Source organism: Oryx dammah, unplaced genomic scaffold (genome assembly GCF_014754425.2).
Source record: "Oryx dammah isolate SB20612 unplaced genomic scaffold, SCBI_Odam_1.1 HiC_scaffold_7, whole genome shotgun sequence".
Lineage (NCBI taxonomy): Eukaryota > Metazoa > Chordata > Mammalia > Artiodactyla > Bovidae > Oryx > Oryx dammah.
This window is the reverse complement of record NW_024070191.1, coordinates 27,849,010-28,137,367: the sequence shown is the minus strand read 5'-3', so window position 1 is coordinate 28,137,367 and position 288,358 is coordinate 27,849,010. Positions and strand designations below refer to the sequence as shown.

General features: G+C 44.1%; 5 protein-coding genes, 1 non-coding gene and 1 pseudogene across 11 annotated transcripts; 4 read left to right on the top strand and 3 right to left on the bottom strand.

Annotated features, from left to right (window-relative positions):
- Nucleotides 1-90,404: 90,404 nt before the first annotated feature.
- DUSP26 (dual specificity phosphatase 26) lies at nt 90,405-97,220 on the top strand. The gene is made up of 4 exons (XM_040242920.1): nt 90,405-90,743; nt 92,823-93,115; nt 95,084-95,298; nt 96,402-97,220. Exons 1-4 carry the CDS (start codon nt 90,627-90,629, stop codon nt 96,599-96,601), a joined length of 825 nt encoding a protein of 274 aa, XP_040098854.1. The 5' UTR covers nt 90,405-90,626; the 3' UTR covers nt 96,602-97,220.
- A 15,448-nt stretch (nt 97,221-112,668) lies between these two features.
- Nucleotides 112,669-130,981, top strand: RNF122 (ring finger protein 122). 2 transcript variants are annotated; one of them, XM_040242919.1, is made up of 6 exons: nt 112,669-113,585; nt 121,547-121,703; nt 127,407-127,452; nt 127,698-127,739; nt 129,286-129,365; nt 129,839-130,981. In XM_040242919.1, exons 1-6 carry the CDS (start codon nt 113,561-113,563, stop codon nt 129,951-129,953), a joined length of 465 nt encoding a protein of 154 aa, XP_040098853.1. In that variant the 5' UTR covers nt 112,669-113,560; the 3' UTR covers nt 129,954-130,981. The 2 variants fall into 2 exon arrangements, with proteins under 2 accessions (XP_040098853.1, XP_040098852.1); XM_040242918.1 differs by having other exon boundaries at nt 112,675-113,585; nt 129,283-129,365.
- Nucleotides 130,982-152,750: 21,769 nt separating this feature from the next.
- Nucleotides 152,751-152,856, bottom strand: LOC120865928. The gene has a single exon (XR_005721567.1). It is a non-coding gene; the product is annotated as a small nucleolar RNA U13 (small nucleolar RNA).
- A 26-nt stretch (nt 152,857-152,882) lies between these two features.
- Nucleotides 152,883-163,578, top strand: TTI2 (TELO2 interacting protein 2). Of its 4 annotated transcripts, none has more exons than XR_005721465.1 (8): nt 152,883-154,229; nt 155,330-155,516; nt 156,118-157,049; nt 158,129-158,316; nt 158,392-158,535; nt 160,616-160,778; nt 161,635-161,818; nt 163,404-163,578. XR_005721465.1 is itself a non-coding variant. In XM_040242915.1 (7 exons), the coding sequence occupies exons 1-7, from the start codon at nt 153,583-153,585 to the stop codon at nt 161,737-161,739; spliced, it is 1,527 nt and encodes a 508-aa protein (XP_040098849.1). In that variant the 5' UTR covers nt 153,197-153,582; the 3' UTR covers nt 161,740-161,848. The 4 variants fall into 4 exon arrangements, 1 of the variants encoding a protein (XP_040098849.1); XR_005721464.1 differs by having other exon boundaries at nt 153,198-154,229; nt 156,118-156,210; XR_005721463.1 differs by having other exon boundaries at nt 152,884-154,229; nt 156,118-156,210; nt 160,616-161,818.
- Nucleotides 161,169-171,028, bottom strand: MAK16 (MAK16 homolog). The gene is made up of 10 exons (XM_040242917.1): nt 170,912-171,028; nt 168,378-168,427; nt 168,176-168,285; nt 168,006-168,070; nt 167,661-167,812; nt 166,895-166,949; nt 164,092-164,166; nt 163,372-163,485; nt 162,618-162,683; nt 161,169-162,454 (listed from the first exon to the last, which is right to left on the bottom strand). Exons 1-10 carry the CDS (start codon nt 170,924-170,926, stop codon nt 162,260-162,262), a joined length of 897 nt encoding a protein of 298 aa, XP_040098851.1. The 5' UTR covers nt 170,927-171,028; the 3' UTR covers nt 161,169-162,259.
- Nucleotides 171,029-178,980: 7,952 nt separating this feature from the next.
- FUT10 (fucosyltransferase 10) lies at nt 178,981-260,429 on the top strand. Of its 2 annotated transcripts, XM_040242913.1 has the most exons (5): nt 178,981-179,385; nt 186,470-186,823; nt 194,077-194,371; nt 243,952-244,787; nt 252,685-260,429. In XM_040242913.1, the coding sequence occupies exons 2-5, from the start codon at nt 186,743-186,745 to the stop codon at nt 252,907-252,909; spliced, it is 1,437 nt and encodes a 478-aa protein (XP_040098847.1). In that variant the 5' UTR covers nt 178,981-179,385; nt 186,470-186,742; the 3' UTR covers nt 252,910-260,429. The 2 variants fall into 2 exon arrangements, with proteins under 2 accessions (XP_040098847.1, XP_040098848.1); XM_040242914.1 differs by lacking the exon at nt 186,470-186,823 and having other exon boundaries at nt 179,242-179,385.
- Nucleotides 232,524-234,070, bottom strand: LOC120865580 (annotated as a pseudogene).
- Nucleotides 260,430-288,358: the final 27,929 nt, after the last annotated feature.

Genomic DNA, 288,358 nt, shown 5'->3' with positions numbered 1-288,358 from the left:
ATAAGAATCTTTTTAGAGCTGTAATCTCACCCCTCCCCGCAGTGCCCTCTGTTAGACATGAGGGGAGAAACGTGGTCTGATTCCAAGTTTCAGAGACATCTAGGACTACTAGTGATTTTTGTAATTGTCCTTGTTTAGTTGAAAAGAATGAAATAATTAACTTGGCATATTTGTACAAAAATCTATGCAGAGTCCAATCAGGAGAAAAAAATAGGAAAACAAAAAGAATGAAACCATTTATTGACAAAGGTGTTCTGCCATTCTGTATCCATCATACCCATATACTCGTCATCTCAATCCACCACACACTCACAGGCACACAGACCTCTCTCTTGTATCTCTTAAAGATGCTTATTTACTTTTTCAAAGATTTGTGCGCATCAGATTCCATCATAGACTCCTGAAAAAAATTCATTTAACTTTCAGACGACCACTGCTCCCTCATCTGCTATTGTCAATGGGTCAGCTTTAAGAATAAGGACTGGATGTGGAAATATTAGAATAAGATGACCCACCCTAGCCAGTTAACTGTGGTTACTCGGCTCGCCGGAATCTTCAACAGGATGACGAGGGTCGGGAAAAAAGCACGTTGACACGTACCAATTGTCATATACCAGAAGACAGCTGGCACTCAATTCCCAAAGGTACATCCTGAATAGGTAGAGAAGGAGATAACTAGTGGAAACTTTCCAGAAAGAAACCAGCAGTTCTCTGCCTATTTTACAACTTGCAGAGTTCAAAGTATTCATGGTTTATATTAGATCTGTTTTCAAGACTCAAAAGATAAAATAGCTCATGGTCTAAGAAACAGGGCTGATTCTATTAAATTTCACATCAGCCAGAGGCACTCTTTCTTCCCTTATTGGTTTGTTATTTATTTATACGTGGCCTCATTCTGAAAAAGAATTTGCTATTGACTGGGAAAATGTTCACAGGACCAACCGTGGTCTTGAGGAAACAGTCTCCCAGCCTCTGATTCTTCAAACTCATCTTCCCCATCCCTGCGGACCCCACGGCAGACAGGGAGCCACACACACCCAGGAGTCTCCTGGAGCTTTGCCCCCATCTCCGATCTACAAGATCCAAGACTCCCTCCAATCCCAGGAAGAGGTATTTGTTCCTGATCCCCACAGGATTTGGATCTTAACTTTTCTCCTTCCTTCCAGTTTTCAGCATCTTATGAGCCTTCAGCCAGAAAGCTCCCCCGAACTCTGACTCCACAGACCCCAACACCTAACACGGCCCTTTGACTTGTCACTTTTGAGTCAACTCCGCTCACCCAGAGAATAGTACTGAGACCAAAATGGGATGTGCTGGCGTTGAAGAGAGAAATTTCCTTCTAGGCTCAGTTGGACCCCCCTCCAATTCAGTCTGTCTGTCTGTCTCTCTCTCTCGTACTTTCTCCCTACCTGCAGAGTCTTTATCTGCAAATGAAGATTGTAATGTCTGCCCTGTCAACACCCAAGTTCATGTGTTGAGCAAATCTAACAGTGCTGAATGTGAATGCAGTTTAAAACCTTGTTAGAGGAGCTTCTCTGGCAGCCCAGTGGTTAAGACTGTTCTTCCAGTGCTGGACCCCGGTAATAAACCAAAACATTGAATTTCATTTTCGCCTATTTTAAATATGTTACACTGAATAATATTCCTTTAAAAAAGAAAAATAAAAACTTCTCTGTTGGAAAAAAGGAAAAAGCTGAATTACTATTCTGTCAGTAATTTGCCATTATTTGGGGTAAGTTCCTTGACCTCTCTGAACTTCAGTTTCATCGTCTGTAGTCTTAATCAATGCTCTTTTTAAATTGTTTTTGCACATAACAGAAGCCTCCTTTGACTTGAGGAAAAGGAGATGAGAATAAGAGAACACCAGTCTTTCATACAGAACCCAAGGACAGGAAGTCCACTCAGGCTGCATGGGCAAAGAAGGCCAAGAGACACAAAGTCCTCAGGAATCCAGTCTGTCCCTTCACCTCTTTTTGACCTCATGAGTCATCACATCTATGTCTCTTTACAGACTGACTTTCTCAGAATCTCCAGGCATAAGGCATAAAATGATGGTCACCGCTCCAATCAACTGGTAGCCATCCCTGGGGCAGAACAGTTGATTGATTGGCCTAACCTGATCCAGGATCTATGCCTGGTCCACTCATCAAAGGTCAGGAGAACGTTGTCAAAAGAAAACACGGCCCCTGGGACCTGTTGAGAGAGAAGCATTTCCAGAGACAAAGGGCATGGTCTCCATGAAGATCAGACACATGTGGTGGGTCCCATGCTGCGCCATGAAATCCCCCCTTCAGAACTGAATGGCTGGCTCCTTCAGTGTCTGGGGGTGCTGCCCACAGCTATCAGCACTCTTGGCAATTGTTCTTGAACGAGGGGAGCCATCTTGCTTTGCCCCAACTGCACCCCTTCCCAGAGGCACCACACATCTAGGGGTCTGAGCCCCTCTCCCAGTGTGGGACTCAGAAAGGCCATCCCAGCTCCAGAACTCCCCGTGGGCTTGCTGGGGCCTCTGGAGTAACTACACTGCACCCCCGCTTTTCCCTCAACCCAGTGCCTGCTTCCTTCCTCCCATCCCCACCCCAACTCAGGCGTTAAACCCTAGTAAATTTCCCACATGCCAATCTCCACCTGAGAGCCTGCTTCTTGGAGAATCCAACCTGCCATGTGTATGCACTACGTTTGTAACACAGAGATGCCACTTTTAGGTAATGACTGCCACGTGATTCCTATAGAGAGCACTCAATATTAGTTTCTTCCACTCCTATCAGCTTTCCCAAAGGTCAGTTTCACAGCAAACCTGCTACTAAATTCTCCAGAATCAGGGCTCTTTTCTGTGTGACTCTGATTTGAGGCCAGAAATGGTGACGACCCCCAGAATCAGCTTCCCTCTATCAGATGCAAAGAGCCACGCACAGCATCAGCAGCAGGACAAAAATAAGAACCAGGAAATTTTGCCTGTCCACAGCCTGGAGCCCTAGTCCTTCTCCAGGACCATCTGCACGATCTCACCTGGCTTTGGAAGGCAGAGATCATCACACACACTGTTTCTGGAAGGTTAAGCAGCAACCGGGCATTCAGCACCCACTCTGTACCTGACTTATATCTTAGATGGACAGACGAGGTTTGCATTTGTAAAAGTATAATCAGCAACACAAGACACTGTGATGATGGATGTGCCCAAGACTGGAGCAGACCTTGACTAGAGACATTTAGAAAACAGCAATATCATGTCTTAGGAGATAAGGGAAATTTTCATGGGAAGATACCATCGAGGACTTGAAGAATAGAATGGATTAATGGATTTAGAGCTTTGGATAGCCAAGGAAGGTAGTGAGGCTGATCCCTGAAGCAAGCAGTTCAGTTCAGTCACTCAGTCATGTTCAATTCTCTGTGATCCCCTCCCTGTCCATCACCAACTCTCAGTCCACCCAAACTCATGTCCATTGAGTCGGTGATGCCATCCAACCATCTCATCCTCTGTCATCCCCTTCTCCTCCTGCCTTCAATCTTTCCCAGCATCAGGGTCTTTTCCAATGAGTCAACTCTTCACATCAGGTGGCCGAAGTATTGGAGTTTCAGCTTCAACATCAGTCCTTCCAATGAACACCCAGGATTGATCTCCTTTAGGATGAACTGGTTGGATCTCCTTGCAGTCCGACGGACTCACAAGAATCTTCTCCAACACCACAGTTCAAAAGCATCAATTCTTCGGTGTTCAGCTTTCTTCACAGTCCAACTCTCATATGCATACATGACTACTGGAAAAACCATAGCCTTGACTAGATGGACCTTTGTTAGCAAAGTAATGTCTCTGCTTTTTAATATGCTATCTAGGTTGGTCATAACTTTTCTTCCAAGGAATAAGCATCTTTTAATTTCATGGCTGCAATCACCACCTGAAGTGATTTGGGAGCCCCCAAAAAATTAAGTCAGCCACTATTTCCACTGTTTCCCTATCTATTTGCCATGAAGTGATGGGACCAGACGCCATGATCTTAGTTTTCTGAATGTTAAGCTTTAAGCCAACTTTTTCACTCTCCTCTTTCACTTTCATCAAGAGGCTCTTTAGTTCCTCTTCACTTTCTGCCATAAGGGTGGTGTCATCTGCATATCTGAGGTTATTGATATTTCTCCCGGCAATCTTGATTCCAGCTTGTGCTTCATCCAGCCCAGCTTTTCCTGCAAAACAGGACAATATTCAGGCCCCCTGGTGGTCCATCATCTCCATGTATCTTGAAGCTCTTGAAAAGCAAGAGAAGACTGAGGCCCCCACAGTTGTTCAGGCTGCAGCCCAGGACAAATCATATTCAAGGAATCATGAGTGTTATGTGATGCTTATGATTTAAATAATCGGATGGCCCCAGAGGAGAGGATGGTTAGAAGGAGAGATGCGAGAGGTCCCTAGCCCACCCACGGTTCTTCACAGGAACTGTGCAGCCTGGCACTGGACTTTGAGTGTGCAACCTTAAAATTCTATTAGTTACATCATTTTCTTCAAGCATCTTAGAAAGAAAAGAAATAGAGAAAGTGTCATAGATTCTAGAAAATTCTCTCAAAGATCAAAACCCGAGACGTCTTCTGATGAAGACTAGACTCATGTCTGGAGCAACACAGTAGGGTAGGCAGGCAGCTAAACACCTTACAGACAAGATGGAACAGGCACAATATTTGCAATAACCTGAGGAAGTACAGACAGAATTATCCCCATTTGCAAGTGGGGAAATTAAGACCCAGGAATGTTAAGGAACTTTCCCATCATCCAAGGGCTAAGTGCTGAAGCTCAAACTTGCAGGGCCTGGGCTTGTTCCCTCTCCTTCTACAGCTGCTCTGTTGCCACTTACAGGTGGGAGTGCTGTGGTCCAAGGTCTGAAATAAGGTCAATATTATGTGCTTTCCCAGTATCTGGTGTCACGTGTTTGGCCATCCTGGAAATTCTAGGGCAAGAATTCCTCTCTCACTTATAGGGTCACTAGAATACATTTAAATCTAGCCAAGCCAGAAATGAGAGGCAATACCAACTGGCCAGTGGCCAGTGGAATACTGTAATAAAATTTGGTACAAGAACAAAGATGAGAACAAACAGAGAAGACCAAAGGGTGACCCTGTGTGATGTGTGTGTGTCTGTGTGTCTGTGTGTCTGTGTCTGTGTAGGCAGGCACATTACCTCCATCAACTCTGAGAAGCTGGGATAAAGAAAAACATTCAAATGAGGCAGGAATGAGTAATTGACGATCATAACTGTGATTATAAGGCATAATTACAATTAGCTGCACAAGAGTGCTAATCATGGAAATAATTACATGTCAGCTTTCCTCCTAAAGAAGAGAGAATATAATTAAGTGGCCCAAGGGAGGCAACGAAAACACGTCTCTGGGTGATAGAGGTGTGGGGTGAAGGGCTGATGTTTGAAGGGGCAAAGCTTTCTCAGTGTCTGAAATGTATCAACCAATTTCTTCCACCAAAATATAGGAAAGTAGGTAAGAATAAAACATGCCTTGAGGGTTTTTTTTTTCCAAACAAAACAAACTCAAACTTAAGATATGAAGCAGAACAATATAGTAATTGAAAGTCAGACAGACTTGAGCTCAACTTTTAAAATTTTTACTCATGACCGGCTCTCTGAGATTCAACAAGTTCAGTAACTTCTCTTCAAGCCCCAGTTTCCTCCGTAATAAAATATTCTTCATACATGCCCCTCCAAGTCATTGTAAGGAAATAAAGCTTGTAAAACTCACATGCAGTACCTTACCCATAGTAAGCTCTCAATAAATGTCTGCAATTGTTACATAAGAGAAAACAGAAGAAAAGACAGGTGTGAGAAAAATCCAACGATGTCTTGCTGAGTTTTTCTGCTTTGGTGCCTGTCTGAATTCAAAAGAATCCTAACATTTATTTCCTGTACTTCCAGAGTTTCTTGGTTTTTTCCTGAAAAGCTTCTATTTTTGATTTCCCTGAAGTCAATTGATTTTAAGGTGTGAGATGGGAGGTGGGTTTATAAGCTGTGTTTCTTGGGAACGTGGTGACAAGTGGCTGAGAGAGGCCAGGTCAGATACAGTTGCTGGGTTTTGCTTCCTCAGATGCTGGCTGGCAAGCTGCCCCCATCTCATTCATCTACTCACCCATTCATCCATATATTTTCTTTGTTTTTTTCAGTAAAGGCAATGGCATCAGTTCCCTGTCAACTATGTGTACAGCAACGGGTAAGATAAACATACGTATGTGCTTATTGTGTTAACATGAGAATCTTCCTGTGTATGTTTCAGCTGAGTCTTGAAACTAAGAGATGCCATATTCTTAAGGGAATACATTGTAGACATTCGAAAGGAAGAGGAATGTTGTTGCTGTTGCTCAGCGGCTCAGTCGAGCCCAGCTCTTTGCGACCCCAGGGACTGCAGCACCCCAGGACTCCAAGAGGGATCCATTTCTTGAACCAATGACTTTCTTTCACCAAGTCTTGTATCCATCCACTTGGCCTCCAGCGCTCTGCCACGCTGACTCAGGACTTCCGGATCTGGCTACGTGACTAACTTTGGTGACTGGAATATCAGCAAATATGATACAAGCAGAGGCTTCAAAAGTGCTGTATAACTGAACTTGCTCACACTCCTGCTCTTCTGTCATTGCCGTAAATACACGACCAGGCACGCCTTCTGGTGGGTGAAAGACACGTAGCGCCATCACCCCAGCCGAGCCCAGCCCAGATTCAGCAATGGCCAGTTGACCTCCAGATATGTGAGCAAGCTCAGATGAACAGCACCCTAGCCAACCACACGAAGGACACCGACAATAAATATGCACATCATTATATACCATGAAGCTCTTGCGACAGAATTCTTGTGACAGTAAATAGCTGATAAATTTTATAGTACTCAATTAGAATGAACTTGTGGTTACCTGGGGGAAGGATAGGGGCAAGGCATAGTTAGGGGGTTTAGGATCAACATGTATACACTGCTGTATTTAAAATGGATAACCAACAAGGTCCTACTGTATAATACAGTGAACTCTGCTCAATATTATGCGGCAGCCTGGATGGGAGGGGAGTTTGGGGGAGAATGGATACACGTTTTTGCATGGCTGAGTCTCTTCACTGTTCACCCGAAACTATGATTCAGTTCAGTTCAGTCACTCAGTCATGTCCCTCTCTTTGCAACCCCATGGACTGCAGCATGCCAGGCCTCCCTGTCCATCACCAACTCCCAGAGCTTACTCAAACTCATGTCCATTGAATCAGTGATGCCATCCAACCATCTCATCCTCTGTCGTCCCCTTCTCCTGCCCTAAATCTTTTCCAGCATCAGGGTCTTTTCCAATGGGTCAGTTCTTCACATCAGCTATTCAAAGTGTTGGAGTTTCAGCTTCAGTATCAGTCCTTCCAATGAATATTCAGGACTGATTTCCTTTAGGATTGACTGGTTGGATCTCCTTGCAGTCCAAGGGACTCTCAAGAGTGGTTAGTTATGGTTAATTGACTGTACCCTAATATAAAATTTAAATTTTTTATATTTTATTATGCTCAGATAACTCCTATGACCTTCACCCACACCAAAGGCATAGAAGTGGAAGAAGAGGAAAGATTTAGAAGGAAAATTTCTCTTTAAAAAGTTGTACCATATGCCCCATTCCCAAATGAAGGAAGCAGGATTTCAGCAGGACCACTCAGAGAATTGCAGTCTGATGGATCTGGGCAGGGGGTGTGCTGGCTGACTGTTGACAAGTCAGCTGAACAAGACAGACTCCAAAGATAGCCACCTGCAAGCCCGGAATTTGTTAACATAAAGGATGTATGAGAGTTTCAACTTGGGTACTACTGACATTCAGGGATAGATCATTCTTTGCTGTGTGAGGCTTAATAGCATCCATGGTCACTATCTATTGGATACTGATAGTTGTGCTAGCCAAAACTGTTTCCAGATGTTACCAAATGTGCCCTGGGAAACAAAATCACCGCCATTCAGAAACTGTCTTAGTGAGATGCTAGCTGACATCTAAGTTGCTTCAGTCGTGTCCAACTCTTTGAGACCCCATGGACTGTAGCCCACCAGATACAAGCAGAGGCTTCAAAAGTGCTGTCCATGGGATTCTCCAGGCAAGAATACTGGAGAGGATTGCCATGCCCTCCTCCAGAGGATCTTCCTGGCCCAGGGATTGAATCTGTGTCTCTTACATCTCCTGCACTGCAGGCAGGTTCTTTACCATTAGCACCACCTAGGACGTCTGAAAGTGAACGTGACTCAGTTGTGTCTGACTCTTTTTGACCCCGTGGACTATACAGTCCATGGAATTCTCCAGGCCAGAATACTGGTGTGGGTAGCCTTTCCCTTCTCCAGGGGATCTTCCCAACCCAGGGAGTGAACCCAGGTCTCCCATATTGCAGGCGGATTCTTGAGACACCAGGAAAGGCCAAGAATACTGGAGTGGGTAGCTTATCCCTTCTTCACTGGATCTTCCCAACCTAGTAATCGAACTGGGGTCCCCTGCATTGCAGGCAGATTCTTTAACAACTGAGCTATGAAGGAAACCAGGAAGCCTGAAGGTATTGCCAAATTCCCAAGCATGGAGGAAGGAGTAAGTGACCAGGCAGAAGGCAGGTGTCTCCAGCTGCTGGTGAGAGATCTCCAGCAACTGGGAGGTAAAGCATGTCCAAAGAGCCAACCAGAGTAGCGTAAGATAGATTCTATTTTAAGTATCTCCCAAGCTTAGCTGGAAGCCAGCTCCCAACAGTGTCCATTAAGTAATATTCTGCCCCTCTGGCCCCTCCTTTTGCCCTCTCGTCTCTAACCTGGAAGGGTCAGAAACAACAGAGAGACAGAAAGAAGCAGATGTAGGAGAAGCTGACCACCCCCTCTTCATCTGCTGGAGGCTTCCCTCGTGGACTTGGCTAAGGCTGGAGCAGGGGGAGAAGTCTTAGCTGTGAGTTAGAATTGACCTCACTGGTGACTATCAGGCAGTAGACTTTCTGCTTTCTGAAACTATTAATAGGCTGTTTGTTACTGAAAAGAATTGTTGGATTTTATAAGACCTACAAGTGACCAGAAAAGTCAGCAGATGCCTGAGGTGTTATCCAATGGCATCAAAACCAGCTGCTATGAAGAGGTTTAAAGGGGCAATGGTGAGGTGGGGGTTGGGGGTACGGAGCAGCATTAGCTCTCTGGTTAATTTCCATTCATCTCCATTGTTCAAAGAACCAGATACCCATGCCCCTCGGTAGAATCCCTTGTTACCACAAGATCAAGATCCATTCCATTTCTGCCCACCCCATTAGTTCTAGCATACACCCAGCATTCTCTGCTCCCTTGCAAAACACCCCCACAGGCTCGATGCATATGTAACAGCACCAACCAACACAACCACCCACGAGTGCGGAGCACCACAAAGCTAAACACTGGCTGCTGGGGGCACTTGCGTGAGTCATCTCAGGCCCCTCAGAACACTAGTGACGGTGGGTTTGACTGACAGTGGTCCTAGAGACTGTCCCTCTTGGGTGGCCGGCTCCCAGTCTGTTGCCATGAGTGGCTTCATTTTAAATCCTCCCCTCCACGTGTTCCCCAACCCCGACCTCTGCTGCTTGAGCAGCGGCCTTGTGGCGAGGCCACAGGGCCACAAGTCATCATTCAGCAAGGCAGGTCCTCGCCTGCCTCAGGCTCCCAGGGGGGCGAGTGTCATGAATCACAGAAGTGTCCTCCCCTGGGAGCCAGGGTGGCAAGGTCCTATAATTTATCTCACATGAAATGAGCTGGATTATTTGACTAGGCTGAAGGAACGCAGTCCATTAATTCTCAGAGATAGCTCTTGGCACTTGAGGATTTTATTCTGAGCCCACATTGCCGACACCCTACCTCCGTCTCCTTTCCTGAACCCCGATGGCATGCCGAGGGCTTGACTTGCACTCCTCTGATGGCTTGATGTTACAACAAAGCATAAGACCACCCTTCATGCAGGAAGAACACAAATATCACTTAGCCTTTTAGTGCTCTTTTATTAACCCCCCTCTTCTTGCCATCTCACTACTCCCAGCCAACTCCCACATTCCTATGAAAGATCATTCCATGTAACATCAAAAGTACAAACCATAAAAGAAAAAAACTGATAAATCGAACCTCATGAAAATAAAAAACTGAAAAAGAAAAAAACACCTTTGAAGAAAATGACAAAACAAGCCGCAGAGTTAGAGAAAATAAACATTACACTACATATTCAACAACAGACTCAGATCTAAAACATATACAGGACTCTCAAAGATCAGCAATAAAAAATAAACAATTCAATTAGAAATTGGCATTGCACATGAATAAACACTTCTCTGATACGAATATACGTATGGCAAACAAGCACATGAAAATATACTCGACATTATTAGCCATTAGGGAAATGCAAATTAAAAGCATAATAATATATCATGACACACCTATTGAAATGGTTAAAATGAAAAATAGTGGTAATATCTTACGCTGGTGAAGATGCAGAGAAACAGGACCTCTCACACTGCTGGTAGGGCTAGAAATGGTTGAGCTACTCTGGAAAGCAGCTTGGCAGTTTCTTAGAAACTAGTAAGTCCTTACTGTATGACCTGACATTGTACTCTTATGCATCTATGCCACAGAAATAAAAAATTATGTCCAAAAAAATCCTGTGCATGAATGTCCATAGAAGCTTTATTTATAACAGCCGATAAACAGAAACAACTAAAACATCCTTCAACAGGTGACTGGTTAAACAGTGGTACATCCATGGGGTACTACACAGCAATACACAAGGAATGGACTGGGACTTCCCTGGTGATTCAGTGGCTAAGAATCCACCCTGCAATGCAGGGGACATGAGTTTGGTCGCTGGTGAGGGAACTAAGATCCTACATGCTGCATAGCAACTAGGCCTGCCTAAGCAACTAAGGAGCCCTTGTGCCTCAGCTAGAGAGACCATGTGCCCCAAGAAGGATCCCACATGCTACAGCTAAGACCCAAGGCAGCCAAATAAATAAAGAAAAGAAGCAAACCACTGATACAAGTAACAGATGGATCTCAAGGGCATTCTGCTAAGTTTAAAAATAAAAAAATCAGTCTCCAAAGGCTAAATACTGCTTGACGGCACTTACATGACAGTCTTGAAATGACAGTATTACCAAGAGAGATATAACAGAGGTGTGGTTGCCAGGGGTCAGGTCTGAGAGTGGCCGTGAGTGTGGCCATAAAGCAAGAGCACAAGGGAGCCTAGTGGTGATGACAGAATTCATATCTTGATTGCAACCATGGTTACATAAATGTACACATGTGATAAAGAACTGTACATACATGTTCTTATTGTTTAGTCACTAAGTTGTATCTGACTCTTTGGCGACTCCATGGACCATAGCCCACCAGGCTCCTCTGTCCATGGAGTTTCCCAGGCAAGAATACTGGAGTAGGTTGCCATTTCCTTTCCCAGAGGATCTTTTGGACCCAGGGATCAAACCTGTGTCTCCTGCATGGGCAAGCAGATTCTTTACCACTGAGCCACCTGGGAAGCACTCTATATACATATACGCACACAAATGAGTATATCTAAAACTACTGAAATCTGAATAAATTGTGTGGGTTGACATTTGTATCAATGTCAATTTTGTGGTCTTGATATTATACTCTAGCTATGCAAGATGTTACTGTTGCAAAAAAAAAAAAAAGGGTCTTTCCTATATATTTTCTTTTCTTTTTCTTGTAACTTCTATGAATTTCCAGTGATCTACCAAAAAAAAAGTTCTTTAAGAAACGTTGTTATTTTTTTAAAGATAATTTTCTTTCTAATCACACTAAAGACAGCTTAAGAGATAATTCCATTTGGATTTATTATTTTTAAATTATAATCTGGATTCGGTTACAGAATTTCCTTCCCTAGAAATTAATCTTATTCCTTCTCTGTCTTAGAGCATCCAAGTCTCTTGAGATAAGTTATATGGAAAAGGGTCTTGTAAAACCAGGAGGTAATCATTAGTAATATTATTATATTAGTTACTTCTGTATGCTTATTAAGGACGAGCAGCTTCATCCTGGAAGAAAACAGACCCTGGAAGAAAGATTCTCGGTGCTGAGTTACAGAGAAGGAAATTAGAGTTAATATAAATGTAAATTCTGCTTTCATTTTCAAAGAAGAATATGTGCTTCTCCCCATCACGACAGGGCCAGCATCAGAAAAGAAGCAAGAATACTGATTAAAGGGGCTATGAAGATGAGACTGGGACTTCCCTGCTGGTCCAGTGGTTAAGCCTCCACAGTTCTGATACAGAGGGCACAGGTTCAACCCCTGGTCTGAGAACTATAAGATCCCACATGCTGTGTTGTATGACCAAAAATAAAGTAAAAAAGATGAGGCTGACCCCAGAGTTTATCTTCACAGGTCCAAACCCCAGCCCAACCACATTCCAGCTTTGTGATAGTGGCCATGTGACTACATTGCTGTGCTTCTGTCTCATCCTCTTTGAAACAGGAATAAAAATACCCCCTACCCCATATGTTTGCCATAAGAATCGGTGCTGCTGCTGCTGCTAAGTCACTTCAGTCGTTTCCGACTCTTTGCGACCCCACGGACTGCAGCCTACCAGGCTCCTCTGTCCATGGGATTTTCCAGGCAAGAGTACTGGAGTGGGTGCCCATTGCCTTCTCCGAAGAATCGGTGACACCTCATAAAAACAATGCCAGGGCTTGGCACACAGTAAATGCCCCATAAATGCTGGAGTCTAAGCCTCCTACAAAAAAAAAAACAAAAACAAAAATAAAATAAACAAATCAAGTTGAAGAAGTTGGCCACACCTGTGAATTCCCTCTTACTGTGGACCCCGTCCCAAATCTCCCACTACGACCTCCCTGGACTCCAACAGTCACTGTGTTCCAGACCTTTCCCACTCTTCCCCTTTTCAAAAACTTACTCTTTGTAGGATCCATTTCCTCCTGATGTAAATGGTGACAACTGGAGAAGCAGAACCTTGAGCAGCTGTGGGTGATACCCTGGATGTAAGACCAGAAGCACAAACAGAGAAACAGAAAAGATGCTCTCCATTCACTCTTCCTGGTGCAGCCATAGGACCCAGGGCAGGCCACTCTACCTCCCAGGCTCGTGTCCTCACAGGAAATGAGAGATGAGAGGGCAGACCAGGTCAGACATCTGCAAGCTTTTTTTGTAACAGGCCAGAAGGTAAACATTTTAGGCTTTGGGGGCTAGGGGGTCTCTGCTGTAACTTCTCATCTCTGCTGCCATTAGGAAAGCTATTGGGCTTGTCTGGGTTCTAATCAATTTTTACTTTAGAAAACCAGTTTGGCCTAACAGCTACAGTGTGTTGACCCTGGTCTAGATCAACAGGTCCAAATTATCTGCCCACTGGGAATCCCTTTTATTAGCTGTCACCTTGTGGATGCCGTACTTAGAATTATTGTATCTATCAAATCCACAGCACTGAGTCTGGATAGAATTAGTTCTCCAACTTAACTATAAGTATACTATATGATGGGCTTTCCTGGTGGCTCAGATGGTAAAGAATCTGCCTGCAATGCAGGAGACCCCTGGGTTGGGAAGATCCCCAGAGAAGGGAATGGCAACCCACTCCAGCATTCTTGCCTGGAGAACTCCATGAACAGGGGAGCCCGGCCAGCTACAGTCCATGGGGTTGCAAAGAGTCAGATACTACTGAGCGAACAGCACTTTCACTTTCATACTGTATGATAACTATTTTATATTTGTACAAAAATAACCTCTGATTTCTATGTATATATATATGTATGTGTGTGTGTATATATATATATATATATATATATAAACATAATGCCAACCAGAGTTTTCTAGTTGCAGGCAAGAACCAGTGTTAACACACTAGGTTAATACATTTCTGACCAAAATAATAAAACCCGACATTCAAGTTAACCTATTTGACCTAAACAAGGACAAATATAAGTACAGAAAACCACTCACAAATCTAATAAAAAACTTCAAAACAGCTTAGAGGTCTAGGAGTCCCACTGAGTCAGACCCTTCACATCACTTTCTTTTTTAAAAAATATTTATTTGGCTGCATTCGGTCTTAGTAACAGCATGTGAGATGTTTCACTGCAGTGCACAGATCTTTCTCTAGTCATGGTGCTCAGGCTTAGCTGCTCTGAGGCATGTGAGGGTCTTAGCTCCCTGACCAGGGATCGAGCCTGGGTCCCTTGCATTGCAAGGTAGAGTCTTAACCACTGGACCATCAAGGAAGGTCCTCATGTCACCTTCTTTAATTTCACAATGTCCAAGCACTGCTGTGTGACTGATGGTATGGCCTTGGATTGGTCTCGTCTCATTTCTAGGGCTTTTTTGCTGCCTCATGAAGAGAACACAGTTGGATGGTCTCCACAATCCTGTCATTTTGTGATTCTAAGACCCTAGCCCTTCAAATGCATTGGCTAGCCATGAAATTAAAAGACGCTTACTCCTTGGAAGAGAAGTTATAACCAACCTAGATAGCATATTCAAAAGCAGAGACATTACTTTGCCAACAAAGGTCCGTCTAGTCAAGGCTATGGTTTTTCCAGTAGTCATGTATGGATGTGAGAGTTGGACTGTGAAGAGAGCTGAGAGCCGAAGAGTTGATGCTTTTGAACTGTGATGTTGGAGAAGACTCTTGAGAGCCCCTTGGACTGCAAGGAGATCCAACCAGTCCATTCTGAAGGAGATCAGCCCTGGGATTTCTTTGAAGGAATGATGCTAAAGCTGAAACTCCAGTACTTTGGCCACCTCATGCGAAGAGTTGACTCATTGGAAAAGACTGTGATGCTGGGAGGGATTGGGGGCAGGAGGAGAAGGGGACGACAGAGGATGAGATGGCTGGATGGCATCACTGACTCGATGGACGTGAGTCTGAGTGAACTCCAGGAGTTGGTGATGGACAGGGAGGCCTAGCGTGCTGCGATTCATGGGGTCGCAAATAGTCGGACATGACTGAGCGACTGAACTGAACTGAGTCTAGAAGACAGCTCCCCCAGGTAACTGTTATTATAAACACTATCAAAATGCATGTCTCCTTCCTAAGGACCCTTCAGGATGATTCCTGAAGGCTGTTAGGTATCAACCCTCAGGCTTCAGCCCCGAAGAGGACACAGGGATGTTTGAGTTAAAGCTGGGTTATGTGAATTCTTCCAATTATACCACAAAGCCTGATCCTGCCCTCTGAAGCTTCAGATTCAAAGTCTTTTCTGAACATTCCCATGAGTGAGCCCAAATCTCTGATCACTTGGAAAGGACCCTGATTTTTTATGAGACAACAGACTCCCTTCTGCCTGAAGAGAGTTCGGGGAAACACGTTGGGTCAAACACAGTAAACAAAAATGCAGCCCTGAGTGTCCTGCTCTGGCAATCTGCTTCTTACCATCGTGGTTGGGAAGATCGCAGCACCCAGCTGTATTCCACACTCACAGGGAAGGACCAGTAGAAAGGCCAAAGGTCAGAAGAGAAGCCGGTCAGGAGCAGTCAACAAGCACACCTGCCTGGCAGGGTACACAGCCTTGTGTGCTGGCAAGCCAGGCAGCATAACTCTGCATGCGACGCAGAGGAAAATCCCACAGGGCTGCATTCTAAATACGACAGACGCACGCGAATTTGGGAAAAATGCAGGTCCTGAGTCAGACCCCACCTCCACCTGTATACCCCGCACCCAGTCTTCTCAGCTGCCAATCCTAAGGCACTTTGCAAATTCTCTTTCATGTTTGTTGAGTGGCCTTGCTCCTCCCAATTTTTATACCTCTGTAACAGAGGCCAGGAAAATTTTTCTGTAAAGGGCCAAAGAATGTTAGGCTTTGTAGGATATATGCTGTGGGTCACAGTTACTTAGCTCTGCCATTGCAGCCTGAAAGCAGCTGCAGACATCCAGAAACAAGTGAGTGTGGCTGAGTTCCAATCAAGCTTCATTTACAAAAACAGGTGGCCCCTGGATTTAGCTCTCTGGCTATAGCTTGTGGACACCTGCTCTATAATAATACTTAATGGTTCCCCCACCCCCAAAAAAAAAAAAAAAAAAAAAAGCCTATGCAGGAGGCACCTTTATTATGCCCACTAGACAGGTAAGGAATCCAAGGCACAAAAATGTGAAATACTAAGCCAGGTCCCTGAAGGTAGTGAGTGCTTGTGCTGGGTGCACAGGGAGGAATCCACCACCCAGACCCATAGCCACAGTCTCATGACCATCTCCCTGGGCACTGCCTCACAGCTGTGTGTTCATCCACCCCGAGGGCTCCGTCCCTTTGGAGTCACAAGGGGGTCTGGCCATTCGGCTGTCTCTGTGCTGAACTATCTCTAACCTACCCCCCACCAGACAAGGAAGAGCTATGCATCATGCCCTCCAGGTCCTCCCTACGGGTGGGTCCACTGACAAGAGGAGTAAATTGATGGTTTTTACCTGTGTAGTGGGAGCTTTATGGCCAACACCGTCCCCTTCAGTGACCCAGGTTAGCAAATAACCCAGAAACCAAGAAATCATCACCTGTCCTGGCTTGTGGGCCTGGTGCCTGTTCACCCCAGATCAAGGTTCTCTCTCTTCCATCTCCAGAATCAATTTCAATTCATTTGATCCTAAGCATTTTTCTCATCATCGATATGACCACTTGCATAAAACTTTGTTATACTCATGTATCTTGAGAGGATCAGAAACTTGCTCATATAGGCACCATTCTGCATAATACTCTTCGTGCATATGTGCATGATAAGCTGCTTCAGTCATGTCCAACTCTCTGCGACCCTTGGGATGTAGCCCACCAGGCTACTCTGTCCATGGGATTCTCCAGGCCGGAATACTGCAATGGGTTGCCATGACCTCCTTCAGGGGATCTTCCCAACCCAGGGATCCAAACCACATGTCTTATGTCTCCTGCATGGCAGGCAGGTTCTTTACCATTAGTGCCACCTGGAAAGCCTATAATACTCTTCTCTGTGGCCAATTATACCTGGTGTCATGGCTTCCTCTAGAAATCAGTAACCATCAGCCACCCAATGGACAGCTGCTAGAAATCTCCCTCCCAAGCTACCAGTTGAAGATGCCTGACTCGGGGCTGGCTCACAAGGGTTCCTTTTTTTAACTGCTGGGCCGCCTTTGTGAATCTTTTAAGGCCACCAAAGTTCTCCCAGAATCACTCTGATGCATGTCCCCGAGGACCCAGCTTTCTCTTCTCAGCGCTCCAGCCATGCATCAGCACTATGATTTTTTAATCAGCTCTGTGAGACATAGACTTAAAATCAAAACCCCAAAGAAAGAGGGACTCATTGAGTAAAGTAATTTGGATCTCTACCTGGACGTATGGATTGAATCCTGATTTCCAGCATGACCACAGCCAAATAGCCAAGAAGACCATTTACCACCAGCATCTGCCTATGTTTCCCAGGTCCTACCAAGATGCTGTATGGAAACTGGCTTTCCCACTCCCAGTTTATTGATCTCTTGAGTTTAGGTGAACAAGAAGGAGGCTACCTGAGCAAGCCATGAGCCTAGAGGATCAGACCTTCGGGAATAAATGCACCAGTCACGGTAGCTCCAGCAAGCCCATTATGGATTTCCAAGGCTCTCTCCAGATTCAGAAGCGACATCTCCTGCAATTCTGAGGGCCTCCACCAGGACTAAATATATCTATATGGCCCAAGTTCAGCCCAAGACCACAGAGAGTCTTTGCAGCTGCCTACTCTTCATGGAAAAATCGCTTTAAGCTCGGATTCTGTTCACCACTTCAAAGAGAGTCCTCCTCTTAGGGAAACTCCACAGAAGTCATCCTTGATAAGAATTCAGGAAAATCTTCCTGTCCATACCCTGGAAGCTGCAAAATAATGCAAAAATCTCAGAAATATACCAAGAGAAGTCTTTCAAGGGCAATCTTTATCCCACAGAGACTACCAGGTTTCTGGAAAGTTATTTAATGTGGGCAAGACATCTGTATTATTAGACTCACTGACAAATAGATAGATTATAGGTACATACTACATGCATACAGAGATGATACATAATAGACACACACATACTTACATATCTATATGCATATATATTTAATTCATATATATAGATACATTATATACATGATAGATGATAAATATATGTATACATACATACTTACATACACAGGTGGTACAAAGAGAGAGAGATAAATATATAATAAATAAATCCATACATATATGCACAATAAATACATACATACAGAGATGATGACTGCATGTGCTAAGTTGCTTAAGTCGTGTCCACCTCTTTGTGACCCCATGGACTGTAGCCCACCAGGCTCCTCTGTCCATGGGATTCTCCAGGCAAGAATACTGGAGTGGGTTGCCATTTCCTTCTCCAGGGGACCTTCCCAACCCAGGAATCAAACCTGCATCTCTTATGTCTCCTGCATTGGTAGGCAGGTTCTTTACCACTAGCACCACCTGGGAAGCCCTAAATAATGAATAGATAAATAGAAAATGGACTGATACATATATACATACATACTTCCATACGTAACTGATAGACCAACACAAAGATATATACAAATTCTATGAATTATCTGAAGGCAATGTACAAATGTTTTCAGCTCAACAGAAAGATGAAAAAACATGACATGACCTCCTTGTTTCTATAGGGACTAACAAAAAGCTAAACTGTCCCTTCTCTGGGTCTTAATGAACAATTATAATAAATTCAATGTAACCTGCATCAATTAAGCTCTTTGCATGTACCTGGCTCCATGCTAAGAGATGAATGCCTTAAAAATTTCCCAGTCGAGCGGAGAAGACTCACCAACAAATAACCATAATATCAGGCAGGCTATAATAAGTACTATAATAAAGATACAAAAGTGCAGAAAAATAATAGGGTTGTTTGCTTTGTTTTCTCAAGGACCATGAATTTTAAAAATTTACCAAGGCATTCAGTGAGGGCAAGGGCTAATTGGCAATCTTCAGAGCTTAGAAACAACAAATGAAATGAAAACAGGATTTCTCATTCCCCAAAATAAAACATACTGAATTATGACCACAGTTACCTTCTCAGCACTCCAACATCTCTTCTTCATTTATGACCTGAAAAACTCTGTAATCATAGGTCAAAGTCTAGAGGAGAGACTGAAATAAAAGCTCACCATCTTTTCACTCATCATTCTTTTATCTCTGTACCTCAGCCTCCCAGGTCATTAAAGCCCTTCATTTCTAGATTTCTGCAACAAGAAAGGCTTTTGCTTATGGACCAACCCAAGATGAATCAGGATAATAGCCTTCCACAAACACTTGAAGGGGTTTACTTCTCACATACACAAACGTGTTATTAAGCCCTTGCCGTACGCCTTACACTGCATCAGATTCTGAAATCAAGAGAAAAACAAGACAGGACCCACAGTCTCAATGAGCCCAGAGTCTAGTGGTTGGGGGAAAGGAGGAAGGAACAAGCAATATTTGAAAGTGATGAACACTCTAATATTTTCAGGCCCAGGGAATTATGTGTGCACACATGCCAAGTTGCTTCAGTTGTGTCCAATTCTTTGCAACCCTATGGACCGTAGCCCACCAGGCTCCTCTGTCCATGGGGATTCTCTAGGCAAGAATACAGGAATGAGTTACCATGCCCTCCTCCAGGGGATCTCCTCCAGGGATCGAACCCACGTCTCTTGTGTCTCCTGTACTGGCAGGTGGGTTCTTTATCACTAAGCAGCACCTGGGAAGTCCCAGGGGGCTATAAATTCAGTCAGTTCAATCAGTTCAGTCGCTCAGTCGTGTCCTACTCTTTGCAACCCCATGGACTGCAGCACAGCAGGCCTCCCTGTCCATCACCAACTCCTGGAGTCTACCCAAACTCCTGTCCATTGAGTAGGTGATGCCATCCAACCATCTCATCCTCTGTCATCCCCTTCTCCTCCTGCCCTCAATCTTTCCCAGCATCAGGGTCTTTTCCTGTGAGTCAGTTCTTCACATCAGGTGGCCAAAGTATTGGAACTTCAGCTTCAGCATCAGTCCTTCCAATGAATAATAGCACTGATTTTAAATCAGGGCATTATATGAGCATCCAAATACTACTTCTTACACACAAGGATAAAGGGAGAGGCCAGAAAACCAACAATATTTTAGAAAGAGTCAGTTACTCTAGTGCTTGAGGTTTGGTTTCCTACATAACCTCTAGTCTCCTTTCTAATTCATCTCTCCTCCCACCACAGTTAATTCTCCTGACATTTAATTTTAATTGTGTTAATCCGCTGCTCAAAGATTCACAATTCTTCTCTTGATTACCAAGCAGAGTCCAGATTCCTTAGCATGGCACCTGAGCACTCCCAAACCCAACCTCCAGCTGCTATTGCAGCCTTGCTTATCTATTCAGTAAATATCTAGTAAGTGTCAGGCACTGTGCTGGACATGAGAGATACTGGACAATGCAAGACCATCAAGATTCCTAGCTGCATGAGATATAAATAAGCTACAAGGATATGTTGCAACTTCCCTGGTGGTTCAGTGGTTAAGACTCCAATCTTCCACTGCAGGGGACACAGGTTAGATCCCTGTTCGAGGAACTAAGATCCCACAAGCTCCATGACACAGCCAAAAAACAAATAAATGGGCTACAAAGATATATTGTATAACATGAGGTATATAGCAAATGTTTTATAATAACTACATGTGAAGAATAATCTTTAAAAATTGAGTCACTATATTGCATACCTGTAACTTATATGCTGCTACTGCTACTGCTGCTGCTAAGTCGCTTCAGTCATGTCCGACTCTGTACAACCCCAGAGACGGCAGCCCACCAGGCTCCCCCGTCCCTGGGATTCTCCAGGCAAGAACACTGGAGTGGGTTGCCATTTCCTTCTCCAGTGCATGAAAGTGAAAAGTGAAAAGTGAAGTCGCTTAATATATATCAACTATACTTCAATTTTTTAATGTCAATGAGAAATTTTCTAAAAAGATTCCTACTAGAATAGACAAGTTAAGCAAGCAAGCAAAAATTTTAAATGGTGATAAATGCTGTGCAGGAAAAAGAAATTGAGTGACAAGATGGCAGGGGAGCTGGTTAGAAGGGGTGATCAGGGACAGCATCAGAGCAGGTGACGTTCATGCTGAGATGTGAATAACAAAGGGCAAGTCATGTGACTCTCTGGGGAGTGATGGTGTCAAATAAAGGAACCAGCCAAGACCTGGCAGGACCAAAAAGAAGACCAGGAGGGCAGATGAACTCACCATGAGGAGCAGTGTGGGAGGACTACGGGGAGGGGCCACACCTGGACCACTTAGGCTTTGCAGGAAAGGTGAGAAGTTTAGATTTTTCTTCCATGTCTGATGAGAAGACATTAGTAGATTTTAAGCAAGGGCGCACCCCATGATATTCAACTTAACAGGGGTGGTTTGGCTATCTGAAGACAAGAGATGGAACCAAGGCAAGGGAGGAAGCCAAGAGCCCAGTTGGAAGCTGAGGTCAAGTTCAAGAGAGAGATGATGGTGAGTTGGACCAGAATGGAAGAAAGAGAGACAGAGAGATGAACTGATTCTTGGTACGTGGGAGATGTAGAGTGCCAAAATGTACTCGTGGATCACACATGGGAGGCAGAGGAAAAAGAGGAGTGAAAGACATCAGAGATAACTTCCAAGTGCTTGGCTAGAGCAAGCAGGCTGACATGGTGCCATTTATAGAGTTCTCTCATGTCCTTTGTGTGCCCCTCAAGCCGCCAGGCACTCTAGAGTCAGCCTAGATCACGTCACCTCTTGCGCACAACCTACTCTTTTCTAGTACGTTTCATTGTCCATTTCCTTCATTTCTGCCTTTTCAAACCCTAGACATAGTTCAAGACTCAAAGCCACTGTTCTCTCTCCTGAATTCATTTGCTGAAATTCTCTTATATTCACAATGCTTTTTCAAAAATATCTATTTATAAAATTTATTTATTATTTATTTGGCCAGGTCTTAATTGCAGCATGTGGGATCTAATTCCCTGACTAGAGATGAAACCCTGGGTCCACTACACTGAAGTGTACAGTCTTAGCCACTGGACCATCAGGGAAGTCCTCCCACAATGCTTTCTGTACTTCAGTTACCACATGTATTCCATCCCACCTTGTACTAGTGTTATTAATATTGTTGTTCAGTCGTGTCTGACCTTTGAGACCCCATGGGCTGTAGCACACTAGGCTTCCCTGGCCTTCATCATCTCCCAGAGCTTGCTCAAACTCATGTCCATTGAGCCGGTGATGCCATCCAACCATCTCATCCTCTAGTGTATTAATACTGCATGTTATACTGATACTATTGTGTCCATGTATGCCATCTCTACCCATAAACTATAAGCCCCACCTGCGACTAGCTTCTCTTTATCTTTGTATCCACCATGAATCTTTTCATCCACAAACATTTGTTGAAGGTACAGATAATATTGCCATCTAATCCTTGTTTAGTTTCTCAGTCCTAGACTGCCTTATGACAACTCTTAGGGAGAGCTGGGGGATTATTCTATTTTCCCCATGAGAGAAGTGAAGTTTGAATAACTTGTCTAAGAGACACCAAGGTGCCAGTATTAGCATTCATATCCTTGGAGTCTTACAATATTACAGTCACGTGGATTGTATCCATTTCCACTTTGGATCCTACAACGAGCCTACGCAGTACCTTGTTTCATCAAACCTAAAATGCCAATTCTGAGACCGAATATTATTTTATGGAACACTAAAAAAGAAAAAGTGAGGTCCTTGAAACTTTGACACCTGCCCAAACACCATCTGTTACAAGGGCATCCTGATTTCAGAGATGGTAAAATGTGAGAGAGAAAAAAAAAAAAAGTGCATCTTCAAACTCCATTTTATAAGCGAGAAAACCAAAGCTTAGAGATCGTGAGCACTGGCCCAACAGCAGACACCAGGCAGGGGGCGGAGTTCAGAGGCCAACTCGGGTTTCTCAGCTCCGAGATATGTAGTCTTGGCATATTAGCAGGGCGTCCTGGTTGGTGTCTCTTGGGTATTTCTTTTTCATTTTTCTTTATTTATTATATTTTTGGTTGTGCTGGGTCTTCCTTGCTGCAAGAGGGCTTTCTCTAGTTGTGGGAGCAGGGGCTACTCTGTAGGTTGCAGAGCATGGTCCTCTCCTTGGAGTGACTTCTCTCGTTGCAGAGTCGGGCTGTAGGAACACGCGTTTCAGTAGTTGAGGCTCACTGGCTCAGCCGCTCAGAGGCATAAGGCATCTTCCCTGATCAGGGATCAAACTTGTGTCTCTGGCATTGGCAGGCAGAGTCTTATCAACTGTACCAGCAGGGAAGTCCTTCCTGGGGTTTTTTAAGGAAGCGCAATCACAACAGGTGAACGTAAAGAAATAAAGATCACACGTGGAGCCCAGGCTGAGTCTGTGTTGGACACTAATGCACTGGCCAGAAGTCCACAATTTCCTGGGCTTTATTGAAATTAGGAGGGGACACTGTCCGGCTGAGCGCCTTCTCTGTGGGGGGCCCTGCCCAGAATTGTCACGGATAATGGTAATTTATGTTTTCTTCCACACCTGCTCTCTTTCTTGCTTTAGTCAGCTGCGAACTCAGCTTCTCCCCAGGGCGAAGCGAGGGAGGGGCCGAAGCAAGGGGAAGGAAACAGCTCTTGTTCACAGCAGCTCAGCTAAATTGCCTTTGCCCTCTTTTGCATAGAGCAATAAAGTGTTCTGGAAAATGCAGCATGGATTTTTAATTTTCTCCTTGTCACTGGGTGCTGTAATCACATAATTAACCAAGTGCTAGAGATAGTCATTTATAGCAAATGGGCAAAACAACCACAGAGGTGAGCTACCCGGGACCCAAAACGTTCCATCTGCCTCTCGAAAAGCTGCGTGTGGACAGAGCTTCACCAGTCCTGGGCTGGTTGGGACTCGACGCCCAAAGAACGCAGCGTGAGGATACAGGAAGGTCATGGAGGCTGTCCTTCCCGATGAATTGCTGTTGGCTCAGCAGTTTAGAAGGCCCTGAGGTAACAGGGATGGGACAGGACGCCAGGGCAAGAGGCCACAGGCTACCTGTGCTCATCAATCCCTTTACCCGAGACACGTGCATTCAGGATGAGGAGCATCTATCTGCCTGGCCCATCTCACCCCAAGATGCTGTTCCTGTGGGACCCCTCTTCCTTCAGGTACATTCTTTCCTTCCTCCCATTGTTGACCCCCTCACCTGCGGCCCCTTACTGCTACCACTAGCGGAGCATCTGACAGTGTATCTTGGAAACAAATAGCAAGAAGTTGTATATATATATATATGGGGTTCCTGGTGGTTCAGACAGTACCGGATTGGCCTGCAGTGCAGGAGACCTGGGTTCGATCCCTAGGTCAGGAAGATCCCCTGAAGAAGGGAATGGCTACCCACTCCAGTATTCTTGCAGGAGACATAAGAGATGTGGTTTCAATCCCAGGGTCCGGAAGATCCCCTGAAGGAGGAAATGACAACCCATTCCATTATTCTTGCCTGGAGAGTCCCATAAATAAAGGAGCCCCAAGGGCTACAGGCCATGGGGGTCACAAAGAGTCAGATGCAACTGAGCAATTGGGTACACACATAAACACAGCTATTTTATATAAATATGTAAATGTCTGGGCTTCCCTGGCAGCTCAAACGGTAAAGAATCCACCTGCAATGTGGGAGACCTGGGTTCGATCCCTGGGTTGGGAAGATCCCATGGAGGAGGGCATGGCAACCCACTCCAATATTCTTGCCTGGAGAACCCGCATGGACAGAGGAACAATCATCTATTTATATTTATTTATTTTTATATGTTTATATATAGCTACCATATATACTGGAGAAGGAAATGGCAACCCACTCCAGTATTCTTGCCTGGAAAATCCCATGGACGGAGGAGCCTGGTAGGCTACAGTCCATGGGTCACAAAGAGTCGGACACGACTGAGCGACTTCACCATCACCATACATACATATATATGTAATATATACAAATAAATAGATCTAGATAGATATTACAGAAAACACAGTTGTCTGTATTTTTTAAAGCCTCTGATGTCCACCAGACTTTGAGGCCCAGAGCAGTGGACTGAAGAAAGGAGATGGATGGTAACTGCAGTCATTGTTGAACAGCAGTTGCCTCTGATTGAGGCTCCAGCACTAATTCAGGCAAGGACAGTCATGTACGCTGGGAGCGTCTGCTGACAAAGGCTAACTTGCCTTCATTTACGGCTCCCTTTCCCATGAGGGGCCCTAGCCTGAGGCTTGGGTGACAAGCTGTGAGGTGTTTTTTTGTTTTTTGTTTTTTTTGGTTGTTTGTGCGGGTTTTTTGGCCACAAGCATGTAGCATTTAGTTCCCTGACCAGAGATTAAACCCCTACCCCTTGCATCAGGAGCTCAAGAGTCTTAACCACTGGACCAAGCAGGGAAGTCCCAGAGGCCGGAGTGAAGTGGAACACAGTAAATTCAAAGGATACCTATTACCCTGGATTTTCATTTCCTAGATATATCCTTCAGGCCAGCTTCACCTGGTAAAAGCTCAGAGTCTCCCTAAAATGAAAGAAAAGGAAGTGACTGTTGGCTCCCTACCCCAGCTCCTCGCCTTGAAATTGTTTTTTTCCATCCTAGCCCGCTGGCTTTAATTAGGAGTGAAGGCTGCATGCAGACTGGGGACAGCAGGCGGTCTTAGCACAAAAATGTGTTCAATAAACAACTTTGGATGATCAGAGGTCACCGCGTCTGTGTCTGCGTCCTTGTCCCCCGGCTCCTGATTTCTCTCTGCCCATTTTGTGTTACCATTTAGACCTCATTAGTTATACAGAAGCCACCAGTTCAGAGTCCTGTGGCTGTCGGCATGGGGCGGGCGGGTGGGGTCGGGGGGGTGGGGAGAGTGGGGAGGGGTGTCCTGTCTTCAGGAGAGGTTGAGGATCAGGAGGTGGGAAGTCAGAATAAATGAAATCATACTGCATGTTCACAATTGGCTGTTATTAAGGCATCTTATAAATAGCTATTATACAATGCATTACAATGACAAAATCTGGCAGGCTTGAGTGCCTTTATGCTCTGGCCAACAGTGGGTAATTTTTTGGACCCGAGAAGCATCAGCTACATTGAAAAGAGCATGAAGTGCATTGTTGCTCTTCAGTCGCCCAGTCGTGTCCAGCTCTGCGATCCCATGAACTGCAGCACGCCAGGCTTCTCTGTCCTTCACTATCTATCTCCCGGAGTTTGCTCAAACTCATGTCCATTGGGTCTGATGCCATCCCATCATCTCATCCTCTGTCGTCCCCTTCTCTTCCTGCCTTCAATCTCCTCAGCATCAGGGTCTTTTCCAATGAGTCAGTTCTTCACATCAGGTGGCCAAAGTATTGGAACTTCGGCTTCCGCATCAGTCCTTCCAATGAATATTCAGGATTGATTTCCTTTAGGATTGATTAAGTACATATTGCTAAGTAAAAGAAGCATCTGAAAAGCCTTCATGCCTAATGATTCCAACTCTACATTCTGGAAAAGGTAAAACTATGGAGACAGTAAAAAGGTCTGTGGTTTTAAGAGGGAGGAGGCAGAAAGGGATGAACAGATAGAGCACCGAGGATTTTTAATAAACTATTTTGTATATTATTATAGTGATGGATATATGTCATTCATACATTTGTCCAAACCCGTGAAATGGACAACACCAGACTGAACCCTGGTGTCTGTCAACAAGGACTTTGAGTGATGATGAGGTACATTCCTTGATGGTACCAAAGGCACCGCTGTGGTCAGGGGCTACTGTACATGTGTGAGAATGGGAACATGTGTACGGAACTTCTGTATTTTCTGCTTGATTTTGCTGTGAACCTAAAACTGCTCTTTAAAAAAAAATAAAGTTTAGGGACTTCCCTGGCAGTCCAGTGGTTAAGACTCCACACTCCCAGTGAAGAGGACACAGGTTTGATCCCTGGTCAGGGAACTAAGCCGCACAGCATGACCTAAAAGAATCTTTCTTTAATTTTTTAAAACAAATAAAATCTATTCATAAAACAAAGAAGTATTAAACTTGGACTCAAAAGATATGGACTCTTAATTTTATCATGGTATTGGTCACAGGCTGGCTGTGCCAACTTGGACAAGTTATACTAGACTTCTCTGGGTCTCAGTGACATCTTTAAAAAATGTAGAGGAGCTCAGAGACATGTGTGAAATTGTCATGCACATCCCTGGAGGAGGGAGCAGGACCCTGCCCATTGCTCTGTTGTTACTTTCTGCCTTACCTCACTTCCCTAATTAGCAACTGTTTGAATCTGCCCCTTGGAACCCAGGGATGGTCTCAGCTGCTCGCTGCCTTCCCAGGCCTTCCCCGGTAGCTCAGCTGGTAAAGAATCCGCCTGCAATGCAAGAGACCCCAGTTCGATTCCTGGGTCGGGGAGAGTCCCCTGGAGAAGGGATAGGCTACCCACTCCAGTATTCTTGGGCTTCCCTGGTGACCCAACTGGAAAAGAATCTGCCTGCAGTGTGGGAGACCTGGGTTCAATCCCTGGGTTGGGAAGATTCCCCAGAAGAGAAAGGCAGTATTCTGGCCTGGGGAATTCCACGGACTGTATAGCCCAGGAGGTCGCCAAGAGTCCGACACGACTGAGCGACTTTCACTTCACAGCCACTCCCTGTCACTCTCCTATCACCGCAAATAGGACCGTCAGCTGCAGGAAAGCAAGCTCAGGGCCCCCACTGGCTCTGCATTGTGGTGAGTTGTATGGTTATTATATCTCACAATGTAACAATAACAGAAATAATGTGCACAATAAATGTAATGCGCTTGAGTCATCCCCAAACCATCGCCCCCGACCAGGTCCGTGAAAAAATTGCCTTCCACAAAATCGATCCCTGGTCTCAAAAAGATTGGGGACCACCGCCCTAAACTAAGAGACAAAGTAATGACTGATCCATCAGCAGACTAGGGGAATGTAAGGCTCTGGGGCCTGGCCGCACCCCTCTGTAGCCAACTCCTCAGAAAACAGGGCTGCCCGTCCAACCCAAAGTGGTTTCCTTGCCTTGTCCCAAAAGGAGGAAATGGGGTCCCCCGGGGAAATAGACACAGGCGTTTCCTGCTTGCCTCCACTTTATCCCTTTTCTGGGGAGTCCCTGTCCCCCCCGAATGCTCGGCCTGCACGCAGGGACTCCTCTGTGACTGTTCCAATCAATAGCTAGCTAATGACGGTCTCTTTCTGTCTCCCCCTCAGCTGTGCGATCGCAGAAGGTACAACGTGTGTGTACCTGCACGCATTTGTGTGTTATCTGCACAAGGATCTTCAGCATTCTTCAACTCTCTGGACACCCAGGGGTCAGTGAAGCAGGAAGGAAGGGAGTCCCTGGCTCTGGACTAACAGGACCCCACTCCCTCCCCAGACTCTCTCAGGCACCACTTACTGGGCTGACAGCCACCATCAACCGCAGCCACACTTCCCCATGTTTTTCCCAGGCTGCAATGTTCAATCCATCAGGCATGCCACCCACAGAAGCTGGGGCCGCCCACTCACTGGGTTTGAAGGAGCCAATCGCCACCACAGCTCCTTCTCCGGGCAGTTTCATTTGAGCCCAGTCCGCTGCGTGAAGCCCATTACACATCCATCCTTCCGAGGTCTTTCCTCCTTCGATGGCTTTGTGCTGCACTTGGTTAATCAGTAACTCCCAGACAAGCCACATATATTCACAAACACACCCACACAGAGCCAGGCTGCCTGGGGCGGGGGAGCATCCTCCTGAAGGCGCTTGAGAAGATGCACAACTCTCCCCCTGGGTTCAGGGCCACTGAGGGGACTGCAGCCTCGCTGACCAGGTCAGATGGTGTAGACCCCGCCCTGAGGAAATGACACATCAGAAGAAAAGAGACATCCATCTGCAGTGTCCCCTCTCGCAAGCAGGCAGGACACGGTAGTTGAAAGGACAATGGTTTAGTTTATATGCATTTTGTTTTTAATAAAATAGGGGCTTCCCTGGTGGCTCAGATGGTAAAGCCTGCAATGCTGAAGACACGGGTTCGATCCCTGGGTCAGGAAGACCCCCCTGGAGAAGGAAATGGCAACCCACTCCAGTAATCTTCCCTGGAAATTCCTATGGATGGAGGAGCCGGGTAGGCTACAGTCCATGGGGTCACAAAGAGTCAGACATGAGTGAGCGACTTCACTTTCTTTTCTTTCTTTAATAAAATAAGCCACAAGAGTCCAGTGTCTGGACTTTTTCAGACTACACTGCTATCCATATGGAGTGACTTTCTTTAAGCCTCGCCTTTTTTTTTTTTTAGTTGTTTTTTTTAATTGGAGGATAATTGGTTTACAGTATTGAGTTGGTTTCTGCCTGATAACAACATGCATCCCCCTTCCTCTTAAGGCTCCCTCCCACCCCCTCCGCATCCCACCTGTCTAGGTCATCACAGAGCGTGAGCTCCCTGTGCCATACAGGGATTCCCACTAGCCGTCTGTTTCACACAGGGGAGTGCTGTTCTCTCAATTCATTCCACGCTCTCCTTCCCCCGCTGTGTCCACACGTCCCTTCTCTCTGTCTGTGTCTCTACTCCTGCCCTGCAAATAGGTTCATCTGTACCATTTTTCTATATTCCATATGTATGCATTAATGTCTTTTTTTTTTTACATCTTTTTAAAGGTAACTGATCTTGAATCTTATGCTTTCTCCTCCCAAGCCCACTTTAATTTCTTATTCACACTCACCTGTCTGGCCACTCCACCTGCCCAAAACATATGCACTGAAAATAAGTTCAACATCCTTCTAGAAGAGACCAAAGAGGCCAAATCTTATTAAAAAAAAAAAAAAAAAAGATTCTCTTGAGTAAGTCCACTGAGGCACTGGGGGTGTTAAAACCACAATAAATAAAAAGGAAATTCAGAACTTCCCTGGAGGTCCACTGCTTGAGACTCCATGCTCCCAGTGCCGGTGGCGCCGGTTTGATCCTTGGTTGGGGAAGATCCTGAATGCCGTGGCCAAAACGTAAATAAATAAAAGTTACTTCCCTGATGGCCCAGTTGTTAATGCTCTCTGCTTCCACTGCAGGGGGTGCCAGTTTGACCCCCAGCTGGGGAACTAAGATCCCAAATGCCACTTGGCCAAAACTTAGGGGAAAAAAAAAGAGGGAACTGAGGGGGAGGGGCAAAGCATATAGAGACAGAGGTCAGATAGAAAGACATGTGTATGGAAACTCCTCCCAAATAGGCTATATAGGCATCCTTATGCCTCAAAAGTTTTAAAAGCCAGGGCCTCAGTCCATGCAGTTTACTCTATCCCCTGTGCAGCAACAGGGAAATGGCGCACTCAGGATTCCAGCATCCAAATTTAATTTGTTAACACGCGAGACATCAGAGGCATCACTGTGAACTGGAGGCATCAATATGATTTAAACGGCTGCCACTTAATGCGGTGAAGAGGAATCAATTGTGCCCTGAAAACAGAAGACAAGGAGGAGCGTCATCCTGTCGGTTTCCCGGGAAATAATGAGCCCTATTAATAGTTGTTAACATGAATCAACGGATCACTCCTCTGTCAGCGGCTGTCGGGCTGGGCCCCCGAGTCAATCAGTAAAGAGAAAGAAGCTGATGATTCAGGGAAAGTCTCAGCCAGAGAAAGGGGGCAGGGCCTTGGCCCCTGTTCCAAACCGAGCCAGCTAGCGCCTCCGAGGGAGGAGAGAGCACTCAGCCGAGCAGCAAGGCCGATAGAAACGTGCACCAGTCAGAGACAGAAAGGTCAACCAGAAAGCCCCGTACAGGGCTCATAGCCAAGAAAGAGAGAAAGTGAAGTCACTCAGTCGTGTCCGACTCTTTGCAACGCGGTGGACGGTAGCTCACCAGGCTCCTCCATCCATGGGATTCTCCAGGCAAGAATACTGGAGTGGGTTGCCATATCCTTCTCCAGGGGATCTTCCGGACCCAGGGATCGAACCCAGGTCTCCTGCATTGCAGGCAGATGCTTTAACCTCTAAGCCACCAGGGCAGACCCCAAGAAGCCATAAAGGCTCCCAGCTCCCTAAAGACGGAGAGTTTTGATTGGCTAGTATCATGCTAATGAAAGGGTTTATGAAGCCAGATCTAACCAGTTAGGAAGACTGCCAGGTTTTGTTTAGGGTACAGCTTAAGTTTTGATGGTGTGGTCCCCTACCAGGTATGTGACTGTTCAGTTCAGTTCAGTTCAGTTCAGTCACTCAGTCGTGTCCGACTCTTTCCGACCCCATGAATCACAGCACGCCAGGCCTCCCTGTCCATCACCAACTCCCAGAGTTCACTCAGATTCACATTCATCGAGTCAGTGATGCCATCCAGCCATCTCATCCTCGGTTGTCCCCTTCTCCTCCTGCCCCCAATCCCTCCCAGCATCAGAGTCTTTTCCAATGAGTCAACTCTTCGCATGAGGTGGCCAAAGTACTGGAGTTTCAGCTTTAGCATCATTCCTTCCAAAGAAATCCCAGGGCTGATCTCCTTTAGGATGGACTGGTTGGATCTCCTTGCAGCCCAAGGGACTCTCAAGAGTCTTCTCCAACACCACAGTTCAAAAGCATCAATTCTTCGGCGCTCAGCTTTCTTCACAGTCCAACTCTCACATCCATATATAATACTGGTGTGTTTTTCCTCTCCGTTTCTACAGGTTTAATATATACTCACACAAAGTATTTTGCAACGTCCACCTCAAAGGATGCTGTCGTTGTTTAGTTGCTAAGCCCTGTCCAACTCTTGTGACCCCAGGTACTGGAGTCCTCTGTCCATGGGATTTCCCAGGCAAGAATTTTCTCCAGGGGATTTTCCCAACCCAGGGATCGAACCTGAGTTTCCTGCATTGCGGGCAGATTCTTTACCACTAGCGCCACCTGCGAAGACATGTCAAAGGATAAAGAGCTTCTGCTGCTGTTGCTACTGCTAAATCACTTCAGTCGTGTCTGATTCTGTGCAACCCCAGAGACGGCAGCCCACCAGGCTCCTCCATCCCTGGGATTCTCCAGGCAAGAACAGTGGAGTGGGTTGCCATTTCCTTTTCCAATGCATGAAAGTGAAAAGTGAAAGTGAAGTTGCTCAGTTGTGTCCGACTCTTAGTGACCCCATGAACTGCCACTTACCAGGCTCCTCCTTCCATGGGATATCCCAGGCAAGAGTACTGGAGTGGGGTGCCATGCTTCTGTAAATCACAAAGAATAAACAGAAGATCTCATTAATAATAATTACTGATATTTATGAAAACCTTACTGGATGCCAGGCATAGCCTAAGAGCTTTCAATTGTTCTTATTGGTGTTCAAGTTGCTAAGTCATGTCCAACTCTTTGTGACCCCATGGACTGCAGCATACCAGGCTCCCTTTTCCTCCACTTTGCTCAAAATCATCTCCACTGAGTAGGTGATGCTATCTAACCAACTCATCCTCTGCAGCCCCCTTCTTCTTTTGCCTTCAATCTTTTGCAGCATCAGGGTCTTTTCAAATGAGTCGGTTCTTCACATCAGGTGGCCAAAGTATTGGAGCTTCAGTATCAGCCCTTCCAATGAATATTCAGGGTTGATTTCCTTTAGAATTAACTGATTTGATCTCCTTGCAGTCCAAGGGACTCTCAAGAGTCTACCAGCACCACAATTCAAAAGCATCACTTCTTCAGCCCTCAATCTTCTTCATGGTCTGAATCTCACACCCATAGATGACTTCTGGAAAAACCATAGCTTTGTCTATATGGACCTTTGTTGGAAAGGTGATGTCTCTGCTTTTTAATATGCTGTCTAGGCTTATGATAGTTTTTCTTCCAAGGAGCAATCTTCTTTTAATTTCATGGCAGCAGTCACTGTCCATAGTGATTTTGGAACCCAAAAAAGAAAATTTGTCATTGCTTCCACTTTTTCCCTTCTGTTTGCCATGAAGTGATGGGACCTGATGCCATATTCCTCATTTTTTGAATGTTGAGTTTCAAGCCAACTTTTTCACTCTCTTCTTTCACCCTTATCAAGAGGCTCTTTAGTTCCTCTTCACTTTCTGCCATTAGAACCGTATCATCCACATATCTGAGGTTGTTGATATTTCTCCCAGTATTCAGTTACCTCCCTTAAATCTCTCAGATACCTTAGGAGGTAAATAATGTTACACTCATTTGACAGGCGGAAAAATTGAGGCTTAGACGATTTGAGTAAGTTGCTCAAGCTCTCACAACTAACAGATGATGAAGCAGTGATTCAGACCAGGTTTGTCTGTTCAAAGTCTATACTTCAATACTATGTCAAATCAATTTTTCACAGGCAGCCCATGAAGAAAGAAATACGAGTGACCAAGAAGCATTTTTTAAAAATTTCATCGTGATAGTAACCAAAAAGTCAAAACCAAAAGAATAATGATGCATTTATCTTTTTTTTTTTTTTTTTTTACTTATCAGGTAGACAAAGACTAAGATTAACAAAGCCTGGTGATAATGACTTTACAGAAACACTGACTCATTCATGCAGTGTTGTTGAAAATGTAAGTTATAAAACCATCCTGGAAGGTATCTTTTTCAAAATACATAAAAATGTAATTTATGGATACTCCTTGAACATCTCCACTCCCAGGAATTACCTTTATAGGATATTTAAATGAGTATGATAAGATAAAAAGGCATTAATCACAGCATTGTTTTTAAGAGCTAAATAGTATAAAAAACATAAATGTCCATTTATAAGAACTGCTTCAATAAATTATGAAATATCCATACAATTGAGTAGTACTCAGTCACCTAAAATAATGGGGTTGATCTATATTTACTGACACAAAGATACCTATGAAAAATTGTCCAGTCAAGAAAGCAATTATAGAAATGTATATAAAATATAAATATTTATCATACACACATGCAAAACAGATTTTCTAGAAAGACATTTGTGAAAATGGTGGTAGTGCTTGCTGATTTTTAGGTTATGCAATCTCTGGGAGATTTTACTTTATTTTGTGCATTTTTATGTATTGTTTGACTCTCTTTGAAGAAGCTCTATTGTTTTTTTCAACAATAAGTTTATTTCCAAAGGAAAAAAAAAAAACCACATCTTCTATTTTCTAATTTAACATAGTGTGGGATAGTCCTGGACCTGGAACATTTTAAAATATGAAACATTATATAATGGCGAGAACACGGGCTTTGCAATATGACCTCGGGTGCAACCTTGCCTTTTACTAGCTTTGTGACTATATTAACTTTCCTGTTGCCATAACAAATTATCACAAACTTAGCAGTTTGAACAACACAAATTTAGGGACTTCCCTCACAGTCCGGTAGTTAAGACTCACACTTCCACTGGGGGGGACATGGGTTTTGATCCCTGGTTGAGGAACTAAGATACCCCATGCCTCGCAGCCAAATACACACACATATACACACAAATGCATTATCTTACAGTTCTGTAAGTCACACCTACAGACTCACTGAGTTAAAATCAAGGTGTTGGCAAGGCTGTTTCTTCCCATAAGTTCTAGGGGAGGGTACATTTCCTTGTTCATCCAGTTATTGGCAGAGCTCAGTTCCTTGTGGCCACAGAACTGGCTTCCTTGTCGTCTGAAGCTAAGAACAGCTCACAGCTTCTAGAGGCTTGTAGAGGCTGCCATATTTCTTGAAAGCCAGCAATATGGAGTCAAGTCCTCACTCACATCTGACCCACCTTCTGCTTCCCTCTTCCACTTTGAAGGATTCATGTGATTTGACTCGACCACTCAAATAATAATCCAGAATTATTAACCCACTTAATCCAGAGTCACTCTCCCTTTAACTCCTTCTGCAGGTTCCCTCGTGCTGTATATAGTAACACACTCAAAACTGTCAGGGATAAGGGCATCTTTGTGGAGCCACTGCTATTATATTGTAGACTATACAGAAGGATTCAGGCATATAAAGCATGCAAGATGGCACAAGGCATAGAGTGGTCAACAGAGACATATTTAATAGATGTTTAAAAGGCAATGGAGCTCCAGTTCACACCCATTAAAATGGTTATTATCAAAAATAACTTCTAGTAAGGGGAAACTGGAACTCTTGGGCATAGCGAGTGTGAACATAAAACGGCACAGCCAATATGGAGAAGTGGTCAGTGGCTCCTCAAAGAAGTAAACATAGATTTTAACAGTTCCACTCTCAAAAAATTAAAAGTTGGGACTCAAACAAACAAAAAAGTTGGGACTAAAACACTTAGACACCCACGTTCACAGCAACATTATATAGAATAAGCAAAAGAGAAACAACCCAAGTCTCCATCAACAGATATAAACAAAATGAGATACACACACACACATGTGCACACACACACACACACATGAATGTTTTATAGTCTTCAAAAGAAAGGAAATTCTGATACATATGATAACATGAAAGACCCCTGAGGATATAATGCTAAGTAAAATAAATCAGGCACAGAAGAACAAATATTATGTGCTTCCACTTATATGTTGTACCTACCCAAAGCAAATTCATAAAAACAGAAGAAATAAGTGAGGTTACCAAAGGTTAAAGGGAATAAGTAGTTTAGTATTTAATGGATACAGAGTTTCTGTTTGGGATAATGAAAACATTCTGGAGACAGATGGTTGCACAACAGTGTGTAAGTACTTAATGCCACTGAACTTAATGATTAACATGATTGGTTGTATGTTGTGTACACTTTACCACAGTTTTTTAAAGCAAGAAAGGGAAATTTTCATTCTATGAGAATGAAATTTAAGAGAGCACTGGTAACAAAAGTTACTGAAAAATCATTATGTGTGATTTGGGCTTTGAAGGGTGAATAGGAGTTCACTGGACAGTGAGTCAGAAGTCTGACTTTATATCCTAGAACCACAGCTTCCTTTGATGTGGCTCTTTTTCTTCATCTGTAAAAGTAAGAAAAGTTCTACCATACACTTGTGGTGAGGATCTCATAACATGACTGAAATAGTTTACAAACTACAGGCTGATTTCCCAATATAAATTTACTGATGACAAGTGTTATAAAGTATAATGATGGAAGGCAAGACTGTGTTTCCATTTTCTCAGTTTCGGCCAGCCCAGGATATTTTCTAAAGTTTAAACACGATATGTACGTCTTCCTGTCCATGTGGGATGAAGTCAAGAAAGATATTAGGGCAGAGAAGAAATAATGGTTAAAGAGCAAGGTTTTGAAAGTATGTTCTTATTTTAACAGATGAATAGTATCTAGCCATTAAAACTGAGAAATAGGAAGATAGGAAGAAGAAATAGGAGAAGGAATTTAGTATTCAGCTACCGACACATAATACAAATTACATCACTGATTAGAACTGTGTAACTATACACAAGAACTAGAGTCAATGTGCAAAAGTGAAAATAGTTGTATAGAGATGTAGGGTTAGGGGTCATGTTTTTCTATTTTTTTATTTCATTTTACATTGTTGGACTGCTTTTGCCATAACAAATGAGGACAAGAGAAAAAGTCATACATTCTTTCATAAACATTTACCAGCTAGTTTCTCTGCTGACTACTTACCCACCATCCCTGCCTCACCAGCTTCCAAGATGCTCAGAGGCCCTGTACCTTTAAGCCCTGGGGGCCCCGAGGGTAGCATTTGCTTCTAGCAATGACAGAAGCTTCCGCAGAACTGGAGGATGCTCTAAGGCCCCTTCAGGGTAAAGAGCTGCCGCCTTCTACAGATTTGTGAGTCAGGGCTCCAGGGGATGCTGAGGGCACAGGCAAGGCCATCATACTGTGTTTGGCTCTGGGCTCTGATTCAAAGGCTGCGGTTTCCAAGGCCCTCGCCCTTCCCATTCTGAAAGAAAAGGTACTGATTTCGGATGCTTATGACCCTCTTTTTTGATTTGCTCAGATGCTGGCTGAGTTAGTGCAAGGACATTATTTCTCAGAGCGGGGTTCCCCCAACAACCTCTCCAGACAGGAGTGGGCCATAAACTACTTTGGCCCCTAAGCTCACGATGAGATCAAGAGGAGAGACGAGGACTAGCAGGTTGATTTGATGCCCTTGTGCCATCTCCCCAGTCTACCAACTTGGAAAACCAAAGAGTATTAGCATCCCCAACATACATCAGAAGCCACAGCCTATAAACAGGAGGATCAGAATCAGAGAGACGACTCAATTCCACTCTGCAGACAGAAGGCCATCTGCATAGATAGAGGACCCTTAACCCTGTAGCAACACGGGCTAAGCCTTTGATTCTTCTGACATCGGGACCCCTGTTCCCAAGGTGGCGGTGTTGCAGGTGGGCGTGCAGGTTGAATATAAACATGAGGGTGTCCGACTAAGCAGGAAACCGGGGACCAGACCCACACACCCGGTCTTGTCCCTGTCATGTGGACCATTGCTGGTGGGAAGGACCACCTCTCTCTCAAACACAGGATCTGCTCCCAAGCCGCATTCCTAAGGAGCGGTGCCTGCCCCTGGGGGGCCCTTTCCCGAATGCACAAACTTCTACAAAGCTCCCCGAATGCAACAACACTCGTCCTACCTGTGCCAAATAAGAGAGCCATCCAGCACGTATTTGTGCCCTGAATCCCAACAGCACAGAAATCTGCCTAAAAACTGAGCATCAACTGTCCAGGCAGAGAAGCCCAACATTTTATTTTATTTGACTCTATTATATTCTTTTAGTTTATTCTATTCCATTCTATTCTATTCCAAAAACTCTTTAGACACCAACAAACTGCCCTAGACGTCATTTAACTTTTAGATCAGATTTTCCATTTAAGTCCCCCCATCCATATTTCTCACGTTCAGTCATTTTCCCTTCCGAGTTTCACTGTGTCTGACCCTTGACGAATGCCAGCCTTTTTCCTTGACTCTCCCCATCAGAGCCGAATCTCGACTTCCTTGACTCACACCTTCTTTCCTCCAACACTGGTGACTCTCAGAATAATGTCATGATGTTCCTAACCAGGCCCTCTGTCTGAAATTCACAATTTTAGAACTATGTTATGGAGACCCTGAAACTGTATGAGAGTTTACGAAGGTGTCTAAAATGATTCATTCCATACAATTAAAAATCCAGTTTCTGGAAGGAGGGCTTCCCTGGTGGCTCAGAGGTTAAAGCGTCTGCCTGCAATGTGGGAGACCCCGGTTCAATCCTTGGGTTGGGAAGATCCCCTGGAGAAGGAAATGGCAACCCACTCTAGTATTCTTGCCTGGAGAATCCCATGGATGGAGGAGCCTGGTGGGCTACAGTCCATGGGGTCACAAAGAGTCGGACACGACTGAGTGACTTCAGTTTCACTTTCACTTTCACTTTCTGGAAGGAGTCTTCATCTCATGCAATTCATCTCATGCAATTTTATCTTCAAAAAAGAAAATGAAGCATGACTCAGCAATTCCACTCCTGGGTTTATATCCAAAAAACCGAAAAACACTAATTTAAAAAGATGTGCTGTGCTGTGCTATGCTGTCGCGACGCTTCAGTCGTGTCCGACTCTTTGCAATCTTATGGACTATAGCCCTCCAGGCTCCTCTGTCCTCAGGATTCTCCAGGCAAGAAGACTGGAGCGGGTTTTTGGTGCCTTCCTCCAGGGGATCTTCCATACCCAGGGGTCAAACCCACATCAGTATATCTCCTGCACTGGCAGGCAGGTTCTTTACCACCTGGGAAGCCCTTTAAAAAGATACATGCATCCTAATACTCATAGCAGCATTATTTATAATAGTCAGATATGGAAGCGACATAAGTGTTCATCAACAGACGAATGGATAAAGATGTGGTGTATATATATATACACACATACAAAGCAATATTGCTCAGCCATAAGCATGAAATTTTGCCATTTGCAGCAACATGGATGGACTTGGAACTTGTGAATATAACAAAAAAAGAAGCAGACTCACAGACACAGAGAGCAAACTAGTGGTTACCGGTGGGCAGAGGGAAGCAGGGAGGGTCAACACAGGGATGGGGGAGGGGGAGAGACAAACCATTGCATGTAAGACAGACTCAAGGATGCATTAAACAACACGGGGAATAGAGCCAATATTTTGTAGTAACTGCAAATGAAAAGTGAGCTTTTAAATTGTCTATTTTAAAAAAGGAAGCAACTGAGGCTAGAAATATTAAGTGACTTACCCCAAATCAGACAAATGTTGGTGCAAAACTAGGGAGAGAGAGCAGTCCTTGCAATCTGTCCCTCCCCAGAACCTGCATTTACCCATCTACCAGAGAGAGACCAAGCTTCTATATAGAGAAAGTGCCTCTGATATTCTCAAGAAAGGCAGTACCCAACAGACTGAGGTGATGAAGGTATTGTGCTTTCAGGAATGACTGTTAGCACACGGCCCCTAGGGGCCTTTGCTAGAGAACACAGGAAGGAAAGAGTCATTGGATGTGGACTTCAGAGTCCACTAGCTGGGTTCAAACCCCCCCTCTGCCATTTCCTAGCTTTGTGAGCTTGGGCAAGTGCTTTAGTTTCCTGATCTGTAAAAATGGGAAAAGTAATAATCTGATCCCAGAGTGTTGAGGTGAGGATTAAATGAGACAACTCAAGGAAGAAGTGTTTAATGTGATACTGACACGTAACTTAAAAGAAGTCCTTCTGCCTTCTGCTAATAACCCCCCAATCCCAAAGTGTATTATAGCATATTTACTTTATACACATGTCCAGCCAAGGCTAGTCAGGCTAACATGAAAGTCTAAGATTCTATCTGATTTTCATGACCACCGGCATTACTCAGTATATTCACAAATGTTCCAGGAAGAAAACATGCATGGGGCACAGCCAATAAGTATAAAAATTGCTAAGTCCAGTTCATTTAAAAATCACATGGTAATTCCCTAGTAATTCTGGGTTAATTGCATATTAATTACCATCTTGTTATAGCATCAATGAGCCATACATTTGATGTGGGAACCTGCAGCAGAGATTAAACACTAAAACGAACCTTCTCCAACTGCTGCAGGAAATGATCCCTGATCACTCCATATAGTCCATGTTTTTCAGAAAAACTTTCTATGTTACTGCTTTTTTTGTTTTCTTTTTTTTTTTTTTTTTTGGCTGTGTTGGGTCTTAGTTGCAGCACACAAGATCTTCATTGCATCAGGCAGGATCTTTAGTTGTGGTGTGTGGGTTCCAGAGTGTGTGGGTTCCATAACCACTGGGCCACCAGGAAATCTTTACATTACTTTTTTTTTTTCTTTTTTAAGAGGTCAGTCATTATCCTAAGTGGTAGAGAAACCACCAATGCATGGATTGGCAGACATAAGAGATACAGTTTTGATCCCTGAGCCAGAAAGGTCCCCTGGAGTAGGAAATGGCTACCCACTCCAGTATTCTTCCCTAGAAAATTCCATGGACAGAGAAGCCTGGTGGGGTCACTGGGGTTGCAAAAAGCTGGACACGACTGAGCTACTGAGTGCACACACATACACCTTTCAACTAGAGTTTCTTCTAGTGTAAGTATGTAAAGGGTAGCCAATAATATCCACCACCTGTAACCAACTGTTCTCCCCCAAATCCACTGGATTAAAGTCCTTTATGATGAACGCTCTACCCTACTGACTTCTACGGGGGTGATGGTTTAGTAGCTCAAGTATCTTGGTCCATGCCCCCACCTCCTTCCTGGGCTTGTCCATATTTTCTGCATTGAAATACGAATCCAAAAAGTAAGTCACATGAGCCCAGCTGGATTTCTTGGTAGAGGAATTATGTATAACAAGACAGTTGGCAAGGTTATATCACTCCATGAAAGCTGTGATTTCCCTGCAATTGATTTCCTAAAGATAACTCACTGTTTGCGTGCCGTGAAAGCTAATTTAACCAGAAAGATGAGTCTCTTCAGAACACCTTGATTGGCAATTGTGATAAATTTCTATAATTACTATTGACTCAGAGGAGGATTTTCATTTGTTAAGATGTTGCTGAAACGACAGCCTGGCAACGGTTTAAGAAGAGGAAATGGGAACACCACGTGCTCTTCCCATCGTCACAAAAGAAAACACTGGGGACCCAACACAGATACAGATTTTATAGTGTCCTTGAAGACCCCACTGAATCTCAGAGAGACTTCCACATCCTCCATAATGGGAAATTCTCATAGGAAACCATAGTTCTTAGACCCAGAGAATCTGGCTCGTTCTCTTAAGAAAGAAACAAACTCGAGGCTGCATCACTACTTCCATAGTGGAGGTCATGAAGTGTTAGCATTCAGTCATGTCCGACTCTTTGCAGCCCTATGGACTACAGCCCACCAGGCTCCTCTGTCCATGCGATTCTCTAGGCAAGAATACTGGAGTGGGTTGCCATTTCCTTCTCCAGGGGATCTTCTTGACCCAGGGATCGAACCTGGGTCTCCTCCATCGCAGGCACATTCTTTCGTTTAAAATGGAATAATATTAACAGTCCAATGTTAGACAATTGGTTAAATGAATTAGTATAAATCCAAGTGACGTCATATTATGCAGCCATTGATGTGATTTTATGGAGAGTTAAAGACATAGGAAAATGACTGCAGTAGGTTTTTCACTTGGCCACACCATGCAGCATGTGAGATCTTAGTTTCCTGACCAGGGAATGAACCTGAGCTCTCTGCACTGAAAGCACGGAGCCCTAACCAAGGAAGCACCAGCCAGGGAAGTCCCGACAATCTGCTTTTCAATGTGAAAAGTAGAATGCAAAATTACACCTACAGTGTGAGCTCAGCCATGTAAAAATCTGCATAAAAAAGAACAGGAAGGAAGTTTGCCCCAGAATGTTGACAGTGATGGGGTGGTGAGAGGAGCAAAACAATAAGGAAAAAAAGAAATCCTACTTTTTAAAAAGTCCACGCTTATAATAAGGCGTTATCTTAAGTAAGTGGGCTTACTGAAGAGAGTCAAATTACCGATTTATCTCCTTCGTAAGTAAAACTGTCTCTTGCTGTTGGGACAGTCATCCAAGACCATCTTAACCAGCATTGTCAGCACCACCAAACAGCTCGCTCATAAATTTGCTGTGTTTCTACATGACGCATTCAAAAACCAAACAAGCACTACTCTTCACCTTCTATCATTTCACAAGCTAAGATAATCTGCATGTGTGCTAAATCACTCAGTCATGTCCAGATTCTTTCGACTCTACTGACTGTAGCCCACCAGGCTCCTCTGTCCATGGGATTCTCCAGGCAAGAATACTGGAGTGGGTTGCCATGCCCTCCTCCAGGGGATCTTCCCGACCCTGGGATCGAACCCCCATCTCTTATCTCTCTTGCACTGGCAGGCAGGTTCTTTACCACTAGCGCCACCTGGGTCTACTCTGACATAAAGCATAGACTTCTATATAATTTGACATATAAATATAAGGCATTACCACTATGATCATAATTTCATAATTATAATCATTAATATTCCTAAGTGCTCTTTTGTCATTAACTCATCCAATCCATTCAATAATTCTAGGAGACATAAAGGATTATTATCCTCATTAAAGATGAAAAAACTATGGCTCAGAGAGGTCACAGAGCAAAGTAATTATTTAAATCCGAATCTCCCATTTCAAAGACTAGGATTCTTCCTACTTTACCGTATTCGTGGTAGCTTTACTAACTAGGAGTACTTAGTAAATTAACATATTGTACTGGGATCAACACTTTATGTCTCTATTTAAAAATTGTTTACCGAGGACTTTCTGGGTGGGCTAGTGGTTAAGAATCTTTTGATCCCTGGTCCAGGAAGATTCCTCATGCCCACGGAGCAACTAATCCCATGCGCTACAACTACTGAGCCCATGCTCCAGAGTCCATGCCCTGCAACAAGAGAAGCCCACACAATGCAACTAGAGAAAGTCCAAGCGCAGTAACAAAGGCCCAGTGCAGCCAAAGATAAAAACAAATAAATTTTTTAAGCTGTTTACCCAATACCCATAGTACCCAGAGCAGTCCATGGATTCAATGCAATTGCTTTCAAAATCCCAATGGCACTTTTTCAGAAGTAGAACCATCCTAAAACTCATAAGGAATCTCAAGAAACCCTGAATAACTGAAACAGTTTTGAAAAAGGAGGACAAAGTTGGAGGTGTCACAAAACCTACTACAAATGACAATAATTAAGACAGTATGGTAAAGACAGACTTATAGACCAATGGAATAGAAGAGAGAGCCCAGAAATAAATTCTTGCATGTATAGCAAATGATTTTCAACAAAGGTGCCAAGACTGCACAAGGGGAAAGGGACAGTCCCTTCAACAAATGCTGCTCAGAAAACTGGATATCCACATGCAAATGAATGAAGTTGGACCCTTACCTTATACCTTATACAAAAATTAATTCAAAATGAACTAAAGACTTAAATGGAAGACCCAAAACTATAAAACTAGAAGAAAACATTGTGGGGAAACGTTGGGACACTGGATGTGTGATGGTTTCTTGGATATGACACCAAAAGCACCGTAATAAAAGCTAAAAAAGACAAATTAAAAACTTTTGCACATGAAAGGAAAAAATCAGCAAAGAAAAAAGGCAACCTAAGGAATGAAAGAAAATGTTAGCAAATCATATATCTCATGGAGTTAGTATCCCAAAGATATAAGGAACTTCAACAATGCAACAATTGAAATAAACAAAACACAATTTTTAAATGGGCAAAGGATTTGAGTAGGCAGCTTTTCAAAGCAGATATATGAATGGCCATATAAAAGACATTCAGCATCTCTAATCATAAGAGAAATACAAATCAAAACCCCGGGGACTTCCCTGGTGGTTCAGTGGCTAAGACTCCACTCTTCCAATGCAGGGGGCCCAGGTTCGATCCCTGGTCAGGGAACTAGATCCCACATGCTGCAGCTGAGACCTGGCACAGTAAGTAAATAAAATGCCTCTAAAATGAAAATAAAAACCACAATGAGTTATCACCTCATACCCATCAGGATGGTCACTACCAAAAGAACAAAAAATAACAAATGATGGCCAAGATGTGGAAAAAATGGAAATCTTGTTGATGGCAATGTAAAACGGTGCAACCATTATGGAAAACAGAACAGAGGTCCCTCAAAAACTTTAAATTACCACATGATCCAACATCCCCATTTTGGAGGTATACATCCAAAAAAATTCAAAGCAGGATCTTGAAGAGATATCTACACACACATGTTTATCTCAGCATCATTCACAATAGCCAGGAAATAAAAGTAGCACAAATAGCCAAGAGGTCAATCAACAAATGAATAGATAAGGAAAATGTGGTATATGCATACAATGGAATGGGGAGGGGCACAGTAAATTAGTGCATAGTGGGAATAGAGTTTCAGTGTTGCAAGATGAAAAAGTTGTAGAAATCTGTTGCACTATGATATAAATACACTTAACAGAACATTCACTTAAAAATGGTTTAAATGGTAAATTTAGTGCTGTGTTTTTTACCACACACACACAAAACGCTTGCTTACCATTAATGCTCTTATCAAGGGCTTTTGGTATTTCAATGGGTTTTCTTTGAGTGTTCATTGTTAGAAACATTAAAAGAACTGAAGCAAACAAGCTATTTTGCTTCCTGGTCCAACAAATATGATTTTAATGTGTTAAGAGTTGCAATTGAAATTTTAATTAACTACAAGCTGAATCTACTACATAATGACAAAATATGGTGTTTTATTTGTCCCTCTTGGACAGTTACTTTTTTAAAAAAAATTCTTAACTGTGCTAAAAATATAACACAAAATTTACCATCTTAACAATTTTTGAGTGTACAGTTCAGTAGCATTAAGTATATTCCCATTGATTTGCTGACAGATGTCCAGAATTTTTTTGTTTGTTTGTTTTGCAAAGCTATGATTCTATATCTATTTTAAAATTTCCCATTTCTCCTTTGCTCCAGACACTGGCAATCACCATTCTGCCTCTTCTGTCTATGAATTTGACTACTCTAGGTACCGCCTACAAGTGGAATCACACAATATTTGCATAAATGGCAAAATACAATTTTTAAAATATGTGAAATGTTGCCTTGCATCAACTTTTAAGGAACTCACACATTTAGCACTCTGAGGGAAACCAAACGAAAAAAAATTTTTTTTTCAGAAACCAGAAAATATCCAAGGTTATCTGGAAACTTTCTAGAGGTTTAACCTCTCTGTGCTTGTATTTCCTCATCTATAAAATAGAGACAATACTATTGGATATTATTGGGGATACCTCTGAGGAATACCTCAGAGCACTGTAATGAGAATTAAATGTATTAATACACATAAAGTGTCTGGAACAGAGGCTAGTACAGAGTGTAAGGTATAGTTCTGGCCGAGGCAGAAAGGAAAGATGACCTCAATAGAAGTAGGGTACCTTTATTCAGGCAAGGAGGGACGACAGTCAGCCTAAGGACCAGGCTGAGCGCAGAGAGGGATCAGGGAGGCTCCATATTTATAGGGAGGTTTGTGTAAGCGATAAGGGAAACGTTAATCAGGTGAGATGTTTTGGGTATACTTTAGTTAAGATGGCATTTGTAGTTGGGCAGGGGATGATAAGTCTTCTGGGCAGGTGTAGGGGATGGAAGGTTTCTGGACAGGGGGTGATAAGTCCCAGATAGATGTAACCAGCCTGGAGCATCAGGGCAGGACCTAAAGTTCTGTTTTGTTTTCTCTGAAGTTAGATGATTCAGCAAGGGCCTTTGAAACTGTTGTTTTCTTTCCTAGACCCCAAAGATTCCTTCACAGAGTAGGCACTCAACTTATATGAAATATCATGATTTTTACATATATTCTATCAGTATTGATAATACACCATAATTAAGACAATACTCTCAAGAAGATGATAATCTAAGAATTTAAATGTTCTGCATAAAAGTCAGAAAATGGGAGGAATTTGCCAATTACTATTGTTTAAGAAGGCATTCTTCAAAATATGAACAGAATCAGGAAAATAAAATATGTAAAAAATAATTTCTCCAGCTGACAACTGAGTTGGTCTTCAGTAACACAATGATTATTTTCAGATTGCAGCCTGGCCAAGATGTAGGCACTAATATTATTTTGTAGATACAATTAAAAGCAGATCTATTTTCCCTGAGGGCAAGAAGTTAACAAATTCTTATCTCTGATTTTGAAATAGCCACACAGGAGCTTGTAACACAACTACCTTATTTGCCTGCTCTAGAGACATACTGAAAATGTTAAATGATTGTAAAGCAATAAGAGTAGTCTTTCTCTTCCTAATGAAATTCTAAAAAGCTACAGTCTGTTGTAATGCAAACAAGCATTTCTGCCTTGGCAGATTCATCACACAAAGTCAGCCAACCATGGCTGAGAAGCGCTTGTGGCCAGCAATGCTGCCACCTGCTGTACGGAAGTGAAGTCGCTTTCCGTGGACGGAAAGAAGAAAAAGATTGCGGATGTCCTGGCAACCTGGAGAAGGCAAGAGCAGCTCACTCCAGTGTTCTTGACTAGAGAATCCTGTGGATGAGGAGCCTGGTGGGCTGCCGTCTATGGGGCCGCACAGAGTCGGACATGACTGAAGCGACTTAGCAGCAGCAGCTGCAGCCAGGGCAACCCGGAGCTCCTTGATTTGGGTAAAGAGCTCTATGATCCCAGTAGCTCAGCACATTATTGAAACAGATTATCCTTCTACCTACCTAAACTCACCTGGTGGTTTTGCAAACTTACCCCAGCTTTCCTGTTTTACTAACGGTGCCTCTTATAGAACAACTCGACTTTCAGTTTTTCTTTCATTTCATTGACTCAAGATGGGTTATTTAACGTTGAAACACTGTAGCGTCAGAATTTACAATGATGACCCGCATCTCCTCATGTCCCAGGTACAGCCTGTGTACCACTCAGTTCAGTTCAGTCGCTCAGTCGTGTCCGACTCTTTGCGACCCCATGGACTGCAGCACGCCAGGCCTCCCTGTCCATCGCCAACTCCCGGAGTTCACTCAAACTCATGTCCACTGAGCCGGTGATGCCATCCAGCCATCTCATCCTCTGTCGTCCCCTTCTCCTCCTGCTATTATATATAAAATAGATAACCAGCAAGGACTTACTATATATAGCACAGAGACTCTGCTCATTATTCTACAATAATCTAAATAGGAAAAGAATTTGAAAAGATTAGAAATACAAACATATATGAATAGCTGAGTCACTTTTCTGTACACCTGAAACGAACACAACATTTGTAAATCAACCGTATGCTGTGCTTAGTCGCTCAGCCGTGTCCGACTCTTTGCCACCCCATGGACTGTAGCACACCAGGCTCTTCTGTCCATGGAGATTCTCCAGGCAAGAACACTGGAGTGGGTTGCTCTGCCCTCCTCAAAATCAACTCCACTTCAATTTAAAAAAAAAAAAAAGAAAAAAAGCAGAGACTTCCCTGGTGATCCAGAGGTTAAGACTCTGTGCTTCCAAAGCAAAGGGCGCCGGTTTGATCTCTGGTCAGGGAACTAAGAGCCCACATGCCATGCAATGCAACCAAAAGACTAAAAAAAAAATAGCCTGTGTACACGGGAGTAAGATAAGTGCGTAGCAAACTTCTTCCTCTGGGAATACAAATACGTACTTATTACATATCTCCCTTTAAGTTGTATATATGTATACACCTAGGCATATTGAGTAAGAAACTATTTGTTTAATATGTAGGCAGCAAAAAATAGTTAGGGGACTTCCCTAGTGGTCCAGTGGTTAAGAACTTGCCTTGCAAGGTAGAGGATGAGGATTCGATCTAGGCCGGGGAACTAATACCCTACATGCCAGGGAGCAGCTAAGCCTGCAAACGACAACGCCACGTGCCACCACTGAGACCTGAAGCAGCCAAATAAGTAAATAAATATTTTTAATCATTTGTTAAATACAGAATGGTCAGATCCTCTTCCTGCATCCGAAATGTACACACACTGACCCTTAACTACAATGAAGCAAAACAGAGATAGAGCCAGATTTCAGAAAACTTACGACATAAGCCAAGATGATCTTCAGGATTCTAGTCACCTTTTGGAGATGTATTGTCCCTTCTCTCCTGCTTTCCACGCCCATGACCTTCTGATTAGCCTTAGTCGTCCAAGCTGTCTTTCTGAGACACTCAACAAAGCATATTATAAAATCTGGGACCTCTCAAACTCAGTCAGACCTTTCCAGATTCCTCCTCAAGCACCACTCACCACCACTTCATCAAAACTTACTACTCTGGGAACTTCCCTGGTAGACCTGTGCTGTGCTGTGCTAAGTCACTTCAGTCATGTCCGACTCTTTGCGACCCCATGGACTGCAGCACACCAGGCCTCCCTGTCCATCACCAACTCCCGGAGTTTACCCAAAATCTTGCCTACTGAGTCGGTGATGCCATCCAACCATCTCATCCTCTGTCATCCCCTTCTCCTCCCGCCTTCAATCTTTCCCAGCATCAGGGTCTTTTCAAATGAGTCAGCTCTTCGCATCAGATGGCCAAAGTATTGGAGTTTCAGCTTCAGCATCAGTCCTTCCAATGAACATTCAGGACTGATCTCCTTTAGGATGGGCTGGTTGGATCTCCTTGCAGTCCAAGGGACTCTCAAGAGTCTTCTCCAACACCACAGTTCAAAAGCATCAATTCTTCGGCACTCAGCTCTCTTTATATTCCAAATCTCACATCTATACATGACTACTTGAAAAACCATTGCCTTGACTAGATGGGTCTTTGTTGGCAAAGTAATATCTCTGCTTTTTCATTTTCTGTCTAGATTGGTCATAACTTTTCTTCCAAGAAATAAGTGTCTTTTAATTTCATGGCTGCAGTCACCATCTTCAGTGATTTTGGAGCCCCCAAAAATAAAGTCTGACACTGTTTCCCCATCTATTTCCCATGAAGGGATGGGACCAGATGCCATGATCTTAGTTTTCTGAATGTTGAGTTTTAAGCCAACTTTTTCACTCTCCTCTCACTTTCATCAAGTGGCTCTTTAGTTCTTCTTCACTTTTTGCCATAAGGGTGGTGTCATCTGCATATCTGAGGTTATTGATATTTCTCCCAGCAATCTTGATTCCAGCTTGTGCTTCATCCAGCCCAGCGTTTCTCATGATGCACTCTACATATAAGTTAAATAAGCAGGGTGACAATATACAGCCTTGACGTACTCCTTTTCCTATTTGGAACCAGCATGTTGTTCCATGTCCAGTTCTAACTGTTGCTTCCTGATCTGCAGACAGATTTCTCAGGAGGCAGGTCAGGTGGTCTGGTATTCCCGCCTCTTTCAGAATTTTCCACAGCTTATTGTGATCCACAGTCAAAGGCTTTGGCATAGTCAATAAAGCAGAAATATATGTTTTTCTGGAACTCTCTTGCTTTTTTGATGATCCAGCGGATGTTGGCAATTTGATCTCTGGTTCCTCTGCCTTTTCTAAAACCAGCTTGAACATCTCAAAGTTCATGGTTCATGTACTGTTGAAGCCTGGTTTGGAGAATTTTGAGCATTACTTTACTAGCATGTGAGATGAGTGCAACTGTTCAGTAGTTTGAGCATTCTTTGGCATTGCCTTTCTTTGGGATTGGAATGAAAACTGACCTTTTCCAGTCCCGTGGCCACTGCTGAGTTTTCCACATTTGCTGGCATATTGAGTGCAGCACTTTCACAGCATCATCTTTTAGCATTTTGTATAGCTCCATTTTTCAGGATTTGATATGGCTCCATATAGTTCCATCCCTGGTCAGGGAATTAGATCTCACATGTCTCAACTAAGAGCTTGCATGCCACAACTAAAACCTGCCTGCATGCATGCTAAGTCAATTCAGTCATGACTCTGTGCCACCCTATGGACCCCAGGGGAATCTTCCTGACCCTGGGATCGAACCTACATCTCTTATATCTCCTGCATTGGCAGGCGGGTTCTTTACCACTAGCACAACCTGGGAAGCCCAGCTAAGACCTGCCTGAGCAACCAAATAAATAAATATTTAAAAAAGAAAGAAAGAAAGAAAACCTCACACACATACACACACTAGTCCTTTTGTTTTAAAAAAAAAATTCCCCGGTTTTTAATTGCTGAATGATCTGTTTAATTGTTTCTGGCAAATCACATAAACCAAAAGCCAAGTTACTGTAGCTAATTACTTGATACATTAGCTACCCTCAAATATTTGTATGTTGACAAAGGCCTCTGTCAGTCCCATCACTTAATTAAAGGCATGAATAACCGGCAGGATTCTAGGCGCCATGAATACTGACAAAGCCAGCAGGGAAAATATGTAGATGGATCAGATGGGGAAAAGCTTTCAGTGACAGCCTTTCAGTCATAGAATATAGACAATGGCCAACTGTTTTACCTATGTCTAGGGGTTTTTAAACACATACACCTGTTTATGCTGTATACCTATATACACATACACACTCACACACGGAGACTCCCCAAAGGAAAGAACACGCCATCTGCCTGTAAACACAAACATCCTTAAGTGTCTCTAGACACTAACAATGCAAGAGATGAGAAGCAGTACCTGGTTGAGTTCACATGCTCTTTCAAAAACACGATAGCTGCCCTTCACCCACAGTGGAGTGGCCCTGGTAGCAAAGTGAAACATACATCAGTTTGGGCATGAACCATCAGGCAAGTGCCTTCATCATGTTGGATTAATGTTCCATAACTTTTGCTCTGAGCTTCTGCACTGAAAGCAGGAGGCTGTCCCTATATGTCAACATGGTTCTTTGAAAAGACTTAGATGAAGCAACCCCTCTAAAAAAGAAACCCAGGGACTTCCCTGGGGGTCTAGTGGCTAAGACTCTATGCTCCCACTGCGGAGGACCTGGGTTCAATCCCTGGTTGGAGTACTAGATCCCTGGGAAATGCCCCAACCAAGATCAAAGATCCCGCATGCCACAACTAAGATCCAGCACCATGACATAAATAAATAAAAATAAATTTAAAAAATTTTAATGGATAACTATGTAGAAGGACCCTTTGTCAGATGAGTTTTCCTTACAGCTCCAACAAAGCCCAGATTAAATGGCATCTCTTATCAGATTCATATGGTGCTGAGTAATTTCTGAATTTGTTTTCCTAAGCTCAGAGATTGATATTATTCACATATTACCACTCACCATTTGGCCCTGGTAAATAATCATTTGCTCACTAACTTGGAATATATGAGATAGAAATCCTATAATGTCGGTTATGCACTTAAAATAAAATTGTGTGCTCTGAGCTTTAAACAAGGTATCTCTGGGGCCCCACAGGAAAATATCACTCTGCACACAGAAATATTTCAGATGACAACAGCATGAACCCCAAAAGCATAAACTCCAAGGTGGGGATCTGGGCCATCATCTGTAATATTATTTACCTGCTACTTACATTTTCTTTGATTTGGCTGTTGAATTCAAAAGAGCAGGAGAATCCATTTTGGTACATGGTACATGGCATTTATTATACGTCTGCATTTCATTCGGGGAACACAAAGGAAAAGGAACAGAATGCTTGACTTTGAAACACTTAGCCTTGGTATGGTAACGTATTTCTCCAGTCCCCATCAGGCTAAAATGTAACAGTCCCGATTCATACCTTACAGTCACAGTAAATGTGGGCTCCTAGCACCCACCAGAGACATCACAGCCTGCTGATAGCATTTCTCCTTCAGGGGTGCCCCAGATTTTAAAATTCAGCCTTGACTAAAAAATGTAACTGAAGCCAAAGGCTACAAAACCTAATTAGCAGGATAATGAGCACCCTTGAAAAGAACTGGAAGACAGCTGAATGGGAACTTTGAAAAGACAAAGCATTCTATTGGATATTCCATCTTGTTTAGGCTCCAGGAAAAGCTTGGTGAATATTTACAGGCAACCCATGATAAAACTCTAAGTTAAATGTAGACTTTTGCTGTGACCTGTCAGCATAAAGTTGAGTTTCTGTCTGAGAAGTTTTCCTAAGAATATCAAAGAACATTCCTATGATATTGAGAGATTTGTTTTAATTGTCCCGGGCAATAAATATTTGTTACAGTATTTCCTACAGAAAACTATTAGAACACTAGATTGCAAACTATTTTTCTCACAGAAGGTTTATTTTAACCATCTACCTTGTGACAATCTACTTTCTATGACCTCACTGTTTTCTTACTTCATTTATATCTAATTGCATCAGCAGGTCTTGTGACTCCAAGAAAATCATCTCTTTTCAGCCTTTTTCCCTTTTAAAATAAATCTTCTGTATTCTAAAAGTTTTTTCTCTCTAAAATAGATTTTAAATTATTTATATTTAAAATTTTCTATTTTTGTTTGTTTGTTTTCTTCTTATCACAGCTTTGGTAATATTTCCTTTAGTCCTCAAACTAATGAAGAGATATACCTCAACCCAAAAGACTAGGTAACTCAAATATTTGTTGGACACTAAATATATTGTCAAATATGAATCAAATCCCTTATGATTATATAGTAGAAGTGAGAAATAGATTCAAAGGATTAGATCTTATTGACAGAGTACCTGAAGAGCTGTGGATGGAGATTCATACCATTGTATAGAAGACAGGAATCAAGACCATCCCCATGGAAAAGAAATGCAAAAAAGCAAAATGGCTGTCTGAGGAAGACTTACAAATAGCTGTGAAAAGAAGAGAAGCAAAATGCAAAGGAGAAAAGGAAAGATATACCCATTTGAATGCAGTTCCAAAGAATAGCTAAGAGAGGTAAGAAAGCCTTCCTCAGTGATCAATGCAAAGAAATAGTGAAAACAATAGAATGGGAAAGACTAGAGATCTCTTCAAGAAAATGAGAGATACCAAGGGAACATTTCATGCAAAGATGGACACAATAAAGAACAGAAACAGTATGGACCTAACAGAAGCAGAAGCTATTAAAAAGAGGTAGCAAGAATACACAGAAGAACTATACAAAAAAGATCTTCACGACCCAGATAATCATGATGGTATGATCACACTCACCTAGAGCCAGGCATCCTGGAATGCAAAGTCAAGTGGGCCTTAGGAAGCATCACTACAAACAAAGCTAGTGGAGGTGTTGGAATTCCAATTGAGCTGTTTCAAATCCTAAAAGATGATGCTGTGAAAGTGCTGCATTTAATATGCCAGCAAATTTGGAAAACTCAGCAGTGGCCACGGGACTGGAAAAGGTCAGTTTTCATTCCAATCCCAAAGAAAGGCAATGCCAAAGAATGCTCAAACTACTGAACAGTTGCACTCGTCCCACACGCTAGTAAAGTAATGCTCAAAGTTCTCCAAGCCAGGCTTCAGCAACGTGAACCATGAACTTTGAGATATTCAAGCTGGTTTTAGAAAAGGCAGAGGAACCAGAGATCAAATTGCCAACATCCGCTGGATCATCAAAAAAGCAAGAGAGTTCCAAAAATACTTGTAATTCTGCTTTATTGACTATGCCAAAGCCTTTGACTGTGTGGATCACAACAAACTGTGGAAAATTCTGAAAGAGATGGGAATACCAGACCACCTGACCTGCCTCCTGAGAAATCTGTCTGCAGGTCAGGAAGCAACAGTTAGAACTGGACATGGAACAACATGCTGGTTCCAAATAGGAAAAGGAGTACATCAAGGCTGTATATTGTCATCTTGCTTATTTAACTTCTATGCAGAGTGCATCATGAGAAACGCTGGGCTGGATGAAGCACAAGCTGGAATCAAGATTGCTGGGAGAAATATCAAAAACCTTAGATATGCAGATGACACCACCCTGATGGCAGAAAATGAAGAAGAACTAAAGAGCCACTTGATGAAAGTGAAAGAGGAGAGTGAAAAAGTTGGCTTAAAGCTCAACATTCAGAAAACTAAGATCATGGCATCTGGTCCCATCCCTTCATGGGAAATAGATGGGGAAACAGTGTCAGACTTTATTTTGGGGGGCTCCAAAATCACTGAAGATGGTGATTGCAGCCATGAAATTAAAAGATGCTTACTCCTTGGAAGAAAAGTTATGACCAATCTAGACAGAAAATTAAAAAGCAGAGACATTACTTTGCCAACAAAGATCTGCCTAGTCAAGGCAATGGTTTTTCCAGTAGTCATGTATGGATGTGAGAGTTGGACTATAAAGAAAGCTGAGCACTGAAGAATGGATGCTTTTGAACTGTGGTGTTGGAGAAGACTCTTGAGAGTCCCTTGGACTGCAAGGAGATCCAACAAGTCCATCCTAAAGGAAATTAGTCCTGAATATTCATTGGAAGGATTGATGCTGAAGCTGAAACTCAATACTTTGGCCACCTGATACGAAGAGCTGACTTATTTGAAAAGACCCTGATGGTGGGAAAGATTGAAGGCGGGAGGAAAAGGGGACGACAGAGGATGAGATGGTTGGATGGCGTCACTGACCCAGTGGGTGTGAGTTTGGATAAACTCTGGGAGTTGCGGATGGACAGGGAGGCCTGGCGTGCTGCAGTCCATGGGGGTCGCAAAGTGTCGGACACGACTGAGCAACTGAACTGAACTGAACTAAAATATATTGTATGAATATTTGTTATGGTAAAAGCAAATTTTTTTTAAATTTAGACTCATGTCCCAAAAGTTAATTTAACCGTATTCTTCACAGTCCATTGTCATGATTATCTGTAAAAAGTTCCTTATTTAGCTTATATTTACTTTTATTTCCATCCTCCACATCGCAAACAAATTAGTCCCTCTCCACCTCTTGGCTTTAGGGTGGTGGATTAGTCATTCAGTCGTGTCTGACTCTTGCAACCCATGGGCTACAGCCTGCCAAAATCCATGGGATTCTCCAGGCAAGAATACTGGAGTGATTTGCCATTTCCTTCTCCAGGGGATCTTCCCGACCCAGGCTGAGATTCCAGCAAAGCCCTTGGCTTTATAGTGATGGTTTTTAACCTGCTTCCCTGGAGAGACTCAGATTGCCTTCAACTCCTGATCTGCGCCTGTTACCAGTGGATTGCCTGCTCAGCAAAAGGGAATATGGGCCCTTTTTAATGTTTTTTTTCCTGTCGGCTGACACAATATTAAGCCTCATCAGTAAAGGGAGGAAGATGGAGAAGCTGTTCAGGAGGAAGGGGTTTCTTTCCCAGCTCTGCTCTTTCATCAGGGGTCTGAGCACAGGCGGGTCCCACGTGAGGGGCTCCTGCAGTGCGCAGTGGTCAACAACACCCTGAGACCAACAATTTTCCCCAGATCTGTCCCTGGGGACAGTCAGGCAGTTCTGCAGCAGCAGGCCTCCAGCATCCTGCAGACTTCAGGAGGACTGAAGACTTCACTATCACCCTCCTCCATGCAGTTGTGGGGTTTTTTTTTAATGTGTTTTTTAATTTATTTTTTAATTGGTGGAAAATTGCTTTACAATGCTGTGTTGGTTTCCTGCTATACATCAATGCGAATCAGTCATAATTATATAAATATATCTTTCCCCTCCCTCGTGAGCCTCCCACCCCTCCTGCCTTCCCACCCTTCTAGGTCACCACAGAGCGCTGGGCTGGGACCCCTGAGTTATACAGCAGCTTCCTGCTAACTATCCGTCTTATGCACAGCAGTATATATATGTCAAGGCTACTTTGACAATCTGTCCCCTCCTCACCTTCCCCCACTGTGTCAAAAGTCTGTTCTCTACTAGGTTCATCTAGATTCCATATGTATATATATATATACATGATACTTGTTAACATGTGATACTTGTTTTTCTCTTTCTGACTTACTTCCCTCTGTATAAGAGGCTCTAGGATCATCCACCTCATGAGAACTGACTCAAATTCATTCCTTTGTATGGCTGAGTAATATTCCCTTGTGAAATATATATATATTTATACCACATCTTCTTTACCCGTTCATCTGTCGATGGGCATCTAGGTTGCTTCCATTCCTGGCTATTGTAAACATTGCTGCAATCAACACTGGGATACATGCGTCTTTGTTAGAATTGAGGTTTTCTCAGGGTATACGCCCAGTAGTGGGAGTGCTGGGCTTTCTCCCAAGTAGTTTTGCAGTGGAGAGTTGGCAGTAAGACACCTCCCACCAACAGCTTTGCCCAGCACCCTAGAGGGTAGATTTCTGGAAAACTCTAGAGGACAGATTTCCAACAAGTTACACTGTTCAGGCCCCACAGTGACTTCTCTGCCATCCGTGAGCCACAGGCATGCCCTCTCCAACGAGGTCTAGACCCCAACCCTGGAACAGGGCAGGCCCCTCCCCTGGGCTCCTGATCTCAGGGAGCGGGTATGGCTACTCCTTACATCTGCTGCTCCTATGCTCTTTAGCGTTCTCTTTACTTCCCACTAACGAACATCACATTACTCCAATACCCTATCAAAAGCAAATCCTTTATATTCAATATTCCTGCTCAAATTATTATGTGATTTCTCCTCATTCCCTTGCCACAGCAATTGGTTCAGTCACCTCGAAGTGGTCCAATCACAGTTCATCCCAGGGTATAAACAGGAACCGCAGGAAAGGGATCCATTTTCTCTTTCTCCTCCTTCTCCTCCCTCTCTCTTTCTGTCTTTCTTTTCTTCTATTAAACTTAACATTGAAGTGAGAATGAAAGTCGCTCAGTCGTGTCCAACTCTTGGGGACCCCGTGGACTATACAGTCCATGGAATTCTCCAGGTCAGAGTACTGGAGTGGGTAGCCTTTCCCTCCTCCAAGGGATCTTCCCAACCCAGGGATCAAACCCAGGTCTCCCGCATTGAGGGCAGATTCTTTACCAGCTGAGCCACAAGGGAAGCCCAGCTTAACCTTGGGTAGATATTATCCTGCAGTTGCTAAAGACTACCGTAGGAAGCTTGCCAGTAAATCTGACTATAAAGCCAGGAGATGGAGAGAAACCAATTTCTGATGACATTACCTAAAGCCAGCTTTACTCTGGGAGTTTTCAGCAAGATGAGCTAAAAGTCTCCCTTTGGCTTCAGTCAGTTGGAGATGGATATCATGTTATCCACAACATAACTTACCATTTAGAAGTCTGATAGGGGCATAATTTACCAATCTTGCCAGCTGAGAAACAGCACAGTGAGAAGTGATTCAGCAGAAAGGGAGGGACTCAGCTCTCCCTTGGAGTGAATTCTAACCTACCACATAACCAGACCTTACCTTTGCCTCACCACCTGTCCCTCACCACCCAGGGCAGAGTGTCCCCAGACTTGGACTGGGCAGGATCTAAGTGCATCAGACTTGGAAAAAGTGTAAACATTCACTTCAAAGTCTTCCTTAGGTTTTAAACCTCTCTCTCTCTTCTCCATCTCCCTTCCCTTGCTTGAAAATAAAAAGTAAAAGAGCCGCTGCAAAGAAGGACATTAAATCAAGCAAAACAGAAAAAGGCAAAGAGAGGGAAATCAAAGGGAGAAATTCTGAGCACCCACAAAGGCTTCATTAGGCTCACCACAAAGACAAGCTCAATTTCTTGCTTATTGACATTAACGAGTTTGATGCAAGTCCAACAGCAAAGCCAAGCGAAGCTGCTTGCTCTTACTGGGGGTGGGGGGTGGTAGGGGGTGGTCCCAGGATATCTGCAGCTGCTTGCAAATAGCTGAATTCCACGAAAGGTCATCTTTCTTGATTGGTGTTCATCCCTTTCTATGTGCCACCAATCAAGTGCTGGCCAAGCGGATGGCTGCCGGCCGGTCCCGACCCGCCAGGTCAGCAGCTGCTGCCTCATCCCTGAACTGGTCCACCCTCCCTTGCCTTGAAAATCCTCCCTCCAGGAGCGGCTCTTTAACTAGAAACCACAGGGGCCCAACGGGTATTTCCTGAATAAATCTATGTGACTGGTAAACTGCGCATAGTGCTATGGGAGGGGGCTGGGCGAGAAAGAAAGAAATGTAACTTAAGGAATAAAATTAAAACAGCTTACATGGTACAAAAACATAGCAAATACGGACAGTGGCAGAGCTTAAATTCAAACTCCCATCTTTATATCCAGAGTTATGTATTCCATCAACATGTTAGCTCTCTGGGGACTTCCCAGGTCCAGTGGCTAAGACTCCAAGTTCCCAGTGCAAGGGGCATGGTTTCCATCCCTGATCCTAGAAGATCTCGCATCCCTGTGTGGCATGACCAAATAAATGAATTAATTTTTTAAAACCTTGATATCTGCCAAGAAGGGAGGAATCAAGCAAAGAGACTGAGAGTTTGGGGAGAAAGAATTAACCATAGCATTGTTTATTGGTTTTCTCCCACATGGCAAGCATTCAACAAGACATCTCATGTTCTATTTCACCTTACTCCTTACAACAATCTGAGTGAGTGAGTGAAAGTCCCTCAGTCGTGTCCAGTTCTTTGCAACCCCATGGACTGTACAGTCCATGGAATTCTCCAGGCCAGAATACTGGAGTGGGCAGCCTTTCCCTTCTCCAGGGGATCTTCTCAACCCAGGGACTGAATCCAATCTAAGAGTAGTAATTTCTACTGACAAAGATTCCAAAGTTCAAAGAGGTGAAACAATTTCACTGAGGTTGCAAGACTTACAAATGTCAGTGAAAGTAGAAGTCGCTCAGTTGCATCTGACTCTTTGTGACCCACGGACTGTAACCCACAAGCTTCCCCTGTCCATGAGATTCTCCAGACAAGAATACTGGGCTGGGGAGCCATTCCCTTCTCCAGAGGGTCTTCCCAACCCAGGGTTCAAACCTGGGTCTTCTGCATTGCAGGCAGATTCTTTACCATCTGAGCCGCCAGGGAAGCCCTATAAATGTCAGAATCAGAATTAAAACACATTTCTATCCAAAATCCATACCCCTCCAATGCCAAGTAAGATCATCTCTTCCCACTCAAGTGCACCAGAGACTTAAGGGTTGCTTTTGTTTTATGAAAAAATCCTCACATTGTGCCCGTTTTCTACTACATTTTAAAAATTTTAGAAACCTTGATGTAAATATGATTTAATCCTAGAGAAATAGATATGTCTTTAAAACTGTTTTATTCTGGATGCATGTTCAGTAATTCAACAAGTATTTACTGAGAGCCAGGCACTCTGGTATGTCCTAGAAATGCAAAGACAATTAAGACATAGTTCATTTCTTCAAAGAGTCTGAGGCTAAAAAAAAAAGAGTCTGAGACTATGGGAGAAAACGGACAGAAGTGAAGTGAAGGTCACTCAGTCATGTCCGACTCTTTGGGACCCCGTGGACTACACAGTCCATGGAATTCTCCAGGCCAGAATACTGGAGTGGGTAGCCTTTCCTTTCTCCAGGGAATCTTCCCAATCCAGGGATCAAACCCAGGTCTCCCACAATGCAGGTGGATTCTTTACCAGCTGAGCCACAAAATGGACAGAGAAATAGACAATTACAAAATAGTGTGCCTACTGCCCTTTAGTTTACAAGTCTATACAGGCCGTCAGGGCAGCCCAGAGGGAGGGAAATTAGCCTGAACTGGGTGATGAGGAAAGTCAGGAAGTATTTCTGGCAAGAAGTGATGTATGAATGGAGGCAATTTGTATGAATCCAGGGTAGCACTATGTTTCATAATCAGACTCCCCTATAGCCTTAGCTGACCTTCTTCATTTCCTCCTTTCTGATGCCTGGAATCTCACACAATGGCAGGATCTCTGCAGCTGTCTTGGACCATGAGGTGACCCTGATGACAGAAATCATGTTCTATAACATTAGGTCAGAAAGATAGATGTAACCCAAGTGTGTGGAAATAAGAAGCCATCACACCAGCCTGAATTAGCCTGGTTATGAATTTTCTCTTGTGGGAAAGCCCAACATCTTTTTTTAATGCACTGTTATTTGGGGGTTATTTGATCCTAATCCTAGCTAATTCAGAGTAATGCTGATGCTATTCTCAACTAGACACTCTAAAGAGGAGACTTCAGCCTAGTAAAGGAGAGAGAAAAGATGGCTTTGATGTAAGACAAGTTCTTCTTAAAGTGTCTCTTTATGCTCAGTAAGTAATAATGGCCATGGAGCTATATAGGTAAAGATTTTGAAGGGGATCAGGATTGGTCACCCCAAAATAGATCACATTGGCATAAGGATTATTTTGACTGGAGGAAGTTGATAATCAACAGATGAAAGAGAAATTCTCTGTCCTCCCTTTATCTGTCTAAAAGCAGGGTGTGAATTTCCCTTGTGAAGGTGGACGCTCTCCCAGACAAGGGAGAGGACAGCAGCTCACATCACTGAAGTTGGCAATGGAGATGAGTCTGCAGCCACAGACCTCTAAAATAATCTTTGTCTTCCATTAGTTTCTAAAGCAAGGTGTGCTAAACTACTTCAGTCATAAAGTCAACTCTTTATGATCCTATGGACTGTATCCCTCCAGGCTTCTCTGTCCATGGGATTCTCCAGGCAAAAATACTGGAATGAGTTGTCATTTCCTCCTCCAGGGGATCTTCCCAGCCCAGGGATCAAACCCACATCTGTTTTGTCTATCTGCATTGGCAGGCAGGTTCTTTACAACTAGCGCCACCTGAAAAGCCCTCCAAAGAACTTACTGGAAAAATCCACTCTAACATGCTACCCCAGAAGATTTACTTCATCAGAAATTCTGGGGATGGGGCCTGATCTGTTTAATAAATTCCACAGACAATCTTGATACGTGCACAAGTCTGAGAATTAAAGAGACAAGCTCATTTGCTAAGACTGAGAAGGAAGGGGTGAGGTTAAAGACTTCAAGAGGATGGGAAACTTTGAAAGAACTACCGGGAAGAAAAAGAGAGAATGATTGAGAACTTACGAAAGGATAGCCTGAGATACATTCTGCCAAACTCCAGGTGCTGAATTCTAGTACTGGGTGTAAAGATGGAGTGGGAGGTCCAATAGGATTTTGACCAAAAAAAACACAGTGTAATATAAGCAATTGCAATAGGAATTCTTTGACAGCATGTATAGGGCCATAGGAATAACTGATGACAAGAAGGCATCCCTGAAGGGAGAGAGAACACTGCTTTTATTTATTTTTTTAAGCCCTTTATTTCTCTCTCTCTTTTTTTTTTTTTTTTTTTGGCTGTGCTGGGTCTTCGTTGCTGTGTTCGGGCTTTCTCTAGTTGCGGCCAGCCAGGGCCACTCTCTGATTGTGGCGTCTCCTCTTATTGCAGAGCATCAGCTCTAGCAGGCGAGCTTCAGTAGCTACAGCACACGAGCTCAGTAGTTGGGGCGCACGGGCTTAGTTGCTCTGCAGCATGTGAGATCTTTCCAACAAGAGATCCAACCAGTGTCCCCTGCATTGGCAGGCTGATTCTTATCCGCTGTACCACCAGGGAAGTCCAGAACACTGCTTTCAGAGTCCACATAACCTGGATTCACTTCCTAGCTCTGCCACAACCAGCCATGGGAGTTCAAGAAACTTACTTAATCCCTCTGAGCCTGTTTCCTCAACATGGGACTGGAAGCACAACAGCGATATGGAGGCTCCACCTACATTAAATACGGCACATGCAAATTCCTAGCTCAAAACCTGACGCGAGAGAGCTAATGTTACGCATTTGTGTGTCAGATTGTGTCATATTAATGTGTGAACACTGTAACATTTGGTCCTTGATCTTGTCACTTTCTTGGTTCTTCTGGGCTAAGCTGGACTCTACTTAGGTTCTCATTTCGGGACCCAGGTCAGTGAAGAGATCCCAGGATACCCCATAGGCTCTTGGCAGAGAGTGGAACAAAGAGAGTAAGCCCACTGAAAGCTTCTGTTTGGGGACTTCCAGTAGTTAAGAATCTACCTGCCAATGGAGGAGACACAGGCTCAATCCTTGGTCTGGGAAGATCATACCTTGGAGCAGCTAAGCCCGTGCACCACGTCCGCTGAGCCTGCATGTCTAGAGCCTGTGCTCCGCAACAAAAGAAGCCACTGCAACGAGAAGCCTGCACCATGACAAAGATTAGCCCCTGCTCGCTGCAACTAGAGAACGCCCGTGAGCAGCAATGAAGAGTCAGTGCATCCATTAAAAAAAAAAAAAGTTTCTGTTTGGCAGAGAGTGGAAGCTGTTACATCCACCCACACTCCACTGGCCAACTCAAGTCATAAGGCCCAAACCAACACCAGTCAAATGGGCATGAGACTTCTTCTCGGGAAGACGTGGATGGGTGGAGAAAGAATAAACAATGCAAATAAAGAATACATTCTATTACCTATTATAATGGCTCTGAGGAATTTCTAATGGGATCTGTGGGGCTCTAGTTAAAAGCAAAAGTCAGAGAGCAGCCAGAAGGCAATGTGGTCCCCGCCAAGACGGTAAAGGTTTGCCACGATTCTGGAAACTTAATTCCTTTTGCTATGTCTACATGTTGGTTCTTTCTGATTGGTGACCACCGATGATCAGTGTATTCATTTGCTGCCATAGCATCTCACCATTCTGCAGGCTGGAAGTCCAAGGTCAATATCCAAGGTCAAGAAGTCAGGGGGTTGGTTTCTACCGAGGACCGAGGGAAGGTCTGTTCCAGGCCTCACTCCTTGGTTTACAGGTGGGCAACTTCATGTTCACATGGCATTCTCCCTGTATGACTGTCTGTATCCAAATTTCCTTTTTATTAAGGACTTAATAAAAGATCTCTTTTTATTAAAGGACCACCCTACTCCAGCAGGGCTAAGTCATAATTAATTATATCTGCAAAGACATCGCCTCCAAAAAAGGTCCTATTCACAAGACTTTATATGTGAAATCTAAAAAAAAAATGGTACAAGTGAACTTATCTACAAAACAGAAGTGGAGTTAAAGAAGCTGAAAACAATCTTATGCTTACCAAGAGGGGAAGGCAAGAAGAGACAAATGAGAGATTGGGATTGACACATACACACTACTACATTTAAAATAGATAACTAATTTAAGACCTACTATACAACACAGGGAACTCTACTCCGTACTTTGTAATGACCTATATGGAAAAGAATCTAAAAAAGAAGGGATATATGTATATGTGTAACTGACTCACTTTGTTGCACAGCAGAGAGTAATATAACATTATAAACCAGCTATACTCCAATAAAAAATATTTAAGTCCTATCCTAGGCTATTGGGGGTTAGATTTTAATGTATGAGTTTGGAGAAACATAATTCAACCTGTAAGAGGCAACAATAAAACCCTCACAAGACCTGGTTTGTTTTCCAGAAACAACAAGAAATTGGACAGCAGTTCTTTCACGCGACAGACTTTCTGGCTGAGAAACAAACTCCAAAAGTAGTGAATTTTAGCAGCTCACAAAGGGGAATCGTGAACTGAGTCCCCTTAGCACCCTAAACTGGGAACTGCCATCCCCGGTTCACTGGTGCAAACGGCACAGAACACCTTTTGAATGAACTGGTTCTGCAGAGACATGCAGTATCAGTGAGGATTGTCAGCCCAGCGGAATTCACTGTCTGAGATGCATACGTATAATTACCTAAGCTCCTTCTCCCAGAGACCAGGGAGAATCCAGGCTGCCTATTTCAGACCAAATGTGTGCTCAGCTGGTTATCCATCCCAAAGAGACTGAGTGGGAAGGTGGGGGGTGGGTTCCCCACCGTCCTCATGTGTGGTGGTGGCCACAGGAGTCACAGCCGACAGGTGAGACCTCTGCTTGGGGCACCTGAACGTCTCCACTAGGACTCTGCCCGCTCTCAACACCTGTCTTCCCCCAACCTTTCTTCTTTTAATAAAAGCCACAGTCCCTTTCGCAAGGCCAAGAACAATTCCTCCCCATCTCCTTCCCCAGGAACATCTCTTCCTCTCTAGAAAGGTTACTCCTTTCACCGACAGACAATGGGAGCTCTCAGATGATGCCTTCTGCCCTTTGGCAGAGTAAATTACCATTTTTCGTTCAGGTGGGATTCACGGCTTCCCCAGATCTGTCTCTCTCTCATCCTGGTGATTCTTTCTTCTTTCTTTATGAACTCGTGCCCATCTCCTATGCCCACCTGCCTCCTTTCTATACACACACACACACGTTTGCATATTATGACCTGTATAAAAAGACACAACCAGGCCGCTCAGAAAGGAGCGACCACAGCTGCAATGTGCCCCATGAAAGTCATACACTGACTGTAATAGACATGGGGGTCAAATTCCAAGCCCCACCTGGAGGCTGAGCACACACACCTTCTCTTGTTACAGCTTTTCTCAGCATCATGGTCCCCCAACCCGGCCATAGGCACAGGCAGGGGCTCAGGCTGGTCTGCAGGGAAGGAACTGGGCCGGGATGGGGGAGGGGGGAGCAGGTTAGATTCAGGCTCCAGACAGGAGAGGGGAGCTCCTGGCCCAGAGACGTGCACCCATCAGTGCTCACCACCTGGAACCACACTGGGCTGTACAGACAGCAGCGTCTGGACAGTGCCTCCCACAGCCAGGGCTGAGGGCCGGGCCTAGAATCCCGCATCGTAAAGACAGCATGATAACATAGTCAAGTAACTCTCATTGGAGAACGAGCTTGGGGTTTCCAGAGGGGATGGGCGCCCCTTAATAAGAGGGAACCTCAAGCTTTCTTAAGATTTTCTAAAATTATTTCACCTTCTTACTTAATCTATGATATCCAAGCAATTTCATATAGAAAAAATATTATTTTAGATCTATATGCTTTGAAAGATTATTATAAAATTTTTTTAATACACCCTTAACAATATATATTCATTTATTCAGTAAATATAGATTGAGGTTCTGATATGAACCACATCCTGTGCTAACTCATAAAGATGCATTTTAGCCGATCTTCATTTAGCAAATCTGTCATTTAATATCTCTCAAATTTTTTATATAGAAAAAATATTTGGGGGATGGACATACACACACTGCTATATATAAGACAGATTACCAGCAAGGACCTACTGTATAGCACAGGAAGCTATAGTCAATATTCTGTGATAACCTACATGAGAAAAGAATCTAACAAAGAATAAATTCATGTGGATGGATAACTGAATCACTGTGCTGTACAACTGAAACTAACTCAACATTGTAAATCAACTGTACTCCAATAAAATTAAAATAAAAAATAAAAGTGTGTCCTGAATAAACAAGTTCCCACTGCATAGCACAGGGAACTATATTCAAACTCCTGTGATAAACCACTATGGAAAAGAATATAAAAAAGTATAGCAGAAATTAATACTGTGAAGAAAGCTGAGTGCCAAAGAATTGATGCTTTTGAACTGCGGTGTTGGAGAAGACTGTTGAGAGTCCCTTGGACTGCAAGGCGATCCAACCAGTCCATCCTAAAAGAGATCAGTCCTGGGTGTTCACCGGAAGGACTGATGCTAAAGCTGAAACTCCAATACTTTGGCCAACTCATGTGAAGAGCTGACTCATTGGAAAAGACCCTGATGCTGGGAGGGATTAGGGGCAGGAGGAGAAGGGGACAACAGGGGATGAGATGGCTGGATGGCACCACCGACTTGATGGACATGAGTTCGGGTGAACTCCGGGAGTTGGTGATGGACAGGAAGGCCTGGCGTGCTGCAATTCATGGGGTCGCAACGAGTCGGACACAACTGAGCGACTGAACTGAACTGAACTGAAATCAATGATACTCCAATAAAATTAAAGAATAAAAGTATGTCCTGGATAAACAACAAGGTTCCCAGCACGGAGAACTATATTCAATATCCTATGATAAACCATTATGAAAAGAATATAAGAAAGTATGTGTGTATATTAATATATATACATATAAATGTATAAATCACTTTGTTGTATAGTAGAAATTAATAGAACATTGAAAATCAACTATACTTCAATCAAACAAATAAATAATTTTTTAAGTTAAAAAAGAAAAATATTTTTGTTGTCAAAATGCTAAACTGGCAACATATCACACTGAAAACTGAATTTATATCAAAATATGTATTCAGATCAGCCCTATGTTAAGCTATTAAATACAGGCAGTATCTGCCTACACTACCTAAACGTCTGAATTCATTATTTTGCATTAACATTTGGAGGGGTTTAATATTTGTATGTTTTATTTCTAATTGTCAAGATGAGAGAACGTGATATTTGCAAGTACTGTTGGCTCTTGAACAGCTCATGGGTTAGAAGAACCAACCCTACTCAAGTCAAAAATCTGTGTACAATTTATAGTCGGTCCTCTGCATCCATGTTTCCTCCATACTATCTGACATTCTGCATCCTCAGATTTAAACAGCCCAGGATCTTGCAGTACTGTTGTATTTCTATTTTAAAAAGTCCAAGTACACTTGGGCCCACACAGTTCAAGCCCACGCTGCTCAAGTGTCAACTGTACTTTTCTGCAAATAACATGTTGAGTATGAATAGCATTTACTCCCATTGAATGAAAAGGAAAATTGGTATATACCCACCACTCTATTTTCTCTGTTTAACCTATGTTTTAAGCCAGAGACATTTAATGTATCTCTAAAACATTTGATCAGTAATGGAAGAGAATTCAAACTGATGATAAAGATCTACTGGAAGGGAATTTGCAGAAATATTTTCAATTTCTACTTCTAACTTGCAATGTTTTAAAATCTGTGTTCCTTACATTTCCTTTCTTCAACCAATGGCACATTCTAGGAATAGAGTGAATGATAATTGAGACTGAAATAGCCAAGGGCATTCAACTAAGGAGTGATCCGTTGGCCAAGTGGGGAAAAACATAAGGCACTCATTTACCACACACTCAGAAGACCTCATATTGTCCCCCTTTTAAAAGGCAAACACTGTCCAAATACTATTATGTGTATTTGCTCATAGAAAGTGGAATCTTCTCCTGCTGCCTTTAGTGAGGAGGTCACTGGAGAAGACCTTTGGAAACCAAGCACCTGGAACACTCAGGAGGTGGTAACTCACTGGCTCTTTTCAGTCCTTCTATAAATGTTTTGAGCACATCCCGTTACATTCCATCCATTATAAGATCTAAATGTGATACTGTGGGTCTTGCTTGATACCTTTTGTGATCTTCCCAGAGATTTGGATATGAAATTCAAATCCCTTTGCAAGAAATTCACAACACCCCACAAGTGAGTGCAGTCATTCCAGCAGGCTTTTTGCGGACAGCATTCTCACGTGTAATTCTCTACTTTTGCTGGGATGTATTCCCCAACCCTCTGTTGGGGTGTTTCCCCTTATTTTTTCACTTCATTAACACCTTCATATTCTTCTGAAAGTTCAAAGTTCCCTCTTACTAGGAACCTCCCTGATCACAATAGCTCCTTCCTCCACCCATACACACTTCCTTTTCTGGAAATGCATTCACAACACTGCTGTAATTCTTGCCTTCCCACTTACCGTAATGACGATAAGGGATGGCTCCATCCTCATCTTCCCCTCATCTCCACTTAGTTATGGATTTCTGTGGGAAAACCAACCGCAGAATCTCAAAGGCTGAGAACCACAGAGATTGTTCTTACTACTTTTAGAAGGAGGGCTGGCTGTGGCTTCCCTCCTTGCCTCTGGTCAGGGGTGGAGGAGGCGGGGGAGGTGGCAGGTCCAAGGAACAGTCCCCACGGGGAACCTACTTATCCCTTGTTAGAACAAGAGAAGTGGGAAAGCAGGAGAAACATTCTGATGGTTCTGAAAGCTTCTCCAGGGGACTGGCACACTGCCCTTTCCAGTCATATTGGCAGAATCAAATCATACGCTAAGCCTGACACAGGTAAGGTGAGAAAGCACTCTCCTCCCAAAGTCACGCACAGTAAACTCCATGACAACAAGCAGAGATGGAGACTCTTCTTACAGGAATGGGGGCAGAAAATCATTGGGAACAATAATGCTACAGACCAATAGCTTCCTTCTTCCATCTTCACCAGTAGGAATTAAGTCTGTTCATGGTTGTCTGGCGGAGAAGGCGATGGCACCCCACTCCAGTTCTCTTGCCTGGAAAATCCCATGGACGGAGGAGCCTGGTCGGCTGCAGTCCATGGTGTCGCTGAGAGTCGGACATGACTGAGCGACTTCACTTTCACTTTTCACTTTCATGCATTGGAGAAGGAAATGGCAACCTACTCCAGTGTTCTTGCCTGGAGAATCCCAGAGACAGAGGAGCCTAGTAGGCTGCCGTCTGTGGGATTGCACAGAGTCAGACATGACTGAGGCGACTTAGCAGCAGCAGCAGCAGCAGCATGGTTGTCTGGTGTGTGTGTTTTTTTTTAATTTTGTTGAGGTGGAATTGATTTATAATGTTGTGTTAATTTCTTCTGTACAGCAAAGTGACTCAATTATACACATAGATGTATACATAAATATAGTCTTTTATCTATATTCTATATATACATATATATTCTTTTTCATATTCTTTTTAATTATGGTTTGTCACGGGCTATCGAATATAGTTCCCTGTGCCATATAGTAAGACCTTGTTTTTTGTTCAGTTGCTCAGTCGTGTCCAACTCCTTGCAATCCCACAGACTACAGCCCGCCAGGCTTCTCTGTCCTCCACTGTCTCCTGGAGTTTGCTCAAACTCAGGTCCATTGAGTCAGAGATGCTACTGTTGCTAATCCACCCTATATATAATACATACAGTTTGCCTCTGCTAATCCCATGCTCCCAGTCCTAGATTTCCCATTTTCTTGTGTTGAGTCCCCAGAGACTTATATTCTTTTTGCAGTCTCTCTTCAAAGCTGCCACTTTGACTTTATTTCATAGGATTGTCTTCCTACTTCTCTCGAGACTGGCCGTATGAAAGAATTCAGTGTTCCAGCACCCCCTTTACAGTCTCTACAGCCCTTCTATTCCTGCTAAAGTGAGCAGGACAGTTAGAGAAACGGCCAACTGTGGGGAACTGAGCAATCTCAGAGAGCCCCCCCACCTACCCAGGGTCAACACAGTCATAACCTGACTGCCTTTCTTAGCAGATATGTGGAATCTTCAAAATATCTTTCTGAAGATGAAGTCCCTGGCCCCCGCAACCTTCAGTCTTCTGTCCCAAACCCTAAAATATCAGAACAGTTGGGTTTGGTGTGAAGCTAACAAAACTGAAGCTTCAGGGTTGTATTATTTTCCTATGTGGCTGGAACAAATGACCACAAACTTGGAAGCTTAAACCAATGCAAATTTACTCTCTCCCCATTCTGGAGGCCACAAGTTTCAGGTTGGAATCACTGGGCTCACATCATAGTGTCTGCAGGACCACACTTCCTCTGGAAGACAAAAGGATATCTGTTCTTGCCCCTCCCAGTTTCTGGTGGCTTCCAGCACTTGTGGCCACTTCCCTCCAGTCTCTGCCTCCATGAGCACATTGCCGTATCTTGTGTCAAATTTCCCTTTGCCTCCCTCTTCTTTTGAAAAAATAATTTTTACTGCCTCATCAATAAGATTTTTTTTTTTTTCATTTGACTGTGCTGGGTCTTAGTTGTGACATGTGGGATCAAGTTCCCTGACCAGGGATCGAACCTGGGTTCCCTGCATTGGGAGCTCGGAATCTTAACCACTGGACCATCAAAGAAGTCCCTGCCTCCCCCTTATGAAAATACATGGGACTGCATTTAAGGCCCACTCAGTTAATCTAGAATAATCTCCCCATCTCACAATCCTTTTTCCATACAAGAGATCAGTTTCTGTGGAACAGATCTTTGGAAGGACCACTTTCAGCCTACCCAAGGGCCCTCACATACACAGGCTGTTCTCCATAACTGGAAGAGAGGATTCCCAGAGGCTCCCCTGGCACCTTGGGTACCTGCTGGAACCCAAGAAGGGGCCCAGTCAAGCAGGACTTGAGAAGCTGAAAGGAACTTTTCTAAATGATCAGCCAAAGACAACTCACTGGGACCACCTGTGCTGAAGGAAATGCTGAAATAATTTTCTCTCCATGCTATAGAACATATAGCATCATTTCTTGCCATATAAAGAGGCAACTGAAGCAGCAAAAGCCAAGCCTGTGAAGACATTTCCAGTCTGTCGCTTAGTTAAATTCATAAACGTATCATTTATACTCTGGGTTCGTGAATTGTTTCAACAGCAGCTTTGTGATGATCTGGGCTAGACTGTGGATATTATTCTCTGGATGGTCCATAGTATCCTGTCTCCCGGTTAGCCAGCCAAATCTTACTTGAGATGCAGCTGTGAAGCGATTGGCAGATGTAAACAAAGGATCCCAAATCCTCAGGTTAATCACAAGGGGTAAGGTGCAAGCTGGGCATGACTGAACCAAGTGGGAGCCCCTCAAACAGCTCATGATGGTTCTCCGAGGCTCAGAACTGTGGGGAACAGAAGGCAAAGAACTGGGGAAAGCAGTCCTACATGTCCTGATGCTCAGCTCAGTTCACTCTAGGGACTTCCCTGGCGGTGCAGTGGTTAGGATTGGTTCCTCCAAAGCAGGGGGCACGGGATTTGATCCCTAGTTAGGGAATCTAAGATCCCACATGCTGCACAGCCCGGCCAAAAAAACGCAAAAAACAAAACAGGCAGCCTACACGTGGGAAATGAAAAGAAGCGAAATAGTCCTCTGATGGCTGGAAGCTGACTGAGCCAAGACTGGTGAGTTGGACCAGAAGAGAAAGGAAGCTGAGAGAGAACCTCACAAAGGAAAGAGGCCAGGAGAATCTCTCCCGGCCCATTTTTCTCATCAGAAACCCTGCTCCATCCTCAAACAGTTTCATCAGCGCAAAGCCATCCTCCGAGGACTGGATGAATGCAGTCTGAAAAGAGGTCCTGCAGATCCAAGCCTGATTGCCAAGTGGAAAGCACCCAGTCCCAAGAATGCGTGTATCCTAATGTGTCCGGAGGCTGGGATGCAGTCTGCATCCCAGATGCAGTCTGGATCTGGATCCGTCTGGATCTGGATCTGGAAGCAGTCGCATTTCCCGAGTTCTCCGAAGTCCGCAGGAAGCGGGCGGGATGGCGGAGGGTGTGCCCTGTGGCTGCGGCACCTATTCCGACAGATGTCGCTGTGGTTGGATTCTCGCGTCACCCTGGCCTCTGAAGTCTGGGAAAGAACGGCGCTGCACAATGACTCTGCTCTCCTGAATGGTATCTACTCTGAGGACATCAGGGATCGGCCGCGGGTGCTCTCAATATGGAGCCCTGCGTGGTCCAGTCCACGCCCATTTCCTCCACTTCTTCCAACACCCAGCCCCACCCCGCCTCCTCCAGCAGTAGGGTTGGATGCCTCGGAACCAAATCTAGAACTTCAGGACAATTGGAACCTGGATCTCATTTGAAAGACAAAAAGATATCACAATTCCTCATGCTTATGACTCCATCCTTTCCCTAAATCCAATGTCATGAACACAAAATTGAAAAAAAAAAAAAAAAAAACAAAACACAGTCGCCAGAAAGAAAATACCGATTCTTGCCACCTTGTGGTACTTCAAGTGCAGAAAGACAGCAAGGGATGGGACTTGGAGCAAAGGTCATCTTTCAGTTCAGTTCAGTCGTTCAGTCATGTCCGACTCTTTGTGACTTCATGGACTGCAGCACACCAGGCTTCCCTGACCATCGCCAACTCCCAGAGTTTACCCAAACTCATGTCCATTGAGTCGGTGATGCCATCCAACCATCTCATCCTCTGCCGTCCCCTTCTCCTCCTGCCTTCAATCTTTCCCAGCATCGGGGTCTTTTCAAATGAGTAAGTTCTTCGCATCAGGTGGCCAAAGCATTGGAGTTTCAGCTTCAACATCAGTCCTTCCAATGAACACCTAGGACTGATCTCCTTTAGGATGGACTGGTTGGATCTCCTTACAGTCCAGGGGACTCTCAAGAGTCTTCTCCAACACCACAGTTCAAAAGCATCATCAGTCATCTTAAAGGGAGGAAAAACGCAGTCTTGCGTTTTCAGAATCTTGCCACCAGGTGGCGTGTGCCGAGCTTTTGAAAAAAGAAAAATCAACGATTTTGCATAAGCGACATGTATTTTCTTCCAAGTGCAAATAGAAACTGCTTTCTAGGAATGTGAGACTAAGCCCAGAAGAAAGGAATTTGAATTCAGGTCCAAGACTATGGAAGCTTTTTTTTTTTTTTGGCCAGACTTATGCCTTCTATTTGCTCTCTGTAACTGTCAGCACTGAATGGGAATCAGTGGTTATACCTGATCCTTCCTGATCAATAAACGGTTACATTTTTCAGTGATAAGTCACCTGTGTTCTCCATGACCTTGAGTGTAGGTAGTGGAAACTACTGTCCACTCTTAAGAGATGAAAGGGTACTGCTTTTCATGTGCCCAGAATATTCATGCTTCAAACAGAAAGCTTTGGCCAGAACTGTGACTTGTACCTTGCCATGTAAAAAAAGCATTAAGGTTGCCTTGCATTGTAAGATGTTTAAAAATTTACAGAACAAGAAGGGACACTGGAGTAAGAAGTTCTGAATATCCTTTCAGATTCTGACTCTTAAAACTGTGCAACTTTGGTCAAGTCACAAGATATAAAAGCCTCAGTTTCAATAGGAATTTGCTTATTCTAGGAACCTCATATAATGGAATGATGATACCCATTTTTGTTTGAGAAATCAGGTGAGAAAATGTTTGTGAATCCCCAAGATCTAAGATGCTCAACTTCACTAGTCATTAGGGAATGCCAATCAGAATCCCAGTAAGATACACTTATTGAAAGTGAAAGTGAAAGTCACTCAGTCGTGTCCGACTCTTTGCGACCCCATGGATTATACAGCTCATGGAATTCTCCAGGCCAGAATACTGGAGTGGGTAGCCATTCCCTTCTCCAGGGGATCTTCCCAAGCCAGGGATAGAACCCAGGTCTCCCACATTGCAGGTAGATTCTTTACCAGCTGAGCCACAAGGGAAGCCAATCAAAATCCCAGTAAGATACTGCTTGACACCTATTGACACCTATTAGGATGGCGATTATATATATATACATATAAAACAGGAAAATAACAAACGTTGCTGAGGATGGAGAGAAATTTTAACCTTTGGGCATTGCTGGTGGGAGTGCAGAACTGGGTGACTGTTGTGGAAAACACTCTGGCAGTTGCTCAGAAAGCAAGACATAGAATTATCATTTAACCCAGTCATTTCTACTCCTCAAAAAAATTGAAAGCAGGAATTCAAAGAGACCCTTGCACATGAATGTTTACCAGCATTATTCACAACCACCAAAAGATGGAGGCAATCCACGTGTCCACCGACAGGTGAGTGGATAAGCAGAATGTGGTGAATTCATACAACGGAATATTATTCAACCATTAAAAAGGAATGGAGTTGGGTTGTGTCATAGCAGAAGTGAACTCTGAAAACATTATGTTGAGTGAAACAAGCCAGTCAGGCACAAAAGGACAAATGTTGTATGGTTCCATTATATGAGGTGCATAGAATAAGCTAATTCCTAGAAACAGAAGGTAGATTAGAGGTTACCAGAGGCTGAGGAAGGAGAAATGGGAAATTATTGCTTGATTATTACAGAGTTCCTATTTGAGGGTAACAAAAAGTTTTGGAAATAGATACTGGCAATGGCTGCATAACATTGAATGTAATGAATGCCACTCAATTTTACATGTAAAATGGTTAAAATTTTACACGTAAAATTGTTTATATGTATATATTTACCACAATAAAGAAAGTTTTAAAATAATAATTGGGTGAACTTAGGCCAATTTACCATTCAAAATCAAGAGAAGAGTTGGGGATGGCAACTGGTTTCCCTAAAACAAGTTTTCTGAGAGAGAATAAGGCAGAAGCTGCCGTTCCCTTTATGACCTATCCTCAGAAGTCATACACCATCACTTTTACCGCATTCTTTTCTGAAAAATTGATAAATACAGACCACATCCAAGGAGAGGATAAATATCAAAAAATAAACAAAAAACAAAAGGAAAAATATCAAAAAATTTTATGGATAGCTAAAAAAAATATATGGCTATATTTTAGTACCACTGCACCTATCAACTCAAGAAAGAATGAATTTAAAAACACAAACCGCTTCCTTCCACTTGGTGAGGATCTTTCCTTTCTCAGTGAAGTGCTCGGAGCAGTCCTAGGTCCTGAGACATTCCCAACATCAGTTATGCTTGACTTTAACAACGTTTATGAGCGGCGTGAGCCCTTTCTCAGCTAGAGGGAAGTGCAAACAGCATTCCTGGCTCAGATGGCCCCGAGTTGAATGTAAGTGAGAAATAAGTAACCAGGTATTACAATGCAGTGTGATGGGTGCCGTGATAGAACTGTGCTTCTGGGGGCTACAAAAGCACGTAAAAGAGATAACAACACCAGATTCGATAGTAAGAAGACAGAGAAAAATACTTACTGAGTGAGCTCACCTTGGAGTCAGGTTTTAAATGATGACTAGCTGCTGCCAAGTAAAAAAGCAGGGAAAATAGGCTAAGAGATCCCAGACTCTTTCAATGGTATGAAGATGGGGGGGGGACAGATATTTTAAAACTTGCACATAATTCCTTGGAACCGGTATACAATAGGATTCAGAGTGTAAAACAGGAAATAAGGATAGACAGCGGCTGGTTTTTTATTTGTTTGTTTTTAGATTTTTCACTAAAGCTGGTGGGAAATGAGAAGCCACTTTAAGCAAGGGAGACAAATTAAATGTGCACTTAAAGTCACTCTTGGGACTTCCCTGGCAGTCCAGTAGTTAAGCCTCCACACTTCCGCTGCAGGGGGCACAGGTTCAATCCCTGGTTAGGGAACTAAGATCTTATATGTGACATGATATAGCCAAAAAAAAGGGGGAGGCACTACTCAATTAGCAATGTAAGAATATAGTTGAAGTTACAGGCAAGGAAAATTTGCCACTCCAACTTGCCTCTTCAGCATGTAGATTAATAATTCAAGCTGAAAACAATCAAGGCCCTCAACAACAACAACAAAAAAATTAATCAATAGTTGATCTAAGAAAGAAATGGGAAATTTTAATCAAACCCACCTGAGGATTATAACCAGGGAGACAGTCTTTCAGAAAGCTCTGAGGACTGTTTCATCCATCGGAGGTCAAAGCAGTTTTGGAGACAAAGGGCTCTACGTACGTCAAATGACACAATGACGGTTTACACAATCCATAGCTGCAGGTACAAGGCAAGAGTGCGTCATCACAACCTCTTACAAGATTCAGGAAGGGTGTTATCTCCTAAGGAGTTCTAATTAATGCAGGGAGGAGGCCCCAACAAGCAGAGAAAATGTTTATGTTTAAATTTTTCTTACCTTGCCATAAAATATGAATTTTATTTCATGAGCCCAAATGACTCAGGAATAAACCTTGACCTTCCCTCTTAGCTGCTTAAAGAATGTAAATAGAGGATCTGTTCCTGGACTAAAGTGATCACCAGAGACATCGGCAAAGAATATGAACCAAGTGTGGTGGGGTAAACCCCTAGAGATCAGAGTCCACTCTGGATCCCACCCTCACTACAAGCCCAGTAAACATTAAGAACCAAATATCAGCTTTTCCATCTCCATGTGAATCACCTTCCTCCCTTTTGAAGTCCCAAACCACTACCCCCAACAGCCTCTTTTGTCTTTGGTTGTAGATGGTATTTAAGGGGAGAGCTTGGGCCACTTTAGTGAGTTACTCAGTTTCCCTGGATGTCTCAGATACATACATGTTATTCAGCTTTTGTTTGACTTTCCCCTGTCTGTCTCATGTCCATTTAATTCTTGGACCAGTCAGAGCATCTGGAAGGGTGGAGAAAAGTTTCTTCCTCCCCAACAGGATAAAGTAGAGGGCATTAGAGCCGTGTGGAGGCTGTTGGGGTCCAAGTAAGAAATAAGGGGGACCTACCCACAGATTGACAGTGACGACAGAGAGGAGAGGCGATTTGAAAGATTAACAATACAGAAGTGATGCAATTTGGTGACCTGTTGAGTCAGGTGGGGACCGGAAAAGAACCAAGACAGTCTGAGGAGTGTAAGTTTCAGGATTAGGGACCAAAAGGTAACCTCATACTAATAAGACAGGAACAGGAAGAGAGGGAAGAAGGAAGAAATTAGTTTGGTTTGGAGTATATCAGGTTTGATTGCTTCTAAGATAAACACTAATTTGAAAAAGTCCCTCATTAGTTTGGGCTCTCTGGGCAGAGACTAATTTGGTTTAATAGAAAACTAAATTATGGACTTTATGTGAAAAGTTATGATGGTGTTTTCATTTGGTTTTGCTTTCTTTTCTTATGATGATGATTTTTTAATTTTGCTTTATTTTGTTTTTATTTCTACTATCTCCAATTTGACCTGCCCTGTGGAATCTTCTTTTGTAAACATGTAAGAATTTTAGAATTGTTTGGATTGAAATGGTTATTTCCAAAATGCTTGAAGGTAGTAGAAAACTTCTTTTCCTGCATATTCTTAAAATATCTCTTTCTAACCGGTTACATAATGATGCATGCACACAGTAAAGTACTGTGCAGCCATTTTAAATGATTTGTATTTTTTAAAAATATTTAACGAATGAAGAAAAAATCATGAAAACACCCTCAAGAAAAAAAGAGCCATTTACAAAATAATAGATGCAATATTATTCTACTTTTCATAAAAATATCTGTGTACCTATACACAGGGAGAACATGGAATGCAAAACAGTAAAATATTATTCAGCCTATCTCTGAGAGTTGGGATTTTGGACTGATTTTTTATTTTATTATTGTGCCTTTATGCATTTGCCAAATTCAAGGTGATAAATATTTAATATACAAGAGTTTAAAAATTAATATCATTTCCCAAATGTTTGGTCTTATCAATTTATTCTATCCTTACAGTGGCAAACCTTAGAACAAAATAAATTCACTTAATCAGCAGAAGTTACCTTTGGATGAAGAGAATAAGAGTAATACATTTTCTTTATAGTCTTTTGCACTTATTTCCCCATAATGAAAAAGTTCATAATTGCAAACAAGTTTTTAAGAGGAAATAGTTCTATTTGCTTTCTGTCTCACAAAAGCATGGTGTCAGGAAAGAATCTGATGTTGTTCAGTGTGAATTTGACACTTCTGCCCCAGAGATATTTGCGTTCCCATTATGTTCTCTAATCAAGAAGAAATCCAGAGTTCTATAAAGTTTAGATGTCATGTAGCTTTGCTAACCTACCTCCCCACCAGATTTTCAAAAAACCGTTTTATCCTCAAAGGAGATCTTCTCTTCATGAAGTGACCCTCTGCTTTGAGGGACTAACAGTTCTGTGTCCGTGGTTTTCCCTTTTGTTCACACTTCCTTCCTACGTTGACTGTTCTGTGTTCAGTGTGAGATTCCTTGGCTGGTAAAGCCTGTTGGCTGCATGGAGCTACTTATAAGAAAAACCAGAGCAGCCTCCAGTGGTTGAAGAGGTGAATTCCTCCCAGGTCTTTTTTCTTTCTCCCAACGCCAAACCCTGCTTTTTGCTTTTTTTTAAGTCCCAGTTTCTTTACCCTCTCCCAGATTTTCTGAGGCAACCCAACTACAAGTCTCCTGATCAGTGATGCCCTAGGTCACTCATGCTTTGTCAGATCATACATTCTGATTCTTGGTTCAGAAAATGTGGTCCCCATGGAAGATCCCCTTCAGTGATTCCTAAGTCTGTTTGTGCTTCTTTGTGCCCACTTAAATGAGAGAACACACACACACACACACACACACACATGAAACATAAATAAGGGAATCAATGAATGATCAGTTCTCTACTGGTTCAATGCCTGGATGGGAGGGGAGTTTATGGGAGAATAGATACATGTATACGTCTGGCTCAGTCCCTTTGCTGTCCACCTGAAACTATCCCAACATTGTTAATTGGCTATACTCCAATAGAAAATAAAAAGTTAATTTTAATTAAAATAAATTAGTTCTCTATGGGGGACGGGTAAGTACGTGCTTGACTCAGGGTGGAGTAATAATGATGTTTATTTGCTGAGCGCTTACTATGAATGGATGCTAAGTGCTTTGCGAGCTTTATCTCATTCAATCCTTACAACCAACAAATCACAGTATAAATGAGCAAACTGAGACTTATGAACTTTGAAGTAACTTGTGTACATCTCTGAGGCAGAAAGCCAGGTGCACCCCAAGTGTCTGAGGCCAATGGAAGCCCCTGATCTCCCTTTGAAAATATGCTCTTGGCCCTCATGGGATGATTGTGGGGGAGTCTGGAAAAGGCTTCTTGTGCCTCAGGATTCCACTTGAAAATAACCCCTTCAAAACCTGGGAGGCAGAGACCAACTTTGGTCCAGGGAGCATATATGGGGTTAAGGGGAATCGGACAGTTTTAGTCAAAAACATTGCTTTAAAACATTAAGATTAAAAAAAAAAAAAAAAACGCCTGTTAAGTCTTTGGTTCTTTGTTAATCTATTACATTCAGAGGGGTGAATTGTTATTTCATATATATGTGTGAAATAATGCTGAATGGCATCTTTAAAAAAAGAACCCCTTCAATTTGCATCTCACTGTGCATGTATGTGTTTATGCGTGCATGGTATCTGTGTGATATCTGTGAGCCTCACAATAGCTCTATGAGGTCAACAGAGATTGAAGGCGATACTCATCTGCACCTACAGGTCAGGAACTAAGGCTCCATAGGATTAAGTGATTTGCACAGACAGCAGGAAAAGCCCTTTAAATTGGAACCAGTATTCAAGCCCTGCATCCCTTTATTTACTCCTGCTCGACTATGTTCTGAAAGTCCCCACTGGACACAGGGCCTTTCCTTCCATCCTTAGGAACAAGTCCTTGATGCCAGCTGAACTGGAAGGAAGCGTCTCAGTGTGAACCGCTGAGCTTTGTAGAAGGCCAAGGGTCAGTCTGCTTCCCTCTCACAGATTTTCACACCTTCCTCTTTTTGCTAACCCCCTTTCCCTCCTCTGTTCCCCCCAGTTGCTTTTAAACCATTTGGGAGAGTCCACATATGGCTGCCTTCCAAGGTCCATACAGAAGCTGTACCCACCCAGGCACGTTCCCAAGCAGAACATTCTACGTACATAAGTTATACCAATGTAGGTGCGGGGAAAAGAGAAAAACCAGGTTCACTTTTCTCAACCACACAAGGGAAGCGCTGAGGTTTCATTACCTCCTTCAGCTGTTCACCCAACATAGTCTATTGCAAAATGTCTTGTCTTCCTAGAAATAACAGCTGAATTTTCCCTTTGAGTGACAATACAAGAGTACCCTGATCCATCTAACAATAGCTAACATTTATTCAAAGCTTGCCACATGCCAGATACTGTTTTAATTGCTTTATAGACATGAATTCGTTCATCATCATCAACTCATTCCCTCAATTATTTTGCAATGCTGTGAAACAGCCATGCCCAAGAGGCTGTTGAAGTATGGGGGACAGTTTGCCTCTGCTTTCTAATTCTTGGATTTGTCCCTTTTCCTGTATCTCCGTTTAAGTTATTAAGTAGCACCACTCTAGATTTCTGATTTGCTTTTTTTTAATTCCCTGTGGATTTAGAAGCATATGCTGATCATATTGGCATTATATCCAGAAAAAGGTAAACTTGCTTGATAAAGGCATAAAAGTAAATATATTAACAATAATCCAGGTACCTAGACAAAAATATACTCAGTATAACTATTTCATTCGTTTTAGGCACAAGAGCCCTTATTTTTAACTTTTTTTTGTGGAAATAATCTCAAATTTATAGAAAACTCACAAGAATAGTATTAAAAAAATGTATACATGCTTCATCAAGCTTTCACTAATTCTAGCTGGAATTTCCAGTAAATTCACTGAATATAATTTCTCAGGATCACTGGTAAAGACTGTGGCATTATAAGTGTGTAGTTTGTCATACAGTAATTCTCTCAAATTTCCTCCCCCCATGGATAATTAAGATTCAGCTAAATTAATTTCTGTTATCTTTCGTGAACCTGCCATCAGAAGTACAGTTCAGTTCAGTTCAGTAGCTCAGTCGTGTCTGACTCTTTGCGACCCCATGAATCGCAGCACACCAGGCCTCCCTGTCCATCACCAACTCCCGGAGCTTACTCAGACTCACGTCCATTGAGTCAGTGATGTCATCCAGCCATCTCATCCTCTGTCGTCCCCTTCTCCTCCTGCCCCCAATCTCTCCCAGCATCAGAGTCTTTGCCAATGAATCAACTCTTCGCATGAGGTGGCCAAAGTACTAGAGTTTCAGCTTCAGCATCATTCCTTCCAAAGAAATCCCAGGGCTGATCTCCTTCAGAATGGACTGGTTGGATCTCCTTGCAGTCCATGGGACTCTCAAGAGTCTTCTTCAACACCACAGTTCAAACGCATCAATTCTTCGGCACTCAGCCTTCTTCACAGTCCAACTCTCACATCCATACATGACCACTGGAAAAACCATAGCCTTGACTAGATGGACCTTAGTCGGCAAAGTAATGTCTCTGCTTTTGAATATGCTATCTAGGTTGGTCATAACTTTTCTTCCAAGGAGTAAGCATCTTTTAATTTCATGGCTGCAGTCACCATCTGCAGTGATTTTGGAGCCCAAAAAAATAAAGTCTGACACTGTTTCACTGTTTCCCCATCTATTTCCCATGAAGTGATGGGACTGGATGCCATGATCTTAGTTTTCTGAATGTTGAGTTTTAAGCCAACTTTTTCACTCTCCTCTTTCACTTTCATCAAGAGGCTCTTTAGTTCCTCTTCACTTTCTGCCATAAGGGTGGTGTCATCTGCATATCTGAGGTGATTGATATTTCTCCCAGCAATCTTGATTCCAGCTTGTGTTTCTTCCAGTCCAGTGTTTCTCATGATGTACTCTGCATATAAGTTAAATAAGCAGGGTGACAATATGCAGCCTTGACATACCTTTTCCTATTTGGAACCAGTCTGTTGTTCCATGTCCAGTTCTAACTGTTGCTTCCTGTCCTGCATACAGATTTCTCAAGAGGTAGGTCAGGTGGCCTGGTATTCCTATCTCTTTCAGAATTTTCCACAGTTTGTTGTGATCCACACAGTCAAAGGCTTTGGCATAGTCAATAAAGCAGAAATAGATGTTTTTCTAGAACTCTCTTGCTTTTTCCATGATCCAGCGGATGTTGGAAAGTACAGAAATCATTAAAAATGTCACTGAGATGATCAACATGATATACTATAGAAGTTAACTGAGACCATTTTAGGTGGAAGAAAATTAATCCTGGCTTAAAACTGTACTATTCATTTATTCATTACAAGTATTTATTGCTGGCAACATTTGGTAACAGATACACATGTTTAGAAGTCCCTTTTTATCTACTTGTATGCTGTACTATGGAGGCACATGTTAAGCACATCTTTGACCTCATCAAGGATGGAGGATTCTTCAATAAACTGAAAGAAAAAAAAAAAAACTCTGAATTTCCCTCCGATCTTCCCTCCTGCAACCAAATTACAGATCATTTAAGATTTTTTTTCAGTGATTGTACTTCATCTTTGGAATCTGTGCTGCTAAAACGAATAAAGAAGATTGACAGGTAAGCATTGTACCCTGCATACAACAGACTTTCAGTGTTTAAGCTAATACTGAATTAACACCAGGCTGATCTAAATTAAATGCTGACTTAAACACCAGGAGGGTTTCACCACTGGTGAGAAAAATGTCAAGATGATACTCCTCGTTGTGTCTCTCAACCACAGTCCCCTTCGTTCAGCCCAGCACTGGGCATAGCTTTTAAATTTGTATTTATTCATTTATTCACTCAATATTTAGATGGCCAGTCTATTTTCAGAGTGTGGGACTAACAGATACAAACTACTCTACATAAAATAAATAAGCAATAAGGATTTACTATGTAGCACAGGAAATTATACCCAATATCTTATAATAACCTATAATGGAATATAAACTGCAAAAAGCATTTTTTTAATTTTAAATTGAAACAGAAAAAAACCACTGTGTTGTGACAATAAATGATGCTTCGAGTACATACTAAACTCATACCGTCCTATCTGCCTAAAAATACATTAAAATGTTTAATAAAATAGGAATATAAAATTATACTTGAAAAGTATAGTGCCATTCCTAATGTGTTGTGATTTACACAGTGCCGTGTATGAATGTTCTTGTCAAAATGTTTAAAGACCATCTGCAGCTTCTGACAGAATTCTAAGTTTATAGAAAATACAGGAATAAAGGAAAAATTCAAATGATACTATGATAAAAGCAAGTCTAGTATGTGGGACATCCTTTAAGACAATTGTGACCCCATGGACCGTAGCCCACCAGGCTCCTCTGTCCATGGGATTTCCCAGGCAAGAATACTGGAATGGGTTGCCATGCACTCCTCCAGGGGATCTCCCTGTCCCAGGGATCAAACCCTCCTCTCCTGCATTGCAGGCAGATTCTTTACTGCTGAGTCAAAGGGAAGCCCAAAGAGCATAACAAACAAAAGGAATCCATGAACCTTAGTTGGGCCACTGGTTAAACAAATAAGCTATTAAAATTTCTCCCTCAGTTGGAGAAAATTGAATATAGACTGTGTACTAAAAGATATTAAAATATCATCAAACTCACCAGGTCTCATAATAGCGCTGTGGTTATATATGAGAGTGTCCTTACTTTTAGGGGATATACACTAAAGCATCTGAGTTGAAAGTATTTTGCAGGTCAGTAAATTAGCGATATAAATGTAAACATATGATTATCTATAAATACTTTATATATTATCTACATAACTATATATAATAGGAACAGGAAATAAAACACAAACATATATAAATATATGTTTATAATATATACATACAAAAACAAGTAGAAAAGGTAGAAGTGGCAAAATGTTCACAATTGTTCAATTTAAATGGTGGATGAATAGTATTATTTCATTGTAGTTCTCTCTTTCTTCCTTTTTTTTAATGAGTAAGTTGCCCCAGATCACAACTGATAACAGACTGCTGCTGCTGCTGCCAAGTCACTGGGTTGAAACTAAGACAGCACGCTTCCTTTCTCTTTTTTTTTAACAATAATATTTTATTTTGTTTATTTATTTTTTGGCCATGCCACGTGGCATGTGGGATCTTAGTTCCCCCACCAGGGATTGAACCCATGTCCCCTGATGTGAAAGTGCAGAGTCTTAACCACTGGACTGCCAGGGAAGTCCCTCATTTTCAAATTTTCTGTAAGTCTGCAGTTTTTTCTGCATAAAAAGTTGATGAGAAAAATAGAAAGGGAAACCTCGACCTACCAGTAACTAGAAGGGTGGCACAAAGTAACTGAAACAGAAGCTCCCACGTGGGTACCGAGACGAGATTTGGACCCCATGAGCTGAGTTTTCAGCGTTTGAGCAGAGACAAGAGCTGAGAGAGAGGCGTGGTAGAGAGCCAGGAGCGGGGAGTAAACTTCCTACCAATCAACAGAACTTGCCACCTCACGTCTGAAGCCAGAGTGATCCCCTGACCCCTGGCTGTTGCCATCAACAGGAGGATCCCCACAAGACAAGAGCCCTGAGTTTTCATAACACGTTGGGCCTGGACTCAGATGTGAACTGTCTTCTGAAAACAAAACCCTGAGACAGGGTTTTGGCTCAACTGAACTAAGCTAGCATTCCACAGTTCGATGAGCTAAAACCCACTGTCCAGAATTTGTAATAATGTCAGAAGAATATTCATTGCAGCACTGTTCATGGTAAAAAAGAGATTGAAAACCAACCATATGTCCATCAACAGACTGTTGATTGAATATCCTGTGGTATCACTACACAGTAAAATGAGGAGGTTATATTTTAAAAGGGAGCCATAATATAACCTAATATTAGAAGAGATGTTCCATCACTTCTGCTGTATTCTGTTTACTTTGGAGACAGTCACTAAGTCCAGTCTACACTGAATGGCTCAGGAAGATCCCCTGGAGAAGGGAATGGCAACCCACTCCAGTATTCTTGCCTGGAGAATCCCATGGACAGAGGAGCCTGAAGGGCTACAGCCCATGGGGTCGCAAAGAGTCAGACACGACTGAACAACTAACAGTTACTCTAATAAGCAATAAACTGTTTTGGGAAACCAAGAAGTTATTCGGATACTAATTTGGAAGCCAGCATTCTATAAGGACAAAGAGAAAAAGTTAAAGCCAACAAAGAGAAAGGGCAGATTACAATAAAGGAATGGCAAGAACACTGGAGAAAAAAAGACTTTTCATCAGCAAAAATAAATGCTGAAAGACAATAAAGTAATATCTTTAATGTGCTGAAGAAACATAATTGGGAACCTAAATTTCTAAAGTCAAGCAAAATATCATTTACAAATCAAGGCGAATTAGAAATGTTTTGACATTCAAGCACTTAGAAATTTACTACTGTCTCTTACAAAAAGAACTACTAAATGAGAAACAACAACAAAAAAGAATCTAGAAAAGATGAACAGGATAAAGAAGCAAGAGTTGGCAAAAGAATTAAATATGCTGGTAAATCTAGATAAATATTGCATGTGAAAAAAATTAGAATATCAATCATTTTTTGTGTGTTTTCAAAAGCCAGCTGGCATTCCCAGTTAAAACAAGCATTTAATTCTGCTTCTTCCTGAAACCCCACAAAATTGATAGTTGAAAGATTTCTTTAAAAAAAAGAAGAAAAAAAAAACATAAAACCCACCAGAATGAAAAGAATAGGAACTACTTCAGCAGCGACAAAATATTGGATGCTAAAGAGCAGAAGGCAAGTCTGTTGGGGAATATTGGTGATCAATCTGATTTACACATCAGAGCAACCAAAAGGCCAAGGAACAGCAACTCCATATATCTCTGGAAGATGAATTAAAAGCATAGAATGGATTGGAAGTCTTTTTAAGTTAAACTCCACAGACCTCGTATCACTGAAGTCCAGGCAACTGTGCCTTCCCAGAAGAAGTCAAGCTTATTCTTTAAAGTAAAACAGAGGGTCTCTTGATTGCGCAGGTATCAGGCACGTTTGAGCATGGTGGTAGCATACTAAGAACGGACGATGCCCAGGAACAGGGCATCCAATTCCCAGCATGAGAATAAAAGGAGATCAGTCCCAGAGGAACAGCCCTTCCCTAGTGTTGAGAGCAGCCTAACCAGATGGGGATCCACCAGAAGTCTCCAGAAGACACTTATGGGACTTGCCTGGGGGCACAGTGGTTAAGGATCCACCTGCCAATGCAGGGGGACAGGGGTTTGATCCCTGGTCGGGGAAGATCCCACATGCTGCAGAGCAGCTAAGCCCCCGAGCCACAGTTGCTAAAGCCCAGGTGCCTACAGCCTGTGTCCTCCAAGAGAAGCCTCTGCAATGAGAAGCCCTCACACCACACTGCTCAGCCACATCTAGAGGAAGCATGCATGCAGCAACAAAGACCCAGCATGGTCAAAAATAAAATTAAATAAATAAATGATTTTAAAAGAAGAAAAGACTTATGGAAAAAAATAATACTGAGAAAATAACTGATATGCTTACTGACAAGAAATTCAGGCACTTGGAGAAAAGTATGGGGCCAAACTAGTGAGATATCCATTGAAAATTAAGCAACAAAACAAAAAAATAATTATTAACTGAAGAGAAAACAAAGTGATGCAAGAAAAAAAAGCAATCATAGCAAACAACGTGGTTCAACTGTGAATAATGATTATATAGTTCTAGTTTCTTAAATACTGATTATTTATATAACAAAATTATGATATAGCTGTGCATATAAAAGTGCATAAAGAGGGAATGTGTATATATATATATATATATATCTTGGGGGAATGAAATAGCAGAGAAATAAACCCTCAACATTCATAGTGAGAAATTAATAGATAATGCCTAAAACTGGAAAATCAAGACACAGCAATATAAACATAATGAGAGATACAAAAAATTTAATGCTTGAAATTGTTCAGTGTGTTTCCTTAGGATATGGATGGCGGACAATAAGCAGGAGGTTGTTATTTCTGTATAAGTATTGCAGAGTGTCTTGATTCTTTAAATTATGTGCCTTATGTGATTGATGATGAAAACAAAGAAATGTTTTAAAGCTGTATTCAAAGTAGTGGATAATAATAAAGAAGATAGGAGAGAAAATGTTTCTAAGGGAAATTAAAATCAAAATCCTTGTGTTATTCAGGGAGGGCATAAAAGTACCAATTAAATTTAGACATTAACTTTCAAATCCACTGAGCTCAATAACGTGGATAATGAACACTAGATAAATTTGCCCAAAGAAAGAAAAGGGGTAAAGAAGAAAGAGAAAGCACAAGAGTTAGAAAACACAAAATAAGATGGTGGAAATCATTTTTTAAATACTATAAATATATAAACAAAAAATTTAAAAATAACATAAAACAATAAATATAAAAAGTCATTGATTAAAATACAGTTTAATTTTTAATCTAGCTAGAGAGAGTTTATGAGTTAAACTCAAACAGAAGAATTATATGTAAAGATATAAATATTATTCCAAAAAAGATAGATTTTGTTTAACTCTTAGAGAAACTGCTCATTGACTAAAACATTTTAAAAATAATAACAATGAATTTTTAAAACCCTGTGAACTTTGTGTACCTAATAATACAGACTGATACTATACCCCCATAAAACTGACAGAATTAGAAAAAGATATTAAGAAACCCACAAACCCCTGGCAGAAAATCATAGTAAACTATTTTTTTTTTACTAAAAATTCCCTCCCTCAAAAGCTGGTAAAGGGGCTTCCCTGATGGTCCAGTAGTTAAGACTCTTGCCTTTCAATACAGGGACCATGGGTTCAATCCCTAGTGGGGGAAGTAAGGTCCCACATGCCTTGGGGTGGGGCCAAAAATTAAAAAAAAAAATAACAAAAACAAAAAAAAAACACAAAGCAGCTGGTAAAAACAAGAGAGGCAATTAAGAATTTAGAATATTTAAAACCTTATATAGAAAGGAAATACAGAAACTTGTGACCCCAGGCAGAGATTGAATATTCTCTTCAAGCACCAGTGGGACATTCTTTTCCATTAAGGAAGTCTGGACTGATTTCACAGAACTGACATTTTAAATTAATTCACACTGATGGTAGAAAACGCAGGAAATGTAGACAGTTTAAAGTGCAAGACAAAAGTTATCTATAGTCTCACTCTGAGTTCTTTTACTGTTTGGCATATTTCCTTTCAGTCTTTTTCAAAATGTGCTTTCATACATGCTTTTCTTTTTCTTTTTTCTTCTTTTTTTGGTAATGGTGATGTTTACTGTGTATTCTTTTTATATCGTTTGGTTCGCAACTAATGATGCCGTAATTTACCGCTCTAGGACCTACCAGTCTCCCCAGAGTTTCTTTTCATCACAAAATCAGGCTAATGGAAAGCACATCCACTCTTCGGGATAAATGTGTGGTTCTTAGAAAAAGGGACTATTCATAGTGATAAGACGTGTCCACCTCTAGGTAAGTCAGCGAACCGGGCTGCAGAACACTTTGGTGGACCGACGGAGAAGGAGAAGGAGGGTTTTAGAGTTGAAGCAAAAACCAGATTCTCACGACCCTGAACGGACCTACTTACTAGCCCTTCTCCCCAGTTCACAGCCAGCAGCAGCCCCGGGGCGGGGGAAACCAGCCGGTTCATCCCTGGCTAGCGCCTGGGAGAACCGACACGCAGATCACACGCAGGGACCTGGGGAAGACTGGGTGCCAGATGGGGGCGGAGGAAGATGCCGAAGCAGGAAGGGGGCTGGGAGGATGGAGATCTGGAAGAATCAGCCAGCATCCTTACGGGGCATCCTCAAAGCCAGCATCCATACGGGGCATCTTTCCTCCATTCCGTTTCCTGCCCCGCCTCCCCTCACCACACACCCATCGCTAAATGCAGTCATACCTGTTGGTGCTCTGTGGCCTGAACCTGTCCACGAAAGGGGCCGTTTAAACCTGCAGCCGAGCTCGGGGTGGACCAGCCCGGGACCGACAGGCGTGGCAGTGCGGAGGGCGTGGTTGGGGGAAGACAGGTCCGTCTCCATCTGCATTTCTCTACTTACGGCAAAGGATTACAGGGCGTCGGGTGACCCCCCGGGGGACTAAAGGCCGCTTCCCCCAACCTCCAAAACCTGCAGAGCCTGCCACCCGTGAGCCACGCCCTCTGAGGGACCAGTGGGGGCGGGGTGCTTGAGAATGCCTTGCTCTGGCTTCCAGCGGGTAATTCCTGTAAGTTCTGCTACATTCTTGGCACAAAATAGGGCTTGATACACTAACTACTGGGTTTCTCAGATGGCCCTAGTGGTAAAGAACCTGCCCGCAAGGCGGGAGACTTGCTCTCTGTCCCACTTGTAGGGAGGATCCCTTGGAGGAAGGCATGGTAACCCACTCCAGTAGTCTTGCTTGGAAAATCCCATGGGCAGCGGAGCCTGGTGGGCTACAGTCCACGGGGTCGCAGAGTCAACCATGACTGAAGTGACTTAGCACGCATGCACACATTACCATGATTTTTCCTTATGCTACAGGGCTTTGAGGCCCAGGTTTTGGTTTTAAACAGTTCTAGGTTTAAAACCATGCCCAAATCCCAATGATTAGCTATTTGGCTGCTTCGGAATGGGTTTACCACCACGAAACATATTTCCTCAACTAGGAAATAGAATTAATAATATCTATGTTATGGGATTAAATTAGCTAACAGATGGAAAGCTTTTAACCCAGTAGCACAGAGTCCATAGCTAAACTGTAGCAGTTAGAACTACCGTTTAACATGTATTTCCTAGTCTTGCCTGCTTTTCCTCCCCTTTGCTCATACTGAACTCTTTCTCCCTCTTTCTATGTAACTACTTTTTTAGAAGAAGTATTTCTTTAGAAACCACTTGGAAATCTATTCCTATTTGCTTTATCATCTCTGTTCTTTTCATCCCAGTGTGGTGAATCCATTCATAACTTCTAATAATGGGAATAGACATTTAAATAAATGTAGCAAATCATGAAGTTACTAGCCCATATGTCCTTTGCTAGAAGTCATTATGAGCACAAAGAAGGGAAAGAACAAATAAAAGTAGATCAAGAAAGGCTTTGTAGAAAAAGTGACACTTCAATCTTGAAATATAAAATTTTGGAATCAGATAGTCCTGGGGTTCAACCCCTGTTCTGGCACTAATTAGCTGTGGGTGAGTTAACTAATCTGGCCAAGTATCAGTCTTCTCATGTATTCTATGAAGATAATAACACCCACCTCAGAGGGAAGTGGGATTAAATGAGTTCATAAATGTGAGAATCCAAGGAATTGATGCTAATAAGTTATTGACACATGCTTACTCTCTTTCCTTCCACTCGTTACCTGTTGAATCCTCTCCATTACCTTCTTACCAACTCTTTCTTCCATTCTCCCCCCCGCCTCCATCTTTAGTTCAGCTGGGTGTCACCTGGAAACATAATAAGCCTTCTAAGAAGTTACCAAGAAAAGTATGAAGCCACTTGAGTTGTAGGTTGACCCCATCCTCATGAAGATCTTGATCTATGGACAATCTCTACAGTTACATCTGGCCAAATTGTCTATAGTATACTTTAAAGCATAATTTCCCAGCTTCCTGAGAAAAGCACAATGCAGGGTTGAAAGATTTAGATCTCAACTAAAGACTGAGATGAAGTTTATCATCTTCAACATCTTCTCAACCTACCAACCCTAAAGTCTCTGTCACTTCTAATGAGGTTAGTGTATGACATCTGCTCTTTAACAGTTTGATTCAGAACCATTTTTTCTTTTTAATGTTTACTTTTTGGCAGCACCATGTGGCATATGGGATCTTAATTCCCCAACTGAGTGACTGAACTCATACCCCCTGCATTGGACATGAGGAATCTTAACAACTGGACCACCAGGAAAGTCCCCTGTGACCATTCTTTACCAAAGTTGTCCTGAATTGACAAATCCCAATTTCCCAGGGGAGTTTTTGTTTTCAGTGATGAAGATTTCATTTCTTCATGTAAACCTCCATACAAAGAAGGCTCAAGGAAAAGAAAGAGGAATTGCTGTTGCTTCTCTAGAGCAGGAAACCCTGCGTAGAAGGGGAATTACCAGCATCCCGTGATGGAGCTGACCTGCCGACCTGGCGACTGTGTCACTTTCTTTGACTCAGATTTCAAAGCCTGAGCTACTCTCCCTCCAGGAATGGAGTCCGTCCTGGTTTCAGCTACAGTAGGTATACCATCTACTCATCTCCAGCCAGGTCCAGCCTGACCTTGTCTTCTTCCTGCCTTCCTGCCACCAGGCAGCTCGCCTGGAGGCTGAGTCTTCTTAAAGCGTCACCTGATAACAACATTCATTACTGCCCCCACCCCACCCCCATCACACAGTGAGCCAGGCGCTGGGGACCACAACAGTCCTTGCCTTCGAAGTGTTTACAATAAGGGAAGCCAACAGGTACTTAGGGTAGAAAAGCAAGTGAAGCTAAGTATCACCAGAAAGCAACATGTGAATTTCTTCAGGAACAGAGGAAAAGGAAATTCACAAGGAGCTGAGCTGGTGAAAATGGCTTCCTGATAAAAAGCCAGGGTGCTGAACTGGTGGTTCAGTAGTTAAGACTCCAAATTCCCAATGCAGAGGGACTGGGTTCCATCCTGGTCCGGGAACTAGATCCCACACCCCACAACTAAGACCCGGAGCAGCCAGATAAATACCTTTTCAAAAAAAGAAATCCACTGCACCTTCTCCATTGTGTGTGTGTTGGGGTGTGGGGAGAGCAGGTGGATGAAGGTGCTGCCACCTGTTCAGAAAGCCCTTAAGGACTTGAACTTCCCAGGCAGGCAACCAGGCTGGGACCTTCAGCTCTGGCATGCCTAGGGAGTGCCCTCGACAAATTACTTAGCCTCTGGATGCCTCCATCTCCTCCTCCCTAAAATGGGTACAATAACAATATCCTCTCCTCTCTCAGAGACTGTGATAAAGATGAGTTAAGATCTGTGAAACACAGGGTACACCATGCTTAGTAAATATGAATCAGGGTTAGGGACAAGAGTTATTTGTGCCGTAGTGTTCTGGCGCAGGAGACATGTACAAGTGAGTGGGCATCGTCCTGGAGTCTGTGTAATTAATGCTGCCTGGGGAGGAGCGTGTGTGCTCAAGACACCGTCTGGGACGCCTTACATAATGTCAGCTTTAGGCAGAGTGCCTGTCATTGGCGCAGCTCCGAAAATACACATACACACGAGCATGCCCGCGAGGCGGGGCCGCAGGGGGTGCGGGCTGCGTGGCCCACGCCGCCTGTCCGCTCGGGCCCCCGGGTGCGAGACCGGGTCCCTGCGTGTCGCCGACACACGCGCACACCAACACTAGCCCCGCTTCGACGTGCGTGTCATGGCTTAAAAATAGATGCTAATCCGTCAACCGGTCTGCCAAGCCAGACCGAGGCGGCGGCGGAGTCATGGCCGTGGGGCTGCCTGCGCCTGCGATCCGCCTCGGGGACTGAGACCCGCGCCGCCTCCCGAGGTAGCGGGGCCGCGGCGGGTGGGCTAGGCGCCGGGGATCGGGGCTGGGGGGCGCCGGGCGGGGGACGGGGGCCGCTGAAAAGGGGCCTGGGAGCCCGCCGGCGGGGCCCTGCCGGGGCTCCCTCCCTCCGCGCCTGGCTGTCTCGGTTGGCGAGGGCTGGGCGACAGCCATGAACCTGTTACAACCACAGCAGAGGGAGGGAGGCGGGGGGCCGCAGACCGGGGCCCCCGGAAGCTGGCGGATGGGGTCGGAGCGTGTCCAGGGACGGAATGCGGAGAAAGCGAGTGCCACGGAGCTCCGGCTACACCTGGGCTGCTTCCCGCTTTCTTTCCACCGTTCAGCATCACACAGGCAGCAGCATTCTGTTCCCAGAAAAGGTTGTTTGGGAGCCAAGTGGTGAGGTCTTTAGGCCTGCGGAGCGAAAGTCGATGATGATAATTGGTGATGCTGATGATGAAGATGTCGATTCTGGCGGTGATGACAGTGATAGGGTGGTGGGAACGATGGGCTTGAGGGTGACAGCGCTGATGGAGGTGGCCGTGACGGCTACAGGGTTCTCTTTCTACACTCCTTCCGATCAGCCATTGGGGGGAAAAATCTCTCTTCCTAAACAACCCCTCAACAGCCTAAGATCCAGCCTCCCCTCGCCAGTCTTGATCCTAAGACCCCTGCTTCTTATGCCTTGTGAGTGCTAGAGCTCTCCTGGCCCTGGGGGGGACAGGGGGATTGGGGAAAACCGGGCCCCTGTTGAGACTGTGGGGGAGGGGTGGGGGGTGAGGTGGGGGCAGGGCGAAGATGGCCTCTCACTGGGGACCTTGCCTTGAGTCCCTGGGGCAGATAGACAGGAAAAGCAGTGGGAGGGAAATTCTTCAGAGCGGCCCACCTTTGCTGAGGGCCAGGATCACCATAAGAGAGGAGGAGGGGTTGGAAGACGAGATAAGAGGCGCTGGAGTAGGGGGCTGTTGCTACAATCCCCCCTGCCTGCAGCTCCCGGGACAGGTCTCAAAGGCTGGCCCTTCCCAGCTCCACAGCTCAGTGCGTGGTCCCACTGTTCAGAGAGTCAGGCACATCTTCTCGGGCCCTTCACTGAGGACCCCCGTGTGCTAAATAGGGTCACTTGACTTCACCAGCAACACAGGCACTGATTCCACACTCTGAGCCCCTGGGCCAGGCAGGAGCCCCCATTTCTTCCCTTTCCTCCCTCCTCCAGCCCCTCACCCTCTGCCTCTCCCCACCCACACCCACCCACCCACCCACACACACACACACACACACACACACACACACAGTACTCCAGCCCTGCCTGGACCCAGAGAGATGAGGTTTAATCAGTGATACCTGTCATGTTGACCAAGGGAGGCTGCTTTGCCTGTGGCGCACAGATAACTGGCGCTTCCTTCCATGAACCTGGGTCTTCAGCGAGTGTTTTTCAAAAACTTCAGCTTCCACTTTACTACTCTTCCCCACGTGCCCCATGCCCCCAGCTGGACTTCTCAGAGCAGGCTGAGGGCTGAGGCGGCAGGAGGGCAGGAAGGGGTTAAAGCAGCCCATCTCCACCAGCACCCCACCCCTGAGGCCGGCGGGGCTGTGTCACGGCCCCAGCTGCTGCTGGCTTCAGACCAACTCCTTCTGGATGGATCCAGAACCTCCCCCCAAACCCCCTCCCAGCTCCCCAGCCTGTCTGCTTGCAGCCCCAGGCAGATGAGACCCAGACGCGGGCTGGCAAGGCTTCCAACACTGGGCCCTGCCACCCAGATGCCAAATGTGTGTGTGTGTGTGTGTGTGTGTGTGTGTGTGTTGACTGTGTGTGCGGAGTGGGGGCGGGGTGGTGGAGCAGACGCCCAGCAGCTGGGCCGCTCCCTCCGCCCGTAAACAAGAACATGTGACGCTCCCACCTCCTTGCCTGGCGGAGCCAAAGAGCAGGGCGACAGGAGCTGCTGCTGCTCAAAGGAGACGACCGTCCAGAGCTCCTGCCAGACTTCACCGTCCTCCCCCAGAACCTTCTCCCCGGGGACGGAAAGGGACCCCGCCGCCCCGGACCCGCTCAGGCGTCACTCACACCCCCGCCTCTGCCGGCAGCTGCCACCTGGACACCCGCCCCGCCTCACCTCGCGCACCCCGGGGGCTGCCAGGCCTCCTGCCACCTCTAAGATGTGTCCCGGCAACTGGCTCTGGGCTTCGGTGACATTCATGGCCCGCTTCTCCCGGAGCGGCTCGAGGTCTCCCGTCCGCGTGAGAGGCGCCATGGAGGAGCCGCCCGCCGTCCAGCACCCCTTCCTCAACGTCTTCGAGTTGGAGAGGCTGCTCTACACGGGCAAGACCGCCTGTAACCACGCCGACGAGGTCTGGCCAGGCCTCTACCTCGGAGACCAGTAGGTACCGGGCAGACTGGGGCCACGGCTGTGTGTGTGTGTGCGTGTGTGTGTGTGTGCAAGAAGAAAGGAGAAGAGTGGCAGAGAGGCGTGGAGTTGTGCTGTTGGTTCCACATTGAGGATGGAAGGGAGGGGGCACCTGGGTAGAGTGGAGGCTGGAGGGTTGGGGAGGGTGGAGAGGATTACCTACGTGCTAAGTCACTTCAGTCGAGTTGGACTCTGCGACCCCATGAACTGTAGCCCACAAGGCTCCTCTGTCCATGGGATTCTCCAGGCAAGAATGCTGGAGTGGAAAAAAAAAAAAAAAGAATGCTGGAGTGGGTTGCCATGCCCTCCTCCAGGGGATCTTCCCAGCCCAAGAATCGAACCCACATCTCTTAGGTGGGACAGGATTACTGATAGACCCAATTCTGGACAGACAGGCTCTGTTCAAGTAATCATGTCATTCATTTAGCACAGTGCCTTAGCATTTTCATATGCCAGTGCTGTGGGCTGGACATCATAGATGACTTATCTGACCTTCCATCTTTGTGCCCTGAAAAAAAGCTATCACTGGGGCCAGGAAAAGTGGGTGGTAAGGCGAGGGGTGCCCCAGGTGACATTAATGGTAAAGAACCTGCCAGGCAACGCAAAACATGTAAGAGACATGGGTTCGATCCCTGGGTCAGAAAGATCCCCTGGAGGAGGGCATGGCAGCCCACTTCAGTATTCTTGCCTGGAGAAGCCCATGGACAGAGGAGCCTGGTGGGTTACAGTCCACAGGGTCACAAAGAGTTGGACTAAAGCGACTTAGCACATGTAACAAAAAGGGGAGGGGTGGACCAAGCCAAGCCACAGAGTATGCAGAGGCTCTGCCAGATGGGGGCGACAGAGAGATGGGAGTCAAAGAGAAAGGAGGCCCTACAGGTCTTTTCCGAGAGCTTTAGAGCCTACAAGGAGTTTTCACAGGCTTTTTCTCTTCTTAATCTTCACGATAGCCTTGTGAGGTAGGTACCACTATCCCCAGGTTACACAAGAGGAATTGGAAGCTCAGAGAAGCTGGGTCTGGCCCAAGGTCCCACAGGTCGTAAGTAGCAGAGCCCAGGACTTAAGAGGTTCAAGTTCAGGGTGTTTTCTGCTCCAGGAGTTGGCACTAGACAGGGCATTCGATATGACCCTGTTGGCATGAGCTGAGGGCTGTGAACCACAGAAACCCCTGCAGGTGACATCCACAGGGTAACCATGGGCTTGGAGTAACTGGCAAAACACAAGAAGATTCTGGGCATCAGAGAGAGTCTAAACGGGAAAGGGACTTCCTGTCCAGTGTTTAGGACTCCCTGCTTTCACTTCAGTGTGCACAGGTTCGATCCCTGGTCGAGGAACTAAGATCCTGCAGGCCTCGTGGGACATCCAGAAAAAAAAGAAAAAGTTTTACAAAAATAAAAATAAAGTAATGGGGGAGTGGTGAGAACCATAGCAATTCAAGGTTACCAGGTTAAATGTGAGCTGCTCCAACAAGCCGTCCAGTGTCCAGATCCTCCCTGCCATGTCCAGACCCATCCACTGATCTCTCTCTACCTGAAAGCCCTGGTGTGAAGAAAACCCCTCTCTCCCAAGACGCCCCAATCTTTCTCCAGCTAGATTCCACCGTTGGCAGGTACTTCCTTCCATGAAGTACAAACCCTGTTGATCTTTCTCACGGATCAAGTATCAATATAATCCTGCGGCCTCCGAGCATCTTTGAACATGTTATCAGGGCTGTGGTTTGCCTGTCTGTCCGTCTTCTCTCCCCCAGGCCAAAAATCTCCCCAGGACTCCCCAGGTTTGCACCAGGACAAGACTCAGAGTCATTGCACATCCCAGGTCCTCAGGAAGTGAAGGGAAGGCCTGGAGCCAGTGATGTTGGCCTGGCGGTGATCAGAGTACCGACTGGGGTGTCTGGTCCCACCACCCAGCCTCACTCCCTCTAACCTCCGCTCCTCAATGCAGGGAAATAGCCAACAACCACCGGGAGCTGCGTCGCCTGGGCATCACGCACGTCCTCAACGCCTCTCACAGCCGGTGGCGAGGGACGCCCGAAGCCTACGAGGGGCTGGGCATCCGCTACCTGGGTGTCGAGGCCCACGACTCGCCGGCCTTCGACATGAGCGTCCACTTCCAGGCAGCCGCTGACTTCATCCACCGGGCGCTGAGCCAGCCAGGAGGTAGGAAGGGAGGGGAGTGAGGTGGAGGGGTGGACCCACAGACACTGAGTTAGACTAAAGCCCAGGGCTCTGGGTGTAGAGAAAGAAAGAGACTTGAATGATGTAATAAGATGCTCAGGAAAGAAAACTCTTCTCTCAACCATCTTTTCAATGCAATCCTTAAAAAGAAGAAAATAATCCCAAATGTCAGGAGAGTGGCAGATTGCTCCTGGGTGGGAAGATTATGGGAGATATATTTTTTAATTGTTGCCTTCTTTACATATTTCTAGACTTTCTAATGATTCTTGCTTTGCCTGTCTTGCTTTAGTGATCAGAAAATATATAAATATATATTTGAAATATAAAACTATTTTATTTTTAAAGTAAAGAGGATTTTATTTTAAAAATATAAGATGTATTGGGACTTCCCCAGTGGCCTGAGACTTTACTTTTCCAATGCAGGGGTGTGGGTTCAATCCTCAGTTGGAGAACTAAGATTCCCACATGCTGTTCATTGCAGCGAAAAAACAAGAAAAGATTTTTTAAAATAGGAAAAAATATATACTGATCACCCACACACACACCCCTCCCCCCAGAATGGACGGGAGCCTGAGGAAGGGCCAGGTTAGACACAAAGGATTTTCCATGAATGCACTCAGCGAGCTTCAAGCAGAAACTCTACTTGGTACAAAGCTCAGTTTTGCATTAATCTTGAGTCTCTCCCTTCAAGCTCTTTTTTTTTCACACTCTATGTTAGTTATGTTTTAAATATTTATTTATTTATTTGGCTGTTCTGGGTCTTAACTGTGGCATGCAGGATCTAGTTCCCTGATCAGGTCTTGAACCGGGGCCCCGTGCATTGGGAGCTTGGAGTCTTAGCTGCTGGACCATCAAGCACGTCCCTCTTCGAGCCTATTTTGGGTTTATAGATGCTGAACTGCTGCAGGTTTTCTGTGTCTTCCCATCTGTGTGCCCCCGTTTGCTGGGATTCAGATTCTTACCATCTCCCCATCTGTGCCTCCGAGCACCTCTGCTTACCTGTCTTCCTCCTCACCTGCCCCCAGCCTCCTCCAGCCCAGCGCACGGCCCCCCAGCCGCCTCTCTCCGTCTGTCTGTGTTCACAGGGAGGATCCTGGTGCACTGCGCCGTGGGAGTGAGCCGCTCGGCCACCCTGGTGCTGGCCTACCTCATGCTGTACCACCGCCTCACCCTCGTGGAGGCCATCAAGAAAGTCAAGGACCACCGAGGCATCATCCCCAACCGGGGCTTCCTGAGGCAGCTCCTGGCCTTGGACCGCAGGCTGCGGCAGGGGCTGGAGGCATGAGGGAGGGAGGTCAGGCCAGGCCTGTGGGTCCCTGGATCCCAGCTGGACAGCGGAGGCCCAGGGGACAGGTGGTGGGGAGACCGAATGAACCCATTCTCTCCTTAGAGGGCTGGGACATGGCCCCAGACCACAGCTGCTATCTACTGCGAGGGGATGGGGAGGGGTTAGCTGGGCAGGGTGACAGTCACCTAGCACGGAGCTGGCCAGGGAGGGAGGCAGCTAGGGTCCTGGATTCCAGGCAGGGTGGTCCCAGAGATTCAAGGCCCCTTCCCCTCTTTGTGCTCAAGTGTTCCCCTCCCTCTCTGATACGGACCCGCTCTGCCCTGTGCCCCTGTGGGGAGAGTCAGGGAGGCAGCAGGCACGGCTGTAATGATGTCGAGTTGTGTGGGGCCAGGAGCAGAGAGACAGACGGTGATGAGACGGTGAGAAAAGCTAAGAGAGAAGCCTACAGACTTGTTACTCTAAACACGGCAGGGAGAGGTGTGGGAGGCTGGGCGCCATGCCCGTGGGTGCTGGTCGTGGCCCAAAAACGGCAGAGGTGCATGACTGCGAGTCTGTCACTGATCACTCGCTTACTGGATCCAAGCGTCTCCAGGAAAAATAAAAACGGTGAAAATGACGCGAGCCTCTTGAATCACTGACAGCTTGTCTGAGTCTGCAGCTCTCTTCCTGAGGGCAGTCCCTGGCTCCCTCTAAGGGTCATGGGCCCCCACCAGCCCTAATGCCTCCAGCGTTTCTTAAGGGGAATCATCCCTGGTGGCTCGGACAGTAAAAAATCCTCCTGCAATGCAGGAGACCAGGGTTCGATCCCTGGGTCTGGAAGATCCCCTGGAGAAGGACATGGCAACCACTCCAGTCTTCTTGCCTGGAAGATTCTATGGACAGAGGGGCCTGACAGTCCATGGGATCGCAAAGACACGACTGAGCAACTAACATTTCCAGTTTTTAAGGGAGTTTTCTCCCAAGTCCGGTTCCACATGCCAGCTGTAAGGGATATCTTGTTATTTCCATTTACATCCACACGGGGACAGCAGAGGACCAAAAAGTCAGAGTTGCAACCTGGGTTGGGACTCGACACACTGGTATCTTCGAAGCTTAAAATAGGTCTCTGTTCACAAACTCCAGTGTGTAAGAAATACTGGGGTGGTCCAAAAATCCCAAACGAGCTTTTTGGCAGACACAATATAACTTACTTTCAAAAAGGCAGCTTGCTTTCTATATCAAGTCCCCCATTCTCGTGGAAGAGCAGAATATTAATCTTAAATCAATCCCAGCCCTAAATCATGGGTTGGGTTTTTGCCTCGTGCCAAGAAATTGGAGACGAGGGGAGGGGAGGTGATGTGATTGCTTCCTCTTCTAATCTTTCCAGGTTTTCCTCTGAAGAGGGTAACATAATCCCCCTAGTAAATCTAGTCCAAAAATAGAGCGAATAGTATGGTCTTTTCTAATATTCCAACTGCCAAACTGCCAACCACCACAGCCTTCTCTCTTTTTTTTTTTTTTTCCACCACATCCTTCTTTTTAAAAGGATGTGTTTCCCAGAAATTCCCTGGCAGTCCAGTGCTTAGGACTCTGCGCTTTCACTGACAGAAGGCACAGGTTCAATCCCTGGTCAGAAAACTAAGATTCCCGTGGCCAAAACAAACAAATAAAAATGGGCGGTGTGTTCCCAGAACATCTGCATGAGTGGAAGAAGGGAATGGAATGTAAAAGGAAGTGAAAAATACAGGAGAAAAATCACTTTATATAACTTAAGCGTAGACTCTACCCCAAAGTACAGAAGACGCCTTCACAGATGAACGATTTCCACTCTCCACAGGCATAAATAAATTGCCTCTTCAATAAGTCACTTGATGATAGTTATCAAGCATTTATTGGCTTGGCCATTTTTTTTTTCTTTTTAACTGAAGCAAAGAGAGATTATTTTGATTTATTTATTGACCACACTGCAAGGCAGATGGGATTTTAGCTCCCTGACCAGGGATTGAAGCCATACCCCCTGCCTTGGAGTGTTAACCACTGGCCCACCCAGGAAGTCCCTTGCTTGGCCATTTTTGACGGTCGGGAATCATTACATGTTACTAGCTCTTGGTGTTAGAAAGCTCTCGTTTGACACTTGCATCCCATAACCACATTACAAGAGTGGGAAGATGGGGCCAAAAGATCTGACAGCTAGGACCCTTGGCCCCAGCACACAGCCATGAGGGTGTTGGTGACATTAATTTACCTCTCTTCCCCGGCTCTTCTGTCCATGGGATTTCCCAGGCGAGAATAATGGAGTGGTTGCCATTTCCAGGGGATCTTCCTGGCAGATGGATCCAACCCAGGTTTCTTAGGCCTCCTGAATTGGCAGGCAGATTCTTTTCCACTAACACCACCTAGGAAGCCATATATATACATACATATCTCCCATATATATGTATATATATGCATATATCTCCCATATATATGTATGTATAGGTATATATGTGTGTATATATGCATATGTATATATATCTCCCATATATATATGTATATATTATTATTATTTAACAAAAGCTATATTGTGGCTCTGGCCCAGGCACTCTTCTGTCTTTGCAGATATTAGGTCATTTAATCCTCATTAAAAATCGTGTGAAGTGATTTCCTTGTCAATGTGTAGAAACAAGGAAATTGAGGTTAAGTAATTTTCCTAAGGATGAAGAATTTGCCTACCAGTGCAGGAGATGCTAGAGACATGGGTTTGATCCCTGGGCCGGGAAGATCCCCTGGAGTAGGAAGTGGCAACCCACTCCAGAATTCTTGCCTGGAAAATCCCGTGGACAGTGGAGCCCCAAGGGCTGCAGGCCATGGAGGCCACGGAGCCCCAGAGAGGACTGAGTGCACGACACAGAGAGTAAGCGGCAGAGCTCAGACCCCAGCCTGGGAGCTCTGGCTCCAGCATCTGCCTGTGTGGCCATCACACTGGTGTACAGCCCTCCACCTCCTCCATTTAAGGGTACGTGTGTGTTTTGGGGACCTACAGGCGTCAAGAGACAGAAGGGAAGGGCACAGCCCGGTGACCACACAGAATCCGTTCTCCCCTCCAGGGGGGCTAAGGAGGACACCTGTCCCAGATGGGTCTCACTCACACCTGCCCAGAGTGAAGTCGCTCAGTCGTGTCCGACCCTTTGTGACTGCATGGACTGTGTAGCCTACCAGGCTTCTCCATGAATGGGATTTTCCAGGCAAGAGTACCGGAGTGGGTTGCCATGTCCTTCTCCAGGGGATCTTCCTGACCCAGGGATCGAACCCGGGTCTCCCACATTGCAGGCAGACGCTTTATCCTCTGAGCCCCCAGGGAAGCCACCACCTGCCCAAACCGGCATTAAAAGTCCAGGCTCCTGGGACTTCCCTGGTGGTCCAGTGGCTAAGACTCCACTGTCCCAATGCAGAGGGCTTGGGTTCAATCACTGGTCAGGGAACCAGATCCCATGTGCTGCAGCTAAGGATGCCACATGCCGAAACTTAGACCCAGCACAGCCAAAGAAAAAACATTAAAAAAAAAAAAAAATCCAGCCTCCTGCATCCAGTTCTCGCACAATGGACCCGTTGGACCCAAGCATAGAACTTGAAAATGAACAGGAATAAACGTGTTCTTGTTAGACACAGCCTGTTCCTCTAACCGGCAGAGCCTCCTTTCCCCCCGGGGAACTGTGACTCAAGCCTAAGTCATCATCCTCCCAGCCTGCCCCATCCAGTGTCGACTCAAACCCTTGGGGCTGGCCCCAGGGCCCTTGGCGACTCTCGGGAGAAGGAGGAATGTTTGCCTGGTCCTTCACCCTGTGACTAATCCCAGCTGAGAAGCTGCTCAGGGAGCGGCAGTGAAGAGAGCTTCTGTTTCTGCGTGCCACGGCAGCAGATGGAGCTAGAAAGCAGACTGGCAGCTGAAAATATCACTGCTGGAGAGCATGCAGCCACACCTCACTGAAGGGCCCCCTGCAAACAGATCCCTTAGAAAAAGGAAGCTTCGTGCACTGCTGGTGGGAATGTAAATTGGTGCTGCATTGGAAACCAGTATGGGAGAGCTCTTCCAAAAAATGGAACTACTGTGTGACCCAGCAATCCTACTCCTCTGTATTTACTGGGGGGAAAAATGAAAGCATTAATTTAAAAAGACACATGCAGCCCAATGCTCGTAGCAGCATTGTTCACAATAGCCAAGATATGGAGACAAACTAAGTGCCCATCAACAGATAAATAGATGAAGAGGTGGTGTGTATACCCGATGGAATGTTGTTGTTGTTTAGTCGCTAAGTCACGTCCGACTCTTTTGTGAACCCATGGACTGTAGCCTGCCAGGCCCCTCTATCCATGGGGTTTCCCAAGCAAGACTACTGGAGTGGCTTGCCATCTCCTTCCCTAGAGGATTTTCCTGACCCAGGGATCGAATCCGAGTCCCCTGCATTGCAGACAGATTCTTTACTGCTGAGCCACCAGGGAAGCCCAATTAAAAACTCAGCCATTAAAAACGAATAAAATTTTTCCATTCACAACAACATGGATGGACTTGCAAGGTATTCTGTTAAGTGAAATAAGTCGGTCAGAGACAAACAGTGTATGATATCACTTACATGGGAAATCTAAAAAATAAAGCAAAACAGTGACTATAACAATGCAGAAACAGACTCACAGATCTAGAGAACAAATTAGTGATTACCAGTGGGGAGGGGAAAGTGGAAAGGAGCACAGTAGGGCAGGGGCTAGGAGGCACAAGCTACTATATATAAAATAAGTTACAAGGATATATTGTATAGCACAAGGAATATAGCCAATGTTTTATTATAACTATAAATGGAATATAACCTTTAGAAATCGTGAACCCCTATGTTGTACACCTGAAATTTATATGATATTGTAAATCAACTATGCCTCAACTAGAAAGAAGATAGAAAAAAAAAAAAAAGAAACATATTTTAAGGAAAAGGATGCCTGAACAGAAAAAGAGTGGGCTAGATTATGCAGAAAAATAAACCCTATTTATCATAAATTTCTGTCCTCAGAACTTTTTTTTTTTTTTTTGCGGAAGAAGAAATGAGCAAACAATGGAAAAGTTTAGGGAAGAGCCCTATTGATTCTCTAAACCCCAGAATCTCTGAATATATTACCTCTATGGCAAAGGGTATTTTGCACATGTAATTAAAATCAAAACCTTGGGATCTCCCTGGTAGTCCAGGGGTTAAGAACCTGCCTGCCGATACAGCGGATATGGGTTCAATCCCCAGTCTGGGAAGGTCCCACATGCTATGAAGCAACTAAGCTTTTGTGCCACAACTACTGAGCCTGTGCTCTAGAGGCCTCCGACTGCAACAAGAGAAGTCAGAGCAACGAGAAGCCCGAGCACCAAAACTAGAGAGTAGCTGTGCTCTCCTTGCTCACCACAACTAGAGAAAGCCTGTGCGCAGCAAGGAAGACCCAGCACAGTCTTTAATTACTTCTAAAAACCCCGCAGCCTCACGGTGGGAAGATTCCACCGAAGTATCCAGTGAGGCCCGATCACATGAGTCCTTAAAAAGCACAGAACCTTTTCAAACTGAGCTGAGAGATTTGTTCTGAGGACCCATTGCTGTCTTTGAAGACAAGGATGGGAGCTGTGGTGTAAGGAATGTGGGCACTTCTAGAAGCTGGAATAGACAAGAAAATGGATTCTCTCCTAGATCCTCCAGAACAGAAGATAGCCGGCTGACAGAGCTTGATTTTAGCCCAGTGAATCCCATGCCCGTTTTCTGTAAGATAATAAATGTGCATTGTTCAAGCCATGAAGTTAGCAGCAATTTGTTACAACAGCAATGGGAAACTGATCAAAGCCCCTTGACATGCCATGAACTCCGCTTGCAAATGCCAGCACTCATCTCTGATTTGGATTAAAAACTGAAAACCCTGGTGGTCCAGTAGTTGGGACTTTGCCTTCCAGTGCAGGGGGGTGCAGGTTTGATCCTTAGTCAAGGAGCTAAGACCTCTCATGCCTGGGGGCCAAAAAAGCAAAACATAAAACAGAAGCAATGTTGTAACAAATTCAATAAAGGATTCACATTAAAAAAAAATCTTTAAAAGAAAAACTAAGAATTGGTGACACACAGTCAGAGGGAGGAAGATGTGTTGGGCAAGGGCACTGCATCACTGAGCAAAACCCACCAGCAGAGGGTATTTTGTTTTCCATGCAACTTCTCGATAACCAGGAAATGTTGCACAACATTCAGATTTCCAGTTTCTCTTAAAATGTGGAAAGGCACCCTGGGCCCACGTCTGCACATGGTGAGTCTGAGCAGGGCCGGTCCCAATGGGACAAGGACAAGCCTGCCCTCCAGTCATCGCTGCCCATAGCCTTTTCCTCACACTGGATCTGCCTCCCCCCCTGGAGATTGTTTGCCTCCAACCCTAGGGGTAAATCGACCTTCTATCACTGTGTCGTAACATCTTACCCAGAAATGTAAGAAGCCTAAGAAGCCTGGGAAAGTCCACTGGCCCTCATCTTCTCCCAATCTCCACCCTGCCCCAGCCATTCCTTTGGGTTTATTTCTTAAGTAAATGTCTATTTTTTAAATTTTAATTTTATTGGAGTGTAGTTGATATACAGTGTTATATTACCTTCAGGTGTACAGCAAAGTGATTCAGGTATACATATACATGTATTCATTCTTTTTTAGCTTCTTTCCTCAGGTAGAGTATGAGTATACTCTTTCCAGAGTGCTGAGTCGAGTTCTCTGTGCCATCCAATAGGTCCTTATTGGGTATCTATTTCCTATCTAGTGGTATGTGTGTGTTTATGCCGAGCTCCTGATTTATTCCTCCCTGCCACACCTTTGGTAACCATACATTTGTTTTTGATATCCGGAAGTCTGTTTCTGCTTTGTAAGTAAGTTCGTTTGTATATATCTTTTAGATTTCACATATATGCGATATCATATATTGTTTTTCTTTGTCTGACTCATTTCACTCTGTATGATTGTCTCAAGGTCTATCCCTGCTGCAAATGGAATGGTTACCCTCTTATTTATTTATTTGGCTGTGCTGGGGCTTAGCTGCGTAGCAAGCAGGGTCTTTAATTGTGGCGTGAGACCTCTTAGTTGTGGTATGTGGGATCTAGTTGCCTCATCAGGTATCACACCTGGGCCCCCTGCACTGGGAGCATGTAGTCTTGGGAGCGACTGGACCACCAAGGAAGTCCCTCATTCTTTTTTATGACTGAGTAACATTCCAGAGGTCTGTCTAGTCAAGACTATGGTTTTTTCAGTGGTCATGTATGGATGTGAGAGTTGGACTATAAAGAAAGCTGAGCACTGAAGAATTGATGCTTTTGAACTGTGGTGTTGGAGAAGACTCTTGAGAGTCCCTTGGACAGCAAGGAGATCCAACCAGTCCATCCTAAAGGAAATCAGTCCTGAACATTCATTGGAAGGACTGATGCTAAAGCTGAAACTCCAATTCTTTGGCCACCTGATTCAAAGAACTGACTCATTGGAAAAGACCTTGATGCTGGGAAAGATTGAAGGCAGGAGGAGAAGGGGATGACAGAGGATGAGATGATTGGATAGCATCACCAACTCAATGAACATGAGTTTGAGTAAACTCCAGAAGACGGTGATCAGGACAGGGCAGCCTGGTGTGCTGCAGTCCATGGGGTGGTAAAGAGTTGGACACGACTGACCCACTGCACTGAACTGAACATTCCACTGTATATTTGTACCACATCTTCTTTATCCACTCATCCATCAATGGACATTTAGGTTGCTTCCATGTCTTGGCTATTGTAAACAGTGCTGCAGTGAACACAGGGCTGTGTGGGTCTTTGGATTATGGTTTTCTTCGGATATATGCCCAGGAGTGGGACTGCCCCGGCCATTCTTAGAATGCTGTTTGTGGGCAGTGGTTACCAGCCTTCTGAATGGACTGGGATTGTTCCTTAAGGTCTCTGCCAAATTCCACTTCTTCTGGAGCCAGCCTGGGAGAAGGTGGCTGACACCCCCAGATCTCTCTGGAAAGAACCTAGGAAGCAGGGAGGGGAATATTTACCATGCAGGAGCCAGCTTTCGATGGTCATGGACTAAAAGAAAGGACCTCTCTTCTCCCTAGGTAACTTTCCCTATGGCAGTCTGTATTCTTGAGAATTCTGTGAATTGGGGTAGGGAAAAATCAGAGCGGAGAGGCCTGTCCCCTTCCAATCACTGAGGGTCACTCACAAACCAGACCAAAGCTGAGCAAGTGAGAGCCTGAGCTCCTAATCCAGTTGAAGCCAGTGACAGCCCAGAAGAGGACAAGAGGGTTAGAAAAAGCGTCAGCCTGGGACAGGAGGCTGCTTGCTCTGAGAATTTCCACGTCTCCATCTGAGGGGTGGACCTCAAGGCTATCTGTGGTGTGCTGGCCTTCTGGATCATGCCTTCAGAGCTCCTCACTTAGACCCCTGGTCCAAGGGTGGGGCGGGGTGGGGGGGCCCTCACTTGCCTTAGGAGAAAGGAGAGATGCATCACAAGGCCAAAAAAGGGATGAAGTGAAGTGAGGCTGGAGACCCAGGGTGAAGGCTCATTTCATCTTCCTCCACCAATACCTGCCAGACACAAGCCCCCAGCTGCCCAGAAAGACAGAGCTGTGATCCAGCCCAGGGCAGGGAACACAGGTGAGTGATCAGAGCCTCAGAATTACCAGAACTGGAAGGAGACCAGGAGAACATCTCACCTGGGGGCTTTCTGATCATGCCTTACAGACCTCTAGTGCTTGAAACAGTTTTCTGTGCACCCACTGATGGGATGGGGGAAAATCGGAGAGAAACTCCACACGATCCAAACAGATCAGTTCTGTTTTTATATCTCTGTTGCATGCAGTGTCTGTTTTTAAATATTACTTAAACATTCTGGCATACACACACACACACAAATTGAAAACCACCAAGCTTATCCAATCCTTCATTTTATTTTTAATTTTTAAAAAATAGGTTAGCTAATTGGGAAAAGAATTTGAAAAAGAATACAGACAGGTATCTGTATAATTGAATCACTTTATTGTACCTAAAACTAAAGCAACATTGTTAATCAATTACTGTTGTTGTTTAGAAGCTAAGTGGTATCCAATTCTTTGAGACCCTGTGGACTGAAACCCACCAGACTCCTCTGTCCATGGTTTTTTCCAGGCAAGAATACTGGAGTGAGTTGCCATTTCCTCCTTCAGGGAATCTTCCCAACCCAGGGATCAAACCCAAGTCTCCTGCACTAAGAAGGCGGGTTCTTTACTGATGAGCCACCATACTACAATATAAAATAAAAAGTTAAAAATAAAAGGTCAGTTAGCAAACATCATGTGCAATCATCTTCGTTTTTGTTTTTAGTTTATTTATTTTGGCCCAGCCATGTGGCATGCAGGATCTTAGTTCCCCAACCAGGGATTGAACCCCTGCCCTTGGCAGTGGAAGCACAGAGTCTTAACCACCAGCCTTGGAAAAGTGTCACTACAAGTCACAGAGAAGATGCCAACACTGGGTCGGGCACGGGCAGGCTAGGTTGCTGGGCCTCCATCCACCCAATTCCATCCTTCATGTCCTCCTCTTACTACAGACCTGCCCAGAGCTTCAGGGCGATTGTCTAGCCTGAGACTCCATTCTTCAGGCTTCTTTGCAAATAGGTGTGACCCAGTGACTAAGCTCTCACCAGTGGATTGGGAACAAAAGTAAAACTTGAATTCCTACAAAGAAAATGCCGTCTTTCCGCTCTTTCGTCCCCTCCCAGAGGGTTAGAACATAAGCTACGTGACTGGTCAGTTGGCTTGTCACAGAGGAACAAGGAACATATCCTAGCGCGGGGCGGAACAGCGAGAGCGTGGAACCCGGGTCTCTGCATGGTTTTGTGAAGCAGAATTCACCTCCTCTCTTTGGAATATTCCTGAGACAGAAATAAACTGGAGGGTCACCGCTCCTGCACTCTCACATCTCTTCGTAACATTGGCTGTCGTATTTGTCTCTGGCTCAATAACAAATTACCCCTCAAACTCAGTGGCTTAGAACAGCAAACACTGGGTGTTTCCCAGTTCCTGTGGGTCAGGAATTCAGGAGCAGCTGAACTGTGTGGTTTTGCCTCAGGGTCTCCCAAGAGTCTGCAGCCAGGACATGGGCAAAGGCACAATGTCCATTCACACAGCTGCTAGAGAGACCTCCGTTCCCTGCCGTGGGATGTCTCCACAGGTGAGTGTTCGTGGGACATGAGTTCTGGCCTCCCCAGAGCAAGTGACCAGAGGGAGACAGACAGAAAGACAGACAGACAAAGGCAGGAAGAGAAGAAGCAAGAGAGAAAGAAATCACAGTGAAGTTTTATGACCCAGTCTGCAGGATCAACGACTGACATCTCTACTTCACTCAGCTTGTTTCTAACAAGTACAAGTAAGTCCAGCCCGATCTCAAGACAATGGAAAGTAGGCTCTCTGTTCTGCTGTTGCTTTGTTCTGCCATTTTATTTTATTCATTGGGCTGCTCTGGGTCTCAGCTGTGGCATGCAGGATCTTCTTAGCTGCCACAGGTGGGATGTAGTTTGCTGACCAGGGATCGAACCCAGGCCCCCTGCATTGGGAGCATGTAGTCTTCGCCACTGCACCACCAGGAAAGCCTCAGGTTCCCCATTTTTAAGGGAGGAATATTTTTAAATGAATGGATGGGAGTATTTTAAAATGACTGGACCCTGGTGGTCCAGTGGTTGAGACCTCAGTTTCTAATGCAGGGGGTGAGGGTTTGATCCCTGATCAGGGAATTAGACTCCAAATGTCTCATGGTGCAGCCAGGAAAAAACAAAAAAAAGAAAAAGTGAAAAATAACCTTACCCTGCAGGTTCTGGTGAAGAATCCATGAAAAAATGTGGAGTGCTGAGTCCCGGGTGGGGCACGCAGCAGGTGCTCTGTCAACGGTGCTTGTCTCTCATCCTCTGTTTCGTTTTCCAATCTCCACTTTCACATGTGGGATGATGGTTCCATTCTGGCCTAGAAGATTCTTTCGTTCCAGAAATCCTAATTCACAGCAGGGCTGTGAAGGATCCCTGGGAAACCAAGCTAGCCTGTTTCCTTCCAGCCTCCGCTGGCACCTAGAAACTTCATCAGGAATGCTTAGGAGATACCTGGGGAGAGCGTGGGCATCACCCCAGAACTGACAATCCTCTAAGAGAGAGAAAGGAAGCTTTGCTTCCAGGGTCACACCAAAGCCTTATTCTCTCTCTCCCTCTCTCTCTCTCTCTTTTTTTTTTTCTTCTGTTTGGCTGTGCTGCAAAGCATGTGGGATCTCAGTTCCCTCACTGGGGATCAAACCTGAGTCCCCTGTCCTAGGAGCTTGAAGTCGTAACCACTGAACCACCAAGGAAGTTCTCTTATTCGCTTTATTGGATTTCCCAGGTGAGTTGGGAGCTAGGGGCAGCACGTGGGTGCGTGCAAAGTCACTTCAATCGTGTCTGACTCTTTGCAACCCCATGGACTGTAGCCCACCAAGCCCCTCTGTCCATGGGATTCTCCAGGCAAGAATACTGGAGTGGGTAGCCATTCTCTTCTCCAGGGGATCTTCCCAACCCAGGGATCGAACCCAGGGGCAGGGACAAATTGCTGCTCCTGTACTACAGCTAGAGAGTAGACCCCACTTGTTGCAACGAAAGGAAAGCCTGTGCAGCAACGAAAACCTAACACAGCCAAAAATAAATAAATAAAAGGGAAAAAAAGTTGCATCAATCGTCCTAAAAACATTCTGGTACGGAGACTTTCAGAGGAAGGCTGGATCTTTTAAGAATTAAATAAGGGAAAGGCCTCGTTAGCCTGAATATATAATAAATAACTCTAAACTGCTTCAAAGAATTAAATATTCTTATGAAAATTGTTCTCTTAAAAAATGAAAAGACTTGGGGAAATATGACAATGTGTCTAATTGTGAAGTATGACATGTTTATTTGGGGTCAATTATCACTTTTTACTGGGTTTCCCCAGTTTAAAAAAAAAAAAATCTGCCTGCAATGCAGGAGACATGAGAGACTCGGGCTTAATCCCTGGGTTGGAAAGAATCCCTGGAGAAGGACATGGCAACCCACTGCAGTATTCTTGTTTGGAGAATTCCTTGGACAGAGGAGCCTGGCGTGCTACAGCCCAAGGGGTCGCAAAGAATCGGACACAACTGAAGTGACTTAGCCTGAGTACGAATCTTTTTATAACCAACCATGGTTAGCATTCTCTTCCGCATTTTAGGGCTGGACATAGAGGCGGGTCGGAGAAGGCAATGGCACCCCACTCCAGTACTCCTGCCTGGAAAATCCCATGGACGGAGGAGCCTGGTAGGCTGCAGTCCATGGGGTCACTGAGTCGGACATGACTGAGCGACTTCACTTTCACTTTTCACTTTCATTCGTTGGAGAAGGAAATGGCAACCCACTCCAGTGTTCTTGCCTGAAGAATCCCAAGGACGGGGGAGCCTGGTGGGCTGCCGTCTATGGGGTTGCATAGAGTTGGACAAGACTGAAGCGACTTAGCAAAAAAAAAAAAAAATGGAGGCGGGTGGAAGAGTCTTAGTAAAATGTGAAATGATGCGATCAAGGTTTCTGGTCTCATGTTCCTCCACAGAATTAGCACTCTCTCCAAAATGCATTTCTCTAGTGCTAACAAGGCCATAAAGTGAATGGCCTTCTAGGGTTTGTAAAATGATGCTGAAGTGGAACCTTGGAAATGAAGAGTCCCTGACTTCTCAGAAGATTTTCTGGAAGTTCAGTCTTTAGTATTACCTTTCTTTCTTGCTATGGAAGATTTAGAAACATAATTCTACTTCAGACTTCTTCAGACTTGGATGTATAAGCTATCATCTTCTTTACTGTCTCCATTTCATCATCATGAAGTAACCAGACTTCTCTCCTGATTCAGAAGAAGCTGGGCATCATTGGTTGAGGTTGGGGGGAAGGTGAGTTATCTAAACTATACTGATACAATGTGAGAAATCAACTCTTTATGCTTTTAAAAAAATTAATTTATTTACTTTATTTGGAGGCTAAATAGTTTACAGTATTGTGGTGGTCTTTGCCATGCATTGACATGAATCAGCCACGGGGGTACATGTGTCTCCCATCCTGAATCGCCACCCACCTCCCTCCCCACCACATCCCTCTGGGTTGTCCCAGGGCACTGGCTTTAAATGCCCTGCTTCATGCATTGAACATGCGCTGGTCATCTATTTTACATATGGTAATATACATGTTTCAATGCTATCCTCTCAAATCATCCCACCCTTGCCTTCTCCCACAGAGTCTGAAAGTCTGTTCATATCTGTGTTTCTTTTGCTTTCTTGTATATAGGCTCATCATTACCATCTTTCTAAATTCCATATATATGCTGTATTGGTGTTTCTCTTTATGACTTACTTCACTCTGTATAATAGGCTCCAGTTTCATTCACCTCATTAGAACTAACTCCAATGCATTCTTTTTTATAGCTGAGTAATACTCCATTGTGTATATGTACCACAACTTCCTTATCCATTTGTCTGCCGATGGACATCTAGGTTGCTTCCATGTCCTGGCTATTGTAAACAGTGCTGCAATGAAGACGGGTACACGTGTCTCTTTCAGTTCTGGTTGCCTCAGTGTATATGCCCTGCAGTGGGATTGCTGTGTCATATGGCAGTTCTACTTACAGTTTTTAAAGAAAATCACACTTTTCTTCATGGTGGCTGTACTAGTTTGCATTGCCAACAACAGTGTAAGAGGGTTCCCTTTTCTCCACACCCTCTCCAGCATTTATTGTTTGTAGACTTTTTGATGGCAGCCATTCTGACCAGCGTGTGATGGTACCTCATTGTGGTTTTGACTTGCAGAAATCAACTGTATAAAAAATTTATTTATTTATTTTTGGCTACATCAAGCCTTAGTTGTGGGAATCTTTCCTTGTGACTTGCCAGCTTAGTTGCCCAGTGGTGTGTGGGATCTTAATTCCCCAACCAGAGATGGAATCCACATCCCCTGCATTGGAAGGTGGATTTTTTTTTTTAAACAACAGATTTATTATATTACCAGTTTCCCTTGTGGCTCAGCTGGTAAAGAATCCACCTGCAGTACAGGAGACCTGGGTTCTATCCCTGGGTTGGGAAGATCCCCCTGGAGAAAGGAAAGGCTACCCACTTCCATATTCTGGCCTGGAGAATTCCATGGACTATATAGTCCATGGGGTCACAAAGAGTCAGACACAATTGAGCAATTTTCACTTTCACTTTATCATTTTACAACTCTGTAGGTCAGGAGACTGACACAGGTCTCCCTGGGCTAACATCAGGGTGTCAGATGGGCTGTCTTCCTTTCTGGAGGGTCTAGCGAGAATCTTGTTTTCCCACCTGGGTTCTTAGCCTAAGGAAGGGAAGAGGTATTCCTTACTTCCAGTCAGTTTCCCATTCATAGGCTTGCCCTTTACAGGTGTGCCCTAGAGGCGCCTAGCAGATTTCCTCAATCCATCAGCTCACCTATCAACACCTTTCCCCTGAACCATTAAATAGAACTATTGGGTAAGTAATAACACAACTGTTTTGTCTTTTCAAATCCTCTGCTCTCTGCCAAGATGGAGAAAGAAATGGCAACCCACTCCAGTATTCTTGCCTGGGAAATCCCATGGACAGAGGAGGTTGGCGGGCTACAGTCCATGGGACCACAAAGGGTCGGACACAGCCGAGAATAGGCACGTTCATGTTCAGAGACCAAGACCAATTAGGAAGTTTTTGTAGATGTCCAATTAGGAGATGAAATCAGCTGGATCTGTACATGATGCCCTTCCAGAGTAGCTCAGAAAGAAAAAAAGATTGTTTTCAGACAACTGCATAAGTAAGCGCTAACCTATTTTTGCAGACTGCTAAGTAATCTTGGCCAGATCTTTTGCTACCGTAACCATCATGCTATTAAATGGCAGAAGACTCATTTGCATAGTCTTATTTAAGTGTTACAAACTCTCAAGAGTAAGGGAAAGTATTTTTCACCTTCCAATAGGACATTAAGTTGAATAGGAAGATAAGATTGAGTCATTCTTGTTTCCTTGCTTGCTCACTGTTTATCTTCTTATGCGATGTAAATCCCAGGAGAACAGGCTTGAGAACATTGATTGATGGCTCTCCAGGGAAACAGTGCTTGTCCCAGAGTAGGCTCTTGGTGAATATATTCTGAGTAAATGAAAGACAGAAAGACAAAGTAAGGAAAAAGGAGGCAGAGGAAGAGAGAAATGAGGGGTGAAAGGGGGAAGGAAAGAAAGAAAAAAAAGGAAGGAAGGAAAAAGGAAGGGAGGGAGGAAAAGAAAGCCAGGCAGGAAGGGAAAGAGTGAGAGAGAAACAGAAAGAAATGATGGAATGTCCGGTAAAAGAAACCATCACATTGGACAGGGAATTAAGAGATTCAGTCTTTGTTCTAACTACTGTTTATTCAACACCTGTGCAGTGCTAAATGCTGAAGATGCTGCCCTTATGATATTGCCAATGTCGATGTCTGGGTTTGATTCTGCTATTCAGGAGCCTAGAGCACTGACAAGTCTACCTTAAGCTTAAACGGATGGTGGTTGGGGGGTGGGGGTGGGGTTGGGGGGTGGGCGGAGAGGATAAGATGACAACTAAAGCGCTTTTCAGATTCACCTGCTTTAAATCTTGGCTTCAGTCCCTCTTTCTCTTTTTGTTTGTTTTTAAAACCTTTATTTTTAATAGTCCCAAACTGGAAATAACTCAAAACACCCAACAACAGGTGAACAAAGAAGTGATGCGTTCACATAGTGGAATTCTATTCAGCAACTTTATTACTAACTTACTTAATGATTTTATTGGAGTGCAGTTGATTTACAATGTTGTTACTTTCAGATGTACAGCAAAGTGATTCAAATATATATGTGTGTACATACTCTTTTTCAGATTGTTTTTCCATCATAGGTTATTACAAGAGAGTGAGTACAGGTCCTTCTTGTTTATCTAGTTCATGTATAGCAGCATGTTTCTGTTCATCCCAAAATTATAATTTATCCTTCCCTCCCCCTTTTCCTTTTGGTAACCATAACTTTGTTTCTGTGAGTCTGTTTTATAAATAAGTTCATTTGTATCAATTTTTTTTCTTTACAATCTGCATATAAGGGATATAGTATGATATTTGTCTTTCCCACTTCACTTGGTAGGACAGTCTCGAGCTGCAATGCTCCCTCTTTTAGAGCGAGCAAAGAAACGTGAGAGCCGGCCACCTAAGACCGCGTCCTTGCCCTCTGGACAGAAATGGGACCACTCCCTCGAACTGGCTTTCTCAAAGAGCCAGAGAAATGCTAAACAGTAACCGATCTGGAGGACGAAAACACGGTGGCACTAATTGTTCACCTTCCTCCAGGTCCCGAGCGGAGGAGGCTGGCTCGGGGCTGCTCGGGCCAGCGCGCCGCCCGATCGTCTCTGGACTGAAGGTGAAGGGGAGGCGCCCAAGCCTCAGAGATGCTCTCCACACTCGGATGGGGCGGGTCTGCAAGTAATGCCAGGGGCCGGAGGAAGGCTCCCATTGGCTGAGGGCCGGTGACGGGAGGGGAACGGGGGCAGTATAAGGGAGGGGGTGTGCGTGCACCGTGTCAGTTTCGGAGTCCCTGGCGTCTCACCTCGGTGCGGCGGCGTCCACGGCGCGCCTCTGCCTAGGGCTATTTCCTCTCCTCTGCCCACCCGGCGCCCCGCAGCAGCCCCCAGCCCCCGGGCCCTTCCTGCCTTTCCTCCGCGGTCTTTAGAGCCGGGAGACTTTTCTGTCTCTTTTCTCTTCTTTCCTCTTTGTGGCTCCAAAAACCCATCGCGGCGAAGCTCCCGGCTCCGGAGGGAGTTCCACTTGCAGGGGAAGGGCGGCCTCCCGCGCAGCGCACCGGCCCCTCCGGCGACCCCACCGGCCGGCGCGCCCACCCCGCCTTCCCGCCCCGCCTTCCCGCCCCGCACCTGCCTTCGTTCGCCCGAGGAAGCCAGCCGAGAGTTCATTGATGCACCCATTCCAGTGGTGTAACGGTGAGTACCGGGCTTTGGAGGGGTGGGGGGAGCGGGGGCTCAAGGGACGCGGGGCTGGCTGGAGACGAGGATTGGAGGGGGGCGCCAGGTTTCAGATCGGAGGGCTCCTTCTCCCTCTCGAGCCAAGTTTTTACTGCAGTGGGACCGACGAGGAGGCGTCCTGGCGCTCAACTCGGCTCTGCACAGCGCGGAATTTGAAAGGCGGCGGGGGGGGCGGGGAGGGTGTGGAATCCAGGTTTCACTGCAGGGCGGAGAGGGATCTCTCGGGCGGGGGGGGGGGGTCGTGGGAGCCGAGGGGTTCCCGGCCTCTATGTGGCGGCTTAGCACTCATACCCGCCTCCCTCCTCGCCTTTGTGCGCTCAAACTTGCTCTTTGTTGTGGTCGTCGGCGGATAATTAAATCCGCGGTCGGGCTCGGATCTCCTAGAGGGAGCTCAAGTTCCTGGTCTGAAACTTCGCAGGCTATTTTAAATATGTATACAGTGCAGCGTGCAGGACGGGGCGTGGGGGCGGCTTCCCTTGCGCCTTTGTTAGCTTCGCACCGGCTGCTCGGGGGCTTTGTGCCCGGGGATGACGCCGGATTAATGAGCGTGCCTTTATTGGATTGATAAAGCCGTGTAGATATTCTGGCGCCCGGCTACCCTTGAATGCAGGGCTTGCCTGGGGATCTGTACAAGCTCCTGTGCCTCGGTGGTGTCCGCGCCTCCAGACCCAGTCTCCCCTCCCTCCCCAGCCTGGTTGATGCTAAATGCACCTCACATTTAGGCTTTTTAGCAGTTTCCGTGACTACAGGTTGGGCTTAGGGCTGATTCCTTGTCCCGGCTACCTGAAGAGACGCCCTTCTAAGCGGGTTAGTTCAAAACTTTGGCTGCTAATACCCTCCAGTGACCCTGGGATCTTGACTGCCTTGTTCTAAAGCTTGGAGAGTTTCTGGAGAAAGAGGGGAAGGGCGGGCAGGGGCCGGGGGCAGGGAGAAAGAAGCAGCTGGCCTTATCTCTGAGTTAGGGTAGGCTGGCTAGTTAGTGGGGGGGCGGGGGCGCGGGAAGAAATCCATTCTTGAGAGCAGACTCTTGCCAGATCTTGCATTAATTATTTCAAGAGGCTTTTGTTTTAAGGCAGGGTTTGGGCAGCCTGTGTATGAGGGGCTCCCATCCCCCTCTTCCTCTAGCTGGTAGGATCTAATTTCCTGAAAATGAACCTAGCTGTGTGTGTGATCGGAGACATAGCTGGAGTGGGGGCGGGGGTGGGGTGGGGGAGGACAGTGACCCCCCACATCTGGGAAAGATTCCCGTTGGCTGGGAAAGAGCAGCATTTCCCAGATCCCCTGGTCGTTCTTGGCCAGCCCTTCTCTTGACGTCACTCCAGCTCCCAGCCCGCGAGCTGGGGGATGAGACATTCTGATGTCAAGGCTTTCATAGGTCGAGGGAAACAATGGAACAGACTTCAGGAGAAGAACCAAGGTAGCTAGCTGTCAGTGAACAGTAGCCCTGTTTCTGGGCCACCCCCTTTCATAGATTTTTAGACCAGCAGAGCACTTGCTGCTTCATCTTTCCACTTTTTAAAACATGTATTTATTTTTTGTTGATTTATAGTTGACTTGGGCTTCCCAGGTGACTCAGTTGTAAAGAATCACCCTGCCAATGCAGGAGACATGTGTGTGATCCCCGGATCAAGAAGATTCCCCTGGAGAAGGAAATGGCAACCCACTCCAGTATTCTTGGCTGGAGAGTTCCATGGATAATGGAGCCTGGCGGGCTACAGTCCATGGGGTCGCAAAAGAGTTGGACACGGCTCAGCGACTAAACAACAACACAGTTGACTTACTATGTTGTGTTTCTTTTTACTTCTTAAAGTGATGGAGAAAGGACTGTTCTCTGACTCCAGGGAAGAAGCAATCCCTCCCCAAACACCTTTGTGATAATTCTTTCCTTATAAGTTTAGAGAAAAAGCTACACCACTGTCAGCTTTTAACCCAGTGTATTTTTTGTCTACTTCTTTGATCAGAATGCAAGCAAATGGGCCATCTCCTCTTAGCCATGAAGCTCTTCTCACCCACACCTCTTTATCATAGAAAGTCCCAACTCGCTGACTCAATCCTGGAAAGTGAAAGTGAAGTCACTCAGTCATGTCCGACTCTTTGCGACCCCACGGACTGTAGCCTACCAAGCTCCTCCATCCATAGGATTCTCCAGGCAAGAATACTGGAGTGGGTTGCCATTTTCTTCTCCAGGGGATCTTCCCAACCCAGGGATCGAACCCGAGTTTCCCGCATTGGAGGCAGGCGCTTTAACCGCTGAGCCACCAGGGAAGCCCATGACTCAATCCTGGAGCCCCAGAAAGCCTCTTGGCAAGATCAGATCAATAAACTGATTCACTGCCGAGGCCAGAGTGCCTTCAGAGTGCATACATGCAAACCCTCTGCGTTATCTATGGTTATTGCCATGCAAGGGAACCAAATGAGGTTCTTTGGGACCCTATGGATGCCAGGATACAGCTGAGGAAAGGTACATGGTGGAATTTCCCTGGTGATCCAGTGGTCAACAGTTTGACTTCCAATGCAGTGGGTGTGAGTTCAGTCCCTGTCAAGGAACTGAGATCCCACTTGCCTCCTAGCCAAAAAAAACAAAACATAAAAGCAATACTGTAACAAATTTCAGTGAAGACTCTTAAAAAAATAAAAAAGGTACATGGAGAATCAAGGCAGATGGAGGATTAGACTCTTACAGCATCAGCTGTTGATGAGACAGGGCCAGGGGAGACGTGCCTGGTGGGGAAGAAGCCTCTTTGTCATGGAGGACAGAGTTACCTGGAAGATAATCCCAAACACCGTTTTCCAGAGTAGACAGAAAGTTGTTCCTGCCTGGTCAGTCCACTATGGTGTCTTCATGGAAAAATCAATCTCCTTTGGCCCACAGAGATCACATATTTGAGTGGAAGTGAAGAGGTGGTGAAAACTTTCTAACCCATGCCAGAGGCTAAGAAGCAGGGGTTTAGCAAAGTTTAGTAGCTAATTAATTTTTCCCCAACTTGAACCCAAAAGTCTCTCTGGACAAGAACTACTTTTACTTTTTGTTTTCCCACAATGTCTAGATCAGTGTATAAGTCAAGCCAGCAAGCAGTACTTGTTGGTTGACTGGTCACCTGTCAGCTGAGGGCAGTTTCTGGGCAATTTTCCCAAACTTCAGTTTCCTTACTTTGAAGCGGGAGCTTTTGCCAAGAGGACTAGGTCGCCTTGAGAAAAATCAGGAATTACTTATCTGTTAACCAGTTACTGAAAGAAAGCCAAACGTGAGGGTAAGTGAAGTCGCTCAGTCGTGTCCTACTCTTTGCGACCCCATGGGCTGTAGCCTATCAGGCTCCTCCATCCATGGGATTCTCCAGGCAAGAATGCTGGAGTGGGTTGCCATTTCAGTCAAAGTACAAAAGTTTGCTATCCTCAGACCTAGGAGTGCTCAGGCTGGTTAGAACTCTGTCTCTGATCTCAGAATTGTATGTTGGTGCTCCGTCGCTCAGTCATGTCCGACTCTTTGCGCCCCATGGACTGCAGCATGCCAGGCTTCCCTGTCCATCACTATCTCCCTGAGTTTGCTCAGATTCTTGTCCGTTAAATGGATGATGCCATCCAACCATCTCATCAGTCACACATCTACTATGTACCACACTTTCCACGATGGAAATCTTTGTGTCTGTCTTCTTCCCTAGACTGTAATATCATCTAGTCTTTCCTTTTTTCTTCAGTGTCTGTCATGGTACGTGTCATGTAACCAGTGTTTAATGCACGTTTGAGTTAAATGAAGCTGATTCTAGGAACCGTAGGGTAACCTACGACAGTCAACTGAGAGTGCTGGAGCCAGAGCACGTGATACAGGCTGTGAGCGCTATAGAATTCGAGCTGGGGTCTGGCGGGGGGAGGGGAGGGTGACTATCACAAAGACCAGCCTTGGGGGACTTTGGGAAGAGAGAGAGAGTTTCAGGCAGAGAAGCTGCATGAGCAAAAGTTTGGAGGCAGGTGAAGACAGGGTTGGGCAAGAAATAGAGAGGAGACTCGCTCACCTTGGGTGATGCTGGGGGACACCGAGTTGAGGAGGAAGAGAGAGGACCCAGCGCATTCTTGTTTGGGAGGACTAGAAGCCCGAGTTTGGTAGATCATAGTAGAAAAACGGAGTGGGAGGATATGCCAGACATGTGGGCTAAATTAGAGAAGGGACTAGACATCAATTAATAGGGACTTGGAGTAGAACTGGGCTCCAAGTGTGTTTGGAATAGAGACTTGGCAGGAGAGTTGGCATACAGTCTGAAAGAGGTTTGGAGAGGGCTTGTTATATTGGTCACTAGATTGATCTCGGGGATGAAGAGGGTGGAGATGTGTGAGGTCAGAGATGACTCCGGTCTTTCAAGTCTTCTGCGGAGTTGGGGTCGCTGCTCTAATTATGGTATAGCATTCCAAAGTATATTAATGGCTCCTAACCACAATGTCAGGAAAGCACAGGAACCCGTATTGAAGGCCTGAGTCCTCCTCCCCGCTCTCCCCACCCACCGGCCCCTCCATGGCTTGCGAGATCTTCGTCCCCACCTCCCCACTCCCCTCACCCCCACCAGGGACTGAACCTGTGCCCTCAGCAGTGACAGTGCAGAGTGCTAACCACTCAACTGCCAGGGAAGTCCCCATAGGTCTTTGAAGCCAGGCCTTCTTAGCTGTTTGACTGTTCGTGTTATTTAATGATTGAATCTTTTTTTTCAAACCCTGCGGAGAGGGCGGGGAGAGTACATTGCATGGTGATGGTATTACGAAGGTTCAGTTGGTAGCATGAGATGTGTTTGGCTGGTAGTGTGTGTAAGGGCTTCCCAGGTAGCTCATCGGTAAAGAATCTGCCTGCCAGTGCAGGAAACTCAAGACCTTTGATCCCTGAGTCGGGAAGATCCCTGGAGAGGGAAATGGCAACCCAGCATTCTTGCCTGGAGAATCCCATGGACAGAGGAGCCTGGCATGCTACAGTCCGTAGAGTTGCACAGTTGGAAACAACTGAGTGAATGAGTGCACGTGCGCACACGCACACACACACACACACACACACACACAAATGTATGGTGAAGTCTAGCCTTCCTGTCCCAACACTTTCTGAAATCCAAGACTCTGAGGCTTACCTTTCAGATCACTGATATTTGCCTGCTAGCAAGAAAAACCACTCACCTGATTTATGGTTAATTCCTTTTTCTTTTTCCCCCCTTAAAACCATAATAGACAGTGTTCTACCCTCAGGACCAATGGTCCCATGAAGTAGCTCCAGGATTGATTTTTCCAGCCCCTTGACAGACAACATCTTTCATTCCTCCTCTTTCCTTGTCTTCTCTGCCACCAGCTTTATGTTGAACTTCCCTCTTACCAGCTGTAACTTGGCTTCCACCATTCCAAATGCTTTGGAGAGATGTGACCCAAGAAAGGAAAATCTTGTCTTTATAGCAGACGTTCTTCTCTTTGTTTTTCTTCAGCCAGAACCTAATCTTGTGCCTTTGTTGGTGTTGTCATTTAGTCTCTGTGACCCCATGGACTGTAGCCCACCAGGTTCCTCTGTTCATGGGATTTCCCAGGCAAGGATACTGGAGTGGGTTGCCATTTCCCTCTCTTCTCCAGGGGATCTTCCCTACCCAAGGATCGAACCCCCATCTCCTTCTTTAACAAGCGGAGTCTTACCGCTGAGCCACCAGGGAAGCCCAATCACATACCTATCCCAGCACCAAACCCTGGCAAAAGCAAGGTGATTGTCACGTTCAGATCAATCAAGATTTACTTCTGAGTCACGTGAATGAAGCTTCTAGAGGCCACCTGTGCTTCCCACACTGAAGGGACCTTGTTAAAACGTAGATTCTGATTTGCTTTGATGGCGGCTGGCCTGAGATTCTGTGTTCTACAAGCTCTGGGGACGCCACTGCCATTAGCAGACCGCATGGTGAGGCTTTGAGTAGAAAAGGGGAGGGTGGCCAGGAAAAGTGAGCAGTGGCTCCCCCTCCCCCACCCCCGCCACATTCTGGAACGCGGGCCCAGACTCAGAGTGAACAATTTCTATTCTGGTCTGGGTGCAGCCTGGCTTCTGGAGCAGGTGGCTTAATAATGACAAATGGCCTTTGCAACTTCGCTTTGCAATTTACAAAGCATATTTCTTACACCATAGTCTTGGGTTGCCTCTGCACTTTGCTTGTTTTCCTGTGACAAAGGGGAGCTTTTCAGCAAGGTAATTTCTCAAAGGTCGCGTAGCTAGGGAGAGGTGGGATTGGAGCCCAGATGGATGTTTCCTCACCTGAGGCTCTTCGTCTTGCTAGTGCACCCTAGGGGCTTCTACCAGACTGAAGTGAGTTTTCTCTTTCCACTCATTGCCCGATTCCTTGATCCCCTAGAAGGAGGTGCAGGTTGAAGTATCATGTGTAGGCTCCTGTTTCCTAGATTGATTAAATCATTTACCCCAGACCATGTCACTAGTGTTGGGACGAGGTTGTAAATGTAAGTCCCTGGAATGTAAATTGGTGCACCCAGTGTGGAAAACAGTGTAGAGGTTCCTTAAAAAACTCAAAGTAGAACTGCCACGTAATCTCACAGTCCCCCTTCTGGGTATTTACCCCCCAAAAAACATGCATTCAAAAAGATAGTTGCACCCCAGTGTTCACAGCAGCACTACTGACAGGAGCCAGGACATGGACGAAGCCTGAATGTTCACCAACACATGAATGGATAAAGAAGGTGTGGTTCACACACACACACACACACACACACACACACACACAGAGACACACAGAGAGACATACACACACACATACATAGAGACATGCACACACACGCACACACAGAGAGATACACATGTGCACACACACATACACACACATATACACACTGAGAGATACACACATACACAATACACACACACACATACACAGAGACATATACACAATACACACACACACATACACAGAGACATATACACAATACACACACACACATACACATACACAGAAACATACACACATACACAACACACACATACACACACTGAGAGATACATACACAATACACACACATACATACACAGAGACATACACACACACACACACATATACACACATACACAGAGATATACACACACAGAGAGAGACACACAGAGAGACATACATACACACATACATACATAGAGACATGCACACACATGCACACACAGAGAGATACACACATGCACACATACATACACACATACATACACAGAGACATACACACACATACATACACACACACACACACAGGATATTGGGTTGGTCCAAAAGTTCATTTGGGTTTTTCCATACAATGTTTCAGGAAATACCCAAATGAACTCTTTGGCCAATCCAATATAATCATGGAAAACTACTCAGCCCTAAAAAGAGAAGAATGAAATAATGCTCTTTGCAGCAACCTAGATGGACCTAGAGATTATCATACTAAGTGCAGTGAGAAAGACAGATACCATACAGTATCACTTATATGTGGAATCTAAAATATGACACAGCTTGTTTACAAAACAGAAACAGACACACAGACATAGAAACATAGAAAACAAGCTTACAGTTCCCAAAGGAGAAAAGGAATGAGGGAGGGGTAAATTAAGAGTTTGGGATTAACAGATACCAACCACTGTGTATAAAATAAATAGCAAGGACCTACTGCAAAGCACAGGGAACTGTATTCAATGTTCTATAATAAGCCATCGTGGAAAACAATATGAATAAGAATACATATACGTATATGGATATCTGAATCACTTTGCTGAACATCCGCAGTGAACACAACATTATAAATCAGTTATGCTTCAGTTAGAAAAAAGTAAGTCCCTGAGTCAGAGGCTTGCATTTCTCGCTGCATCCTTGCTCACGAAGAGTGGCATCAGCCTCGGTAGTAAATTTCCCACTGTCGTCACACTTGTCCTCTCCTGTTCTCTGCAGGGTGTTTCTGTGGCCTGGGACTGGTGAGCACCAACAAGTCCTGCTCAATGCCTCCCATCAGTTTCCAAGACCTTCCCCTCAACATCTACATGGTCATCTTTGGCACGGGCATCTTCGTCTTCATGCTGAGCCTCATCTTCTGCTGCTATTTTATCAGGTGGGTGGCTCACTGTCTGACCTGGGGTCCCGGGGAGGGGGAGGTCCAGGAGGTGGCGGCCACAGGTAGGGTGAACCGAACGAGCCTCCTATTGCAGTCACCAGCCTCCAGCTGGGGCTCGTTGCTTTGAGGACAAGACTTGGCTTGCCGTTAGCTGGGCCCCTGAGGCCTGCTGTTTCTATTTCCATCAGCCTATCAAGTTGTCCAGCGCATACAAGGTCAGCATGGATCAGCCTGCATCCCGCCTGCTGGCCAGTTCCTCTCATGTTGCCTAGAATGACTAAGTAATATCATCAGTGGACCCTCACCATCTCTCTCCACCCACTCACACCCTCTGGGTGGCCAGGGCTAAGGGGGTATCATTCCATCAGTGGCATGACCCTCTGCCCTCCTGGGGAATCCTGTTATCATCCTTCCAGATGCTAATATTAGCAAGCTGGTGTCTGCAGAGCTGCCTGTTTGTACTGCCTTTTACATTTGAAGGAATAAAAACTGAAAACCATCACTTCTTATCGCATAGGGGTCCAGGGAAGGATTGGAGCTTAGCAGGGCGAGCCAAGCTCCAGGAACTGTTTTCTTTGCTTCTAGACAAGGGAATTGGTGGCTATCTTCTATCAAAAATGTAGGGCATGCCTGGTATTCAGGGTGGAAAATACAGTAGTGTTTCTGAACTAGGGCACCCTATGGGTATTAACAATTCCTCATTGTATGGGCCTGTCCTGTGCACTGGGGAACATTGCACACCCCTGACCAGTAGGATGTCATGGTTCCTTGAGCCATTGTGATAAAACCAAGCCACACGCCCACACACAGACACACACACAAGCATATGATTACCCAGTGCCTGGGTAGACGGACATAAGCTGGGGTGTCTAGTATCTGATCAGATCATCTAAACAGATTAAATTAAGATGAAGGCCAAAGGAGTTTGCATTCCCCACAGAGATATCCTGGTGAGTTTGAGTGGCTTGCCTGGTGGGAGGCTAGGAGTTAGCAGACGCTTGTTCAGATTCCTCAGGCCGAGGAGCCCCTTCTTAAGAAGGGGAAGTGCCCTGGGGCCCTGCTCTCCTTTGCTTCTTATCCACTGCCTCAGCCCTCCTTCTTTTCTCCAGACTTTAAAAAGTCCCCGGGACTGAAATTTTCCACTTAGAAGGCTTTTTGCAGAGAAGGTAGTGGTTTATTTTCCCCTCTTGTACCACTGAGTCTGAAATTTGCATCTCATTAGTAAAGTGAGGGTGTGGGTAGATTTCCGGTATCTCAACACCCCCTTCCACACCCGCCCGCCCCTTTCCCCCAGCTGAAGTTTTCTTCCTCAAACTTTTCGTCTTCCTGACCAACAACCACCTCGCTCTCCGCATATGAAGCAATGTATGCAACTCCGCCGAGACGGAAGATGGAGGCATACCCAAGATTTATGTGCGATGCTGGCAGGAGGCTGTAAAACCAGGCTGTGTGTGGCCCCTACACACACACAGACGCATGCATGCACATCCCTGCCAGGCTGCAGAGGTGGTCAAGAGAGGAAATTCTACAAAATCACTCTGAGCCAGTAGGTGGGAGACCCAGCTTCGTTTCCCAGTTCTGCCACTAATAGGTGTGATTTTGGGGTTTAAGCTCCTCTTTGCCCAGGACTTCCTGGTGTGCCAGGCACCGTGCTGACCACCTTGTGAAATGTTCATCTTCCTTAGTCCTCAGAACTGCCCTCCAGTTTCACTATTAGTCTGCTTCGTAAATGAGGAAACTTGTGCTCAGGCGGTTAAAGAGCTGCCTGAAGTCCTGTATCTGGAAAGATGGTGAGATGGGCTTGTCTGATGACGGTTAGTGAGGGTCTTTTGGATTCCGGATGTTGGCCTTCCCAGATTCTTATTCCTTGAACGGGATCATCTGGGGCTCCCGTGGCCACCCACTCGCAGCCAGACACCGTGGTGGTACAGAAGAATGGGCTGGGAGCTCTGGGTACGGCAGGTTTATTTATTTATTTTTGCTTGGTTGGAGTTGGTGACCACCTGATACCAGAAGATTTCCCCCTACTGTGGGGCTGCTTGGCACCACCTGTTTTCCTTCTGCAGTCATCTGCCCCTTCGCCACCCTGCCCTCTGTCCTGCAGCCCAAAGCTGGTGTGACCCTGGCGTCTCATGGTTCCTCAGCCTTGCTGGTATGTGGTAGCCTGGGAGCACCTATATATAGAAAGACACACAAGCACAGAAGCCACTTCCTCTGCCTGTGTCTCGGTTTCCTCCTCAGCCAAAATAGGCCTGTGACCCGGCCCGGCGCCCCCCCCCCCCGCCCCGCCCCCAACCTGCTGAGCTCATCGGCCAAACTCCCCCTCGCTCAGTCTTCCCTGACCTGCCCCCCCCACCCGCCAGGAGCTGATCTCTGCCCTACACAGGATGGAAGGGGCCCCGTGAAGTACAAATCGGGCAGGAAAGAAACAACTCTTTGCAGGACTTGCCCGCATTGTTTGTTGCAAAAGGGGAAAAGCCAGGAAGCGCCCACTGGCAGTGACTTGAAATGGGCTCATTGAATTCAGGGTATTTTTAGCTGCTTTGCTCACCCCAGCAGCTGAGAAGGCCACCTGTCCCGAGTTGTTGGCACTCCCTCCCTGCTGGCCCAAGATCTCTGCTTTTTTGCTCTCGTTTTCCTTGCAACCCTTTTGGCCCTGTTTCATCCCAACCTCTACCTTCCTGATATGGAAATCTACAGGCAGAGTGAATCTAGAGCATGACTCTGAAGCCTTCAATGTTCCAGTTGATGGTCCTGGACTCTCACAGTCAGCTTCTGGAGAATCCTTGGATAAGACCATTAAATGGAGCCAGACAGACAGAAGGGCCCTCCAGCGTCTTATGACAGAGCAAGCAGAAAGGCACTGCGCGTACTGCCTAAGTGTAGGCATGCTGCAGGCGAAGTAGGCGAGGCTCCGGAGATGTGACATCCCCTCTTTCTGAGCCAGGAAGCCGGCAGGCTCCTCGCCACTTCCTTATTCACTCTGTACATACCAGCTAAAAGAGCAGCAGTCTCTCCCGCAGAAGGCAGCTCTGGGCAGCCTGACAACAAGAGCATGCTTCTTCTTCCCCAGATGAACCCAGTGTCAGGCAGGTGGCCCTTGATCATTTAAGTGCATCCTTCCCTGCCCCTCTCATTTAGAAGTGGGGACACAGATGCAGGTGTGTACAGGAACGTGTGCAGGTAGGGGTGGAACAGTGGGAGCTCTGGTTATACCCTCAGCCTGTCCCTCCAAGGACCAGAAACCCCCCTGCCCATGAGGGCGGAGGTGAGGGTCGGGGGGCAGGCAGCGGCGGTGCTGCCTTGCCCTCAGCCCTGAGGCAGAGGGACACTGGCCCCACCTGTCCCCTGACCTCCTGTTAGGAGCCGTGGAGGTGGAGGCAGCCGGATCTTATCTGCCCCCAGGCTGTGCACCAGGCTTTCTGCATCCTCCTTTGCTCTGGTTCCAGCATCTCTGCGTTGCTCTTGGAGCATCTTACCTTGTGCCCTCCCTTCAATTAAGGCTAGTGATCAAAGATTCTCTTCCTCTAACAGATCAGCTTTTTTTTTTTTTTTTCATAAAATGCCAGCTATTACAGGCTTTGCGAGTCATATGATATCTGTCTGAACCACCCAGCCCTTCTGTACAGAAGCAGTCATAAAGTATAAGTGTGGCTGTGCTCCAGTAAAATTTTATGGCAAGCACTGAAAGTTGATTTTCATATAATTTCCACATGGCATGAAATATTCTTTCAATTCCTGCTTTCAGCCATTTATGAGTAAGCACAGTTCTGTAACCAACAAGGCCAGCACACAGAACTCTGCTCAGTGTAACGTGGCAGCCTGGATGGGAGGGGAGTTTGGGGGAGAATGGATCCATGGATATGTATGGCTGAGTCCCTGCGCAGTCCACCTGAAACTATCACAACATTTGTTTGTTAATCTGCTATACTCCATGACAAACTAAAAAGTTTAGTTTTATAAAAAAGAAAAAGTACAGAGCTTCCCTGGTGGCTCAGTGGTAAAGAACCTACGTGCCAGTGCAGAAGACACGGGTTTGGTCCCTGAGCCGGGAAGTTCCCACATGCCGTGGAGCAGCTAAGTCTGTGCACCGCAACTACTGAGTCTGTGCTCTAGAGCCCAAGAGCCACAACTACTGAATCCACGTGCTACAGTTGCTGAAGCCCACGCACGCCAGAGCCCATGCTCCACAACAGGAGAAGCCTGAGCATCCAAGCGAAGAGTAGCCCCCGCTTTCCCGCAACTAGATAAAAGCCCTCGAGCAGCAACAGAGCACAGCCAAAAATTAAATAAGTAAAAGTATATGTATAGGAAAGAACACTTCTTCACTTCTGGGCCTTATGAAACAAATTGTTAGCTGGCTTTGACCCTCAGGAAACCATGATTGCCTGCCCTGGTCATAACCTGGTGGTTCTCTGGTGTCTTCTTCCAATAACACAAATCTTTGGTAGAAATGATTCCTGGGAGAGGAAACTCTATCTGGTCCCCAGGTATAGGAGACCATAGAGCTCCCTGCACAGTTCAGAAGGTTTCTCTCACTGAAAATAAAACAGCAAAAAAAAAAAAGTTATCAGTGTATCATCTTGGTCTCGGCCATTGGCACAGTAAGCCATTCAGAAAGTTGGTGGCTTGTTGATTGAAAGGGTGTTTCCCAAAACCCCATCCTATGCCCAGGAGCAGGGTGTGTGCCCCCTGAATGTGAGGCTGGCCACAGCTTGTGGTAAAGAGCTAGGGCTGTGTCGTCAGGTCGACTTTGGTGAGAATCCAGGCTCTGCTGCCAGGCAGCTCTGAAGTTTGGGCAAGTTACTTAGCTTCTTTGGACTCCGTGTTCCTTGTCTGCCAAGAAGCACGTCTCTCCCTCTGGAAGGTGTTTGAAATCGATGAGCACGGATATGGATCTATATCGCTAGATATCAGATATGGATCTATAGCGGTAGAGATCGACGCCTAGGAAATCCCCCATCACAGTTATGCTACTGCCGTTAGTAACGGCATGTTCTGGCCATTGTGTTCTGGCCATTGAGAGTCCGGCTGTATGCAGGCCACCAGCTTGAAACAAAAAGAGGAAAACAAAGAAGGGATTGCCTGTGTTGCCCTGGTGCTGTGAAGGGGGAAGCGTGTGCTCTGCCTCTAGAATACTTGTGATCTCCGGGTGGAAAATTCCCCAGGCTCAACAGATGTTCTCCTGCTGCCCGGGCTTGGTGGAAATAGCCCTCTTAAGAGTGTCTACCTTCTGGGACTTCCCTGGAAGTTGAGTGGTTAGGGCTCCTTGCTTTCGCTGCTGAAGGGGGCAGGTTCGTCCCTGGTCAGGAACTAAGATCCCACAAACCACGTGGTATGACCAAAAAAAACAAAAACAAAACTAACTTTTGCACACTCAGCAAGCAGATGGTTGATCTGTCTGGTTGGGGAGGCCAAAGGAGGTGGCCTGCCAGGAAGGAAGGTGAATGAACTTTTAGGGTGTTCTGTCAGAACCCCCACCCCCAGTTGAGGGCAGGTGACAGTGAGTTTTGAGGCAGTCTGAGTCCTTACCCCACGCTGGTGACCTGCAAAGACTTCTATGCATATTCCATGTCTACGGGACGCATCTCCCCACCCCCAGAAGGAAGTCCCAAGCCACCGGCCTGTCTCCTGCTCTGAATGGCTGTTTGTGCAAAGACATAATGACTTCTTCTCTTCCCTCTTTCTTGCTCCCCCCAGCAAACTCCGGAACCAGGCACAGAGCGAACGATATGGATATAAAGAGGTAAATAAAGTCCTCATTTGGTCCTGAGACCTCTCCCCACTCCACCACTACTAGCCCAGATAGAGATGGCCAGGGGAGGTGGAGGGAACAGGGAGGGAGCAAGATGAAGCTGGCCTGTTCTCCCCTCGTGCCTAGGGAGAGCGAGGGGCTCCCTAGGCGGAGCTGGGGGCCCCCTTCCTCGGCTGATACCACCTGGCCCCATGTTTGGTTTCTTCTGACCCCAGGTCTCCCCTCTTTTTTCCCAGGTGGTGCTTAAAGGAGATGCCAAGAAGTTGCAGTTATACGGGGTGAGTGCCCTGGGGCAGCACACGGGGTGCCCATCGGGTAAGGCAAACCTTCTCCAGGCCTGAAGACCTTTTTAGGAACCTTCTTAGTCCCTGCCTGCCGGTCTCCTTGGGCCAAATTGAAGACACATCCCAGGAGGTGATCAATATGCAGAATCTGTTATGTCTGGGACTGGCACAGGCAGAAAACAAAGTGGGTCACCAAAGGGTTTGGGTACATGGTGACCTGTGACCCCAGGAAGCCTGCTAGACGTAATCTTAACAGGGAGGGCAGTCTGACCACCCCGGCCAGACTTCACTAACTTTCCCTGCTCAGTACCCCCATCTGGGTCCGAAAGGGGTCCCCTTTGTGTGTGCTCTGTCCTGGCGACTGTGGGTCTGACATGCGGGTCCAGCCCTCTAGTTCACCCCTGTTCCCCTCCATTCCCCTGCACCCCATCACACCCGCTTTCTGGGGTCCCTCAACTCCCAACTCTTTTAGGACTAGACCGTTTCTTCTTCCTTTCCCACCTGTGCATTTGGGGTCACCTAACTCATGTCCCAAGACTTCTGTCCATAACCACAGGCACTCATGCAGAGAGCGTGTGTGTGGTTGTCTGTGTGTGGGAAGAATCACAGGTTCCATCACGCACAAGACTAGCCTGGATACGGCCTCATTTCATCTGTCTCTTTGGGGTCCATGGTCATGATGTCCCCAAGTTCTGATGTTTCTTAAGCTCTCCTCCAGAGGAGGAAATTCAGCTGGGATTGAGGGGCTAATATACTAGGATGCAAGGCTGGCTTTAAAGAATGGAAACTATACGCCAGACCTCCTCCTTACCTCTAGTTATGGATAAGTGCCCCCTGGTCGAAAGTCCTCGGCTAGAAAGACTATTTAAAAAAGGATGAAATAATGCTATTCACAGTAACGTGGGTGGACCTAGAGATTGTCATGGTAAGTGAAGTCAGACAGAAAGAGATAAATACCATGTGATAACACTTACATGTGGAATGTAAAATATGGCACAAATGAACTTATCTACGAAAGAAAAACAGACTCATAGACACAGAGGACAGATTTGTTGTTGCCAAGGGAAAGAGGGGTAGAGAGGGGCGGATTGAGAGTTGGGATTAGTAGATGCAAACTGTTATATGTAGGTTGGATAAACAACGAAGTTGTATTATATAGCACCGGGAACTATATTCAGTATGCTAAAATAAACCATAATGGAAAAGAATATGAAAAATAACATGAGTCACTCTGCTGCACAACAGAAATTAACACATTAATAACAATTAAATGCTTTTTATCTGTATTCTCTGGCTTGGGAGCCACTAGCCACACTGTGGTTGTTGAGCACTTAAAATGTGGCTGCCGTGACCGAGGAACTAACCATTTAATTTCATCTACTTGGGTCAGTTTAAACCTGAAGCAGTCCGCCGTGGATGGTGGCTGCCACACGTGTCAGGGTTAGTCCTCTCTTGGGTGCAGATGGGGTGATGTGACTGAGGATTCGGGGGGGAGGCTCTTGCCCGTCTCCTCTCACACGGCTCTCTCTTCCCACAGCAGACCTGTGCCGTCTGTCTGGAAGACTTCAAGGGCAAGGACGAGCTAGGTGTGCTCCCGTGCCAACACGCCTTTCACCGCAAGTAAGTGTCCAGGTGCCTTGGAGCAAAGAAAGCAGGGAACATCTTCTAGAGGGGGGCTTCCCAGGCGATACAGTGGTAAAGAACCTGCCTGCCAAGAAGGAGACTTGGGTTCAATCCCTGGGTGGGGAAGATCCCCTGGAGAAGGACATGGCAACCCACTGCAGTTTTCTTGCCTGGAGAGTCCCGTGATTGGAGGACCCTGGCGGGCTACAGTCCGTGGGGTCGCAGAGTTGGACATGACTTGGAAACGGAACAATAACAACAGTCTTCTAGAGGCTGAAGTCCCTGCCCTTCCCACACACCCCTTGCTGATGCCCTGCATCCTGTCTGCATACCAGGCAAGCCGGAAGGGCTAGACCAGGGCAGGGATGGAGAGGTTCTTGTCTTGAGAAGCAGCGGGGCTCTATGAAGGGGCAGCTGGAGCATGCTGGTATCTTCTTCTTAGGGAGTAACAGGTCGGTTTTTGCCCGCAGGTGTCTGGTGAAGTGGCTGGAGGTGCGCTGTGTCTGCCCCATGTGTAACAAGCCCATTGCTGGCCCTTCCGAGGCCTCCCAGAGCATCGGGATCCTATTGGATGAGCTGGTGTGAGCGCTGCCTCTGTACCAGGCTTGCAGGAGACCTCTAGCTTCGTGGGTGCCTGGTCTTTCCTCGCATCCACGGTGAACAAGACTGGCGGGTGGTGAGGGTCCCGGTCACCTGGAGGGGAGGGGATGCCGGGCTGGTCTTCCACCGTCAGGGTGAGACCAGACTCGCCCACTTCTGCCTCCCAAAGCCTTCCTCCCTGTTACCCCGTGCCGATGGCCTTGCCTTGCCGGGACCGGACTCTGCCTGCATTGTCCCTGCTCTGGGAACAGAAATCTACTCCTGTTTGGCCAAGAACTTGGAGCTCACCCTGCCTTGAGGGTTTCCCCAAGGAGGATGAGCTGCCCTGACCTCGAAGAAGGGGTGCGATGAGCTGTGCCCTGCCTGTGATCCCCCTCACCTCCTTGCCACAACTTCCCGAGGAAGGTTAGAAGGCAAGGGAGGAAAGACGGAGGAACCAGGTGCCTCCAGTAGAAGCCAAGGAGGCTCTGTAGGAAATCGGAAAGTGCGTGGACGTGCAGAAGAGTCGATGTTTACACGGGACCTGCAGAAACAAAGGCTGGCCGGCCGGCCGGCCTGCTGACTACAGCGGGGGTGGGGGGTGCTGGGGGGCAGCCCCAGCCCTCTCTTAGCATCTGAGGTGCTTAATCCATTTACTGTTCCTCGGTTGATCTCAGAGCTTCCTATTCCATGTTGGGGTTTGAGCGCCCCTCCCCACCCCTCCCAGAGGAAGGGCTTTTTCTACACCCAGGTGGATTCCCCAAGGTGTTTTTTTTTTTTTTTTTTTTCTTTTCTAAAGGAGCAAAAAAGGGCCTGGGGATGAGGGGCTGTCTGAAGGTTAAGGTTGCGACGGACACCCTCTTTTCCTTTGTAAATAGTATTTTTATACTTCATCCTCACCATCTCAGGCTTTATACATGGAATCCCCCAAATGGAAGGACTGGGGGCTTTCTCTGTTCCTCCCCTCAAGTGGGTGAGGGTGGGAAAAAGGTATGTATTTAAAGAAAATTAAATTTAATAACAAGTTTCTCTAACCTCTTGCCTGTGGTTGTGGCTTGTCTGTTGGCCCTTTGCTTCCAACAGAGGGAACAGAATCCTCCAGCAGCGTCTTCCTGCTTCCCCTGTGCTCAGAGCAGACGGCACACAGAGGTTCCTAATCCTTGCCAAGGAGAATTGGTATTAGGTTAGTATCTGTCTGCACTTCCCAGGTGGCTCTGTGGTAAAGAATCTGCCTGCCAATGCAGGAGAGATCCCTGGGGCAGGAAGATCCCCTGGAGGAGGAAATGGCATCCCACTCCAGTATTCTTGCCTGGGAAACCCCATCAGAGGAGCCTGGCGGCCTACAGGCCATGGGGTCTCAAAGAGTTGAAAATGATTGAGCAACTGAAGAAGCATGTAGTATCTATCTTTTTAGCATAGGTTAAGACTAACATCCGGAGAAGTCAATGGCACCCCACTCCAGTACTCTTGCCTGGAAAATCCCATGGATGGAGGAGCCTGGTAGGCTGCAGCCCATGGGGTCACTAGGAGTTGGACACGACAGTGACTTCACTTTCACTTTTCACTTTCATGCATTGGAGAAGGAAATGGCAACCCGCTCCAGTGTTCTTGCCTGGAGAATCCCAGGGATGGGGGAGCCTGGTGGGCTGCCGTCTCTGGGCTCGCACAGAGTCGGACACGACTGAAGTGACTTAGCAGCAGCAGCAGCAGCAGGACTAACAGCAATGTGCTTGAAAACCTGAGTGAGCCAGACTCACTCAAGTGATCTCTAGTTTTTTTTTTTTTTTAAGCTGGTGTATGGCACCAAAGCTTCCAGCTACCAAGACTTGTCATTCATAGAATTCTTCTTGTAACTCACTGAGCTCTTTAAAAAAAAAAAAAAAAGCCTCTAGGCTACCATAAAGGCTTGATTTCTTTTGCTGGTAAGACTGGCTCATGGTAAAGTGTCTGCCTACAATGCGGGAGACCTGGGTTCGATCCTTGGGTTGGGAATATCCTCTGGAGAAGGAAATGGCAACCCACTCGAGTACTCTTGTCTGGAAAATGCCATGGATGGAAGAGCCTGGTAGGCTACAGTCCCTGAGGTCACAAAGAGTCGGACACGACTGGGCAACTTCACCTTAGCTGAGAATCACTGACCCATCCCAGCCTGCACCATATCTAGAAATACTACGTTGTTAACTTTTTAACAAATTTTATTTATTTTTGGCTATGCTGGGTCTTTGTTGCTGTGTGTGGGATTTCTCCAGCTGCAGCAAATGGGGCCTGCTGTTCACTGCAGTGCGTGACCTTCATTAGCTGCAGGCTCGGTAGTTGTGACGCACGGGCTTAGTTGCCCTGAGCCATGTGGGATCTTAGTTATTCAACCAGGATGGAATCCAAGGCCCCTGCATTGGAAGGGTGGAGTTTTAACCACTGGACCGCCCCCTTGCCACTTCTTCCTTCACATTCAGGGTAACCACTGCTCCTTAGAGCCTCTACCTGCTGCTCATTGCTACCACACTCTACAGGGTTGGATCTTTTCTTCATTGACAGCACCACTTCCTCTAGTTCCACCCACTTGCTGTAGTACCGTGAATACAATGTATTTCCGGAGCAAAACAGGAGTCTTCCCCCTCACTCTTGCCTTAGCCTCCAGGTGGATGCATCAAGAGAAGAAGGTGGGAAACAGGTGGTCTCCAGGTAAGGGGTGGGGGCCAGTCTCGACCTCTCCCACTCCTCTCTCCCCACCCTGGCTTCATCTCAAGGAAAGCTCGTCAGGGTTGAAGTAAAACTGGAGTGCCAACACGGGAGTGTCTGTGTTGCCGATTTGCATAGCATTGTCCTGAAATCAAAACAATGCTAGGAATGGTGAGGTATGACCTTCAAGGGTTCCATGCAGCTTGGTAGGATGGTGCTGCAGCAGACAGAGATGGGAACGCTGGCTAGTTTTTAGCTGATCAGATGGGATGTGATCAGTAGCTGATCACCAGCTAAAATAGTCACAGGTCCCAAATCCATAGTCATAAGTGTGGTCTTGTTAGTTCAGCATTTCTAGAAGATCTACTGCCTGGGCCAGGCACTGTGTCAGATGTTGCTGGAAGACAGGACAGCCCTGGCCTTGCAGAAGGGCATAAGTGCACCGTAATTTGGGTCAGGAGCTCTTCTGATAGACCCTTAGCTTAGACCCTGGTATGGAAGTCACTACAGAGGTGCCTGCAAGGAAACGGTCCTCAAGGTGGGGCCTTCCAGTAACATGGAGCAAAGAATACAAGGGTTAACCACCTGTGGGTGCCGGAGACCACACCATCCATGTGAAGTTGGGGTGAGGGAAGGCTGGGGGTGAGAAAGGTCTCTATGTGCTAGAAATCTGGGACTCGATAGCCTAAGAATCCTGAAGTTTCTTTAAAAATCTGGGCATGGGGGTTTCCCTAGCAGTCCAGTGGTTAAGACTCCTCCCTTCCAGCCTGGGATCCGTGGGTTCAATCCCTGGTCGAGAAACTAAGATCTCACATGCCGTGTGGCATAGCCAAAACAAAGAACCTGGACATCAGTTGGCAGCAAAGTCAATGGTTTTCTAATCTGAGCACAAAATATTCATGGGCAATTACTGTGCTGAGTAGTTCCCATTACTGAAAATTTGCACCCTAAATGTGTTTCAAGGAGTTAAAGAAAGGAAGCTGAGTGATACATACCAGGATTATGACTTCAGTGAGTGTATGTATCTGTGGTGAGCAAATACCATCCATCAGTCAAAAGATAAGGAGCACTTACCTACCAAGTTCTTTCACAAAATATGTTTTGCTTTTCTTTCAACGTATATCCCTTTGAGTTTGGGATCAGGAAAGGAATGTTGAAAGTACATAATTTCGTACTCATAATTACATAGATATAAGCATCAAAACCAAGGCACAGACTTGAATCCTGCGTATCTAAGCATCCTTGATTTTCATGCTCTGCATAGCTTTGGTAGCAGATTGCTTGCTATGAAGATACTCAAAAGGAGCAGGTGCTTTTAGCTCCTGGGCTGATGCAGTCGTGGAGGACAGCAACTCCGGGTCACTATCAAATGGTTTGTGGATGTCTTGAAACTCTGCAATGGATTGCTTCTTTTAAAGAAATCTTTTGGATCCACCATTGACAAAATGCATAATTAAACTCGGAGCAGGATTTGAAAAGCACTGACTTGGATGGGATGTCCTTGCATGGGATGACTGATGTTGATGAATTTTGCCTTCCCATTACCCTCTCTCCCATCAGTTCTCCCATACGCACTGGCCCTTTCCCCCTTCTCACTGGCTTCTTTGATGCCTGCTCAATTGCGCCATGTTTCCCCTATAAACCAAATGCAACCCCTGCCTTTCACTTTGCCACTCTATTCTGTCTCTCCGGGCATCAGAATAACACCCGGAGTGCCCTTGACCGTTATCACTCACAGGTGAAGCTTCTTTTAAAGCCATATACATGGTTTCAGAGGGACAGATGTGACCGAATTGGGGGCGAAAGGACAAATGGATGACTAGTCATGCAAGCTTGTACAATAAAGCCATTCATGGGAAAAGAGGCAAGCTGTGTACCGTGCCCCAGGCCAACAATGGCATTCGATTCCCACTGATCCGATTTTATAAAGCATCATAGGCTTCCTCCTTGATAAACTGGCAGACTCTAGATAGCGAGGATGCCACCGATGTCACCTTCGTGCTTTGTCATAGCCCTGGATCCTGTCTCCATATGACAGCCTCAGCTGCAAACCAGAGCCTGCCCTCGGCTGACAAAGGGGAAACGAACAGCACCCGGAGGCCCACGACGACGGCTTCTGACCGGTCACCACCACCTGTCAGCTCCCCACTGGTGCTGCAGCCCAGCCCAGGACATTTTGTCCATGCCTCTCAGCTTATGGGATCTTAGTGCCCAGACCAGGGATCCAACCCGACCCCTTGGCTGTGAAAGTGCAGAGTCCTAACCACTGGACCCCAAGGGAATCCCCAGCACATTTTTCTTATCCATCCTCTCTTCTCTTTCCTTTCTTTCTCCCTCTTCCTCTGTTTGAGGCTTCCCTGGTGGCTCAGACGGTAAAGAATCTGCCTGCAATGTGGGAGGCAGATTCAATTCTTGGATCAAGAAGATCCCTTGGAGAAGGGAATGGCAACCCACTCCAGTATTCTTGCCTGGGAAATCCCATGGACAGAGGAGCCGGGCGGGCTGCCATCCATGAGGTCACAAAGAGTCAGACATGACTGAGCGGCTAACACTTTCCTCTATTTACCCTCTTTTTCTCCATCCCAGCCTCTTCTCTGGTATGACACAGAGCCCCAGAGCCATCGCAGAACCCTCATGATGGGCCATCATTGTCATCAGTGGTTCAAAAGATATACCAGTTCTGAGGGGTTGACAGCCAAATGGTTGTGTGAGCACCCCCAGGGACCAGCTCTGAGTTTCTATATATTTAATATTACATGTGTTCATTAAGTCTCAAGAAGGCAGCTGATAGCCTCAAAGATCCATGGTGATGCTGATAAATTAAGGACATGATGCAATGTGAGAGAAGCCAAGAAATCCAAACCCCAAAAAAGGAAAAACCAGGCTTGCTTCAGTGGGAGACCTGGATCTGGAAACACAGTGGCTGTAAAGTTGGGCATGTCAGAAAAAAAAAAGAATCCTTACAAATCCAAAATGCAATAGTGAAGCTGTACACAGTCCGGGACTCATCCTCCCAGCCTTCTTCAGTATTGAGCAAATCTCTCTGGGATTACTTTGCTCATATTTTATGTCTGCGCAAAACCAAAAAAGCTATAAAAAGGACCATGAGAAAAAAGCTGGAGTATTTTAAGTGTGGATGGACAAAGACCAAGGGGCAAGAACTTAGTGGTGACATTCAATATTATGTTGCAACTATGCATCTCTATCATGGACTCTGACGTTCCAGAAATGTATTGTTTTAAGTTATCTTTGACCCCGAGCCACCAATTTTCTCCCCATCTGCAGTGCTTGCCTTCCTCCCCAAATTATTCATGAATCAGTCTCACACAGATCAACCCCCTCCCTCCATCCTTCTGAAAAGATGATTTAACCACAGAGATGTCCATTCTCTGGTCCCCAGAGACCCTGCCTCCATCACCGACGGTGTCCAGTTTGTTGTATGTGAAGCTTGTTGGGATGTTGAGAGCATCGTTTGTCCAAGTCCCACATAGCGGCCTTCACGGGCACCATCTCTGGAAGCTCCCTGGGAACGAAGAGGCAGGTTCCTAGTAACCTTGGAACCGGCCACTTTGATCCTTTCCAGGCTGAAGAGTCAGTTGTAGAATGAGTCACCTGAATTCCACAACAAACATTTTGCTATTTCTGTTTTATCCCATATCTATCCGTCTAGCCTTTGTCCATGTGCTATTCAATTGCATTTCAAAGCAAGCTTCAAATACCAGTACACTTTAACTAGAAAAAATTTTGACCACACCTGCATGTGGGTTCTTAGCTCCCCAACCAGGGATCGAACTCTTGTACCCTGCATTGAAAACAGAGTCTTAACCACCAGACCACCAGGAAGTCCTCAGATAGCAGTATACTTATATTAAGTTGTATAGTCAACTTTTTTTTAAATTAGTGAACTGAGTATAATCAGAAATCTGCCTCGCATATGAAGAAGATAAGCATTTTCTGAAAACTGGTAGATACATGGTGATGAATGACTCTGACTCAGGCTGGTTTGAGAAATAACTCAGATATGAAATCATTTTATATTGAAACTGTGATCGTGGCCATAAAGCACCTTTCACTGCCTCAGGTAACATCTCACCTTGCTAAATTATACACTGGGTGTCCAGGCAGAAAGAGGATGAGAGAGACAGGACTATGCATCCAAAATGTGAGACCTCCTTCTCCTCCTGAACATATTAACCTTGCTTGCACAGTTACCCATGGAATATTCTCATTTTGGACTTTTTCCACACCCTAAATTTAGCAAGCTAGAATTATCTTTAAGGCGCCACTTGAAGCAACTCTTTTGAAAGGAAGAAGCTAGGGGGGTGGAGGGTGCGGGATTCTGTATTTCCTTGTGGTTGAGATGCCGCGGTCTCAATTTAATTCTTCGGCCAAGACTCAGACTCCTCCTTTATTGTATGCTGAGGATAGAGCAAAAACAGTCTTGCAGCAAATTCATTACAGGTTTGTAAGATTAAAAACGTATACATTTAGATTAAGAAACAGGCCATGCATTCCAGGCTTTGTGTGTTCTGGCCACGGTGCACACTGAATTGAATAATTGCCTTAAGTGTGCCAGGCGGATTTCATTATTTAAAAGGAATTCTCTGTCTGAGTTTTTAATGCCTAAGAAAGTCTTTAAAAGGAGATCTAAGGACTTTTTCATTCATATACTTTGAAACACAAAAATCTTCATATAAAATCTGTTTGTTTTTTTTTTCTAAAGTGCGACGTGCCTATAGAAGAAAATAAATTAGAAGAAATTTCTTTAAAGCCTGGCTGACAATGCAAGAAGCTAGCACAAATCAAGAAAGAGCCGTTTTGAATGAATGAGTTTTGCTCATAGTGATTTGTTTTAAAAGGGGTAAGGGCTCAGGGGTTGAGAAACAAATGGTTGCCTGGCAAGAGTCAGTGATGAACTGGGGCTGTGTTTTAGGAAACCAGGGGTCCTCTCCCTTCTGCTCCTCATTATGAGGTTAATTTGTTGAGTGGAATAAACAGAGCCAGCACCGGAATCCAAAGAATGGGTTTTAAACCCAACTCTGCCTCTAATTAGCTGGGAGGCATTGGCCTTATTTCTTACTCTCTTTAAGCCTCGTTTTTCTCCTCTGTAAAATGGAGACGTGGAAAATGCCTGGGAGTGTCGTTAGGAAGAACCACATAAAGAACCTGTAATAAGGCTCAAAGTCACTTTCAAATATAAGCTCTTTATGTTTCTAAAGTCAAGTCTCCAGATAAGGGGACTAAGAGATAGATCTCTCAGAAATAAGAAAGTCTTGTGGATTTCTCCGAGTTGTCCTGACGAATACAGCATCCTTTACGGAGCATAGACTGTTACAGGTGCTGCATTCATTTTTAAAAATCAGGGTATATTGCTTTACAATGTCATGTTAGTTTCTACTCTACAGTGAAGTGAATCAGCTCTTTGTATACATATATCCCCTCCCTCTTGGACCTCCCCCAACCACTGCCTGCCCCAGGCCACCCCTCTAGGTCATCACAGAGCTGAGCTCCCAGTACTGTACAACAGGTTTCCCACTAGCTAGCTATTTACTCGTGGTAGTGTGTATATGTCAACCCTAATCCCCCAGTTCATCCCACCCTCCCCTTCCTCACTGGGTCTATATGTCCATTCTCTTCATCTGTGTTTCTACTCTTGCCCTGCACATAGGTTCATGGCTACCATTTTTCTAGATTCCACATATATGCGTTGATATACAATATTTGGTTTTCTTTTTCTGCACTCATTTTGTGTAAAGGAGATTTGCTTTACTTCACTGGGCATAGCTGAGACCTACTGGATGCGCCACTTATAGCGAAGTCATATGGATATTAGTACTTAGAGTCACGTGTTGAAAAGTACATAGTTCAACATTTTCCTCTTTATTCAACTGCCAGTGCATATTGAGTGCCTCCCATGCCAACCCACAAAACCAATACAGTCCCTACTCCTAAGACACTTACAGTCTAACGGGAAAGACAGAGACAAGGCAAACCAGACAGACACACATGGCAACCACAACAAAGTGTGCGGTGCCTTCCCAGATGAAATGGGCCCGGGGTGTGGAGGGGAGTCCGGGAAGGCCTTTCTGAGCCCAGAAGAATGACAAGAGGGAGAGAAAGACCAGAGAGAAGAGGGTACGCAAGGACTTGGAGGCTAAACAGGGCTTGAGTTATTAGCAAATGCAGTGTGGCTGGAGCTTCGTGAAAAGTCGGGGAAGACAGTATAAAAAGAGGCTGAAGGGACTCAGGGGTCAGATCCCGTCAGGGCCCCGGTGAGGAGTTTTAATTTGTGATAATGGGATTTAAGTGCAGAAGTGACTGACTTGGGGTCGTGATCCAATGGAGATGCGCTGCTGCATGAGAACAAAGCCAGCGGCCAGATGGGAGGGAGGAAACAAGCCAGGATGACCGTCAGGTTTCGGCCTAAAGGACTTGGTGGGTGGAGGCTTATTCAAAAGGAGCGAGATGATGGAAAGAAAAGCTTTGGAGAGGAGGATTCAAATTTTAATTTAGAAATGTTAAGTTTAGGAAATTCCCTGGCGGTTTAGTGATTAGGACCCTCCACTGTAGAGGTCACAGGTTCTATCCCTGGTCGGGGAATTAAGGTCTCCCAGGCCTCCCGGCCGAAAAAACCAAAACACAAAAAATAGGAGCAGTGCTGTAACAAACTCAATAAAGACTTTAAAAGTGGTTCACATTTGAAAAAAAAAAAGATTCTGTGCTTCCACTCTAGGGGGCATGGGCTGGCTCTCTGGTCAGGAAACTAAGATCCTGCAGGCTTTGCAGGCCAGACAAGAAAGAAAGAAATATGTTTTAAAAAAAAATAGTAAATTTACCCACGAGACCTACAAAAGGAGATAGAAGGAGGTAGAGATTTGAGTGTGTGGTTCTGAAGGTCAGTGGTGGGTATGGACATCCACAGTGGGGTGTGGACACCCTAACCCTAACCCACAGTGTTTTGTGGGCAATATGAGATCACCTAGGGAGAGAGGGTTGGCGATGAAAAAAAAAAAAGATACCTGATGAATTCTGACAAAATAGAGACTGTCAAGACCAGGAAAAAGCAGATGATCTTGGAAAGGAGTGACAGAGAGACAGGAGGAAGACCAGGAGGGGTGGGCTCCCCATAAGCAAGAGAAGACGGTGCTAAGGAGAGGAAGGTCAAGAGCCGGGTGCTTCTTAGGAATCAGGTAAGAGGGATGTGAAAGTGCCCACTGAATCTGGCCATGAAGGAGACGCTGATGGCCCAAACAAGAGCAGTTTTGCTGGATTTGGGGGTGGGGTGGGGTGCAGGCTTGGTTGAGCATCTTGAAAAGTGAATGAGAAGCAAGAATGAAGCTATTGTTAAAAAATGGAAAAGAAATAAGCGGGTCTAAATGTATATCAAGTTGGTCACATAGCCATAAAGAAAAGGAAATGTACTTCAAGTGACTGGCATCTTGATGGCAGCTGATTGATCAGGGTGGTGGTGGCTGAAGGTTGTGGTGCCTGTGGCAATTTCTTAAAATAAGACATCAGTGAAGTGGGCTACATCGATTGACTTCCTTTCATGAATCATTTCTCTCTAGCAGGCGCAGCTGTTTGATAGCAATCTATCCTCAGTAGCACCTCTTTCAATACTGGAAGCAGTCCTCTCAAACTCTGTCCAAGTTTATGGTGTGTTCTAAATCCTTTGCTGTCATTTCAAGTCTTCACGGCATCTTCACCAGGAGTAGCTTCTATCTCAAGAAACCATTTTCTTTGCTCATCCGTAAGGAAGCAACTCCTCAACCATTAAAGTTTTTTTTTTTTTTTTTCATGAGATTGCAGCAATTCAGTCCCATCTTCAGGCTTCACTTCTGATTCTTTGAGAATCACCAAAAGAGGATGCGGAGACACAAAGTGAACAAACGCTGTTAGAAAAACAGGACCGATGGGCTTGCTTGACGCAAGGTTGCCACAGACCTTCAATTTGTAAAAAAAGATACTATCTTCAAAGTGAAATTGGAAATTAGAAATAAAATCAGAAAATTACCATTTTGTAACCCCTAATAAAGCAGAGATCATCTATGGCTGCTAATGCCACCAAGGGAGAGGCTGGTAAGGAACTTTATGTCAGATATTTCTCTCTTATCAATAATAGTGGGAAGTGACGTGCCTCCTGCAATACAATCAGGACACAGCCCTGCCCCACAGGACTGATCCTGGCTGTAGATCTAACTAGCTCTTCACAGGAAATGGGGGCGATAGAGGAACAATTTAAATGACGCCAAACAGAAGCAGTCTGCCAAATTCAGAGCTCTGGTCCCTTTACAGGAAGAAATGGTCCTTCCTCAATGGCTTTTTATTTTTTGTAAAGAGAGACAAGTATTATAAAGTATTAAAAACTTAAGGGATACAACCAGATGTGAACTTTTCATAATTAAAAAAAAAAAAATCTGAGTGAATGTTAAGTGGGGAGTTGGAGACAACACAAATAGGTTTGTTGTTTTCTTTTTTGTGTAAGATATTTTGCTGAGGGACTTCCCCGGTGGTTCAGTGGTTAAGACTCCACCTTGCCCACTGAAGGGGATGCAGGTTTGACCCCTGGTAGGGGAACTAAGATCCCACATGCCATGGAACAACGAAGCTCACGCGCTGCAACTACTGAGGTGGTGAGCCACAGCTAGAGTCTGCGCACAGCAACGAATGATCCCACAGATGCAACAAGGATCCTGAGTAGCTGAGACCTGGTGCAGACAATAAATAGACCTTTCGCTAAGCAGAAAAAGAGAGTAGCTCCAGGGGAATATGGCATCAGGGAGGACGGTTTAGCAGTGGAATAGAGTGAGCCTTTTGGAAACTAATGGTAATGATGGAGTAGGGAACATAGGAAGGTCATGCCATTGGAATGAGGTCCTTGAGGAAAAACAAGTGAGCGAGATCCGCACCCTTGTGGAAGGAAGAGCATGTGGGGAAGATGTTCTTTGATCATATACCACCTTAACAAAAGAAATGATTGTAGACGTATTACACCGACAGCACAGGCAGAAAAAGGAGGCCAAGTGAACCTAAAATTTTAGGAGAGAGAAAGGTATATAATTGGAGATGCCGTGGGCTCATATCATAGTGAAAGTCAATTCACTTATTCACATTTTCAGCGTGGCTACAACTGTTACTTTGATGGATGTTCCATGTTTATGGGCTTCCCTGGTGGCTCAGACAGTAAAGACTCTGCCTGCAATGCAAGAGACCTGGGTTCAATCCATATTTACAAGACTCTTTTGCTTTATAGTTCTCTGTAATGTTATGTTTTTTTCAGTAGTCATATATGGATGTGAGTTGGACTATAAAGAAAGCTGAGTGCCAAAGAATTGATACTTTTGAATTGTGGTGTTGGAGAAGACTCTTGAGAGTCCCTTGAACTGCAAGAAGATCCAACCAGTCCATCCTAAAGGAGATCAGTCCTGAATATTCGTTGGAAGGATTGGTGCTGAAGCTGAAACGTCAAGACTTTGGCCATCTGATGTGAAGAGCCGACTCACTGGAAAAGACTCTGATGCTGGAAAGACTGAAGGCAGGAGGGGAAGGAGATGACAGAGGATGAGATGGTTGGATGGCATCACCAACTCAGTTGTCATGAGTTTGAGCAAGCTCTGAGAGTTGGTGATGGACAGAGAAACCTGGTATGCTGCAGTCCATGGGGTCAAAAAGAGTTGGGCACGACTGAGCGACTGAACTGAACTGAATTGATACTGTTTCAAAAGAATTTTGGTTCATTAAGAGCCATTTATTTGGTGCTTGTTCTACAGGTTTTATGAACGTATGAACTTTCAAAATAATTAGTATATTCTTAGTCCAAGAGTTATAGTCATAATCAATGTTAAAATTTTTATAACCTTATATGCAAAAGGATATAGTGGTTGCCTCACTCTCTGTGGGTATTCAAGGGTTTAAATATTATATTATCATTTTCTATTTGGCCCTATAAGCAGAAAAGTCTCTCTGCGCAAGCAGTAATTATCTTACAGTGTGTTTCAGAATCCTATTATTAACCATGTTTAGACCATCCAAGCCTTGAAAGACATAGTTGGAATACAGCCAAGCTGTAATCACATCAGCTTTTCAGTTCAGTTCAGTCACTCAGTCGTGTCTGACTCTTTGCGACTCCATGAATCACAGCATGCCAGGCGTCCCTGTCCATCACCAACTCCCGGAGTCCACCCAAACCCATGTCCATCGAGTCGGTGATGCCATCAAGCCATCTCATCCTCTGTTGTCCCCTTCTCCTCCTGCCTCCAATCCCAATCCAATGAGTCGACTCTTCATATGAGGTGGCCAAAGTATTGGAGTTTCAGCTTCAGCATCAGTCCTTCCAGTGAACACCCAGGACTGATCTCCTTTAGGATGGACTGGTTGGATCTTCTTGCAGTCCAAGGGACTCTCAAGAGTCTTCTCCAACACCACAGTTCAAAAGCATCAATTCTTCAGCACTCAGCTTTCTTCACAGTCTAACTCTCATATCCATACATGACTACTGGAAAACTCATAGCCTTAATTAGATGGACCTTTGTTGGCAAAGTAATGTCTCTGCTTTTGAATATACTATCTAGGTTGGTCATAACTTTCCTTCCAAAGAGTAAGTGTCTTTTAATTTCATGGCTGCAGTCACCATCTGCAGTGATTTTGGAGCCCCACAAAATAAAGTCTGACACTGTTTCCACTGTTTCCCCATCTATTTCCCATGAAGTGATGGGACCAGATGCCATGATCTTCGTTTTCTGAATGTTGAGCTTTAAGCCAACTATTTCACTCTCCTCTTTCACTTTCATCGAGAGGCTTTTTAGCTCCTCTTCACTTTCTGACATCAGCTTTTACACTTAGTTTAATAAACAGGAGCAAAAACTTCATTTTCACTTGAAGTCGTCAGACCTATGGTCTTGGAAAACCTGAGAGGCACTACTAAATGTTTAGCCACAAAATCCCTGGAATTTACTGCATTCTTCCATTTCTCCTTAAAAGGAAGGTTTAAAACTCGAATCTCTTTATATACATAACCACATTCATACATAATTTTACTTAAATATATAAATGTAATCACATATATGCTTTGTAAAAAGATGTGGTCATTTTTCCCCCTCTCTGTTTTGGTTTTCCTAAGCTCATGCATCTTCCTCTGCTCTTTCTTTACCCCATGTCAGCATCCACGGTCACCTGTGCAGAGACTCTGGGATATAGACTGGCATATGTCTTCCTTATGCAAGTATTCTTAGACCTAAAGGCATTAACTTTAAAGCACTGTCTGATAACTGGGAGATCATACCATCTCTTGCATGTTACACTCGCCACGGCACAACACCTTGTGGAAACCCCTCCTGCCTGGTCCTCCGGTTTAGCTCTATCTCATTCTTTTAATAAATGGCTGGGGAATTCCCCAGTGGGGATGTGTCTTGATGAACGTTCATTTTGTTTTCAGGGTTTTGCCTTACAAACAGTCACACAAGGAACCCACTTGTTCCTCTGTGGTCTTAAACCCATATCCTTATATAGAGTTACTTGTATTTGATGGAGTCTCAGGACTACAGTTGCCACTGAATTCAGTTAGTCTTTCAAGGGGTGTTGCCAGATTGCTTTCCGAAAGCTGGGGGAGGAGAAAGAGTTGAGGAGAGGGAGGCAACGTGGACAGCATGCCTACTCCAAGGAGTTAAGTTGTATGGATTGAATGAGAGGACAGGTGGAGAGGAAAGACCAGCCCAGTAGACATTATTATTAGTTCTTTTCCTAGAGACTGGGGGCTCCCCACGTCACCACCTGGGCTTCTGTCGAGGGGGCCCATTCATGAGGTACACAGTGGTAGTGACATTCCAGGATTGGGTACCCCCCACCCCAGAGCGGGGGTCTACAGAGAAAAGGAAGAGCCAGGAAGAGCAAAGGCTTGAGGATTTATCAGATCCAGTTTTAATCGCATTTTACCACCTTCCACTGTGAGATCTTGGGTAAATTTCTAAACTTTGAAGTTTCAAAGCTTCAGTTTCCTCATCTGCAGGACAGGGATAATGATGCCAGCTTCATAGGATGACTGTGAGGAGGAAACATTGGGCTTGAGGCCCTGAGCAGAATGCCTGGTGCCCCCTAAAGGTGCCACTTTTTCTCAAATGCCTTCCTTATAGCTCATCCCCCAGCAGATGAAAAGCTGTTGAAGGCAAGAACTTCATCAAATTCACCACTGTATCCTTTTTTAAAAAGTATCTATTTCTATTTTTGGACCGAATGGCATGTAGGATCTTAGGGCCCTGACCAGGGATCAAACCTTCATCCCTTGCTTGGAAGCACAGAGTCTTAGCCACTGGACCACCAGGGAAGTCCCAACATTTTTTATTTTTCAAATGTGCACCACTTTTTAAAGTCTTTATTGAATTTGTTACAATATTGGTCTTGTTTTGTGTTTTGGTTTTTTGGCCGAGAGGCATATAAGGTCTTAGCGCCCTGTGTGTGTGTGTGCTGAGTCGGGTCGACTCTTTGCGACCTCATGGACTGTAGCCCGCCAGGCTCCTCTATCCATGTAATTCTCCAGGCAAGGATACCGGAGTGGGTTGCCATTTCCTATTCCAGGGGATCGTCCCGAGGCAGGGATCAAACCCATGTCTCTTGGGTTTCCTGCACTGGCAGGTGGCTTCTTTACCACTAAGCCATCTGGGAAGCCCCTGACCAGGGGTCAAACTCACACCCTCTGCTGGAAGGCAAGGTCGTAACCACTGGACTGCCAGGCAAGTCCCACATCTTTGCATCTTTACCTATCCAATCCTTCACTTGGTTTTCTCTCCTACCAACTGCTTTAAGGTCTTTCGTGCAGCAGTGTGTATGTGTGTGTGTGTGAGCACGCACACTCACGCTCAGTTGCGCCTGACTCTTTGTGACCCCATGAATTGTAGCCTGCCAGTCTCCTCAGTCTGTGGGATTTCCCAGGCGAGAATACTGGAGTGGGTTGCCATTTCCTACTCCAAGGAATCTTAATGACCCAGGAATCAAACCCAAGTCTCTGGTGTCTCCTGCATTAGCAGGCAGATTCTTTACCAGCAGGGCCACCTGGGAGGCCCTTAAACCAACACTGATTAAAATAGGAGCAACAGCACATCTTTTATTATGGAAAATTTCAGACTTACATTAGAGAGGCTGATAAGAACACCCGTGATCCACTACCCAGATTCAGCACGTTGATAATCTTGTTTCATCTCTCTCTCAATCACTTCTGCCCACCACCCCTCTTTCTGAAGTATTTCCGTGTGAACCCTAGATGTCAACTGATATCAATTGTTCATGCCCGTGTGCTCAATCGCCTCAGTTGTGTCCGACTCGTGTGAATTTCCAGGTGCTGTTCTCAGAGTATGATCTGGAGCCCCCTGAGGGTTACCAAGACCCTATTAGGTCTGCCAGGTCAAAACTATTTTTATAATAATATTAATATATTGTCTATCTTTTTCATTCTTATTCTTTCATGAAAGCATGATGGAGTTTTTCAACAGACTGGATGTAGCAGCAGATCTGAGAATCTAGCCTTCTCCTATTAAACCAGATATAGCTGAAAATATTTACAGAACTGTTTACCTAAAAATGTGGGCTTCCCTGGTGGCTCAGACAGTAAAGAATCTGCCTGCCACATAGGAGAGGAGACCTGGGTTTGATCCTGGGGCTGGGAAGATCCCCTGGAGAAGGAAATGGCAACCCACTTCAGGATTCTTGTCTGGAGAATCCCATGGACAGAGGAGCCTGGCAGGCTGCAGTTCATGGGGTTGCAAAGAGTCAGACATGACTGATCAACTGGCACTTTCACACTTTTTCACTTTTTAAAAAAAGGTAAAAATTTCTACTCTTCTTGATTTTTGTTTTATCTTGACAAATAGAATTGATTTTCATAAAAATAAATTTTAGTTAACTTATAATGAATGGGGTTGTTATTCCATATTTTAAGCGATTCAATGGACATATGAAAATTTTGTCAGTTTTCATTTCTTTTTTTTTAACTTTTTTTATTTTTTATTTTTACTTTATTTTACTTTACAATACTGTATTGGTTTTGCCATACATTGACACGAATCCGCCACGGGTGTACATGAGTTCCCAATCCTAAACCCCCCTCCCCAGTTTTCATTTCTTGCATAGAAAAATATATCTATCAAAATACTATCTAACATAAAGAAAAGCAATGTGGAATCCTCAATACTTTTTAAAATTAGTTTTTAATTTGATATTTAATTCACATATCATGTTGCTCAGTTGCTTCAGTCGTGTCTGGCTCTGCAACCCCGTGGACTATAGCCTGCCAGGCTCCCCTGTCCAGGTGATTCTCCAGGCTAGAATACTGGAGTAGGTTGCTATCTCCTCCTCCATCATATACCATAGGACTGGCCACTTAGAGTATATAATTCAGTAGATTTTAGTATATTTACAAGTTGGGCAACCATTACCACTAGTTAATTTTCGAACATTATTATCACTCTAAAAAGAAACCCCATGGCTGTTAACAGCCACTGTCAACTCTCTGTTCTCCTCAACCAGACTTTTTTTCTTTCTTTTTCTTTCTTGGCTGCACTTAAGAGGCATGTGAGATCTTAGTTCCCCCATCAGAGATCAAATCTGTGCACTCTGCATTAGAAGCACAAAGTCTTAACCCCTGGACCACCAGGGAAGTTCCTCCTCAATCCCTTTATGACTTCACTGATGTGTCTACCCTGGACATTTCATATAAATGAAATCCATCAGTTCAGTTTAGTTGCTCAGTCATGTCCGACTCTTTGCAACCCCATGAACCACAGCACGCCAGGCCTCCCTGTCCATCACCAACTCCTGGAGTTCACTCAGACCCACGTCCATTGAGTCAGTGACGCCATCCAGCCATCTCATCCTCTGTCGTCCCCTTCTCCTCCTGCCCCCAATCCCTCCCAGCATCAGGGTCTTTTCCGATGAGTCAACTCTTCGCATGAGGTGGCCAAAGTACTGGAGTTTCAGCTTCAGCATCAGTCCTTCCAATGAACACCCAGGACTGATTTCCTTTAGGGTGGACTGGTTGGATCTCCTTGCAGTCTAAGGGACTCTCAAGAGTCTTCTCTAAAAGCACAGTTCAAAAGCATCAATTCTTCGGCGTCTGGCTAATTTCATTTAACATAATGTCTTTAAAGTTCACTCATATTGCAGCAGATATCAAAACCTCATTCCTTTTTATGGTTGAATTGTGTTTCACTGCATGTACATAGCACGTTTTGCTCAGCCAGTGGATGGGCTTTTGTTTTCATTTTTGGCTATTATGAATAATGTTGCTAGGAACATTTGCATCTAAGGTTTTGAATGAATACATGTTTTTAGTTCTCTTGGCTACATACCTAGGAATAGAGTTTCTGGGTCTCATATGATTAATTCTTTGCTATTCTATATATAGGGGGCTTCCCAGGTAGTGCTAGTAGTAAAGAACCTGCCTGCCAATGCAGGAGATGTAAGAGATGTGGGTTCGATCCCAGTTCAGGAAGATCCCCTGGAGGAGGGCATGGCAATCCACTCCAGTATTCTTGCCTAGAGAATCTCATGGACAGAGGAGCGTGGCAGGCTATAGTCCATAGGGTCATGAAGAGTCAGGCACAACTGAAGCGACTTGGCATGCACGCACGCATGCAATCTAACCATCACACTGCTTTCCACAACAGCTGCACCATTTTACATTCCAACCACCACTGTGTGGGTGTTTCACCATCTCCACATCCTTACCAAAATTTATTTTCAGTCTTTTAGATTCCAGTTATCTTTGTGAGTATGACTCAATAATTTTTAAACTGTGTAAAGGCTTCTGACACTAAAAAATTCAAGGATTGCTTTACTAACAAATAATTTTTTTAAAACCATGAAAGCATTTTTATAAATAACAAGTTCATAGAAACAGGACAGATGGGTGATTGCCAGAGGCAGAGAAGGGGGCAGACGAAACAGGTGAAGGTGGTCAGACAGCATAAACTTCTAGCTTTGAAATAAATATGTCCTGGGCATGTAATGTACAGCATGGTGACTATAATTAATAAACATTGTATTATTTATTTGACAGTTGCTAAGAGAGTACATCTTAAAAGTTCTTATCACAAGAAAAAACATTTAACTGTGTGGTGATGGACATTAACCAGACTTCTTGTGGTGATTATTTTGCAATACATATACTGAATCATAATGTTGTATAGCTGAAACTAATATGTTAAAAAACAAACATAATAACACTATCAAATTAACAATAATGCCACAAAGTTGTATGATACTAGGATAATCAAATTTACCTGGGACAGACCCAATTTACACCTTTGTACCAGCATAACTATTAGAAGTGTCTCCTTTAACTTCAACATACCCTGTTTAGATGACAAATTATATGAACACCCTGTAACAGAACTATGCTCAAATTTCCCCGATTGTCTTAAATATATTTTTTACAATATGTTTATTGAAAAGATACAACATTGCCTTGGATTGAAGTGTCTCTAAAAACTATATCAATTCTCTCTTCTATATCATTTCCTTTGTGCTAGTTATTTATTGAAGAAACTAGATAATTTGTGAAATTTCCCGTATTCTTAGTTCTGCTGCTCATATTGACTTGGTGTTTTGATCTATTTCTGTGTCCTCCATGTTTCTTGCCATTTCACGAAGTTAGATCTAGAAGTTTGATTAGATTTAGGGTCAGTTTTTGTGCAAGAATATTTCATAGACCGTGTGTATTTCCTGTTGCAATGCATCGAGGCACATGGCATCTGGTTGTCTCCCTTTCAATGATGTTAAGATAATCAGTGGGTTCAGGTTTTGTTAGCTTGATCCAGCCATTATAAGTTTCCCATCAATGTTCCTCTTCATAATTCCAATAGCCACGAATGACTGTTGCCTAGTCCCAGAGTTTCATTAGGAGCTGTGAACAGTAACTTCCTAATTCTACTAGTTCTGTGACATTTGCTGCCCTTACAAACTATCTGGGTACCCTGAAATCTATAGTAGAATAAACGCTTGCTCTTTTCCCCTTTTACCAATTTTAAAATAAAGATTTAGTTCCTTAGGTGATATAAGGGTGAATGATGAGAGATTTTTATTTTACTTTTTAGTATTACTATAAGTGAATTCATGGACTTGTGGATATTAGATGTGTTTCAATCCATTAGCCATTATTCTTTTTTAAGTCCAAGTTGTTCCATCTTTGGCCAAAGGGTCCCCCTTCATCCTTGCTCTTGGGTTCTTTTCACATAACTTCAGTAGCATTTGATGGCTACCCTGCTTTCTGTCATTATAAAACACCTCAAGCTCATCTTACAATCCTTGCCTCAGTTCTAACATCAGTCATTTCCTCAAGGAATCCTGGCTACTCTTAGTGGACAATGGCCTTTAAATTGTGAATCTGGACACAAGAGCTGCTCATAACCGTTGGATTATCATTACTTATTGACCTTTTCAGTGAACACAGTTAGGATATATTTATTTTATAGAGTAAGAAAAATTAATGATTAATCACACTACCATTGCTGATTCAAATATTCACTTATGAAATTTACACCTAACTTCATTGATTTCATACTTGTATATCTTTCTCTCTCACCAAAGATCTGGTTTCTAACAACATTGACTTCTTTGCTACTTTATATGCACAAAATATGTAAAATATACATGCAATAGAATCTAAATAACAATACCAGTATTATTACTAACAACTACTGTTACTGAATGCAGCTTGGTTTTTTTGCCATTCTTTTCTGTTCTTAGGCTATATCACACTAAGGATATACAGCCAAAATCATCAGTTTTAAAGTCAGTTTCTTATTTTTCCATGTGGTTATGCCAGTAACTTGAAATATACTTTGATTCATGGCGTTTTTTTTCCTTTGTAGGAAGTGCTTTGTCATTTTCTTTTAAAAATAATTATGTATTTATAAGATCCCAAAGTCAAAACTGAGTATAAGACCTGAGTAGATCAAAAGAAGTCTAGCTTCCACACCCATGGTTTTCACCTTGTTCTTTTCAGTAGCCCTTTTAAAAGTTAGTGTGCAATTTCTTCTTCCATTGCTGCTTTTAAAAAATGTGAGCAAATGCACCACATCTTTTTTAGGAAATAGGCAACATATACGTGATGCCTGCTTTTGTTTTTTGACCAAACTGCACAGCATGTGGAATTTTAGTTCCCCCACCCAGGATGGAACCCACTCCCCCTGCGTTGGACATGCAGTCTTAACCAATGGACCCCAGGGAAGTCCCTCCGCCTTGATTTTTTTCAGTTAACAATATATCCTAGGGTTCCATGGTCTCCACAGAGATGGTCTTCATTCCTTTGTTCAGCTGCACAGACCTGCATTGTGTGGATGTAAGGTGCTTTATTCAGCCAGTCCTCTGTGGATGGACTTGTGGGTTCAACAAACATTCATTGCATGACTAAATTGTGCCAGGCACTGGAGATAAAGCCATGGTCTCTGGCCTCCGGAAACTCAGTGTGCAGAGAGGGTGAGCTCTTGCAATACAAGTACTTTTCTCATAAGGAATTAACTTGGATCCACTTAGCACAAGGGGAATGTGGAACAGAGCAGACAGGGTCTAGCAAAGGAGGGGTACAATAATGGTCTGTGGATTGCCATCTTGCTCCCATAGGGGCCAATATCTGATATGGGAGAATCCCCTTGGGAGGACTTTTTAATCAGTGTTGGATATTGCTAAGAAAACCATCAGTGCCACCAATTGGTCAGAGAAAAGAAGGTCGGGTGAAAGGGAGAGCGGAAGGGTCCTAACCATAAAATTCCCCTAAAAGGAGGAAATAAAAGTTAATACAGAAGCTGTGGTTTAACAATAAGAACTGACACCTGTATTAAATTTACAAGAGACTAGGGATTGCTCTGAGCCGCGTATATTTAACTTCTTTATTTCTCATAACATTCCTAAGAAGTAGGCAGTATTACAACCCACAGAGAAGTTACTGAAATTTTGGCCAAGGTCGAGGGGTGGCGGTCGGGGAAGGAGGGGGTTGGAAGCAGGAAAGAATTGCAGACAAGATCTACAGATAGGGTGTTCGGTGCTTTTGAACTGAGGTGTTGGAGAAGACTCTTGAGAGTCCCTTAGACTGCAAAAAGATTAAACCAGTCCATCCTAAAGGAAATCAATCCTGAGTATTCATTGAAAGAACTGATGCTGAAGCTCCAATACTTTGGCCACCTGATGCGAAGAACGGACTCACTGTAAAAGACCCTGATGCTGGGAAAGACTGAAGGCCGGAAGAAAAGGAGAGAACAGGGTTGGCATGGTTGCATGTCCTCACCTGCTGGATGCACGTGAGTTTGAGCAAGCTCTGGGAGTTGGTGATGGACAGATACCTGGCATGCTGCAGTCCATGCGGTCGCAGAGCCGGACAAGACTGAGCGATGGCACGACAAGTAGTGCCCTGTCCACGGCGGAATGAAAGTCCTTCAAGTTTCCCCTCACCCTATTCACGCTCTGGGGACCGGAACCTGCTCTCGACACCGTCCCACGCCCCAAGATCTGCCTCAGGACGGCCTAGGGGCTCAGAACCCAGAGAAATCCGAGAGACCGGAGGCGACCAGATGGGCACACCGCAGAGACTAAGCCGGCCCTCGGGGCTGCGTGGGTTTGCGCAGCGACCCGAGGCCTCCCTCTAGAGGCGGCCCAGGAGGCTCTCCGACGCCCCCCCCGGTGTCCGCCGCGCGTTTCTCCGCGCGCGCTCCCGCCCACGCCTGGGCACAAACGGAGTGTGCTTCCCCGGATTCCTACTGCACGATGGAAGTTACGGGAAATCACCCGGCAAATTCCCAGACCGGCCCCTGAGAAACGCGGGAACCCACCTTCACGCCGGGAACCCACTGCGTCAGTGGCCAGCGCTTTTCCGGCAACTTCGGGTGGCAGCCCCGCCCCCACGGTCGCGGGGACACAGGCGGGCCAGCGCCTGACGCCCTACCCTCGAGACCCTTCAACGTTCCCTGCGGGTGAGTTTCCACACAGGACTGCGACTACGCGCGCTAAGTGTCTCTCAGAAATTGACGTCAAACCAGAATAAAAACAACAGTGCGCGTACTAAATATCTAAAAAAGAATCAACCACAAAGACACAACTAGTTCATAAGACTTGCTTGTAATTATAAACGATCCTCTTAGTTCACGTCAGACGGGTAATGTGCCGGTGTCGTAACAAGGTTTAGCAGGGAGGCACATGTCACGCAGCAGCGTGAACACCCAATCATCACGCTCATGAACTACAAAAGGATCGCCTTCTCTACTCGATTAAGGCGCTCCAAGGACGGGCCCACTAACTTTTCACGAAGGATGACAGATGTAGGGATTATTTATTTATACTTGCATAGAAAATCCTGTACATTTTATCACCGTCACCGACATTCCGTGTTATTTCTTTTGTTTTTACCTTAGTAGGCGGAAACAGAAAGAAAAGATCTAGAGGGGGTTTTACCCATGCAAAAATCCTCCTCACGGCTCCACCCTTTTTGACCCTGGGACGCCATTGCTTTACGATCGTCGGTCGTGAAATGACGGAGCGTTGCCGCGGTAATGGCGGAAGCTAGACTTCTGCTTTGCGGCAACGACGTTGGCTGAGTCGGATCCTGACACGCCCAGGCGCGCCGGAAGGGTTCAGGTAACGGTGGCCGTGCGAATGTCGGGCGTATAGGGTTTATTTCTTAAACTTTTTTTATTTTTATTTTTAAAGTCTTCAGAAAGGCAAGAGTAACTTCCCCTTTCCATTTTGGGAATCAGACTCTGTTACTTCCAGAGAGACCTCTTCCCCTCATCTTTTCCTTTTATTTCTTTACTCTTCTGCCCGTTAGACCGTCTCTCTCCGCGGTCCTCCTATACGTCTCACCGTTTTATTTGATTTTTTTTTTCCTGTGCTTTTCGAGAATCCTAGCCCCCGAGGTGATCTTTCTTCCCACTCTGTAGCGGATCCCCGGCCGCCTCCGTCCGCGTTCTCGGTCTGAGGGATGGAGTCTCACTGCCCTCGAGAATCCCCACCTTGGGAGGGTTGTTCCTTGCCCGGAGCATGGCCTTCCTCCGCCCTCGGGCAGGCCTTCTCCCAGATCTTGCACCAGTTTGCCGGCCAGGAATCCCGACGGGGCAAGGCCAGAAGTGCAGCTCTTGAGGACCTCGCTGCTCTGCTCGAAGCTAAAGAATGTGATCGGTTATTTGAGGGGAGTGACGCCTCGCTCCGTGGAATGCCCGAAATGCTGGGGCAGGTGGCAAAAGCCCTAGGGAAGTATGCAGCCCCTGCAGAGGAGCCGGAAGGGAGAGGTGACTGCCACTCCGAAGTGGCGGAGAAAGCGGCGGCAGTTGCGTTACTGTTTCTTCAGCTCTTGAGGAAGGTCGAGGCCGCCAAGAATTCCTTGGTTTGCCCTGCGTGGAAGACAAGCCTCCGTCCCTTGGCAGGACCCATCTATGTTTTTGCGGTCACACACAGCTTAGAGCAACCGTGGACCAGCCCAAGATCTCAAGAGGTCGCTGGACAGGTGCTCGCCTTATTGCTTCAGGTCACTGAGTGTAGTTCTGTGGCTGGATTCCTCCACGGAGAAAATGAAGACGAGAAAGGGAGATTTACTGCGATCATGGGGCTTCTCAAACCCGATTTGAATAAGTGAGTACTCTTGCCAATAAATGCTATCAACTTGAGCATCAGTCTGATATTTTAGAAGGCTGGAGCTCAAAGGAGACTTGTTTTTTCATCACTAAGATGAGGGAGTTTAATAGCAGGTCTCTTAAGGCCCAGAAAGATTGTGATTTGCTATAAATGACATTAAGTAGGTAGTGGCAAATTCGACATTAGAACCCAGGTCTTCGGACTCGATTTTCCAGTCCCGACAACTGCCCAGCAATTGGAAGTTCTGTCCCATTTATTTAGAGTTAACTTTCTTTAGTTAGGTGGGGTTAGGGAGTTGGAAACTAAAAGGTAAGGTTTAAATTTAAACTGAGGCTGTTGAAACTCATCGCTGTTTATTAGATGTAGTAGTGATGTTTGGTGGCTCAGCGGTAAAGAATCCGCCTGGATGCAGGAGACGCAGAAGACACAGGTTCGGTCCCTGGGTGGGAAAGATCTCCTGGAGAAGGAAGTGTCAGCCCACTCCAGTATTCTTGCCTAGGAAGTCCCATGGACAAAGGAGCCTGGCGGGCTACAGTCCGTGGGGTTGCAGAGTCGGACACAACAACTAAACAACAATGGAGTTAAAAGACAGTTTTGAGGCAGTCTAGTGCTGGTTTTTATTGCTTTGGAATAGGACCAGTTTCATTTTTGTAATATAAAGATAACATTACCTGTTACACTGTGTTTGAAGATTGGTTGAGTAATGTGTTACTTTATAAGTTATAAATTGCTGTTTGAATGTTGAATCATTTGCTCCCTTATAGTAATAATAATGTTACCGAAGGCATTTTCTTTCCACCTCTCTCCCTTCTCAAGACTTTCTCACTGTAACCACCACCACCACCACCATCACCACAGATTCTTTACATAGCTGTGGCTGTAACTAGCTCCTTCCCCTTGGATATGCTTTAGGCCCAGAGCCCTGGATAATAAATGTATTTAGTCTAAGTTCTGTAAGTTACTTTGATCTAAATCTTAAAAATGTATAACATCAAGAGTTACCTTATGTGGGACATTTTTTTTTCAAGTCCAAGAAAAATACATTGAGCTTCACTGGGATACCATGTCACTTAATGTGGTTTCACATTTCCATTTAGGGACTCCTGGAAGAATAACCCAGCCACCAAATACGTTTTCTCATGGACTCTGCAAAAGGTCACTCGACCCTGGCTGAGCCAACATCTGGAAAGAATACTTCCTCCATCATTGCTTATCTCAGATGACTATCAGACTGAAAACAAAATCCTGGGTGTCCATTGCCTCCATCACATTGTGCTTAATGTGGTGAGTGACCTCCGCTCTCTGGCGTGTGTATTGACGGCACAGACTGAGTCTTCTTGGCCATTCCTCATTCACGATATCACCATTTTATTGTTGCTTGTATTTATATCTTTTATTCACTATTAATGCTGTTATGTGACTCAATTCAATAATTTATATTTTTGCCTATATTTTCCTCTACCAACCTAGTAGCTTGTGAGGCGAAGTGAAAGTCTGTCAGTTGTGTCCAACTCTTTGTGACTCCATATACCATAGCTTGGCAGGCTCCTCTGTCCATGGGATTTCCCAGGCAAGAATACAAGTAGCTTGTATCTCAGAGGTGATATATATAAGAAACACAGACCATTGTCAGACTGAAGAACCAGACTTTGACTAATTAACAACTGACTTTCAAGGAACAAAAAATTGAGAAGCTGAAACAGATTATACCCAAATGTGTAACCTATTAATCAAGGAAACTTTTTTCTTCTGTGTATTATGGAGCTTTTGAAATATACACAGAAATAGAGTAGTGTAATGAATCCCAGGGTACCATGTTCAGTCTCAAATTTTATCATTTTGCCAGCCTTGGGAAGCTTTAATTGGGTAATTTGTCTGATTGCAGCCAGCTGCTGATTTGCTGCAGTACAACAGGGCTCAGGTCCTCTACCACGCCCTGTTCAACCACCTGTATGCACGGGAACACCACCTCATTCAGGTAATTGTAAGATTTGCTCATAACGCTAAGTCTAAGCTTTCAAATTTGAGTAGAAGGTGGCATTATGTGAATAAGAATAGTTGGTAGCATTTTTCTCTTTTTGGAAGGTGGGGATGATAACTGAGAGCCACTAACGAGTTGAAAATACGGGGATAGCTGGACTTCCCTGGTGGTACAGTGGCCAGGAGTCTGCCTGCCAATGGAGGGGACACAGGTTCGATCCCTGGCCCAGGAAGATCCCACATGCTGCAGAGCACCGAAGCCCCTGTGCCACAGTCTGAGCCTGCGCTCTAGAGCCCTTGGGCTGCAACTCCTGAAGCCAGTGCACCTAGAGCCCGCGCTCTGCAATGAGAGAACGCAAGCTCACTGAAAAGTGAGTTCACTGCAATGAAGAGCAGCCTTGGCAGTCTGCAACTAGAGAAAGCCCTTGAGCAGCAACAGAGGTCCAGCACAGGCAAAAATAAATACATTTAAAAAAAGAAAATGGGGATAGCAAATGGCTAGTGGAAATGGCTCAGTACCAAAGAGGCATCCATGTTTCTGAGCCTGCACAGAAAAGCCAGTGTTTTGTCTTCATCTGGGTCAATTACATATCACTTGGGGGCAGTTTTATGTCTGAAAAAGTTCTAGTTTTAAAAAAGATTTTTTTTTGTAGTCTCTCACCTATTTATGAACAAGAGAGAAAGACAGGTTCTTTCCTCCCTCTGCCCTCTGCCTCCTTTTTTTTCTTTTTAGCCACATGGCTTTTAGGATTTTAGTTCCCCCCACCAGGGTTTAAACCCTCGCCCCAGCAGTGGAAGTGCAGAATCCTAACCACTGGACCACCAGGGAACTCCCGAGTAAGTTCTATTTTTATTAAGTGTCCTTCCTTCTGGGCTGCTTTTATATCAGTACAGACATAGGGAACTCTTTGTAAGTTGGGTAAGTGTCATTTGCTGTTTCATCCAGTAGACACTGAGTACCTATTGTGTGCCAGTAACCATTGTAGGTTCCAAGATTGAATGAGTCAGGCAAGGTTTCTGGCTTTAAGGAATCCTTTGCAGACACATTTATGTAAATATATATACTGTAAATATAAACGCAGTACAGAGTAATCTAAAAGAGGTCTGTATAAAATGCAGTAGGTGTTTAGAAATAGGCAGCTAACAAGGTTTGGTGGTATTGGGGTGTTTTAAGAGGATCTGGTAAGGAGGTGATATTTGCTTATAAAGAATGAGTTAGAATTTCTGGGGGATATTGTGTGGGGAGGGGTGCCGAGACCATTCTGAAGTCAAGAAACAAGTTACATAAAATTAGAGTTAGAAATAACCTTGTTTCTTATTTTAGGCCAGATAGTCTCCCTCCTCCTACCTCAGCCTGCCCCTTTCTTTTTAAAATATTATTTTAGGTTTTGAGAATGTAGACTATCCTAAAAGCCAGGAAGGTTAGGGCTCTTGGAATGGTGGTTAAAAAATAAGAGAAAAAGCAAAGATCCCGGGAGAGCTAAAAGGGATTGCATGGATACTGAAACTTCAGATAGGTTGGTCAAAAGTGGATACAAATAGTCATCTTAGATTCTGTTTGGGAGAGGTCTTATAGTAGATATTATACTTGTAAATATCAACTTAGGTATTTAGTGACAATAGACTGAGACTCCTAAATTCTGGATTAAAGTCTTAGCTCTGCTCCATTTTATAGATTAGCAAAGAACAGTCCGAGGAGATTTTAACTTGAGACTGTCTGATGGAAATAAAGAATGTTTAAAAAGTTTGAAAATATAAAGTAATACATTACACTTAATGTATTATTACTAGCATCTTTTAGAATTCTATGACATGGACACTGAGGATGGTAGATGAGTGGAAGCTGCAAGAGAAATCATTGAGTGTTATGACTACCCATTGGTGAACTACAGCTCCTTTCTCCTCCTTCCTCCTAGGCTGTGCTCCTGTGTCTGCTGGATTTATTCCCCATTCTGGAGAAAGCCCTGCACTGGAAGGGAGATGGGGCCCGACCCACCACACAGTGTGACGAGGTCCTGCAGTTGATCCTGACACACATGGAGCCCGAGCACCGCCTTCTCTTACGTAGGACTTACGCAAGAAACCTACCAGCTTTTGTGAAAAGGTGAGTCCCTGCGCAGCTGGGTCTGGCCATACTCCTCAACTTCACTCTTCATCACATCTTCTCTGTTGTTGTTAGGTTGGGGATCTTAACTGTCCGGCACTTGAAAAGGCTGGAGCGAGTCATCATTGGTTACTTGGAGGTATATGATGGACCCGAGGAGGAGGCCAGATTGAAGATACTGGAAACCCTAAAACTTGTCCTGCAGTATACTTGGCCCAGGTATGACAGCCAGCAGTCAGGTGTGCTAAGGGGCAAAACTCCACCCATACTCCCTGCAGAACTTGCCCAGATGTATATTCACTACAAAGTATTAAGGACATGCTGTACAGATGAATACCTCCCATTTTCTATACCAGTTGGACTTTAAACTGTGAGTGGCATTGACAAGATATACACTCAGGTCCTTCAGGTGGACATCTCCATTTACAAGGCCTGTTTGCAATGCTACAGTAGGCATACTTGACTTTGTTCACCCTTTGGTTTCTTAAGTCTAATTGAGAACAGAGCACTTCCAGCACATCACTGAACATGTGTGATTAGGAGAATGCTGATTTGGGATATATTTGCTTAGCATTCCAACTCTGGCTCAAGGGAGGTATCATGAACAGCAAGCTGGAACCCAGACACATTGAATCTGCAAAAGGCTGTCTTGCAGGAAACGTTCAGTTGCTTAGTCATGTCTGACTCTTTATAACCTTGTGGACTGAAGCACGCCAGGCTTCCCTGTCGTTTACTATCTCCCATAGTTTGCTCAAACTCTTGTCCGTTGAATCAGTGATGCTATATAACCATCTCATTTTCTGCCACCCAATGCTCCTTTTACCTTCAGTCTTCCCCAGTATCTGGGCTTTTTCCAGTGAGTCTGAATGAGATAACAAGACTTAATTGGGCACGAGTCCCAGTATCTTAGCAACACGTATGTGTCTGTTCTGAACTGTATTCTCATCTCCTTATAATGTACCCCAGAATCACATTTGTACCCAGGTTGCATTTATTTACTTACTGTCTCTCTCCTCTGCTGAACTCTAAGCTCCAGGAAGATGGAAGATCACTTTAGTATACCGAGAACTCCAAGATTTACTCAGAACCTGGTATTGTTTACTGTTAGTCACTAAGTCATGTCTGACTCTTTTGCAACCCCATGGACTATAGCCTGCCAGGCTTCTCTGTCCATGGGATTTTCCAGGCAGGAATACTGGAGTGGGTTGCCATTTCCTCCTCCAGGGGATCTTCCCGACCCAGGGAATCCTCCTGAGCCAGGGACTGAACCCAAGGCTCCTGCATTGACAGGTGGATTCTTTACTACTGAGCCACCAGGGAAAGCCCAGTACCAAGTACATGGATATTTCAGAAGTGACTGGAATAGATTGGATGAATGAAACTGAATCAATACAGATACTAAGTAGAAGAACTCAAGAAAATGTGGAGAGGTCAGAAAACGAATGTGAAGTATAGAGGGGGCGAGCTCTGGGGAGTGGAACGCAGAGCCGGCTGTGTTGAAAGAAGACAGGTGAAGTGCTGAATAGCACCCACGTTATTGGAAACCACTTAATGGTTTTCAGATCAAGATGAAGGGTATAAACTTTTCTTCTCCCAGTCACATTTCTGCGCAGAAATGTGGTTTATTTTTATTTGCACACAACAAGTTAAATTTTTCAGCTTCCTTAGGGCTTTTTAGTTTTTTAATTGTGGTTAAAAAATACATAAAATTTACCATTTTCAAATGTATGATTCAGTGGCATTAAGCACATTTCATCATCATAAAAATTTTTAGAAAGGCAAAGCAGAAGTAAATAGAGACAGGGCCTAACTGGTGGTAATCTAGGATCTAGCATTAAAGTGACAGGAAAGTTAAATCAACACTGAATTCTCAGAAGCCAAGCTTATTTCCCTCACTGTATCTTTAACCTCCGGGCCAAAGACCACATCCAAGCTAAAGAACTGGGCTGTTTCCTGTTCTCTGGCCAAAAGTATAGGCCCCTGGTAGGGAGGGCCCAGTTCTCCCTTTTCAGGAGAGCTGTTTCCTGACAGTAAAACCACCAACTTCTGGAGGGCAGCCAGGTGTTCTTGGGCATGCCAGTGTGTCAGGGTGTGTGGGCAGTGTGCTGTAGAGAAAACCAACAGGCTTGGAGTTCAGAAATCTCGAGTCTGGTCTCTCGTTCTGCTTCCAGCTCTGTGGTCTTAAACTTGGACTTCAGTTCCTTGCTTTATGAAATGAGGGCTTTCATATCCCTGATGCCTTTTTCAGTTTTAATATCCTGATTCAGAGTATGAATACCATGTTTCTTCTTGATTCCAGAGTCTCCTGTAGACTTGGGGTCTTACTGAAGGCTCTCTTGAAACTAATATGTGACATAGCAAGGGATTCAAGCCTCACACCCGAGAGTGTTAAGAGCGCCTTGTTAGAAGAGGCCACTGACTGCCTGATTCTCCTGGATCGCTGTGCTTCAGGACGGGTGAAGGTAAGGGACCGTCCACTGCTCGGTTTCCATCAGGCCTCAGCATCCTCAGGCAATTTCTGTGATCGTTTCGTGCCTGACCAAGTCTGTAATTGGACATGGAAGGTTCTAGTCTCTACCTCTGAGTCTTTTAGCCTTCAGCAGAGTTTGATCAATACCTTATTCTCCCTTTAAAGCTATTCAGAACTTTTTAGATGAAAAGGCAAGAGGATCAGTGGATGCTTCTGGAGCTAGGAGAGAGAATGGGCAAAAGGATCATGATCGAGAGTTTGCAAAATGGTAATTCTGTTCTAGTGGTCCGAATGAAGAGAAACAGTAAAAATAATGGTCTGTAATCCACCAAGGAATAATTTAGGTAGAGTAAGTAATTCAGGTAACAAGAGATGTTTCCAGTTTTTTCAGAGGCAACGATGTTTTCCACATACTTTATTTATCCATGTGGGAATTCTTCTTTTGGTCTCATATTCCACAGAAGTTTACTTTTCCAAGCCATCGCATATAACAGCTGTGTGTCCATGTATACATAATTTATAAATCATTGTCTCAAAATCTTCAGTTTAAAGTTACAGGCAGTGTGAAAAGAAATTAACATCCTAAAAATATTGAGGGATACTACATTCATCTTGGCTTTTTAACCTCAAGCAGTTTTCAAGCCCTAGATCTAATCTGCTTCATGGTGGCTGGTAGAAAGCTGCTGCTTCGTGAGCCAGTAGGACATTTCCAGTTCCCAGCGTTACACCAGTTCCGTGAACTGCCCTAGTGTCATCAGTTCTTTCCTTCTTTGAGTCTGATACCAAGAAAGAACCACTAAGGTGAAGTAACAATCAAAAAAACAAGCCTGTTTGGTTTCACGTTTCAGGGTCTCCTGGCTAAAATCCCCCACAGCTGTGAAGACAGTCAGGTGGGGAACTGCATCCGAAGAGTGCAACAGCTTTCTGAAGGCGCGCCCTGCGACGCAACTTAAGACTTGTGTTACTTTCCTGAAGAGGAAAGGACTATCTTTCTCTTCCAGTTGTTTTCAATGGAATTATTTCAGGCAAAAGGTATATTTATACTAAACATTATAACTTAGACCTTCTCTTTCCTTCTTTTTAACTCCCACAGAAGTAGGGAAAGGAGAATATGAACAAATGGAATCTGGACAATTCTAAATAACGGGGTGGGGGAGGCAAGCAAGGGGGAGGATGCCAAGGAAACGGGTGAGTGGGTAACACTTAAATTTAGAAATATTTATACCCACAGACTCATCCCTTATGCTTCTTGGGCTCAAGCTGTTACTTCAGCACATGTCATGTAAGAATGCTATAAAAATATTCACAATTTAAGCTTTTCTCCACTCCCTCCTTGCTCCACAGAACTAGCATAAATATTAAAAACACAAATATTGTGTTAAAAAACAAGAAGAGCAAAACCCAGAAGTGTTATGTGTTTAAGATGTAGAAAAGGAAGATGTTCAGTCCTCTTTACAAGTGTCTGAAGGGAAGTCACGTGGTTCTGGCCTTGGCCACGGGCTCTGTCTCTTGCTCGTACTCTATCTCTACGTAGGCTCTCTTCCTCCTCAAAGGCCCTTTCAGAGGCATTTTGCCTTTGTGTTTGGCATCAAGGGCTTTTTCTTCTTCTTCACTGGAGGATTTATCATCCTGATCTTCATCACTGCTGGCGTCCAGTTTATCCATATCCTAACGTGAAGGGGAAAAAAAAGACACTAGATTCATTCCCCAAACTCCTATCTGTTCTATTTAGAACTAAAATTAGATAATTTACCTGTTCTGTGTGATCTGAACCTCCTCCCCCCATTTTTGGTTGGAGCCAAAGGACAGATTTTTTACCCATGAACCTCACCTCAAAATCACTTATGTCACTCTCATCCACTTCATCATCTTCCACAAACTCTCTTTTGCCCACATCCTAAAATAAAACTAACCATTAGGTTCAGGATACATAATTCAGCTTAAACATCTAGTTTCATTCTTTGATAAGCACATCAGTAACAAAAACACAATGAGAGAATGGTTACTAGGCAACTAAATCAATTTCTTTAGGGATATCAATTCTCAGGCCTGATTTAAATCATCAGAGATAAAACAGCCTCCTTTTATTTGGTTAAAATCAGTATATAGGAACAAACAATTCTTCATACATTCAATTAAAACTATTCATTTCAAATATTAAAAACTAGATTACTAATAGGAAAAGTATACCTGTGTCCCTATGCAAGTCTCCTGCAAATCAATTTGTTAAATCTGCCCCTTTCCCAAAAATACTATCACTTAAGTACTTCTTGTATAGTAACAGTAAGATTAAACCCTTGATAAATTTCAGTAGGTTCCTTAATGTTAATAAGGACTCTCTGTCACCTTGCAGGAAAAATTTTAGAACGCTACTAAGTAAGATTAAATTGTCAACATGTGGTTTATTGGCTGAACCTGGAGAACAAAGAAGCCACTACTGAACCAAATTAATAAAACATGATAGGAAATGAGTGACCAGGTTAACTATTTTTTGGTTGGAGAACTAAAAATGATGTTCTCTATTACATAAAAATAGATCTAATCCTACAGATTACTGCTTGACCGAGCAAAACCACAAAGCTTACTTCTTCATCTTCTTCACCATCTTTTTCCTCAGCATCTGAAGAGTCACTCTCTGCCTCCTGCTGTTCCAGGGCCTTGTCGAAGGCGTGGATGGGGAAGTTGTAGATGTCACCGTACTGAAGAAAAGAAATATGGGTCAGCTTTTGCCATGTTTGACCTTGTGCCTCAAGTCCACTGTCCAACCAGCATATTATTATTCTCAGTGATTAGTAACTTCTATCAAGGATGGACGCCAAATCAGTTAAAATTTAGTAGTATATAAAACCCATGGATTGAAACAAATGTAGTTTTACCAACAAAGAGGAAATAAGGTTTAAAAAGCATATTTTATTCATATTGTCTCTTTAAGTGACATTCATTTTTCAAAAGAGAATAAAAATTCATTTTAAAGAACCTTAAAAGACTAGGATGAATAAGCAGGAGGATCAAAGTTGTGTGGCTTTTGTAGAGACCTGGAATTGCTGTGTTTGGAGGACTTGGGAATAATGGCCAAAAATGAAAGGTCTCCAAACTCGAGTATCAAGGGTTAACTGCAGTAGTTTACATGCTTTCATTACAAGCCAGAGCTAATATGATACTTATTTTATTCCAGGAATAAAATCGAGGTAAGGCTCTTTCTAACATCTTTAAAAATAAATCCCATTTCCAACTAGTCCCTTATCTCCTAGCATATTACCACCTAAAAAATAAAATCGGTACCCCAAAGTTTCTAGCTTTCTCACCGTATCCTGTTTCAGTCTCTCCAGCAACTCTTTTTCGATGGCATTGTCCAGCTGAGCAGCTATTAATGCCTTTTCCTGTAAGAGAAAAAGAACAAACCCATTTACTTCATTAGTACTCATTGTTCAGCCTGTAGAAGGGAAGAAACCAAGTTTTTATGGGAAAGATGTAATCGCCTTTTCCCTCTTGCTATAACAGGAACTTCTGCCTGTCTAACCAGATAGATATATTTTTTCCTTGTCAAACCTTGGAAATCTTTCGACTTAAAAAATTCCTACGGTTTTATGAATAGACTGCTAAATTAAATTCTAAGAGTCTTTGATAAAGCAAATTGGTATACAAACAAATATTTCAGAAATTTAGCAATCCTCAAGCAAGACTATAAAAGCAGCAAAGGAAGAGACCTTCACTCATTTACATTTTCTAAAGCCATAGATACAACATGTTAGAAAAGAAGATAAAAAAATCTCTTCCTGCTGTATAAATCAGGGAACTATATTAAATATCCTGTGATAAACCATAAAGAAAAAGAATATATGTGTAACTGCAGCACTGCTGTACAGCAGAAATTAACACAATACTATAAATCAGACATACTTGAACAAAATAAATCTCTTCCTTTAGTGATTTCTTATAGGTGATGATACGTGGTATCTCTACCTTTACAAAACTGAAACATAAAAACCAAAATGTAGCCTAAATTTACCTTTTTCCCCAAAGAGTACATTAAAATGATAGTGGAAATCTCAGAGGATGTTAGCCTTACACACTGAAGCTATGTTACAGTGAACAGTGCAGAGGACCAGTTACAAAGGAGATGGGGGCTCACAGAGCAGTGAAGAGGTTATTGTGATGTTCTACATTTTTCTCTAAAGTGGGTGCTTACACCTCAGAGGTGATCTACTGAGATGTAGGAACCAAATGCGCAAAACTTCTGTAAATATTTTTTCTTTAAAATACTACACACAAGAGTATGAAGGTGGTGATCTCATTCAGATTCTTGCAGCATACAGCTATTTGGTTAAGTTTGCTTGGTTACGTGGCTCTATAGATGATAGTGAATAGTTTGCAATAAGATAGGCAGTAGTTACATTTGCTGGTTATTTAATGGTTTAGCACTTGAGTCACAGAACTTAAACACCATGCATTTTTCTCACATCGTTCAGATGTGTCATTTTCTAAGATAACAAATGGCTGTCAGTGGTATGTAATATAAAGAAGTTTTTAAAGTTTTGACAAGGAAGATGAAAACTAGCCACATTTAAACAAAGGTGTCTGCATAATTGGTGGTGGAGAATGAAAAGTGAACAGCAAGTACGAAATGCAGGCACTCAACAATACCCTCCTTTCTCTGTCTCTGAGCTCTATCACCTATGATAGCCCCTGGAGGCAAATTTTACTTTGCTGAGAACCAGACCTTCACTACATCACAAACTATTACTTAAATATATCTACAGCACAATGTACATGTATAATGACATTTGTAAATAATATATTGGGCAGCAAATGTTCAAAAATTTTATTGATGGAGTGATCAAAAAAGTTTGGAGACCAGTGACTCAGGCTTGAAATGCAGAACTCTATGTGATTAATGGAAACAAAAACATCAAGATTACTAAAGCTGTTTCTTGATAGGATATGACAAATGATGAGGTACATGTTTGTGGATGTGGGATAAGCAAAGCAAATACTTAAACTGACTGAAAATGTGAACCTGTCAGGAAGACCTAATTCCAGGTCTTAAAAGCGTAAGAATGTTCAGTCTGAGTGAGGTTCCCATGAGGCGGACAGGGAGACTGCTCTCTTCCACAAAGGCTGGAATTTCCTGATTAGATTTTCCACGGTTGGCACAATATTACCATCACTGTTGACTACTTCGGTAACAAAGCTGCCTCGTTTAGTTCAGAGAAACAAATAATCTCAATCCCTTACCAGCAATTTCAGAACCCCCAAAGCTCAATATGGGCTTCTCTGATAGCTCAGGTGGTAAAGAATCCACCGACAATGTGGGAGACCCTGGTTCAATTCCTGGATTGGGAAATCCTGGAGAAGGGATAGGCTATCCACTCCAGTATTCTTGGGCTTCCCAGGTGGCTCAGACAGTGAAAAATCTGCCTCTAATGCGGGAGACCTAGGTTTGATCTCTGGGTTGGGAAGATCCCCGGAGGAGACAGCAACCCACTCTAGTATTCTTGCCTAGAGAACCCCCTTGGACAGAGGAGCCAGGTGGGCTAAAGTCCATGGGGCCACAAAGAGTCAGACACGACTGAGTGACTAAGCACAGCACAGTGCTCAATTTAGAGGTCTAATATGACCCAGGCTGGCATGAGGCTACTTAAAAGAGTTTTTTTTTTTTTTTTCCCCAAAAAATTCCACCTACCGTAAAATTATCTAGTGAAACACTGTTATATATCACTGTACAACTACCAGTGTGTGTGACTAGAATACTCAAAATTAGCTGAGAGTAAAATGTAAAATATAAGATGGGCAACACATAACAGGATTCTAAATCTGAAATCCCTGATTCAGAAATTTCAGACAAGGAGCTATGAATCTCTGTTGAAGGTCTTCTTCCTGTTTCATATTACAAATGTCCCTGAAGCACCCACATTTTATCCGGCCCTGAGAGTCATAATCTTCAGATAGAGAATACCAGATACCATATGCAATTAACACTGTTGTCTACTATTAGGGCGTGAACAGTTCACAAACAGTGGTGACTGAACGGTTCTCATGAGCCCTGCTTATACACCCCTACTCTTCAGTGAACATGTAGACATTGTGACTATCAGAGCAATAAGTTACCTCTCTTCGTTTTTCCCTCCGCTCCACCTTCTTACTCAAAGGAACAAGTTTCCTCCTATGGGAAATAAAACACATGATCAGAAAACACGTTCCTTTATTTAAAAAATAAGAAGAAAAGACTGAATTGATTTTGTAGGGCTCACCTCAATATAGCAAGATTATATACTAAAATATCCTTGATAATGCTATAAAGTCAAGCAATTTTACTTATATTTGACAGACATGTTTCACATACATGCCTGTTTTTGTTTCTTTAGGCATTCTGAGATCTCTGAGGGCATTCACAACGCTGAAGATTAACGCTTCTGTGAACTACAAGAAAAGAACTTTCTAGAGAAGTGACATCTCTAGCTTTCTCTGCAGGTCACAATGAGAAAGCATTAGGGCTATGACTCCTTAAAGAAGGCATGCAGTTAACTGTGGATTTCATATCACTTTTAAAAATTAGTTTTCAGTGAACCCAGAGTGAAGTTCTTACACTCAATTTTAAATTCTCTAATTTTAGGATTCCCTCAGGGTTATAAAGACAATTTTCTGAAGCTGATTTTCAGACAGGAAGGGGATAATCAAGTTGTACTATACGCTTTTAAAATCCTGCAAAATCAAAGGGCACAATTTTAATTTGTGGTAAAACTGCTGCTGCTTAGCACATCATTAAAAATTACCCAAAGCTGAACTTAAAGCATTTCTAGAGGTTTCACCATCTCTCAGCTTTCATAATATGATGCATGCAAGGACATTTAAAAAATGAATGATCAATACTTACTGTCGCTTAAGTGTAAGTTTTCGAATTCGAATTAGGTACTGGGTGATCTTGGTGAATCTCTGCTTACATTTGTGTCGAATGAAACGGGGCCAGTAAATTAGGTTTTCATCTATTTGCTCCAGTGCTTTCTCATAGTTTTTATGAAGCCGGACCTGTTGAACAGATTAACAGAAGCATGATGAACAAGGATAAATGATCAGGTCTTCACTGTTAATGACACCCATGGGGCCTCTTAAAGGCCTTAAACTCCAGGAGTTTAAGGTAGATGTCAAGGAAGGGAGAAAAAGCGTGTGGCCTTTTTGCTGTTGCTCAATGGTCATGGTAATTTAATACCCCAAGTCTTACCCGTTCCCAGAGACGCCTGGGGAAAGCTGCTCGCTCTATAACCTTCATATACAAGTAGCACTGTCCTGCAGGATACAATAAATACTTCTATTATTATTTGTAAAGAGAATAAAGAACATCCTTTTAAAAGCTGCTGAGTACTTCTCATGAAGCTAAACCTGAGGAGTTACCTTTCTCTTCTTTGATAGTGGCATACTGACTGTTTGCCAGGGGACAGGATGACCGATTACACAGTCCAGTCAGGCTATATTCATTTCTGCAGAAACTCTGAGTCTTGGTTCTAGAATAAGAGGGAAAGAACCAAAATTATAAGATGGGTTACCAAGAGGGTAACTGAAAGAATCTGTGTTCAAGCTGAAAATCTAGACTCACCTTATTTTGAAGGAACAAAATTGCTTATTTCCTAGTGTATCCCAGATAACCTGTAAGACAAAAGTAGAAATCCATTTCAATTGCTCTCACCTAACAGACGCCACATTAATCCAAGAAAACAATGCCCTAGGGCAGCGCCCTGCTTTACTGAGAAAAAGTCTCTGAGGAATGAGGACAAAGTGCTTTGTAAAATAGTCTGATTTATTTGTTATTTTACACAAGTAACAGATTCTTACAGGAAAAGTAAATACAAATTAACAACCATAACCTTACTGCCCAGAGATATAATTTCATTAGTATTTTATAAATAGTTGTATGTTACACCAAGTAATATGCCTACATGGATATTTTGAACCATATGAGTTTGCAGTATGTATATATAAACTATATTTTATATATATAATAGTAATTTTCCTTTTTTACTTAATATGTTCATTATCCATTGTGAAAGGCTGCACAGTACTAGGTTTTTAGATATAGCTTCCCTGGTGGCTCAGAGGTTAAAGTGTCTGCCTGGAATGAGGGAGAGCCGGGTTCGATCCCTGGGTTGGGAAGATCCCCTGGAGAAGGAAATGGCAACCCACTCCAGTACTCTTGCCTGGAGAATCCCATGGAGGGCGGAGCCTGGTAGGCTATGGTCCATGGGGTCACAAAGAGTCGGACATGACTGAGCAACTTTACTTACTTTACTTTCCATGATTTTATCTCATTGAGGACAAGAAGATCATCTACCGTCTTCCACTAACTCATGTTCTATATTCATCTGGCACTGAATGTACACTTAGTAGTTACGTAAGACACTGACATTTCAAAGTCCTGACACACAGGAGGTACTCAAGCACATGCTGAATGAAGGAAGGTACAGTCCTTAAAGAGTGTTCTCTATCTAGTTAGAAAGATACAAAACATCGAGCAGCAGTCGTTGCTAAATACCACAATAGAGGTGTATAAGCGCCTGAGAACCTTTGAGTGAGCTGCCTTGAGGAGCTGGGAAAGGGCTCTAGAGAAGTTAAAGGGAAAAACACAAAGAAGTGTTAAAGAATGAAACATTTTTGGAACCTTATGGGACCTGTTTGGTGAGGGACGGTAGGAAATAGGTACGAGGAAATGAAACTGGAAAAGCAGGAGCTAGTTCTGGTGTGTGGCTTTAAATATCATCTCAAAGTTGATGACTCCCAAACTGTCATCTCCTAGTCAGACTTCTAAGCACCAGATTCGTATATACATCCAGCTGCCTACTTGACATCTCTGCCTGAATGTCTGAAAGGCCTCAAGCACATTAGCAGGTCCAAATGGAGGTTCCAATTCCACACCTCTCAAAAGAATACCTTCCCTAGTCTTCCCCACATCCATAAACAGAATCACCATTGAACACCCTGTTCAAATCCGAAAGCCCCTTGATTTCTTCCCTCTCCTCATCACACCATAACCAAGTCTTGCCAGTTACACTGATAAAACAGATCTCAAGGCCATCCACTTCTTTTCATGACCGGTACTACTTTAGTTGAACCTACTTTCCTCACGCTGTAGTCCCCTTTGCTTTCATTCCTTCCCTCCTTTCATAGGACAGAAAAGTTCACAAATCCAAGTCAGATGTCATGTCACATCAAAACCTTTAAAACACCTCCTTCAAGACTCTACATGATCTTGTCCTGCAAAGACATCCAGCTTCACTATCTTTCTTCCCTTGACTCCTGTAACAGAGTCACACGAATGTCCTTTACCACATTCCTTCTTTCTTACCTCCAGATCTTTGTACTATATTGTTCCTATGGCCTGGATTGATTGCTTTTCCCTCAGCCCCTAGTGGCGGTTCCTTCTCATCTTTCAGATCTCGGCTGAGATATCTTCTATTCCGAGAAATCGTCTCTGATCCGAAGTGGTCTCTCATCACTCTCTATCACCCCGGTGTTTCTTTCATAGTAGTACTACACATTTCAATTGCATTTAATTCGTTCACGTGTTTACTGTCTCCCCTGCCAGAGCTCCAGGAAAGCAGAGGTCTTTTGCCTGGCTTAACAACAACCAAATTGCCAGTAATTACTACAATGCCTGGCACACTGTAGGCGCTTGAATATATTTCATACAAATAATGAATGAACCTAGGATGCTTCCAAAATTAAGACGCGGGCAGAGTGGAGCAAAGGTAAAGGAAAAACCTAACACAGAGAAAGCAGGCTGAAGAGTAACGCGCACGTGGATGAAAAGCACGCTTAACTTTGGTATCTAAAGCTCACCATACCGTCCCCCACGCCGGCACCCACCCCTCGCCCCGCCGCCTCCCAAATTCCGAGGGACCACATGCAAAAGCCTCCCTTGCGAGGCATCAAGGGCCGTTTACACCGAACCCGGGGGCTGAGGTGCGGTTATCGGTCCCCTGAACCCCGAAGGACCCGGGTAGACACGTGAGAGCCCCACGCTCGGAAATCAGGGCTCTGGAGGCCTCGCTTCCGGAGCCCCGCGAGGCTAACGGGTGGCTCCTGAGTCTCCTAAAACAGGCAGCAAAATCTGGGTGGCAGAGCATCAGGACTCACATCGTCCGACTGCATCTCGTCAGCAGTTCACCAGACAGAGCCGGGTCAATTGAGGGGAGCAGCCATGATGCTTCCGGATAATCACTTCCGCGAAGCCCAGTCTCGCTTCTCGCGAGAGTTCTGATTTCGCGGCCTTGCAACAGCGGCTCCTGGCGGTGTAACCTTCGCGCTCGCCGCCGAGTCCCCGGGCTGCCTCTACACGCTCGTTCCGCCGGGTTCTCGTCCCCGGCTGGCCTTGGGACTGTCAACCCCGCTGAGGGTCCGTGCGAGGCCGCTCCTGAGCCGGCCGATTCCGATGTGAGAAGACGGGGGACGCCAGGAGCGCCCCCTGTCGAGCCCGCGGTTTGTCGGTTCTCTGGAGAGTCGGCAGCCGGGACTTGGGCGCGGGCTCGGGCTGCACGCGGGGCGGTAAGCTAGGCTGTCGCTTCTTCGCCCCGTCTGTGAACCTCAGACGCGGTCTTTTAAGACGTAAAACCCTCTCTTCCGCACTTAACACGCATTTGCTTGGTGTGGAATTGGGTCGTGACTTGAAATTCTGCATCAGAGGATATTTCAAGAGCAGCAGGTTTTTTCCACGCTCTTTCTTTTGACAAGGAAAGAAGAAAATCTTCACTAGTTCATAGCGTTTTCCAAAAGGCCACGAAAAGATTAAGAAAGGCACACTTTGAGAATAAAGATGGTCCTTGATTTGCATACCACGTTATAAAATGATTCAGTGTGTCATAAATAGTATAACTTCGTTGCATGCAGATGAAAACCAGGAATTGGAACCATCCTGTTAGAACACATTGATATAGCGCTGGGTTTTGAAGCCAAACTTATAAGAAGATAAAAACCGACTTCAGTTTACTAGATATTTGAGTGAGAGTCACTTAACCTTTAGCAAACTTAGGAGTATGCAAGGTCTAGAGGTATTACAATAGGGAAGAACAAGTCTGACTTCATATTGGATTCACCCCCACCACGTCTGTATTCCATTGCTCTTTTTACTCCTTCATGACTAAAAGGATGTTGCCTATAGCCTGAAATATACAGGCTGGCCCATTCTCAAGGATCAGACCTTTAAAGGTGTAACACTTTCCCATTCATATAGAGAGAAAAAGTTGCAGAACAGAGAATAACACTTCTCTTGTTGGAGATTCATGGGAACATCATGACCCGACCCACCTTGACAGCTTAAGAATAAAAGATTCTGGCACCAAAAAGTTTGCAACAACCAACCTAACCTTCCCTTTTTATAAAAAACGCCTGAGTCCTCTATCTTCTCCATTGTCTGGCTTTCCAAATAAAACGGCTATTCCTTGCTTCAACAATTAATCTTTTTATTCATTGGCCTGTCTTGCAGCCAGCAGTAAGAGCTTGGACTCAGTAATAGTATGTTAAAAGTATGGTTTACATTGCTTCCTAAAAAACAGTGATCTTTCTCACTAGCCTACTGCCTTATACAAGACTGGTTTAGAGACCAGAGGAAAGTCATACTATAAATACACGTACCCTTTGATGTTAGTAAAATCAAGTATAAAACAATGTGGATGAACTGAAAAGCTGGATATTACCTAGACTACACTTACCACCTGGACTACAGCACTCTCTCTGAATTAAGTAGGGGAAATCGTGTGGGTTTTTTTTTTCAAACTTTTTATCTTGTACTGCAAGAGACCCCATTTAATTCCTGGTTCGGGAAGATCCGCTGGAGAAGGGATAGGCTACCGGCTCCAGTATTCTGGCCTGGAGAATTCCATGGAGTGTTTAGTCCATGGGGTCGCAGAGTCGGACAGGACTGAGTGACTTTCACTTTTGCTTTCATTCTTCCCCAAATCCCCCTACCCATACAGGCTGGCACCTAGCATTGTGTAGAGTTCCATGTGCTGTATAATAGGTCTTTGACGATCAGAAATGGTGTCTTTTTTTCAGTTTGGTTTCGTATAATACTCTGTCGCTGCTCACCACCACCGGGTGAGTTCTGTGAATGTATTTTTAGCTGAGGTATAATTAACATATATTAATTTCAGGACTATAACATAATGATTTGATGTTTATGTTGCAAAAGAGTCACCACCTTAAGTCTAGTTAACATTTATCACTATACATAGTTAACGAATTTTCTTCTTGTGATGAAAACTTTTTACTCTTTAGCAACTTGCAAATTTGCAACAGTGTGATAAATTTTCAATACCATACTATTTATTATATATACATACCATGCTGAATATATATGTATATATACATATATGTGTGTGTATATATATGTCCCCTCCAAGCATTTCATCCCCACCCCACCACCCCACCCCTCCCCTCTGGCCACCACCAATCTGTTCTCTGTAGCTATGAGCTTTGTTGTTTTGTTTTTAGATTCCATATATAAGTAAGATCATAGGGTATTTGCCTTTCTCTGGATTAATCCACTTAGCATTATGCTCTCAAGGTCTATCCATGTTCTTGCAAATGTCAGGGTTTCATTCTTTTTATGGCTGACTAACACTCTATTGTTGGAGAAGGCAATGGCACCCCACTCCAATACTCTCGCCTGGAGAATCCCATGGACAGAGGAGCCTGGTAGGCTACAGTCCATGGGGTCACAAAGAGTTGGACATGACTGAGCGACTTCACTTTCACTTTTCACTTTCATGTATTGGAGAAGGAAATGGCAACCCACTCCAGTGTTCTTGCCTGGAGAATCCCAGGGATGGGGGAGCCTGGTGGGCTGCTGTCTATGGGGTCGCACAGAGTCGGACACAACTGAATTGACTTAGCGGTTAGCAATACTCCATTGTACATATATATGTATGTACATATATGCCGCATTTTCTTTTTAAATTCATCCATCAGTAGACATGATTGTTTCCATACTTGGCTATTGTAAATAATATTGCAATGAATATGGGAGTGAGTCTATCTTTTTGAGTTAATGTTTTCATTTTCTTTGGATAAATACCCAGAAGTGGAATTACTGGATCATATAAGTGGTTCTATTTTTAAATTTTAGAGGAACCTCCATACTGTTCATGGTGGCTGCACCAGTTTACATTCCTATCAGCAGTGTTCAAGGGTTCTTGAATGTTTCTCCACATTGAGCATTTCTCTACATTTTCACCAACACTTGTTATTTCTTGTCTTTTTGATAACAGCCATTCTAACAGGTGTGAAAAGATACCTTATTGTGGTTCTGATTTGCATTTCCCTGATGATTGGTGATACTGAGCATCTTTTCATTTACCTGTGGCCGTCTTGTATGTCTTTGAAAAAAATTATCTGTTCAGATCTGTCCATTGTTTAATCAGATTGTTTGTGGGTTTTATTTGCTACTGAGTCGTATGAGCTTTTTAAAAATATATTTTGGATCTTAACCCCCTATCAGACATATGATTTGCAGATATGTTCTCCCCTTTAGTAACTTGCCTTTTTGCTTTGTTGATGGTTTCCTTTGCTATGCAGAAGCCTTTTTAGTTTAATGTGGACTCGTTTATTTTTGTTCCTGTTGCCTTGGCTTTTGGTGTCAGATCCGAAAAATCAGCACCAAGACTGATGACAAGGAGCTTACTACCTATGTTTTCTTCTAGGGATTTTATGATTTCAGGTGTTACATGCAAGTCTGTAGTCTATTTTGGGTTGATTTTTGTGCATGGTGTTAGACAGTGGTCCAGTTTTGTTCTTTTGAATGTGGCTGCCAGTTTTCCCAGCACTGTTTATTGAAGAGACAGTTCTTTTTTCATTCAATGTTCTTTGCTCTTTGTTGTAAATTAATTGACTGTATAAGCATGGGTTATTTCTGGGCTTTCTACTCTGTCCCATTGCTCTGTGTGTTTGTTTTCAAGCCAATAACATACTGTCTTTTATCCCTATAACTTGGTCATATAGTTTAAAATTGGGAAGCATGATGCCTCAAGCTTTTTTCTTTCTCAAGATTGTTTTGGCTAGACTCAAAATAGCCAAATATTTTGAGTCTTTGTCATTCCATACAAATTTTAGGATTGTTCCATTTCTGTGAAAAATCCTGTTGAAATTTTGATAGGGATTGCATTGAATCTATAGATTTCTTTTGGTAGTATGGACATTTTACCAATAGTAATTCTCCCAAAACACAAGTACAGAATATCTTTCCATTTATTTGCATTTTCGTCAGTTTCTTTTATCAGTGTCTTACAGTTTCAGTGTACAAATCTTTCACTTTCTTGGTTAAATTTATTCCTGAGTATTTATTCTTTTGGGTACTTTATCCTATCATATTCCCTACACAAATATTATTATACATTTAAATAGTTTTTTTTAATGTCCTATAATCTTAAAGCTCTATGTGTAGCAAAAAAGTTGTGGAATGAATTATCATTGCAATTAGTATTAATAGAAATTTGACTTAAGACACCGCTGTCTTTTTCAACATGTCTCATCTGTCCCTTAAATTTTCTCACAGTCAGTTAAGAGATTGCCCCTCTTTTTAAAAATTCTTTGTTTCTTTATTTTTGGCTGCTCTGGGTCTTCGTTGCTGGGCGAGGACTTTCTCTAGTTACGGTGAGCGGGGGCTACTCTCTAGTGACAGGGCAGGGGCTTCTCGTTGCCGTGGCTTCTCTTGTTGCGGAGCGCGAGGGGTCTAGAGCACACCGGCTTTAGTAACTGCAGCTCGCGGGCTCAGGAGCTCGTGGGCTTCAGAGCTGCAGGTCAGTAGTTGTGGTGCATGGGCTTAGCTGTCCCTCAGCATGTGGAGTCTTCCCAGACCATATTTTTTGAGCAGAATATGGGCCTGATCTGATTTGTGACTTGAAAAGATCACTCTGGCTTCATCTGGAGGCAGGCGTGGAAACAGGGAACCGTTGGGAAGGTATTGCAGTAGACACGAGGACATGATTGCGAGCATCTTTTCATATAGTGATCTGCCATCTCCGTATCTTCCTTGATGTGTCCAGGTCTTTCACCCATTTTAAAAATTGGGTTGTTTGCTTCCTGATTGTTGAATTTTAAGAGTTCGTTGTATATCTTGGATAATCAGACTCTATCACATATAACTTTTGCAAATATTTTCTCCTAGTCTGGACTTATCTCATTCTCTTGACCTTTATTATCTTTTAATGTTCACAGGGTTAGTAGGCATGACCCTTCTTTTACTTCTGGTGTTAGTAATTTGTGTCTTCTTCCTTTTTTACTGGTTATCCTAGAAAAGCATTTGTCAATTTTATTGATCTTTTCAAAGAACCAGCTTTTGATTTCCTTGATTTTCTGTTAATTCTCTGCTTTCAATTTCATTGATTTCTGCTCTAATTATTATTATTTCTTCTCTTCTGCTTACTTTGAATTTAATTTGCTACTCTTTCTTTAGTTTCCTACAGTGGAAGCTTAGTATATTAATTTTAGATGTCTTCTATCCTAACATTCAATGATATAATTCAATGTTACAATTTCCCTCTAAGCATTGCTTCTACTGCATCTCATAAATTTTGATAGGTTATATTTTCATTTTCATTTGACCCTAAATATTTTTATTTCTCAGATAATTTTTCTTTGACCCATGTGTTATTTAGAAGTGTGTTCTTTAATTTTCAAATATTTGGAGATATTCCAAAATACGCCCAAATATTTTAGAATATTTCTGTTACTGATTTAATTGGTTTCTACTGTGATCAAAAGCCATATTTTGTATGCTGTCTGTTCTTTTAAATATGTCACGGCGTGTTTCGTGTCTTTTGACATATATACCCGTCTTTTGATGTACATACATATGCATGTTTCCTAGACGTATACCTTCGAGTGAAATTGTGGATCACAAAATAAGTGCATATTTGGCTGTAGTGAATACTGATAGACAAGTTTTCCAAAGCGGCTGTAACAATTACACCCCACCAAGCACGCACTAGGACTTCCCTGGTGGCTCAGACGGTAAAGCGTCTGTCTGCAATGCAGGAGACCCGGGTTCAATCCCTGGGTTGGGAAGATCCCCTGGAGAAGGAAATGGCAATCCACTCCAGTACTACTGCCTGGAAAATCCCATGGACAGAGGAGCCTGGTAGGCTACAGTCCATGCGGTCGCAAAGAGTCGGACACGACTGAGCGACTTCACTTCACTTTCACTTAAGTATGCACATTCCATGTGTTCCACAGCTCGGCCTTTGCTCTGTGTTATGTTTTAAATTCTGTAGCCATTGTGGTGGGTGTGTAGTAGTGTCTCATTATAGTGTTAATTTGCATTTCCCTGATGACTAAAGCAGATAAGCATGTTTAACTGCGTGCTCAGATGCTCAGTTGTGTTTGACTCTTTTGTGACTCCATGGACTGTAGCCCACCAGGCTCTTCTTGTCCATGGATTTCCCAGAGTGGGTTGCCATTTACTTCTCCAGGGGATCTTTGCTGACTCAGGGATTGAACCAAGGTCTCCTGCACTGGCAGGAGATTCTTTACCACTGAGCCACCTGGGAAGCACTATTTTTTCCTGTCAGTTCACTTCAGTTCAGTCACTTCGACCCCATGGACTGCAGCACACCAGGCTTCCCTGTCCATCACCAACTCCCGGAATTTACTCAAACACATGTCCATTGAGTCAGTGATGCCATTCAACCATCTCGTCCTCTGTCGTCCCCTTCTCCTCCTGCCTTCAATCTTTCCCAGCATCAGGGTCTTTTGCAATGAGTCAGCTCATTGCATCAGCTGGCCAAAGTATTGGAGCTTTAGCTTCAGCATCAGTCCTTCCAATGAATATTCAGGACTGATTTCCTTTAGGATGGACTGGTTGGATCTCCTTGCAGTCCAAGAGACTCTTGAGTTTTCTCCAACACCACAGTTCAAAAGCACCAGTTCTTTGTTGTTCAGCTTTCTTTATGGTCCACCTCTCACATCCATACATGACTACTGGAAAAACCATAGCTTTGACCATACAGACCTTTGTTGGCAAAGTAATATCTCTGCTTTTTAATATGCTATCTAGATTTGTCATTGCTTTTCTTCCAAGGAGCAAGTGTTTTTTAATTTCATGGCTGTAGTCAACATCTGCAGTTTTTTTGGAGCCCAAGAAAATAAAGTCTGTCACTGTTTCCATTGTTTCCCCATCTGTTTGCCATGAAGTGATGGGACCAGGTGCCATGATCTTAGTTTTCTGAATGTTGAGTTTTAAGCCAGCTTTTTCACTCTCCTCTTTCACTTTCATCAAGAGGCTCTCTAGTTCCTCTTCGCTTTCTGCCACAAAGGTGGTGTGGGTTCTTTACCACTGAGCCACCTGGGAAGCCCTATCTTTTCCTATATTCATTTGCTTTTGGATCTCACTTTGGTCAAATGCTGTGTGTCTTTGGTCCCCTCCCTGCCCACTTCTACTGGATTGTGTTTCCTTATTGCATTGTAGCTGTTGTTGCTATATTCTGAATATGAATTCTTTGTTTGATAAATCTATTGCAAATATCTTCACCTACTCCCCGGGTTGTTTTTAATTATCTTTATAGTGTCATCTGATGAACAGAACTTACTTTTAATGACATCCAGTTTATCAATCTCTCCCTTTGTGTTTGGTGTTTTCTAAAAGTTGATGTCATTATCATCAACCTGATTTTACAGAGAAGCTAACAGAGGTGCTGGGCACTGGTGCTCTCAGGGCCTGGAGGAGAGCGAGGCAGGCCCTGGGCAGCAAACAGCAGTCACTGTCTGCAAATGTGCCCAGGAGGTACATGACTCTTAGTCCCTCCTCAAATTTTTATCCCTAGACGCTCACCTAGTCCTGGCCCTCCCAAAGTCTGAAAAAACCCCTCTAGGTTTATCCCTTTCGGTCTAGACTAGGCCAAGATAATTTTAATTGGATTCTCTGAATTTAGAAGTCAAGTAACTAAAATCAGTTTTTCTTCTCCAGTAAGATAGAGCTAAGTGATCATCCTGCTCAGTCTACCAAACACTGACAGCTGATGAAAGGTACTGAGGCCTCTGCTTTGCTTAAAATGTTCTCAGTTTTCCTGGATAGGTGACTTTGAATGAGTTGCGCTCAGAGTTTGAGAAGCAAAAATCCCTGGTGGCTCAGTGGTGAAGAACCCTCCTGCCAATGCAGGAGACCCGGATTTGATCCCTGGGTCAGGAAGATTCCCTGGAGAAGGAAATAGCGATCCACTCCAGTATTCTTTCCTGGGAACTCCCAAGGCCAGAGGAGCCTGGCGGGCTACAGTCCATGGAATCACAAAAGAGTCGGACACGACTTAGAGACTAAAACAACTTGCTTTAGAAGAGGATCTTGGGAGCCTCCTAGGAGCTTTCCAGAGGGTGGAACGCCTGGGACAGGCAAGGGAGGGGCCGGTGGGTGTTTCCCGGGCAAGGAGGTCCTGCAGGCTTTTAAACGCAGCATCCGCGCGAAAACCCGGATCCAGGATTGCCAGGCCTGGACACGCTGAGGGTTATTATCTCTTCTTCCAAATCTCCTCTCCGAGTCTTCGCTCGAGCTGCGGCTGGGAAGCGAACCGAAAGTGAAAAACCAAGGGGCTGCACCCGGCAGAGCGAGCCTCCTTCTCCGCGCTGCGGTGAGTACCATCTTCAGGGTCTTTCCTGAGCGATGGCTTGGTGGGAGCAGGGTCTCGGTTCGGAGAACCGAAAAGAGACTTTAAAGAGGCGCGCCGAAGCTGAGGCTCTGCTCGCCGAACTCACAGCCCTAGAGAAACCTCTTTGTGCCCAGAAGGGAGTGTGTGTGAGAGGAAGACGGAGTTATGTGCTGAGAAAGTACGCGTCCGCTTTGGGAAGCCTTGGGCAGCGCTTTCCAGGGACCCTCCCTGAGATGCAAACCCATCTGGCTGCTGAAAAGCACAGGTGGGAGGGAGGTGATGTGCAGGGGCCTCGGCGAGAGTGGGTCCCCGCGCCCCCGCCCCGCCCCCGCCCCGTCCCCGCACCACACCCCCAAGGAAGGTTTCGCATCCCTCCCCGTCCGCCACCGTCTTCCCAGCCCCACTAACTCCAGAACCTAACTCCACCTCTGTGCGCTGTGAACAGCTTCCTTCTCCCTGTCTTGAGTCAAGCATCACTTGTTGCTAGAACTGTGTGCTGAAGTAGGAGCGAGGCTGCCTGTCCAGCTGGGGAGAGCGTTGCCTATTTAAGGCAGAAGATGCTCTGGGAAAACCCCGCAACTGCAGGCTTTGCCTACGATATGCAAGCCATTTCTTAAGTATTTTGGTACCCGATTAGCATCCTCAGAATAGAACACATTTTATGTAAGCTATGGAAAGAACATTGGCGTGATTTTAAGACGTTTCCTGGGACTCTTAATGATTCTATAATATGTAGCAAATGCCTCGCAAAATGACTGTTTTTCTTAACACCATGGCTCCAGCATGCTGCCGGCTCCAAACCCCCAACAACCACCAACAGAATCCCCTCTCCCACCCCACTCCGCACAGCGGTCTGAGATAGTCGGGAAGAGTAGTATTCATGTCCGGACTTGGATTGTTTATTTCAGTTGAGGGCTACGTGCAGTTTTGAATTTGGCAAGTTGGCAAGGACCTCGTTCTCCTTTTACGTCCTCCATTTCCTGAAGATGAGGACCGCCCCCCCCCCACGGGGGGCCGCGCGGGGGGGGGGGGGGGGAGGTCACTCTACGGGGGCATTGTTTCTCCTGCCCGCCCACGTGGTCTCTAGAGGAGGACCTGGATCCTGCCTCTCTGTCTTGAATAAGCAGCCCCGGGTATTTGCACAAGAAAGTGGCAGAGACACCAGTCTAGCCTCAGTGTTAGAACTTTCTCCCTCTCCTGCCTGAAGCCAGAGGCAATGTCCTAGCCCGGCTGCATCTTTTAGGTCAGCCCCTTTTTTGGACTTGCTGTGGTGACTCTTCATTTGCTGCCTTCCTGCTAGATGGCAGTGTGTAACAGTGAATTTAAATACACAGTCTCAACTGTTACTGTTCTTATGGCTCATCACTCTTCAGTTTAAAAAAAAAAAAGTATTTTTCAAGTTTTTTCTTGCAAACAACATATTTGAAAAAAATTTCGAACCAGAATTAAAGTTAGGAAATACTTTGGACAAACAATGATGTTATTCATGTAAGTGTAAGCATTGCTCAGTTTGCAGGCATTTCCAACCCATATTTAAATCCTTTCTAAATTTGGAATGTAAAAAGTTGATTTCAGGTGCTCTGTGATGACCTAGATGGGTAAGAGGTGGGGGGTGGGAGAGGGGTCCCAGAGGGAGGGGATATATGTATGCTGCTGCTGCTGCTGCTAAGTCGCTTCAGTCGTGTCCAACTCTGTGCGACCCCATAGACGGCAGCCCACCAGGCTCCCCCATCCCTGGGATTCTCCAGGCAAGAACACTGGAGTGGGTTGCCATTTCCTTCTCCAGTGCATGAAAGTGAAAAGTGAAAGTGAAGTCACTCAGTGGTGTCTGGCTCTTTGCGACCCCGTGGACTGCAGCCCACCAGGCTCCTCCATCCATGGGATTTTCCAGGCAAGAACACGAGTGGGTTGCCATTTCCTTCTCCAGTGCATGAAAGTGAAAAGTGAAAGTGAAGTCACTCAGTGGTGTTCGGCTCTTTGCGACCCCATGGACTGCAGCCCACCAGGCTCCTCTGTCCATGGGATTTTCCAGGCAAGAGTACTGGAGTGGGGTGCCACTGCCTTCTCCACATGTAGCTTCATTGTACAGCAGAAACTAACACAACATTGTAAAGCAATTATACTTTTTAGAAAAGAATTGATTTCAGTATGAAATCCAGTACCTATTTCACATACTAGCATTCTATTAACACAATAAAGATTTGTAGTAGAGTTCTTGACTGTGAATTTTTTAAAAAATTAAAAACAATTAAGTTCATCTTTATTGACAGTATTTTTCAGATATTTATTTACTTGAAAGTAAGATCTCAGTTTTTAAAAGTTAATGCTGAATTAGTCAAAAGGAGAATGAAGATCAAGTAACCCTCAATTGTCATATAGAAATATTTCTTGTTTTATATTTCCAGAAATCTTTAGATTGTGATGACTCAGCTTGTCCTGATTACTGTCTCTTTAATTGATTGACTTTTCTATGGAGTGTTCCTGGGCACTGTTCATGAGATCAGAGAACTTAATTTTGGGATAAAGATCCCCAGAAGATTGTTTGTTCCAGCTCTTTGTTTTTTGGCACGTGAAGTATTAGCCAGATTTTATCATGTTATTTGGTTATTTCCTCACTCATGATTACAGGAATGATCAAAGCAGCTGAGGGATTTTAGTTCCTATCTTTGCCAGGAAGGAAAATTGTTACAGAATAACCAGTAAGCCCTTCCTGGAGAAAGAACAGTTATAAAGAACACCTTCCAAGGAAAAAGAAGCTCAGCTCTTAAGTGTCATACAGAATCTTCCCAATAGTGGACGCCCCCTCTTTCATTTAAAAAACCTATTGTTTTTGAATGCTTCTGTTTGGGTCTTCATGTCAGTCTTTTTATTTAGTTCTTTAGTGGGTTTGTTTTTATCTAGAAACTAGACCCACTAAGTGAGATTATATTAATACTGTATACTTTTGAGTGCTTCAGTTTGTGTCTGGAATTTAAGAATTTAAGAATGGCATCACTTTCAGGAGTAGAAGAATGAAGGTGCTCATGCTGCTGCTTCCATCCTCTCATTAATCTTTCTTTTTTATTAATACAGTCCTTTTTTTTTAAGTTAAAAAAAGGTATTTATTTATTTATTCGGTTGCTCTGGCTCTTAGTTGCAGCATGCGGGATCATGGGAGTTCTTTAGTCGCCACATGCAAGATCTAGTTCCCCAGCTAGGAACTGAACCTGGCACCCCTGCATTAAGAGTATGGAGCCTTCGCCACTGGACCACCAGGGAAGCCCCTAATCACCAGTCTTGATTCCATCAGCTGCCAGTGTCCCTTTCTCTCTCTCGTGATTCTCTGTTTGTCTCTCCTGCAATGTGTCCTTGGTCCAAGAGGATGACCCTCCCAGACAGAAATCTGTAAGGCAGAGCACCACTCTAAAAAGAAAAAAAAGCTCCACAAAGTGTGCAGTCCATTAAAAAAGAGTGAGGAACACATTAACACAAATAAGTGTTAATCAAGAAAATGGGATGAAAAGGGAAACTGTGGGACCACCACGCCATGCTCATCAGGTACCCACGGGACAGTCTTTCTGCAAATTAACAACACTGGTCAACTGTTTTGTGTGTTTGGTCAATTTTTTAATGTTTAACTGTTATTTTATATTCACCCAATAAAGCAGCTATAAAGAGTTGCCTAACTTCCCCCAGCATTCTGTCCACTGATGTAGTAGAAATAAGCACAATGAATGGCCCTATATCGTCTGACCTGGCACTAGGGTGGAATAAGGCTTCTCAAAGCAGGTAGCCTTGAATGCCCAGAATGGCTCTGGTAGGGAAAGAGGTATGGGTGTTGTAGGTAGGGACCAGAGCATAGAACAAGAAACTATATTCCAGGAACAGCTAGAACAAAGGGTTTGTCAGGTAGAAGGTGGAGGAGTAGGGCAGAGTCCGGAGACTCTTGTTTTCTAAGCTAATGAATTTGGTGTTTATCTTGAACTCTTTGGCATTGAAACCCATTGACGGATTTTAATCAGAGGAGAGATACCCAGTCTACATTCTAACAACATCTCTGAGCTGAGTAGGGGATGCTAGCAGGTCAGAAATCCTAGTTATCAGACTTTTGATTTATTTATTTTTTTTTCCACACCAAGAAGCATGTGGCAACCTAGTTCCCCAACCAGGGATTGAACCTGACCTAGAAACACAGTCTTAACACTGGACTGCTGGGGAAGTTCTTATCAGGCTTTTGGAGTCACCAAGTAGGAATAGATGTGGAGTGTAGGTGAAGTCAAGTAGAGTCGAAGGCAATGAGTTAAAAATTGCCTGGAGCTTTGTCCAGAGGCCCTTAGACTTTCCTATCTGCCTGCCATGTCATCTGTCTTTCCCAGGACAGCAGCCCCTACTTAAGGGATGCTCCGAGGATTTTATACATTATGAAATGAAAACATCTTGGAATGTACTCATTTGAAAAATGACACTTTGGTGTGAATAACGTGTCTGGTAATTAGACATATTCCTTCAAAAGACTCTCCCTGGCATAACCTCAAACTCAGTTAAGAGTCGATTATTAACCCAACGACTTCCCTGGTGGCTCAGACGGTAAAGAATTTGATCCCTGGGTCAGGAAGATCCCCTGGAGAAGGAAATGGCAACCCACTCCAGTATTCTTGCCTGGAAAATCCCCTGGACAGAGGAGCCTGGTGGGCTACAGTCCATGGGGTTGCAAAGAGTTGGACAGGACTGAGCAACTTCACTTCACTATTAACCCAAATGACCCACCAGTTACCAGAGGAGAGAGGATCTGAGACTTCCCAGATCTCTCTGGTGGCTGTCACCCAGGGTTGGCTTCTCATTTTCCACTCAGGACCACAGGGCAGAAATCACTGGAGTCCCATGGCTGAAGCCCTTGACCCACACCAGGGACTGGCCCAACATGTGGGAAGCTGACATCCTCAGGCTGCTAATTCACTAAGACGTCTAGTCTCCCTCCTGTCCATTTTAATTCAACGTAAAGCAGAGAATGTGGAAATGATTTGGGACTGAACGTGTTGCTGCTTTTGACGGGACAGCCCTTGCAGGACTATGCGGTGGTGACTCTCAGCTCCAGACCCCTCTCCAGGCGGCAGATGGCACGGCCCGACGATGCGTCTCAAGAGCTCAGCGCTTGGGTCAGGCGAGTCGGTTAGTGAGTCCACTTCAGCTGTTATCGACCTGGTTGAGCAAACACACACTGCTCCAGCCTGAGAAGGGGTGTTCTGGGGGTGCTGTCTTAGAAGTGAGGGTCTGAGATTCACCCTGAGGGCAATGAGGAAACAGAAGGGAGCTTTCTTCTTGGGGTCTCTTTGTCTTGGAGCTTGTCGGCCTTCAGGGTGCTCTCTGCAGGTCCATCTGTCCCTCCCCCGTTGGGGAACCGCTGATTTGATGACAGATTCCTGGGAAACTCGTGCCGTATGTGTATTAGATTGATGTGCCCCAAGGCCTGGTTGGTTGCTGCCTGCTCTAAATCATCAGACCATCTACCCTAGCTGATTCTGTTTTTTAGTGCTGGGTGTTTACCCACAGCTCAGTCCTCTTGACCGTACTGTGTACATCTCGTTTGGAAGCTATGACCTCTATTGAGATTCTCTGGATGAAAGGGATTTTTGTAACCTTAAATTCTTCTGGCTTGATTTGTGAAAAAGTGAAAGTGTTAGTTGCTCATTTGTCTCTGAATCTTTTGTGCCCCAGTGGACTGTAGCCCTGTATTCCATGGCTACTCTGTCCATGGGATTCTCCAGGCAAGAATACTGGAGTGGGTTGCCATTTCCTTCTCCAGAGGATCTTCCCAACCCAGGGACTGAACCCGTGTCTCCTGCGTTGTGGGTGGATGGTTTACCTGCTGAGCCACCAGGGAAGCCCAGAATGAGAATTAGAAGAGCAAACGTTTATTGGGTATTTCTTCTGTGTCAAGCTGTGAAATAAGTGTTTTACCAATTTTATCTCATAGAATTCTCACAGCAACTCCCTAATTGGGCACCTCTATGACCTGTATTTTGGGAATTGAGTCGTGGAATCACAGACAGTCTGAGGAGTTGAGATTTGAATCCTGGCAGGCTGACTAGAGCCCGTTTTCTTAGACCCTGTGGATTGTAAAACGTCTGTGGATGAAAAAAAAAAAAGAGCTTTTGGCTGTCTCAGAGACTAAGAGTCATTTTGTTGCTGAGGGGAAGAAATAGCCCAGGCTATTTAAAAGTTGATCAAGATAGATGGGTGAGAGGGGTTTTAAAGCAGAATTCTGTATCACTTTTGTATTTCTCACTGGATCTTCAGTTCCATATCTGAGAGGTGTACAGTCAGATCTTAGGACCAGGCCCTTGGAGCACCCCCTTCCTCTGAAATGTGGATCCTTGCTCTCCTCTGAACTCCACGGTGTACTTTGCTCAGCATGTTTGACTTCAGGGAACCCCAGGAATAAGAGGCATTCTGTGGGACTATTTAGTTCATTTGAAAAGCTTTTGGAAAAGACCATCCATATCTGAGGGATGGACACCTTATTTCAAGACATCCAGAGAACCATATTGCCCGCATAATCCACTGCTTTAGTGCACTTGCTGTACAAGACTAAGCAAATAAAGCACTAACCTCAATGCCTTATGTTGTGGCCGAAGTGGTTTTCCCTGGCGGGAACTGAGGTCAGTCAATCATCTGCCATTTCTGAGCAAAGCCTGAAACGTTTGTTCTTTCCCTAATTGTTACAGGACTGAGTGGACAGTCACGGCTATTTCTGCTCCACTTGTCTGTTCTTTTGAAACTTAGACGAAAGGAAATGATCACATGTCAGTGACTTTTGGAATTCAGGTCTGATGGCAAAGAAAATTAAGTGGAAGCATCATTTTAGTCTCGGGACCTGATTGTCGATCTCTCACTCTCCTCTAATGGACTGTATGACCTTGAGCAAGTCTCTTCATCTCTCTGGTCTTGGTGTCCTTATCTATGAGTGAGGTGTTAGGTCTAAATGATCCCAAAGATTCCTTTTAGTTTTAAAGCTTTTCGTTTCTACACTGCAGCCCTGCAAGACTACATTAATAAAATCTCCTGTGCTATTGTTCATTTGTTACAGATATTTTTTGGATGTCTTCTGGTTTAAAGAATCCCCAGCTGCTCTGATGATAGTTTAAGAAGACTGCATGCTGTTCCCTTTCAATGCCAAGCCAGGCGCCCTCAGAACCTCACATCTCAGTCCTTCATGGAGCCCGGGTCCCAGCAGGAACAGCAGCGGAGGAAATTGGCATGCAGATGGTTCCTCCACGTGAAGTTGTCTTGGTCTGTGGGCCGACTCGAGAACACCTGGTAACCAGGCTCGCCCTCTAGCAGTCACCCAGGGCAGGGCAGCATGGTGCGGATTCAGAGGGGGAAGCTTCTGGCATTTTGCCTGTGCGTCACGGCTACTGTCTTTCTGCTCATCACGCTCCAGGTACCAAGAGCTTGGGTCGTGTAGTGTTGATTCCTGGGCCTCTTCCCCTACCCCCACCCCCATCCCATGCTCGCCAAGGACTTTACTTTTTGCTTCATCTCTCAGGGTCAGGATGTTCTCTCTAAGGCAAGAAAAATACTTTCTTTTTATAACATATGGAATTGAGGTTTAGTGAGTGGATGTGGTAGGTAGAAACAAGATCAGTGAGTTGGGAAATCAGTTTGTGACTCACAGGATCCTAGTTTTAAGATTTTTTAGATGTGGACCATTTTTAAAGTCTTTATTGAATTTGTTGCAATATTGTTTCCTGGTTTGGACCAGGGATCGAACCCACAACCTCTGCATAGGAAGGTGAAATCTTAGCTACTGGACCACCGGGGAAGTCCCGGAGTCCTGGTTCTAGTAGAGCCCTGTCTGTCTTGTTGGCTCAAGACAACGCTGAACAAAGAAGCCCTCAATGTATCCATGAGGACTGCGTAACAGCCCAAATCGTACTACTGATGGCAAACTGCAGTTAAGATCCAGACGAAGGTTTAGCTTGGATGACTTCCTCCCAAGTCATGACCCCTCCTGAAAGATGCCATTCTTGAAGAAGCAGTGACTATTCCAAGAACAACCTAGTTCGTTCTGCAGAACACAAACGTCGGCATTAATACATTTGTTGGTAGTAGGGTGAATGAACTGAAGCATTTCTTCAGTCCTTCCCATTTATCTCATATGGTTGGTTCTTCTGAACTTCATTTGCTGATTTCAAAGTAAAATAAAAATTTCACAGTGAAGGTAAAAGTATAAATGTGAGTTCAGATTTTTTAGCCCCCACTTGTACCCCTCCTGTCTGTTTCAAAATCCAAAAGGACTTTTAAACGTTACTCGTGGATGTGAGTAGTTCACATGCAGGCCTGATGGAGACGACGGTGTCCTCTGGGCGTTTTATTCTGGAGAATTGCCCTTCTCTTTGCTTAGGACTGAGTGAACGAATGCTTATACCATCACTTTGGCAGGTAGTCTGTGCTGTTTCCAACACCTTCTGCTGCCAGGTTGAGATTCTGATCAGAGCAGACCCCTGGCTCTCATTTTGTCTCTCTTGGAGGTAAGGATCTAGGACCTGCTTGAGCTGGAAAGGCTGCAGTTTTCTGCTTCATTCTGTGGGAAATTATGAAAAAGCTTTGATCTTACTAGACATTTGACCTCTTTTCCAGGCTTGAGGAATGCCTGTGTACAAGTTAAGAATTTTGCTTTTGATGTCAGAATAAATTACCATGCTTTTGGTAGGCATGTCATCTCTAAGTTTCCAGAATAGAAGAGGTAGTAGGGTGTTTACTGGAGCTGAACCTTCGCCTGGATCTTGATTGCAGTTTGCCATCGGCGGTCTGATTTGGGATGTTACGCAGTCCTCATGGATACATTGAGTACTTCATTGTTCAGGGTTGCTGTAATACTATTTTTATTTGAACACTATAAAATGAACAAATATAATGCCTGTATATTTAGTGTCATAGTCTGTGCACAGGTTGGAAAAGAATTTCCAGACACTAGGCAGAATGGAAGGAGAACAGAGGTTATTAGCATGGGAGACGCTGTTAGACAGTGGGCAGGTTCAAGGGAGAGCCAACTCCTTTTGTGATCTCCACAGTGCAGGAGACCTGGGTTCGATCCCTGGGGTGGGAAGATCCCCTGGAGGAGGGCATGGCAACCCACTTTGGTATTCTTCCGTGGAGAATCTCCATGGGTAGAGGAACCCGGCAGGCTACAGTCCATGGGGTTGCAAAGAGTTGGATATGACTGAGCAACTAAGCATAGCACAGCACAGCCAATTTTTATAGCCTCAAGACAGAGAAAATTCCTGCTGGAAGGGTAACATGAGATGATTGGTTAGGATGCTAGAGAGTAGGTATTTTTACCTACTATAAGGTCAGAGGGGCTCCTGGCAATGTTTGCTATGGTGCTTAATCAGTTCCAGAGATGACCTTGGTGCAGGGGTCCACATCTGTGCCCTTGGTACAAGGCTGTGCACCTGTGACCTTGGTAGAGAGCTCCATATTTAGGACCGTTCCTGTTTTTACTGGCTTGTAGGCTAGGCAAGATGAAATAATTTACCATGTAGGTAGGGAAAAGGAAGGCTAAAAAAAAAAATCATGTCATGAATCCTGGATTAGTTTGCTAGGGCTGCCGTATATAAAGTACCAAAGACTGGGTTGGGTGGCTTACACGACAGGAATCTATTTTCTCACAGTTGTAGAGGCTAGAAGTCAAGGTCAAGGTGTCAGCAAGCAGGGCATTTCTCTGAGGCTCCTCCTTGGCCTTGTGGGTGCTGTCTTCTCCCCAGGTCTTCACATGCTCCTCTTCCTATACTTCTCTGCATCCCTGTCTCCTCTTTTTATACGGACACCAGTCATATTGGATTAGGGCCCACTGTGATGACCTCTTTTTAACTTAATTGCCTCTTTTAAGACCCTGTCTCCTAGTTCAGTCACATTCTGAGATGGGAGGGGTTAGGGCTTCAACATATGAATTTGGCCAGGGAGGCGGGGGCGGGGCCACAGTTCAACCCATAACAGATTTTATAACATGATTAATAATCTCAACTTGAAAATGTTTCATTGACCTACAGTTAAACTAAAGCATTGTGGTTCTCTGGAGGAAGTCATTCATCTGAGACACTGTTTTTGATTCACATTTAACTATATTTTGTATACAGTATCTGTAGATTCTTTGGGTGTATGGTATCTTTACTTTTTTTAAAATTTTATTTACCTTTCAGTTGCACAAATAACTGATGAAATCATTTTACAGCAAATCTAAGGCATATTATTTCACTTGGACTTTCTTTAATGTGATTCTCTAACACAAGGGCCACCAATGTCTAGGAGCTAATGCCTGATGATCTGGGGTGGAGCTGATGAAATAATAATAGACATAAAGTGCACGATAAGGGTAATGTGCTTGAATCATCCTGAAACCATCCTCCCCCCAGTTTCCTTCCCCCCAGTCTGTAGAAAAAATTGTCTTCCATGAAATCATTCCCAGGTGCCAGAAAGGTTGGGGAACCACCGCTCTTGCAGATGGGAACTTTAAATTTAGTATAACCATATGACTGTTGTCATACTCAGCAAAATTAATGTTACTCAGGACCATCTATGTCTCAGGCCATATTAAAGTTTCTCCAGTTATCTCAAAAAAACTTTTAACAGGTTGATTTGAATCTGGAATAAACAAATCCACATTTTTGAGTTTATCTCAAGTTTTGTGGATTATTTTCTATAAAAGTTTCTTCTGCCCCACATTTTATTCCATATCATGGGTTTGTGGAGGAAACTAGGTCATTTGTCATTTTGAATTTCCCAGATTTTGGATTTGGCTGATTTTCTCCTCATGGTTTTGTTTAATATGTTCCTCTGTGCCCCGTATTTCTTACCACCTGGTACTGATGTCTGAGGCAAAACGGTTTTTAAAAAGCTGTTTGGTAGGACAATCTTTCCTTAAAGCAATCCCTGTTATTTGGATATGACCTTATGCCTCGCACAGTAGATGTTGATCAGAAATGTGGAGCAAAATTTATCTTTGAAGTTATACCCATGACTTTCCCAGCGTGATTCTTTAAAGTCGCTGATTGTACATTTGCAGGGAAAGGCTGGGTGAAAATATAGAGCATTTGTGGCCAAAGTCAACACCATTCCATCACGCTCTGGGGAGTAGTCATCTTACTGCTGTGCTGTGCTTAGTCGCTAGTCGTATCCGACTCTTTGTGACCCCGTGGACTATAGCCCACCAGGCTCCTCTGTCCGTGCGATTCTCCAGGCAGGAACACTGAAGTGGGTTGCCATGCCCTCCTGCAGGGGGTCGTCCCACCCCAGGGATTGAACCCAAGGCTCCCGCATTGCAGGCGGATTCATAAAAGTGCCAGGGACACTGCTGGCAAGGGTTTTTAGTTCTCAGTGACAGTTTTACTGTTCTAATGATGACTTCAGTGTCACAAATCATCCATGCTTTTTTCAAGGCTAATAGAACTCTTTCCTCCTTTTGGAATACTGTGTGGCTTTTTGCCAAGTGGCTCTTAATAGTTTTTTTTGGCCTTGGATCCCTCAGAGAATCCAGTGAACATTACAGACCCTCCCCTGGGAGTTACAGACCCTCCGTCACATCAGTGGGCAGGGGCCCTTTTCTGACACCAAAGGTAGCAAATGCATAAAGAAGACACCACCCTTGGCTGCTGAGAGCCAACAGATCGTCTCCTCTGTTGACCGGTAGAACAGTTAATACACGAAAATACATCTTCTTTTAACTGCTTTATTCTTTGCACAGTCTGACTCTTGTTTTTTTATATATGATGTGGACCATCCCCTACTTTTATACTGCTCTTTCTAACATATTTTGTAACTGTTAGAAATATATTACCTTTGTTTGTAATGTATTACATTTGTTTGTATTACATTTGTTTGCCATCTGAATATCAAACCTTAAAGTTTGATGAAATGGCAGCAATTTTGGCTCTGATTTTACTCTGCCCTCCTTGCCCTCCAGATTACTTTGATTGATGGCCTTGCTCTCCAGAACCCAGACTCTCTGTCTCTTTTTTAAATTTACTTATTTGGCTGTGAACGTGAATGTATGTGCTCAGTAGTGTCTGACTCTTCGCAACCCCATGGACTGTAGCCCACTAGGTTTCTCTGTCCATGGGATATCTCAGGCAAGAATCCTGGAGTGGGTTGCTATCTCCTTCTCCAGGGGATCTTCCTGACCCAGGGACCGAACCTGCATCTCCTATGTCTCCTGCATTAGCAGGCGGATTCTTTACCCCTGAGCCACCAGGGAAGCTATACCAGGTCTTGTTAATAGTTGTGGCACATGAGATCTTCGATCTTTGTCTTGGCAAGCGGGATCTTTAGTTGTAGCCTGTGGGATCTAGTTCCTTGACCAGGGATGGAACCTGGGGCCCTTGCCTTGGGAGCATGGAGTCTTAGCCACTGGACCACCAGGAAAGTCCCCAGACTGTCTTGAAATACACAAAAAACATGGTTTTAAGGGAGAAGGAGCCCAGGACTATGCCATCTCCATGCCATGGTGGATATTATTGGACTTCCAAGGTGGCACTAGTGGTAAAGAATCTGTCTGCTGATGTAGGAGATATAAGTGACATGGGTTCCATCTGTGGGTCAGGAAGATTCTCTGGAGCAGGAAATGATGACCCATTCCAGTATTATTGCCTGGAAAATTCTATGGACAGAGTTTTAAATGAGAAGGAGCCCAGTACTTAGGCCATCTCCATGCCATGGTGGATATTATTACAAACATAAGACCCATGTTTATGACACCTTTGAGAAGTGAAAGTGAAAGTCGCTCAGTTGTATCCAACTCTTTGGGACCCCATGGACTATAAAGTGCATGGAATTCTCCAGGCCAGAATTCTGGAGTGGGTAGCTCTTCCCTTCTCCAGGGGATCTTCCCCACCCAGGAATTGAACCAGGGTCTCCTGCATTGCAGGCGGATTCTTTACCAGCTGAGCCACAAGGGAAGCCCCATGACACCTTTAATTGTACTAAAAGGAAATCAATAGGATTTTTATAATTCACTTTCCCCAGAATGTAATCTCCAGCATTAGCCAGATAATAGCCCTGACTCTTGCAGGTTTCATTAAGAGACACAACCACTTCTGGATTCTATATATGCCTACAAAATGGAGGAGAGATGTATCTGTTAAGTGTTTAGTAGAGAGACATGTCCTTGTTGGTAGATATTTTGGAGGCTATGTCTCTACCCTAACCCCCAGAAACTGTGACGTGTTATTTTACTTGTCTAAAAGAAAGAAAGTGAAAGTCTCTCAAGTCGTGTCTGACTCTTTGCAACCCCATGGACTATACAGTCCATGAAATTCTCTAGGCTAGAATACTGGAGTGGGCAGCCTTTCCCTTCTCCAGGGGATCTTCCCAACCCAGGGATCAAACCCAGGTCTCCCACACTGCAGGCAGATTCTTTACCAGCTGAGCCACAAGGGAAGCCCAGGAATACTGGAGTGGGTCGCCTATCACTTCTCCAGGGGATCTTCCTGACCCAGGAATTGAACTGGGGTCTCCTGCACTGCAGGCAGACTCTTTACCAACTGAGCTATGAGGGAAGCCCACTTGTCAAAAGGGACCTTGTGTATAAGATTACAGTGACACGCCTGGAGGTGAGGCGATAACCCTGAGTTACGTGTGCAGGCCTGGAGGAACCACAGGAATCCTTCACAGAGGAGGCTCTTTCCTGGCTGTGGTCAGAGAGTGAAATGACAGAAGAAGGGTCAGAGAGATGCAGCATTTCTTTTTTTTTTTTTTTTAATTAAAAAAAATGTATTATTTATTTTGGTCGTGCCGTGAGGCATGTGGGGTCCATATTCCCCTACCAGAGATCAAACCCATACTCCATGCAGTGGAAGCACAGAGTCCCAACCACTGTACTGCTAGGGAAGTCCTAGGAGGCAGCATTTCTGATTCCAGAGGTGGAGGAAGGGGGCCACGAGCCAAGAACTGTGGGTGCCTCTGAAAGAAAACCAAGAAATGAATTCCCTGTCCAAGTTTCCTGAAAGGATTGTAGCCCTTCCAACACCTTAATTTTTTTTTTCTTTATTTTTTGAGGGGACTCCACACACTGAATGGAAGACTTTAGGGGGCAGGGAAGGAAGCTGCTGGGGTACAGAGACATGGGTAAGAAGTCCGTCCAAATGGGAGTGGAGTGCCCGCCACCCTGCCTTGTCCTGAACATCTGCCTCCAGGGCCATGGCAAGAGTCCAGTCCATTAAGAGTCCAGTCCACGATGCTAGGACAGCGTGCAGTCCTAGCACTTGGAGTCTCCTGTCCTCGTCGGTGAAATGCCCAACACCTTTTAGCCCAACGAGACCATTTCAGACTTCTAACCTCCAGAACCAGTTTACTATTGTGATAGTAAAGCTGTATCATTCTAAGTTGCTCAACTTGTGATAATCTGTTAGAATAGCAATAGGAGGCTAATACAATGCTAAATCAAGTTTGATCCCTGGGTTGGGAAGATCCTCTGAAGGAGGAAATGGCAACCCACTCTAGTCTTTTTAGCCTGGAGAATCCCATGGACAGAGGAGCCTCTTAGGCTACAGACCATGGGGTCCCACAGAGTCAGGCATGAGTGAAGTGGCTTAGCACGCATGCACTCAAGAAGCTAAACCCTCACGATGCCTAGGAAATATGCAGAAGGAAATTGTAAACAGTCTGACACTGGTGATGATATGTCATCATCTCTTTTAGGTCGTGGTTGAGTTGGGAAAATTTGAAGGCCAGAAGTTTAAAAATTCTCATTTGAAAGATGGACGTGCAGAAATAGAAGCAGAGCCTCTCCACCTCCATCCGTTCTTTAAGAGAGGAGGACTGACCCTGAACAGGAAGAAGACATTGGCAGCTGACAGCTTCCCCGTCATGCTCTGGTGGTCCCCACTGACCGGGGAAACCGGAAGGCTCGGCCAGTGCGGGGCGGATGCTTGCTTCTTCACCATCAACCGGACCTACCTCCACCATCACAGGACCAGAGCCTTCCTCTTCTATGGTAGGTGGCGCTTCTGACTTTCTCTGTGTTTGCTGACATCCCCTCCGAAGCTGAGCGACTGCTTCCCTCCCAAGGAGGAGCTCGTGGCCTGCCTGAACCCCTACACTTGCCCCGGAGAAGGCCTGAGCATTGAGCCAATACGATAAATGTGTGAGCTGCACCAGCAGACGGGTGCTGGGCCGGGCCACCTGGCATTTATTATGGGGGAGAAGAACTGTTTCTTCTCACCTTTTCACAGTTGCGTACCACGCTCACTGGATTTGGTAGTTAGGAACTGGGTATGGGTTACACCGCAGATACCAATTCAGAATATCATCTGTGATGATGGCCGGGAGGTTTTGATTACCGTAACACATGTGTCATTGGACACACACTCAGCACAGTATCTTTTATTTCACTAGTCAGAAATAAAAAGAGTGTTCCACATCAGCTTTCTAGAGCAAGTTGGTATTCATCCCTCCCCCAGGCTGATTATATGTCATGTTGGGATTGAAGGGCCGCCAGACCCAGCCAGGTGGAGGTGGCGAGATGCCAGCAGCTGTTAGAAATATGGAACTCTTGGACACTGAGTGATGGTGGGTGTGGGGGAATACAGATTAGCAGGCTCAACGGGATATAAGCAAGATTAGTCACTTACGTTAGGAAGTCAGTGCAAGGACAGCTGCTTTAGAGTGGTGTGAATGTGTGTGTGCCTGTGAATGTGTGTGTGTGATTGTGGTGGTGCTGGCTTGGAGTGGCAGGACTGAGACTGGGGTGTAGGGCTGGGTCATCTTCAGTGTTCTGCCTAACAACAGCTTCAGTAAAGTGGAAAGTGGCCTCAGCAAGAATCAGGCGGTGTGTGGGCCCTACGGCTGGCCAGGGCTCCAGAGCAAGGGGGCTTCCGTGGTGGCTCAGCGGTAAAGAACCCGCCTGCCAAGGAAAGAGGTGCAGGAGATGCTGGTTCGATCCCTGGGTTGGGAAGATCCCCTGGAGGAGGAAAGGGCAACCCACTCCAGTATTCTTGCCTGGGAAATCCCCTGGACGGAGGAGCCTGGTGGGCTACAGTCCGTGTGGTCACCAAAGAGTCAGACATAGCCTAGTGACTAAAGAGCAAATAATCCTTTAATGGTGTTTTGAGATAAGGCAACATTAAATGTATGAGTTTAATTTTCCCAATTTTAACAGAAGCCCCTAGACATCTTTCAGTAAGACACAAAAATATATAGGTAATGTATATAGAAAACCTACTATGTCGCTTAAAAAATAAAATATGACAAGTAAAATGGAAAGCTTCTCTGAGCCCTTCCCTGACCCCATCACATTCCCTGCCGTCTTACCCCAGAAGAGATCATAACTCTGAAATTCACGTGTGTGTGTGTCTGTGTGCACTTAAACAACATAAAGCGTTATTTTGTATGTTTTAAAAATTAACTACATAGCATGATGTTAACTTTCTATAACTTGCTTTTCCTCCGACATGATTTTCGAAGGCTTATTAATGTGTCCTTACAGCTCTAGTTCACCCATTTTACTGTTGCATAGAATTCCATTGTATTTATCACACTTCATGTAACCATTTTCCTGTTGTTAGACATTTAAGTTGTTTTAAAAGAAAACTTGCTTATGGAAATAGAGACACAGAAGTAGAGAACAAATTTATGGATACCAAGGGGGAAAAGAGGGTGGGATAAACTGGGAGACTGGGATTGACGTATATACACTATCAAGACTATGTATTAAAGAGGTCTTCCACTGTGGCTCAGAAAGTAAACACTCTGCCTGCAATGCAGAAGACCTGGGTTCGATCCCTGGGTTGGGAAGATCCCCTGGAGGAGGGCACGGCAACCCACTCTAGTATTCTTGCCTGGAGAGTCCCCATGGACAGAGGAGCCTGGTGGGCTACAGTTCATGGGGTCGCAAAGAGTCAGACACAACTGAGCGACTTTCACTTTCGCACACTTTCACTTTCACATAACTTGTAACTAATGAGAACGTATTGTATAGCACAGGGAACTCTTCTCAAAGCTCCGTGGTGACCCAAATGGGAAGGAAACTCCCAAAAAGGAGGTATATGTATACGTATAGCTGACTCACTTTGCTTTACAATGGAAATTAACACAGCATTGTAAAGCAACTATATGCCAATAAAAATGAATTTAAAAAGTAAAGCAAAACCTTGCTTATGACAAAAAATACTACAGATAAAGCATCCACATACATGGGTGAGATTCCATGAGGACTCATACCCAGCAGTGCAATTATTTGGTATGAATTTGTATTTACTGGATATTTCCAAACCAATATCCAGAGCGATCGCATCACAGTCACTATCTTTTAAACATTTAAAACTTTTAACATGTTATACCTGCACATATAGCTCCAGTATTTCCAAGTAAGATTGTGACTTTGTGGTTTTTCAGTTTGGGGGCATTATATATTGATTCTTACTATGGAGGATGAGTATTTAACTATCCTTCTTCACCCTGCTCCTCCCACTCATTTCCTAGCCCCACATTCTTCCTCAAAAGTTATATCATCATTTTAGAGAAACATCTAGTTTCTATATCTTCATGTAGTCACAGTGAGCCATGATTTAAGATACTAAGATTTCTTTTGCTGCACAAATTGTTTTCCCTGGAGAAGCACCAGATATTCTTTTTTTTTTTTTTTTGATGTGGACCATTATTAAAGTCTTTATTACAATATTGCTTCTGTTTTATGGTTTGTTTTTTTTTTTTGATCTGGAGGCATGTAGGATCTTAGCTTCCTGACCAGGGATCAAACCCACACCCACTGCACTGGAAGGCAAAGTCCCAACCGCTGCACCGCCAGCGAAGTCCCCAGATATTCTTAAAGAAGTGTCTCCCAGAGATTCCTGACCTGTCCACTTAAGCCGTCATCCTTTCTGTCTGGTGCCCAGGTACTGACCTGGCTGCCCATCACTGCAGGGATTTCCTCTATTTCACTCATGTGTGGGATTTTCTGTTTCTGCTATGTCTTATCTTCCTCTTTCTTGGTTTGGGTCTTTGTTTATTTATTTGGCGACACCGTAACGTGTGGGGGGCTTCCCAGGTGGTCCTAGTGGTGAAGAACCAGCATGCCGTCTCAGAAGACATAAGAGATGCGGGTTCGATTCCTGGGTCGGGAAGACCCTCTGGAGGAGGACATGGCAAGCCACTCCAGTGTTCTTGCCTGGAGAATCCCATGGACAGAGCAGCCTGGCGGGCTACAGTCTGTGGGGTCACAAAGAGTCAGACACTACTGAAGTGACTTAGCACGCACGCAGCATGCGGTATGTGGGATCTTAATTCCCAGAGCAGGGATCGAACCTACTTCCCCTGAAGTGAAAAGCACAGAGTCACAAGCATGGACCCCCAGAAGTGCCAGTCTGTGTCTTTATTTCAGTGTGTTCTGAGAAGGGTTCATGGAAGGCAAGTTTTTCAGGGACTTTGTATGTGCGACATGTGCTTATTTTCCCTTACTTTTACTGATGCTTTTGCTCAGGACAGAATTCTAGTTTGGAAATTCTTTTCTTTCTGAAATTTTAAGACACTGTCCCCCTGTCTTCTGACTTCTAGTGTTACTGCTGAGGAATCCAGAGCTATTTTGATTTCCCATCCTTTGTGGTGTACCTTTTTGTTCCTTTCTCCTTTCTCTGGAAAAATATAGAACCTTCACTTTTTCACCAGTTTGGAAATTCAGTAATGATTTTTCCACTGATTATTATTATTATTATTTTTTATACTAACCTTTAAAGTGTCACTTGAGAAGATGAAAAATTAACAAAAATAAGCTTATTATTTAAAATAAAGTAAAATGTGAATATAAAACAGTGTTAAGTGTGTACGTGTGTGGGAGTCAGAAGAGGTCTGCCTACCTGGAATTAAGATTTTGGTATTCTTGACTCTGTTGACAGATTACATAGAAAGAATATCCTGGAATACAGGATAAAGGGCTGATGAAGAAGGGAAAACCAGTACAGGGGGATACATTCAGGCTTGAAATGTAAGGTAAATCAGACAAAACTTTTCTAAAAGGTCAATAATCGATGATCTTGAATTATTAGGGAAAATATCTGGAAGTTTACAAATTACGCGGGAGTTACTCTACTGAAATCATAATCATCACAAAACATAGTATTTTACCAAATTACTGAGTAATTGGCATTCTATCTGAGACATTCATGTTAAGAAATTCAGTAATGGTTGCTTTGCTGTTTGTCTATTTCCTTCTGTTGAGGTGAAGCACTCACATATCTTGTTGCCAGGAAGCCTAGCGTGCATGCATGCTGTTGTGTCTGACTCTTTGAGACCCCATGGACTGTAGCCCACCAGGCTCCTCTGTTCATGGGATTCTCCAGGTAAGAATACTGGAGTGGCTTGCCATTTCTTCCTCCAGGGGATCTTCCCCACCCAGGGACTGAATGCTTATTCCTGCAGGCGGATTCTTTACCACTGAACCACCTTTGTATATACCATAAGAGAAATGTCAGCAAGTCTTGTGGGATTTCAAAGACGGGAGAGAGTACATATGAGTGGAAGGATCAGGAAAGGCTTCATAAGATCTTCATAAAATAGGGGGGATTTGAAGTGGGACTTGAAGGAGAATGGAATTGGATTATATTGGGAATGGAGGACATTTCAGTATGAAAATCAGCAAGACTGGGGGCATGGAGTTAGAAAATTATGGGTAATATCTGAGGTTACAGCAAGCAGATTGGATGGCTATAGCTTAGTTTCATGTAAGAGAGAGATTAAGATTGAAGGATATACTGAAACCAGAGCATGGAGACTCTAACTTTGGCTTAAGATTTTGCATCAAATTAGAGGACAGTGTTATGGAGCCAGTGAAATTGAATGGCCTTTTAGAAACCAGCTCAAGGACACTTCCCTGGTGGCCCAGTGGTTAAGACTCTCTGCTTCCACTATAGGGAGTGTGGGTTCAATCCCTGGTTGGGGAACAAAACTCCTGGATGCTATGCAATGTGCCCTCCAGATAATAAAAATTATTTTAAAAACCCATCTCAAATGTAGCACCTGTATTTGTAATTCCCCTCTATTAGATGTAGCTTCTCTTCTCTAAATGTCTGTAGGCATTTTGTATCCTTTTTTATGTTGTTTCATTGAGCCTCTACAACATGTCGGGCACAGCAACAGTAATGGGGAATAAAGAAGATAAATAAGGTAACGATATTTGCTTCTGTCCTATATCATTTCTTGCACGATAGAGTGTGAAGTTCTTTCTTTCTGTTTTTATGATGACAGGGCAGCATCGCCACATCTTTGTGTCTCCCCTTCCCTCTGTACGAGCACGATGCCTTGTGTACCTTTGACACTCAGGAAACAGTCACAGAGACTTAGAGCCTGAAAGGACCTAGGAGTATAACCTCCTCTTTGTACAGGTGGGGAGACTGAGGCTCGGGAAGGGTAGGGATGTGTCAGGAAGACACAGAGGTTAACAGCCAGGAGTTGGGCGGAGAACCAAGGTGCCCTGACTCGATCCAGGGCTCCCTCCCCCAGACCGTATGTGAATGTGCACTCGTGACTATAATAAAACCTGGATATTTGGACTTGGGGATTGCTTACAGTATATGGTTTTAACAGATTGGATTAGAAATTCAGTTCTTTAATAGGGTCTGTTGAGCAAAACAGATTGAATACAGCACACTTTTTCTGTCTGAGGCTTCCGAGTTCTAATTAAGTAGGTCACCGAAAACTGCAGATGGGACTCTGGCTCAGCAGGATTGAAGAAGAAAAGGCAGGAAAATGATTCAGGTATCAAAGGCTGACCTAATTAATGGAAATGGAAACTCGAAGGATTTTATGACCTTGAAGATTTTATGAACCAGAATTTTTTTTTTTTTTTTTTTTGGAAAGATTTTATTTCTATTGCCTTGGGAGACTGACCTAAGAAAACATTCCTAGGATTTATGTCAGGGAGTGTTTTGTCTGTGGTCTCTTCTAGGAGTTTTATGGTGCCGTGTGTTACATGTAAGTCTTGAAGCCATCTTAAGTTTATGTTTGGAAGCACATGTTCTTTACGTTTCTTGCTGATTCTGTAAGACCTCATTCAGGGGGTTTTCACCATCCCCTAACTGGAAACTGTGGCAGAACTCTGACTTTTGTACTCACTTTCAGGGAATGGATAATTGTGTGGTCACTTTCAGTTGCAAACACAGTTTCAAACTTAGTGAATGGAGCATTCAGCCCCACGGCCATGCCTAAGGTTACATATTTTTGCGTCCCCAGCTCGGACCTCTCTTAGTTCAGTTCAGTTTAGTTGCTCAGTTGTGTCCAATTCTTTGCGACCCCATGGACTGCAGCACACCAGGCTTCCCTGTCCATCACCAACTCCCAGAGCTTGCTCAAACCACCCAACCATCTCATCCTCTGTTGTCCCCTTCTTCTCCTGCCTTCAGTCTTTCCCAGTATCAGAGTCTTTTCCAGTGAGTTAGTTCTTTGCATCAGGTGACCAAAGTATTGGAGTTTCAGCTTCAGCATCAGTTCTTTCAATGAATATTCAGGACTGATTTCCTTTAGGATGGACTGGTTTAATCTCCTTGCTGTTCAAGGGACCTCTCTCACACTGCCACAAGCCTGTGGTTCTTCCCCTTCTGCAGGGCAGGTCTTTCCTCCCTCTAACCTCTCCTCACCTCCTCCATCCTGCACCGCCTGCTTCGTGGAGTCTGGCCGCGATGCCATGAAGACAGCGAGGAGAATTAAGCAGACAGGATATTTCTTACTTGGACGTGTGGCTTCATGTCCTGTGAACTCAACAGGTGGCTAGAGAGGATGGCCTTGACGGGGTGTGGCAGATGATTAAAGTATACTTTTTCTATTCTGGGCCCTTTTTGTGGCATTTCGAGTTTTCCTGCTGGAATCCTGGCGTTTTCAGTGTCCTTTTCCAGGAAGTTGCATCTCTGCTTAGGGTACTCATGTGGGATGGCTTCCTAGCTCCTGGATCCTGCAGCGCATCCAGCTTCTTTCTGCTGGACTGTGTCTGCCTAGGGCTCTTTGAGGACCCAAGACTCCCCACGTGCTCACATGTGTCGGTGGGAGGAGCTTCGGGGGTGTAGGCAGACCACAGCACAGCCGTCCCCCTTTCCTCTGTCATGCAGGCAGATCACCATTCCCGGGGGAGACGTATCGGAGAGGGCGGTCGGACCTGATCCTCACCCTCCTGAGTTCCTCAAGTAGGCACTCGTCCTCTGTGTCTCCAAATTTCAAGGACATATTTCAGATTTCTCTAGGGAGCTCTGTTGGAGCAGGATTTTCAGAGCAGGGCAACAGGCCTCTTCATGGAAGCGCTTTATTCATCTCCTCACAGGCTCCTCTCTCACCCCTTTCTGTATTCTTGACCTCGCTGAGGAATCCATGAGTTGTAGAACAAGCTCTCCTTCATTCCCTCTGTGAATTCTGCCAGTGGGGATGTCTGCACTGCACAGAGTGTCCCTGAGACTTCATGAGTAATGCATCTGTGAACCGTTCTCAGGGGTAATTTCTGCTGATATCAGCCATTATGAGTCAATCCTTATTAGTGGTTTTTCTCTGGAGGTTGATTTTCCTCTGTGTGTGTGTGTGTGTGTGCGAACGCACGCACGCGTGCTCAGTCATGTTGAACTTTTTGCGACCCCATGGGCTGTAGCCCGCCAGGCTCCTCTGTCCATGGGAATTCTCCAGGCAAGAACTGGAGTGGGTTGCCATTTTCTCCTCCAGGGGATCTTCCCTACCCAAGGGTTGAACCCAGGTCTCCTTCATTTTTGCCTCTGCGCCACCGGACTTTTCTGGGTCCTGCCTATTGAATGCAGGTAATGGTAACTGCTTTTGCCAGGTTAATATTTACTTAGGAGGTGGAGGAAGAAATGGACTTATTTTGGACTGTGTGGACAGCAGCAACATCGAACATGGAAAAGAAGCTCGTAACTGAGTGATAGATCACATGTGATGTACGACGTATGTATAAATATGTATAGGTGTATCTGCCTGCATATGTACATCTTTGCAGTAATCAAGCCCCATGTCCAAACTGCTGTGTATTAAAAACATAAGCTACAAGGATATACTGTCCAGCACAGGGAATAAGGCCAATATTTCATAATAACTATAAATGAAGTATAATGTATGAAACTTGTGAATCACTCTGTTGTATACCTGAAACTAACATGATACTGTAAATCAACTGTGTCTCAATTAAAATAATTGACTTTTCATTTTTGCTTGAGCAAATAATTATCGCATAATCTTTCCAGAAGGTAAACCCATTCTCAGAGCTCTGCTCAGACACCTGCAGCGACTTCCCATCTTGTTAAAATTCCAGATCCTCACCGTGGCCTCTGACTCTGCGGGCCCTGCTGGCAGCTCTCTTGTACCCTTCGTCACATCAGTGGGAGATGATGGGTTATCAATCTTACTAGAAAATCCTCAGTGTTGTGGTATCACTGTCCGTGGTTGGAAAGCAAGGAAACCAAAACCTTGGCCAAAACTTCAGCCCCTTGGGTAGGAGTTGTGAAAGTTTTATTGATCATTCATGTAGTAGAAGGTGTGGGTAGTTCTTTCACATTCATTACTATCTCTAGGAAATTGCTTCAAATGATACGAGAATGGGGGAGAACTGAACCCAAATTAAACTCTGCCACTTAAATTTCTAAAGCTTGAGAGTTTTTGATCTTAGTTGTTTTGCTGTGGGTGAGTGGTTCGCAAACCTAGCTCATCCTAAGATCATAGATGCACAGACTAACAAACAAACCCCTAAGCCTCTGGGCCCCACTGCAAACTTACTCAGAATCTCTAGTGTTGAAGATTCATGATCTGTCAGCTGTATATCAATTTGTCCACAAGGGAGATTGGCTTGAGAAGGATTTTGCAGGTTGTGGGGAGGTGTTAGAAGGTGTGGAGAGGGTTGGCCCAGAGATTTTGAAACCAAACCAAATGAAAACAAAACAGATTTTCAAAAAAGAAAACTTAGCAGTAATGCACAGATTTGGCACAGCCGTAAACAGTGTTTATACTTGTAATAATGAAAGCACTTGATAGACACTTAGTCAGAAATGGATAAAGAGGGAAGACAAATATGTGTGTGAGGGGATGGGAGAATTAAATCTAAAGCTTCCATAGTAACAAGACAATAGGTATTATCTAAAACTGAAAAATCAAGAAATAGCCCAGTGAATGTATTATTTAGATATTTTTGAAATGCAAATACAGAAGAAACACCTGGAAAAATCGAGGTGGTGACTTTTGGCACGTGGAAATAGGGAATGCGGTGGTAGCACCCTGCTCTCCTGTGTTACTGTCTTGATAAAACTATGTCACACTGAAAGCTATATGTAGGTATTAATTTGATATCAATAAAAAGTGAATTAACAAAGACATTTTGTCCTAGGAGATAGTGAAGCACAAAGATAGTAAGAACAGCTATTAATAAATTATCCAAATCCTAAACTTCTTTTGCTTTCTTAAGATACCTTTCAGGAAGAGTGTTCATTATGCAAAGGCATTAATATTTTACAGCTAAGGTACTCATTTCCTTCCATCAAGAAATTGCCTTTTCGTATTATCTGATTTTCAGTCTTTCCAGCTAAATAAATCAGCCGAGTTTTGCTGGAGTTAGTCTGGTCTAAGGACAAAGGCTGTCGTGAGGGTCATAATGTTCAGTTGTAAGAATCGTCTTGTCAGGACTGGGAGCTCTCTCCCCCTTGTTTCTGACTTAGCTTCTCTGACCCTGTCCAGTCTTTGAGAGCGTGTGATGGTATGAAGACGAAAGGAAGGACAGAAGTGACTGAAGATCATCGGAAAGCGCTTCTCGGGTGAGATTTACAAATCTGAAAGGAAGCGTGGGAGTGACAAGTGCCAAGAGCCAGGCCTTGTCCTGCTGGAGGCAGCGGACAGATTGCCTCACTGCAGTTTCAGCAATTTGGGCCACTGGATATGCTGGTGCCCATCCAGTTCTGGGCTGATTCTCTGCCACCCAGAAATCCTGTGAGACCAATCTGGCAGCTCGTTCTTCAGAGCAGGCAGCCACATCTCTCATGGGCCCCCAAAACAAAAGCAGGCAGCTTTAATGGGTAAGTTTTCTTGCTCTTAAAAATTAAAAGACAAAACAAACCCCAAACAGCTTCAGCTGGAGAGGAAGTGCAGCAGAAAATTTCTTTTCGCAGAGTTTACATTCACAGTTTGATGCACCCCATCTCAGTAAGTTCTAGGGCACAGATTAGAGTTTTCTGGCCTTGGAGAAGTGGGTTGTTGGGAAGATTCATGTGCCACTACTGTATATAAAATAGATCATCAATAGGGACCTACTGGATAACACAGGGAACTCTACTTGATACTCTGTAATAACCTATATGGGAAAAGAATCTGAAAAAGAATAAATATATGTATAACTGAATCACTTTGCTGTACACCTGAAACTAACACAACATTGTAAGTCAAATATACTCCAAAATAAAATACAAATTTAAAAAAAGGAGAAAAGAGAAGAAGAAAAGAACAACCAGTGTCTCTCTATCTCTTAGCTGGCTCTGTGTTATATTGTTGAGTAAGCTGGAAATCTCCTGAAATATTCAACATTTTCTTTGTTAGTGACAAAGTAACCTCTCTGAAGGAAGAAAGTAATCCACTAGGGCTGATAATGGAAATGAGGACAAAGAGATGTATTTTAAGAAATAAAATACATCAGTCATCAGTTGTGTGTGCTAAGTTGCTTCAGTCATGTCCGACTCTTTGCAACACCATGGACTGTCCATGGAATTGTTAGATATTTAGATAAGGAGTAGCACACTGGACTAACTTAAGGTTTGGATGTGTATGGACAGGCCACGGAACTCCATTGTTTCAGGAAATCACGTGCTACATGTAATTTGGAAGAATTTGAGACTATCTCAGGATATATTCCTTCCTGATGTTGTAGAGCTGGGATGGAAGAACCATTTTTTTATGTGTGGCACTGTGCTAGATGCTGGGGTTATAGTGGTTCCATAACCTGGTTCTACAAGCTTGTCTGCAGCAGGGTCTGCCCTCACGGGGCTTAGTTGGTAGCTGTTGTTTAGTCACTAAGTCGTGTCTGATTCTTTGCGACTCCTGTGGACTGTAGCCCGCCAGGCAAGAATATGGAGTGGGTTGCCATTTCCTTCTCCAGGGGAATCTTTGTTGACCCAGGAATTGAAGACGAGTCCCCTGCATTGACAGACAGATTCTTTACCACTGAACCAAAAGTGAAGCCTCATGGAGCTTATGAGTTTGGTAAATAGGATGCTACCAGGCAGGGATAAGCATGTTGGCTTGAGATGGAGTGATCAGGGAAGCATCTCTGAAGATGTAACATTTGAGGTTGAATCTTGAAAGATGAGAGGAATCATTCCTGTGACATGGAGGGAATTCATTTCAGGGAGGGGGAACTGCAGATGCAGATGAGAGGGGAAGGAGTTTGATATGATGGAAGGTCAGAAAGAGGGTCACTGTGCTGGAGTCAGTGTGCGTGTGGAGGAGGATAGTGCAAGATGAGATGCGAATGGGAGACGGGCCAGGTGAAAGGGCTGCCTAACAGAGTGAGAGGGCTGGATTTGTTGTAAGGGCAATGGGGAAATAGCAGAAGGTTTTAAGCAGGGGTGCGGTGCTCTGATTTTTATTTTGTTCTGTTCTGAGATGTGCTTTGAAAAGAGCCCTGTGGGTTCTCCTTGGAGAGGGGATTGGAATATGAAAGTAGAAACAGGAAACAGTTTCTGTGAAATAAGTGGAAATGCTGCAGCTCTGTACTAGGGTCAGAATTCTCCAAGCCAGGCTTCAGCAATATGTGAACCGTGAACTTCCAGATGTTTAAGCTGGTTTAGAAAAGGCAGAGGAGCCAGAGGTCAAATTGCCAACATCCACTGGATTATCGAAAAAGCAGAGAGTTCCAGAAAAACATCCATTTCTGCTTTATTGACTATGCCAAAGCCTTTGACTGTGTGGATCACAATAAATTGTGGAAAATTCTGAAAGAGATGGGAATAGCAGACCACCTGACCTGCCTCTTGAGAAACCTGTATGTAGGTCAGGAAGCAGCAGTTAGAACTGGACACGGAACAACAGACTGGTTCCAAATAGGAAAAGGAGTATGTCAAGGCTGCTTATTTAACTTACATGCAGAGTACATCATGAGAAACGCTGGGCTGGAAGAAGCACAAGCTGGAATCAAGATTGCTGGGAGAAATATCAATAACCTCAGATATGCAGATGACACCACCCTTATGGCAGAAAGTGAAGAGGAACTAAAAAGCCTCTTGATGAAAGTGAAAGAGTCGAGAGTGAAAAAGTTGGCTTAAAGTTCAACATTCAGAAAACAAAGATCATGCCATCCGGTCCCATTACTTCATGGGAAATAGATGGGGAAACAGTGGAAACAGTGGCAGACTTTATTTTGGGGGGGCTCTAAACTCACTGCAGATGGTGACTGCAGCCATGAAATTAAAAGATGCTTACTCCTTGGAAGAAAAGTTATGACCAACCTAGATAGCATATTTAAAAGCAGAGACATTACTTTGCCAACAAAGGTCCATCTAGTCAAGGCTATGGTTTTTCCAGTGGTCATGTATGGATGTGAAAGTTGGACAGTGAAGAAAGCTGAGCGCCGAAGAACTGATGCTTTTGAACTGTGGTGTTGGATAAGACTCTGGAGAGTCCCTTGGACTGCAAGGAGATCCAACCAGTCCATCTTAAAGGAGATCAGTCCTGGGTGTTTTTGGAAGGACTGATGCTAAAGCTGAAACTCCAATACTTTGGCCACCTCATGTGAAGAATTGACTGATTGGAAAAGACTCTGATGCTGGGAGGGATTGGGGGCAGGAGGAGAAGGGGATGACAGAGGATGAGATGGCTGGATGGCATCACCGACTCGATGGACGTGAGTTTGGGTATACTCCAGGAGTTGATGATGGACAGGGAGGCCTGGTGTACTGTGATTCATGGGGTCGCAAAGAGTTGGACTGAGCGACTGAACTGAACTGAAGTGCATTAGGGTGGGAGGCAGGGGAGAAAGAAATGAGATGTGATTTCAAGATAGACTCGATGTCCTGATGTCTTAGTGGTACCTACTTTCATTTATATAGGTGTCCAAGGAGCAAAAACTGTACACATTCGTTTAACTCCTCGGCCTCTCAGATGCTTAGTTCAATCTTGTGTTACCAACTTAACCACAACTGTGATGCATAGAAAATGCTCTTCATTTCCTTCCTGATACGATGAAAAAAAAAAAAAAGTAAATTATTGATCACTAAATATTTTGCTTCCATAAGCATGTAAATATTTAATCCTTAAGCTTATTGACATCTGCATACTTTACTTTACTGAGTATAGGAAAGTACTGATGTCTGAATTTGACATTCAAATCACTGCACTGTCCTTAGTTGCTCAGTTGTGTCCTTATGGACGGGAGTCCACCAGACTCCTCTGTCCATGGGGATTCTCCAGGCAAGAATACTGGAGTAGGTTGCCATGCCCTCCTCCAGGGGATCTTCCCAACCCAGGGATCGAACCCAGGTCTCTTGCATTGCAGGCAGAATCTTTATCGTCTGAGCCACCAGGGAAGCCAAATCATTAGTGACTATATATTTCAGTTGCATGCGAGGCACAGTGATTAAAATCTATGTTGTGCAAGGGTTGTCATATAACTCACAGCCAAAACTTTCACGTCTAAAAATGTGAATACAGATTCATTAGGTTCATTTGTTTACTGATGAAGCCATTAGCATTTGATCGGTAAATGGAGGAGAAAAACATGTCGTGTTACTTATATGAGTCATGCCCCCGCTCCCTAGTGTCTTGAATCACCTGGAAGAGTTAAGAAGAAAATACAGCATTTTGTTTTCCACAGCGTATCAATTCAGCATCTCTGGAGATAAGATCTGGGAACCTGTGCTCTTTACCAGCTTCCCAGGACGTTATGATGGGGCCAGACCAGGTGGACGGGTATTGGGGACAGCTGATCTCCTAGGTGGCTACCACCACTATCATTTTATGACTTAATATGAAGTCTCTAGGTTCCATCATGGGAATTTGTAGGTGTCCTTGCTTTTCTATCCCGTTGTCGCTTCTGTACGCCTGTGATTTACTCGATGCTTAGTCTTTGGTAACAGAATATCCAATTATAACTCGGTGCCTTTGGGAAAATAAGCTCCTCTCTAGAGACATCTGCCTAGTGACAGAGTTTTCAAGAATGTTTTATGTTGAGACTGGAAAAGCGTTTGTAATTGAAAATGTGGATTTTGATGGTTCTTTCAAAGGAATTATGCAATTAGGGCATTCTTTTAGTCACATGGGCACAGTTTAGTCTTTTGGAAGCACTTAGTTGTTGGACCAATACAGCATCTGATGATGCCTGAAAATGTTAGAACCAGGGACTTCTGCTTAGAATCTGATTCTTATGATTTTAGCTGATGCTGAGCAAAAGCATGCATCCTGGAGGGCTGAGATAGAAGTTTTTCTCGATTGTCTCCAGCCAACAGTGCGCACAGACCCAGAATGCACAGCCTCGCTGGGAGAGAGGAGAGGCTTCTGTGTGTTTCTGTAAAGCTACTGAGTAAGGCTGGCTGGGGAAGGGGGGGAAGATGTTCAAGGTCATTTGACTTAGCTGTCTGCTGCAGTGCGTGTATTCCTAGGTTCCTTTAAAATGATCCCTTTACATTCTTCATTGATCAATACCTGTAAAGCTCCTAATTTCAGAGACTCTTGGGAGTAAGTCTTGGGACTAGCATGGCCCATATTCTGTTTATTCGCAAGTCCACTAAACTCTAGTTTTTATTTTTACACGTGGCATCAAGCAGCTTGCAGGCTTCCTAGTTGTCTTGTAGTTTAAAGTGACGGTGAATTCTCTAATTTCTGAAGTCACCTACTTTCAGCCTCTAAATTCAGTTTTCCAAACATTCCCTGGTTTGGGTGGCCAATATCTGGAGAGGAGTTGAAAGCATAACGAAACGAGCATTTTGTTTTTTTATGGCAACCAAGTGACTGCTTGATTTTTACTTATCCTATAACTTTGATCACTTTAGCCAGTGCTCTGTCTTAATCGACATCTGGTACCAGGACCCCATGGTGCCCACACAAGTAGATGATTTTCTCAGTTTCAGCTTCAGCATATGAAATGATGGATGGTAATGGTGCTGGTGGTGGAGGGTGGTGAGTTTCAGCACATGGAAAAGAGTTGCTAGGCTTAGATACAAACTAGATTCTTTCTTTCTTTCTTTCTTTCACCCCATGTGGCATGCAGGATCTTAGTTACCCAACCAGGGTTGGAACCTGTACCCCCTACAGTGGAAGCGTGGTGTCTTAACCACAGAACCATCAGGGAAGTCCCTAGATTCTCTCTTTCATTTTAGCGGAGATCAGGTGTTTCACCTTCTTTTCCTCTGCCCTCATACCTCTTCTGATTTATTTACTGGCCAGCATTTTTGCCCTTGTCTCCTCTTCCTCATTTGCTTCCTTCATTTCTGGCATGAACTATAGAAATAATCTCTTTGTAATATCCCATCATGCTCTATTTTGTATCACTTTGTTCCTTGGGAGAAAGAAGCTGAAAGTTGTCTTACACTAGCCAAACTATTATTAAAAACACAGACCGACAGGAAGAACTTCTCTCTTCATGACCGAAGGCAGCTCAGTTTTATATATTTCCTTATTTTGCAGACATGATGTGGCTTTTTTTTTTTTTCTTTTCTGGCATGGAGGAGGTAGGGTAAGCTATACTATAAGCAAACTGTACCCCACATTGCTTGAGAAACTCCGTGGTAGGATGGAAAAGCCTGGGATTTGATGGTCAGTAAGAGCTGGGCTGAATTCATCTCCACTACTTGTGAGATGTGTGATGTTACAACTGTTACAATCTCTTTAAGCCTCTTTTCTTGTTTGTAATATGAGAGTAAGTCCAATTTCTTTAAGGTTTTTGTGAAGTTTTAAGATAATTCATGTAAATTGCATACCGTGTTGCCTGGGGCATGGTAGTTGCTCAATAAATAATGACAGAATTATCAATACAACCTGAGAGTTACTGTAATATTTATTTATAATATTCTTTTATTATCCTTTTGAGATCTATGGTTTCTGCAGGGATGTTCCCTTTCTCATTCCTGATATTGCTAATTTGTATCCCCTCTCTGTTTTTTCAGCCTGACTAGGGTTTATTGGTGTTATTGATCTATTCAAAGATCTGGCTTTTGATTTTATTGATTTTTTTTCTATTGATTTTCTGTTTTCAAGTTCATTGATTTCTGCTCTAATTTTTATTATTTCTTTGTTTCTACTTACTTTGGATTTAATTTGCTCTTTTTTGTACTTTCTTAGGGTGAAGATTTAATGTTATTGATTTTAGATATTTCTTCTTTTCTATTACATATATTTAATGCTATGAAATTACCTCTAAGCACTTCTTCCTCTGTATCCCATGAATTTTGGTAAGTTGTGTTTTCATTTTCATGTGTTTTAATTTTTTTTTTCCTTTTTAAAGTTTCTTCTTTGATGTGTTATTTAGAAGTGTGATGTTTAATCTCCACATATTTAGGGATTTTTGTTACTTTCTGTGCTTGACTTCTAGTTGAATTCCACTGTGTCTGAGAACAGACATGGTATGATTTCTATTCTTTTAAGTTCGTTAAGATGTGTTTTGTAGCCAGAATTTGGTCTTTCTTGATGAATGTTCCATGTGACCTTGGCAAAGAGTGTGTATTCTCTTGTTGTTGGATGAAATAGTGTATAGATGTCAGTTATATCCAGTTGACTGATGGTGTTGCTTTGTTCAGCTACGTCTTTACTGATTTTCTGCCTGTTGGATCTCTCCATTTCCAATAGAGGGGTGTTGAAGTCTCCAGGGGATAACTGTGGACGTGTATATTTCTCCTTGCAGTTCTGTCAGTTTCTGCTTCATCCAGTTTGGCAGTCTGTTGCTAAGTGTATACGCATTTACGATCATTATCATGTTTGTATCCAGATAAGCAAATATAAAGCTAAAGAGCAATAATAATAGGATTGTAACCGATTAAACTAATAGAGGTTTTGGGGTAAAGAAGATTTCTTTTCTTTAAAGTAGATCATTGTCTCTCTTGCTGGTCCAATCATGTATCTGTTTTGGGGGAGAATAGAAGTGATACAGAAGGAAAGCTCGACATTCATGTTCAGTGTTGAGTTTTATAACAGGATATTTTCTGTAAGAGAGTAAACAGCCTTCCGAAGTCAGACTGTTCTCTTGAGGACAGTTTTCTAAATTGTTTTAGCTCCTGCTTTAACATAGCAGGAACTAAGACTAGAGGACTCAGCTCACATTTCTCCTGTTGAGAAGATCATCCTTCCAGCTGTGACAGCTTGGTCACAAGTCCTGCTGCTCCTTGGTGGGCGGAAGAGAGTTGGTGGGAAAAGAACAAAGAGGAGAGGAGGAAGATGGAGGCAGGGTTTAAATTATCCTTACCAACCCCCAAATCATGCCTTGGGGTTAGATCGTGAAGAGGAACCTTTAGAAATATCTTGATAAGTTGAGGAAACCACAGTGACCAGCAGGTCTCAAGCTAAAATGTGGAGTTGTTCACTGGGCAAGGCAGGGGGCCTCTGTATTCTCGTGGTGGATGTCTCCTAAAGGGGAGCTGCGAAGTGCATGCCAGAAAAGGCTGCAGGTGGATGCTTAGCCAAGGCCCTGTAGAGTGTGTAGTGGAGACACAGGTGTGGGGTGACCAGATGTCCCAGTTTGCCCAGGACAGTCCGCTTTTCACCTACAGGGCCAGCATCCTCTCCGATCAGTGCCTTCTGTTTAAAAATGTCCTAAATGTACCGTCAAAGATGTGGTTATCCTCAGAGAGGTGTACCCCCGGAGAGAAGAGAGGAGGGGCTGAGTCATCAGTGGGGCATCCCCGGCCTGGGCGGGGCTCCTCAGGACCAGATCACAGGCTACACCAGGTGCTGAGGTTGGCTGCCCCAGCAGCAGGATGTCCACTTCAAGGTCAGAGAAATCAGAGGACACCACACAGGTTCCAGGGCATCTTTTCCCCTGACAGATATGGTCCTGGAGAAGAGGAGGTAAAATCTGAGGAATCGACAGGGCTTTTTACCTGGAGAGAATGGGTGGTACTTCAGAGGACTGTTTTTAAGTTTCTTCATTCGTTTGGACCGAATCCACTGTTCTCCCTTTATGCCCAACGGATGGGGATTTAGGCGCAAACCTGGATTAGTTGCACAAGAGATACACTCCATTTTCTCTGCAACATCTGAACTACAGGGTGTGCGCACATTTTGCAACCTGGTCGCTGGACCTTTTCCTACAGCTTCTTTGCATCCTTGCTGTGTTTTCTTGCCCAATGTCTCTAAAGGTCTTTAGACAAGATCATTGTAAGTCTCGTAGCTAGTGCTCAAAGTTTCCTAAAAATAATTTAGCACCAAAATGGAATAGATGCAGTTCCCATTTTTCACTGCTTTCCATTCAATGCTCATTCAACACTGTCCACAGACATCAGCAGTGCTTCTTGTGTGATTGGAGGTCACCTTTATCTGCAGCCCCATTAGGAAGATCTTCAGCATGCACCCCCATGTCCATAGCAGCAGTGTTCACAATGGCTAAGACATGGGAACAACCCGAATGTCCCTCAATGGAGAAGTGGATAAGGATGTGGTACATATATACAATGAAATACTACTCAGTCACAAAGAAGAATGAAATAATGCCATTTGCACACCACGGTTGGATCTAGAGATAATCTTATCCTAAGTGAAGTCAGACAGACAAAGACAAATGATAGCACTTGTATGTGGCATCTAAAATATGACACAGATGAACTTATCCACAAAACAGAAACCGACTCACAGACAGAGAACAGAGCTGTGGGTGCCAAGCAGGGGGCGAGAGAGGGGTGGAATGGGAGTTTCAGGTTAGCAGACGCAAGCTATTATATAAAGAATGATATGGAATGGATAAATAACAAGGTCCTAACTATTTTATAAAGAATGATATTGAATGGATAAATAGCAAGATCCTACTGAATAGCACAGGGAGTTGTATTCAGTATAATGGAATTATACTCAATAATTCCGTTATGGTGATAAACTACTTCCTTTCCACTGAAAGAGCTCTTGCTGACTTGTCAGTGACATTTCTCTTATCAGATCCTCCAGATTGCTAAGTAAGATGGAGGCCTTTTCTAGTCCTTGTCGTACTTCTCAGCAACATTGGATGTCATTAACTAAGTCTTCCTTTTTGAAATATTCTCTTTCTTGTGCTTTTCCAACCCAGCATTTCTATTTCTTTTCTCCTTTGTGTGCTCTTGCAAGACCCTTTTCTAGGCAGCCATTAAACATTAGAATCCATCAATGAAGGTTGGACCTTGATAATAAGAGAGCTACTGACATCATAAAAAACAATGTTGGAATCCAGGGTTTGTTTTTTGGGCTCTAAAATCATTACAGACAGTGACTGCAGCCATGAACTGAAAAGACGCTTGCTCCTTGGAGGAAAAGTAGTGACAAACTTAGACAACATATTTAAAGGCAGAGACATCACTTTGCTGACAAAGGTCCTTATAGTCAAAGCTGTAGTTTTTCCAGTAGTCATCTATGGATGTGAGAGTTGGACCATAAAGAAGGCTGAGAGCTGAAAAATTGATGTTTTCAAATTGTGGTGCTGGAGAAGACTCTTGAGAGTCCCTTTGACTGCAAGGAGATCAAGCTAGTCAATCCTAAAGGAAATCAGTCCTGAATATTTATTGAAAGGACTGATGCTGAAGGTGAAGCCCCAATACTTTGGCCACCTGATGCAAAGAGCCAACTGATTGGAAAAGACCCTGATGCTGGGAAAGATTGAAGACAGGAGGGAAAAGGGACGGCAGAGGATGAGATGGTTGGATGGCATCACCGATTCAATGGGCATGAGTTTGAGCAAGCTCTGGGAGATGGAGAAGGACAGGAAAGCCTGGTATGTTGTAGTCCATGGGGGTCACAGAGTCAGACACGACTGAGCAACTGAACAACAATCAAGACTCATCCAAGGCCCTCTCTGTTCCTGACTGTAGACTTTCTCCCTGGCCTGGTGGTCCCCAATCCCATCAGCCTAAGTGCCTGCTTCTTATAACAATATTTAATTTTAAAAATATCATGCCTTCTCTGTAATATAAAGAAAATAACTTTGTATGTAAGAGGTATTTCAGTATGTGTGCTTGGCCATACGAAGGCATCACGATGTAGCCACGTGCTAAGCCTCTGTGTAGAATCATCAGTTGTGAACATGGGTGGCTCCTTGTGGAAACTCTGCTTTGTAGATGGACAGAGAGCTGTTTAACTGGCACTCAGTTACCTCGAGCAGTGATGCGGTTTTCTGAAATGGTGAGTAGGTCTGGGTAAAGACTAAACAGTAGTACAATTTCCCCTTAATTTACATGGTTCTTACATTCCTGGAAATTCAGTGTAAATTGAAACTCGGCATGAAATACAAGCTTTGATGTGTATATGGAAGATAAAGTTGGATTCTAGGCTCACAGAATTAAAAACAGGGTTTTAACCTCCATGGCAGGTGGCACACGGGACATTTCTTCTCTGTGAACTGTGCTGCGCTTTGCAAGTTGTCTGGCATCCCGGGTCCCCCTGTGAATGGCAGTTCGCAACCCCTCAGTCACTGTGAGATACCCGCCCTTCCCTTCCCTTCCCTGGAAAATTCCCACCCCCCTCGGGGGTCCTGCTCAGTAGTTGGGAACTCCTGGCCTGGGCAGTCCCCTCCGGGACTGCAGCCCATGTTCAGATAGCACACAGGCCCTTGCGCTTTCACTCCAGACCTCTCTTCTGGATTCCGTATCTGAATAACCGATTGTCTGCTTGTATCCATTTTACGGGTCAGACTCACCTCCAGACTCAGATAGTGGGTGCAGTGTCTGTCCATTTACGGAGGGCAGGGAAGTAGGGGTCCTTGGAGACCTGTTCCCCTTACCCTCTGTGGGAGTCCAATCCATCATAAAATTCTTTTTGATTCTATTTCCTAAACATGGAAAATAGTTCCTAAATGTTTTCTCGAATCTTTTCATCCTCCCAGGTTCCATTGTCACAGCTTTACCCTAATGCACTGTAACTCTTACCTGGTCTCCCTACAGTGGCCTCCAGCCCACCCAGCTGCGTTCCCCACCCCACCTTCTCTGGCTACACTGATTTTCCTTGTGATCCCTCTTACCATAGACCTTAGAACACCTGACTGGAATGTTCTAACTCCCCTTAGAACTGGAATGTTCTGACTCCCCTCTGGAATGTTCTGACTCCCTCTTTGTTTATTCCACCCATCTTTCCATCTCAACCTGGGTCACTACCTCCAGGAAGCCCTCCTGGACCTCTCTGACAAGGTCAATCCCCTCTTATGGGCTCTTATGGGATTTCATAACAAGTTGAGTTCTGGTCTTTCATTGACTTACGTGAGTGGCTGATAAATGCCAGCCTCTTCCATTGTATAGTGTAGGCTCCAGGAACACAGAGGCATTTCTGATTCTGCACATCATCGAATCTCCGATACCGGGCACAGTGCCTCGCACACAGTAGGCCCTCAATAAATACTGAGCGTTCCTGAAACTTGAAATATTGTTTGTGGCCGGAGTGGGGACCAGTTCCGTTCTGTGACAAGAGGGGGCAGCAGAGAGCTGCCGGAAGAGCGGCCTCGGGTTTGTCTTTTAGGTTAGAAGATGCCCTTTGTCAGGCTGCTTTAATCGGGAGTAAAGGGGAAGCGAAGGGGAGAACACGTGAGTGGAAACGGAGAAGAAAACAGGAACAGATTATCCAGAAGAGAAGTGGAGCCCCAGGGAGAAACTTGTAGCTGGTGTTCCGTAGAGGAGCCTGGGGCGGGGCTGGAGTGGGGAGGGGAGCTCTGATGTGACTTGGGGCAGATCTGTGGCTTATTACTCCTCAGGAGGCCTCTCTGGGGTTGGAAAGATTCCTGCTCCAAGAAACCGAGAAGCTGTGGTGATGCAGGTGGAGGCCTAAAGCAAGGGGTGAGGCCAGTTTCTTCCTGCCGGTGTGGCTTTGTTTAGAAGCTTGTGATGCGTGGTGGTCATTCCGTCCCTTTGTTTAGAAGCTTGTGATAAATGGTGGTCGTTCCGACCCTTGAGTGGGGGATGGGACTGATTGGGGGAAGGGGGAGGAACCTAGGGCTGCCTCGGGACACGGCAAGAGGAAAGGGGGGGAACTAACATTTCCCAAGTACTCTCTGCGTTACAGGCACAAAATCGTCCTAGAAGGTCTGTCTTGTCCTCATTTGAAGGGTGAGGGTGCTGTGACTCAGAGTTATTATAATATGCTCCAAATCATATTCGTACAGCTAAACTGAGTTTTTTTTTTTCTTTTTTTTAATTCCCAACTCCCTTGGCTCAGAAACCCACATTCTCTCTCAGATACTCTGGTGACTTCTTAAAGACTTTGGCAATGGCCTTTAAAAAAAAACTTATTGCACCTAAAGAGAAGCGGACAGAGCCTTTTCATGGCACAGATTATGTGCCGTGTTGGTAGAGTCAGTGTTTATACTAGAAACTATTATCCCTGTTTATGAACTTGTTGACTTTCGGGAAAGCAAGTGTGCCATAAATATAAAATCCTGCAGTTTAATCTCTGTGACATGATGGAGCTCCACTCAGCTTGGGGTAATCATTCCATGATGTACATAAGTCAAATCATTATGCTGTAAACTTATACAGCGAGGTGAATCTATCATATCTCATTAAACTGGAAGAAGAAAAAGAATTTGTAATATAACTGACAGGTTATGATCTATGATTGCCAACAAAGAACTCAGAATCTGAAATGTCCAAGTTCTGTATGGCATGTTTGTGAGGGGCAGAAGTTTTGCAAGGATTATCATTCTGATTTTCCGTGGGTGGGTACAAATTCATCATCTGATGCTCTTGGTCAAAATGTTTATCAAGGGAGTACTGATGAGGGACATCCCTTGGTTAAGACTCTGCCCTTCTATACTGCAAGGGGTGCAGGTTCAATCCCTGGCTGGGGAACTAAAATCCTGCGTGCAGCTCCAAGTGCCCCCACCCCCTCAAAAAGGGAATACCGATGTAGGAAATAGGATCTCTGCTCATGGGTTAGGAGCTAACATCAGAATGACCTTGAGCTAGGTAAAAAAAATCTGACCTTGAATAGAGCTGTTGGAGGAAGATTAGAAGCGGGTGCCTCTCCAGAGAGCCCAGCCCACTCTGCTGTAGTGCTGACACAGCAGGATCGAAGTACTCGTTTCTGTGATCAGCAGAGCGAGGGTGAGACAGGAGGGGTCAGCCACTCCAGAAACGGAAAACTTTTGGAGTTGGGGGAACCACAAAGCTCCCTCCCTTATCTAAAGGCAGATGAACAAATCTTGGAACTGAATATGTGTCGAGATACTGACACGCAGTGTGTCAGTGTTTTGGCAAGGAAAGGTGGGTGATTTTATCAAGGAGTAAATAAAAGTTTAGGAAGAAAGTGCATTCTTTTCATTGCAAAAGTGTGGTGAAAAGTGGGTGTTCTTGGATTTTGTTTTTTTTCTTTTGAGAGGGGATGGAGGGTGTCAAGGGGGACCTTCCATCATTTACTCTCTCCATTTTCTCTCCAGAAATGATTTTGATCATATTCTCTGTGTTGCCTTGTCCATATTCCTTAAATATTTGGTTTGAAGCAGTTATTAATGACAACAGTGAACACTTTCATATGAGACACTTCATTCCTCCATATTGCCCACAAATAGCAAAATGAGTTCTGCAATCAGTCACTTGCTGGACTTACGCATTGCTTTTTGAGCATCTATGTGTCAGACTTCTGTCAGCATTATATTTGATTTTGTAGGCATATACCCTCAAAATATTGAGGAAATGGCAAACATATAGATTCATTTCCCCAGTTGAATAAATAGTTGTTAAGAATGAAATTTCCCCATTAATCATGACTAGGTTCCAGGACCCGCCTATCAAAACCTATTGAAACTATAATGAAGCCAGATTATAAAACTAATAGTCCAAACCTGATTGGGTCCTAGAAATAGGAGACTTACTCCATGGAGAGGCTAGAAGATCCAAGATTAAGAGAGCATGTGACATTTGAAGATTTAAGTGAATTTAAGAAACCAGTCCTGAATGGAAGGACTGATGTTGAAGCTGAAGTTCCAATACTTTGTCCACCTGATGCAAAGAACTGACTCATTGGAAAAGACCCTGATGCTGGGAAAGATTAAAGGCAGGAAGAGAAGGGGACGGGAGAGGATGAGATGGTTGGATAGCATCACCGACTTGGACACGAGTTTGAGCAAGCTCCGGGAGTTGGTGATGGACAGGGAAGCCTGGCGTGCTGCAGTCCATGGGGTCGCAAAGAGTCAGACATGACTGAGCGGCTGAACTGGCTGATAGTTTATAAAATTTGAGATGATTTCCCATGACGTGACACTAGAGGGCAGTATGTACAGTCAAACCTCATAATGAAAACAGCTATTGAATTCTTATCATTTCTAGTTATGCTTTTTTATGTTCAAACCCCTTAATTTTTAATTTGCATTACATAAATAATGGGAAGAAGATATTGAAATTATATACAACTATAACAAAAAATAACTTATGAGGATAAAGAGTTTTGTTTTTACCAAAGCAAAGGTGAAGTCGCTCAGTTGTGTCTGACCCTTTGCGACCCACCAGGCTCTTCCATCCATGGAATTTTCTAGGCAAGAGTACTGGAGTGGGTTGCCATTTCCTTTTACCAAAGTAATGCATAAGCAATTTGAAAAAATGAGATAGTATTAAGAGATGTTTAAGAAAATTTTGGGCTTCCCTAGTGGCTCAGACGGTAAAGCGTCTGTCTGCAATGCAGGAGACCCGGGTTCGATCCCTGGGTTGGGAAGCTCCCCTGGAGAAGGCAATGGCAGCCCACTCCAGTATTCTTGCCTGGAAAATCCCATGGAGTGTAATTTATTTACAATGTTTTGTTAGTTTCAGGTGTAGAGCACAGCAAAGTGAGTCAGTTATACATGTACCTATATCCCTTCTTTTTTAGTTAGTTTTTTTTTTTTTTTCCCGTATGGGCCATTACAGAATATTGAGTTGAGTTCTTCTTAATGGCTATTTATTCAACTGGGGAAACGAATCTATATGTTTGCCATTTCCTCGATACTCTGAGGGTATACGCCTGTGGTGTACAGTAGGTCCTTATTAGTTATTTATTTTACATATGATAGTGTGTATATGTCAATCCCAGTCTCCCAATTTATCCTCCCCCTGCCTTACCCCTTGGTACCATGTTTGTTTTCTACATCTGTAACTCTGTTTCTGTTTTGTAGATGAGTTCATTTGTTCCCTTTTTTAGATTTCACATTGACTGATTGTATGATATTTGTCTTTCTCTGAATTAACTTTTAAGTATGACAGTCTGTAGGTCCATGTGTGTTGCTGCAAATGGCATTATTTCATTCCTTTTTATGGCTGAGTAATATTCCACTGTATATCACATCGTCTAAACTTTTTAATTAAAAAAAAGTTCTCTTTCCCTCTCCCCTATACTTCTGTGTCCTGTAGCTTTCCTGGAATTTGTGTTCATATTTCTAAATAATATGTGCATACTTGTATTTCTTGAGGTCGTTATTTAGTTTATTTTTAATGACATCAGAAATCATTGTTTACTATATAATTGTTAGAATTTTAAGTTTTCATCTTTGCACTTTTCATCCGGCTTCAACAGTCATCAGTCTTCTCTAATTTGTATTTGACCATCCCCACATTTTTCTTTGCCCTCCTAATTATTTTAAATAATTTCTAAGCACTATATCATCTTACATTTCCCTTTTGGATATTTTTACCTGGAGCTAATAATTGTCTTCAAATGATTGCTTAATTTTTATTAATTATCGTTTACTTTATTTTAGCAGTTTTCCATAGATATATATACCTATCTATGTAGGTAGAATGTTTGTATGTATAAAAAAAATGAATTTTAGGTACATAAATAAAGTTTAACATTAAAGGGTCTGTGTAGGGCAAGTTTATCCTCCTTCAGAATTTTGGAAGATTTGCACCAGTGTTTTCTAGAAGTCTACTGTCATTCTGATTCTTTTTCCTTTGTAAGTGAACTTTGTGACCAGTCAGTCACACAGGCTCATTTAATTAAGGGACATTAGATTTCTGGTTTTGGTATAGTTTTCTGTGTTTGAAGGAAAGATACCATAAGTATTGTACTAACTAAGAACACTCTGGAATTGGGTTCACCTTCATATTAGGTTATTACCTTTTTGTATCTGGGAATATTTTTCTTCCCATTCCTTTGTAAATAACCAGTGTTCTAAAAGTTCATAGTGATTTCCCCCCCCCCCCCCCCCATGGGGTGGGCCTCTAGGCCTGTGATTGGCTGGCCAGTATTTTCTATCTTGCTTTGCGTGGCTCTGAGGTTGGAGAGTGAATTGACTGGATCAAGTGGCGGTTCCAGTGGTACAGTCATTGCTGTGTTTTTGAGGACTTTTTAAACTTCATGCTGGTGTGCTCTTTATTCCCAAGGCTTCACTTTTGCTTTCCTTGGTTCTTCTATGTCTTTGAAGATAGTTTGAAGGCTTCTTCAAGAAAGTAGCTTGGTAATGTTGATTTTAAAGGTCGAGAGTTTCACTGCTGGTGGAGGATTTTACTGTCTCACATCTTTAAAGATAATGAAAATGTGTAGTCAGTAAGGATGGGTTTTAAGTATGAGACACTGTTACTTAGGGCTTCCCTGGGGGCTCAGTGGTGGAGAATCTGCCTGCCAATGCAGGAGACACTTGTTCGATCCCTGGGTTGGGAAGATCCCCTAGAGAAGGAAATGGCAACCCACTCAAGCATTCTTGCCTAGGAAATCCCATGGATAGAGGAAGCTGGCAGGCTACAGTCCATGGCGGTGCAAGAGTTGGACATGACTGAGCGACTAAACAACAATTGTTATTTAATCATTGCTCAAATGTTAACTGTCAGAATGGTTCCCTTGTCCTGTATGATGCCCACGAGGAGATGTGACCCGATGTCCATCCAGAATTGGTTGGAAGTGGTTAAATGCCTGTTCTGAGCTGTGAACGGCAAATGCTGGTCAAGTACAACTAAGAGTTTTGAGCTTCAAGAGTCTCTAATGTGCTTAGTGAGGTTCACACGTGATTTATTTAGAGCTGGTCATGACATAGTCCTCTAGATAAAGGGTCCCTAACCTTTATCTAAGGGACCTAAGGCCTGATGATCTGAGGTGGAACTGATGTAATGATAATAGAAATAAAGGGCACAATAAATGTAATGTGCTTGAATCATCCCGAAATCATCCCCCGAGCGGACCCCCCACCCCCGCCGCCAACCAGTCTGTGGAAAAATTGTCTTTCATGAAGTCGGTTCCTGATGCTGAAAAGTTTGGGGACCGCTGCTGTAGATTACTCCCTCTTCGTTTGGCCTGTTATTGTTTTAAACCCCAAATGAAGATTGTCTAAAGTCTCCTTTTCTGATTAACTAACAGCGCTGTGCAGTTTTTCAGTCTGAGACAGAGCCGTTGTGTAAGCGCATCCTCTTCAGTGTATCTGCGAGGGAGCAGATTAGTAGAAATACTACTCCATGGTTCATCTTGGCCTCGTTCCAGCTGTGCTGTAGATTAGACACTACTTCGGCATTTCCCTGTCTCTCTCCTTCATCCTGATTTTGTGTTATCCCCTCTTAATTTTCTTATGTACCTTGGATCAGTGAAAGTGTTATTTTTCTCATAACGTCATTCACCGATTCTAATCCTCTCACTCCTTTCATGCGAGCTCAAAGATATCTCTCTGGTGCCATTATTTTTCCTGAGCACTAGCTCCAAGTTACTGGGGGAGGATTTATTTTCAAGGCTTGGCACCTGAATGGCCTGGACCGTAAAACCCAGCCGCTATCCACGGCTCGTTATTAGACGGGAGGGGACCTGAGGATATGGTAGGAAACCTGAGTGAAATGGGGTCCGGGGTGGTCATCAGCGCCAGGCGGCTGGCCCGAGGGGTCCACCTGGACAGATGACGCTGTGCTGGGGCCCCTGCATGCCCGCTCAGCTCCAGGACTGTCTCTCATGTTCCCCCGGGGCCAGGATCTCGGCTGTGGACCAGACTTCATTACATACCAGCAGATGGGAGAGTCAACCCAGTTACTTTCCATTTCCCAGTTGGGAAATAATTCTGGGAAGACGTTTGGCTCTGCGGGTGCAGCGCGAGGAGCCGCTTTCCTGGCTAGCAGGAACCAGCAGACATCTGGCGCGTGGCAGTATACACGCACACACACCCGAGGCTCAGGCGTCTCTTATCCCTCGCCAGGTACGGAGCAAGTGGGAGAACTTCTGGCTTTTCGATTGAGAAGTTTCCAGTGCAAGTTCATGGGAGCTCCAGCCGGCCGGACTGCTCTCTCCTTCCCCCTTCACCATCAGGAGGCAGAGCCTCCGCTCCTGTGCGCCTTGCAAGGTCACAGCTGTCTCAGGGCTGCCCAGCAATAAGGCAGAGTCCATCCATTCCAGCCTTGGATGCCAACAACTTGTAGTGCCTCCCAGATCTCTGGGCCTCGTTAGAATCAAGGAAGAGACAGAGAACTGAGAAATGATGGTTTCCTGGGAGCAGGGCGAGATAATATTCTAAAAAACCAAATACTCGAGGTTGTGAAGGGTCGGGTCACTTCATGATCGGCTGAAGGGCACCGGTTTGAGTTCTCTGGTCCCCCTGAGGTACCCCATCCCTCCATCCTGAAGGCCTGTGCCTCCATCCCCTAGTATCTTGCCAACTCTCAGATGTTTCCTCGAAGTGAGTAGATAAGACCTCAGGGTCAGAATGGAGACCACCTCCTGAGCAAAAGCCACCTCACGCATTTTCAGTAGATTAGGTTCCCATAGTCGGGATTATCTCTGTTTATGTTGGGCTGCCCTAGTGCATTGTTCAGAAGGCACTCAAATCTACCCCGCCGCCTTTTCTATTGTGCCCCCGGTCTTCTAGTCTTTTGATGAGTTCATGGTTATAACAACAGCAAAACACTGCAGAAGGGGAGAACAGTGGCCCTGCTTTTCTTTCGATATTTCCAGAGAAGGAATCTGTACAATTTCCTGTAATGGAGGGCTGCACAAGCTCTGAGTGAATTTCGAATTGATTTTTCACAGGGATTGGGGTAATGGGCTGCTGCCCTAGCTTCCTGTAAGTGTAGAGCTGAGAGTGACCGTGGATCTTCGACCTTCCTCGAGCTTCAGGGAGCTCTCCAACAGCATCCCTAAAAGATGTTGCTCCGGTCTATCCTGCGTCCTTTGGGTGATGGAAGATCTGGCTCTTCTTTTTTTTTTTTTTTGGCTCCACCACGCAGCATGTGGGATCTTAGTTCCCCCACCAGGGAGCGTACTTGCACCCTCTGCAGCGGAAGTGCGGGGTCTTAACTGCTGGACTGCCAAGGGAGTCCCTCACTCTTATTTTTTAAATCAGCTCATGTCATGTATACACTGCTGCTGCTGCTGCTAAGTCACTTCAGTCGTGTCCGACTTTGTGCGACCCCATAGACAGCAGCCCACTAGGCTCCTCTGTCCCTGGGATTCTCCAGGCAAGAATACTAGAGTGGGTTGCCATTTCCTTCTCCAATGCATGAAAGTGAAAAGTGAAAGTGAAGTCGCTCAGTCGTGCCCTACTCTTAGCGACCCGGGTGTAAAATAAATAGCTGGAGGGAAGCTGCTATATATAGCTCCGTGATGACCTGGGTAGGGGGGATGGGGGTGGTTAGGGGAGAGGTCCAAGAGGGAGGGGATTTATGTATCCACAGAGCTGATTAGTTTGATTGTACAGCAGAAACCAACACTACATTGTATAGCAGTTATACTCCAATAATAAAATAGAAATAAACTCTTGGAAGGTTAAGTTTACATATAACAAAAGCACACATTTTAAGTCAGCAGTTGGTTGCAACTTATTTAGTTAAGATATAGAGCATTTACCCACTCCAGAAAATTCCCCTGTGCCTTCTGTAAGCCAGTCTGCCCTACTCCCTCTTTTCTGCTATCCCTCTGGTCTGATTTCTAGCACCATCGATTATAGTTTTGCTCATTTAGAGACTGTGGACTGTCTTTTGTCTGGCTTCTGCCTCAAAGCATATATTTGAGACTCCTCTCGCTTCCAGTCAAAAAGAGATGAAACTTGGAACTCTCCTGGCGGTCCAGTGATGAAGACTTCGCCTTCCAACACATGGGGCGCGGGTTCGATCGCTGGTTGCAGAGCTAAGATCCTACATGCCTCACACCCAAGAACTGAAACAGAAACAGAAGCAGTCTTGTAACAAATTCAGTCAAGACTTGAAGAAAAGAAGCAATGAGACTCTGATTTGTAGAGACGTATCTGACAGGCAGTAAGACTCCTGCCTGCGGCTATTGAGGGCCTGGACATTGTTTTCTTTGATGGGAGTGAGGCCTGAGGGGTGACTGACTGTCCCGAGTTGCCCGGGGCTCAGGTAGTTCCTGAAGTGAAGTGAAGTCGTTCAGTCGTGTCTGACTCTTTGCGACCCCTTGGACTGTAAACTACCAGGCTTCTCGGTCCATGGGATTCTCCAGGCAAGAATACTGGAGTGGGTTACCATTTCCTTCTCCAGGGGATCTTCCTGACCCAGGGATCAAACCTGGGTCTCCTGCATTGGAGGCAGACGCTTTAACCTGTGAGCCACCAGGGAAATACCTGGCTAAACCAGGTAGTTCCTAGGGTACCGGATTTTCACTGGTAAAACTGGAGATGCCCCAGGCAAGTTGGGATGAGTGGCTCATCCTAGCTTCTGTGCTAGAGGCGGTGAAGAACGTCAGGCTGCTGGGGGAGTGAGCGTCTAAACAGACGAAGGACAAGAAAAAGGGACATGTTAGGTTTCTCCACTTTGAGTCTCAGCTCCAAGGACCCGGCTCCAGGAGAACCGTCTGCAAGCCTTGCAGTTGGAGGGTTTGCTGGCTTTGTGTCACTTACCCGGTTTCAACTGCTTTTTTAAAATTTTGTTTATTTTTAAAAATTTTCATTGGAGAGTAATTGCTTTACAATGTTGTGTTAGTTTCTGCCGTACAACAACATGAATCAGCCATAAGTATATACATATATCCCTTCCCTCTAGAGCCTCCCCCCCCCCATCCCACCCCTCTAGGTCATCACAGAGCCCTGAACTCAACTGATTTTTGTAAAAAAATATTTTTTATAGTTTAGTTCCTTATTTTATTAAGGACGTGTTATGTTTCATTACTTTTCTACTTTCCAGAATACTCCTTTAAGAGCTCCAGTACTGCCAGCATTTAATACTTTTCAATGTAGTCAAAAATTGTGAAGCCCTATTGAAAGCACAAAGATTAACATTAAAATAATAATAATTATTATTATTTCAAGATGCTTGGTTTGATGGGCTCCAGCTTGATTATTTTGATGTGTTTAATTTTAAAAATCCAACCACTTTTTCGACTGAATTACAAGGCTCTGCCCTAAGGTGGCTTCTCTGAGGATGTGTGCCAATCTCTCGTTCATATCTGAAGTAATTCATTCACTGGATGTTAGCTGAACACGTTCACTTGTTGATGGTCAAGGAAGCTGTAATCTGCCTGCTTTCCTTTTGGGGCAGATGAAATTCCTGGCAGTTGACTGAGTCACATAATTTCCAACATAAATTCTGAAATACAATGCTCTTGTAAGCACGCTGGATTCCAACGGAAATCTTTCGAAAGTAGCACTGGGGTGAGGTGGCAGTTCTGGGCTGTGATTTGGGAGCCTTTATGTGCTATACAGAATTTGTGAGGCTTTTTAATGCTTCTCTTCAGAGAGGTGTCTCATTTTTTCTAAGAACCCTTTTGGCTCTGCTGTGCAGCATGTGGGATCTTATTTCCCTGACCAGGGATCAAACCCTTGTTCACTGCCTTGGAAGCTTGGAGTCTTAACCACTGGACCACCAGGAAAGTCTTCTGCCTTTAATTTTTTTGGTTTTTAAAATGTGCACAATTAAGGCATGAACAAATCACTGATGCAATTTAAACAATAAATATAGCAAGCGAAAACATTCAACCTTACTTTCTCAATCCCTTCTCCAGTTAGATTTTCCTTCTAGAATTTTTATGTATAATTGAATTCAGCCTGTAGTTTTGTCTGTTTTTTTCCTTAAACTGAATCATACCATAGATATATATTGTTTTTTTCCATTTAAACATGTGTTTTAAAGATTTTTTTTCACATTAGACTATATCAGTTTACTTCATTATGTCTAAAGTTATGTTGATTCAGTAGTATGACAGTACCTACATTTACTTAACCATTCTCCTGTCCATGGTTATTTAGGTTGCTGCTTTTCTGTTATATTACCACGAACATACATCTGTCTTTGCCCATATGTACTCTTACTTCTCTAGATATTTGATAATGGAGTTATTGTGTCAATGGATAAATTAAATTAAATTTTGGTACACACTGCCAAATGGGCCTCAACAAGGCTGCACCAATTTCCCCTCAAAGTTTAAATTCTTTTAACATGTGAAAATTTTGAAACAAAATGAAAATGGATAATTAAATTTTGCAAGCTCAAACAGCAAATTGAGAATTTGCTCTGTTTTCAATAAAATCTTATTTATTGCTTATTTATACATCTGATTTGTATAAAGCCCAGAAAAGACTTTAGACACTTGGCTTATTGATTTAACTTGCCAGTTGTAATCTCATGGACTTTGCATGAGCTCAGGATTAGAATGGGTTTTAATCATTTTCCCTGACTGACTGCTAAGATGTTTCATTAGAATAAACACTAATGAAAATGTGGTCAGCATGGAATTCTCTAGAACTCTACCTGTGGAGAAGGAACTGGCAACCCACTCATGTATGCTTGCCAGGATAATCCCATGGACAGAGGAGCCTGGTGGGCTACAATCCATGGGGTCACAGAGAGTCGCACACGACTGAGCCACTGGGCGTGCACGCACGACCTCCGCCTGAAATATCTCCTGTATGGAAACTCAGCTAAGAGCCTAGTTCTTTAGTATTTCCTTACGATCTCATTTAAAAAATGTATTTATTTTTGGTTTTGCTGGTTCTTTGTTGCTTGGAGGGCTTTCCCTAGTTGCAGTGAGTGGGGTGCTCTCTAATAATTGTGGTGGTTTCTCTTGTTGTGGAGCACCGGCTTGAGGCATACAGACTAGGCAGTTGCAGCTTATAGGCCTTAGAGCTGGGGCTCAGTAGTTGGGATGCACGTGCTTAGTTACTTTGAAGCATGTGGAATCTTCCTGGACCAGGGATTGAACCTGTGTCCCCGGCATTGGCAGGCAGACTGCCATCCGCTGTACCAGACTAGGGAAGTCCAGTATTCCATGTTTAATTTTTATAACTCACTAATCCTTTCTCAAATCATTGGTTCTGTCAGTTTTTTGTTTTTTGCAAAGAGTTAATAACTGGATGCTAAAGTGTTGCGAAGACTTTGTTATTATTATTTTTTTTAAATGAGTGGTAGTATCACTAGTCTACCATGAAGTATTGTCGTAAATAATTAAAATAAAATTGCTCTACTTGTCAGAGCAAATGAGGCAGGAGAAAAGTCCTAAGATTATGTAGTGATTTTTCTCATCATTTCGTCTCTTTCTCCCTAACTTAATATATCCGTTTATGTTTACAGAAACCTGTTGACCTCATTGGGTGGTGATGCAAGTCATGAAATCAGACATCTAAGACTGTGAACTGAAATTCTTGTTTGCTTGTGATGGGACTGATATATTAATAATTTGCCAATGACACTTGTATGAAAGATTTCTTTTTTAGAATTCTCAGTGGTTCCACATTTGAGCTCGATTCCCTTGACACATGCTTGTCGTTAACACCCTGTTTCTTTTTTAAAAAATCATTTATTTGTTTTTTTTTTTGGCTGTGCTGAGTCTTTGTGCAGGTTTTCTCTAGTTGCAGCGAGCAGGGGCTATTGTATAGTTGCACCGTGTGGGTTTCTCATTGTGGTGCCTTCTTCCGTTGCAGAGCACAGGCTCTCAAGTTTGGGCTTCAGTAGTTGCGGTGCACAGGCTTAGTTGCCTTGCAGCACGTGAGATCTTCCAGGACCAGGGATAGAACCCCTGTCCCCTGCACTGGCAAACAGACTCTTAACCACTAGACCACCAGGGAAGTCCCAACCCCCCATTTATACTTTTACTTCTTTCTCTTTCACTACCTCTTGTTGCCCAAATAAGCTCATGCAAAATAAGACCAAAATGTATTTATATTATTGCCCAAATATCTTTGAGTACCTGCTATATCCAAGATACTATGTTAGGTTCCACAGCAAAGATGAAATAAGACATGGGTCCTCGAAAGCCCCTCTGTCTGCTGCGGGGCTCTACAGGTGCTCACATAATTATAGTTGAGTGTGAGAAAAGCTATCATTCAGGCCTATACAGAAGACCATGAAATAATTGAACAGGGAAGAATGAAATGAGGAGTAGAGCAGTTTGGAAAACTCATCTTTCAGATGTGTTCTCCTCCTCAGGTCCATTGGCAGTAGCAATTTCGCCTGTTTTAGAAAAAGAGCAGAAGGAGCATTGTTCTTTTTCAAATTTAACATCTCTGAAATCAGCATGTATTTTGCGTTTCTGTTGTTCTGTTGCTAAGTCATGTCCGACTCTTTGCAGCCCCACGGACTGCAGCACGCCAGGTTTCGCTGTCCTTCACCATCTCCCAGAGTCTGCTCAAACTCACGTCCATTGAATCGGTGACGCCATCCGACCATCTCATCCTCTGTCACCCCCTTCTTTCCCTGCCTTCAGTCTTTCCCAGCATCAGGGTTTTTCCCAGTGAGTCAGCTCTTCGCATCCGGTGGCCATGTGCATTTCTAGTCTTCTTCAGTCCATGGAGCTTCACCAGTGATGTAGCTGAGACTGTCTGTGTGGGCATGAACTGGGCTGTCCTTCCGTCTGGCATGAGGGGACCACTGCACCTGGTGGCTGTTTCCATCCCCAAACCAGCGAAGGGTCATTTGAGGAAAATATGAGTCAAGGTGGTGTCAGAAACCTTTCTTTGATGGCTTCTGGTCACACCAAGAAAGCATCGGCATCAAAAGTTGGGAATGGGTGTCAGTGGTTTGGGAGAAAAATCTTGGAGACAGTAGTGGAGCATTTTTTAAGCCGTCTGTATTGCCAGCAACCTTTTTTTTCTTCTTAATTGAGTTGTATTTGACTTGCAGTGTTGTATTAGGATTGCCAGCAGTCTTAACGGCACAGAACAAAATAGTGTGTCCAAAAAAAAGACGTCAGAGATTGGGAAGTGACTCAGAGAGCCGGACTCTGAAAGTGCGTTAGATGCTTAAACAAATTTTCACCTCTGTATTTCTCACAATATTAACAGGAGTGATAGGTGATAAAAAATGTATGAGAAAATCTGAAAGAGTTCTTTCAGTAAGTATAAGTAAAAATTCTCAGTATGTGGAAGCATTGTGTCAACAGTTTAATTGGAAATATTTTTCTTTTCTTTATTTTGGGCACACCTTCTGGCAGGTGGATCAGGGATCAAACCTGTGCCTCCCTGCCGTGGAAGACCAGAATCTTAACCATTGGACAGAATGTCCAATGTCATTGGCAGAAAAGTCCCGAAATATTTTTCTTAGTGACACAAAAAATAATAGTACATCTTATAATTTATTTTTCCTGGATTCAATTAAATGTGACTCCCTTCCTTCCTTCCCTAGTTCCTCCCATCCATCCTTCCATTTTTAAAAAAGCGCACACATGCGCACACGTGAGTATGTGTGTGTATGTGTGTGCGTGTGTCCTCAGTTGTGCCTGGCTCTTTTTGACCCCATGGACTGTAGCCTCCCATGTTGCTCTGTCCGTGCAATTTTCCTGGCAAGAATACTGAGTGGGTTGCCATTTCCTTCTCTAGAGGATCTCCCCGAGACAGAGAGCAAAACCACGTCTCCTGCCTTAGCAGGCAGATTCTTTACTACTAGTGCCACCTGGGAAGCTCTTTTTATAAAATGAGGAATATAAAAGAAGCACAGGAGAGGGATCTTGGTGCCTAAGGGATGAGGAGGAAGATACTGTTTCTTACATAATCTTTTGTTCACTTCATTTTAATTTTTATGAAAGCCATACATACTCCAAATTTAGATAGCGAGTAGCTATCTCCTGATGTTACCACTCAAGACTGTTCCCTGACTCCTTTGGTTGCTACCACCAGATCTCTAAGTATTATAACACAGGGCATGCAGGCTGTCACTCAGTTGTGTCTGGCTCTTTGAGACCCCATGTTCCTCTGTCCATGGAATTTTCCAGGCAAAAATACTGGAGTAGGTTGCCGTTTCCTCCTCCAGGGGATCTTCCTGGCCCAGGGATGGAACCTGCATCTCCCCGATCTCCTGCATTGGCGAGCAGATTCTTTACCACTGAGCCAAGTGAGAAGCCTAAGTAACACAGGGATATTACTGTTTCATAATTTTTCAACGTTAGGCGTTAACTTCTGACTCTCTTGGACAATGAGGATTTATTCTTTTGCCTCTTGTTGCTCAACACACACATACACACTCCCCTTTTAGTATCCTTGCCTTCCACTTTTATTATTGTATTTGATAGACCAATACTCACCATGCATTATATGGCCATCCAAATGATATTCATGGATGAATCAGTATACTGATTACTTTTATTGTTTACCCTGAGTTAATAATTAGATTTTTTTTAATTGCTTGATTTTTTTTGATATAAAAATTCTTCAATCAAAACAAGTTTACATGTTGACACTTGTGGCTTAACTAGAATAAATTTGTCCAAGTTTAAATTGTGTAAGGACCAGACAGATATAATAGCCAGAGTTCCCTCAAAACAGTGGGTCCTAGTTCCTTTATAACACCTCTTAAAAGCAAAACTCCAATTACTGAAATGATTCCCAGTTTTCACAAAGATGAAAAACAATTACCCCAGAGGTCAAAGCATGCAATGCATGTCACACGCAAACACTGGTATTAAGCCTTTTCCCCTGTATTCCTAGTTTTCAAACATGAGAAGCATCTTTTAAGCTACTGCAAAGCACCAACTGACCTAGTATTCAGAATATCTTAGAAATGCTGTTTGTTAAGGTTGTTCTTAAATTTTGTGTTAACCTTGGTTCACTCTCATTTAGTCCATATACATGAATATACAGACAACTTATTTACTTTTGTCTACTGCCTCGGAGTAACTAGCTTTTTGCAATCCTGTCACATGTATGCATTAGAAATAAAAATTCCCTTCTCATACAGCCATGTTTTCAAAAATGTTAGTTTCCTTATATAGTATTTATTTTTATTTACTGCAAAAAGCGTTATGGATTGCATTTTTCCAATTAAAAAATACTTAATGACTTCTTTAATGAGTGGGACTTTTTAAAAAATTCAGAAACTTGAGACATTTCTCAAAAATAAACTTTTATCATTTAGTTTTCAGTTTCAGCTACTACTACCTATAAAGCATCTTAAATGGTTGACCCCTAAAAGCCAAATTCATTCCTACATACATTAATGCTTACTGCAGGAAACTCATGTGACTTTCACTGAATTCTCAACCACAAAACTAAATTACCTTCAGAAGTTAACATGAGTTTTGCACCTCCTAGAATTGTCAGTTCAATGTCAGTTGGGTATCTAGTTGCCATACAAAAAGACGTACAGACTGCACATTGTTACAAAGCAGCAGGATAATGTAGCACAAGGTAGACTGAGATTAAAATCAACTTTGGATAAAAGAAAGGAGGGAGTGAGTACTTGTATAGAAGTAACATTTTATCAACCATAAAAATGCTTAAATTCTACAAAACCCACAACAGTGAAAAGACAGTCTGGTAAATCCAAGATTTGTAAAAAACTGTGCACAAAACCCATAGTATCTGGGAAAAGAGGAAAGGTTTATACAAGTAGCAGTTTTTAAAATGTAACTTTTTTCTACTATCAATTACACATTAACATACACACACTAAATGAAAATATGCTACAACCAATGTCTGGAAGAGCAGTTTAACATTTCCTAAATGAACTTCCCCTCACATTCACTGTATACTGTAGATGTTAATATTGCACAAGTACAATTGGCAATGTTTAGTCACTTTTAAACAAAGATAAGGAGATTACTCCCTCAAAGCAAGTTTCAAACATCAAAACCTAGGCTTCCAAAATTTAAAACTTTCAGCACTCTAAATATTTCAAATGAAAACCATTGCAAACTTCTCAAATGTTCTTTATATTCCAGGTGTGTCAACCTAGTCATCTAGTTTAGAATCTCAGAGATATTGCAGTCTTTCTCTCTTTACTGGATGGCTTTTTCTTCCTATTGGCCTCGGTTGTCTTTGCTTTCATTGCTATCTCCATCGTGTTGCGGTTGATTACTGTCTTGAGCGTCCAATCCTCCATTTAGAGCCTTTGAACCTGTTTGTTCCTTTTCTAGCTTTTTGTTTGGCCCTTTCTTCCCTTGATCTTCGGTTTTATTTGCTTCCTCATGCTGTCTTTGTTCGGCAGGAGATTTGTCCAGCACTTGTGTGATCACAGAATCTCCTTCATCAATCAAAAACATGTTCTTAAACTTGTTATACAACATTGCAGACTTTTCCATCATAACCTGACTTTGAATCGCTGTACTTTTTGTAGCATTGTAATCATCTCTGTGTGTTTTTGAGCTTGTTGCATTGTGAACTGAAGTGAAGCCACTTCATCCAAGGCCTCAATACATCCCTTGACTTCAAGATTATCAATTTTGAATGAATTGTTAATTTCAGCATGTATCCTTTGAAGCTGAGAATCCACTGGTGTTTCTCTCTCCTCCACTTTCTTAACTTCTGGCTTCTTTCCTTCATCTTTATTGTGTTACTCAGTTTCCATTTGCTATTCTTGCTTGCCTTTTCTATCTGCAGCTTCTTTCTCCTGTTGTCCTTTGAGCATATTCCATGAGCAGTTTCAAAGTTTCTTCCACCTTTTCTCTTCACCTTCTTGATCATCTCCTTCCTCTACAGAATCAGAGATTGATGTAATCCCTGTTTTGGCTAAATCTTTCCTTTTTGATTCAGCTTGCTTCCCCCCTCTCCCCCCCTTTTAAAAATATCTTTTCTTGGCTTTTCTTCTTCCTTCTGGCCCTCTTCATCCTTTGTAAGCTGTTTTTTAGGTTGTTTTTCCTCTTGCCCCCTTTTCTTGCTTTTGTCTTCTTCAGTTATCGTGCCACTCTCTGAAGGACAGGGCTGTTTTGCCATTTGGAGTCTGCCTCTTGGTTCTGGAATCTTGCCTCTGTAGCTGGAGGTTGTCCTCTGACTCACTTCTAGATCAGCAGATGCTGTTCTGCAGGCACTACTCCGGCCTCCTCAGTTTCTGCTCGTTTTTCTGCCTTTCTCTTCCTCCCGCACCCCACAGCTTTTGGAGTGGTTATGTCAGTTGCTTTCGTGACATTCGTTGCTGGCTTTTCCTTCATGTTCGGTGTCTTCCTGTGAAAACACTTGTTTCTTTTTCTTCAACATCAGATGACGGATTTGACTGTTTAGCTGATGCCTGTTGACTTGAAAATTTCACTTTCGGATTGTTATCCATCTCCCATAAACCTTCATTAAAGCATTTTCGTTTATTTGGTTTGCCGTACTTTTCCTTATTTCCTGAGTAAGGAAATACATCCTTTGGGCCTAAAAAAGCAGTCTCATGAGTTCCAAAAAAGAAAATCGGTAGTTTGTTTGTGGGTGGTTTTACAGCGCCGTCAGGAACTTCATCTACTCGAGCTGGCCAGTGAGGATAACCTTTCACCTTGCGGAAGATGAGGTCCTAGGTTTGAATTCGCGAGTCATGTTTCAGCAGCGAGGCCGAGGCTCCGAAGCCCTCCGAAGCCCAGGAGGTGCGGCGGCGCGGACCGCGAGGGGATCCGGGAGGGTGGACGGGGGCCGGGGCTCTGGCGGCGGGAGGCGGGGACGATGCCTTGGGGTGCCGGCCACGCCTGCCCACGTCCACGCAAGCCACCTGTGCCACCGGCTGCCGCAGAGGCGTCTCAACCGTTCTGAATAGCAACCGCTGCCACCGCTGCCCTGCTTAATTTTTTTTTTAAATGTAATCATCAGAAATACAGCTTTCAACTGTCTGACCGGTCAGAAGTAAATATTCCTTTCTTTTTCCTGCCCTAGCTGTTTGCCTTTGTATTATTCTGTGTTGAATTTGGATGACATCACCGACTCGATGGACATGAGTTTGAGCAAGCTACGGGAGTTGGTGATGGACAGGGAAGTCTGGCATGCATACACGACTGAGAACTGAACTGAACATTGAATTATGCTTTCCCTGGTGACCCAGTGGTAAAGAATCCATCTGCCAATGCAGGAGACCCGTCTGCCAATCCTGGATTAGGAAGGTCCCCTGAAGTAGGAAATGGCAACTTACTCCAGTGTATTTGCCTGGAAATCCCATGGACAGAGGAGCCTGGCGTGTTGCAGTCCATGGGGTCACAGAAGAGTCAGACATAACTGAATGAGCAACAACAAGAAATGTTGAATTACAGCTAATGGTTTAATATTTATGTTTATAATCGTAAGATACCTGAGACCTATTTGGTTCATGTTTGAAGCCACAGTTTCCTACTTCATGTTTTCCAAGTAGGAGGGTTCGGTAAAACCTTGCTCTTTTAGGAGTGGCTGGGTTTCTCTGAGTTAGTGGTGGTGTCTCCTTTCCCTACGTATGTTGCCTTCAATAGCGGGATTCAGAATGTGGGGCAAAGAAACATCTGAATGTGGGTTTAATATCAGAGAGTAAATTCTTCACTTGCCTTGAGAGAGACCACAAGCCCTAACCAGGGCCACGAAAGTTTCCTGTTGAGCAGAACTTTCTGGAACTTGTCAAAGTGGCTGTGCTATCAAGCCCTGGTGACACCAACTCCTGTCTCCCCAGGCAGAGGGCAGAGCTTTGGCTGCACCGCACAGTGTCATTTCTGCTCCGGTTTCTCCTTGGTCTTCACAGCACCTAATCCTCACTTTTTCTAATTATTACTGGGAAAGACACTGAATTTCTTTTTTTCACTTAGATTTAGAAAGCATCCAGTACTTAAATTGGCTGTTAAGCTTATTGCAGACAGCTGGGGCAGGGAGGTAGCAATTGCAATAGTTTATCTCAAAAACTAAAAGTTGTTTGAGCTTTATGATTGAATCCAAGGCAGGAAATGAGAACAAACTGAGTGAGGTCACTGGAAGTTTAGCTACAGCTGAGATGATTAACAGTAGGTGTGATTTATGAACTATTGCTGTCTCCCACAATAACCATATTTTGCTCATTGTTTCATTAGCTTTTATATCTTTTGGCCATAGAAGTGTTCATTTGTGATGGGTAAAGGCTCTTTAATAAAATCTTTTATTTTACTAGAGCGACAAGAAGGTCTTTATCTCTTTTCAGATTGTGCCAAAAATACAGCAAAGAAGATTTGTAATTTGTGATAAAACTTAGAATATGGTCAGGTAGAGTTTCCTGGAAGATCTTCATTTCTACCTCATCATTCTTTGTACTGCCTAGGTCATCAGTAAGCCTGGCGTGCTGCCGTCCACAGGGTTGCAAAGAGTTGGACACGATTGAGTGACTGAACTGAACTGAGGTCATCAGTATTCTGTATATTTTTATTAGCAACTCAGAGAGAGACTTTTCAACATAGTACCTGAATGAAGAATGTGCTTTTGATTTCCAGTAATTTGAGGGTTCCTTTCTTAAAGGGAGTCTCGTCTTCTGATTTTATATTTTCTCTCCTTAAATAGAAGGCTTGCATTTTCTCTGCCTCCACATCCTCACCAGATGGAATAAGAGATTAAACAGAAAGATGGCTTTCTTAGGGGAAAATGGAAGCCTGGGAAGTGGTAACAAGGGGGTAGAATTGTGAAGAAAGATAGCATTTTTAGAAAAATCAAGGAGAAAGAAACCAAGGGAAAACTCGGAACAAAACTTGGAATAAAAGTTATAATCAGAAATCTCAAGTTTTGGAAACGGGCTTATGTATTAATCGTAGTCTGATAGGAATAAAGATTACCTTAAGCATTTCAAACAATAGGAATTGATTACAGGAATTGATTACAGAGGGGTTGAAGGATCAGTAGAGCACAAGAAGAGAGAGGAAGGCTGTGTAACCTGTGTAACTGCAGAGAACCATGGGTCCATTTTGGGTGGAAATTGTTTAAAAAATGGCAAAATCTTCCACATACATGATGTTTTGTTCCTCATAGGGATTCCAAGGTAAAATGAGCATAAAAAGCTATTTATTGGTCCAACTTGTAAAAGCTTTAGGAACTGCTCAGATCTCTGGGGCTGTACACTGGGCAGCAACTCCTAGGTATTCTGGAGTCCTGTGTTGGAGCTAAGATTCCAAATATCTGTGATGTTGTTTCTGTAGCTTTATACTTGGCCTTTTAAAGGGTGTCATGTGCCAAAGGTTATGATAACTCCAATTCTGTGCACCTGAGATCTATTTTTAAAAAATGAAGCATTATGCTCAAAGGTAGAACACCTGGATTACTGTAAGAGCTTTAAACCAACCTTGGTGATGACATTGATGGAGAAAAAGAAGACCCATAAAGGAACGGGTTTCAGAGCAAGATGGCTAATTTAGTCAGAGCCCTGTACTTTGTGATTGTCTCTGGACTCTTCAAGCAGAATTTTTCTGAATGCTTCTAGATATCTGGTCTAAGCTTAGGGGAACAGTCTGGATACAGTATACATTTAGGATCCATCAGTAACTAGATTTAGTTAAAAACCTCAGTGGAGATGGAACAACAGTAGTTATGTAGGCCTGTTTTAGAATAAATCATTGAAAAAGGAGTCATTTTTAAGCAAAAGTGCTAAAAGGAAGTGATCACCCCTCCAGTCACTCCTCTTCCTCCCCAACCGTATTGGGTGTCTCTGTTCAGAGGTTTTAAGTCTGACTTTGTATCCTTGCAGAAGACCTGGGTTTGATCCCTGGGTTGGAAAGATCCCCTGGAGAAGGGAAAGGCTACCCACTCTAGTATTCTGGCCTGGAGAATTCCATGGACGGTGTAGTCCATGGGGTTGCAGAGAGTCGGACACCACTGAGCGACTTTCACTTTCACTTTGTATCTTTGTTTTAAGGAATAGAAAAGGTACATCAGGCATCTGTGTAGTTCAGAGCTTGAATTCCAGCCTCCCAGTAACCGTGTTTGAAGAGGATCATTTGCAACGTGAATCTGGATACTGGAATGTTTATACTTGCTCAGGAAGAGTCTATATGGTCTTCCTTCAGCTGTTCCCCTTCATGTGGGGCGAAGAGTCCACAGACCAAGGTCACTTCCTCACCTGTGCCCACGGAGCCCACGCTTCCTGGCTGAGCATCACACTGCACACACCAGGATCCCAGAATTCCTTGTCCCCAAGGCCAAGGTGGAGCCCACTTCCAGACCTTGCACTGGGCTGTTCTCTGCCTTATCCTCTCAAGGTCAAACTGGGCTGCTAGTATGCACTCCTGGGCTTGATAGACGGCCGGGGGTGACTGCAAACGTGTGGAGTGTAAAAGAAAAATTTCAGAGACTTCCCTGGTGGTCCAGTGATTAAGACTCCCTGCTTCCAATGCAGAGGGTTTGATCCCCAGGTTTGGGAACTAACATCCCACATGCTGCACAGCACAGCCAAAAAAAAAAAAAAGAAAAAGAAAAATTCTACACTAGACACTTGTTAAAAACAGCAAGGAAGATTTTATTGGCATTACTCTAGTAGAAGAGAGAGACTTCGGTATAGAACTGAGCTCAACTCCAAGTCCAGCAAAGACAGCTGGGGACTGAGAGCTAGCAAGAATGAGGAGTCAGCAGAGAGAAAATGACTAAGAGGACAGCAAAGGCAGGAAGATTCTTGCTAAACTGGCGTAACAGGATTCTTGCTAAAGGCAGACTTTAGCCAATGAGTGTGGGGATTGAGAAACTTGTTCAGACATTGAGGGTCCAGGGTCGGGATGGGGGATGTGTCTCACTAAACCAACAAACAGGATTCTTTGCTGCAACTGGGCTCTGTGGGCCAAGGGGGGCGGCTGGCCAAGCTTGAGTGATGAAAAGAGCGCTCGTGATGGAACGTGGCCTTGCAGATTGAGGTCAATTTTCAGTGTTGATGTTTGCAAGATCCCCAGAGTGTGGGACAGAGCCACACTGTGGAAGGAAGGGGGTCCAGATAGTCTGGAACTTGTAGGAGCCTGAGAGTCCTGAACTTGAACCTGGTCTTCGGCTGCAAATTCCTTTGAAGGACTGGAAAGGTGGGGCAGAGGTGTTTTGGTGGGGGCTCTTTCAACTGGGGAGAGCCCTTACAGACAGCACATCCAGGTGCTTCCTGAGGTGGCTGGTCAGTGGGGGGACAGAGAGGGAGAGACCCCGAGGAGGGAGAGCAAAGGGGTGTTTGCTCTGTGGTGTCCTGAGTGAATGGAGGGCAAGGTCTGAGTGAGTAGGTGAGGGTGAGTCGGCAAGTGAGGAAGAGTCGTCTCCCTTCTCCTCTTGTCATGCCCTGCCAAGCCCCAAAGAGAATCGTGGTTTGTAGTAGAGAAAGATGTTCATTTTGAATAGATGTTATCCATGTTTGGTGTGAACTGTTGCTTTGCATGATTTAAAAAAAAATCATGAGTTGTGTATATATGGTAAAGGTAGAAGACAAAACATTTTACAGCCTGTTAGATTGATTTATAGCATTGAAATATTCAGCCATATGGTGGGTGGGACTCTGTTTGCACTCTTGCCTCTGGCCCTGCGCTGTTAGGAAGGGAACTGCAAAGTTATTGACTGGCCTGCAGCACAGGTTCAGTTCAGGGTGGTCTGAGAGATTTCCATGCTTAGAGGTAGAATGCACAGATGCCTAGCTGAACGTGTATCATCGAGAGAGGTCCCTAAACCCTGGGCGTGTTAGGAACTGGGCTGGGCAGCAGGAGGTGAACAGCAGGCTGGCAAGTGAAGCTTCCTCTGTATTTACAGCCGCTCCCCATCGTTTGCATTATCACCTCCTGTCTGCTCAGCAGCAGCATTCGATTCTTGATTCTCGCAATTTACAGAGGAACTTGAATCCTACTGTGAACTGTGCATGTGAGGGCCCTAGGTCATGCACTCCTGAACAGGATCATCCCCAAACCATCCCCCCTTCCCCAATCCATGGAGAAATTGTCTTCCACAAAACCAGTCCTTGCCTAGCGGTCAGTATCTTCCAGGAAACCAGTTTTGCCCAGTGTCAAAAACATCGGGGACTGCTGGGCTACATGACATAGAATTGATGTAATGGTCAGGTAAGCAGACTCATGAAGAGAGATGGTGGGAGAAGAGAGGAGAACATGGGTCTGGAAGTCGGGACCTCTCCCAGAGTCCCTCTGAAGTGGCAAGAGCCAGGCTGTCTGCAGAAGTGTGTGTGCGGTTATTTTTAGGTAACCCTCCGAACCTTACAGAAAATAAACAATCTGATAGGGCCTTGTGGGTAAGTCTAGAAAATTCATGTGAAATGAATTAGCCATGGACTATGCAGATGATAATATTATCAGGGAGCCCCTTGGCCTAAATTGTTTTCCTCCGCAGTTTTAGATCCTTCTATTGGGGTCTTTTTGCAGGATCACATTTTATGGGCCATACCATTTTACAGTAGAAGTCCTTTTTTAAAAAACAGGTGATCTTTGGGGGACATTGTGTGGGAACATTTGTTTTTTCTGAGTTAAGGCATCCCTCTTCTCAAGTGGACTGGGTGTAAGCTGGGTCATATTTCTGTGAGTGTCTTGGGACTGCCGAGAGTCGGTTATTCAACAGCATCAGCATTGTAGCAGGGCCAGTGGTCTCTCTGGTCCTTTGCCATTAGCCACTCTGAAAATTCTGGTCCCCACCAGGGATCTTTAACTTCAGATACACAACTCAAACCAAACTTTCTTCGTAGAGTGGGGTTAGTAACATGGGTTGCCTCTTGCTTTTCCCAGTTTGTGTGGGAATAATAAGAGTATATGCCCCTGAAGAAGAAAGAGAGCACATAAACATTTCCTAAAGGATGATCACCCTGCTTCTCTGCCTTTTCAGATTCAGTCCCCATCATCAGCATCCTAGCACCGTTTGGATTTGACTCTTCTAGGGACCTCAGCCAAGAGGAATCACACCGTATTTTTTTTTTTTTTTTTTGGTGACTGACTTACATCACTGAACTCAGCACGACGTCCCCAAGGTTCATCCGTGCTGTGGCGGTGTCTGCCTCCCCTTCCTGTCTGAGGCGGAAGCACCCTTTGCCAGCATGAGTTGTATTCCTTTTGTGCTTCTAGTTGTGATTTCCTTTATAGTGCACTTTAGTGCTGAAGACCTATTTGTCAGCTAATAAAGGGACGAATGAGTTAGTCAGTATTCAGGAAACGCAAAATAACCCAGAGAAATGGAAGTTTGAATCCGAAGTTGTTACCTGTAAGAGCCAGTGAACGTGGCTGTACAAACGCCTGAACCAGTCACATGCAAGTTAGTCACATTTGTATAGACTTATCATAGTTCAGTTGATTTTCTTTTCTTTAAATACCCCGGTTCCGACTCTTGTTACAGTGGGCGTTGCCCTGGAGTCAGAGCTAAATAACTCAGCTGTTTCCTGACCCACATCCGGTACGTGTGTGCCTGCTAAGTTGCTTCAGTCATATCTGACTCTTGTGACCCCATGGACTGTAGCCTGCCAGGCTCCTCTGTCCATAGGATTCTCCAGGAAAGAGTACTGGAGTGGGTTGCCATGCCCTCCTCCAGGGGATCTTCCCGACCCAGGGATCGAACCTGAGTCTCTTACGTTTCCTGCGTTGGCCGGCAGGTTCTCTACCACTAGGCCACATGGGAAGCCCAACCCACATCTAGGTACCTTTGAGAAATTGCTCAATACCGCCACTCGCATTGTTGGTTGTAATATCCTCAGAGACATATTTTAGGTTTCTTATGGTTGTAACTTAAGAATTCTTGAGTGTTTACAATGATAAGCTTTAAGTTTAGGGGAGGAGCTTGCTGGGCAAGATGACATATATATTTTAATCTTCCTCAGAGTAATTTAGTTAGGAAGAATCTCATAAAAGAAAAAAAAACACAACTTATTTCAATGTGGTGTGTGTGTGTGTGTGTGTGTGTGGTATAATGCAAGGTATAATGAGCCTGGAAGCCCTCACCTCCTAGTTAACATGAATGAAAAGCTCATTATAACTGGTTCCGGTTTCATAAGAATAAGTCTTATTACCAACACACAGACTTAGATATTGGCTGTGATGAGGTCTCAACATGTTTACTTCCTCTTATACTTTACAGATGTAGACAAGCAGTGATGAGAGTCAGGCCCCCTCCACACTCGGAAGCACTAGTTTTGTCTTTCTGCTTCCTCGCTCTGTAGTTTGGATCTTTGCCATGGTGACTGCAGGGTGAGGCGATTAAGAGTCACCCGTGTGCCAGGTACCAGCAGCGGACAGCCCCTGGTGTCTGAGTCCCTCACTCAGAGCACTTGTGCCTGGTCATTCATTCTGGACCCGCTTTCATCTTAACCATATCGCCTCCAGCCTCTAATCGTACATCTGGATCCCTGCCCTCTGTGCCTGTGGATTGGACTCTGGATCTTCCTCTCCCAGGAAAATGGCCTTGATTCTCTGCTCTGCTTTCTGTGGAAGCTTTATGTTCTAACTCACATTTATTGGTTCAGTGCCCATCATTGGCCACTTGACCAACTTAGAACCTTTGTGAGCAGCTGCCAGCTCAATGCAGTAAATTGCCTTTGTTCTCAAGTTCTCTTTCATGTCCAATGTTTGTCTGTGAACCATTGCTGGCCATCCGACTCTGCGTGCCATTACAGTTCAGGCGTGTGTGCGTGTTCTTCTTCTTTGTCTCTTTGCATTGGGTCTTGGTTGTGGCACGTGCACTCCTCTCTAGTTGTGGTGCTTGGGCTCAGCGGTTGCAGCAAGGGCTTAGTTGCCCTGCTGTCTGTGGGATCTTACTTCCCCAGCCAGGGACGGACCTGAGTGCCCTGCTCTGGAAGGTGGATTCTTAACCACTGGACCACCAGGAAAGTCCCCTGAGTATTCTTTTCGCTTCTAAAGGACTTGGGCAGTAAATGCCAAGTAAACCAAGATATGACCATTTTTAGATACTGGTCTTTCATTCTTTCTCATTGAGAATAAAAGCCTATTATCAAGACAGTAATACATAACCCTCAGCAGTTTCTCTGGGCTCAGTATACGTCCTCCAGCATAAACTTCTTTGATCTTTAATTGTTTAAAAGCCTCTCTTGATTAATTGATTTCTCACTGATGTACTGTTTGCACCAAAGAGTATGTGTTTATTTGAGAGGGTGTGCACTGGCATTACATAACTGATTTTTATGAATTCTACCAGAGAATATGTCTCATTTTTCTGGAAGAATTTATTTGGTGTGTTTTTTCCTCAGTGGATGCTAGAAGATGGATTTTTTTTTTTGTGTGTGTGTATACCATTTTCTTGCATTAAAAAAAAAATCAAGTCACTGGGCCAAAATTTCATCAGTGTCTGGAACACCTTAGAAATTGTGTTATGTATTGTGATATTGTCTTAATTCTTCTTTCTCAGTTATGGAAATTACTTCTTCCTGATTGAGTCTCCACCCACAGTCAGGAAACAATGGTTTACCACATCCATCATTTCTGCCTGCACGTTATCATGTTTCAAAGTTTTCCCCAATTAATCCTCTGAAAGCTAGAATCACTCACAATTATAATCCTGTTATGCCTTCTTTATTTCATGATGTGCTTGTTATTTCACATCCATCCTTCAGCAATCTGTAACATAGTGCTATTATCAGCTCTTAAGTCTTTAAAAGCCTCTTATCTACCATTTTGACTAAGACTGATTCACTGCACTTTGTTGAAAATCGATCATTTGGGTTAAAAAAAAAATCTATCCCGTGTATTTGTTCTAGCTACTTTTCATAATTTTCTTTTTTTTTCTTTTCCATTTAATCAATCTGCCAAGCTGGTTTTCTTTCCCCTTTTTGGCTTCCTTTTCCTTTTCTTTTTTAAGAATTGTCTCTCTCTTCATTTCTCCTTCCCTCTTTGGGTAATGCCTCTGGAAAGAAAAAGGCAGTTGCAGGAGGCAGTGGAATAAATTCTTTAGAACCAGGCTAGGACACTTACTCCCATTTCTCTTTTCATAAAACTAGAGGGAGGGTCCCTTTCCTTGGTGACCCTCCCTATAAGCAGTTTCTAGGGTGAAAGCTTCATGATTTTGACTGTTGGGCACTTAAAAAAATTATTTACTTATGTATTTATTTTTGGCTGTGCTGGGTCTGTGTTGCTATGTGTGGGCTTTTCTCTGGTTGCAGTGAGCACAGGCTACTCTGTAGTTGGGGTGTGCGGGCTTCTCATTGCAGTGGCTTCTCCCGTCATGGTGCACAGGCTCTGGGGCAATGGGGCTTCAGGAGCTGTGGCTCCCAGGTTCTAGAGCTCAGGCTCAGTATTTGTGGCATGTGGGCTTAGATGCTTCACGCCATGTGGGATCTTTCCAGACCAGGGATGGATCCCATGTCCACTGCATGGGCAGGTGGGGATTCTTATCCACTGCACCACCAGAGAAGTCTAATGCCAGGCATTTATTTTGCAGGCACTGTAACAGGCTTCTTATTTATAGCCTCAAGCTCTTCTGTGTATTAGTCTTCCCTGGTGACTCAAACTGAAACACCAGAATTCTATTGGACATACTAACATTGTCTTTTTTTCTCCTAGGTACTGACTTTAGCATAGATAGCTTACCTCTGCCTCGGAAAGCCCATCACGACTGGGCCCTTTTTCACGAAGAGTCTCCAAAAAATAATTATAAGCTCTTTCACCAGCCAGTCATCACCTTGTTCAACTACACCGCCACCTTCAGCCGGCACTCCCACCTGCCACTAACCACCCAGTACTTGGAGGGCACGGAAGTCCTGACGTCACTCCGATACCTGGTCCCCTTGCGGTCCAAAAACCACCTCCGGAAGAGCCTTGCCCCGCTGGTGTACGTACAGTCCGACTGTGACCCGCCCTCAGACAGGGACAGCTATGTTCGAGAGCTGATGACGTACATTGAGGTCGATTCCTACGGCGAGTGTCTGCGAAACAAACCTCTCCCTCCACAGTTGAGCAATCCAGCCTCTATGGACAGTGATGGCTTTTACAGGATCCTCGCCCAGTATAAGTTTATCCTTGCTTTTGAGAATGCGGTGTGTGACGACTACATCACTGAGAAGTTCTGGAGGCCTCTGAAACTGGGGGTCGTCCCTGTGTATTATGGATCCCCCAACATCGCAGACTGGCTTCCAAGCAATAGAAGTGCTATCCTGGTATCAGAATTTTCTCACCCTAGAGAGCTGGCGAGTTACATCAGAGCGCTGGACCAGGATGACAGACGCTACCAGGCCTACACAGAATGGAAGCTGAAGGGCGAGATCTCCAATCAGCGACTTCTCACCGCGCTCAGGGAACGGAAATGGGGGGTGCAGGCCGTTAGGCAGGACAGCCACATCGACGCATTTGAGTGTATGGTGTGCCGCAAGGTGTGGGATAACATTAGGCTCCAGGAGAAGGTAAGTGGGTCCAGGTTTGGCAGAGAGGTGCTGGGATAGCCATCTTGATGTTCTCTGCTGCTCCGCATCCTTCTGTTGCAGCTGCCCCATCGCTGGTCCTCACTTTTATCAGAGAGGCCAGGCTCTGCGGGAAGGATGGATATTTCATTTCTATTTGAGGACTGCCCTGAAGTTTCCTAGTCTGTCCTGAAGGCTCTAAATTCTTTACTGTTTCTTCTGGAGGTTACCACACTACAGGTGCTGGGCAGTGATGCACAGAAGCTGCAGCGGAGGCATGAAGAAAATTTAAAAAATGGCAAGTTCTGAATCTCATCCACATTTTCAGTCCTTCAGCCCAGGGGTCCCCAGCCTTTTTGCACCAGCGACCAGTTTCATGGAAGACAGTTTTTCCATGGACCAGGGGACAGTAAGGGGAATGTTTTGGGAAGACTCAAGTGCATTATATTTGTTGTGCACTTTATTGAAATTATTATTGCATTGTAATATATAATAAAATAATCATACAACTCACCACAATGCGGAATCAGGAGCCATGAGCTTGTTTTCCTGAAACTGGAAAACATCTCAGGGTAACTGGAGACAGTGGCAGCCCCTCCCCAGGGCTAGCAGCACCGCTTCAGCTCCACCTCAGATCATCAGGCATTAGATTCTTATAAGGAGCACCCAGCCTAGATCCTTCGCAGGTGCAGTTCACAGTAGGGTTCGCGCTCTTATGAGAATATAATGCCAGTTAAGTTGGTCTAGTCAAGTGCCGAATCGCTTCAGTTGTGTCTGACCCTTTGTGACCCTGTGGGCCGTAGGCCAGACCCCCCTGTCCATGGGATTCTCCAGGCAAGATTACTGGAGTGGGTTGCTGTGCCTGCCTCCAGGGGATCTTTCCGACCCAGGAATCAAACCCGTGTCTCCTGCATTGGCAAGTGGGTTCTTTACCACTAGCGCCACCTCAAGAGCTGACCTAAATTTGGGTTAGCAGAACTTCTCTGGTAGTCCAGTGTTTAAGACTCTGCTTTCCATTACAGAGATGAAAATTCCATCCCTGGTCAGGGAACTGAGACCCCCACATGCCACGGGGTGTGGGCAATAAAAGAGAAAAAAGAAAGGTTTGTGTTGTTACTGTTACGTTTAGTGCTTGCAGCTTCAAATTATTCCAGTATTTATAGTTACAATAATCAATAATTAAATACTATCAGTATGAACTATGATAGTTACCTGTACTTACAGTGGGACCTGGCACTAAGCGGTTTTTCTCAGCCTTTCTCCCTCACCCTCAGCTTTTGGCAGGTCCTGTATTGCCGGGTCACAGAGGAGGTCTCCCTTCTGTTGCCCCTCCATCGGCAGTAAACTGCTGTGGCTTGTTGCTCAGTGACTGGCTTGTGGTGTGGGCAGGGTGGGTTCTTTGTTTTCTCGGCAGCATCAGGCTTAGGCAGGTTTTTGCTTTCCTGGAACTCAGGAGTGAAGCTTTCTCAGTGTTCTTACCTCTCCTTCAAGCCAGACTCTGCCTTGTATCTGTGGTTGGTTTGGATGGAAGAGAGTTCTGTGTCCCTTCAGGGGTAGGTGACCTCTGGTATCATGGTGGGATCCTAGGTCCGGATTCATTTCCAGCCTCCCCCCAGATGATGAGACAGGTGAATTTTGCATAGGGGAGTGGTAGATTTTCATCCCTTGGATCTGAAGATGAAAGGTTTGCTCCTGCTTCTTCAGTGTCATAAGGCTTTTTCTCCTTGTGAGGGAAGGTTCTGGGGAGATGGAAGGGGTTTCCTGACGTTCCCCTCCCTGCCCTGAGCCAAAGAAGGAGGCTATTTCCAGTATTCTGCCCTGGCCCCAGTCTCTTCCTGGGCATCTGATGGAGGTGCATGGAAAAAGCTTTGGGGACTTCCCTGGTGGTTCAGTGGTTAAAAATCTGCCTTGCGATGCCAAGGATGTGGGTTCAATCCCTGGTCTGGGAACTAAGATCCCACATTCTGTGGAGCAACTAAGCCCATGTGCCCCCTGCATGCAACTAAGACCCAATGTTGCCAAATAAATAATAATTTTTTTTAAAAAAAAGAAGAGAAGCTTTTGAGTGAGTTTGACCTCTTTTTTTGGTGTAACCCAGCTATTCCAAACTAGCACGGTAGCCCATACCTATAAGGATTTGTTAAAATTTTGGTTGATTTTTTGTTACCTACTTTGTGGTAACCACCTCCTTCTCCTGTGTTCAGCAAAAGGTGAAGCTGATCCTGTGTCCACCTTTCCTGAGACGAACACGTCACTTTGGGATTCAGGTCACTTGGTTGTTGTGTGATCTCGGTTCCCTGATGAACTCAAGAAGAGTTATGAATCTGTAGATCATCTGACTTTTTCCTCATCGTTAAAGTAGGAGCCATGTTCTCCTTGGAAGCAAAATATTTAATAATTGTAGTTTAGGAACAGCTTGTTTTTCTGCCTAGGACTTCAGCTGGAAAGGCAATTCAGGATGCTGGAAGTTAGTTACTACTAAACATGTCATAACTATTTCATCAGACACACTTTTTTCAAGTCGCGCTGCGAGACATTTCTGGAAGAACACTAGAGCTGAAAGAGTCCATTTCACAAGATTCCTTTCTCTATGATGTCACCTTAAATGGGACTTTATCCTACACCATTGGAAGAACTCTCAGGTGGGCAGGCAGGGAAAGAGGGTATTACTACTGACTTTCTCATGTAGACAGTTAACGCAAGGTTAGGGTTGGGAAGGCCACTGACAGTTGTGTGGTCAGTTCAGATGAAACTGGTGTTTCAGATATCACGACCAAGTCATCTGCTAATTTATGTTACATTTCCAGGGCTGGTGATTTCACCATTTTTTAGGGTAGCAAATCTTATCTTTTGTTAAATTTCTACAGTTATACCGGTCTTCGTATTGAACCAAGACTTCCCCTTCTATGGTTCTTTCTTAGTTACCCACTTCTAACTGCAGGGAGATACAGCTTTGCATATGTGACCATCAGTCAGGAAAGATGAGCAATGGCCTTTCCAAAGCTGTCTTGTAGTAATCGATTGGGGTCCTCCTTATTTGATTCTGGTCTTGCTCCAAATACAGGCTCTCCCCAATCATGAACTCTGGCTGTAGTAACCCGAAGTTTGAGCCTGCATCTAACCCTTTGAACTCTGAGTTGGTATTTATTTGGCTATGCCGGGTCTTAGTTGCAGCATGCAAGAAGGATCTTCATTCTGGCATGTGGAACGTTTAATTGTGGCATGTGGCATCTAGTCCCTGATCAGGGGTCAAACCCAGGAGCATAGAGTCTTAGTCACTGGTCCATCAGGGACGTCCCTGTGTGGGTATTTAGACTCCCCAGATTGTAAGTCTTAGTGTTTTCTTGTGGTTTGCCATTTGGATTCCTGTTCTGGTTTTCTGTGCTCAATTTTGTCTTGGTAAAGAATCCTTACGCTTGTTCCAGGCTCTTGGAAGCCAACTCCATGACCATCTGTGAGTAGTTATCGAGAAGAGGGAATTTAGGCAACCCTATCCTTCACGCTCTACCAAACAAGTTAGTTCACTCTTCCACTTGTAATCTCTTTAGATGCTTCAAAACAAGCCTTATGTTCACTCAAAGTCATCTCTTTTATAGGCTAAACATCCCTAGTATATTTCAGATTGGCTTTTCTGCTCTGCTTTCTAAATTTGGTATGGATGAAGAGTAATCATTGCAAACCTGATTATTATCAACTCTAATATCTTCACATTAAAATTTTTTTAGGACTTCCCCGGTGGTTCAGCGGTTAAGACTGCTTCCAATGCAGAGGGTGTGGGTTTTTTCCCTGGTTGAGGAACTGAGGTCCCACATGCCACGTGGTGTGGCCAAAAGATTAAAAAAAAAAAATTTAAGAAACAGATATACAGGTATATAGGTTATCAATTAGTTCTGCAAAGTTAGTAAAACAAAACAATCTTCTACTTCTTTTTTCTTTTCTCCTTCCCTAGAAGGCACCCACTTACCACCAGCCATGTGCTGTACTCAATTGTGTCTGACTCCCTGAAGCCCCACGGACTGAAGCCCACCAGGTGGCTCTGTCCATGGGATTTCCCAGGCAAGTATACTGGAGTGGGCTACCATGCCCTCCTCCAAGGGATTTTCCCAACTCAGGGATCGAATGCCACGTCTTCTGTGTCTCCGGCATTGGCCAGCAGATTCTTTACCACTGGCGCCACCTTGGAAGCCACTTATCACCATACTTAACAAATTATTTTGGTTATTATTCAACATTTCTAAATAACATGCTCTCATACACAATTTTTTTTAATATCCACTGTTTATATGATCATGTAACTTATGTAGAAATGAAACATGTAGTATATACTATGATTTATTTCCCTTACCTGTACAGCTTTTGGTTTCCCTTGAGTTAATAATTGTCTTATTTCTTGTTTGTTTATTTTATACTTTTACATAACTAATTCAATCCTTGTTGATTGTTTAAATCTCCTTTGAAGATGTTCAGCTATACCAGGCATTCAAGTCATTTCATCTTGTTGAATAAATCTCTCCTGGAGCCTTGTGACATGTATTAGGTACATCTGGTTGCCCTCTACACTGTGTAGAGACCACTCTGAGATCTCCCTTCCTTAGCATTTTGGGAATTGCCCTTCCTGTCTTTTTCTTTTATGTTGACACCTCTGTTTCTTGTATGTTTTTCTCCTTTTCTCTTAACTTTCTTTTTATTTGGTTGATTGTACCCTCATCCTAAAAGATGATGCTATGAAAGTGCTGCACTCAATATGCCAGCAAATTTGGAAAATTCAGCAGTGGCCACAGGACTGGAAAAGGTCAATTTTCATTTCAATTCCAAAGAAAAGCAATGCCAAAGAATGTTCAAACTACCGCACAATTGCGTTCATCTCACACACAAGCAAAGTAATGCTCAAAATTCTCCAAGCCAGACTTCAATGGTACATGAACCGTGAACTTCCAGGTGTTCAAGCTGGATTTAGAAAAGGCAGAGGAACCAGAGATCAAATTGCCAACATCTGTTGGATCTTCGAAAAAGCAAGAGGAAAAATTCCAGAAAAACATCTACTTCTGCTTTATTGATTACACCAAAGCCTCTGACTGTGTGGATCATAACAAACTCTGGAAAATTCTTCAAGAAATGTGAATACCAGACCACCTGACCTGCCTCCTGAGAAATCTGTATGCAGGTCAAGAAACAACGGTTAGAACTGGACATGGAACAACAGACTGGTTCCAAATAGGGAAAGGAATACATCAAGGCTGTATATTGTCACCCTGCTTATTTAACTGATATGCAGAGTATATCATGCAAAATGCTGGGCTGGATGAAGCACAAGCTGGAATCAAGATCACTGGGAGAAATATCAGTAACCACAGATATGTAGATGACACCACCCTTATGGCAGAAAGTGAAGAAGTGAAGAGCCTCTTGATGAAAGTGAAAGAGGAGAGTGAAAAAGGTGCCTTACAAGTCAACATTCAAAAAACGAAGATCATGGCATCCGGTCCCATCACTTCATGGGAAATAGATGGGGAACAATGGAAACAGTGAGAGACTTTATTTTTGGGGGGCTCCAAAATCACTGCAGATGGTGACTGCAGCCATGAAATTAAAAGACTCTTGCTGCTTGGAAGAAAAGTTATGACCAACCTAGATAGCATATTAAAAAGCAGAGACATTACTTTGTTAAAAAAGTCTGTCTAGTCAAAGCTATGGTTTTTCCAGTAGTCATGCATGGATGTGAGAGTTGGACTATAAAGAAAGCTGAATGCCGAAGAATTGATGCTTTTGAACTGTGGTGTTGGAGAAGACTCTTGAGAGTCCCTTGGACTGCAAGGAGATCGAGCCAGTCAATTGTAAAGGAGATCAGTCCTGAATATTCATTGGAAGGACTGATGCTGAAGCTGAAGCGCCAATACTTTGGCCTCCTGATGTGTAGAACTGACTCATTGGAAAAGACCGTGATGCTGGGAAAGATTGAAGGCAGGAGGAGAAAGGGATGACTGAGGATGAGATGGTTGGATGGCATCACCGATTTGATGGACATGAGTTTGAGCAAGCTCCAGGAGTTGGTGATGGACAGGGAAGCCTCGTATGCTGCAGTCCATGGGGTCACAAAGAGTCGGACACGACTGAGCAACTGAACTGAACTGACCCTCATATAGCTTCTTGACAAAGGATGTATGGGGGGTGTCTGAAATGTCTTTATTTGATTCTAACATTTAAGCTGTAGTTTAGCTGAATGTAAACTACTAAAATGGATATTAGTTTTGTTTGTTTTTTGTTCAGAATTTTGAAGGCATTTTGTTATTGGCTTTCTTAAAAAAATTTTTTTTTAACTTTTGAAAGGATTACCGGTTTATAGAAGGGTTGCAAAGATAGTGCAGAGTGCCAGAATTCTGTTCTAATGTTAATATTTTATATAACCATGCACATGTGTCAACACTAAGAAACCAATATTGACTGTTAATACTACAATGAACTGCAATACAGACTTGAGTCCTATTTCTCTAGCTTCTCCACTCACATCCTTTGTCTGTTCCAGGATCGGATCCAGGATACCAGATTGTAGTTGCTCCTCATGTCGCCTCAGACGCCTTCAGTTTGTGACAGTTGTGCCATCTTTCTTGTTTTTTAATAACTGACATATTTGAAGAAGATTGGTCAATATTCTGCAGAATGTCCCTCTATAGAGTTTCTCTGATGTTTTCTCATGTTGACACTTGGGTTTTGGATTTGGGGGAATAAGAGCACAGAGGTGAAAAGGACCTTCTCATTGTATCGTATCAGAGGATGAGTGATATCAGCATGATGTATTACTGGTGATGCTTTCTTGGATCACCTGCTTAAGGTGGTGTCTGCTAGGTTTTTCCTCTGTGAAGTCACCACTTTCTTTTTCCACTGAGTGAGTCAGTAAATCCAACCCACAGTCAAAGAGAAGGGAATGAAACTTCGCCTCCTTGGGGGAGGAATATAAACTAATTTGAGGATATATATATATAATTAATTAATTACTTGGCTGCACTGGGTCCTAGTGGCCGCATGTGGGGTCTTTGATCTTCATTGCAGCGTGCAGGATCTTTAGTCATGGCAAGTGGGATTTAGTTCCCTGACCAGGGATTGAACCCAAGTCTCTTGCATTGGGAGAATGGAGTCTTAGCCCCTGGACCACCAGGGAAGTCCCTGGACATATGTTGAAACCACCACAACAGTTAGTAAATATATGGGGGGAGACATTTTGAGGCTATGCAACTTTTCTTTTTCTTGTTAAAGTTGTACTTACTAGTGTTAATACTCATCAGTGACTTTCACCACTGCTTTTTAACTTCCAGTGATACTGTCCAGAAATCCAAAACCACCCTAACTTCTGACCTTCTGAATTGACCTTTTCCTCTTAGGGAGTTTGTAAAGTCTCTTCCTTTTCCTCTGTGTTCTAAAATTCCGTAAGAATGTACTTGGGCGTGAATGGGTTGGAGGATTGAATGAGACCATCTGTGAAACCCACCGAGCAGAGTATCTAATCCAAGTGTGTTCTGTGTGCTCAGTCACTGTCATGCCTGACTCTGAGACTCCATAGACGGTAGCCCCCCAGGCCTCTCTGTCCACAGGATTTCTCAGGCAAGAGTGCTGGAGTGGGTTACCATTTCCTCTTCCAGGGGGTCTTCCTGACCCAGGAATCAAACTCACGCCTTGTGCATCTCCTGCGTTGGCAGTCGAATTCTTTACCTCGGAGCCACCTGGGAAGCCCATTAGTGCACAGGATACTCTCAATAAATGTTAGATACTTTCTTTCTCCTTTTAACTCTTCCCCAGTGTGACTATGGAGACTCCATGGAGTGAAGGTACTTGCTTTAGGTACTTAGGGAACATGAGACTTGTGCTAACTTACATTTTTCGTTCTTCCCTCTTTCTCTCAATGCAGGGCTTACCACCCAAAAGATGGCAGGCAGACGTTACCCACCTGAGCTGTCCAGAGCCTACAGTGTTCGCTTTCTCACCCCTGGCCCCACGTCGGCGCTCTTTGCGAGAGATGTGGATACCAAGCTTCCAGCAATCCAAGAAAGAAGCCCGGGCACTCAGGTGGCTGGTTGATAGGAATCAAAACTTTTCAACTCAAGAGTTTTGGGCCCTAGTATTCAAGGACTAATATCCAAAAAGTATTAGGGTTTTACTTTATAGGTTGTCTTGCTGTTTGAATATAATAGCTGCTCTGTTGATGCTCCATTAGGATGAGAATAAATGGCTGCAGTACTCAAGTGAGCTCTATCCAATGATAGGTATGAATTACCCTTAGAGGTCGCTTCTCTATTTTTTATACTAAAAAAAAGCAAGTATTGGGTTGGCCAAAAGTTTGTTTAGGTTTTTTCATACCATCTTATGGAAAAACCTGAATGAGCTTAACATTTCTTACCAAATACTAGTCACTTTCAGAGTGCACGTCTGGACGCGTGTCCTTGCTGTCCTGTGTGGAAATTCACCTGCTGCAGAGTGAATGTTTTCCTTGCTGCGAGGAACGAGGTCCTGCAAAGAAGGCAGAGGTGTATAGCTGCGGGTTCTTCCACTCCCCTCGCTGTCTGCATGAGTGGGTATTTGGCAAGCCTGGTGTCCTGATGCTGAGCGTGGACGGGAAATGCATTAGAACTTGGCAGTGAGAGGTGCCATCTGTTGATTTCCAGGGGCACAAGTGTGTCGTGAATGCTGCGTGGCATTGATCTGCTGTTGCTTCAGGTCTACAGTATGTAGTACATCTCTGTCTCCCCCATGCTCTCAGCCACCCCTCCTGCCTTTCTTATCATCACTTTGCCCTGTGTCCTCCCCTGTTCCTCTCGTGAAGTCATGCCTCCTCCTTGGATGTTTTGAGTGATGAGTTGTTTCCTGAGGTCCCATGTTCCACTGAGCAGAATAGTACCTCGAATCCTATGAGCTGGGCTGGATGGTCTGTGTGTTTGGATCGTGGTGAGAGCACGTGCCTGCCAGAACTCCTGAGGTGTGGAAGCTGACTTGTCTTAGGGTGATGTACAACTTGTGGTGGGCAGCCCTTCATTTTGGGAGCATTCCCCTTCATTTCTGACCCTGTCACAGAGGAGTTTCAACTGTCTTGTCTGCAGCTTCTGCTGGAGTTTCATGAAAGACAGGGAGAAAACACGAGCTCCCATTCTCTTTTCTTGGGAGCCTGGGAAGTCTTCTAGATGACACTTGAGCCTGTTGCCACTTGCCGTGTGCTGGCTTTGTAGTGGAAAGACGTAAGCTGCAGAGGACAGGAAGGGTCCTGGTACTCATGTGCCTGATGTGGTACAAGGAGGAAGCTGAGGAAGGCACCCTTGGCACCAGCTGCCCATTTATTGCAGGCTGGTGTCTTTTGGTGCCTGCCAAGGGCATCTCCTGTTTGCAGGTCTGTCTCTGGCTATGCCAGAGAAATAAGGATGAAACCAGAACATTCTTTTAGAGGCAAGAGGCGTCACAGGGCTTCTCACCTAGGACTGGGTTCTTTCCATCCCAGCTCTGCCATTAACTAAATATGATTTTGAACAAAGCTCTTGACCATCCTGGGCCTTCGTTTTTGTGCCTAACATCATAGATCTTTAGTTCCTTCTGATTATAGAAATGGAAATGCTTGAGAAACTCAGAGGGAATATGGAATGATGAGCTGTGACTCCAGAGGAAGAAAAACCTGGTTACAGTCCCCCCTCTTCGATGTGCCATCTTCATCACCTTGGCCAAGTTACTTGGTCTTTTAAAGCTTTGGTTTGCTCATGTGTCATTTCTGCTGTCTGTGCAGCTGTTGTGATAATTAAATAAGTTTGTGTTCACGGAACTTCCCTGGTGGTCCAGTGGTTCAGCTCTGCACTTCAGTGCAAAGGGTGCAGGCTCAATCCTTGGTCCTATGTGCCACGCAGCCAAAGAGTAAAAATAAATAGACAGATACTTTAAAACAGACAAATAAATAAATAAGTAAATAAGCTTGGGGAGTTATACAGCCAGCCACGATAGGCCATTAGGAGTACTTGGAACTTTACTATTACAAAATCCTTACTTAAAAAAAAACAAACTGATTGAGTAGGTAATTAAAGATTTTAGAGACCATCAATGTAGGTAGCAAGTGACATTAATGGTTTTAAAGCAAGGGCATTATCCCAGGAGCCTCACATAAATTGCTTCTCGTATATACAGAGTAAACTACGATAGAGCAAGTTTACTTAATGGTGTTCTTGATGAAGTAATAAAAATGACTAATTTTATACACCCTTGACCTTTGAGTATATGTCTTTTTAATATTCTGTGTGACAAAATGGGGCGTATGTTTATACATGTTTGCTGTACACCAATGCACACAACAGGAATCTCAAAGAAAAGCATTTGTGTGATTGTTCGAGTTGTGAACTGAACTTTTCCGTGGAAAACCGTTTTTGCTTAAAAGAACGTCTGGCAAACTGTGGTTGTTCAGTGATGGATTTTTGTCAGTCATCTTCAGGGGAATGTAGTGAGCCTGTCACTTTAAGAGGCTTGATAGACTTTGTTGCGAATGATAAAACTTCAGCTTTCAAATGAAATAACTTCATTTGTATAATTTCTCTTTAGATTCTTCATATGAGAGATAGCATATGATGTTTCTCTTTCTCTGTCTGATTTGCTTCGCTCAGTTTGACAATCTCTAGGTCCATCCTCAGTGCTGCAGATGGCATGATTTCTTTCTTCTTAATGGCTGAGAAATATCCCCTTGCATATATATACCACATTCAAATTTTGGAAAATGAATTTCCACCATTTTGAACTTGACACCTTCCTGATATTGGAGACTTTGCTTAGGAGGCTAACAGATGTTACTTCTGACATTGAATGGCAACAGAGATGATGGTATGTAAAGTTGTTTTTAGTTTATTTCTTTGTTTTTATGACTCAAAGTAAGAAAGCAGTAGTAGTATATTCTAGAGAGATAGGCATTTGTTTTAAATAATTTTTTTCGGTCAAAGAGTTCCATCAGTGAAAGTGGAGTTTACAATGGATATTTGAAAAATAACTGTCACTTAAAACTTGAGGTCAGATAAAAGGTAATCAGAGCTTTCCATGTGGGAAATAAAGCCTTTGGGTTTTTTCAATTGGGAAATAAAAAAAAAATGTTTAAAAAACAAGAAAAATATTTTTAAAATATATTGAGGAAATCATTATTTGGGTCACTCAGTGGAGAAGGCAATGGCACCCCACTCCAGTCCTCTTGCCTGGAAAATCCCATGGACGGAGGAGCCTGGTGGGCTGCAGTCTATGGGGTCGCACAGAGTCAGACACGACTGAAGCTACTTAGCAGCAGCAGCAGCAGCAGAATGTCAGGCTGCCTGGAATTTATTACTTTACTCAATATTTTTTTTATTGTGCACTTAATATGTGCCAGAAATTATTCTGGGCCAAGAGTCTACAGCAGTGAATGAAACTGATAAAACCCTTGCTACCATTAGAGCTTACCTGCTAATTCTAGGAGTGGATGAAAATAGAAACGCCTTAAGAAAACACAGATCACTTCCAGGAAGTTTTTGTTTCTTTATTCTGTTAGAGCCCCATGAGATGGAGTTTACTTCCTGAATTTCTGCTACTTTATTTGAAACATGAGATGTAGTCTAAACAGATTGTATGGATAGGAGTGTATTAAATGTGCTGTATTGACAGGATGGTTCAAAGTACTGAAGGTTTGACTTTGGAGTGAGTTGGGAAGTCTGGAAGCAAATCCTTTCTCTGTTCTTTTCATTTTTTACTCCATTGTTTCATTCCTGTTTCCTAGAAGAGGCATTTGTCCTGTTGACATTGTGATTTCCGGCAAGAGTAAGAACTGACTTGGGAATGGCAGTTAACAGGAGTGAGCTCACTGGGCAAGCAGTCCTGCGGTGAGGCTGAACTCCATCTGTTCACCCTCAGGACAGGGTCTGGGGCAAGTCAGTATTTACTTAGTTGCAGCGCCTGACAAAATTTTACCTTCCAAGCTGCATTCAGTCATTGTGTGTGGAACTCATCCACCATTCATAAGAAGACTCATTTCACCACTGAAATAATAATATCTGCTAGTCTGAAAGAATGCAGGTCACTTAGATGAACATCATTGAGTAGTATAGTATAATCACGGATTCTACTTCCTGTTTTCATGGTCTAACCTCTCAGCTTCAGTATGTCTTTAGCCTGGAGGTGATGAAGTGGAAAGAAGAAAATGAAACACGTCTTCTCTGACACCCCTTCCCTGGTTTGTTTGTTTGTTTTTGCAGTGACTCTAGGGATGCCATTGGAAATATATTTTGATAATCTTTTTCCTTTAATTGAACTATAGTTGATTTACAATTTATGTTAATTTCTGCTGTATAACCAAGTGACTCAGTTATACATATATATTCTTTTTCATATTCTTTTCCATTATGGTTTATTACAGGATATTGAATATAGTTCTCTGGGCTCTACAGTAGGACCTTGTTGTTTATCCATTCTATATATAATAGTTTGCATCTGCTTATCCCAAACTCTGAACCCATCTCTCCTCCATCCCCTCCTTCGTGGCAGCAAAGTCTGTTCTCTGTCTCTGTGAGTCTGTTTCTGTCTTCTGCATAAGTTCATCTGTGTCATGTTTAAATTCCACGTATAAGTCATATCATATCGTATTTGTCTTTCTCTGCCTTACTTTGCTTAATATGATGATCTCTAGGTCCACCCATGGTCCTGCAAATGGCAGTATTTCATTCTTTTTCATGGCTGAGTAATATTCCGTGTATATATATGTGTGTGTGTGTGTATATATATATGTGTGTGTGTATATATATGTATGCATATATTTATAAAACATCTTACATCTTCTTTATCTTTTCAGCTGTTAGTGGACATTTACATTGTTTCCATGTCTTGGCTATTGTCAGTAGCACTGCTGTGAATATAAGAGTACATGTATCTTTTCAAATTATTTTTTTATCTGAATATATGTCCAGAAGTGGGATTGCAAGATCATATGGTACCTCTATTTGTAGTTTGAGGAACCCCTATACTGGTTTCTATAGTAGTGGCTACATCAGCAATGTAGGAGGGTTCCCTTGAGAAAAAAACATTTTTGAGATAAGGAAGGTGGAAGTTCATTTTAAAAGACATGTGCTTTTACTTCACCTAAGCTAGTGAGGCAGGACATAGTAATTATATACATAGCTTATTAATACTGTGTCCCTAAGAAGTGACAGATCCAACTCCAAACCCAAGATGATTTGTCTACATTCTTTTTGCCATATTCTGTCTTCTCCCATGGCAGGACAAAGAGGTTCTTTGTCCTTTACGGTCCTTCACTGCAATTCTTTTCAGTGGCTTTGAAGAAAAGAAAATGTCCCTTTCCCCACTGACGTGGAAAAATCTAGTTCTACCCCTATAGCCTTTAAAATAGGTATGAATTCTTTACTAGTGGAGGGGAGCTTGCGTCATTCTTATAAGTCAATCTGTTTCCTCTTCAGAAATGTTCTTGCGATAGTGGAGTTATAATCTATTTGCTTTGTATGTATTGGGAACCGAAACACTTGGGAAATCTCATTGTGTTATTGTTCAGTCACTAAGTTGTGTCCGACTCTGCCACTCCATGGATGTAGCCCACCAGGCTCCTCTGACCCTGGGGTTTCCCAGGCAAGAATACTGGAGTGGGCTGCCATTTCTTTCTCTAGCGGATCTTCCTGACCCAGGGAGCAAACCCACGTCTCCTGCATTGGCAGGTGGATTCTTTATCACTGAGCCACCTAGGAAGTCTGCAGGAAAGCTCATATGTTGGCCTCACAACTTACACCCATCTTTGGGAAGGCCTCAGTTTGCTGGTATTGTGCCTGATTTGTTAGAAGAGACTCATGCAACTCTGTTGACATGAGTCCTTTCTCTTTCCTGTTGTGAGAACTGATAGAGCAGAGCTCACCAAAATAATGATGTGTTTACAAAGATACCATTCAGCAAGGCTATGCTTTCTAATTTGAGGCTTATCCAAAATTTCCTTTAGTTTTGCAATTATAAGGAAAATGTGGCTTCCCCCAAATTCTGCCCCCATCTTTTGGAAAAGCAGTACCTCCAACTAAATTTTATAAGAGGCTCTCACATTTTCAAAAAGTGAAGGGGGATGCAGACGACCAGGAACAGAGGGTATGGGCAATGAGGGAGAGGTGGTGCGTGCAGTTTCAGAGGAGATGGCGAAAGAGCATCAGGCTGGTGAGGCCAAACTGTACGCTGAGGCTGCCGCACATGGTCCTAGTTCCAGAGAAAAAGCCTTTCTACAGGTTTCTTTACAGAGGCCAGCATCTCCGTTTCGATTTCAGGAAATCCATAAACAGGAAATGAGATGTTGCAGGCTTTGGGCTTCAGGGACAGACTCACGAGAGAGATAAATTTCAGCAGCCTAAAAACTGCTCTTCTTGGCTTCTGAGGACATGCAGCTGAGCCAAGGTGAACCCCGCTTCCTCCTCCTGTCCATGTCGCTGGCTCGAGCGCCTGGCATCTATCTCAGCACCCATCACCCCAGAACCAGTGTTCCCTACACAGCCTATGTTCCTCCCCTTGACATGGGAATCTGCTCACCTTGCACAAGCCTGGAACAAACTGGTTATTCATGGGCATCTTTAGGAGAAAACAACCCTAATCTCATGTGGACTGGGAAGAGTCTGTCTTGGCAGGCGTGGGAGGGGAGCTGCTGAAGAACTCAGGGCTGAAGCAGTCTGACCTCAGCGCTGGCAGCCTCTGCGATGACCTTGGGAAAGACCTCATGTCAACTTGATCAGAACCTCCAGACAAAACGCGTGCGTTCAGCCAAACATTTGAATGTTTCCGACGTTTGACTGTTTGCCATCACGTGGAGACACTCTTCATGGCGCTAGACTTTGATTTGAACCTCAAAGAAAGCAGTTGAGAAGGGTCCCTCTCCACTTCCATTCCCTCCTTTTCCAGCAGCCCTGCAAACAAACTATGGGCGTGTAGTTGGGCCATGCGGATATATCAGGCTCTCATACAATTCACATATTACCTAGAAGACAGTGGGGGTGGGTTTAGGATAATTTGGAGATGACTAGAAAGTGGCACTAAGTCTGGGACCTTGACCATGTCACCAGGACGTGCAGATCTTTTCATGATGCTGTTCTCTGCGTCAGGGCTCAGTGCTTCCCGGTGAAACAGAGAGCGTGGTCTCGGGTGGTGCCCAGCTCCCCTCACGTCTTGGGTTTAATGTGTCACAGGTTTCTGCAGGGCATTGCCCAGTGGGATAACTGATTAATCTGAGATCGTCATTAATTGTTTGATGCCTGTTATATGGGATGGGAGGGTGGTTTCAGTGTAGATATAATTTGAGAATAGCCAGAGATGAGTGACAGCATTGCTTGTTTTGTCATCTCCTGTGGACTTCATATCTTCCAAGTGAGCCTGGCAATTATCTAAGGAAGAAAAGAGCGACATGTGGTTTTTCCCAATGGGGGCTTTCATTGTCCATTGGGGTCCCTGTGTTTACTGCAGCTCAAGGAAACCATGACAACCATATTTGTCTCTATTTCCTCTCCCTTTGATGCTTCTGGTTCCATCTGTTCAGTACTCACCAAGGAAGTCAACATTTGGTCTCTTTTCTCATTATAAATAAAAGTATGCTTATATGAGTTTGTTTTGTAAGAAATATAGAGGAAAATAAAAATGGAAAAGTGGCGTGTGGCTTGATAAATTGTTCAATACCTTCTCTACACCTCCTCTTTCTTAATTTTCACTGACTTGTGACATGTTCATTTGCTTTGTCAGAAGGTGACTTTGCAGTGTGCAGAGATACCAAAAAAACCTGCTTTGTAGGTATATGTCTTGTTGATGAAAAAAAAATGCCTCCTCTGTTTTCAGTCACAGTGGCACACCTCTAGATCTAAGCATATTCCTTTCACTTCCAAAATTGCAGAGGGTGGCAGGTGGTTTTGACTTGTAAAGCTTTCTACCAGCTCTTAGGGTCATGTGGCTCTTTGATGAGCCCTGCACAAGAAGACAGTAACTAAGAGGAAGAAATAGATGGCTTCACTCCAGTAGGACATCAGGGGATCCTTTTTTTGTGGTGTAGGATGCCTTTTATGTTTGAGTCCTACTGATGGAATAGCCCAGGACAGAGCCATCCTAGGTCAGGGGTCCTGGCTTGTATCTAGCGTTCCGTTCGCTATTAACTACCTTTGTGACCCTGAGCAAAGCGTTTTACCTCATACGAACCTCAGTTCCTTCATATGTAAAATGAAGCAGAGCTAGATGACATACAAACCCCCAAAGAGCTTCAGAATGGCACGATTCTGTTTCATGGCTGAGCACTAAACGCTGTTTGATGACTTTGTGAGTTTTCCTGTCCTGCTCCTTCAGTAGTTTTTGCCTGCATGCTGCGGCTCCGGCCCCTTGATCTTAATGAAATGGAAATCAAGATCTTTCCTCATAAACCTGTCTGTCAGATCACTGAAACTCCACATCTGCGCATCCTCTCTCTTCCTTCCTTGCCCCCTCTCTCCATGGCAACACATCCCACTTAGTGATCTATTCCTTTATCATATTCGCATCAGTCCCTTCCGTCTGCCACTGTTTTGTGGAGCACCCCACCAACCACAGTCTACTCCCTCCAAATTCAGGCACTCCACGGATCTCTTCCAAGGTCACGCCCCACATCCTTCCATCTGGAAGCTCAAATGACACTTGCGTAACCTTTCCCCAATTTATTTAGGTGGTGTCAGCTTTGTAGTCTGCTCACTTTGGGGCCTTTCTTTCAAGAAAAACTTTTTTCTTGTAAATCAGACACTCTGTAGCTTAATATCCTTTCATAACCCCTCATTCCCTTTGGGATACAGACTGTTCTGATATAGCCCTTACTTGACTTTCCAAGCTCACCTCTTAACGTCTCACCTGTTAATATGCCCCTGTGCTCTGTTGTACCAAACTAAGTATGTGTTGTCTAAAGACTTCATGCTTTCGCCTCACTTCTGCATCTTTGTATACAGTTTTGTTTCCTCTGCTCCAATATCAATTTGATGAATCCCTACTTATGCTTCAACCCTCAGCTCAAATGACTTCCTCATGAAGGCTTCCCTAATACCCTCAAAGATTACTGTTATTGTCTCTTCTTTCCCTTCATTGCACAATGCACATTTCTCCTTGTAATCACCAAGATTACCCTCCAATGTAGAAGAGGAGGGAACAGTACAACCCCTCCCCCAGCTGGTCTTAACAGTTGACAGGTTAAGCTCATACTACATGTATGCCCATCCCCATACCCGCAGGGAATGAGGAAGAATACACTAAAGAGTCTTTGAGCTTTGGGTCTACCTTCTAGCTTATTTAAGAGTTTCAGTGAGGAGGTGAGCTATGCGAGTCCCTCCTGCCACATTTCATTAGGATCTTCCTCTCTGGTTTCTCTCAACTGGTCAGAGACTTAGCGTCTTTACTTTTTGTTCCACCCTCAGGGCCCTGCTTCTTCTCTGCAGGTGAGTGTCCTTGCCCTGCCAAGCCATCGGCGGGATGCCATCCCAGCTGGAGGAAAAGAGGCTTCCCTGATGTTCAACTCCACAGGCAAGTTCTGTAGACTGTCCTGCTAAAATATCATCTGCCTCCTGTTCCCTTCTCTCATCCTAGTCTCATAGGCATCTGACATCAGGAGGAGAATAGTCAGATGGGAAAAACCTATCCTACAATGTCTATAAAGGACTTCCTGTATAATCATTTTAGTGATCTGTTTACATGTTTGTCTCCTGCAGACTAAGTATCTCTAAGATCAAATGGTGTTTTTGTATATATCCCTAGTGCCTAAGAAAACTCAATGAATGAATCTCATTTATGAATTTGAATCCTGTTTATACACACATATTGGCAAAGTGAATGATTTATAACTAGCATGTTCTTCCTTCATTTAAAATTGCTTATGTGTGAGTTAAATTATGAACATCTACAAATATGTTTGAATTTAAAACATTTTCCATTTAAAATTTGCAATAAATGTTGGCAGTATTTTCATGTGCTGATGCTTCTAATTCAAGACGTTAGCCTTTAAAATAGAAATTAAAGGCAAGCCGAGATAATTAATTTGAATAATTAATCTGCCAAGTCTTATTGCTGCTGGTGAACATATACATGTATCAGTTCAATTTGGTTCAGTTCAGTCGCTCAGTCGTGTCCAACTCTTTGCGACCCCATGAATTGCAGCACGCCAGGCCTCCCTGTCCATCACCATCTCCCCGAGTTCAGTCAAACTCACGTCCATCAAGTCGGTGATGTCATCCAGCCATCTCATCGTCTGTCATCCCCTTTTCCTCCTGCCCCCAATCCCTCCCAGCATCAGGGTCTTTTCCAATGAGTCAACTCTTTGCAATATATATATGCATATATAACATATCAGTTCAGTCGCTCAGTTGTGTCCGACTCTTTGCGACCCCATGAATTGCAGCACACCAGGCCTCCCTGTCCATCACCATCTCCCAGAGTTCACTCAGACTCACATCCATCAAGTCGGTGATGCCATCCAGCCATCTCATCCTCTGTCATCCCCTTCTCCTGCCCCCAATCCCTCCCAGCATCAGGGTCTTTTCCAATGAGTCAACTCTTTGCATGAGGTGGCCAAAGTACTGGAGTTTTAGCTTCAGCATCATTCCTTCCAAAGAACACCCAGAGGTAGGCAATATTTGAAGAATCAAGGGAACATTAAAAAGACCAATCACAGAAAATGAAACCAAGTAGTTGCACATTTGAAAAAGAAAGTTGGGTGTCAGTTCAAAGTGCTGGTTGCAGAGATCAACCTTGTTCTCAGGGGGTGGAAAAGCCTAGATGCGTCCTCTTGTTTCTGTACAGATGGTGACAGGTCCAGGGGAAGGGACACCTGAAAATCATCTGGCTTTTGATAAATGTTTGTTGAAGAATAGATTGTATTGCTAGGTGTCAGAAAGTTGGGTAAAGTATTCAAGAAGTCCTTTGAAGACATGTGCCTTTTAAATGTAGATAGTGTACTGTAATTTTAGATTTTATGGAGAGATCGCACTCTATCAGGGGTCAAAATGTCTTGGCAGAAATATAGATCAGTAGAACAAAATAGAAAGCCCAGAAATAAATCCATGCACCTATGGACACCTTATCTTTGACAAAGGAGGCAAGAATATACAATGGCGAAAAGACAATCTCTTTAACAAGTGGTGCTGGGAAAACTTGTCAACCACCTGTAAAGGAATGAAACTAGAACACTTTCTAACACCATACACAAAAATAAACTAAAAATGGATTCAAGTTCTAAATGTAAGACCAGAAACTATAAAACTCTTAGAGGAAAATATAGGCAGAACACTCTCTGACATAAATCTCTGACTTTGACAGCAAGATCCTCTGACCCACCTCCCAGAGTAATGGAAATAAAAGCAAAAATAAACAAATGGAACCCAATTAAAAGCTTTTGCACAATGAAGGAAACTATAAGCAAGGTGACAGCCTTCAGAATGGGAGAAAATAATAGCAAATGAAGCAACTGACAATTAATCTCCAAAATATACAAGCAGTTCGTGCAGCTCAATACCAGAAAAATAAATGACCCAATGAGAAAATGGGCCAAAGAACTAAATAGACATTTCTCCAAAGAAGACATACAGATGGCAAACAAACACATGAAAAGATGCTCAACATCACTCATTATCAGAGAAATGCAAATCAAAACCACAATGAAGTACCATCTCTCTCTGGTCAGAATGGCTGCCATCAAAAAGTCTACAAGCAATAAATGCTGGAGAGGATGTGGAGAAAAGGGAACCCTCTTAACATTGTTGGTGGGAATGCAAACTAGTACAGCCACTATGGAGGACAGTGTAGAGATTCCTTAAAAAACTGGAAATAGAACTGCCATAAGACCCAGCTATCCCATTGCTGAGCATACACACCAAGGAAACCAGAACTGAAAGAGACACGTGTACCCCAATGTTCATCACAGCACTGTTTACAATAGTTAGGACATGGAAGCAACCTAGATGTCCATCGGCAGATGAGTGAATAAGAAAGTTGTGGTACATATACACAATGGAATATTACTCAGCTATAAAAAAGAATGCATTTGAGTCAGTCATAATGAGGTGGATGAAACTGGAGCCTATTATACAGAGTGAAGTAACTCATAAAGAGAAACATCAATACAATATATTAACGCATATATGTGGAATTTAGAAAGTAACAATGACCCTATATGCAAGACAGCAAAAGAGACACAGATGTAAAGAACAGACTTTTGGACTCTGGGAGAAGGCGAGGGTGGGATGATTTGAGAGAATAGCGTTGAAACATGTATATTACCGTATATGAAATAGATGACCAGTGCAAAGTTGATGCATAAAACAGGGACTCAAAGTCGGTGCCCTGGGACAACCCAGTGGGATGGGATGGGGAGGGAGGGGGGAGGGGGGTTCAGGACGGGGGACACATGTACATCCATGGCTGATTCATGTCAATGTATGGCAAAACCCACTACACTATTGTAAAGTAATTAACCTCCAATATAAATTCAGTTCAGCTCAGTTCAGTCGCTCAGTCGTGTCCGACTCTTTGCAACCCCATGAACTGCAGCATACCTGGCCTCCCTGTCCATCACCAGCTCCCGGAGTTTACCCAGACTCATGTCCCTTGAGTCAGTGATGCCATCCAACCATCTCATCCTCTGTCGTCCCCTTTTCCTCCTGCCCTCAATCTTTCACAGCATCAGGGTCTTTTCAAATGAGTCAGCTCTTCACATCAGGTGGCCAAAGTAGTTAATTTAAAAAAATGTCTTGGAAGTTTTCTCTAACCAACCTTTCTTATGATGACTTTTGCTTGCTTTGAGTGACTAACATTCATATGGGATGTGTCTTCTCTGCTTTTATATAATGTATGTCTATATGTTTCCTTATTGATGTGCTTGGTCACCTAGTCATGACCAACTCTTTGTGACCCCATGGACTGTAGCCCACCAGGCTCCTCTGTCCATGGGGATTTTCCAGGCAAGAATACTGGGGTGGATTGCCATGCCCTCTCCAGGGGATATTCCCAACCCAGGGATTGGTCCCAGGTCTCCCACATTGCAGGTAGAATATTTACCATCTGAGCCACCAGGGAAGCCCATATTTCCTTAGGATATTCCCACACTGTAGCTCATCTACTATGTTATCTTATCCTAAGGGTTCATGTCTTTGCCTTCTCTATAGCTCAGTATAAATCTATGTTTCAAACATTTTTCCTATGGCTGTCTTGTGACTTGATTCTCAGAACAACTTTGCAAAGTGGACATAGTATTAACTGATTTTTGCAGATGGAAAGACAGATGCAGAGTGTTGAGTAACTTATCCAAAGGTACACAGCAAGTTAAGCGGCTGAGTCCAGATACGTTAATAGATCAGAGTTCATGATCATTCTGCAGTATGCTTTTAAAGAAACAGAATTACTCCAGAGGATGTACTTAGAGATCCTTTAGCTGACAAAACGGACAGGCAGCATTTTTTCGGGTCATGGGATTATTGTATTCGTGTTATCTAAATATTACGTCTATTTCATGTTGGTCATGCATGGAGTATATAACCCAAGGCTCTGCTTTTGATTGGTGATTAAGAGAGATGGGTTTGTTGGAACCAAATTCTCAGATGACAGAAGATGATGGACATCCGTTGATCTAGAAGTTTTTTCAAAACAATAAGGTAAGTATTCCAGAGAGGAAATTTAGCTCACTAGTAGGCATTTTGAGTGCTTCTTGGAGTTTTTATCTTTTTCTTTCCCTCTCACTGAGTAAGAGGTTATTATTTTTAAATGAATTAAATACCAAGTCCTGTAATTGCCTGATTACTATCATCTTTCCTCTTTTCGCTCCCCACTGCTCCCCTGACAGGAGGCTGACACTTCCTTCAGGCACTCAAAATTTCATCCCTTGAAAATGGAGTATAAAAATGTATTAAAATATACCACATGTGGTGATTAATTGTCAGAAGAAAATCACCCAGACCCTTGATCTCAGACTTATTTTTTTCAAATGCTATAAATCCAACTTATCTCACACTCACGCTTCTTTGAATTTCAGTGTCTCAGTCACCCTATGGTAAGCTTGCTCTCTTCTTCAGGGTAATTTAATAAAAAGATGAAATTACCCAGTATATTCCCTTTCGATAAAATAGGTTAATATTAGAAGAATTTTCTTTCCTGAATCAACTGCAAATATGTTTTTAATACAAACTATATTAGTCCTTAAGAAATCTGTTGGTGCAATAGAATACTCAAGAAAAAGATACTCTTTTTGGCTAAATTATGAGCACCAATTGCCTTAGACAGTTTCACATTAAATATTTATTTAGAATCTTCTTAGTTTTCAGCTCTTTATTTCTGGGGACCACATAGCATATCAAGGATATAAAAATATCATAAAAACAGGCCATAAATGAAATTACCTTTAGCTACAAACTAACTTATCTATATAAGAAAGTAAATTGTACTGATCACTGTTACTAAGCAAGGGGTTTGCAGACTGTCTCCAGGATAATTTGGTAGCTGCTATCTTGGGTTGTTTTCTGTCCTTTTGATGTGTGTCTGTAGTCTCTGAAACATCTCTGATTTTAGTTGGAACATCCACTCTTGTGACGCTGAAGCAGAAGAGCTCATTTGCTTTTCTGCATCACCACCTTCATCTGTGTTTTTGTTTTGCCTCCGCGAGTGAAGGGGGAAGATCAAGGCATTCACCTCTCCCTCCGTTAGAAGGATGCATTTCGGTTTCCATCTGATTAGCTGCTGTAATGTGAAGCTTTCGGTGCCTGCCGATAAGATGGGGTACTGGCAGTGACGAGGGCCGTGGGAAGCTCTCAGAAGGCACCCTGAGAACTGTTATCATGAGTGTCACTCAGAAGATAGAAGTCAGGCTTGCTCACCCCATCCTCAAATCCTTGCTTATTCATTAACCATCACCATATGGTTACTCGGGGAGGTTATAGTGAGGCTTCAGACAGAGCTTCTGAGTCTCAAGGCACATGGAACCAAAAGAGCCAGTAATGAATTCAAATGTCTTAGCCCAGCGTGTTCTCAGGGCCAGAGGGTTTAAGCAGCAGTCTCCTTTCCCTTTTAAAAACACGAAAGTGTCAAAACCTGAACATTTTAATTTGACTCTTTATTCCTGGAGTTTAGGCTCCCCTGGTGGCTCAGTGGTAAAGAATCCACCTGCCAATGCAGGAAACGTGGGTTTGATCCCTGGGTCGGGAAGATCCCCTGCAGAAGGGAGTGGCAACCTACTCCAGTAGTCTTGCCTGGGAAATCCCATGGACAGAGGAGCCTGGTGGGCTACAGTCCATAGGGTTGCAAAAGAGTCAGACCCAACTTACTGACTAAACCACCACCACCATTCATGGAGTTTAGTGCTCTCTCTCTCTCTCTCTCTCTCTTTTTTTTTTTTTGAGAGCATTTACTTATCCTAAAGTTCTATTTTACTGTTTAATTTAATTTTTTTCATTTATTTCTGGCTGCAGTAGGTCCTTGTTGCTGTGTGCGGGCTTCTCGTTCTGGGAGCTTCTCGTTGCAGAACGCAGGCTGCAGGGCCTGTGGGCTTCGGCAGTTGCACTGCGTGTGCTTAGTCACCTCATGGCATGTGGGATCTTCCTGGACCAGGGACTGAACCGGTGTCTCCTGAATTGGCAGGCGGATTCTCAATCCCTGAACTACCAGGGAAGTCCCTAGTGATCTCTTCGATATTAGCAGGGCAAAAGAACTAACAAGGAAGATGGAACCTGTTATTTCTGGAAACCTGAGAATACTCCGTAAATTCACAACATGATGGGGGCTGCTGATTTGTGTAGGCAAAGGACTCGAAGGTGCCAGCATCACATTTTTACATCTCTACTCTATCGCTTCCCAAAATATGAGTGAAGAACACCTGTACTTCTTAAAATAAGGCCAGAGAGTGTCTGAAAACTTTAGCCTGACTAGCAAGATGATGAATATGAAAGAGATTCTGTTCCACATTTTTGAAGTTGAGTATTTTCTTTTCTAGAATGCTCTCGCCTTTTCCCTAGGACAGTTCCAGCATCAAGAAAGCTGTTTGTGAGAAATAAGTACACAAGTAAAACCCTTCCTCACAAAGAGAAAACTCATGGACTTGAAATACCTGGTCAGTTACTGCTGAGAGAAAGGCTGGACTTTGTAAAATGGAAAAGCCAGATAATAAACTTGGGGTCTGGCTGTCTCTTAGTTCTTCTATCAGTAAAATAGAAGAGTTATGCACTTGGCAATTGTTAATACCTCTTTTGGTTTTAGTATGCTATGATTGGTGAGGCCGCATATTTCCATTTAGAAATGGCAAATATTAAACTTGCATATTGCTATTCTTACTGGTTATATTCATGGCAGACTCCACTAATTTACTGTGAGAACTTTTCCTGCCAGCCTTGGAATTCTAAGGCCTCAGAATCCTTTTATCACAGAATTTCAACCATCCACTATCCATCAGATGAAGACAAAACTTCCATGCCATTCCAGATAGAGTGAGCAGGGATGTAGTGACAAGGCAGGGGACTGGACAGAGATCTGGTCCTGTGTCCGCTTATATACTTCCGTGTAACCCACAAGAGGGCAATTAAATATTTCAAAGTAAAATCTGATGTAGGTTTTTGTGTGAAAATAAGTTTTCATTTCTCTGGGATAAGTGCCCAGAAATGCAGCTGGTGGATCATATAGTAGTTGCATGTTTAGTTTTTAAAGAAAATTAGCAAACTCTTTTTCAGAGTGACTGTTACATTCCCATCAAATACTTATGAATGATCCAGTTTTTCTGCATCTTCAGCAGCATTTCGTGTTCTTGATTTTTTCAGTTTTCACTATCCCGATAGGTGTGTAGTGAGGTCTCATGGTGGTCTTAATTTGCATTTCCCAATAGCTAATAACATTGAACACCTTTCCATGGCCTTTCTTGCTGTCTCTATATTTTTTTTTTGCTGTGAAATGTCTCTTCGTGTCTTTAGCCCATATTCTGATTGGATTGCTTCCTTTTTATTGTTGAGTTTTGAGAGTTTTAAAACATATTCTAGATGCCAGTCCCTTTGTTGTATAAGTGGTTTGTAGTTTTCTCCTACTCTGTAGCTTGTCTTTTCATCCTTTTTAACAGGATTTTTGCAAAGCAAAATTTGTTTGTTTTGCATTTATCATCTGTGCCTTTGTTTTTTCATTAAGTAAGTAATTTTATTTTTGGCTGTGCTGGGCCTTCGTCGCTGCGTGTGGACTTTCTTTAGTTGCAGCACGCGGGGCTCCTCTTCAGGAGCGGTGCTCAGGCTTCTTGACGCAGTGGCTTCTCTTGTGAAGCGCGGGCCCTGTGCACACGAGCTTCAGGAGTTGTGGAGCACGGGTTCATTTGCTCCGCAGGATGCAGGATCTCCCCAGATCAGGAATCCAGCTCGTGTCCTCCGTATTGGCAGGTGGATCCTTTGCCACTGAGCCACCAGGTAAGCCCTATAGGTGCACCTTAATCGAGTTGAGGAAGTTCACCTTGTTTCCTATTTTTTTAAAATTAAAAACAATTAAAAAGTTAAAAAAAATTGTTCATGGGTTTTGAAGTTTATCATATGTTATTTTTTTCTTCTGTGGTCTGTCTGGTTTGGTATCAGAGTTTAACACTTGTTTCATAAAATGAATCAGAGAGTATTTCCTTCTATTCTATTTTCTGGACGAGATCATGCACCAGAGTCTGGGCTCTTCACCCTCGTTTCCCTTTTGGCAATCTTGTCATTGCCTAAGCGCCCCGGCCTTGCCCCCTCCAAGCCCCTGCTACGTCCACTGTTAGGCAGAGCGATTTGTCTGAGTTCTTTCCTCACATTAGGAATAATTCTATATTCTACTGTGATTTCTATGACATCATCTGCCATTTTTTTTGCCTGGCACAAAATATCTTAGGTCTTAAGTCCTAGAGTATTCTCCACGCTCCCTGAATCCTTTTCTACGTTATCCTGAAACCTCCCATCAAGGACCCCGTGCTGTGCTAGAGCTGGCTCTTACTGGCTCATGGGAACCAGTGCTCAAACTTCTAGGAACTTTGTGAGCTGGTTTTTAGAAACAGTCACTATTTATATAATCTTACAATTAAATGATTTAAAAATGAAGGTTCAGAACACTCAAAATTTTTATCACTTTCCTGATTATTTTTTTGCAGTGTCCTGTTACCTATACTCTTGAGGTTATTTCCATCTGTTTTATCTGCATGGTAGAAATACTGCAGAGAGGTGGGTTAACGCACATCTTCCCAACTTCAGTCAGTGATGTCACCTCAGTAACTTGAAAATGGTCACAGTGGGAGCTTTTCTATCCTTGAACCTGAAAAATTTCACAATTCAAAGCTGGATGTATTGCTTTGTTGATCACCTGGATTCAAGAAAATGATGGCAGAATGTTACCAGTGCAGATTAAACTTAAAATTGTGTTATGTCTTAACCTGTTATATTATAAGTTGCCCCCAAATTGAAGAAATAGTCTTCCAGAATTCAAAGCTACCATCCAGTTCCACAAAAAGGTCACTTTTATGTCACTAGCAAATGAGAGATGTCCTCACGTATGTTTTTGTTGCTTCGGTAATTTATTCATTAATATAAACAAAAATACCCACCAATATTTATGTAGGAACTACATTCATCCCATCAATGACATGAATTGAGTTTTGCTAAACTGCATACTAAGCAAGCATTTTTCCAGAGGCTATTTTTGTGAAAACATTGTCGAATTGCACTTATAGATTAGCAGCTGATACGGGTTTGGCAAAATACGTGAAATAATTCTGTAAGAATAAATTTCTATACAGAATTGACAACGTAACCATGGGTTGCATATCCTTTGTATGAGTGAAATTTATTGTATATGTGTGTATTCACTCCCTTATTTTTTTCCTGGAGCTTTTATCAGTATAATACAGTGAAGACCTTAACCCTTATAAATATATTCCTTTTTTTCTTATCAAGGTATTTCTGACATTTTATTTTAAAGGATGCTTTTATTGCCAGAAGTTGCACTTCAGGCAAAGTTATGTGTGAAAAAATTGGCTCACTTGACTCAATTCTAAGCCTTAAAATGTAATCCACCAATCTACCAGCAGGTGTCACTGTGGTGCAGGGTCGCCGTCAGAAGGACTCCAGTTTCGGGCTTCCTGAGTATTGGAGTTGAATTGCTTCCAGTTAAGTTACACATCAAACATCTCCTAAAGTCTCTATACAAACATATCTCACACCCAGGTTCTCTGAAAACAGGCAGGACAGTTCCAGAGGCATAATTCCTTGGCTCTGTTTGCTTGCTTCTTTTGCATTTTTAACCCTGAATTACCTATATGTTCCGAAAGCCCCAATACCTTCCATTTAGCTCTATTCAGAGTATGATTCATAGACCAGTATCTCGGGTGTTACCTGGGAGGATGTTTGATATATAGTATGTCAGACTCTGCCCCAGACCTAGTGAACAAGAATCTGCGTTTTACTAATGTCACCAGCGATTTTTATGCACATTCAAGTGAGTGGTAAGTGACTCGTACATCGACAGTTACTGTGAGGCTAAGAACAAGAGGAGAAAATAGCTTTCAGTCTCACTGGTCAAGAGAATAGAGTTAGTGGGAAGGAGAGCACCATTTCCCATCTGATATTTTCCTTCTTGCATGTTAAAATGCCTATACTTTTTCTTTCTTTAAAAAAAAAATTCTGGACAGATAAACTTTTCTGGATTTCCTGCACAACCCGGCCTCAGCCAACATCTCCAGTGTTATGTCTTGCCAGCTCCATTCTGCACGCTGTATTTCAGCCACACTAAATTACCTGCCAATGGGACCTTCTTAAAACTCTGATCTGGTCTATTTCTCCACTGCTTAAAGTGGCTTCCTCTTGCTCTTCGGATAGAGATCAAAATTTCTGCTGTGTTATATAAGGGCTCCTAAGATCCAACCCTGTCTGGCTGTGTGTTCTTCCTTAGAATCTCCATCCTCCTTAGACTCAGTGCTTTGGCCTCAAATGCTCACTCTCACTCTCTCCCCTGAGCCTTAGTCCATTCTGTTTCCTCTCCCTGGAATGCTCTACCTGCTACTCCAGCTTGTCTATTTCCTAGCTGCTATTTTCTTTAAAGAACTTGGGAAGCCTTTTCTTCTAAATCCCTCAGATGCACAAAAGTGCTTCATTTGATGATCCTCTAATACTTGCATTTTTACTTCATGGTGCTTATCATGTCTGTGATGACTGTTTCATAGATGTGTTTTTCTCTGGTAGACCATGTGTCTGTAAAGGAAGGGGGTATGTCTGTTCTGTTCATCTGAAGACTCTGCTGTGGCCGTCAACACCCTGCTTGGTCTGGTCCTTGATCTTTTCGCTCTCACCACCTCCTGTCACTCTCGCCTCCCCGCTTCCTTTGTTCTCGCTGCCGTTCCCGGTACTTCTCACTGCAGGTCTGGGTCCTCACTGATCTTCCACGTGGCCATTCCTCTTTTTCTTCAGACCTTTAAGTCTTTTCGCTGAACCCTAGCGGAATATCTAGAGGCAGACTGACGTCATGGGAGGTTTGGTGATGTGTCTTGGCTTAGGTCTTGCACGACATTTGCCTTCTGTTGGATTGCTTGTTGCCCACTGATAAACAGGAAACAGTTGATCTGTATTGTATGCACTTTACAAAGATGTGATTCTGAGCAAAGCTCCCTTTCTCCGTGAACATCTGGTTCCCGAGGTTCGCTGCTCCACAAGCTCAGATGAAGAGTCGAGGTTGCCCTTGTCTTTGGGGAGTAATGTGCTAGGCAAAGGAGACTTGGACGATGAGGGGACTGAATCATAGTCAGGATTGTTTATTATTATTTAGTTTATCTGTTAAAGTCTGAGAAATGTCTAAGACTTTTTCCTTCCTCATTTCTCATGAGTTTACAAAAATAATATTATTGATGCAAGGGAGAGGCTAAAATGAAGCCAAGCATCCAAGTTGGATTTTTTTTTTCTTAGCACTTAAAAACAAAGCTGTTGTTTTGAGAACAAATGTATGTCTCCATTGTTTCCTTTATTCAGCTCCTTGCTTAGAGAGCATCCACTCTATGCCATGTCTTGCGTTTTCTTTTACCGATTAAAATTGGAGAAGGAAATGGCAACCCACTCCAGTGTTCTTGCCTGGGAAATCCCATGGACAGAGGAGCCTGGCAGGCTGCAGTCCCTGGGGTCACCAAAGAGTCAGACATGACTGAACGACTGAACACACATACTGATTATAACACTACAACACTCCCTTAGCCCCTGGAGAATTTATCCTTCAAAGCTTTACAAGTTGAACTGTCTGCTTCTATGGGAAATCCTCCATGATTTTATTCCCTATGAAGAATTCTTCACTCTTTCCCTACCTTGATATGTATAGTTTTATTCACATGATTTAGTTTAACACATAGTTAATTCAGGACTTCCCTGGTGGCTGAGCTGGTAAAGAATCCACCTGCAATGTGGGAGACCTGGTTTAGATCCCTGGGTTGGGAAGATCCCCTGAAGAAGGGAGCGGCTACCCATTTCAGTATTCTGGCCTGGAGAATTCCATGGACTGTATGGTCCATGGGGTCGCAAAGAGTCAGACACGAGTGAGCAACTTTCACTTTCACTTCATAGTTAATTCAGCAAATATTTGTTAAGTGTCTACCTAGGTGCTAGGTGCTGGAGCGATGAATGTGAGAGAGCATAATGCCTTCCCCAAAAGGTTCACAGCCAGTTTGGGAAGCCCACTCTCGACGGAGAAGACACAACAAAAATCTCAAACTCAGAAATAGAAGTATGATGATGTGTCCGGGAAGCAGCCCCTGGCTTGGTATGGCTGGCGTGCAGGTTTTCAGGAGGGGATGAAGAGGCAGCATGAGATGAAGGGTGGGGCGAGCAGCAGCAATGCTGACACTAACTACGAGCACAGTTGTTTGCCGGGCACTGGGCACAGTAGTTCCCAGGAACACGGAGATGTTGAGTAACCTGTGTAACACCACACAGATTGTTGGTGATGGAGCCAGAATTTGACCCGGGTGCGGTGCAATGTGAGAATTTGAATTTTATCAGGCGAATCATCAGGCCAACAAGCATTGCATGGGCTCCGTCTATGCATGAAACACTTTTCTACTTATTGTGCCTGTCTGTCTTCCCTAGGAGTTTTGATTTCTCTTAGAGATGGAAGCCTTTTTCTGTTCATCTTTGTCAACCTCGTACCTAAGAGAGTGCTTGGGATGAAGCAACCATGTAAGGAGTTATCCTTTCACGCTTTTCCCATCCTTGCCTTGCTCACAGCAATGCCCTTCTACTAGGGATACGAGTTTTCTCTAATCGCTAACCCCAGCATCTTCTTCTCATCTCTTCCTTTTAGAAAAGCTTGAGTATTTGCTGGTGAGAAGATTTAGAAGGTAAAAAGGATTGTTATTCTTTTATTTTCCCTTAGGTCATGCTTTTGCGTAAGTGAATCTTTGGACAGAGAGCAACTAAAACGTTCTTTGAAGAAGAAGGACTCATTTATAAGAAATACCAAAAGCGTAGTGTGCTGATGGCAGATGAGAAACATATTAAACCTTATGAGGACAGCCCAAGATGAATACAATTCTTGGCTGCTCACGTTCCCTTAAGAGTGAAATGAAAATGCCGAGAACTGGCACTTGCTCCTCTGTGGTTTCGTGTGTGGCACTGGGGACTCCTGGCCACTCACGTGATGCAAGGGGTAATCAGCCGAGCGTTACCTGTGGAATATCAGGAAGCTGTGTCACAGATGGAATGGTCCTGGGCCCAGTAGCAGAATATGAATAAGGAGTAGTGTTAAGGGAAAGGGAACTCCCAAGTTTCTAGAACCTCCCTAGAGATATCAGCTTCTCTTTTATTTATTTTTAAATTCAAATTGCATATGTATTAAGAATATTGATTCAGAATTATTTAATATGAAAACAGAACATTTGGAAAACACAGCCATTAAGAAGAATTAGGAAAGTAGGGATTTCCCTGGTGGTCCAGTGATTGAGACTCCATGCTTCCAATGCAGGGGACTTGGGTTTGATTCCTGGTAGGGGAACTGAGACCCCACATACCCTGTAGTGTGGGCAAAAAAATTTGAAAAAAACAAGCAACAGCAACAAAAAAAAAGAGGAACTGGGTAAGTAAATTCTAGTATACCCAAACAAGGCAATAGTACCAATCTGTGTTTTAGCTGTTCATATTTAACAAATGAGATTGAGCTATAGGAAGTGATTTTACAAAGATACTGGTGATGAAGTAGTCAATGAAAACAGCAAGCTGTAGAGCTCCCAGTTGTGTTTATTATTTTTTGTTTTAATTTTTATTGGAGTATAGTTGTTCTACAAAGTTGTGTTAATTTCTGCTGAACAGCGAAGTGAATCAGCTACATGTATACACATCTCCCCTCTTCTTTGGCTTTCCTTCCCATTTAGGTCACCACAGACCGCTCAGTAGAGTTCCCTGCGCTGTACTGTTTGTAGAGATATCCGCCTTTCTTTTGATACACCTTGTGTGAATTTTATTATTTTTTTTTTGCCATTGTTATGAAGCTTTTACGAAGGGTCTCCTGGGAACTAATGCCCATGGGAAGTTGTTTTATTTTCTATTAGTTTGTTTATTAAAAATATTCTTTTATATTGGAGTAGTGTTCTTGCCTGGAGAATTCCAAGGATGGAGGAGCCCGGTGGGCTGTGATCCATGGGGTCACAGAGAGCTGGACGTGACTGAGCAATTAACACACACACACAGAGTTGTTTAACAGTGTGATGTTAGTTTCTGGTGTACAGCAAAGGGCTTCAGCTAGACATAGACATGTGTCTATTCTTTTTCAAATTCTTTTCCCATTTAGGTTATTACAGAGCGTTGAGCAGAGTTCCCTGTGCTATACAGTAGGTCCTTGTTGCTTATCTATTTTAAATATAACAGTATGTATACGTTCTTCCAAAACTCCCAATTTGCCCCATCCCACCTCTCTTCCCCCAGTAACCATAAATTTGTTCTCTAAGTCTGTGAGTCTTGAGCATTAGGTTTCGTCTAAGAAAACTCTCTTGTTGTTTTGTTTTCTGAAAACACACTTGAAAATAATCACGTTCTACTCTTAGACCCTCTAAATGGCCTATATTTCAAATTTTCCCATAGCTAAATATGACAGATCTATACCAACCTAGCTTTTCCCATCCTTCCCATTCTGAAATGCTTGCTTATTGCTAAAAATGTTCCATGTGATTCTTAGAGATGGGAAAGGAAAGAAATTGCTTGGGAATGGTAGGACACTTGACACAGAAATTTAACATGCAGTGCATTCCTGGAAAAGTGCAGAAGGTAGCCATCGTGTGCAGCTCCTAGGTGTTGCATACACAGCCTAACAGTCTTCAGAAGAGAATACTACATGTTACTGTTGTGGCCAATAGATTCACTAGGCCTTACACAGAATTCCTAAATGTTAAGAGAAGTATGACTGTTATCTTAGGTGATGTGTCAATGAGTGAGTTTAAGACCATAAATTGAGTTTAAGACCATATGAGCTTTGCACTGCTGTGCAGTTATCTGCCCAGCACCTCTCCCTCAAGGGCATGCCCTCTGCCTAGCTCCCCAGGTCTCGTGGGTGCCCCTCTGCCATTCATCGGGTGCTCTTTCTCCTTCACAGAGTTGGGCGCGGGCACACAGTGCCCAGCTGTGTTCCACATCGCCCTGGCTGTGCTGGTTAGTTCATGGGGAGCCGTAGGATTCATCAATGAACAAAGGATTTGACTTCTGTTTCTCTGCCAAGGATGGCTCTGGACTTGGGTAGATTTTATTTTGTTTATTTTTAAAAATAATTTTATTTACTTCTGTTGGCTGTGCTGGGTCTTTGCTGCCGCACGGGCTTTTCTCCAGCTGGGGCGAGGCAGGGCTGCTCTCGTTGCCGTGCCTGGATTCTCGTGGCCGTGCCTGGATTCTCGTGGCGCTGGCTTCAGTAGTTGTGGCTGCCAGGCTCCTGAGGACAGGCGAGTAGTTGTGGCGAACGGGCGAAGTTGCTCCACGGCACGTGGGATCTGCCTGGATCAGGGACTGAACCTGTGTCTCCTGCACTGGCAAGTGGGTTCTTTACCACAGAGCCACCAGGGAAGCCCTATTTTATTTTTCTAATTGGAACATAATTGCATCACAGTGCAGCTGTATGTTATGTTGGTTTCTGCTGTACAACAGCCTGAATCTGTATACACACATTCCCTCCCTCTCGAGCCTCCTTCCCACTCCCAGCATCACACCCGCCTAGGTCATCACAGAGCCCCGAGCTGAGCTCCCTGTGCTATCCTATAGCTGCTTCCCACTACTGTCTATTTTACACAGAGTAGTGTGTGTGTATAGATGTATATATCTCAGCGCTCCTCTCTCAGTTCCTCCCGTCCTCTCCTTGGGTATATTTTAGATGAGGCCTTTCCCAACGCATGAAGATGAACAAGACAGACAGGTACCTCTTCCAAGGAGCAGTTGACTCCTGTATTCCACCTGCCAAAGGGTCTGTGCCCAGCGACCACCCTTCATCTCAAACTGTCCTGAGGACCTCTTCGGATCCTCCCACATGTGGAGGACTCTGGCCACAGCTGCAGACGTCTGCTTTCTACCTTTGTTCCTTTCGACTCCTATTCTCAGTAAGTCAGCCGCTTTCTTATATTTGTAGATCATGTTAAAACCTCCTTGGATAATAACTCAAGTTCCAACCACGCCACTTTTCTAGATGGAGTTGAATGTGGACATCACTGGGGCTTAGAGGACATTCTCGTAGCTACTCTGAATCCCAGGGAGTTCATCAGGTGGCTCTGGAGGACTGGCCCCTTCTTGCCAAGCCTGCCCTGGAATTTTTATTTTCCCAGGAAACCTTTCCTCAGTGGCTCAGTGGATAAAGAATTTGCCTGCGATGCAGAAGACACAGAAGACGCATATTTGATCTCCTGGTTGGGAAGGTCCCCTGGAGGAAGAAATGGCAACCTGCTCCAATATTCTTGCCTGAAGAATCAATCCCACGCACAGAGGAGCCTGCTAGGCTAAATCCATGATATGGCAAAGAGCTGGACATGCCTGAGTGACTAAGTGCACAGAAGAAACCTTTTAAGCTGAGTCGAATGAGTTGATCAACTTTGGAGCCACTTGAGAGATAAGAGAACAAAACTGCTACTCTTCCTGGAAAAGAAGGAAAGCGTCAATGAGAAGAATTATTTATACCTCTCGCTGCCACCTTCAGCGGGCAGTTAAGATCGCCCTATTGAGTGGCCTCTGCTTATTAACAGAAGGAGTGAAGAAAGAAAAATGGAGTTAATGTTGCCATGAAGACATGACAGAGCCTCTGGTTTCCAGGATTGGCCTGAAATGAATTAAAGCCAGATTACACCAACAAATCTGTCACGCCGCCCTGCAAACAGGAAGCCTCCGCTGGGCCAACAGGAATTAGTCACGGCACACCCTGGCAAACCCTACCAGACCAGGGAATGAAAAATCTGCTTCATCTGCAAAAATGAACTCTTGGAATTTGTACAGTGTTTTCCATTACCCACTTTCTTTTCTCCAAAGGCCGGTCATCAGATCTGCTTGGCTGGCTTCTGCTTCTGCTGTACCATTAAGCGTAGAAATTGGTATGTGAAACGCGATCCCAACTAGCCGTGTGTCTTTGGATTCAGTGACCTCATCTTTCAGGACCTGAGTTTCACCTTCTGCAAAATAATGAGGTTGGCATATCATAATCCTAGTACTTTAACTCTTTTTTTGGAGATTAGAACATAGTGTATAAGACATTTATTGCCCACCCGTGAAGTGCTCATTTGATGACACATAATGTTGTCGATGAAGGTTTTTTCAAGAGTTTTCAGTGTCCTGTAGAGCACAGGGAACTCTGCTCAGTGTGATGTGGCAGCCTGAAAGGGAGGGGAGTTTGGGGGAGAATGGACACATGTGTATGTGTGGCTGAGTCCTGTTCGTTGTCCCCCTGAAACCAGCACATTGTCAATAGGCTATAACCCAAAACAAAATGAAAAGTGTTTTTTAAAAAGAGTTTCCAGTGTCTGTGGGGTGATGTGCATTTAGAAAATGTGTTCTAAAAACAGGGATAAGGTCAACAGAACTGAACATGCTTAAAAGACATTTAACAGTGTGTCCAAATGGGTTTTTCCCTGCCCCAGAATTGTAGCTGGAGAGGGGTCCTGCGTGCATATTACAAAGACAGTCTTGAGCACATGAGGCCAGTGCTGCCTGCCTAGGGCTTACTGGGAGAGACCAGAATCACGTGGGTCCCAGCCCCACCATCCACTGTCACGAGAGTGGGTGGGGAGGGTGGGGCAGTCTTCGTTGAGTGAACAGCACAATATCCCAGGTGAGAGACCATTGCCTCCCATTCCTTACCCATTCCTAAAGCCAAACAAGAGGGCTTCTAGGAGAATTTGTCTTAAAGATGGGAGGGAACTTTAAGACATGGAGATTGGCCGTTCGCTCCTTGACCGGGCAGGTGTCAAGCTGTCAGCCTCCGGGGGCACCCCGATTCTCCCGTCTGTGCCCAGTGAATGTTTTCAGGGTTAGTGGAGGAGCAGACTGGAATCCTAGGGCAGAGCTTACGTTGTCCTTTTCAGTCTCAGGTTTGGAGATGTCCTTACACGAACAGGGTTCAGAGCTAGAGATTTCTGAGGATGAAGGGCCCATTGGAGGAGGCCAGGCTCGCAGGCTTGATGGGTTTTAATACAAGATGTTTGGGGAAAGGACTGGGCAGCTTGCACCTCATTCCAGTTCTCCATCGGCCTTATGGGGTGCAGAAGAGAGGACTCCGGCAGTCCTGGCCACTCCCCATCAAGAGTGCCAGTTTTCCCTGAGAAGAAGCAGTGAGCCTGCCACATGAGCAGAGAAATGGTGGCACCCTTCTGGGCGAGGTCGTCGGTCGTGGATGGTGCTGGGTGAGAGCTAATCTTTTTCTCTGAATGTCTTCACCTACTTGGCAGCCAACAGCAGTGGACAGAACTAGACTGAGTGAGAGCAAGTTTGGGAAGGGCCCCTTACCACGCAAGGAGACTCTGGTCCACCACCCTTCTCCCCAACACTTGAGGGACATAAAGCTAGAAAAAGAAGGAGCAGGTGTCTAACGGCGTGTAAACCAGATGACAAGGCCTTCTGGTCTCTATCAGGTACTGGAAATCTACTGAATCTGCTCCATGCTGTTTAGGGAGCTACTGCCCAGTGGGGAAGAGGGAATCCACGTAGCCCAAATGCAGGCAGCTCCTGTTCCATATTTATGCTCTGCTAAGCTGAGAAAATTTAAACATTAAGTTAAAGTATCATGATGGCAAACTAACTCTGCTTGGGAACACTCAAGGATTCAGTCGAATAGAGGAGACAGGCTCCATTAATTTTAGGACAAATACAACTGATAAGTGATAGAGGTAAAATAAAATGCGAGTGGGGGTGGGATGCTGAGGCAGACTGGATGGATTCTGATTGGAAGCCAACAGCTTCTCTGAAGAGGTGACATCTGAGCTGGAAAGGAGGAATTTGAAAGAAGGAAAAAAGGGTGGGCTTTCTCGGTAGAAGAACCAGAATCAATAAGACACAGAGAGCGAATAATGAGTAATCGGTTCTGATTAGAACAGAGAAAGGGAGGGAGGGAGGTTAGAATTTAAGGCTGTCCCAACTTCCTTCCCGGGTGGCTCTGGTGGTAAAGAACCTGCCTGCCAATGCAGGAGATGCTAGAGATGTGGGCTCACTCCCTGGGTCGGGAAGATCCTCTAGAAGAAGGCATGGCAACCCACTCCAGTCTTCTTGCCTGGAGAATCCCATGGACAGAGGAGCCTGGCAGACTACAGTCCATGGAGCTGCACAGAGTTGGCATGGCTAAAGCGACTTAGCACAACTTGCTTCAACTCACTTTTCCAGCTCTAAGGATTGCCGTCTTTATGCTTACTGACAATGAAAAGCCATTGAAGTATCTGAGAACACAGTTTAGAATATTTTAAAGGTATTACTCTGGCAGAGGGAGAGTTGGAGGACGAAGAGAGCAGAGAAGAGTGGGCATTGGGCAGGATTTTGCAGCGGTTCAGTTGAGAAGTAATGAGTGTCTGAGTCAGCGCGTGACAATGAGGATGAGGCTCTGAGAGGTAGTGAAAGTCACTGGATGGTGGTAAAAAGCTGAGTAAGAAAGAGTCCAATACAGCTTCCAGCTTGGTCTACTACAAGTAGGTGATAAGTGCTATGAAGCATGAGAAGGGAAACATTTTGTAGGGGAATAAGGAGACAGACAAGAGAATAATAATGACCAACATTTATTAAGCCCCAGGACTTCCCTGCTGGTCTAGGGGGTGGTTAAGACTCCGCCAATGCAGGGAGCGTGGGTTCAGTCCCTGGTCAGGTAACTACGATCCCACATGCTGCATGCCCAAAAGATAAAATAGTAATAACAATTGAAAATTTTTAAACAGTTTACTCATTTTGGGATTTCCCTGATGGTCCAGTGGTTAACACCCTGTGCTTCCAGAGCAGAGGGCACCGGTTCGATCCCTGGTCAGGGAACTAAGGTCCCATGTGCTGTGTGGTACATCTGAAAAAAAAAGTCTCCACTTGATATCAGCACTTTTCTGAGTGATTTATACATATTAATTCATTTCATCCTCAAAACAACTTTAAGAATAGATACTATTAAGTATCACCATCTTACAGATGAAGTTAGATAACAACTTTAGTTTTTTGTGTATCAAATTTGAGGTACTCATTCAAATATCAGATGGATGTACAGTATGTGTGTGTGTGCTAAGTCTCTTCAGTCATGTCCAACTCTTTACAACCCCAAAGGCCAAAGACCTGGCCTTTGCCTGCCTTTCCCCTGTCCATGGAATTCTCCAGGCAAGAATACTGGAGTGGGTTGCCATGCCCTCCTCCCGAGGATCTTCCCAACCCAGGGATTGAACCTGTCTCTCTTACATCTCCTGCATTGGCAGGTGGGTTCTTTAGCACTAGCACCACTTGGGAAGCCCAAATGTACAGTAGGTTTTGAGAGTATTCCATGGATAGTAATCTTTGCATCCTGAAATTGTCTGGGGGCAGCATGCCCTATTATAAGACTGAGAGAGACCCTGGGAAACCAGGAACTCCACCACTGAAAGAACAGGGAGGAGAGGAGTGTGGCAGCCATGGCTGGCTGCTCCCTGTAATCCAATCTCTTCTTCCTGGGCGCGTCTCCCAGGCTCCCTTGCAGCTACGTGTGGTGGATTGCTAGCCAGGAGGATGTGTGAGCCAACGTGATGTGGCCATTATCCATGCAGCCTTTCATGCGGGCTTTTCTGTGTTCCTTTCTCTTCCAACTGACTGGGCTGGAGACCTCCAGGGAGACTCTCATATGTAATTAGCAAATCCTTCATCAGCCTGGGTCTCTAAGTGACTGTGTGGAGCAGAGCATTCCATACCCTCATCACCAACCAGGATGACTTGAGATTGCACTGGGCTCTTAAGTGAGTAAGGAGTATGTGTCTGTTGTGATTGAATCATGTAATTCTGAGTCTACTCTACAGTAGATACCTACCCTAACCAAAGCAGAGAGAACTGCAAAAGACATTAAGAAAAGTAAGGAGGGAAGCGAATCTATCTCTGTAGTTGCCTCTTACGCAGAACTGTTATTTCTTTCACAAGGAAGCATTTGGTTAGGTTCGATCCAATGACTTCCTTTATTCTAAAATTTGTCACAGAACGGGTGAAAACCTAAATCCTGGGGTGACTTTTTTTTTAAAAAAAACTGTCTTCCCAAAATCCCTTCCCAAGCTTTTGATTGCGGCTGCTGTCACTCTTGAATTAGGAGCAAGTGTCGGGTGAAACTTGTCTCACACAGTGCTGCAGCAACAAGCTTATTGCTTCCTTTCAACCATCTGACTTGCGCATGCTCTGCTCTGTACAGTCTATCAGGGTCCCCTTTCTTTGCAGGCACAGCACAAAGTGAAGGTCAATCAGCACATAATTGTAGGAACATTGCTGTGTTGAAAGCAGACTTCATTACCCTCCGTAAGTGCTACCTGATATTGACTGAGGCATCATAAGGAGAAAAAAAGCTTAAGGCATCCTGCATAGTTTGCAATGCAATGTATTGTGATTACTGTGGAGGACGTATTAGAACTTCGGTTGGAAACGAAGCACCTTTCTAACAGCATTTTGCACAGGAATGTTGTAATGGGTTTTGCAGACACAAAACATACTGTCCAAATCATCAGAACCCACATTTCCTATGTTTTCTATGGTCAGCTGCTAAGTCACGATTCAGGCACATACTTTACTGCACACTGCAGTTCAGGCCACCTGCAAATGTGAACCTCGTGTGTGTGTGTGTGTGTATGTGTAAGTGTGAGCAAGAGATCTACCGAGACTGGACAGGGAAATGAAATGCCCAGAGGGAACCCTAAATAGACCTCATCCACTTGTACAATTGGCATCCCCAGTGTTAAGATGAACTTGGGTGCCAAAATACTTAACTGTCACTTCAACAGAATAAAGTCACACATAACAGGAAAACTACGTTGGAAGTAAGACCCAGTTCACACTGAGCTCCATGGGAAAGAGAAGGAATTGAATGTGCTCCTCCCTCTTAAGCATATCCAAGAGACAGCCAGTCCCGTAAATTTCACATCAACCTAGTTTGGCCTCTAAACCAAATCTGCTGTAATGCTATTTGTAGATATAGATTGCTGTCTTTTTCATTACTGTTATCAAATGATGCATTTGCGGCTCAGCTCCAAACTCCTTGACCCATTAAGTGGATTAGATTGCCTGTTGCCTTTGTCCTTTTAGCTTTTGCTTTATCCTCAAATAGTCCACCCTTTTATTCTATGCATCTAATATACAGACATGATTCTGCATGGCATGAATATACATATGCCTGCAATTCCAATTAGCCCAGCAACCCCAGCCCTTCTGTTTTTTTAAGAGGACTGTGTTCAAATCTCTCATCAGAGTCATCAATCCTCCCCTGCAGCACAGCAGCAGCTGAAACCCTCTGAGGAATGGCATGTCACAAGCCCAGCTCAGGGCTCCTTGTTGAGCTACACTCAGCAAATTGAAGATCATGCTCCCTATTAAGCTCCTGGCTGGTGCATCACGGTAGACTCATTTTCAAGAGCAGCTTACACCCCCCACCCCACTTCGTCTTGTGAATGATAATCACTACTCCAGCCCACAGGAGCTGCAGCAGAAAAAATTAGTTCAGGATAAGTCTTGATGGCATTATTAATGTGAAAACAGATGCTCTTGTAGGGCTCAAGAAAAGCTGTGGGGAAACAACTGATGAGAGAGACAAAAGACCAATGAGTCAGTCCTGACTCTTGAAGCCAAGGGATAATGCCAGTGGGCTTCCATGATTGGCCAAACATTTATTGAGGGTCCACCATGTGTGATGTACTATGTTGGGTAATGGGGATGCAGTGGTTGAGCGAGACAAGCATTCTCAGACGCAGCTACTCAAGGAGCTGTAGAGTTGGGCAAGTAATCATAGAAAAGAGCAGTAGCAATTGCTATGATATGTGCATTTACAATTAAACATTCAGAAGGGGCCCCTAACATATTCTTGGGAAATCAAGGAAGACTGCCTGGAAGAGGTGACATTTGGGTTGTGGCATGACAGAGGGGTAGAAGAGCTCTTTTCCTGGGAGAGCTCTGGGTTTTTGGTAGGTGATAAAGAATACTTGGTAGCTTGCCTCCACGTGGCCACCGTTAGCTGGATAATCCCATGGGCAGAGGAGCCTGGTGGGCTACAGTCCATGGGGGTGCAAAGAGTCGGACACGACTGAGCGACTAAGCACAGCACAGTTGCTTTACAATGTTATAAGAGTTTCTGCTGTATAGCACAGTGAGTCAGCTATACCTATACACATATCCCCTCTTTGTCACCAGAGAGCACTGAGTCGGGTTCCCTGTGCTGTACCATAGCTTCTCATTAGTTATCTACTTTATACATAGGGGCAGTAGAATCCCTCTACTTTAAGCTTCCCAACAAATATTTGTTAAACCATGGCTGAGACTCCACTGAAATCCTCACCGATAACCAGGAAGTGTTTCCCCAGCAGACCTTTCTCTCTTACATGCCCGTATTTCATAGATTCACCTGCTCTCCCAGTGACATCTGAGGAAGGTGTGAGAACACAGTCCCCCTCACCTCGAGACCTCCTCTTCCTGGTCATCAGTGTTCTCTTGACTTCTTATCCAGCATTCCCTGGTGTTGAGGGGAGGAGTGTGGGAATCATGGCACAAAGAACTGTTTGCAAGAGCTGCACATTGGCTCTGATGGTTAATCTCCCATGGAAACCTTTTGTTTAAGCAATTAAGAATTTGGGTAGAGGGCATTTATAAGGATTAATGGCCAGGTGTTAAAAACCTGATTGCTTACAACCTTGTCAATGACTGTTTATCAGCAGGAAATGACCTGCTTCAAGGTGACTGATGATATTTACTCAGAAAATTAGATGAACAAGTGCACAGGTACATTTTGAGGGATTCAAGGCTGACAGTATAGAGAGGCTGACAGTCTCTTTAGGCAAGACTAGCTTCTGGGTTTGCTCGTTGAAGCATTTTGCTCTTGGTTTTACACAGAGGAGCTGTTAATAAACATTCTTTTAAGGGTATTATAAAGGGCTAAAGTCAAGAAATGAGAAATGTATCGGTATCACTGTTGTTCAGATATTTAATGTTCAGCAGGAATTTGAAATTATATGAGGCAATGGAAAGCATAATAAAAATTAGCACCCTGATGCTAAATCAGATGTTGTCATTTCTTACCTGCATGACCGTGGACAAGTCACTTCACTTCTAAGTTTATTCATGTGTAAAATGAGGCTTGTGGAAGAAGTGATCCCATAGGTATTCCCAGCCCTGTCATTTTGCAAGTATAGCTGCCGATTATTATCAAGTCATCTGGAGAAAATTTGATGCAGTCAGAAATATGATATTGTATCAGTGTAATGCTATTTTTTTTCTGAGGCAGCCAAAGAGTTCTGCACATACTGGTCACACGGGCTACTTGGCCACCTGCTTGCATGACTGAGTGGGCTGCCTGTGAAATACCACGCTTCCCACTCTTGCCAACCCTGTCTCAGGACCTGATGTGCCCACCCTCTTGCTGTTCCTCCTGGTCTTTTCCATAGTAAGCCTTTGCTATGAATGAATCAGGAAGGATAATCCATAAGCCCACAATCATTGGGAAGGGTTTACTTCATGGGTGCCAGATGTGGATGAAAGTTCTGAATAATGGAGGAGCTATTGGAGAGAGAGTCAATGTGAGTGGAGATACCATAGTGTGAAGCCTTTGGGAAATTCATGGGGCTGGAAGGGAAAGATGGGGCCCTGAGGTGTTCGTGCCTCGGTTACAGTGATACTTGGATGGCCAAGACTTAAAAGATGTCCCTTGTTAGAAAAGGCAAGTCAGGAGTTAAGGTTTCTTTGTGAGGTTCAAGTGATGACATTCTTTTCTTCCAAGAACAATCTTCTGCAACCAAGGGCACATTTCACATTTTGTGCATTGCATCTGAAGCTATAAATTCCATAGGCGTTGCATGGAGCACAGAGACCACTAGAATCACCAGGATTCCCTCAACAGCTCTGTGCAGGAGGTGTTATTGTCACCACTTAGCAGGTGAGAATATTGAGGCTTGCCTCAGATAAATGATGTTCCCAAGGTCATGCAATTGAAGTCAGATACGATTTTTTGTCTGTCTGACTCCAGGACCTGTTATATCACACTCTTTCTCCCCTCCCAGGGAAAACACAGAGCCGATAATCTACCTCCAAATAATTGGCAGTGAACTATGAATTTATGTATTTAATTGTAACTCCAAATGGAAGCTAACCCTTCCACATGAGCCCTAGTGCTTTCCACGTGTGACCTCATTTAATGCTCACAATGTGCCTTGGACACAGCTACTATTATTAACTCCATTTTTCAGATGGGAAAAAGAGTCACAGAGCAGTTGAGTGGCTTATCCAAGATTCCACAGCCAGTAATTGGTGGGTTTCAACTCTTATGGCATCAACAATTAATATCTTAGTGCCTCTTTTGATGATGTGTTTCTGTTGATTCTGGAAGGTAAAGAGTAAGAGAGAACACCAAGAAAACCAATATAAGATTGGAGTGGAAAAGGTTTACCCTGCACACCACATGGTTTTGTTTTCACAAGGGGAGCAGGGCAGGGACAAGGGAGCGTGAATTTTCTCTGTGATCCCACCCTCACCAGAGAGGCTGGAGGGCCGGCACCAGCCCCTTCTCACTCACAGTGGGATTCACCTCTGGCAAAGGAAGCAAAGGACAGAAACATAAGCTGCCATCAATTGATTTCTTTTCAAACATTAGAGGGGAAAAAACAGGCAGATGATAACTCAGCACTTTAAGGCTCTGCGGATTGGGATGGTGTTAATCAAATCTGTAGGATAAAGTGGGCAGCATTAGATGGAGCAGAGTCATGCCTACAGGTCGTCGTGTGCTGTGGGTTCTGACTGCCGCAGCTGCTGCCCTAACTGGTTTAATTTTTCCCAAAGCCAGTAAAATCGAGGGGGAGGAGACGCCACAGAGTGGGAAGAGCCCGGGGCTGGAGAGTTAGGATGCGGAAACATTTCTTAGCACAGTCTTACTGATTCTCGGTTCTGTATGAGTCTACAGTGCCATACGGT

What these genes read in the sequence shown, in the direction of transcription:
- DUSP26 (XM_040242920.1), top strand. Translation starts at nt 90,627, where the DNA reads ATGCTAATCCGTCAACCGGTCTGCCAAGCCAGACCGAGGCGGCGGCGG. An exon ending in GACCCGCGCCGCCTCCCGAG is followed by an intron (nt 90,744 to 92,822) that starts GTAGCGGGGCCG and finishes CTCTGCCGGCAG; the next exon opens with CTGCCACCTGGACACCCGCC. An exon ending in GGCCTCTACCTCGGAGACCA is followed by an intron (nt 93,116 to 95,083) that starts GTAGGTACCGGG and finishes TCCTCAATGCAG; the next exon opens with GGAAATAGCCAACAACCACC.
- RNF122 (XM_040242918.1), top strand. Translation starts at nt 113,561, where the DNA reads ATGCACCCATTCCAGTGGTGTAACG. An exon ending in CCCATTCCAGTGGTGTAACG is followed by an intron (nt 113,586 to 121,546) that starts GTGAGTACCGGG and finishes TGTTCTCTGCAG; the next exon opens with GGTGTTTCTGTGGCCTGGGA. An exon ending in AGAAGTTGCAGTTATACGGG is followed by an intron (nt 127,740 to 129,282) that starts GTGAGTGCCCTG and finishes CTCTTCCCACAG; the next exon opens with CAGACCTGTGCCGTCTGTCT.
- TTI2 (XM_040242915.1), top strand. Translation starts at nt 153,583, where the DNA reads ATGGAGTCTCACTGCCCTCGAGAATCCCCACCTTGGGAGGGTTGTTCC. An exon ending in ATCACATTGTGCTTAATGTG is followed by an intron (nt 155,517 to 156,117) that starts GTGAGTGACCTC and finishes GTCTGATTGCAG; the next exon opens with CCAGCTGCTGATTTGCTGCA. An exon ending in CTACCAGCTTTTGTGAAAAG is followed by an intron (nt 158,317 to 158,391) that starts GTGAGTCCCTGC and finishes TGTTGTTGTTAG; the next exon opens with GTTGGGGATCTTAACTGTCC.
- MAK16 (XM_040242917.1), bottom strand. An exon ending in CACTATCAAAGAAGAGAAAG is followed by an intron (nt 168,071 to 168,175) that starts GTAACTCCTCAG and finishes TGTATCCTGCAG; the next exon opens with GACAGTGCTACTTGTATATG. An exon ending in GTGACATAAGTGATTTTGAG is followed by an intron (nt 162,455 to 162,617) that starts GTGAGGTTCATG and finishes CCTTCACGTTAG; the next exon opens with GATATGGATAAACTGGACGC.
- FUT10 (XM_040242913.1), top strand. Translation starts at nt 186,743, where the DNA reads ATGGTGCGGATTCAGAGGGGGAAGCTTCTGGCATTTTGCCTGTGCGTC. An exon ending in CAGAGCCTTCCTCTTCTATG is followed by an intron (nt 194,372 to 243,951) that starts GTAGGTGGCGCT and finishes TTTTTCTCCTAG; the next exon opens with GTACTGACTTTAGCATAGAT. An exon ending in ACATTAGGCTCCAGGAGAAG is followed by an intron (nt 244,788 to 252,684) that starts GTAAGTGGGTCC and finishes CTCTCAATGCAG; the next exon opens with GGCTTACCACCCAAAAGATG.